Raw genomic sequence first — 252,353 nt, 5'->3', positions numbered from 1 at the left:
CTTGAAGGTGGCTATGCTTGTGGCCGCCACCACCTCCTGTGGCAGTGAATTCCACATGTTAATCACCCTTTGGGTGAAAAAGTACTTTCTTTTATCCGTTTTAACCTGTCTGCTCAGCAATTTCATCGAATGCCCACGAGTTCTTGTATTGTGAGAAAGGGAGAAAAGGACTTCTTTCTCTACTTTCTCCATCCCATGCATTATCGTGTAAACCTCTATCATGTCACCCCGCAGTCGACGTTTCTCCAAGCTAAAGAGCCCTAAGCGTTTCAACCTTTCTTCATAAGGAAAGTGTTCCAGCCCTTTAATCAAAGGAGAAAAGGAGGTGAGGAGAGATCTGCCCCATCAAACACACACTGTCTCTCTATACCTATCTATATAATATGTAAAGAATTAAATAAAACTAATAGTATGATCCTTTGGGTTGAGAATGGAGCCAAGGGACTTCCGGGGTTGGAAAATGCCGAGCTGAATTGCTTCCCAGAAGGGGAGCAGGCTGGGGCTTCTGTTCGGGGTAGTGGAGGGCAATTTAATGCCTACTGCCTACTTTTCTCAGTCAGAGATCAGTCCAAGATATGCACAGGAAACTCTGAGGAGATTTACCTTGGCTAAAAGGGAGTCCCGGGGGGGGGGGCTCCTTTGAGGCTTTGAGGGGTCTCCAGAGATGAATTGCATATTCATCATCTGCAGAAGTTTCCAGAGTCATTTATTTGACATAGCTCGACAGGGTCCTAACCTCCTTTGAGACTGCTAAACATCTAAAGGTATACAAGACCGGTGTTAAATCTGGATAACTGCAGAAAAAGGTACTGATGACTTTTTTCATTCCGGGACTATTTAAAGTTAAACAAAATAAAATCAGAAGGTGGGAAATAGAGATTCAGAAAACTTGGAAGAAGAAGGGGAGAAGGGGTGAAATTTGAACTTTGTAAATTTAAAGGACAGTGCTAAAAAGTGGGAATGAATTTATTGTTTTGTCTACTTGCGGTTTTGGTGAAAAAGCCCCATCGTCACAGATTTGCAGCTCTCACAGTCAACACAGGAAATATGTCAATCCAGTGAAAACAGGATTTGGTGGCAAGAAAAGCAGGAAGTGTCGGATGGAAGAGGGAAATCATTGAAGCAGCTAGCCTACTCTAGGACTATAATATCATAGAAAAACATCGGCTGCCATTGCTAGGAGGTCAAAATTTAAACAAAGTTTTTAAAGTGTTCGGGACATTAAAAATTGGTGAAACTGACAGAGGTGACAATTATAAGGTAAATACTATTGGACATTATCGCTGATAATTATTTTAGAAGCCTTTTGAAGGATTTTTTTTTTTTAAGGGAAGCAGAAAGTTGAGACTGCCATTTTGGAAGAAATAAAATCTTTAAAAATTAATATCTGAGCCCAGGCGGCTCTGAGGATGGCAAAAATAGGCTTATTGAAAAGGGCAAGTCTTACTCGATTAAACCTGATAGTTTAAATTTAATTTGGAGAGGTCAAAATTTTCGATGTTTTTTTTAAATGTCAGAGCATAAGTTAACCCGTGCAAGGACTGCCTCAATGGAGAAAATGCAAGAGCAATTAGAAGCAATGGAAGCCAGGATGATGAAAGGGGTGAGAGACATGATAACTGCCTCTTAAAAAGAAATTAGAAAAGACATTAAAGAGCTAAGGAAAGATATAGAAGATCTCAGAAATGAGACAGTGGTAACATCAAAGAAAGTGCAAGAGGTGGAAGGGAGAGTGAAAGTACATGATTCCACCTTGCTAAATATGTAAGAAAAGGTGGCAATTCATGACTGCAAATTGATGGAAACCCAGATACGTCTGAGAGGAGTACCTGAGGATGAAGAGACTGATTTGAAAGGATATATAATAAGAATAATTGCAGAATTTTTGGAGGAAGATCCTGAAGGAACTAGAAGCATGTATGACTATTTATATAGAGTGAACTCACGATATGCCAAGAAAAATAATCTACCAAGAGATGTGGTTATAATATATAAGACAAAAGAAATGGTGGGAAAAATCTTGAATAAAAATTTTGAAAAGACATTGATAGTGGGAGGCAGCAGAGTAAGAATCATGAAAGAATTGCCAAGACAAGTGATAAATGACAGAAAAGTATACAAAAAATGGACAGAAAAACTACGTGGCAATGAAATGAGGTATAGATGGATAATACCTGAAGGTCTGAGCTTTGAGCTACAAGGAAAAAGGATTACAATTACAAGCACGCAGGAACTGCGTAGGTTTTATGAAGAACATAAAGAATTTGCACCATGATGGATTACAAATTATTATCTTGGAATGTAAATGGACTAAATTCACCACAAAAAAGAAAGGCAACGTTTCATTGGATTAAAAAGCAAAATTGTAATATAGTTTGTTTACAAGAAGTGCATATCAACAAAAGGATTACAAATTTTTATGGAATAAACAACTGGGACTAGAATTTTATTCATTGGCTGAACAGAAGAAAAGGGGAGTGATTTTCTATATTACACAAGAATTGGAGCCGAAATTAGTGTTTAAAGGTAAAGATGGAAGATTTGTAGCGGTAGAAATAATATTAAATGCAAAAAAAAGTTGTTATTGGGACTGCATGCACCAAATGGTGCAAAGGATGCTTTTTTAAAAGACATTATACAACAATTTGATGAACTGACTTATGACCAAGTTTTGATAATGGGAGACTTTAATGGAACAATTAAGAACACACTGGATAGGTCTGGGGGTAAAAAAATAATAAGGAAGGAAAATTGCCAAAGTCTTTTTTTGAATTGGTCAAACAAGAAAATTTGGAGGATATATGGAGGAAATTTAATCCTGAAGTGCGGGACTATACCTTTTTTTCAGCAAGACATAAAACTTTTTCCAGAATTGACATGTTGTGGGGCACTAAATACCTAGGCGTTATAACAAAGAAAATAGAGATTTTACCTAAAATTGGGGCTGACCATAAGCCAATAATGTGGATTACAAAATTGTCTAAGAAGTTGAGAAGATGGAGATTGAATGAAGATTTACTACAGAATAAAGAAATAGTGACATCTCTAGAAAATGAAACTAAAGCTTTCTTCCAAATAAACAATAAAAAGGATATAGAATTTCAGACGGTCTGGGTTGCTTATAAAGCAGTAATGAGAGGAATATTGATTACATTGAATAACAAAGATAAGAGGGCAAAAGAAAAACAGATGTTGGACATTCAAAATGAAATAAATAAAAAAAGAAGAGGAACTGAGAGAAAGGCCAGGGAAAAAGAAAATTATAAGGGAGATTACAATATTAGAAGCGCAAATGAGACATTTGTTAAATAAAGAACTGGAATGGAATCTGAAAAGACTGCAGCCGAAATCTTTTGAGGGAGCAAAAAAACCCGGAAAATATTTGGCCTGGCAACTGAAGAAAAAGAGAAAGTAAAATTATTAATAAAATTGTGGTGGATGGAAGAGAGGTGGTAGATCAAGAAGGAAAGAGAATTCTTTAAGTATTATGCCATTTAAAGGTGTTAAAAGAAAGAAAGAAAAGATGGATGAGTACTAACAAAAGATAAAAATAGCACCCTTAGTAGAAAATATGCTAAAAGTTTTGAACGATCCAATTGAAAAAAATAGAAATTGAAGTAGCAATTAATGCAATGAAAAATGGAAAAGCACCTGGGCCAGATGGATATACAGCTAAATTTTTTAAAACTCTCAAAGAGCAGTTAATCCCGAAACTTCAGAAATTGATGAATATGATAAGAACAAAAAGAAAAATACCAAATATGTGGAAGGAAACTGTTATTTTGTTGATTCCAAAGGAAGATAGAGATGTTACGAACGTAAAAAATTATAGACCAATTTCATTATTAAATAATGTCTATAAAATATATACAAGAATCTTGGCAGAATGGTTTTAAACAATATTTGATAAACTTTATAAATGAAGATCAAGTGGGATTTCTTCCCAAAAGGCAAATAAGAGACAATATCAGAATTGTTGTAAATATTGTAGAATATTATGAAAGACATCCAGAAAAGGAAGTAGCATTATTCTTTGCGGATGCAGAGAAAGCATTTGACAATTTAAATTGGGATTTTATGTTTGCAGTAATGGAGAAAATGGAGCTGGGAGAAAGCTTTATAAGAATGATAAAAGCAATATATACTGAACAACGTGCAAGGCTATGTATAAATGCTGATCTTACAGAAGACATGATAATTAGTAAAGGTACAAGACAAAGTTGTCCCCTTTCCCCACTGTTGTTTATAATGACTCTTGAAATATTACTGATGCAAATTCAAGAAGATAAAGAAATAGAAGGATTAAAAGTAAAAGGATTTACTTACAAATATAGAGCATTTGCAGATGATATAATGTTTATAAATGAAAATCCCATACAAGTCACACCTTTGTTGTTAGCCAAAATACAAGAATATGGGGAGTTTGAGGGACTTTGTATTAATAAAGAAAAATCAAAACTACTATGTAAAAATATGCAAATAAATAAGCAACAAGAATTGCAGAGACTAACGGGCTGTGAAGTTACCTCCAAGGTAAAATATTTGGGTGTGGAGATAACAATGAAGAATATTGATTTGTTCAAAAATAATTATGAGAAGCTATGGCGTAAAATGGATGAAGATATGTTAAAGTGGAATAAACTTAATTTGTCACTGTTGGGTAGAATAGCCACAATTAAAATGAATATTCTACCAAGAATAATGTATTTGTTTCAAACTATTCCAATTGTGAAAGACAATAAACAATTTAATAGATGGCAAAGAAAAATTTCAGAGTTTGTGTGGGCGGGGAAGAAACCAAGAATTAAAATGAAAATTTTAACAGATGCAAAAGAGAGAGGCGGATTTCAATTACCAGACTTAAAATTATATCATGAAGCAGTTTGCTTAGTATGGATAAAAGAATGGATAATGTTGTTAAACAAAAAACTCTTAGCATTGGAAGGTTATGGAAATAAATTTGGCTGGCACGCTTATATGTATTATGGGGGGGGGGGAAGATAGATGGCTTTTTCTCTCACCATTATATAAGAAACAGCTTGCTAAATACATGGATGAAATATAAGAAATATGGAGATGAGAGAAAACCATTATGGATAGTGCTAGCCGAAGTGATAAAAATAACAGCTGAGACGGGTGAAGAAAAGTGGTTGTCATATAATGAACTATTAAAAACACAAAGTGGCAAAATAGAATTGAAAACTGCTGAAGAGCTGAATAATAAATATGATTGGTTTCAATTGCAACGAATAAAGAGCTTGGTGGATAATGATATTAAAACTGAAGGAATAAGAAAAGAGCAAACAGAAATGGAAAAAGTTCTGCTTGGAGAAAGTGAAAAATTAATTTCAAAATTATATAAATTACTTTTAAAATTGTCTACGGAAGATGAAGTAGTGAAATCTCAAATGATTAAGTGGGCAATTAATGTAAATAAAGAAATACATATGGAAACTTGGGAATATTTGTGGAAGAACTCTATGAAGCTTTCGACGTGTCATAGTATTAAAGAGAACTGTTTTAAAATGATGTATAGATGGTATATGACTCCTAAGAAATTGGCAGAGATGAACAATAAGATGCCAGACAGATGTTGGAAATGTAAAAAACACGAAGGTTCTTTCTACCATATGTGGTGGACTTGTGAAAGAGCAAAAAAGTATTGGCAGATGATTCAACAAGAAATTTCTAGGATCTTAGGATATGAATTTTAGAAAGTTGCAGAGACTTTTCTGTTGGGATTACAAATGGAAAAATTTCCAAAAGAAGATAGAACTATAATTTGGTACTTGCTTTCAGCTGCTAGGACATTATATGTCTGTTAGAGCGATTCCTCAGTGGAACAGGCTTCCTCCTTGGGAGGTGGTGGGCTCTCCTTCCTTGGAGGTTTTTAAAGAGAGGCCAGATGGCCATCTGACAGCAATGAAGATCCTGTGAATTTAGGGGGAGATATTCGTGAAGTTCCTGCATTGTGCAGGAGGTTGGACTAAATGACACTGGGGGTCCCTTCCAACTATGATTCTATGATTCTATTTCAATTGCTTCCTCATCAGCCTTAAAGTTGTGTCATTGCCTAGAGTTTAGTGGGGGCTGAAAAGCAGAGAAGAGTTTTGTGTGCAGCAGCAAGGGAAAGGTGACTGTCAGTGGGGGTGGGGGACTTGAGTGAACAAGGGTTGTGGGGGGCATGTGGAGGCTTCTGTGGGCCAAGTGCTCCTCTGCTCAGCATCTCCATGCCTGCCTGCACAACACACCCTGGCGATGCGAAATCCCCGCCTGCTTGAGCGTATGAGTTGTGGCGTTCCGCAGCCGCTGAGCTCCTGTGTGCGGGTGGGAGAGACAGACCAGCATCTGGCTTCATGAGCGGCAAGCTGTGAGTCTGCCAGGCAACGCGCTCCATCTTGTACGGCAGCGAGAGACGGGGATTTTTGCAACCCAGGTGGCTGAAAAAAATAGCCGTTGGGCAACTGTACACTCCGTCTGCGATAGAATTGCCAGCCCCCAGGTAGGCCTTGGAGTTCTTCCCGAGTCCCATCCGATCTCCAGACTGCAGAGATCATATGGAACAGAGGTCCATCAGTGGCTCTTAGCCACAACCTATTGTTGGAACTGCAAGAAGATCCAACCAGTCAGTCCTAAGGAAAATCTACCCTGACTGTTCCCTGGAAGGTCAGATGCTGAAGCTGAAGCTCGAATCCTTTGGCCACCCAATGAGAAGGGAGCCCTCCCTGGAGAAGACTCTTGAGAGTCCCTTGGACTGCAAGAAGATCCAGTCAGTCAGTCCTAAGGGAAATCAACTCAGACTGTTCCCTGGAAGGTGGGATGCTGAGCTGAAGCTCAAATACTTTGGCCACCCAATGAGAAGGGAGCACTCTCTGGAGAAGACCCTGATGCTGGGAAAGACAGAAGGCAAAAGACAGCGTTACTGATGTAACAAACACGAATTTGAGCAGACTTCGGAGGATGGTGGAAAACAGGAGGACCTGGCGTGACTTGGTCCAGGGGGTCACAAAGAGTCGGATTCCTTGACTGTGCGACTGAACAACAAACAAATGTGTGACTGTTCTCTCCTTGTGGGTCACTGAGGTGAACCTCAGATCACGAGGATGTTGCATCAGGTGCCAAGATCTATTAGGTTTCCTCTCTTTTATATGTAAGTATTAAAATATTAATGCCTCCCCCCTTTCTCCATGTCGCACAACAGGTATTAGAACTACCGGAAAGAATGCGAATTGCCAAGACAGCCTTAAAGCATCTTTTTCCTCCAGTTCCTCCAAAGAAGAGCTCTGTATAACTTGGAAGCGTCCACTTCTACTGCGTTTGAATGCCCAAGACTCCAAAAACAAATAACAAAGTTGGAGGGGACCTCCAGGGTCATCTAGTCCAACCCCCTGCACAAGGCAGGAACTTCACAAATACCTCCCCCCCACACACATCCCCAGGGAGCCCAGATCCATGCCCAGAAGGTGGCAAAACATCCCTCCAGGATCCTTCGCCAAACTGGCCTGGAGAAAAATCGCTGCCTGACCCCAAATTGGCAATCAGCATTTTCCTGGGTGTGTAAGAAAGGGCCACAAAAACGAAGCACTGCTGCAGTCTGTTTGGTGTAGTGGTTGAGTGTGCAGACTCTTATCTGGGGGAACTTTAGCTTCCTCCCCCACAGCAGACACCCTGTGAGGTAGATGAAGATATTGGATTTATATCCCACCCTCCACTCCGGAGAGTTTCAGAGCAGCTCACAATCTCCTTTCCCTTCCTCCCCCACAACAGACACCCTGTGAGGTAGATGAAGATATTGGATTTATATCCCGCCCTCCACTCTGAAGAGTCTCAGAGCAGCTCACAATCTCCTTTCCCTTCCTCCCCCACAACAGACATCCTGTGAGGTAGATGAAGATATTGGATTTATATCCCGCCCTCCACTCCGAAGACTCTCAGAGCGGCTCACAATCTCATTTCCCTTCCTCCCCCACAACAGACACCCTGTGAGGTAGATGAAGATATTGGATTTATATCCCACCATCCACTCCGAAGAGTCTCAGAGCAGCTCACAATCTCCTTTCCCTTCCTCCCCCACAACAGACACCCTGTGAGGTAGATGAAGATATTGGATTTATATCCTGCCCTCCACTCCGAAGAGTCTCAGAGCAGCTCACAATCTCCTTTCCCTTCCTCCCCCACAACAGACATCCTGTGAGGTAGATGAAGATATTGGATTTATATCCCGCCCTCCACTCCGAAGAGTCCCAGAGCAGCTCACAATCTCCTTTCCCTTCCTCCCCCACAACAGACACCCTGTGAGGTAGATGAAGATATTGGATTTATATCCTGCCCTCCACTCCGAAGAGTCTCAGAGCGGCTCACAATCTCCTTTCCCTTCCTCCCCCTCAACAGACACTCTGTGAGGTGGGTGGGGCCAAAAGGGCTCTCACAGCAGCTGCCCTTTCAAGGACAACCTCTGCCAGAGCTCTGGCTGACCCAAGGCCATTCCAGCAGGTGCAAGTGGAAGAGTGGGGAACCGAACCTGGTTCTCCCAGACAAGGGTACACACACTTAACCACGACACCAAACTGGCTGGAAGCACTGGAGATCAACTGCAAGACAGCCTCCTTCTGCCTGCCAAGCATGTGTCCTCTGGGCCTTGGGTGTTGCTGAGAGTGCCCAGCTATACTGGCGTGCAACTTAGAAAAGCTTAGCTTTTCGTTTTATGGGAAATAAAGGCTTGGGGCTTTCCCGCCCCCCCCCCAGTCAAGTTCTTTGCTCCCTGGTCTGGGGGAAGGGACATGCCACCCGCTCGTCCTTCCATCCTACCAGCCTGTGCTGAGAAGACTGAGAGACTGAGGAATCAGCACTGGTAATGTAAAGTACTGGGGTCGGCGCAGTAAGAGACCAGAGTCGGAGAGTGATTTCAGCAAGCTTTACTTCAGGAACACCAACACAGACTGAGCTCTATTCAAACCTCCCGCTCCTTTTATACAATTCTTGCCCCCTTCTGATTGGACCTTAACTATGTACATGGATTGGCTATTTACAGAGGCCTAAGGGCCTATCAGGGTACAGTATGAGCCTAGATGTTGATTGGCTACTTATGTTTCAATCCTTCCCCTGATTGGGCACGCTTAGGCCTTCTCTGGAACCCTGGTGTGGAGTACAAGCTTGGCTTCTTCAGCTTCCCTCCAAAAGTAACAGTTCTCCATTTGAACCTAGGACACAACACCCCTCCCCCCATAGTTCCAGCTATCAGGTGACATAGTCCTGGAGATATGCCGGAGGGCGGCGGTCTCGTGTCGAGCGTCGGAGCTCCGAGGGGACTGGGCGTTCTGACTCGGTTGGTGGTTCCGCGGCTGCAGAGCTGGAGACATCTGGGACGGCGGCCCCGGAAGACCTGGGTTCAGCTGTGCGGTCGGGGGTCTCCTCCTGCTGGGCCGAAGCGGGCTCCACGGAACCCTGTTCTGTGTCAGGCTCACGGGGACTTACGTTGTCCGGATCTGGAGCCTCTGACCTTGGCTCCCCGGCAGGCAGGCGACCACGGAGTTGGTCGATGTGTCGCCTCAGGAGATGTCCACCCTCCAAGGTCACTGCATAGGAGACCGGTCCTGTGACGTGGTCCACCTTTCCAGGGAGCCAGGCGGGGCCAGTGGTGGCATAGTTCCGTGCCCACACTGTCTCACCTGGGTAGAACCCTCTGGGGGCTTTAAGGTGTTCCGGCGCCGGTCGCCTGTCTGGGGCTCGGTCAGGGTGCAGCTTGTCCAGCAGGGTGGTGATGCGGCGGCCCATGAGGAGTTCGGCTGGACTGCGACCTGTGGAGGCGGTGGGTGTGGTCCGGTAGGCCATTAGGAAACACGCCAAGTCTTTTGGCCAGTCTGAGGGGCCCAGACGGTTCAAGGCCTCCTTTGCTGTGCGCACCATCCGCTCTGCCTGGCCGTTGGTGGCTGGATGAAACGGGGCAGAGCGAATGTGCCTGATGAGGTTCCTGGCTAAGAAGTCCTGGAACACTGCGGACGTGAATGCTGTGCCGTTGTCGGTGACGATGGTCTCCGGCAACCCGTGGGTTGCAAAGATGGCCCTCAGAGCCGTGATGGTTGCCTGCGATGATGGCGAGGGCACCTGGACCACCTCCAACCACTTGGAGTATGAATCCACTAGTATGAGTAGAGTCCGCCCATGGAAGGGGCCAGCAAAGTCCATATGCAGTCTTGACCAGGGGGTTTGGGTGGATTCCCATGGTTGCACTGGGCCACGTGGGGGGTCAGGCCCTGACACCTGGCATGTCGGGCACCTTTTAACCCAAGCCTCAATTTCTGCATCGAGGCCGGGCCACCAGACATAGCTTCGTGCGAGAGCCTTCATGCGGACTATGCCCGGGTGTGCCTCGTGCAGGGCTCTAAGCACTTGGTCTTGCAAGGGTTTGGGGATGACGACTCTGTTGCCCCATAGTAGGCAGCCTTTGTGGGTGGATAGTTCGTCTTTCCGGGCTGCAAACGGAGTAAATTCCGGCCCAGTCGAGCCCTTGGGCCACCCCCTCCCCACCCAGTCCAAGACACGGGAGAGGACTGGATCACGAGCGGAGCGGGCAGCAACGTCGCGGGCGAGCAATGGCCTGTCCGGAAGCATGTCCATCAGTAGGATCTGATGAGCCGGGGCTGGATCGGGATCCACGTCAGGCAAGGGCAAGCGGCTCAGGGCGTCAGCATGGCCCATTGCCTTGCCCGGGCGATGCACTAGGGTGTAAGTGTAGCCGGCTAGAAAAATGGACCAACGGAGGACCCGTGGGGACAACACCTGAGGGGTCTGCCGGTCAGATGCAAAGAGGCCCAAGAGGGGTTTGTGGTCCGTATAGAGGGTAAAGGGCCGGCCGTAGATGTAATCATGAAATTTTTTGACGCCGGCCACAACTGCCAACCCTTCTTTGTCGATTTGGGCGTAGTTCCGCTCCGCCGACGAGAGGGTCCGCGAGTAGTACGCGATAGGGACTTCGGTCCCATCAGGGAGTCGGTGGCCCAGAACTGCCCCCACACCATAAGGGGATGCGTCGCATGCAAGGACCAAGGGCAGGGTCTCGTCAAAATGGGCAAGGACGGAGTTGGACATCAGGAGGCCCTTGATATCCTGGAAGGCTTTAGCGTGCTGGCGGCCCCACGCCCAGGGTCGGTTCTTGTCTAGAAGCCGGTGCAGGGGTTCGGCCACCGCTGCCTTGTGGGGGAGAAAAGCATGATAAAAGTTTAGGAGGCCGAGGAAGGCCTGGAGTTCTTGCTTGTTGGTGGGCGCTGGAGCATCTCTGATGGCACGCAGCTTGGCGTCGGAGGGGTGGACCCCCTGGGCATCGATGGAGAACCCCAGGAATTCCACCCGATCCACGCCCAGGAGGCACTTCTCCCGTTTGACCTTGAGGCCGGCTGTTTCAAAACGTTGTAGGACTCCTCTAAGGCGGGCGGCGAATTCTTCAGGCGAGGCTGCAGCGATCAGCACATCATCGAAGAATGGAGTGACTCCGGGAAGTCCTTTTAAAAGAGAGTCCATGAGTTCCTGGAACAACCCCGGAGCCACACTCACGCCAAATTGCAACCGCTTTACTCTAAAGGCCCCCCGGTGGGTCACAATTGTTTGGGCGTTGGCCGTGGCCTCATCCACCGGCAGCTGTTGGTAAGCTTGGGCCAAGTCCAACTTGCCAAAAATTTTTGCGCCGGCTAGGGTGGCTAAAACGTGGCTGACGATGGGCACAGGGTATGCGTGGGCCTGAAGAGCCTTGTTGAGGGTGCACTTATAGTCTGCACAAATCCGCACTTCCCCACTGGGCTTGACTGGAGTCACGATGGGCGTTTCCCAGGCTGCGTGGGTGACAGGCTCTAGTATTCCCTGTGCAATCAGTTTATCCAGTTCCTCCTCAATTTTAGGCTTGAGCGCGAATGGAACTCGCCGCGCTTTAAGCCTAATAGGCCGCACTGTGGGGTCGAGGTGTAGTGTAACCGGGGGACCCGTGTAGCAGCCCAAGGTGCCATCGAAAATGGCCGGGAACTCTTCGCAAACCTTGTTAAAGTCCACTCCGACAGTCTTATTGACCCCCCTGATCTCTATTCCCAGGGGCTTGAACCAGTCGAGACCCAAAAGGTTTGTAAGGTGGTTCTTGACCACTAGCACTTGTAGCTGGCCCTTGAACCCCTTGTATTCGACTGGGACCGGGCCCACTCCCAAGATAGGCACCTTATTCTTCTGGAAGTCCACTAAGGTAAACCCCGGGTCCCTGAGACGAGGCCTCAGCCTGGTGGGGATTTTAAAAAATGTCTCTGCCGCTATAATAGATGATGCTGACCCAGAGTCCACCTCCATTTGGCAGGGCACCCCCCCGATCTCTACATTGACCCGGATTTTGGAGGGCCTGACTGGCGAGGGTAGGTACTGTACCGGGTATTGGTGGGCGTGGAGAGCGTCGGTCTCGAAGTCTGGCTGGCCTTCGGAGTGCGCAGATCTTTGCGGGACGCGTGCTCGGGATGTGGATCTGCAGGCGCAGGCGATGTGGCCTTCCTTGCTGCAGAGTCGACAGGTGGCATTCCGGAATCGGCAGGTCTTTCGCTCGTGCTGGCCCCCGCAGCTTGCACATGCAGGTGGTGTCTTGTGTCTCATGCCCTGTGGGGTATGGGTGGTCTTCCTTCCTGCTGAACGATAGCCGGTTTGTAGAGCTTTGTCCTTGTCTGAGTCCTCTGTAGATGGTTCAGGGTTGATCTGGTGTGCCGCAGCCTGTCTTGTCAGCCGTGGCCCTGCTGATCTGCCCTTCTCCCAGCTGGTGGCCACATCGATTGCCTTTGTTAGGTCGCACTCGGAGAGGGACAGGAGTTTCTGTACTAGTTTTTTGTCCCTCAAGCCCCATACAAACTGGTCGAGAAGGGCTTCGTTGAGGTCTGCGAAACTGCATCGGCTTGCCACCCGGCGCAGGCTTGTCAAGAACGCCATCGTGGTTTCGCTTGCCTTCTGTGTCCTTTGTCGGAAGTCCCAGTGCCGAGTGAGCTTGGTTGGCTGGGGCTGGAAATACTTCTCCAGAGCGCTGATGATGTCGTCCACCGGCGTCTCTGAGAGCTTCCTGGGTTGGAGAAGAGCCCTGGCTAAGTCCACGGTCTCCGTGCCACATGTACTGATAAGCAGAGCTCTCTGCATGGTAGTCTCTGTAATCTTCCGGAAGGTCAGGTATGACTGGAAGCCTTCGACCCACGAGTCCCACAGCTCGGGGCGATCGATGCTAAAGGGCTGCAGGAGGTTGGCTGGAGCCTCCATTCTTGGCAGCGTGTCTGGGCGGCTTGCGAGATGGGGTGCGCGCAGAGCGGAGGTGGGGACCCAGATGGCTTGGATTTAGCCACCTTTCCGTGTTCCTGGTTCTGTTGCTGGTTCTTACTGGCATCCCATCCTCGTCGCCAGTGTAAAGTACTGGGGTCGGCGCAGTAAGAGACCAGAGTCGGAGAGTGATTTCAGCAAGCTTTACTTCAGGAACACCAACACAGACTGAGCTCTATTCAAACCTCCCGCTCCTTTTATACAATTCTTGCCCCCTTCTGATTGGACCTTAACTATGTACATGGATTGGCTATTTACAGAGGCCTAAGGGCCTATCAGGGTACAGTATGAGCCTAGATGTTGATTGGCTACTTATGTTTCAATCCTTCCCCTGATTGGGCACGCTTAGGCCTTCTCTGGAACCCTGGTGTGGAGTACAAGCTTGGCTTGTTCAGCTTCCCTCCAAAAGTAACAGTTCTCCATTTGAACCTAGGACACAACAGGTAATGAGACAGGAGACCTAGGTCTTGATTCAGTCCAGGAGGATGCATTGTCTTGAGCTTCATTAGAACATCGTTCTGGACTGAATCGAGATCTAGGTGGGAGCTGGAGCTCTCCCGGGATCAATCTCCAGATGACATCAATTGCTTATTTATTGATTGAAAAGATTTCTTCTACTTATTTGGGGGCGGGGGGGGGGACGGCTGCTTCCGCAGGCAAGGTGAGGGATGCAATCTCTCACCCCTTCATGCCTTTGGACAACATGAAGAAGGCCAGGGCTCCCCAGCCATTTTGAGCCTGTGGCACCCATGGAATTCTGACATAAAGGTGGTGGTGGTTGGCAGGGGGGCAGCCCAAAAATGGCGACTGCAGGAGGTGGAGCCAACGGCAGAGCAGGCCTTGAATTCAGCAGGGGCTCACAAGAGCGCAGCTCCTGAACCTTTCTGACAGCTCCTCCTCCTCCACAACTTCCTACCTTGTCCATTGAATAAAAGGTGCAGCTGCATAACAATCCCTGGATTAGGAGAGCCAGCAGCCAGCCAGCCACCAGGGGCTTTGCCACACCCCCATCAGCCTTCATTAACCCCTGGAGAAGCCCTGCCACCCTTTCTCCACCTCTTATGTGATTCTGGGCAGTGGGTGGCTTGCTGGCCTTCTGACTGTGGGCGGGGGCAAGGAGAGCCCCAGGTGAGCGAGGCCTGCTTGGGCTGGTTGGATCTCTAGCCATCCCAGGCATGATTATAGGATGGGGGAGACTTGTCTTAGCAGTAGTCTGTGCAAAAAGGATCTAGGGGTCTTAGTGGATCATACGCTGAACATGAGTCAATAGTGTGATGCGGTGGCTAAAAAGGCAAATGCAATTTTGCGCTGTATCAACAGAAGTCGAGTGTTCGAATCACGTGATGTGATGGTATCAGTTTACTCTGCTCTGGTAAGACCTCACCTGGAGTTTTGTGTTCAGTTTTGGGCACCACATTTTAAGAAGGATGTAGACAAGCTGGAATGGATCCAGAGGAGGGCGACGAAGATGGTGAAGGGTCTGGAGACCAAGTCCTATGAGGAAAGGTTGAAGGAGCTGGGGATGTTTAGCCTGGAGAGGAGGCGGCTGAGAAGTGATAGGATCACCATCTTCAAGTACCTGAAGGGCTGTCCTATAGAGGATGGTGTGAAATTGTTTTCTGTGGCCCTGGAAGGTAGGACCAGAACCAATGGGTTGAAATTAAATCAAGAGTTTCCGGCTCAACATTAGGAAGAGCTTCCTGACCGCTAGAGCAATTCCTCAGTGGAACAGGCTTCCTCCTTGGGAGGTGGTGGGCTCTCCTTCCTTGGAGGTTTTGAAACAGAGGCTAGATGGCCATCTGACAGCAATGAAGATCCTGTGAATTTAAGGGGGAGGTGTTTGTGAGTTTCCTGCAGTGTGCAGGGGGTTGGACTAGATGACCCTGGAAGTCCCTTCCAACTCTATGATTCTACGAAATTAAATCAAAAAAGTTTCTGGCTCAACATTAGGAAGAACTTCCTGACCGTTAGAGCAGTTCCTCAGTGGAACAGGCTTCCTCCTTGGGAGGTGGTGGGCTCTCCTTCCTTGGAGGTTTTGAAACAGAGGCTAGGTGGCCATCTGACAGCAACGAAGATCCTGTGAATTTAGGGGGAGGCGTTTGTGAGTTTCCTGCCTTGTGCAGGGGGTTGGACTAGATGACCCTGGAGGTCTCTTCCAACTCTATGATTCTATGTCTTGCTCGCCTGGGGCTCTCCTTTCTTGCATCAGGTTGCTTTTGGCTGGGTGTAGAGGCATATGCTAACAAGCTATGCTAATGAGCTCCACCACCTATTTTTCTGCAAAATGACCACCGGAGAAGAGGGATAGTTTAAAAATGTATACTCCTTGGGGGGGAAAGGGTGGGAGAGAATGAAACAAACACTGAAGCGACCTTTCTTGCTGCTTGAAACGTTATTTCAGTCTGCACAGCCAATCAGCTCTCCAGCATCCAATCAGAAGCCCTGCTGGGCAGGAGCCCCGCCCACTTTCTAAAAACACCCGGTGGCCCCGTAGGGAGGTGGCTGGGAGCACCTGTCGGGGACCCCTGAAATGGGCCATAATGGCTCCGTTGGATAGTTAGGTGCTGAGATTGGGGGCTCCGTGGCTTCTCCCTAATGAATCAGGATTGGAACTCAGGTCTGTCTCCAGGTGTCCTACTGGAGTTGGGGTAGGCGCTGAATGGCAGGCCGGACGCCTACTCCTGATTGCCAAGAAGAGGTGCTGGTTCAGGGGGCAGGGGGAACAAACGTGAGGGTGCGCGTGAAGGGGTCCGGGGAGGGGCAGATGCCTAAATTCTCTCTCTGCCTTTCCCTCGGCACCAGACACAGCAGCTGCTCTGCGCCTGATGGAGGAAACCCTCTTCCTGGATCAGAACTTCCGACACAAGGCGGAGAAACTGCTTGGGATTTTCCAAAGCGAACTCTTCCAGGCGCTTCTGGGTGCGTATGGGCGGAGCCTGGTGGGATGGGGGCCAAAGGGGGAGGAGCTAGAGCAAATGGAGGGAGGGGCTTCAACAAGCAAGGGATCATGATCATGTTGAAGGAAATGTGCTCTACGTATGCTCAGGTTGGATTAGGTGTGATGTTCAGATCATGATTGGATTAGGTGTGATATTCAGACAGGTAGCAGACATGGAGGAATCAGTACTGGTAATGAGACAGGAGACCTTCGTCTTGATTCAGTCCAGGAGGACGCATTGTCTTGAGCTTCATTAGAGCATCGTTCTGGACTGAATCGAGACCTAGGTTTCCTGTCTCGTTACCAATGCTGAGTTTGGGTGTGGATCCTGGAGAGGGTAAGATCTGGGGAGCGGAGGGACCTCAGTGGAGTATAATGCCGTGCTTCTAAAGCAGCTGTTTTCTCTGTCTGCTGGCCATCCGTTGTGATTCCAGCAGATCCCCAGGTGCCACCTGGAGGTTGGGAACCCTAGATGATACACACCGCTGGGAGAGGAACGCTGGGTGGAAGTTGGGTGTCTGTTTACCAGAAGCTGTTCCAAACTGCTTTTCTACAATTCTACCCAGTTGTGAAAGCAAGAAATAAATAGATCCAGAACGGTATAGCAGGGAGAACCGGATTCAGTCCCCAAACCTTTGGCTGACCTTGGTCGAGGCACGCTTTTAGCTGGACCACCTCTCAGGGTTGTTGGGATGATGAAACCGGAGAGGCGAGGAGGGACCGGAAGTGCCCAGAAGCCGGGATTTCATCACCACTGCCGGGGAGGGTTGATAGGCCTTTCTCCTGCCCCTCCCCCATGCTTCTGAGCGGTGCGGTTTCGGCCCTTATGGCCTGCTGAATTGTCCAGATTGGCCTGACATAGGTCACTTGGCTGGGCCCCAATCCCCTTTCCCCAGATCCGGTGAGCCCCCTCCTCGCTTCCCCCGGCCAGCCTGTAGAGGGAGGGACAGGCAGGGAAGGAGTCCGGCTCAGCTCCCGGTGGCTCTAAATAGAGGGCTTAATCCAAGTTTCATAATTAACTTTGAGCTGAGCCCTGGAGCAGCCGCCTGCCGACCTCTAAGGCGATTGACCGGAGCTGCGCAAGCCACTGCCAGGGGACACTTAAGGCCACACCCCAGGAGGCCTGCTGGTAGCGTTGCCAATCTCCAGGCAGGGACAGGGAATCCCCTGGTTTGGAGGCCCTCCCCCCTGCTTCAGGGTCATCAGAGAGCGGAGGGGGGAGGGGAATGTCTGCTGGGCACTCCATTGTTCCCTGTGGAGACCGATTTCCATAGGGCATTATGGAGCATTGATCTGCAGGTATCTGGGGAAGCTGTTTTTTGAGGTAGAGGCACCAAATTTGCAGCATAGCGTCTGGTGCCTCTCCCCAAAACGCCCTCCAAGTTTCAAAAAGATTGGATCAGGGAGTCCAATTCTATGAGCCCCCAAAGAAGGTGCCCCTATCCTTTGTTATTTCCAATGGAGGGAAGGCATTTAAAAGGAGTGCAGTCCCTTTAAATGGGACGGCCGGAACTCCCTTCGGAATTCCATTGTGGTTGCCACACCCCTACTCCTGACTCCACCCCCAAAGTCTCCTGGCTCCACCCCCAAAGTCCCCAGATAGTTCTTGAGCTGGACTTGGCAATCCTAGCTGCTGGCTTCAGGCTAATGGCCCAGATTGGCCTACCCCGCAGGGGGAATGTGGGGGATAGAACACGCTTCAGAAGAATTGGACAAGACCCTCTTGCACAGCTGCCGGCTGACTCTCTCGTTTGCCCTTCTGCTTCCGGTCTAGACATCCAGGAGTTCTACGAAGCGACAGTTGCAGACACCCCGCCCGTTACTACGTCCCTGCGAAGGCCTCGGCCTAAGGTACGCCCCTCTTTCTCGCCTTTGGATTTTTGCTGTCTCCATTGTGTGTAGCTGTAGCCTCCGAAAATCTGTTATTTCCATGCCCAGCGGCTCAGCCTGGGGACAGGACGATTGCCTCTGAGCTCAAACAAAGTGCATTTCTTGCATCAACAAGAAACGAGCATCCAGGCCTTCAGTGTGCCGACCTCTTTGTTTCTTTGTTAGGTGCTTCTTTCCTAGAAAGAGAGGCACACCGTGGTGCCGTGGCTAAAGCATCAGGCTAGAATCTGGGAGGCTCGAGATTCGAATCCCCACAATGCTCGGGAAGCCTGGGCCAGTCTCTCAACCTCGCCTACCTTGCAGGGTTGTGGTGAAGATAAAATAGGGGAGAGTGTTGTAAGCCACTTTGGGTCCCCTCTGGGGACAAAGGTGGGGTATAAGTGGTGTAAACAACTTAACATCAGTGTGGGGAAAAAGATGACAGAGAAATCACTGCAGGCATTTCCCGAGGCCGCCTCTCTCTCCTCCTGCCGCTTGAGGCTGATCCCAGAGTACAAGCAGGATTGGTTCAATGGTTTCTGTGTGCCATGGCGGAGGGCTCTGCAGCGCTACAGGGGCTCGCCGGGCTTGAACGGGTGCAGGGACTTGGCTGTAGCACCTACCTTGCTTTGGGTGACCGAAAACCCCATATAAAACTTCCAACCTCTTAGAGGCACCATAAACATATGGAGCAGTGCACAAGGCCAAGGGGGAACCCTCTGTCTGGGGCAGGGATGCTCTGTATTCTTGTTGCTTGAGGGAGGCAACAGTGGGAGGGCTTCTAGTGTCCTGGCCCCACTGGTGGACTTCCTGATGGCACTTGGGGTTTATATCGCCAATGCGTGACACAGAGTGTTGGACTGGATGGGCCACAGCCACTGGCCTGATCCAACATGGCTTCTCTTATGTTCTTATGTGACACAGAGTGATGGACTGGAGGGGCCACTGGCCTGATCCAACATGGCTTCTCTTATGTTCTTATGTGACACAGAGTGTTGGACTGGAGGGGCCATTGGCCTGATCCAACATGGCTTCTCTTATGTTCTTCTGTGACACAGAGTGATGGACTGGAGGGGCCATTGGCCTGATCCAACATGGCTTCTCTTATGTTCTTCTGTGACACAGAGTGTTGGACTGGAGGGGCCATTGGCCTGATCCAACAGGGCTTCTCTTATGTTCTTATGTGACACAGAGTGTTGGACTGGAGGGGCCATTGGCCTGATCCAACATGGCTTCTCTTATGTTCTTCTGTGACACAGAGTGATGGACTGGAGGGGCCACTGGCCTGATCCAACATGGCTTCTCTTATGTTCTTATGTGACACAGAGTGTTGGACTGGAGGGGCCATTGGCCTGATCCAACATGGCTTCTCTTATGTGACACAGAGTATTGGACGGGATGGGCCATTGGCCTGATCCAACATGGCTTCTCTTCTGTCCTTATGTGACACAGAGTGTTGGACTGGAAAGGCCATTGGCCTGATCCAACATGGCTTCTCTTCTGTTATTATGTGACACAGAGTATTGGACTGGTTGGCCATTGGCCTGATCCAACATGGCTTCTCTTCTGTCCTTATGTGACACAGAGTGTTGGACTTGATGGGCCATTGGCTTGATCCAACAGGGCTTCTCTTCTGTTCTTATGTGACACAGAGTGTTGGACTGAATGGGCCATTGGCCTGATCCAACATGGCTTCTCTTCTGTTATTATGTGACACAGAGTATTGGACTGGTTGGCCATTGGCCTGATCCAACAGGGCTTCTCTTATGTTCTTATGTGACACAGAGTGTTGGACTGGATGGGACATTGGCCTGATCCAACATGGCTTCTCTTATGTCCTTATGTGACACGGAGTGTTGGACTGGATGGGCCATTGGCCTGATCCAACATGGCTTCTCTTCTGTCCTTATGTGACACAGAGTGTTGGACTTGATGGGCCATTGGCCTGATCCAACAGGGCTTCTCTTATGTTCTTATGTGACACAGAGTGTTGGACTGGATGGGACATTGGCCTGATCCAACATGGCTTCTCTTATGTCCTTATGTGACACAGAGTGTTGGACTAATTGGGCCATTGGCCTGATCCAACATGGCTTCTCTTATGTCCTTATGTGACACAGAGTGTTGGACTGGATGGGCCATTGGCCTGATCCAACAGGGCTTCTCTTCTTATTTGACACAGAGTGTTGGACTATATGGGCCATTGGCCTGATCCAACATGGCTTCTCTTATGTCCTTATGTGACACAGAGTGTTGGACTGGATGGGCCATTGGCCTGATCCAACATGATTACTCTTATGTTCTTATGTTTGGGGCAGTGATGCTCTGTATAATTGATGCTGGGGGGCACAGTGGGAGGGCTTCTAGTCTCCTGGCCCCTCTTATGGACCTCCTGATGGCACCTGGGTTTTTTGACCACTGTGTAACACAGAGTGTTGAACTAGATGGGCCATTGGCTTGATCCAACATGGCTTCTCTTATGTTCTTACATCCGGGGCAGTGATGCTCTGAATTCTTGGTGCTTGGGGGGGCACAGTGGGATGGCTTCTAGTGTCCTGGCCCCACTGATGGACCTTCTGGTGGCACCTGGGTGTTTTGGCTGCTGTGTAATACAGAATGTTGGACTGGATGGGCCATTGGCCTGATCCAACATGGCTTGCCTTATGTTCTTACATCCGGGGCAGTGATGCTCTGTATTCTTGGTGCTTGGAGGGGCACAGTGGGAGGGCTTCTAGTGTCCTGGCCCCACTGATGGACCTCTTGATGGCACATTTGGGTTGGGGTTTTTTGCCACTGTGTGACACAGAGTGCTGGACTGGATGGGCCATTGGCCTGATCCAACAGGGCTTCACTTATGTTCTTATGGCTGGGGCAGTGATGCTCTGTATTCTTGGTGGTTGGGGTAGGTTGGTGGCTAAAGTGGAAGGGCTTCTAGTGTCCTGGCCCCACTGATGGACCTCCTGATGGCACCTGTTTTTTTGGCTGCTGTGTGACATAGTGTTGGAGTGGAGGAGCCACTGGGCTGATCCAACATGGCTTCTCTTCTGTTCTTGAGAGCAGTGCTCTATCAGTGGCTGTTAGCCACAAGGCCAAGAGGGAACTCGCTGTCTGGGGCAGGGATGCTCTGTATTCTTGATGAGTTTTTTTTGGGGGGGCAACAATGTGAGGGCTTCCAGTGTCCTGGCCTCACTGATGGACCTCATGATGGCACATAGTTGTTTTGGCCACAGGGCGACACAGAATGTTGGCCTACTGGTGATAGTACTATGATCACCATCGTCAAGTACTTGAAGGGCTGTCATCTTCTAAAGGATGGTGTGGAATTGTTTTCTGTGGCCCCAGAAGGTAGGACCAGAACTAACAGGTTGAAATTAAATCAAAATAGTATCCGGCTCAACATGAGGAAGAACGTCCTGGCTGTTAGAGCGGTTCCTCAGTGGAAAAGGCTTCCTCCTTGAGAGGTGGTGGGCTCTCCTTCCTTGGAGGTTTTTAAACAGAGGCTAGATGGCCATCTGACAGCAATGTGGTTCCTGTGAATTTAGGGGGAGGTGTTTGTGAGTTTCCTGCATTGTGCAGGGGATTTGACTGATGACTGTAGAAGTCCCTTCCAACTCTATCATTCTCTGATTCTACCCTGGAGGTCCCTTCCAACTCTATGATTCTATGACTGCAGGGGGGAGAATGTTGTCCCCATCTTCAAGAAGGGGAAAAAAAGAGGATCCGGGTAACTACCGACCTGTCAGCTTGACGTCTATACCTGGAAAAGTTTTAGAACAAATAATCAAACAGTTGGTCCTGGAACATTTAGAAAGCATGGATGTTTCTCAAGAACAAGTCATGTCAGACTAACCTGATCTCTTTTTTTGAGAAAATGACTATCTTGCTGGATCAGGGGAATGCTGTAGACATCGTTTATCTGGATTTCAGTAAGGCTTTTTATAAAGTTCCACATACTATCCTTGTTGACAAGTTGGTAAAATGTGGTTTGGATCCTCTTACCATTAGATGGATCTGTAACTGATTGACAGATCGCACCCAAAGAGTGCTTGTGAATGGTTCCTCATCCTCTTGGAGAGGAGTGACAAGTGGAGTGCCTCAGGGTTCTGTCCTGGGACCTATTTTGTTCAACATCTTTATCAATGATTTGGATGAAGGAATAGAGGGAATGCTTATTAAATTTGCAGTTGATAATAAATTGAGAGGGGTTGCAAACACTGAAGAAGACAGAAACAGGATACAGGATGACCTTGACAGGCTGGAAAACTGGGCTAAAATCAATAAAATGAATTTTAACAGGGATAAATGTAAAGTTCTGCATTTAGGTAGGAAAAATCCAATGCATGGTTATAGGATGGGGGAGACTTGTCTTAGCAGTAGTATGTGCAAAAAGGATCTAGGGGTCTTAGTGGAGCATATGCTGAACATGAGTCAACAATGTGATGTGGCGGCTTAAAAAGCAAATGCAATTTTGGGCTGTATCACAGAAGTCTAGTGTCCAGATCACATGGTATCGCTTTACTCTGCTCTGGTAAGACCTCACCTGGAGTATTGTGCTAAGTTTTGGGCACCACATTTTAAGAAGAATATAGACAAGCTGAAATGGGTCCAGAGGAGGGCAACTAAGATGGTGAGGGGTCTGGAGACCAAGTCCTATGAGGAAAGGTTGAAGGAGCTGGGGATGTTTAGCCTGGAGAGGAGGCGGCTGAGAGGTGATAGGATCACCATCTTCAAGTACTTGAAGGGCTGTCCTATAGAGAATGGTGTGGAATTGTTTTCTGTGGCCCCGGAAGGTAGGACCAGAACCAATGGGTTGAAATTAAATCAAAAGAGTTTCCAGCTCAACATTAGGAAGAACTTCCTGACCGTTAGAGGGATTCCTCAGTGGAACAGGCTTCCTTGAGAGGTGGTGGTCTCTCCTTCCTTGGAGGCTTTTAAACAGAGGTGGTGGTCTCTCCTTCCTTGGAGGTTTTTAAACAGAGGCTAGAGGGCCCTCTGACAGCAATGAAGAACCTGTGAATTTAGGGGGAGGTGTTTGTGAGTTTCCTGCCTTGTGCAGGGGGTTGGACTAGATGACCCTAGAGGTCCCTTCCAACTCTATGATTCTATGAACTGGGCAAAGGAAGCTCTGCCTCTTTCCTTTCTTCCCCAATAGAAGGAAGAGAGGCTTGGCTCAGTAGCTCTGCTGTGAAATTGAGAGAGCCTGGCAAAGCAAGCTCTTCCCCCCCCCTTCTTTCCCAAGCGAGGAGCCTCAGCCAATGGAGAAAACAGAGGTTTTTCTCTGTAGCCCTAATGAAGTCCCTCCCCTCCCCTCTCTAAACCCTGCTGTCATAAGGTTCCACCTCCCAAAAAGAACTTCCAGGAATTTCCCAACCCAGAGTTCAAAGTTAGTTAGTTCATTCACTGCCTAAGCCAGCATTTAAAACAGTAACATCATATAAAATTAAAACTGAATGACCATAAAATGCTGTTGTAAAACTACAAATATAACAGAACATGGCAGTTACAGCAAACAGATTGGTAAAGATGTTTAGCCATTTCCTGACTGAAGGATTAGAGTGTTCCTTATCCTTGTGGCCAGCCAGCCAAATTTTGCTCATTTTTATGTAACCTCAGGGTTCTTAAGACGATTCTTAAGGGGTTGCGTTTTTTGACTACTGGTAAAAGGTATGGCCGTGGGAAATGGAAGTACTTTGCGAAGATCGTTCTATGCCCCACAGTCAAATATGACATGGAGTAAAGATTCGATACCATCGTTGCTGCACGGACTATCTTGGAACGGCGCTTTTTTATATCTCCCCACCACCACCGCTGAAGGGAGAGCGTCCCACCTTATAAGAGCAAACGTTCTCCTAGATCCATTATTGCTTAAGCGGTATAGGTAGGGCCAACCCAGAGTCGGCAACCTGAGCCAGGCCAGTCTTAACACAGCAGACTTCAAGAAACGTCGGCTCCCAGGGTGGGGCGGGGGTCTGTTTTGAGGAAACAGCCCTCCCCGTGATAGGAAATGTGACAAGGAAGCCAGAGAGGCCTGGGGCGCTGGGGGGAGGGCAGGGGGGAGGGGGCACTGGGAGAAGCCCCCCCCCCCCCCCCCCCGATCTGCTGCTCTCTAATTGAGTGCGCTTCTGGTTAATTAATTTTCAGCACTTCTGCGCTGGCGAAGCAGAAAAAGGGGAAGGGCAGGAACAGAGACTCTTCTGTCCCTGGAGGGACTCCTGCTCTGCCCCAAAGGACCCATTTCAATGGATGTTCTTGGTCCCAGCCAATCAGTGGCCCCAGGAACGTTCCCAATGAAAGGGGGAAGGGGAGGGTCCGTCTCAGACCAGTTGGCTCTCTTTTTTTGCGGGGGGGGGGGGCATAGTCCCTCAGCCTACTTGAGGGACTGTCTTTCCCCATATGAACCCCAGAGAGCACTGAGGTCAGCTGGAAAGAACCGGCTGAATATCCCTGGGCCAAGGGAGGCCAGATTGAAGACCACCCGGGATCGAGCCTTCTCCATTGCAGCCCCACTGCTGTGGAATCAACTCCCGGAGGAGGTACGGGCCCTGCGATGTTTAGATCAGTTCCACAGGGCCTGTAAGACCTACCTCTTCAAATTAGCCTTCACCTAATACCGAGCCAAGAAAGTTTCGCTGGATATGTTTTAGCCACTGAATTTTAAGACCCAAGTTATAGCACCACAATGTTAATTTTAATAGAGTTGTTAATGGTTTAATGATGATTTTATTATTGAAATTGTAATTTACTATGTATGGTTTTATTGTATTTTATACTCTTATGTTGTGAGCTGCCCTGAGCCTGCCCTGGCGGGGAGGGCGGGATATAAATAAAAAGTATTATTTTTATTATTATTATTATTTTTATTATTATTATTATTATTTTATTAGAGTGTGTGTGTGTGAGCGTGCACATAGAAGTCCTGGCAGCCTGCTGACTGATCCCTACTGGGAGCTTGGAGGATATTCAGGGAGGTGGCTGAATACAGCCTGCCCCTGCCCTCCTGACTCCTGGTATTCCAGGAAGTCTCCCATTCCAGGAATTACTGCCCCTCCCCTCCTTCTGCTCTGCCAGGGCAGAAGTGCTAAAAATTAATTAGCCAGAAGTGCATTCAAGAGAACCAGTTTGGTGTAGTGGTGAAGTGCACGGACTCTGATCTGGGAGAACCGAGTTGGATTCCCCACTCCTCCACTTGCACCTGCTGGAATGGCCTTGGGTCAGCCAGAGCTCTCGCAGGAGTTGTCCTTGAAAGGGCAGCTGCTGGGAGAGCTCTCTCAGCCCCACCCACCTCACAGGGTGTCTGTTGTGGGGGAGGAAGGGAAAGGAGATTGTAGGCTGCTCTGAGACTCTGTCCTTGAAAGGGCAGCTGCTGTGAGAGCCCTCTCAGCCCCACTCACCTCACAGGGTGTCTGTTGTGGGGGAGGAAGGGAAAGGAGATTGTAGGCTGCTCTGAGACTCTGTCCTTGAAAGGGCAGCTGCTGTGAGAGCCCTCTCAGCCCCACCCACCTCACAGGGTGTCTGTTGTGGGGGAGAAAGGGAAAGGAGACTATAGGTTGTTCTGTGACTCTGTCCTTGAAAGGGCAGCTTCTGGGAGAGCCCTCTCAGCCCCACCAACCTCACAGGGTGTCTGTTGTGGGGGAGGAAGGGAAAGGAGATTGTAGGCTGCTCTGTGACTCTGTCCTTGAAAGGGCAGCTTCTGGGAGAGCTCTCTCAGCCCCCACCCACCTCACAGGGTGTCAGTTGTGGAGGGAGAAGATAAAGGAGATTGTAAGCCGCTCTGAGACTCTTGATTCAGGGAGAAGGGTGGGGTATAATAAATCTGTGGTCGTCTTCTTCTAATTTAATTTTTAGATTTATACCCCACCCTTTCCTGCAAGCAGGCTCAGAGTCGGCCCTGCGTATCTTCCGAGATCTGACAAGATCACTGGGTTTTCCTGGGCTCTCCAGGTCAAGGTACCAGTTGGTTCTGCCCCTCTGGCTGCTGCAGCCTGACTGTTTCTTCCCATCGTGGAGCCATCAAATTTTTGTATCTGTTCCTGCCGCAACATCTTGTGGTGGTTTGGAGCTTTGAAATCAAAAGAGTTTCCGGCTCAACATTAGGAAGAACTTCCTGACCGTTAGAGCAGTTCCTCAGTGGAACAGGCTTCCTCCTGGGGAGGTGGTGGGCTCCTTCCTTGGAGGTCTTTAAACAGAGGCTAGATGGCCATCTGACAGAGATGAAGATCCTGTGAATTTAGGGGGAGGTGTTTGTGAGTTTCCTGCATTGCCCTGGGGGTTGGACTAGATGACCCTAGAGGTCCCTTCCAATTCTAGAATTCTATGATTCAGTGGGTTAAAATTAAATTAAAAGAGTTTCTGGCTCAACATTCGGAAGAACTTCCTGACTGTTAGAGCAGTTCTTCAGTTTAACACGCTTCCTCGGGAGGTGGTGGGCTCTCCTTCCTTTGAGGTTTTTCAACAGAGGCTAGACAGCCATCTGACAGCAATGAAGATCCTGTGAATTTAGGGGGAGGTATTTGTGAGTTTCCTGCATTGTGCAGGGGGTTGGACTTGATGACCCTGGAGGTCCCTTCCAACTCTGGTTGTGGGGAAAAGGTTTTCCTTTTGTCTCCCCTCCTCCATCGTCCAGCTGCTGTTTGAAACTGGAGATGTCCCAGGTGCCTTTTCCCATCTCCCCACCATCTACAGTTGCCATCTCTGGGGCTACGATCACACACACTCAATAATATACTTTCCATCCACGTGCAATGCACTTTCCAACTGGACTTTACTGTATGAAATGGCAAAATCCAGCGGGAAAGGGCCTTGAAATTGGATGGAAAGTTCATTGTTTACTGTGTGTGATCGCAACCTAGGCTGAGAAATTCCTGGAGATTTGGGGGTAATGCCAGCGAGGGTGGGGGGGAGACCTCAGCAGGACAGAACACCACAAAATCCTCACTCTCTCCAATGCAACCATTTTATTCAGGGGAACTAACCTCTGTAGTCTGGAGAACAGTTGCAGTTCTGGAAGATCTCCAGGCCCTACCTGGAAGTTTGCAGCCATATTACAACCCCAGGAGTCAAGGAGGGCCTTTTGGGGGAGATGGGGAGGATTTGTGTCAGCGGATCTTGGCCTGTGGGCTAGTGGGATTAAGACCGAGCTCTCTCTGGGGGAGATGTGGGTGGGTGTGGGTCAGTTTCTTCAAAAGAAGGTCTGGGAAGAACCTGTGGGAAGGGGCAACTGGAGACCAAACCTCAGCAGACCCATAAGTGGCAGAAGGGGGTCTGGGAGCCTTGTGCTTAGAAAAGCTACTCCAGTGGAGTGCAAACCATTTGCAGCTTTTTAAAAAAGAGAGAGAGAGAAGAAGAACGGAAAACATCAAAAAGGTGTTTTGTGGCGGCAGCTTAAAGAGTGACAGATTTATTGTGGCATAACCTTTCATGGGCAACGGCCGTCTTTGTCAGGTACCTGAAGGGTGCTTCCAGTTCACTGACAGATAGAGAATAATTTATGGTGTTAGAAGGAAAAACACCTTGAGTGGAGTCTTCAGCCTGTGCGGCGCAACGGGCCTGCCTGCAATATTGCTATATGCGCACCAGAGCATCACAATGACCTTCGCACACCGTGGCAAAACCAACAGTCTTTGCTGCCTTGGCTGCAGTGAAGACCCCAGGAGAAGGAGAGGAAGCCCCCCTTCCTCAACAGAAGTCTAGTGTCCAGATCACGTGATGTGATGGTATCACTTTACTCTGCTCTGGTAAGACCTCACCCGGAGTATTGTGTTCAGTTTTGGGCACCACATTTTAAGAATCATAGAGTTGGAAGGAACTTCTAGGATATAGACAAGCTGGAACAGGTCCAGAGGAGGGCGACGAAGATGGTGAGGGGTCTGGAGACCTATGAGGAAAGGTTGAAGGAGCTGCAGATGTTTAGCCTGGAGAGGAGGCGGCTGAGAGGTGATAGGATCACCATCTTCAAGTATTTGAAGGGCTGTCATCTAGAGGAGGGTGTGGAATTGTTTTCTTTGGCCCCGGAAGGTAGGACCAGAACCAGTGGTTTGAAATTAAATCAAAAGAGTTTCTGGCTCAACATTAGGAAGAACTTCCTGACCGTTAAAGCGGTTCCTCAGTGGAACAGGCTTCCTCCTCGGGAGGTGGTTGGCTCTCCTTCCTTGGAGGTTTTTAAACAGAGGCTAGATGGCCTCTGACAGTGATGAAGATCCTGTGACTTTAGGGGGAGGAGTTTGTGTGTTTCCTGCATTGTGCAGCGGGTTGGACTAGATGACCCTAGAGGTCCCTTCCAACTCTATGAGTCTATGATTCCTTGGCCAGGGCAGCGGTTTTCTCTAGCCCACCCACTCACAATTGCAGTGCGACTTATGGCTTTGTTATTTGTCCTGTCGGCATAGAGCCAAGAGGGCAAGAAGCTTGGGGCTGCGATGGCAGACAGAGCAGGTTTCCTCCCTTGTAGAACTGGTGGAAAGAGCTGCCCAAGGAAAAGGTTTCCACACTGGCCTCTGGGTGTGGTGCTGGGAAGGCGGAGTTGGGATCTTTGTGCTTCACGAAAGGACCTTTTTCACCTTAGGCGGGTGAGAAAGCTGGTTCCTTTCCTCAAGTGCAGCAACCTGGCAACTGTGATCCATGCAACGGTCACCTCGAGACTGAACTACTGTAATGCCCTCTACATGGGGCTGCCCCTGTCTCGAATCCAGAAACTACAGCTAGTGAAGAATGTGGCAGCCAGTCTGTTACTGGGGCTCCCCAGGCAGGAGCACATACAGCCGGGGCTGCCAATAGTATACCAGATTCGATACAAGGTGCTTTAAAGCTCTGAATGGCAAAGGACCTGTTTACCTTAGGTTCCTCAGAGGGTACTTAGATCTGGAACCCAGAATCTATTCGTGAACCCTGGGCCGAGGGAGGCAAGATTTAAATCCAGCAGAGACGGGGCCTTCTCGATTGCTGCCCCCTATTGGTGGAACCAGTTTCCGGAGGAGGTTAGGGCCTTTACTGTGCTAGTCATGGATCACACCTAACAGTAATTACTTGATAGTAATTTTTGGAATAATCTGTAATAGTTTGCATAAAAATTATTTAGGGAGTTAAGAATTCTTCGCAACGCTTACTTAATAGTTTAATGACAATATGGGTTCAATTAGATTCCATTCTGATGCAGGAATTATTGCCTTAACTTTAATCTTGTTTTCATTTTGATCTCTCTCCTTGGATAAAAACATGGTTTACATATCTAGACACATCTATATAACTTAAAATTCTTACTAGATATTTTATTGTATATATGTAAGTATTTATGCTTGTTTATAACCTGTTTCCATAAGATTAAGTAATTGTATATGAGTATTAATATTGATATTAACTTGTATATTTTCAAAATTCAATAAAATATATAAATAAAAAAAATATGATGTAATTAAAGAGCCCCATGGCACAGAGTGGTAAAGCTGCAGTACTGCAGTCAGAGCTCTCTGCTTGCGACCTGAGTTCGATCCCAGTGGAAGCTGGTTCAGGTAGCCAGCTCCAGGTTGACTCAGCCTTCCATCCTTCCGAGGTCAGTCAAATGAGTACCCAGCTTGCTGGGGGGAAAGCATAGATGACTGGAGAAGGCCATGGCAAACCACCCCGTAAAAAGTCTGCTGTGAACACCTTGTGAGAGCAACGTCACCCCAGAGTTGGAAACGATTGGTGCTTGCACAGGGGACTACCTTTACAAGCCCCATGGTGCACAGTGTTAAAGCTGCAGTCCTAAGCTCTGCTCATGACCTAAGTTCGATCCCAGTAGAAGCTGGTTCAGGTAGCCAGCTCCAGGTTGACTCAGCCTTCCATCCTTCCGAGGTCGGTCAAATGAGTCCCCAGCTTGCTGGGGGAAAAGCGTAGATGACTGGGGAAGGCAATGGCAAACCACCCCGTACAAAGTCTGCCGTGAAAACGTGAAAACAACGTCACCCCAGAGTCGAAATTACTGGTGCTTGCACAGGAGACTACCTTTACCTTTATGATGTAATTAATCAGGTTGAACAGTTTTATTGTGAGTTATCAGTTGTGCGTGCCCTGAGCCTGCTTTGGTGGGGAAGGCGGGATAGAAATTTAATAAACCATAAACCGTCTAGTCTGTGTCGGACAGCAGAAGACAGGACTTGGGGTGGGGGGAGCTTTGGTGTGAAACAAAAGGTCTTTTTGGGACAGGGGTCCTCAGCTTGGTGCTGATGGGTGCTGTGATGCTTACTGACGCCTTTCGTGGTGCCCATCAAACTTTTTTTGGAAAGTGGGTGGGCCAAGTGAAGGGGCTTCGGAGTGTCACTGAAGATCTGATTGGCTGTGCAGATGACGATAATGTTCCAGCAGCAGTTGCCAGTGGTAGACTTGCTTTTATTCTTTTATTCTCCTCTTTGCCTCTGAGAGAAGCCATTTTGTTGTTGGCCCAAGCTGAAAGGGAGGGGGGGGGGCGTCAAGCAGTCACTTTCAACCAGAGTTCCCTCTAAGCTGAGTTAGTGTGAGCTAGCTCACAGGTTTTTCACCTCCAGCTCACACGTTTTTGTCTCAACTCAGTCCTGTGGCAGTGAATTCCATGTATTAATCACCCTTTGGGTGAATAAGTATTTCCTTCTATCCATTTTAACCTGACTGCTCAGCAATTTAATTGAACGCCCACGAGTTCTTGTACTGTGAGAAAGGGAGAAAAGGACTTCTTTCTCTACTTTCTCCATCCCATGCATCATCTTGTAAACCTCTCTCATGTCACCCCGCAGTCGACGTTTCTCCAAGCTAAAGAGCCCCAAGCGTTTTAACCTTTCTTCATAGGGAAAGTGTTCCAAACCTTTAATCATTCTAGTTGCCCATTTTCCAATGCTATAATATCCTTTTTGAGGTGCAGTGACCAGAATTGCACACAGTATTCCAAATGAGACCGCACCATTGATTTATACAGGGGCATTATGATACTGGCTGATTTGTTTTCAATTCCCTTCCTAATAATTCCCAGCATGGCGTTGGCCTTTTTTTATTGCAACCGCACACTGTCTTGACATTTTCGGTGAGTTCTCCACGGCCTAGACGAAGGACCATTGCTTTCAGCCTATCGTGACCCAATGAATTAATGTCCTTGAAAACTTCCTATTGTCAACAGCCTGGCTCAGGTCTTGTGAACTGAAGACCCTGGCTCCATCTCACGGTGGATCCTTTAAAAGAAATAATATGTGAACTACAATTTATTTAAAGATTTCAGGTTTTCACGGCTGGTAACATCATTAGGGTTTGTAGAATCTTTCGGGCTCAAGTGCCGTGTTCTACTGGAGAAAGTTTTCCTTCCAGACGTTTCGTTCTCAGCTGCGGAGAACATCCTCAGTGGCGTTGCAGCCGGAGCAGGCGCTCAGACCTTCTTGGCTGCTGTGCATTGATTTAGTGAGTATTTAAAATACGCTTCTTGGGAAAATGGGACGCGGCCTGCAGAGGAAAGTTCAAATCCTAGTTTGTCTTGCCAGACGCTGGTTCCGGGCCTCTGGGCTCTCTCCCCCTGGGATTGCGCCTTGTGGATTCTCCCCCTCCCTTTGCGAGTTTTAAAAAAATACAGATTGAACCTCTCTCCCCAAAGCTTTTATGTGTCCCCCCCCCCCGAGGTTGCCCACCCAACCATTGCCTGTGTCACCCTCCTGGGCCTTGAGGTACAGGTGAGGAAGGAGGCGGGCTGTCCTCACCCTGGGGAGGGGCTGCATTGCCTCAGTGGGAGAGCCTCTGTTTGGCTTGCAGAAGGTCCCAGGTTCAATCCCCGGCATCTCCAGTTAAAGGACCAGGCAGGAGGTGATGGGAAAGACCTCTGCCTGAGACCCTGGAGACTAAAGGGGAAGGGCCTTGGCTCAGTGGCAGAGCCTCTGCTTGGCATGCAGAAGGTCCCAAGTTCAGTCCCCGGCATCTCCCCTTAGAAGGTCCAAGCAGGAGGTGATGGGAAAGACCTCTGTCTCAGACCCAGGAGACTAAAGGAGAAGGGCTGTGGCTCAGTGACAGAGTCTCTGCCTGGTATGCAGAAGGTCCCAGGTTCAATCCCCGGCATCTCCAGTTAAAGGACCAGGCAGGAGGTCATGGACCCTGGAGAGCTAGGCCAGACCTGGATAGACAAGGCTGACCTTGACGGTCTGATGGTCTGATTCAGCAGATGGCAGCTTCATTCGGTAATTCATTGGGGTTCCATTGAAGAAGTTCACCTGAGGAAAAGCGTTGGCTGAAATGCTCACGTCAGAGACAGCTTACAGCCCAGTGAAGGGGCCAAGTGCAGCCAATAAGGGGGCCGTGGCCCCTCATCTCTGTGGAAGAAGCTCTGAGCTTTAACCCAAAAGGGAATGGCTGCAGCCCTATGGGGAAGGGCGCTTGTTTGGGATGCAGGAGGTCCTGCTCCAGGCCTCCAAAAGCTGGTCTTGAGACCCTGGAGAGCTGCTGGCAGCGAGAGGAGTCAGTGTTGAACTTTTTGGTAGAAGTCAGCTGCATATCTCTATGAGCATAATTTAAAAATCTATCTATCTTTGTCAAGAGCACAGGGCTGGTAGGCTATCTGTTGGGCTGAGGGATATATACATATGCACATTCCGTGGCATTCTCTCTCTCACTCTCCTCTCTCTCTCTGAGATCTTTTTTTTACCTCCCCCTCACTCCTATGATCAAGGCATTTTAACTGCAGTTTTAAAGCCCTCCTCCCACCCCAACATCCGTCTGACCATATATTTCTGTCTGTCTCTCTGAGACGTGCATGCATTTTCCTGGCAGTTGGTCCATTCGCCTTCTTCTTTCTCATCCCACATCCCAGCTCCAAATTTAACCCTCTTTCAGCTTGCTGGGGAAAGGGGGGGGAGGCGGGGGGGGGAGAAAGGAGTGTGAAGCCAGGGAGGTTTTGTGTGCAGAGATGGGCCTTTCAACTTTCGCAGGGCTTTCAACTCAACTCTGTGATCCAGGTGGATCAGGCAAGTGGGAAATCGAATTCTCTTGAGTGCCCCGATCCTTGCCCCCCCCTCACACACACACCTGTGATGGTGGTGTGTTCCCCAGCCTTTCCACAAAGCCGATATCCCCACACATTCTGCCTTTCCTTCTCCCTTTCCAGTTTTGTCAGACACTTCTTGGGGGGGGGGGGCATGCTGAACAGACCTACCCTCCAGGGGTGGGGTGGGGGTGGACGGCCTCTATGCTCCCTCTGTGGTGGGTACTTATAGGAGAGGAACTGGGCATGAGCCGTCTCTGCCTGCATCGCTCCGCACTCCACACACACTCCCTTTTGCACTTCCTGGCCCTTGGCAAGTGAAGACTCGGGGCTGGGAGCCTGTCTGTCTGTCTGTCTGTCTGTGCGTGCGGGCACCTCTGGGTGCCAAGACAGGCATCCTTAACACATGACCAAAACTCACTCTCCCTCCCCCCCTCCCTGCTCTTCCGCTGGCACCCTTCCCCTCCCATCTCAGTCTCTTCTGGCACTGGGAGAGTTAACCTCACGGTGACGCTGGCTACCTCCCCATACCGCCCACCTTCCTTGCCCGGTTGAATCCTTTCCAGTACTCGAGAGGTTAAACCTTTTCTCTCTCTCTCTCTCCTCTCTTTCTCTCTCTCTCTCCTGCCTCCTCCCTCCCTTCCCCCTCCCTTTTTTTCTCTTTGTGCCCCCTTCTCTTCCACCTTCCCCCCCTTCCCTCGGATGGGGACCAGCCCAGAGGCTCCCCCCTCTTCCCACCAATTCCCTCCCCAGATCTTAGAAGGCAAACCTCTTCCTGCCCTCACCTCCCCTCCCCCCTCTTCTCCCCCACCCCTCTTCTTCCACCTCCGCACCTCTCCCCGCCTGCCCAGCGCCAAGGGAAGAAAGGGTGCTGGGAGCAGCCGGCTTCCTCGCCACCATCGCCCTCCCCTTCCTTTGCCACATTCTGTCACTTCCCCCCCCACCCCCTGCACTCACCGCAAGCCTCTCTCTCTTTCTCTTCCCCCCTCCTCGCCTTCCACACACGCTGCCTTTCCCTCCTGGCATACTCGCACGTCTTGCAACAGCCCCCCCCCCCCAGCGCTCCAATGTCAGTTTCTGCCCCCTTGGGGAACAGCAGAGGGTAGCCGGGGTGGGAGGGGGACGCAAGGGCGCTGGCACCCCCTCCGCCAAGTCGAGCCCAGGCTACCCGCGAGCAACTGGAAGAGGGGGGGGCGAGCAGTAACCCTGAACCCCGGCATATCTGATGTGCTACAGACCTATCCCAGCCAGGTGCTTGAGCCAAGGAAGGAATGGACTGCCTGTGTATAGTCACTACCAAGGTAAGACGTTGCCACCTCTGGGGAAGGGGGGGAGCCGCGTCTCGAACTGGGGGAGGGGGGCAGCTGGGGCCACCTCTGCAAAGAGCCGGTGCGGGGGTGGGGGGGGTGTTGGGGTGGGAGGGAGGTGGTGGGAGACGGCTCGAAGGAGTCAGGTGTGCGCGCGCCATGGGGGGGGCAGAAGGAGAGATGCTGTGGCTGGCATGGGTGGCGTGGGGTGCTTTGGCCCAGCCCCCGGTGGTCCCTTGGCGTGGTGCGGGGAGAGGGGGGGGGAGAGATGGGAGGCTGCTGCTGGTGGAAGTGGGAGGAAGGCTTCGGAAGCCAATCTCCCCTCCTCCCCCCCCCCCCGCCGCCGCCCCGCTTTCCTGCACAGTTTCCATGGAGCTGGCGATTGCGTGGATTTCAGGCTCTTTGGGGTGATCTTGGGGGAGTGGTGGGGCCGGCGGCGCTTTGCTTTGGCCGAGGGGCTTCAAGGGAAGGGGGGGGGGGGGGGACCAGAGCTGTCCAGGGTGCTGGAGCTCGAGAGCTGGCCTTGGTGCTGGAGCCCTGGAGCTCTCCGTGGTGCTGAAGGGAGATAGATGCCCGAGGGGTTGCGTTGGACGGAGGATGCGTTGGCCGCAGCACCGCCGGGCTGGAACCCGGGTGCAGATTTTGGGTGCGACTGTCACAGGGCAGAGAAGCTGGGGACGGCGGGGCTAGAACCGGAGAAACGCCCACGGTCCCCTTGGCAATAGCGTGGTCTCTCCTACTTAGGACTAGGGCTCAGGAAAAGGGGGCTCAGCCCACGACAAGGAGAAGGGCTGGGGCTGGCTTGCACGTTGCTTTTTTAAAAAAATTATTATCTCCCCTAGCAAGGATATCGAGTGGGAAGGGGGAGCCGGGGGGGCTGGTTTGGAGACGGCCACGCAGCCTTCGTGCCGTGGGGTGGCCCGTGCTGATGGCCAGGGGGGGCATTTTGTTGTGAAAATGGTGCCTAGGCATGGCTGAGGAAAGCTGCTTGCTAGGTTTGGGCCTTGGTGGATTTTCTGGAGTCACTCTGGGGGCGGGTGGGGGGCTGCTTCGTTTGGCCCAAGCGTCAAGGGCTCCTCGTAGCAATAGGGGAAAGGGTTCCACTTTCCTGTTGTAGGTCTCTCTGGTGTGGGGAAGACATGGCCGTTCTGTCTCCGCATTCCTCACCGCCTCCCAAGTCCCCTTCCAGATGTGCTCTCCAGCTTTCCCTCGGCTTCCTTTCGGGGCGGGTGTCCTGAGGATCTTCAGGCCTCGTTCAGGGCCTTGTTTGGTATGGTGGTGTTGGCTTAGACTTCACTTCCACCGTACCCTAATAGGTGTCCTTTCTCTTTGGGCACTGTGGGGAAAAGCCTCCCTGTAGCACATGGCAACAGCAAGCGGGCAATTCCATGGGGTGAGTGAGAAAAAGATTAGGGGCCCTGTCTGTGCCAAGACAGGTGGGAGAAAGAGGTCAGCTTTGAAGGGACAGCCAGGAGTTGAGAAGGAGCACCTTTTGAGAGCCGCCCTTCTCATTTCTAGGTTTTCAGCTGTTTGCAAACTTTCCTTACTTCCAAGGGCAGGAGATGAGAGAAAGCAGCCAGAGCAAATGTGAGATGCAGGGGCTGAGAGAAAGCAGGGCGAGAAATGGTCTGCCTCTTTTCAGAAAAGGGAAGAAATCTCTTTGCCTTCGCTTGCTGTCTGCTCCATGGAAACCTAGAGCAATTCCACATCCCACCGGGCCTTTGGAAACAGAATGATTCAATCCTGATTAATCAGGGTGAGGCGAGCGCTTAATTATAAAAGGAGGCAAGCGGGAAGGGGGGGGTGAGTGTGTGTGGGTTTCCAGGGGTGCCCAGTGAACAGGTGTTTGCTTCAGACTGGGCATGCTGAAGTGGTAACTCTTCCTTGGGAATCTTGGGAGAAGAAGGCAGAGGAAGGGGGGGGAGTTGTGAGCACATCACAGAGGTGTATGTGTGGGGGGAAAAAGGAGCCAGAAATAGCACAGAAAGGAGCCATTCCGTTCCGCCCGTCAAATGCATGCAGTGCTTGCTAAATACCACACTCGAACCGTCCATGAATGCTGATTTCGATGGGGGGGGGGGATTGTCTTGTGTGGCTGGTAGGAACTGGTGGTGGAAACTGCAGTGGTTGTCAGCTTCCAATTGGTTGGAGATTTGGGGGGGGGGAATTAGCCAGGCCTAAATGGGAATGGGGGGGTTCTTTTTCCTATAGACTCATGCTTGGAAGGGGGGGGGGAGAGATAAGATTAAATTGGTCCAGGACAAATTGGGAGGGGTAGAATGGGGTGGGGGAGGTCTGGATTTTCCTAGGAAACATTCGAGGGTGTGGGTGCTGTTGTAAGATTTTGTTGGGGGAGGGGTGCAGTTTGCTGTTGGGTTTTCAATTTGGGGTGACAGGGCTGAAGAATTTTCCCTTCCCCAAATGATTGAGGGGGGGGAGTTGACAGGGTCAAGAGACATTTGATTTGGCAGTGCCCCCAGATGCATGTGTCTGAACTCCGGGTGGGGCAATAATAGACGGCAGGGAGAGAGGGAGAGGGAGAGAGGGTGGGAGGATGTGTGCATTAGGACTTGTGGAAAGCACCGGCAGGTGGGAACACCAATTAATTTGGGGATGCCGAAGCATGGTTTGCAGCACAGCGGCAGCCCCTTCGTAGAAGGAAGTCGTTTGCAGGGGGTGCTGCTTTCCACTGCAGAGAGGCCCCCCCCTTTCCATAAATTGCCCAGACCTGTTAATAATGGATGTGGGCTGTGGGTGATTGATTGGAGGCCTCTTCCTGCAGCCGATCTGTCTTGGCTTTTAGTGGATCTTCTCCGGACTGGCCGTGAATCGGTTGCTGGGTGGGTGGGGGAGGGAAGGAAGGAAGGAAGGAGGCTTCCCCTGAGGTTTACTGAATGGATGCTGGCTTCCTTCCTCCTTCAGAGCCAGGGCGAGGAGGTGACCACAAGTCTACCTTCTTAGCTTCCCAGTTGTCATTGGGAACCTGAAAGATCTTGGCTCGGCTGGAGACTGAACATCCTTCCTTCAACACTAAGCAAAGGGAACTGGTTCTAGAGAGGAGGACGTGGAGGACCAGGGTGGCCTCTGGGGGGCTTTTCATTCATAGATTTCTTGGCCCACGGGGTGAAGGTTTCAAGAGCAGGTGACGTGGGTGGGTTGAAGGAGGTTTTCTTCTCCATAGCGCTTCCTGCAATCAGTTCAGGATCTGTTTGGAGCAGCATCAGGATATATATATATATATATATTTTTTTTCCTGGTCCTTGAGTCTGTTCAAGAGGGAATGGGGAAGTTCTTCGGCGGCAGGAGTGGGGTTTTGCCAGCGTGTGCCGTAGCCCATGTGAAGAGGGCAATTTGGAAGAAAATCTGGACTGTCTGTTTTATTTTTGCCACACTTCCGTACCGCTTTATAACTTTGCTAGGTTCCCACCACCACCAAATATTTTGTGGCCAAGTTAACGACAATTGTAACAGAGCAACCTAATAAGCCACTAAAGCAAAAACCACAAGACAGGTATAATGGGAGCAGGCCGCGTGTGGCGAATATCTAGGGCCAGGAATGCAAAAGGCTTTGCAGTCTAAGAGCCGAGGAGGAGGTGGAGAAGACTGTGCAGAGGCTGCGATCAGGCCTTACAACATGGCAGGGCTGTGATCCCTGGAGTGTGTAACCTGGTCTCCTCCTCTGAGTGCCGGGGGGGCGGGGGTCTCCAGGCTCTCAGGAAGAGAGAGGTTTTCCCCCTCGCTTGCTGCCTGAGAGATCCTTGAATGGCAGGTGCCAGGGATTAAACTGGATCCTCCTGCCACCAAATCACAGTCCATGTCTCCCCAAATCCGTCTCCAGCCACAAAACACTGAGTTAGCTCATCTACCTCAGTCCAGTCTACTTGGGTTGTCAACGGGTGTGTTTTTTTTGAGCAGGAACACACAGGAATGCCGTTCCGGCTGGCTTGGTGTCAGGGGTTTGGTTTAATAGGCAACTGAGTCCATGCTGGGCTTTTTCTACAAACCTCCCGCCCTGCATGAATCAATGGTGACGTCAGGGGTGTGTGGCCTAGTATGCAAATGAGTTCCTGCTGGGCCTTTTCTACCCAAAAAAGCCCTGGTTATCAGTCATGCTTGAAGGTCACAGGGAGAGAAGGGCGAAGTCCTTCCAGGCACTGGAGACTTGAGGGTTTTAGCTGGAGGCTGCCCTCGGGACCCTTGGGGCTCCAAGCAGGTGTCTTGCTGCCTCGTTCAGGTTTGCCCCGTGAGGTTGTCTAGGATCTCTGGCCAGGAGAGGGGCTGCCCTGCTGCCCTATGGACTCCTCCTGAGAGCCAGTTTGGTGTAGTGGTGAAGTGTGCGGACTCTAATCTGGGAGAACCGGGTTTGATTCCCCACTCCTCCACTTGCAGCTACTGGAATGGTCTTGGGTCAGCCAGAGCTCTGGCAGAGGTTCTCCTTGAAAGGGCAGCTGCTGTGAGAGCCCTCTCAGCCCCACCCACCTCACAGGGTGTCTGTTGTGGGGGAGGAAGGGAAAGGATATTGTAGGCCACTCTGAGACTGTCCTTGAAAGGGCAGCTGCTGTGAGAGCCTTCTCAGCCCCACCCACCACACAGGGTGTCTGTTGTGGGGGAGGAAGGGAAAGGAGATTGTGGGCCGCTCTGAGACTCTGTCCTTGAAAGGGCAACTTCTGGGAGAGCTCTCTCAGCCCCACCCACCTCACAGGGTGTCTGTTGTGGGGGGAGGAAGATAAAGGAGATTGTGAACCGCTCTGAGATTCAGAGTGGAGGGCGGGATATAAATCCAATATCATCTTCTTCCTCCAAGGAGAGATCTCAGCTGCAGAGCCCAGGGCCTTCCGCCTGCAGAGGCTGAGCCGCAGTCCCTTCTGTCTGACTAGGCCCAGTGCTCCAGTGTCAGGGGGGAGGGTGGTTACAGGTGGCCTGGATTTCTCTCCTTTCTCAAATGCTTCCGCCTGCTGGAGCACTTCAGGTGTGTGTGTGGGGGGCGGATGGTGCCCAAGTCCCGCCTTGTTTTCTCCAGGGTTTCGAATCCCTCTGTAGGCTCTGGTGCCTGGGGGGGAGGGAGAGGGGGGGCCTCAAACTGACACGACTGCTTCAGGAGAGGCTGCCAGAGGGATTCATTTTGAGAACTGTCTTTTTTTTTCTGGAGCAACGTGGGAAACGGTTGCTGAGTCTTTTTGTGCCTGTGCAGCGAGGAGCAGGGTGTTTCCCAACACCACAGCTAAGGACTCAAAAGACAGTTCTTGCAATCAGGGAGCGGGTGTCCCCCCCCCCCCCCAAAAAAAATAAGATTCTAGGTGGTAGATTCTCTGTGGATTTCTAGAGCCTTCTTCTGAGAACGCAGACAGAGGCATGGAGATTTCCAGAGGGCCTCTAGAGGAACCAGGCTGGCTGAAAATATCCTGGTACCGGAGGCAGAGATCCCAAGCCCTCCTGGTCGTCTTCTGCTGAAGATGGGCCACGATCCACCAGAATCTTCACTTCTGCAAGCCCTACAGCAGGGGTGGCCAACGGTAGCTCTCCGGATATTTTTTTGCCTACAACTCCCATCGGCCCCAGCCAGCATGGCCAGTGACTGGGGCTGATGGGAGTTGTAGGCAAAAAAAAAAACATCCGGAGAGCTACTGTTGGCCACCCCTGCCCTATAGAAACGTAGAGAGCTGCACACCTGAAAGGCAAGCGGGGCATGCTGCAGCTGTTAGAGTTTTGCCCTGATGCAGAAGAAAGAGGACTGCCCCACTGCCACCACCATGCTGTCCGTAGGCCTGGATTCCTTGAAGAGCAATCCAGGCCTTTTGTAGCAGTGGAGGTGTTGGGGAGGGGGGGGGGACATCCGGTTGGTGGGTGACACTTCCGTGTGTGTGCGTGTGTGTCTGTGTGTGGGGCATGCCGGCGTGGCTTCTGCCATTGATAAGCTAGGCTTGGAATGAGTCACCGGTGGCGCTGGTGGTAATGATGGTGGTATGGGTTGTGTGTGTGAGCAACTAAATATAGGAGAGACATTGTGAACCAAGGAAATGCTTCTGAGATGCAGTGAGCAAACCGGGATTGGCCTTTGGCTGCCCCCACGCAACAGGGTGGGTGGCTGAGAAATGTGTTAGACCCAAGAGAAGATGCAGGGAGGGGGCTTTTTTGTGAGGCTGAGAGGGGGTAAGGGAAGGTGACGTCATCACCTTGGGGCGGGGTTTTCAGGGGAGGGCCAGTGGCTCAGTGGTAGAGCATCTGCTTGGGAAGCAGAAGGTCCCAGGTTCAATCCCTGGCATCTCCACTAAAAAGGGTCCAGGCAAGTAGACATGAAAAACCTCAGCTTGAGACCCTGGAGAGCCACTGCTGGTCAGGGAGGGACGGTGGCTCTGTGGCAGAGCATCTGCTTGGGAAGCAGAAGGTCCCAGGTTCAATCCCTGCATCTCCAACTAAAAAAGGGTCCAGGCAAATAGGCATGAAAAACCTCAGCTGGAGACCCTGGAGAGCCGCTGCCAGTCTGAGTAGACAAGACTGACTTAAGGGGAGGGATGGTGGCTCAGTGGCAGAGCCTCTGCTTGGTAAGCAGAAGGTCCCAGGTTCAATCCCCGGCATCTCCAAAAAAGGGTCCAGGCAAATAGGTGTGAAAAACCTCAGCTTGAGACCCTGGAGAGCCGCTGCCAGTCTGAGAAGATAATACTGACTTTGATGGACCAAGGGTCTGATTCAGTATAAGGCAGCTTCATATGTTCATATGTTCATGTTCAGGCACATTTTTTTTGAGCCCCAGCACCTCATCTGCAAAAGGAAGATTAGTATTTATTTATTCATTTACTCTATTTAAACCCAGCCTTTCCCCCCAAGGGGAACCCAAGCTGGCTTACATCAGTCTCCTCTCCTCTCTTTTATCCTCGCAACAACGCTGCGAGGTAGGTCGGGCTGAAAGCGAGGGACAAGCCCCAGCAAGCTTCCATGGCAGAGGGGGGATCCAAACCTTGGTCTTCCAGGTCCTCAACTGATGCTCTAACCACTACACCACACAGCTTGGGCTGAAGCTTGCAAATGTCCGCCTGGGAAGCCGACCCCACGGGTGTGGAAGTGTAGATGCAACTGGTTTGCATTTATTTATTTCTCACTGGGGAGACCTCCATCGCCCACTTTTCCTGTTGGATCCCGAAGCTGGAGTAGCCACAAGACAGTGCAATGCAGTGGCTAAAGGGCAAATGCAATTTTGGGCTGTATCAACAGAAGTCTCATGTTCAGATCACATGAAGTGATGGTATCACTTTATTCGGCTCTGGTCAGACCTCACCTGGAGTCTGGTGTTCAGTTTTGGGCACCACATTTTAAGAAGGATATAGACAAGCTGGAATGGGTCCAGAGGAGGGCAACGAAGATGGTGAGGGGTCTGGAGACCAATTACTATGAGGAAAGGTTAAAGGAGCTGGTCATGTTTAGCCTGGAGAGGAGGTGCCTGAGAGGTGATATGATCACCATCTTCAAGTACTTGAAGTGCCGTCATCTAGAGGAGGGTGTGGAATTGTTTTTTGTGGCCCCGGAAGGTAGGACCAGAACCAATGGGTTGAAATTAAATCATAGAATCATAGAGTTGGAAGGTACCTCCAGGGTCATCTAGTTCAACCCCCTGCACAATGCAGGAAACTCACAAACACCATCCCCCTAAATTCACAGGATCTTCATTGCTATCAGATGGCCATCTAGCCTCTGTTTAAAAACCTCCAAGGAAGGAGAGCCCACCACCTCCCGAGGAAGCCTGTTCCACTGAGGAACCGCTCTAACAGTCAGGAAGTTCTTCCTCATGTTGAGCTGGAAACTCAACCCATTGGTTCTGGTCCCAGAAGAATTGCAGATTTATACTCCGCTCTTCTCTCTGAATCAGAGACTCAGAGCGGCTTACAATCTCCTTTATCTTCTCCCCCCACGACAGACACCGTGTGAGGTGGGTGGGGCTGAGAGGGCTGTCACAGCAGCTGCCCTTTCAAGGACAACCTCTGCGATAGCTATGGCTAACCCAAGGCCATTCCAGCAGGCGCAAGTGGAGGAGTGGGGAATTAAACCGGTTCTCCCAGATAAGAGTCCACACACTTAACCACTACACCAAACTGGCTCTCTGACCCTAGTCTTACCTTCTGGGGCCACATAAAATCAGCATTAGAAAGAACTTCCTGACTGTTAGAGCGATTCCTCAATGGAACAGGCTTCCTCCTTGGGAGGTGGTGGACTCTCCTTCCATGGAGATTTTTAAACAGAGGCTAGATGACCATCTGACAGCAATGAAGATCCTGTGAATTTAGGGGGAGGTGTTTGTGAGTTTCCTGCATTGTTCAGGGGGTTGGACTAGATGACCCTGGAGGTCCCTTCCAACTCTATGATTCTAAGACCCACCATACAGAATAGATCAGACAATATTTAAAACAGCAGATCAATTCAAACTGAAGTCCCCCCTCTGAAGCATATCACCTCCCCCCCGGCATCTCTAGTACATTCAAATATCAACTGGTATTGTAAGCTATTTATCAAGACCAACTCCACCATTCAGCGGCAGGGGGAAAAATCTTTTAAAAGGCCTCCAAATTAAAAGGTTCTCTTCTGCAGCTGTGGAACAGCTGGGTGGGGGGGGGAGAAATGAGCCCACATGGCCCTCCCCCAAGGAACACATTCCCGGGAACACAGATAATGGCACTCCAGCTGAGCTCTGTGCCAAGAAATAACTGGACCCATATAGATTATAGGAAGCAAACCAATCTATACTCTCTTCTCTGCGTAATATTATTTTGCTAGTCCATGGGGGAGGAGAGGGGAAGAGAGTGGCAGAGAGCATGGAAGCTCCCAGTTTTCAGTTATCAGGGAAGGGAGCCATGGCTCAGTGGCAGAGCATCTGCTTTGCATGCAGAAGGTCCCAGGTTCAATCCCCGGCAGCATCTCCAGTTAAAAGGACCAGGCAAGAGCGGATGGGAAGGACCTTTCTGTGCCTGAGCTGCTGCCAGTCTAAGAGGACATAAGGACATAAGAGAAGCCCTGTTGGATCAGGCCAATGGTCCATCCAGTCCAACGCTCTGTGTCACACAATGGCCCAAAACCCAGGTGCCATCAGGAGGTCCATCAGTGGGGCTAGAAGCCCTTCCACTGTGCCCCCCCCCCACAAGCACCAAGAATACAGAGCATCACTGCCTCAGACAGAGAGTTCCAACAATACGCTGTGGCTAAGAGCCACTGATGGACCTCTTCTCCAGATGTTTATCCAAACCCCTCTTGAGGCTGTCTGTGCTGGAAGCCATCACCACCTCTTGTGGCAGTGAATTCCACATGGGTGAAGAAGGACTTCCTTTTATCCGTTCTAACCTGACTGCTCAGCAATTCCATGGAGTGCCCACGAGTTCTCGTATTGTGAGAAAAGGAGAAAAGGACTTCTTTCTCTGCCTTCTCCATCCCATGCATCATTTTGTAAACCTCTGAATCTACAACACTGACTTGGATGGACCAAAATGTCTGATTCAGTAGAAGGTCACTTCCTGTGTTCATACGTTCGTAAGGTGTGTGTGTGTGTGTGTGTAGATGTGTGTGTGCATATTTATGTATGTATATGTGTCTGTCTGTGTTCCCTCTAAGCTGAGTTAACATGTATACACACACACATATATTGGCCACTGTGTGACACAGAGTGTTGGACTGGAGGGGCCAATGGCCTGATCCAACATGGCTTCTCTTATGTGACACAGAGTGTTGGACTGGATGAGCCATTGGCCTGATCCAGCATGGCTTCTCTTATGTTCTTATGTGACACAGAATGTTGGACTGGAGGGGCCATGGGCCTGATCCAACATGGCTTCTCTTATGTTCTTATGTGACACAGAGTGTTGGACTGGAGGGGCCATTGGCCTGATCCAACATGGCTTCTCTTATGTTCTTATGTGACACAGAGTGTTGGACTGGATGGGCTTTTGGCCTGATCCAACATGGCTTCTCTTATGTTCTTATGTGACACAGAGTGTTAGACTGGAGGGGCCATTGGCCTGATCCAACATGGCTTCTCTTATGTTCTTATGTGACACAGAGTGTTGGACGGGATGGGCCTTTGGCCTGATCCAACATGGCTTCTCTTATGTTCTTATGTGACACAGAGTGTTAGACTGGAGGGGCCATTGGCCTGATCCAACATGGCTTCTCTTCTGTTCTTATGTGACACAGAGTGTTGGACTGGATGGCCATTGGCCTGATCCAACATGGCTTCTCTTATGTTCTTCTGTGACACAGAGTGTTGGACTGGATGGGCCTTTGGCCTGATCCAACAGGGCTTCTCTTATGTTCTTATGTGACACAGAGTGTTGGACTGGATGGGCCATTGGCCTGATCCAACATGGCTTCTCTTATGTTCTTATGTGACACAGAGTGTTAGACTGGAGGGGCCATTGGCCTGATCCAACATGGCTTCTCTTCTGTTCTTATGTGACACAGAGTGTTGGACTGGATGGCCATTGGCCTGATCCAACATGGCTTCTCTTATGTTCTTCTGTGACACAGAGTGTTGGACTGGATGGGCCTTTGGCCTGATCCAACAGGGCTTCTCTTATGTTCTTATGTGACACAGAGTGTTGGACTGGATGGGCCATTGGCCTGATCCAACATGGCTTCCCTTTTGTTCTTATGTGACACAGAGTGTTGGACTGGAGGGGCCATTGGCCTGATCCAACCTGGCTTCTCTTATGTTCTTATGTGACACAGAGTGTTGGACTGGAGGGGCCATTGGCCTGTTCCAACATGGCTTCTCTTATGTTCTTATGTGACACAGAGTGTTGGACTGGATGGGCCACTGGCCTGATCCAACAGGGCTTCTCTTATGTTCTTATGTGATGCAGAGTGTTAGACTGGATGGGCCACTGGCCTGATCCAACATGGCTTCTCTTATGTTCTTATGTGACACAGAGTGTTGGACTGGATGGGCCATTGGCCTGATCCAACATGGCTTCGCTTATGTTCTTAAGTCAAGATGGGTCACCACCAATGTTCCCTCTAGGCTGAGTTAGAATGAGCTAGCTCACAGATTCTTAGCCTCCAGCTCACACATTTTTGTCGTGGCCCAGGAGAAATGGCCCCAGAGCACACTAATTTATGCTGCAGCTGACAACTTTAATGCCAGTAGCTCACAAAGTAGAATTTTTGCTCACAAGACTCCGCAGCTTAGAGGGAACATTGGTCGCCACGTGTCTGTCTGTAGCAGTGGAAAAGAGCCAGAGTACAGGAGCACCTTAAAGACTAATAGATCTAGTGGCAGATGAGCATTTGTGAGTCACTCCTCACTTCTCAGAAGAAGAGAGCAGTGTGACTCACAAAAGCTCCACCCTGCCTCTACTTCTATTAGGCTTTAAGGTGTTCCTGGACTCTGACTTTTTTCTCATGCGTTCGCGGGATCTATAAAAGTATTCTAGCCGCCTTTTCTTCCCAATTCCTCAGCCTGTGCTCGTTCCCCTTTTCCAGACTCTGCTCATGTCCTTTTGGGTCTCTTTGCTCTGGTGTCCAAAAGACTAGCAGCTTGATCTCGTAGATCTCAAAGATCCCTCTAGTTCCTCGTTCATCTCTTATTAAAAGGAATCAAGAGCAGCCTTCATGACCTTCCTACTTCCTGACTCTTGCATTGAACCCTGTGAGGTAGGACTGGCCCGGGGTCACCCAGTCATCTTAATGGAGAGTAAGAATTTGAACCCAGAGGTCTCCCCAGCCCCAAGCCATCATTAGAAGAAGATGATGATGATTTTGGATTTATATCCCGCCCTATACTCTGAATCTCAGAGTCTCAGAGCGGTCACAATCTCCTCCACCTTCCCCGCCCCACAACAAACACCCTGTGAGGTGGGTGGGGCTGAGAGGGCTCTCACAGCAGCTGCCCTTTCAAGGACAACCTCTGCCAGACCCAAGGCCATTCCAGCAAGTGCAAGTGGAGGAGTGGGGAATCAAACCCGGTTCTCCCAGATAAGAGTCTGTGCACTTAACCACTTAGCAAGAGCTATGGCTGACCCAAGGCCATCTCAGCAGGTGCAAGTGGAGGAGTGGGGAATCAAACCCGGTTCTCCCAGATAAGAGTCTGCGCACTTAACCACTACACCAAGCTGGCTTGGCACTGCACTGCACTCAGGATAGTATGAAAAAAAGCTTGCAGGGCTGCAAAAAATTTATTTTTTTCCAATCAATGCTGAAAGCCATTTGCGACCAGCGGTTTCTCTCCCTTCTTTTCTGTTTTCTGCCTTCCACGGCAATGTCATGGAACACATACTGTTTACACACTGCTGAAAGAGCTCGATTTGAGTTCAGGAACCCCTTTTGGGGTATCAGACAAAGCGAACTTTGACTCTTGATGGCTGAAAACTTTGTGGCTCTCTAATGGACGCCTGGACGAGAATCAAGCTCTTCTTCTGCTGACTGAAATGACCACCTTCTGAAACACATTCACACAGCTGGCGGAGGTTTCCAACATTCCCGCTAGGCTGCAGAGTCTTGTGAGCAAAAATTCTACTTTGTGAGCTCCTGGCATCCAAGCTGTGTGCTCCTGGCATTACAGTGGCGAGCTCCTGCATCAATTAGCATGCTCTGGGGTCGCCCTTCCTGAGCGAAGGCAAAAATGTGTGAGCCGGAGGCTAAAAATCTGTGAGCTAGCTCACGCTAACTCAGCTTAGAGGGAACGCTGGTTCCAGCGTTCTTTTCTCGTGTCTGAAGACACCTGGAGTTCTTCTGGAGGTTTGCCTTGAAGAGAGGGACTCCGGCTTACTGGTAGCAAGAGATCCTTCAGGGACGACACCCCGGGTATCACCAGTGAAAACCATCTCAGATCTATCTGCCTCTGCTCAAGACAGCACTGCCAATTGGCACAGACCCGCAGCCTCCATCCGTAAGAAACTAGAGCCTACTGGCCTGTAAGCCCGTGACATCACAGTCACATGACAGGAAGTGGGGGAAGCAGAATTATGGCCTGCAGTGATGTCAAAACAGAGTTGTGGGCAGGAGCTGAAGGGAGCGGAGGTGGGGGGCAGGGCTTTGCAATCCAGCAGAGGTTGAAAACACCTGAGGCAGGCGCACGGGGTTGCCACCCCCCAGCTGGGAAAACCAGCAACCTTGGATCGCAGTTCATATTCCAGGCAATACAGAAAATAAATACTGGGATATGCTAGCTAACAGTGTTTAGTGAAACTTTTTAAAGAGTCATATAACTCTTTTGTACACATGATAAGTAAGAGCCCCGTGGCGCAGAGTGGTAAAGCTGCAGTACTGAAGTTGGAGCCTTCTGCTCACGACCTGAGTTTGATCCCAACGGAAGCTGGGTTCAGGTAGCCGGCCCAAGGTTGACTCAGCCTTCCATCCTTCTGAGGTCAGTCAAATGAGTACCCAGCTTGCTGAGGGAAAGTGTAGATGGCTGGGGAACCAGCTTTCGCTGGGATCGAACTCAGGTCGTGAGCAGAGGACTCTGACTACTGTACCACAGCTTTACCACTCTGCGCCACGGGGCTCTAACCACTTAAAGGATTTGTGGTCCCTTTAAATGTGATGGCCAGAATTCCTTTTGGAGTTCAGTTGTGTTTGTCACACCCTTGCTCCTGGCTCTGCCCCCAAAGTCTCCTGACTCCACCCCAAAGCCCCCAGATATTTATTAAATTAGACCCGGCAACCCTACGCTCAACGGTGAAGCAGCCACTTTGCTGGCAGGTCTCCAGTTCCAGGTTTCTGGTTACCAGAAACCTGGTTTTCTGCGGAGACCCTGCGTTCGGGGAACGCACATTCCAGCTGCCAGGAGTCATGTGTTTTAGTGGCACTTGTGCAGATGGTGGATTGTGTAATTACGGACATGTGTTTAAAAAATTCAGAAGGATTTCGTATCCTGCCGCCCTGTTTGGTTGAAGCATGGCGCAAGCCAGCACGGTTGTGTTGGTTAAAGTGTTGAGCTAGGGTCTGGGAGACCCAGGTTCGATTCCCTGCTTGTGCTACGCTTGCTGGGTGACCTGGGACCAGTCACGCACTCTCACCTTCACCCAGAGGATGTAAAGCGCTTTGGGGAGAAAGGGAAAGCCAGTAAAGCAAACAAAACAAATAAGCAATTAAATGAGTTAAGTAATTAAATAAGTCTGCAGATTTAGATGACGAGCGCGGTCGGTTCTGGCACAACGGGCTGGATTCCCCAGATCCGTTTCACTTATTCTGGTGCTGCTGCCTCCTTCTTCCACATCAAAAGAAGGCCTGGCCTTCAGGGCTTTTTTTCGTAGCAGGAACTACTTTGCATATTAGGCCACACCCCTCTGATTTAGCCAATCCTCCAAGAGCGTAACAGGGCTCTTAGTACAGGGCCTACTGTACTCCAGAAGGATTGGCTACAGAGGACTATGTGCCTTTCCATCTCCGGAGGCTTCCTCTCGGGATGGGGTGTCTGTGCTACTTGGAAGAAGTTGGCAGCAACTCGTGAGTAGAGAGGCCAATCCCTCACTTCAGAGTCACCAGAAACCAGGGGGAAGGGAAATGTCTGCTGGGCACTTCCTTATTCCCTATGTGCAGATCAATTCTCATAGGGTATAATGGGGAATTGATCTGGAGGTATCAGGGGCTCTGGGGGGGGCTGTTTTTTTTAGGTAGAGGCACCATATTTTCAGCATGGCATCCAGTGCTTCTCCCCAAAATACCCCCCATATTTCAAAAAGATTGGACCAGGGGGTCCAATTCTACGAGCCCCCAAAGAAGGTGCCCCTCTCCATTATTTCCTATGGGAGGAAGGCACTGAAAAAGGCGTGCGGTCCCTTTCAATGAGATGGCCAGTACTCCCTTGGGAATTCAATGATGCTGGTCACACCCTTGCTCCTGGCTCCGCCCCCAAAGTCTCCTGGCCCCTCCCCCAAAGTCCCCAGAGATTTCTTGAATTGGACTTGCCAACCCTAGAGTTCCTGCTACAAAAAAGGCCCAGCTGGCCTTTACACAAAGAGGTCTAAGGGACCTCCCCCTTAGTGGTCAGAGCACTGCTTGTTCGCAACTGACTCTCCACCCTCCACACAGAGGGATGAAGGCCAGAGCGGAGGAAAGTCTGGAGTACTTGTGGCATCTTCATCCCACTTTACGTGACTAAGAATGCTACTTGTGGCATTGCCTGGATGGCCCCTTCAGCCAGCTGGCCGTTGGTCAAATGCAGCAGTCACTTTCTGACCTGTAGAGGTCATCTCTGAGGGCTTCAGCGCCAAGGTCCTGAGGAAGACGAAAGAGCAGGGGGCTTCCAGCGTTCCCGCCTAAGAACATAAGAGAAGCCATGTTGGATCAGGCCGAAGGCTCATCCAGTCCAGCACTCTGGGTAACATAAAAACATATGAGAAACTGTTGGATCAGGCCAATAGCCCATCCAGCCCAACACTCTGGGCGTTTTCGCACTCACCTTCAAGTGGCGCGACCACCCTCTTCACGCCGGCGGATCTGCAGGGATTTCGCATAAGAAGCGCCGGAGCAGCGAAAAGAGCCGGCGACTTCCGTCGCAAAAGCCGCTCAAACGTTTTCTTGCTTCTTGGCGGTTTCCGTTTGAGCGGGTTTCGCGACGGAACTTTCCGGCTCTTTTGGCTGCTCCAGCGCTTCTTATGCGAAATCCCTGCAGATCCGCCGGCGTGAAGAGGGTGGTCGCGCCACTTGAAGGTGAGTGCGAAAACGCCCTCTGTGTCACATAAGAACAAAAGAGAAGCTATGTTGGATCAGGCCAATGGTCCATCCAGTCCAACACTCTGGGTCACATAAGCACAGAAGAGAAGCCCTGTTGGATCAGGCCAGTGGCCCATCCAGTCCATCACTCTGTGCAACATAAGAACATAAGAGAAGCCATGTTGGATCAGGCCAAAGGCCCATCCAGTCCAGCACTCTGAGTCACATAAGAACATATGAGAAACCATGTTGGATCAGGCCAATAGCCCATCCAGTCCAACACTCTGTGTCACATAAGAACAGAAGAGAAGCCATGTTGGATCAGGCTCATGGCTCCTACAGTCCAACACTCTGTGTAACACAGTGGCCAAAAACCCCAGGCGCCATCGGGAGGTCCATCAGTGGGGCCAGGACACTAGAAGCCCTCCCACTGCCTCCCCAGCACCAATTATACAGAACATCACTGCCCCAAAAATAAGAACATAAGAGTAACCATGTTGGATCAGGCCAATGGCCCCTACAGTCCAACACTCTGTGTCACATAAGAACATAAGAGAAGTCATGTTGGATCAGGCAGTGGCCCATCCAGTCCAACACTCTGTGTCACACAGGGGCCAAAACACACACACACACACACACACACACACACACTGTGGCTAATAGCCACTGATGGACCTCTGCTTCATATTTTTATCTAACCCCCTCTTGAAGCTGTCTATGCTTGTAGCTGCCACCACCTCCTTTGGCAGTGAATTCCACAAGTTAATCACCCTTTGGGTGAAGAAGTACTTCCTTTTATCCGTTTTAACCCAACTGCTCAGCAATTTCATTGAATGCCCACGAGTTCTTGTATTGTGAGAAAGGGAGAAAAGTACTTCTTTCTCTACTTTCTCCATCCCATGCAGAAACTTGTAAACCTCTATCATGTCACCCCCGCAGTCGACGTTTCCCCACAGTTGACGTTTTCACCTGGGCTAAGAAGTGGGGTTTTTCACTTGTTGGCATTCCACTTTGTTCCCCCTCCTCCCAAAAAAGGAAACCTCTTGAACAAGTATGAGATGAAATGTCCCACGTTCTCTACTTGGACTGAGAATATGCCCACAAAGCAAATTAAACCCCTTAGAGGGCTTAATAATTCATTTCTCTTGCAGGCATGAGCTTTCCAAAGAACGTAGGATTTGCCTGAAAAAAGGAATGGCGGCGCAGAAATACAGGGCTGGTTCAGGGACGGGTGTGGGAAGAGTTGCGGGGATGGGGGGGGCAGGCTGTGGCCCACGCCACCTTCCCTGGGTTCCAAGCCTTGAACAGATGTTTTCCTTCCAATCTAACAGACACCTTTTTTTTATGCCTGACCACTGCAGTGCCAGGCGCAAATCAACAGGAAGATCTTTGCAAGGATAAGGGTGCTTCACCTGTTGGGCTTCGACGTGTTGTTCAGCAACTTGGACTGGGTCCCCCTCAACTCCAGAAAAAGGTGTTAGCAGCTTTCCCAAATCCCCCCCCCCCCCCCCCCGTTTCCTGCTTCTTTTGGATGCCAGTTAAATGTGCGGACTCTTTTCTGGGAGAATCGGGTTTGATTCCCCACTCCTCCACTTGCACCTGCTAGCATGGCCTTGGCTCAGCCCTAGCTCTCGCAGAATTGTCCTTGGAAGGGCATCTTTTGGGAGAGCTCTCTCAGCCCCACCCACCTCACAGGGTGTATGTTGTGGGGGGCATGGGGAAGATAAAGTAGATTGTGAGCCGCTCTGAGATTCAGAGAGGATGTGAAATATAAATCCAATGCCATTGTTGTTGTCAGCCAGTATCATAATGCCCCTGTATAAATTGATGGTGCGGTCTCGTTTGGAGTACTGTGTGCAATTCTGGTCACCGCACCTCAAAAAAAGATATTATAGCATTGGAAAAAGTCCAGAAAAGGGCAACTAGAATGATTAAAGGTTTGGAACACTTTCCCTGTGAAGAAAGGTTAAAACGCTTGGGGCTCTTTAGCTTGGAGAAACGTCGACTGCGGGTGACATGAGAGAGGTTTACAAGATGGTGCATGGGATGGGGAAAATAGAGAAAGAAGTCCTTTTCTTCCTTTCTCACAATACAAGAACTTGTAGGCATTCAATGAAATTGCTGAGGAGTCAGGTTAAAAAGGATAAAAGGAAGTCCTTCTTCACCCAAAGGGTTATTAACATGTGGAATTCACTGCCACAGGAGGTGGTGGCGGCTACAAGCACGGCCAGCTTCAAGAGGGGATTGGATAAAAATATGGAGCAGAGGTCCATCAGTGGCTATTAGCCACAGTGTGTGTGTGTGTGTGTACGTACACGCACACAGACATATATTGGCCACTGTGTGACACAGAGTGTTGGACTGGATGGGACATTGGTTTGATCCAACATGGCTTCTCTTATGTTCTTATGTTCTTATTAAGAAAGGTTCACAAGAACTGAGCACTGATGCAGCCCTTCCTGCCCTCCTTCTCATGATCTGCCTAAGCTCACAGAATTAGCAGTGATGTCAGATGGCCACCTAGCCGCCTTTTAAAAAAACCCAAGGAAGGAGAGCCCACCACCTCCCGAGGAAACCTGTTCCACTGAGGAACTGCTCTAGCAGTCAGGAAGTTCTTTCCAATGTTGAGCCGGAAACTCTTCTGATTTAATTTCAACCCCTTGGTTCTGGTCCTACCTTCCGGGGCCACAGAAAACAACTCTGCACCCTCCTCTATAGGACAGCCTTTCAAGTCCTTGAAGATGGTGATCATATCGCCTCTCAGCCGCCTCCTCTCCAGGCCAAACATGCCCAGCTCCTTTTGCCTTTCATTGTAGGACTTGGCCGGCGATGCCCCTGCATATGAAGTCCTCAGAGCTCTTCAGCTGGTGAAGAGAGACAGATCAGGACAGGAGGAGACAGGAAAGAAGCAGAGAGAGAGAAAACTCTCACTGTCTTTCAAGACTCTCGGATTTGTCGTCAGCGGATCAAAACTGGGCCACACCAAAAAGGTCCTCCTTTACATAATGCAGGTGTCCCAATGCGATGCCCACGGGCATCAACCCTGCCATCTGCCAAGAGTTTCCACAAAGTGGGCAGAGCCAGGTGCAGCTTCTGATAGGCCATTGGAGAGCTGTCTGTCTGTATAGATAACAATGGCGTTGCTGTAGATAGATCCAAGCGGGCAGCCATGTTGAACAAAGCGGGTTTGAAGCAGTTGAACAAAGCAGGAGTCAAGTGGCACTTTTAAGACCAGCCAATTTTTATTTTGAACGTACGCTTTCGTGTGCTCTTAAGCACACTTTATCAGACGAGGAATCCAGCACATGAAGTGTGCTTAAGAGCACACGAAAGCTTACGTTCTAAATAAAAATTGGTTGGTCTTAAAGGTGAAACTTGACTCCTGCTTTGTTCAATGATGTCGCTGTACTCACTGCTGCTCCCCCCCCCCCGCTTGTTGGTTTTAATCGCCTCCTCCTCTTTCCAGAATGGTTTAAAAACGGCCCCTCTTCTTTTTGGGGGGGAAGTGTAGATGACTGGGGAAGGAAATGGCAAGGAAAAAGAAAGGTCCCCTGTGCAAGCACCAGTCGTTTCCAACTCTGGGGTGACGTTGCTTTCACAACATTTTCACGGCAGACTTTTTTATGGGGTGGTTTGCCATTGCCTTCCCCAGTCTTTTACGCTTTCCCCCCAGAAAGCTGGGTACTCGTTTTGCCGACCTCGGAAGGATGGAAGGCTGAGTCAACCTTGGGCCGGCTACCTGAACCCAGCTTTCGCTGGAATCGAACTCAGGTTGTGAGCAGATTACAGTACTGCAGTACTGCTGCTTTACCACTCTGTGCCACAGGGTCGCTTTTATAATGGCAAACCACCCTGTAAAAAGTCTGCCATGAAAACATTGTGAAAGCAATGTCATCCAGAGTCGGAAACGACTGGTGCTTGCATGGGGGACCTTTCCTTTTCCTCTTTCCCAGGATGGTTTTAAAATGGCCCCTCTTCTCCCCTGCATTTGGACTTCCCTGAGGTGAACAGATGGCCATGCCTTCTGTGGCAGCCATTTTGTGGTTGGGCTCCCCACCCCATATCAGATTGCCAAAGGTGCCCACAGGCTTAAAATATTTGGCAATTAACATGTGGAACTCCCTTTTGGGCTGTAGCAACAGAAATATATTGTCCAGATCACGTGATGTGATGATATCGCTTTACTCTGCTCTGGTAAGACCTCACCTGGAGTTTTGTGTTCAATTTTGGGCACCACTTTTTAAGAAGGATATAGACAAGCTGGAATGGGTCCAGAGGAGGGCGACGAAGATGGTGAGGGGTCTGGAGACCGAGTCCTATGAGGAAAGGTTGAAGGAGCTGGGGATGTTTAGCCTGGAGAGGAGGCGGCTGAGAGGTGATAGGATCACCATCTTCAAGGACTTGAAGGGCTGTCCTATAGAGGATGGGGTGGAATTGTTTTCTGTGGCCCCAGAAGGTAGGACCAGAACCAGTGGGTTGAAATTAAATCAAAAGAGTTTCTGGCTCAACATTAGGAAGAACTTCCTGACCGTTAAAGCGATTCCTAAGTGGAACAGGCTTCCTCCTTGGGAGGTGGTGGGCTCTCCTTCCTTGGAGGTTCTTAAGCAGAGGCTAGATGGCCATCTGACAGCAATGTGGATCCTGTGAATTTAGGGGGAGGCATTTGTGAGTTTCCTGCCTTGTGCAGGGGGTTGGACTAGATGACCCTGGAGGTCTTTTCCAACTCTAGGATTCTTCAGGAGGCAGTGGGCTCTCCTTCCTTGGAGGTTTTTAAACAGAGGCTAGATGATCACCTGACAGCAATGAGGATCCTGTGAATTTAGGGGGAGGCGTTTGTGAGTTTCCTGCCTTGTGCAGTGGGTTGGACTAGATGACCCTAGAGGTCCCTTCCAACTCTAGGATTTTGTGATTCTATGAACGGAGGGATCATACAGTTGGAAGGGGTTTTTCGAAAGCGTGGGCCTGGCCCCCTCTGTAGCTACGGGCCTGCAATGGATGCTGGCGGTGAACATGACTTCTGGAATGCCTTGTCTCAGTGTATTGAGGGGTGGGGGTGGACCCACAGTCCTCCCCTGCCTGCCCCTCTCCCTGGCACTGCTGTACGCCCCCCCTCCAGTCTCGTGCCCTTTCGAGCGAGCCCCTGCTTGCCTCTGCTCAGGCTTCATGCCGGCATCTCAGGGAGCGCTCCCGGGAGCAAGGAGAAGGAGACGGGTTCTCAAAGATCATGCATTGCCTCAGGGTGGCCATCATAAACTGCAGTTATTATTTTTGGAGAGGGAGAGCGGCCTCAGATCCATTTGCGACCGTTCCCCGCAGTGATAAAGCAGCAGAGGGGGACTTGTTTTTACACCCACCCGCAGGGGGCAGTCTCAGTCCCCTTCGTGGTCTAAAATAACGGAACACCCGGTGTTTGGAGGAAGTGTTTTAGGATCATAGAGTTGGAAGTGTCAGACATTGTAACTGCTTCAAACGGTATTTTACTGAAATGAATTCTCTTGACCTGACCAACGCCATCTTGTTTGCTGTTACTAACCCTGAGCCTAAAAGCTATGCATTTCAAACGCAGAGAGACGGTTGTAAATCCCATGGGAGGAATTTCTCAGTTGGCATCCACAGGCGCCCTAAACCTTCGAAGATGGTATGCTTCAAGGTGACCGGCCGGGAGCCTTCCTGGGAATGAGATAAGGGGAGTATGGGAACAGACAACTGTCTCTCAGAGTGTGAGAATGGTTTTATTGTTATGCTGCTATCTTCTACAAAAACCCAAGGGTAACCTTGGAATGTATCAAACTCAATCTGCTTCTATCCCAGACCACTAGTTCTTGAATAAATGGATTAATTTTGAAACAATATGATTCGTTCTTATTTGAAGTTCCAAGTCTGACAGGAAGGGACCTCCAGGGTCATCTAGTCCAACCCCCTTGCACAAGGCAGGATATTCACAGATACCTCCCCCCTTTTGCATTACCTTGTTATCCTTACACCACAACTCTGTAAGGCAGCAGGAGATTGTGAACTATTGCAGATGGGTGGGAGGAGGCTTAGGCTGAGAGGAGATCTTGGCCAGGGAACTCTGGGCAGAGACAGCTAGCTTTCCAGGGCACAAGGAATCTTCAGCTGCAGTGCCCAGTCAACCTTTAGATGTGAGCTTATCAGCTGTGCGGGGGTGGGTGGTGGGTGGGGGGGTGCAGGTGTGAAAAAGTAAACATCTGTTGTTGGGGTCTGTTCAGCCATACAAGTGTAGAGTTGGCAGGTCCAATTCAAGAAATATCTGGGGACTTTGCGGGTGGAGCCAGGAGACTTTGGGGGGGAGAGCCAGGAACAAAAGTGTGACAAGCATAATCGAACTCCAAAGGTAATTCTGGCCCTCACATTTAGAAGGCCTGCACACTTTTTTAAATGCCTTCCTTCCACTGGAAATGATGAACGATAGGAGCATGGCACCTTCTTTTGAGGCTCATAGAACTGGACCCCCTGGTCCGATCTTTTTGAAACTTGGAGGGCCATTTGAAGAGAGGCACTGAATGCTATGCAGAAAGTTTGGTGCCTCTACTTCAAAAAACAGCCCCCCCCCCAAGTCCCAGATACTGGCAGATCAATTCTCCATTATACCCTGTGGGAATCGGTCTCCTTATGCTGTACCTAATACACTACCACCTCGCCTCTTCAGCTTGATGTCTATACCTGGAAAAGTTTTAGAACAAATCATCAAACAGTTAGTCCTGGAACATTTAGAAAGCATGGATGTGATTACTAAGAGCCAGCATGGGTTTCTCAAGAACAAGTCATGTCAGACTAACCTGATCTCTTTTTTTGAGAAAGTGACTACCTTGCTGGATCAGGGGAGTGCTCTAGACATCGTTTATGTGTATTTTTTGATAAGGTTCCACATACTATCCTTGTTGAAAAGTTGGTAAAATGTGGTTTGGATCCTGTTATCTTTAGGTGGATCTGTAACTGGTTGACATATTGCACCCAAAGAGTGCTTGCAAATGGTTCCTCATCCTCTTGGAGAGGAGTGACAAGTGGAGTGCCTCAAGGATCTGTCCTGGGACCTATTTTGTTCAACATCTTTATCAATGATTTGGATGAAGGAATAGAGGGAATGCTTATTAAATTTGCAGATGATACTAAATTGGGAGGGGTTGCAAACACAGAAGCCAGAAACAGGATACAGGATAAGCCCTGGAAAACTGGGCTAAAATCAATACAATGAATTTTAACAGGGATAAATGTAAAGTTCTGCATTTAGGTAGGAAAAATCCAATGCATGGTTATAGGATGGGGGAGACTTGTCTTAGCAGTAGTATGTGCGAAAAGGATCTAGGGGTCTTAGTGGATCATATGCTGAACATGAGTCAACAGTGTGATGCGGCGGCTAAAAAGGTAAATGCAATTTTGGGTTGTATCAACAGAAGTATAGTGTCCAGATCATGTGATGTGATGGTATCGCTTTACTCTGCTCTGGGAAGACCTCACCTGGAGTATTGTGTTCAGTTTTGGGCACCACATTTTAAGAAGGACATAGACAAGCTGGAACAGGTCCAGAAGAGGGCGACGAAGATGGTGAGGGGTCTGGAGACCGAGTCCTATGAGGAAAGGTTGAAGGAGCTGGGGATGTTTAGCCTGGAGAGGAGGCGGCTGATATGATCACCATCTTCAAGTACTTGAAGGGTTGTCATATAGAGGATGGTGTGGAACTGTTTTTTGTGGCCCCAGAAGGTAGGACCAGAACCAATGGGTTGAAATTAAATCAAAAGAGTTTCCAGCTCAACATTAGGAAGAACGTGCTGACCGTTGGAGCGGTTCCCCAGTGGAACAGGCTTTCTCCTCGGGAGGTGGTGGTGGGTTCTCCTACCTTGGAGGTTTTTAAACAGAGACTAGATGGCCATCTGACAGCAATGAAGATCCCGTGAAATTAAGGGGAGGTGTTTGTGAGTTTCCTGCCTTGTGCAGGGGGTTGGACTAGATGACCCTAGAGGTCCCTTCCAACTCTATGATTCTATGCATCAAACCCACTATGTTGTAGTTGGCCTGGTGGATGACCGTTGCTGGGAGATGGACAGAGAGAGAGTATTACTTTTCGTTCTCCTGGGCCTCTTTGTGGCTTTCTGTACTGTCAGTCATGGTTACTTTCTGGGACTGCCTTTCCTGGCTGAGACTAGGAGGCCCTGTTCTTCAGCGGTTCTGGTCCTACCTGGAAGGGAAGTTTCCAGAGGGAGTGGCTGGGGGGTTGCTGCTTGGACCCTTGCCTGTGGGATCCTGCCTGCGGGCTCTGTCTTGTTCTCCCCCGTGCTTTTCAACAACTGCATGAAAACCGTGGGTGACGTCTCTGGAGATTTGGGACTGTCGCCTGTATGGGGAGGATGCTCGGCTCCATCTTGTGCTTTCAGTGGAATGCCTGCGCTGCTGGAGAAACCTTGGATAGATGCCTGTAGGCAGTTTGGGGATGTTTGAGGGCCAATAAGCTGACCTTTAATCCTGAGAAGATGGAAATATGACTGGTAGCTGGAAGGACTGGCACGGGATTTGGACGTCTCTTGTTCTGGATGGGCTTGGCTCTGCTGGACTCAGACGGCCTGTGGGTTAAAAAGTTGTCAGCAACGAGTGACCAAGAGCCTCTTCCACCAGCTTCGGCTGGAGAGTCTGCTGAGGCCTTTCTTGGACAGCGTGGTTATGCCCCTTGGTAACATTGAGAGTAGATTACTGCAATGTTCTGTCTGTGGGGCAGCCGTCAGAGAGAGTTTGGAAAGGGCAGTTTGTACAAAATGCAGCAGGCAGAATGGAAGGGGGGGCATCTTTTTCTGGCATTTTGAAGTCGCAAGTCCTCACGCTGCTGGTTTGTTAAGAGTAGAAGAACAGTAGCCCTCATCGGCTACCTCTAGTGATGTATCTTTTCGTAAAGCAACAAAACGTCTTTGGCTTGGACTTTGGCTATTATGGGACTTTGATGCTTACTTAATTATTCATGTCTCACATTCATGTCTCGCATAGTGTTGACGTAATAATTTGAAAGGAAAAAACCCCCAACACAATTGAATTTTGATAAAACCTTTATTTAAATATTTGCATCCAAGTCGTCAGCCGTGTCGGTCTGAAGTAGTAGAACAAAATAGGAGTCGAGTTGCACCGTTAAGACCAACTTACGCTCTGAATAACATTAAGTTGGTCTTAAAGGTGCAACTCGACTCCTATTAAATATTTACAGTTCAGTGATATTCTTCTTTGAACATCCAGTTTGAGTTAATTTATTATTTATACACGGTTGTTTGGGGCTTATTTGGCAGCCAGATTGTTGCCTGGGGTGGACTGTAGGGACCACATGTAACCTTGTCTTGTTCTACCTATCCTGGCTTCAAATCAGCGTCTGGGGCCAATTCAAGGTATTGGCCTTTAAAGCCTGTTCAGGTTTGGGCCAGCATACCCTTACGGACTGTCTTCTCCAGTGTCCTTACCTGTCCTCTCCAGTCATCTTCAAAGACCCTGCTTTAGGTCCTGCCTTTTGAGGCCCAATGGGGGGGGGGGCAACTCAAGAAAGGGCCTTTTTGGCAGTGGCACCAAAATTATGGAATTCCCTCCTTGGGGAGATACCTCTGTCCCCATGGATGATCGCCTTCCATCAGTGGGTGAAGGCTTTTCTGTTTGTCTGGCGCTTCTTTATTGCCCCTTCTCCTTATTTGTTTTTAATTGCTGGATTTATATATATATAAATGACAAAACTGTTGGCGTCAACAATCAGCAAGAGAACCAAATCAGCCAGAAATCATCATCAGAGAACATATGTGTCTATACTGTTTCTCAAAGCTGGCTTTTTAATCTCTTTTCATCATTTGCTACTTTGAGGGCCCTAATTAGGCAGTGAGGTGTGAGGGAAACGGTTTAAATAACTCATCCCTCCAAGAAACAGTGCCGAATGGAGGTGGGGGGTGGGTGGGAAGAGGGCTGCCTCAAATTTCCACTGGCAATTAAATCCTGATCCCTTTATGGGGCTGTTTCCAAAGGCAGCTCGGAACAAGTTTGAGACTGATTCTAAAAGAGCTGGGGCTGAAACCCTGATTCCTCCTTCCAGGTGATGATATTGATGATGATATTGGATTTATATCCCACCCTCCGTTCCAAATCTCAGAGAGGCTCACAATCTACCATCCTCCCCCACAACAGACACCCTGTGAGGTAGGTGGGGCTGAGAGAGATCTCCCAGAAGCTGCCCTTTCAAGGACAGTCTCAGAGTGGCTCACAATCTCCTTTTCCTTCCTCCCCCACAAGAGACACCCTGTGAGGCGGGTGGGGCTGAGAGAGCTCTCCCAGAAACTGCCCTTTCAAGGACAACTCCTGTGAGAGCTATGGTTGACCCAAGGCCATTCCAGCAGCTGCAAGGGGAGGAGTGGGGAATCAAACCCGGTTCTCGCAGATAAGAGAGCTCTGGCTGACCCAAGGCCATTCCAGCAGCTGCAAGTGGAGGAGTGGGGAATCAAACCCGGTTCTCCCAGATAAGAGAGCTATGGCTGACTCAAGGCCATTCCAGCAGCTGCAAGTGGAGGAGTGGGGAATCAAACCCGGTTCTCCCAGATAAGAGAGCTATGGCTGACCCAAGGCCATTCCAGCAGGTGCAAGTGGAAGAGTGGGGAATCAAACCCGGTTCTCCCAGATAAGAGAGCTCTGGCTGACCCAAGGCCATTCCAGCAGCTGCAAGTGGAGGAGTGGGGAATCAAACCCGGTTCTCCCAGATAAGAGAGCTCTGGCTGACCCAAGGCCATTCCAGCAGCTGCAAGTGGAGGAGTGGGGAATCAAACCCGGTTCTCTCAGATAAGAGAGCTCTGGCTGACCCAAGGCCATTCCAGCAGCTGCAAGTGGAGGAGTGGGGAATCAAACCCGGTTCTCCCAGATAAGAGAGCTCTGGCTGACCCAAGGCCATTCCAGCAGGTGCAAGGGGAGGAGTGGGGAATCAAACCCGGTTCTCTCAGATAAGAGAGCTCTGGCTGACCCAAGGCCATTCCAGCAGCTGCAAGTGGAGGAGTGGGGAATCAAACCCGGTTCTCCCAGATAAGAGAGCTCTGGCTGACCCAAGGCCATTCCAGCAGGTGCAAGGGGAGGAGTGGGGAATCAAACCCGGTTCTCTCAGATAAGAGAGCTCTGGCTGACCCAAGGCCATTCCAGCAGCTGCAAGTGGAGGAGTGGGGAATCAAACCCGGTTCTCCCAGATAAGAGAGCTCTGGCTGACCCAAGGCCATTCCAGCAGCTGCAAGTGGAGGAGTGGGGAATCAAACCCGGTTCTCTCAGATAAGAGAGCTCTGTCTGACCCAAGGCCATTCCAGCAGCTGCAAGTGGAGGAGTGGGGAATCAAACCCGGTTCTCCCAGATAAGAGAGCTCTGGCTGACCCAAGGCCATTCCAGCAGGTGCAAGGGGAGGAGTGGGGAATCAAACCCGGTTCTCTCAGATAAGAGAGCTCTGGCTGACCCAAGGCCATTCCAGCAGCTGCAAGTGGAGGAGTGGGGAATCAAACCCGGTTCTCCCAGATAAGAGAGCTATGGCTGACTCAAGGCCATTCCAGCAGCTGCAAGTGGAGGAGTGGGGAATCAAACCCGGTTCTCCCAGATAAGAGAGCTATGGCTGACCCAAGGCCATTCCAGTAGGTGCAAGGGGAGGAGTGGGGAATCAAACCCGGTTCTCTCAGATAAGAGAGCTCTGGCTGACCCAAGGCCATTCCAGCAGCTGCAAGTGGAGGAGTGGGGAATCAAACCCGGTTCTCCCAGATAAGAGAGCTCTGGCTGACCCAAGGCCATTCCAGCAGCTGCAAGTGGAGGAGTGGGGAATCAAACCCGGTTCTCTCAGATAAGAGAGCTCTGTCTGACCCAAGGCCATTCCAGCAGGTGCAAGTGGAGGAGTGGGGAATCAAACCCAGTTCTCCCAGATAAGAGAGCTCTGGCTGACCAAAGGCCATTCCAGCAGCTGCAAGTGGAGGAGTGGGGAATCAAACCCGGTTCTCCCAGATAAGAGAGCTCTGGCTGACCCAAGGCCATTCCAGCAGGTGCAAGGGGAGGAGTGGGGAATCAAACCCGGTTCTCTCAGATAAGAGAGCTCTGGCTGACCCAAGGCCATTCCAGCAGCTGCAAGTGGAGGAGTGGGGAATCAAACCCGGTTCTCCCAGATAAGAGAGCTCTGGCTGACCCAAGGCCATTCCAGCAGGTGCAAGTGGAGGAGTGGGGAATCCAACCCGGTTCTCCCAGATAAGAGAGCTCTGGCTGACCCAAGGCCATTCCAGCAGCTGCAAGTGGAGGAGTGGGGAATCAAACCCGGTTCTCCCAGATAAGAGAGCTATGGCTGACCCAAGGCCATTCCAGCAGGTGCAAGGGGAGGAGTGGGGAATCAAACCCGGTTCTCTCAGATAAGAGAGCTCTGGCTGACCCAAGGCCATTCCAGCAGCTGCAAGTGGAGGAGTGGGGAATCAAACCCGGTTCTCCCAGATAAGAGAGCTCTGGCTGACCCAAGGCCATTCCAGCAGGTGCAAGGGGAGGAGTGGGGAATCAAACCCGGTTCTCTCAGATAAGAGAGCTCTGGCTGACCCAAGGCCATTCCAGCAGGTGCAAGGGGAGGAGTGGGGAATCAAACCCGGTTCTCCCAGATAAGAGAGCTCTGGCTGACCCAAGGCCATTCCAGCAGGTGCAAGGGGAGGAGTGGGGAATCAAACCCAATTCTCCCAGATAAGAGAGCTGTGGCTGACCCAAGGCCATTCCAACAGGTGCAAGTGGAGGAGAGGGGAATCAAACCCAGTTCTCCCAGATAAGAGAGCTCTGGCTGACCCAAGGCCATTCCAGCAGCTGCAAGTGGAGGAGGGGGGAATCAGACCCGGTTCTCCCAGATAAGAGAGCTCTGGCTGACCCAAGGCCATTCCAGCAGGTGCAAGTGGAGGAGAGGGGAATCAGACCCGGTTCTCCCAGATAAGAGAGCTCTGGCTGACCCAAGGCCATTCCAGCAGGTGCAAGTGGAGGAGTGGGGAATCAAAGCCGGTTCTCCCAGATAAGAGAGCTCTGGCTGACCCAAGGCCATTCCAGCAGGTGCAAGTGGAGGAGGGGGTAATCAAACCCGGTTCTCCCAGATAAGAGAGCTCTGGCTGACCCAAAGCCATTCCAGCAGGTGCAAGTGGAGGAGGGGGGAATCAAACCCGGTTCTCCCAGATAAGAGAGCTCTGGCTGACCCAAGGCCATTCCAGCAGGTGCAAGTGGAGGAGTGGGGAATCAAACCCGGTTCTCTCAGATAAGAGAGCTCTGTCTGACCCAAGGCCATTCCAGCAGCTGCAAGTGGAGGAGTGGGGAATCAAACCCGGTTCTCCCAGATAAGAGAGCTCTGGCTGACCCAAGGCCATTCCAGCAGGTGCAAGGGGAGGAGTGGGGAATCAAACCCGGTTCTCTCAGATAAGAGAGCTCTGGCTGACCCAAGGCCATTCCAGCAGCTGCAAGTGGAGGAGTGGGGAATCAAACCCGGTTCTCCCAGATAAGAGAGCTATGGCTGACTCAAGGCCATTCCAGCAGCTGCAAGTGGAGGAGTGGGGAATCAAACCCGGTTCTCCCAGATAAGAGAGCTATGGCTGACCCAAGGCCATTCCAGTAGGTGCAAGGGGAGGAGTGGGGAATCAAACCCGGTTCTCTCAGATAAGAGAGCTCTGGCTGACCCAAGGCCATTCCAGCAGCTGCAAGTGGAGGAGTGGGGAATCAAACCCGGTTCTCCCAGATAAGAGAGCTCTGGCTGACCCAAGGCCATTCCAGCAGCTGCAAGTGGAGGAGTGGGGAATCAAACCCGGTTCTCTCAGATAAGAGAGCTCTGTCTGACCCAAGGCCATTCCAGCAGGTGCAAGTGGAGGAGTGGGGAATCAAACCCAGTTCTCCCAGATAAGAGAGCTCTGGCTGACCAAAGGCCATTCCAGCAGCTGCAAGTGGAGGAGTGGGGAATCAAACCCGGTTCTCCCAGATAAGAGAGCTCTGGCTGACCCAAGGCCATTCCAGCAGGTGCAAGGGGAGGAGTGGGGAATCAAACCCGGTTCTCTCAGATAAGAGAGCTCTGGCTGACCCAAGGCCATTCCAGCAGCTGCAAGTGGAGGAGTGGGGAATCAAACCCGGTTCTCCCAGATAAGAGAGCTCTGGCTGACCCAAGGCCATTCCAGCAGGTGCAAGTGGAGGAGTGGGGAATCCAACCCGGTTCTCCCAGATAAGAGAGCTCTGGCTGACCCAAGGCCATTCCAGCAGCTGCAAGTGGAGGAGTGGGGAATCAAACCCGGTTCTCCCAGATAAGAGAGCTATGGCTGACCCAAGGCCATTCCAGCAGGTGCAAGGGGAGGAGTGGGGAATCAAACCCGGTTCTCTCAGATAAGAGAGCTCTGGCTGACCCAAGGCCATTCCAGCAGCTGCAAGTGGAGGAGTGGGGAATCAAACCCGGTTCTCCCAGATAAGAGAGCTCTGGCTGACCCAAGGCCATTCCAGCAGGTGCAAGGGGAGGAGTGGGGAATCAAACCCGGTTCTCTCAGATAAGAGAGCTCTGGCTGACCCAAGGCCATTCCAGCAGGTGCAAGGGGAGGAGTGGGGAATCAAACCCGGTTCTCCCAGATAAGAGAGCTCTGGCTGACCCAAGGCCATTCCAGCAGGTGCAAGGGGAGGAGTGGGGAATCAAACCCAATTCTCCCAGATAAGAGAGCTGTGGCTGACCCAAGGCCATTCCAACAGGTGCAAGTGGAGGAGAGGGGAATCAAACCCAGTTCTCCCAGATAAGAGAGCTCTGGCTGACCCAAGGCCATTCCAGCAGCTGCAAGTGGAGGAGGGGGGAATCAGACCCGGTTCTCCCAGATAAGAGAGCTCTGGCTGACCCAAGGCCATTCCAGCAGGTGCAAGTGGAGGAGAGGGGAATCAGACCCGGTTCTCCCAGATAAGAGAGCTCTGGCTGACCCAAGGCCATTCCAGCAGGTGCAAGTGGAGGAGTGGGGAATCAAAGCCGGTTCTCCCAGATAAGAGAGCTCTGGCTGACCCAAGGCCATTCCAGCAGGTGCAAGTGGAGGAGGGGGTAATCAAACCCGGTTCTCCCAGATAAGAGAGCTCTGGCTGACCCAAAGCCATTCCAGCAGGTGCAAGTGGAGGAGGGGGGAATCAAACCCGGTTCTCCCAGATAAGAGAGCTCTGGCTGACCCAAGGCCATTCCAGCAGGTGCAAGTGGAGGAGTGGGGAATCAAACCCGGTTCTCCCAGATAAGAGAGCTCTGGCTGACCCAAAGCCATTCCAGCAGGTGCAAGTGGAGGAGTGGGGAATCAAACCCGGTTCTCCCAGATAAGAGAGCTCTGGCTGACCCAAGGCCATTCAGCAGGTGCAAGTGGAGGAGTGGGGAATCAAACCCGGTTCTCCCAGATAAGAGAGCTCTGGCTGACCCAAAGCCATTCCAGCAGGTGCAAGTGGAGGAGTGGGGAATCAAACCCGGTTCTCCCAGATAAGAGAGCTCTGGCTGACCCAAGGCCATTCCAGCAGGTGCAAGTGGAGAAGTGGGGAATCAAACCCGGTTCTCCCAGATAAGAGAGCTGTGGCTGACCCAAGGCCATTCCAGCAGGTGCAAGTGGAGGAGGGGGGAATCAAACCCGGTTCTCTCAGATAAGAGTCCGCGCACTTAACCGAGACACCAGACTGGCCCCTTGGCCTGCGCTCCCCACTGGGGTTGCCAACCCCAGGTTAGGAAATTCCTGAAGATTGGGAGTGGAGCCTGGGGAAGGGAGGGCTTGGACATGAGGGAGCTCAGTGAGGTGTTTATGCCATAAAGTTCACCCTCCAAACCAGCCATTTTTTCCCAGGGGAGCCTTGAGGTTAGTTGTAATTCTGAAATCTCCAGGCCTTGCCAGGAGTTTGGCAAGCCTACCTTCCCCACCACCAGGTTGTCTGAGCCCCTCCGATTTCCCCACCTGCTGTCCAGCTGCATCTGCCAGGGACAAACTCTCTGGGCATCTGAATCCCCACGGCCCCTCCTGGAAACTAAGAGGGCGTGAACTTCTCCAGGTGGCCTCTGCCCTTTGGCCTTAAATGGCATGGAGAACGCCTCTGGGCAGGGAGCCAGGGTGGTCCCTCTTCACCACTGACAAGACCCTGTTGGATCAGGCCAATGGCCCATCCAGTCCAACACTGTGTCACACTGTGGCCAATACACACACACACACACACATATATGTATACACACTGTGGCTAATAGCCACTGATGGACCTCTGCTCCATATTTTTATCCAATCCCCTCTTAAAGCTGGCTATGCTTGTAGCCGCCACCTCCTCCTCCTGTGGCAGTGAAATCCACATGTCAATAACCCTTTGGGTGAAGAAGGACCTCCTTTTATCCATTCTAACCTGACTGCTCAGCAATTTCATTGAATGCCCACTAATTCTTGTGTTGTGAGAAAGGAAGAAAAGGACTTCTTTCTCTACCTTCTGTATCCCATGCATAATCTTGTAAACCTCTATCATGTCATCCCGCAGTCGACGTTTCTCCAAGCTAAAGAGCCCCAAGTGTTTTAACTTTTTTTCATAGGGAAAGTGTTCCAACCCTTTAATCATTCTAGCTGCCCTTTCCTGCACTTTTTCCAATGCTATAAAATCTTTTTTGAGGTGCAGTGACCAGAATTGTACACAGTACTCCAAATGAGGCCGCACCATCGATTTATACAGGGGCATTATTATACTGGCTGATTTGGTTTCAATTCCGTTTTTAATAATTCCCAGCATGGCGTTGGCCTTTTTTTATTGCAATCGCACACTGTCTTGACATTTTCAGTGAGTTCTCTACCATGACCCCAAGATCTCTCTCTTGGTCAGTCTCTGCCAGTTCACACCCCATCAACTTGCATTTGTAGCTGGGATTCTTGGCCCCAATGTGCATCACTTTGCATTACTTTCAATTTAATGTTTGCCCTTCGATGAGATTGCCAGGCCCCACCTGGAGGATGGCAACCTTACTCAGCACTCATTTCTGGAGACCCTTCCTCATTGCCACCTACGGTGTTGATTATTGCTTTTATGGTTCTACTGTATTGTTACATGGTTTCAAGGCTTTTTTAGCAGAAACGCACAGGAACACAGTTCTGGCTGGCTTGGCATCAGGGGGTGTGGCCTAATATGAAAATGAGTTCCTGCTGGGCTTTTCCAACAATTTTTAATGTTTTTAAACTGTTTTATGGTTTTTATGTCATACTATATGTCTATGCACTTGCCTAGATGGCCGCCCTGAGCTCGCGTAGGTGGGGACGGAGGGATAAAAATGTAATTAATTAATTGATTGATTGATTGATTGATTGATTAAATACAAAAAAAGCCCTGTGTGAAACCATGGTGATGTCAGGGGGGGTATGGTCCAATATGCAAATGAGTACCTGCTGGACTTTTAAAAAAAAGCAAAAAAAATCCCTGCATGCTTTTAATGTGTAAGTTTTTAAGCGTTGTCTAATTTATGTCCTTCTCCGCCCTGAACCCGTTTGCGGGAAAGGGCGGCATATAAGCCAACTAAATAAAATAAAACGTCGCTGTGGCCCTAACCTGTAGCAAGGAGTTGAAAGCGTGGATGATATTTGCAAAGTTAATGAAGCAGGAAGCTAAAAAAAACCCCATTCAATTTAAGGTTTACTCTTCAGTGAGAAAACTTGGGGCGAGATCTTCTGTCTCCCTCCATCGTGGCCAGAAGCGCACGGACGGTAGCCATAATAGTCATCTTCCAATCCCCAGGTCTAGCAGGGATAAAAGGCACACAAGCCTCAGTGAAAAACCAGCCTCAGTTATGACAACACATTTATCAGAAATTAATAGAAATAGTGGAAAATTACAAACTAATATTGAAATTAATCATATATAAACAGTGCAAACACCGACCACACTGGTACCCAAAGTCTTACGCTTAGCAATTAATGCTCAGTTCTGCAAACGATGGTACAGGTTGTGGTATAAAGGTTGACTTTTAGCCGGAGACCAACACTCCAAACAATACAGCAACTACTATGTTTGAAGAGGAGGTTTGGAGCCTTGGGACTCGTGTAGCCACACCTGTTGAATAAAGGACCGCTACCTTAGGATTGAAGTAGAAGAATGAAGAAGAATTGCAGATTTAGACCCCGCCCTTCTCTCTGAATCAGAGACTCAGAGTGGCTTACAATCTCCTTTATCTTCTCCCCCCACAACAGACACCCTGTGAGGTGGGTGAGGCTGAGAGAGCTCTCTCGGAAGCTGCCCTTTCAAGGACAGAATCTCAGAGCGGCCTACAATTGCCTATATATTCTCCCCCCACAACAGACACCCTGTGAGGCAGGTGGGGCTGAGAGAGCTCTCCTGGAAGCTGCCCTTTCAAGGACAGAGTCTCAGAGCAGCCTACAATCTTCTATATGTTCTCCCCCCACAACAGACACCCTGTGAGGCAGGTGGGGCTGAGAGAGGTTTTACACAGCTGCCCTTTTAAGGACAGAGTCTCAGAGCAGGTCACATCTCCTTTCTCTTCCTCCCCCACAACAGACACCCTGTGAGGCAGGTGGGGCTGAGAGAGCTCTCCCTGAAGCTTCCAAGGACAGAGTCTCAGAGTGGCCTACAATCTCCTATATTTTCTCCACCGCCCCCCCCCCACAACAGACACCCTGTGGGGTGGGTGGGGCTGAGAGAGCTCTCCTGGAAGCTGCCCTTTCAAGGACAACCTCTGTGATAACTATGGCTAACCCAAGGCCATTCCAGCAGCTGCAAGTGGAGGAGTGGGGAATCAAACCCGGTTCTCCCAGATAAGAGAGCTCTGGCTGACCCAAGGCCATTCCAGCAGCTGCAAGTGGAGGCGTGGGGGAATCCAACCTGGTTCTCCCAGATAAGAGTCCGCGCACTTAACCACTACACCAAACTGGCTCTTGATTCAAGGATATACAGTACCATCTGCGTCTAACAGCAAGAGGGATATAAAGACAGCAGGATTTGGTACCTATTATTTGCAGCATCCAGTTAGGATCTGATTTGCAATAGAGCCTAGTTTGAGGACTCTGGACTCTTTAAGTTATAGTTATTGGGTTAAGAGCATTTGATGTGAGCCATAACAAGAGATGCATGAGTAAAGAATGTAAAGCATTTATTTGAAGCGTGTAATTTACACAGTGTTTTGTTGTTTTCTTACCCAACTGGAGATGAGCAACCTTATAATGTACCCCTTGCTTAAAATCCTCTCAAAGAGCTCTGCTCAGAATGCCAATGGGGGAGGGGAGCTGTCTAGTGCAGGGCTTTCTCAGTGGTAGCTCCAGTGCTGCAGAATCCTGCCTATCTCTCATGCTTGTTGCATTTCAGAAGCTTCTGGACACATAGGTGTTTATGAGTGGTGTTTTATCTATGAACAGGTGTTTGGGGGGTGGTGCTTATGCTGTTGAAGGACAGGCAATGTATTTGCATGTCCTCTTTTGATTGGATTAGTTTCCTTGCAAGTTTTTTTTTGGCCTGATTTCCTTGTGACTGGCTTTGGGAACTAGCAAGTAAAAAGGTATCAAAACATTGCAATTTGATATGTTTTTTCTGAAAGAAGCCTGACTAGGCATTACCAATTATATTGTGTGTGTGTGTGTGTGTGATTTTAAACACTCAAATTATATTTAGGGATTTGTTTCTTTTAAAACCTATCTTTTGAATTCATCTCTTTAGACTTCCTTTTTTCATTCATGGTGACAACGACAATAATTTGTGCCTTTTTTTTCAGTGACAGCCCAATGAAAATTGCGTGCTTAGGGACTCACAGTTAATGAATGGGAAATGCCAGTTATAAGAGTTTGGGGGAAGCAGATAAACCCAGCCTCACAAACACCCTTATGAACTTTTGATGTTGAATTTGTTGCAGTCAGAGAGAGAGAAGGAGGTGTGTTTGGAGCATGTTGAACATCTGGGGGGGGGTGCGGTGTTGGTGAGCAGGTGTCTCTTGGAATCATAGAATCCTAGAGTTGGAAGGGATCTCTAGGGTCATCTAGTCCAACCCCCCGAACAATGCAGGAAACTCACAAATCCCTCCCCTTAAATTCACAGGATCTTCATTGCTGTCAGAGGGCCATCTAGCCTCTGTTGAAAAACCTCCAAGGCAGGAGAACCCACCACCTCCCAAGGAAGCCTGTTAATAGAATCACAAAGTTGGAAGGAACCTCTAGGGTCATCTAGTCCAACCCCCTGCACAATGCAGGAAACTCACAAACCCCTCCCCCTAAATTCACAGGATCTTCATTGCTGTCAGATGGCCATCTAGCCTCTGCTTAAAAACCTCCAAGGAAGGAGAGCCCACCACCTCCCAAGGAGGAAGCCTGTTCCACTGAAGAACTGCTCTAACGGTCAGGAAGTTCTTCCTAATGTTGAGCCAGAAACTCTTTTGATTTAATTTTAACCCCTTGGTTCTGGTCCTACCTTCCGGGGCCACAGAAAACAATTCCACCCCATCCTCTATAGGACAGCCCTTCAAGTCCTTGAAGATGGTGATCCTATCACCTCTCAGCCGCCTCCTCTCCAGGCTAAACATCCCCAGCTCCTTCAACCTTTCCTCATAGGACTTGGTCTCCAGACCCCTTTCCTCATAGGACTTGGTCTCCAGACCCCTCACCATCTTCGTTGTCCTCCTCTGGACTCGTTCCAGCTGGTCTATATCCTTCTGAAAATGTGGTGCCCAAAACTGAACACAAGACTCCAGGTTAGGTCTTAGCAGAACAGAGTAAAGCAATACCATCACATCACGTGATCTGGACACGATACTTCTGTTGACACAGCCCCAAACTGCATTTGCCTTTTTAGCCTAGGGTTGCCAATCCCCAGGTGGGGGCAGGGGATCCCCTGGTTTGGATGCCCTCCCCCCTCTTCAGGGTCATCAGAAAGTGGGGGGAGGGGAGGGAAATGTCTGCTGGGAACTCTATTATTCCCTATGGAGATTTATTCCCATAAGAAATCATGGAGAATTGATCTGCAGGTATCTGGGGCTCTGGTGGGGGGCTGTGTTTTGGGGTAGAGGCACCAAATTTTCAGTATAGCATCTAGTGCCTCTCCCCAAAATACCCCCCAAGTTTCCAAAAGTTTGGACCACGGGGTGCAATTCTATGAGCCCCAAAAGAAGGTGCCCCTATCCTTCATTATTTCCTATGGAAGGAAGGCATTGAAAAGGTGTGCCGTCCCTTTCAATGTGATGGCCAGAACTCCCTTTGGAGTTCAATTATGCTTGTCACAGCCTTGATCTTGGCCCCACCCCTAATGTCTCCTGGCTCCACCCCCAAAGTCCCCAGATATTTCTTGAATTGGACGTGGCAAACCTATTTTAGCCACCGCATCACACTGTTGATTGATTGGTTGTTGGTTGATTGATTGATTGTTGGTTCAGCGTATGGGAAGGGCTCCTGGCCAGGTCTTCCAGAGCTGCATTTGGAATGGGGGATGCTTGCTGGTAGGGTTGCCAGCCTCCTGGTGGGGCCTGAAGATCTCACGGAATTCCAGCTGGTTTCCAGGTAACAGTGATCAGTTCCCCTGGAGGACATGGCTGCTTTGGAGGTGGGCTCTATGACATCATACCCTGCTGAGGCCCCCTCCACATACCATGTCCTCCCCAGGCTTCACCCCCCCCCAAAAAAAATCTCCAGTTATTTCCAACCAAGAGCTGCAAACCCTACCCTGCAGGGTTTCGTTTTGAGTGTGGACCCAGCCTGTGACCCAGGGCCAAGCCAGATGCATGCTGGGTGTGGTCCCCCCTCCCCCTCACTCACCTGACCGCTGAGTTTTAAAAATCATGGGGTCTTCTGGGCCCAGAGTTCCCATAACACACTGCAGGTCTGGCCTCCTGGACTCCTGAGTCTCCCTTTGCCCTGGGACCCTCCTATGTCTGATGGGGTCCAGCCACAGACCTCTGGGCTAGGTAACTTTCAGTTAGGGTTGCCAGCCTCCAGACGGGGCCTGGAGGTCTCCCTGGAGGACCCTTTTCCCACATGCAAACCTCCTCTCTTGTTCTGGCCATCCTCAGAGGCCCGACTTCCAGTATCCCCACTGTCTGAGGTTAGACGGGTGGCAACTGCAGAAAGGGAAGTTCTCGGTTGTGGCACCAAAACGGACATTCTACAGCACCATGGAATGTTTTAATTGTAATTGTATTTGCATTATGCCCAGCTGAGGTTGCCCTCCACTCTGCTAGAGTTGCCAACTCCAGGCTGAGAAATCCCTGGAGATTTGGGGGTGGTACCCCTGAGTGGGTCGTGCCATATCATAAAGCCCATTCTTCAAAACAGCCTTTTCCTCCAGGGGAACTCCTCTCGGTCATCCAGAGGTCAGTTGTGATCCCAGGAGATCTTCAGATGCCACTTGGCGTCTGGCAACCCTGTTAGCTCCCAGGTTTCACTCTCCAAATCTCCAGAAATGATCCAATCCAGAGTTGGCAACCCTAGCTCTCCTGCAGACTCAAATGCTCCAGATCTTCCCCAGCCTGTCCTCAGTGGGTAGTCTCCAACAGAATACCTAAACTCTCTTCTTGGCTCTCGTGGCTAATTTGGCAGGCAGGCTCTCAACAGACCCACACTTGCGTCTTTGGACAAGTGACGCTCTTGTGAGATTTTGATTTTGATGATGCTTTCATGTTTCAAGGCCAAATTTCCTGCAGTGTCCCATTTTAACTATTTTCTCCAGACGATGCTTATTCTTGGCACCCAAGCATTCTTGGTGGAAGGGCTTCTAGCCCCACTTGTGAACCTCCTGATGGCACTTGGGTTTTGTTTTTTGGTCACTGTGTGACACAGAGTGTTGGACTGGATGGGCCATTGGCCTGATCCAACATGGCTTCTCTCATGTTCTTACGTCTGGGGCAGTGATGCTCTGTATTCTTGGTGCTTGGAGGGGGCAGTGGGTGGGTTTCTAGTGTCCTGGCCCCACTGGTGGACTTTCTGATGGCACCTGGGTTTGTTGGCCACTGTGTGACACAGAGTGTTGGATTGGATGAGCCACTGACCTGATCCAACATGGCTTCTCTTATGTTTGAATCCAGGACCACCTTAAAGACCAATTCTTGTTGCTCTCTAGGTGTGAGTGGACTCATCTCTAACTAGGGTTCCTGCATCTCCCCTGGTCACTGGCAATAGATGGGGGGGGGGGGTGGATAGAGTTGTCAGATCCAGGTTGAGGAACCCCTGAAGATTTAGGGATGGGGAGCGGGGAGGGCAGCGACTTCCGTGAGGTTCAGTGCCCTGGAGTCCACCCTCCACAGAATCCATTTTCTTCAGGGGAACTTCAGGGGAATTGATCTCTGCAATTTGGACATGAGCTGTGATTCCAGGAGGATCCCCAGGTCCCGCCTGGATGCTGTCCTCCCTCTTGTGTGGAAATGTCATCTTTGTTCCTGAAACGACAATAGCAATGCACGAGGGTATGTGTTTATGCAATCCAAAGACTACAAAATCCATGATTCAGTGCAGCCGTAAGCATGTGTGAAACGAATAAATATCTGTGAAAATTACTGGGTTGCCTGAAGTTTGCCGTTGACAACGATGGTGGAAGGGAAGTACAAACCAAACCAGTCAAAAGCCAAAACAGGCAGTTCAGTCTTGCAGGGAAGATTTATTTCTCAGGGCTGGGGGAAAAGCGGTCGTGAAAGGAAATGTTCCATACAGGCTTGCTCACTTGCAATGCAAATATTCTCCTGTGTGGGCCTTCTCCACTTCAAAGGGTAACCTTGCATGTGTCTGCCTCATATTATTCATGTGATGAATGCAATAACAGAGGTTTGAAAGAGGCTTTTTTGGAAATTAATTGCCAGCGCCTTTAAGTTTCCACCCATCTAGAGAGACGGTTCTTTGTAATGTTGCTTCCAAATCCTTTTAGAAGTCAGTGCTCAAAGGAGTCTTGCCACACTTTGGGTTTAGACTGGGAAGGACAAAATAGAATGGTTACCCCGTGGTGTTCGTTGGGGCATATTCTGGGCTAAAGTCAAAGGTCTCTCTTGATTCCTGGGGTTGACCTTGGAATGCTTTTAAGTAAATGAGTGCCTCTGAGCGCATGCAGAGCGGCACTGTTCTCCCCTGAGCCGTCGCAGTACATCTGGCCGCCAGAAGATGCGGTCTATCAAACTTATTTGCGCTCCAGCAGAAATTAACCACGTTAGGAACCGATCTTTTCCTTTTTCAGTTGGCTTATGTAGCCGTTCTGGTGCTGGATTTAGTGTTCAGATTTCTGAGTGGAGTTCTAGTTTGCTCTTGGCATGGAAATGTTGCTGGCTGTCCAGACGAAACAGCTTCATTCCCTTTCAAACGGGTCCCACCAGTGTTTGAAGAACGGAATTACGGAGACAGGCAGTGGGCTTTGGGTCAGCTTTCTGGTCGAGTAGATCCGTGTGAGCCCTTTGCAACCAAAATGACACGATGTCTTCTTGGGATGAGAGCCAGTTTGGTATGGTGGTTAAGCGTGCAGACTCTTATCTGGGGGAGCCAGGTTTGATTCCCCACTCCTCCATCTGCAGGTGTGACCTTGGGTCAGTCATAACTCTCTCAGACGGCTATTCTTGAAAAAGCTCTCTCAGCCCCACCTACCTCACCAGAGGCCTGCTGGACGGAGGGGAAGGGAAAGGAGATTGGAAGCCACTCAGAGACTATTTCAGGTAATGAAGGGCGGGGTATAAATCCAGTCTCCTCTTCCCTCTTCTAAAGGCTGAATGTGCTGTGGCAGAAGGATGCTCTGAGTTTGTTTGCACTGGATACTGTCAAGGATACTGCCCAGAGGGCAGTAATAAGATAGCAAGCATCTTATTGGTCTGGTGTGGTGATAAATATATGAGAGCCCTGTGGCGCAGAGTGTTAAAGCTGCAGTACTGCAGTCCTAAGCTCTGCTCACGACCTGAGTTCGATCCCCGGCGGAAGCTGGGTTTTCAGATAGCTGGCTCGAGGTTGACTCAGCCTTCCATCCTTCCGAAGTCGGTCAAATGAGTCCTCAGCTTGCTGGGGGGAAAGTGGAGATGACTGGGGAAGGCAAGGGCAAACCACCCCGTCAAAAGTCTGCTGTGAAAACATTGTGAAAGCAACATCACCCCAGAGTCGGAAACAACTGGTGCTTGCACAGGGGACCTTTCCTTTCCATAACTGGTTACTTGATATGCTGTGCCCTTTTCGCCAGTGGTGCATTGTATTTATTGTTTTTACTGCTTAATTTTAATGTGGTGTTTTAACTTTGTTCTATAGGTTTTTATTGTTATTATATGTTGCGATCCGCCGTGAGCCCGTTTACGGGAAAAGGCGGAATATAAGCCTACAAAATAGAATAAGGTACTGCTGGATTTGAATCTAACAGGACTCTTAAGTCATTCTGAGTTCGAATTCTGCAGCAAGGTTAAGAGTGACGAAGACTCCCCTCCGTAGCCAGACTTGGCTGTGTGCAGCTAGGGATGCATTTATTTTCTTATTTTTTTAAAAAAACTGGTATTTGTTGCCTTTCTCCCTTTCTAACAATACAAGAACTCGTGGGCATTCCATGAAATTGCTGAGCAGACAGGTTAAAACGGATAAAAGGAAGTACTTCTTCACCCAAAGGGTGATTATCATGTAGAATTCACTGCCACAGGAGGTGGTGGCGGCCACAAGCATAGACACCTTCAAGAGGGGTTTAGATAAAAATATGGAGCAGAGGTCCATCAGTGGCTATTAGCCACAGTGTGTGTGTGTGTATACATATATATATACACACACACACACACACATATATATATATATACATACATATATACATATATATATATACACACACACACACACACACACATATATATCCAACATGGCTTCTCTTATGTTCTTATGTGACACAGAGTGTTGGACTGGATGGGCCTTTGGCCTGATCCAACAGGGCTTCTCTTATGTTCTTATGTGACACAGAGTGTTGGACTGGATGGGCCATTGGCCTGATCCAACAGGGCTTCACTTATGTTCTTATGTGACATGGAGTGTTGGACTGGATGGGCCTTTGGCCTGATCCAACATGGCTTCTCTTATGTTCTTATGTGACATGGAGTGTTGGACTGGATGGGCCTTTGGCCTGATCCAACATGGCTTCTCTTATGTTCTTATGTGACACAGAGTGTTGGACTGGATGGGCCTTTGGCCTGATCCAACCTGGCTTCTCTTATGTTCTTATGTGACACAGAGTGTTGGACTGGATGGGCCATTGGCCTAATCTAACATGGCTTCTCTTATGTTCTTATGAGAAGGCTCTTTCTCTGGTAGCCTTCAGTCTCGCCTCCCTCGGCCCGGGGATTGACAATAAGTTCTGCATTCCAAATCTGAGTACCCTCTGGGGAACATGTGGGGAGAGACAGTCCCTCAGGTAGACAGGTCCTAGGGCTTTAAAGGTAATAACCAGCACCTTGTAGCAAATCCGGAATACTATTGGCAGCCAGTGCAGTTCCTGCAGCCCCGGCTGTATGTGCTTCCGTATAGAGAGACCCAATATTCCTGTGCAGGTAGCACAACATCAGTATAGGATTTGTTCTCGTGTTACATTTGTGGCGGAGACAGTGATAACCATGACCACCCTCCCCACAAAATCTTGTGGTTTCTCTGTTGTTTTTCTGTTTCACATCTTGGTGGTTTCTGAGCCCGTTACTCCAAAATGCTTCGCGCCTTCCAGGGATTGTCAACCCCAATAGCTGTTTGCTGGGAGAAGACCATCTGGGTTGTGTAGACACTCGCTGCGTAGCAATGCCTGAGCTGCCACATGAGCAGGGGTGGGGCCCGTTGGCACCAGTGTGCCCTCTAAGCTGAGTGAGCGTGAGCTAGCTCACAGTTTTTTAGCCTCCGGCTCACCCGTTTTTGTCTTAGCTCAGGAAGGGTGGCCCCAGAGCAAACGAATGGATGCGGTAGCTCACAATTTAAATGCCAGGAGCTCACAAAGTAGAATTTTTGCTCACAAGACTCTACAGCTTAGAGGGGACATTGGTTGTCGCCCCCTTGAAATTACTGGAACAACTTTTGATAGGGAAGCTTGACCAGGAAAAATCTTTTGGCAGTTGCCAGCTTGGAAAACGCTGACGAAGGGAAGCCCGCTCTCTGTCCCTGCTCCTTCATAGTACGTTTCATTTGTGTACCTTGCAACTTTTTCTGCACTCACTGGCCAGGTGCAAACTATAGACAAGCTGCAACGGGTCCAGAGGAGGGCGACAAAGATGGTGAGGGGTCTGGAGACCGAGTCCTATGAGGAAAGATTGAAGGAGCTGGGGATGTTTAGCCTGGAGAGGAGGCGGCTGAGAGGTGATAGGATCACCATCTTCAAGTACTTGAAGGGCTGTCCTAGAGAGGAAGGTGTGGAATTGGTTTCTGTGGCCCCAAAAGGTAGGACCAGACCAACAGGTTGAAATTAAATCAGAAGAGTTTCTGGCTCAACATTAGGAAGAACCTCTTGACTGTTAGAGCTGTTCCTCAGTGGAACAGGCTTCCTTGGGAGGTGGTGGGCTCTCCTTGGAGGTTTTGAAACAGAGGCTAGATGGCCACCTGACAGCAATGAAGATCCTGTGAATTTAGGGGGAGGTGTTTGTGAGTTTCCTGCATTGTGCAGGGGGTTGGTCTAGGTGACCCTGGAGATCCCTTCCAACTCTATGATTCTATGATTCTAGTGCAGGCTTACACACAGCACCCTTTCAGTCCCAGAAGCTATTTCCTGGTGCACAGTCCAGTCCTGGGATGTGTGGAATAATTGCCAAGACTGCCTCTATAATGCCTAGCCCAGTATTGGTGTTTGCTCTTTTAGAAATGCAGCTTTTGTTCCAACAGTATCACCTATTTCAGAACAGAATTTCAACTTCACATTTCTGCAGATCACTGCCGTTCTTGGAGCTGCCTCAGACTTGTTCTTCTTTGAGGTGGGGAAAGAGGAGACTCCATTTTGTGGTGGTTGTTTTTTTTTTTTTTAAATCTCAGTGACAACCATGTCTTTCCAAATCTGCCCCTGGAGCTTTTCCAAACTCTGAAATGATAAAACGACATGAAAATATTTTTTGAAACCAATTGGAACCGGTGTTCCCTCTAAGCTGAGTTGGTGTGAGCAAGCCCATGCTTTTTTAGCCTCCGGCTCACACATTTTTGTCTTAGCTCAGGAAGGATGGCCCAGAGCACACTAATCTATGCAGTAGCCAAATTGCCCTCTCTCAACTTTCATGCCAGTAGCTAAGAACATAAGAGAAGCCCTGTTGGATCAGGCCAATGGCCCCTCCAGTCCAACACTCTGTGTCACATAAGAACATAAGAGAAGCCATGTCGGATCAGGCCAGTGGCCCCTCCAGTCCAACACTCTGTGTCACATAAGAACATAAGAGAAGCCATGTCGGATCAGGCCAGTGGCCCCTCCAGTCCAACACTCTGTGTCACATAAGAACATAAGAGAAGCCATGTCGGATCAGGCCAGTGGCCCATCCAGTCCAACACTCTGTGTCACATAAGAACATAAGAGAAGCCATGTCGGATCAGGCCAGTGGCCCATCCAGTCCAACACGCTGTGTCACATAAGAACATAAGAGAAGCCATGTCGGATCAGGCCAGTGGCCCATCCAGTCCAACACGCTGTGTCACATAAGAACATAAGAGAAGCCATGTCGGATCAGGCCAGTGGCCCATCCAGTCCAACACTCTGTGTCACATAAGAACATAAGAGAAGCCATGTTGGATCAGGTCAGTGGCCCATCCAGTCCAACATGCTGTGTCACATAAGAGCATAAGAGAAGCCATGTTGGATCAAGCCAATGGCTCATCCAGTCCAACACTCTGTATCACATAAGAACATAAGAGAAGCCCTGTTGGATCAGGCCAATGGCCCATCCAGTCCAACACGCTGTGTCACATAAGAACATAAGAGAAGCCATGTTGGGTCAGGCCAATGGCTCATCCAGTCCAACACTCTGTGTCACACAGTGGCCAAAATACACACACACACATATATATACATACATACACACATACACACATACACATACACACACACATATACATACATATATATACACATATGCACACACTCACACATATATATACACACTGTGGCTAATAGCCACTAATGGACCTCTGCTCCATATTTTTATCCAATCCCCTCTTAAAGCTGGCTATGCTTGTAGCCGCCACCACCTCCTGTTAAACACCCTTTGGGTGAAGAAGGACTTCCTTTTATCCGTTTTAACCCGACTACTCAGCAATTTCATGGAATGCCCACGAGTTCCTTTATTGTGAGAAAGGGAGAAAAGGACTTCTTTCTCTACTTTCTCCATCCCGTGCATAATCTTGTAAACTCACGAAGTAGAATTTTTGCTCACCAAACTCTACAGCTTGGAGGGAGCCGTTTGGAAGGAGTACAAAGATGTGGGCCAGTAGTATCTTTTTGAGATGGCTCAGGTGAGCCCTGGCTTGTACTTGGATGGGCGACCTCCAAGGAGTACCAGGGTCAAGATGCAAAGGCAAGCAACGGCAAACCACCTCTGAAATACCTCTTGCCTTGAAAACTGCATAGAGTTGCCACAAGTCACCTCTGACTCAAAGGCACTTTTCACCACCACCGATGGAAACTTGGGGTGCATCGACAGAGGCACCACATCCAAATTGCAAGATGTTGTAGCCAACGTTCCCTCTAAGCTGCGGAGTCTTGTGAGCAGAAATTCTACTTTGCGAGCGGCTGGTGTTAACGTTGTGAGCTCCTGCATCAGTTATTTTGCTCTGGGGTCCTCCTCCCTGAGCTAAGACAAAAAAGGTGTGAGCTGGAGGCTAAAAATCTGTGAGCTAGCTCACGCTCAGTCAGCTTAAGAGGGAACACTAGTCATAGCCCTGCGGTAGAGTGCACTGGTCAGGCTGCACCTGGAGTTTTGTGCGCCGTTCTGGAGGCCTCACTTCAAAAAGGATGCGGACAGAACGGAGCGGGTGCAGAGGAGGGCAAAAAGGATGCTCAGGGGCGTGCAGGAAAGGTGGAGGGACTTGGAAACGTCCAGTCTGGAGAAGAGGAGGTCAAGGGGAGACATGATTTCTCTCTATCGATATTGGAAGGGTTGTCACATAGAAGAGGGCAGGGAGCTGTTCCTGTTGGCAGCAGAGGAGAGGACTCAAGAGAATGGGTTTAAATTACAGGTGGAAAGATACCAGCTGGATATTAGGTGTCATGAGCCCTGACGAGGAGGAGCTGGAAGGGTTAACAGACCTGGAAGAGTTGCCAGCCAGTTCCTCAGCTGAACAAACAGCCGCTGGCCCATCAATCACTCTCCAGTGTCAGCTGTTGACGATCAATCTCCTCCAAGCTCTCCTCCTTCCATCTCAAGAGTTCGAAGCAGGCTTCGGAAAGAACTTTCAGAGCGAAGACATGAGGCATGTCGAGGCTTCAGATCTCTCAGCCCTGAGTTCTAGCAGAGTCGCTGCCACCCAGGGAGCAGGCTGATTGAGACTCCCATATAGCTCCACCCAGGACCTGGTAACCTTGTGGAAGCAACAAGTCTATTCTCTGGCTTGCATCCACGCTCCTTCCTAATTCCTGATCCTGACCTGCTTGATTTCCTTGGCACCCTGACCTTTTGGCTTTTGGACATTGACTTCTGATTCTGGTTTGTGATTCTGCATTGGTGACTTGGCTCCTGCTTGATTTTCTGGACTTTGACCTTGGACTGGCTTTGGACTCCTGCCTGCCTGCACCCTGAGAACGTGACATTAGGGGGGGGGGAATTACAGTCAGAGTTGTTCAGCAGTGAAATCAGTGCCTCAGGAGTCGGGAAGCTCCCCCCCATGGCCATCTTCAAGCAGCAGCTGGACAAACGCTTTTTAAGGATGCTCTTGGCTGATCCTGCATAATGCCCCTGTATAAATCGATGGTGCGGTCTCATTTGGAATAGTGTGTGCAATTCTGGTCACTGCACCTCATAAAGGATATTATAGCATTGGGAAAAGTGCAGAAAAGGACAACTAGAATGATTAAAGGTTTGGAACACTTTCCCTATGAAGAAAGGTTAAAACGCTTGGGGCTCTTCAGCTTGGAGAAACGTCGACTGCGGGGTGACATCAGAGAGGTTTACAAGATTATGCATGGGATGGAGAAAGCAGAGAAAGAAGTCCTTTTCTCCCTTTCTCACAATACAAGGACTCCTGGGCATTCAATGAAATTGCTGAGCAGCTGGATTAGAACGGATAAAAGGAAGTCCTTCTTCAACCAAAGGGTGATTAACATGTGGAATTCACTGCCACAGGAGGTGGCGGTGGCTACAAGCATAGCCAGCTTTAAGAGGGGATTGGATAAAAATATGGAGCAGAGGTCCATCAGTGGCTGTTAGCCACAGTGTATATATATGTGCTTGTGTGTGTGTGTGTATACACATATGCATATATTGGCCACTGTGTGACACAGAGTGTTGGACTGGATGGGCCATTGGCCTGACCCAACATGGCTTCTCTTATGTTCTTATGTGACACAGAGTGTTGAACTGGAGGGGCCATTGGCCTGACCCAACATGGCTTCTCTTATGTTCTTATGTGACACAGAGTGTTGGACTGGAGGGGCCATTGGCCTGACCCAACATGGCTTCTCTTATGTTCTTATGTGACACAGACTGTTGAACTGGAGGGGCCATTGGCCTGATCCAACATGGCTTCTCTTATGTTCTTATGTGACACAGAGTGTTGGACTGGATGGGCCATTGGCCTGATCCAGCACGGCTTCTCTTATGTTCTTATGCGTTGAGAGGGGTGAGGGGTAGGGGGTTTGGACTAGATGGCCTGTAGAGGCCCTTTCCAACTCTATGGTTCCCAGGCCCTTTCCAACTCTATGGTTCCCTGTGGCGAGTTACCCCGAGTGCCGTCTGCTGCCGCCCAACCAAAGCAATCCACCAAAGCTCAGGAAAATGCCACTTTGGGCAGGACTCCAGGGCAGGAGCTGAGCTGCTAGCCGGTTGTCCGCAACAGGAACGAAGGGAAAAGTTTGCAGGCCCCCAGATGGAAGGAAGACCAGTTGACAGGCTTAAGCAACATACAGAAAGGAAAGGATTTGCGGGGATGTGGGCCGCAGGGGAGGGTGACCAAACCCTTCCCCAGAACCCCGCAAGGAAAGAGAACATGTCCGGCTTCAGGATCCTTTCAGAGGGCAGCTGTGCAGGTCTGCAGTGGAGCGGCTGGATTCACGTCCTGGAGGACCTTCGAGACCAGCCAGATTCTGACAAAGGGAGCGGCGCCCCTCAGAAGCCCAGGCCCCGGGAATCTGGTTGCTCTCCAAGATGCTACAAAGGCCTTGACTCAAATCTATATCTCCCTTCGCCTCCATATGCCGTGTATGCGGCTGTCGGTGTCCTGTCCATCCATTGCAGCAAAACCAAGGAAGACTCCCTTTGCTGCCTTCGAGATTGAGATTGACACTGGGTGACGCCTTCGTGGGCTGGCGCCCGGTGCCGACCAGGTGGACTGGCACTCTGGGGTGCCACAGCCCCCCCACCCCAGGCCAAGGCCCCCATGCCTCGCTGAGCTCTCAAATGCAGCTGTTTCTGGAGTGGGACTGAAGTCTGCAGCTGCAGAAGGAGGCTCCACGAGCAAGATGCAGGAAAGGACTCCCCCCACCTCCCTGCGCTCTCTCTCCCCCCACCCTCTTGGCTTCTCTCTCTTTTCAAAACCCCCCCTCCCTCCAACCTTTGCCCCCCATGCTTTTTTATAGCAAACCGTTAATTCTCCCCCCCTTTCCCCTTCATTTTTTAAACTGCATGCCACCCCCCCCAGCCCTCCTGCATGCAGGAGCCTGTCGCCATGACAACCCCAGAGCCCCAGTGGCTTGGTTGCTAGGCGACCAGGAGACAGCAAGGCCGGGATGGATGGAGGAAATGCATCAATGCGGATGGAGGAGGGAGGACCTGGGTGGGTCCCACCCCTTTTGTGGGGGGAAGGGAGGCTGCAGGGGGTGTCCCTGGATACCTGTCTCCCCCCCCCCCCCGCCCCGCTCTCTGCAATCTGTTTTTAAGGTCTCTTTGGATGGGGTGGGAAAACAGCTTTTCCAGGCCTGGGGCACTGGGGTGGAGGGGGCAAGGAAGCCCCCTTGGGCCTGAAAGAGGGGACTGGCTGGGGCTCAGTGGAAAAGCCTCTGCTTGGCATGCCAAAAGTCCCAGGTTCAAACCCCAGCAGCTCCAGTTAAAAGGCAGTAAAGGTAAAAAAAAGGTCGTCCCCTGTGCAAGCACCAGTCGTTTTCGACTCTGGGGTGATGTTGCATCACGACGTTTTCATGGCAGACTTTTTTACAGGGTGGTTTGCCATTGCCTTCCCCAGTCCTCTACACTTCCCCCCTCCCCCCCCACAAGCTGAGTACTCATTTTACCGACCTTGGAAGGATGGAAGGCTGAGTCAACCTGAAGCCGGCTACCTGAACCCAGCTTCCACCGGGATCGAACTCAGGTCGTAAGCAGAGAGTTTGGACTGCAGTACTGCGGCTTTACCGCTCTGCGCCATGGGGCTAAAAGGCTTTTCTGCCTGAGTCCCTGGAGAGTGGCTGCTACTAGACAAGACTGACCTTGAAAGGCCAAGGGTCCTGCTTCAGTATAAGGTGGTTTCATGGTTGTGCAAGCAGCATGTGTGTATTTTGATTCTTCACAGGGAGGTTCTTCACAGGTGGACTTTTCCCTGAAAATGGTGGAGAGAGGTCGCTGGTTCCCCCACTTCAAGATGCCTATCGTTGTAGGAAAGAGTAGACAGGGAGTCTGGGGAGGGCAGCCCAGAGAAGAGAGATACCAGGGACTTTCCATGATTCAAATCTCTGGACCATCAGTTTTCCTGGGGGGGGGGGTCCATTGCCCTGTCACATGATCCCCCATAAGTGAACCCATAAAAATATAGGCACTGGCCGGTCTCCCCTAGCATCCTCTGCCTTTTGAGAGAGCCGGTTTGGTGAGTGGTTAAGTGTGCAGACTGTAATCTGGGAGAGCTGGTTTTGATTCCCCACTCCTCCAAATGCACCTGCTGGTGTGACCTTGGCTCAGTCATAACTTTCTTAGAGCTGTTCTCTCAAGAGCAGTTTCTGTCAGAGCTCTGTCAGCCCCACCTACCTCGCAGGGTGTCTGTTGTGAGGAGGGGGAGGGGAAGGAGATTGTTAGTCGCTCTAAGACTCCTTCAGGTAGTGAAGGAAAGGAAAGGTCCCCTGTGCAAGCACCAGTCATTTCCGACTCTGGAGTGACGTTGCTTTCACAACATTTTTAAGGCAGACTTTTTACGGAATGGTTTGCCATTGCCTTCCCCAGTCATCTATGCTTTCCCCCCAGCAAGCTGGGTACTCATTTGACCGACCTCGGAAGGATGGAAGGATGAGTCAACCTTGGGTCGGCTACCTGAATCCAGCTTCCACCGTAATCGAACTCAGGTTGTGAGCAGAGAGTTCAGACCACAGTACTGCAGTACTGCTGCTTTCCCACTCTGCGCCACGGGGTAGTAACGGGTGGAGTATAAATCCAATCTCGCCGCCTCCTCTTCTTCTTCTTCCTCCTTCCTCCAAGTACATACACGCATTCAGTTATTTCTTTGAGCGGGTACCCCAAATATGGCATGAGAGACCCTCATTTTGGTCATATTTATTTATTTAAAACAGTTATTAACCATCTTTCTCCTCTGCGGAACGCAAGGTGGCTTACAATGCTCAGCGGCTTCTTTAATACTTCCTATACATTTTCTCAGTCCTTGAGAATTAGGTTCGTATTAGTTGTGCATTTCGGAAAGGGGGGTGGGTGGAGGAAACTGGGAGGCAGCAGGAAGGCCAGGGCGGGGGCGGGGGGTCCCAAGGCCATCTTGTGAGCTGGAAAAGTGCTCAAACTGGGCCAAAGCCCTATAGTCTTTTCATAGGCCCCCCCTCTCTCTGCCTGATGGCCTGGGTGTCAGCGCTGAGGACGAGTGTGAAGGGAGACTTTGGGAGACTCTCTGCTCCCCAGCGTGCTGCACATCTGGACAAGAGAGATCTGTCCCATGTGGGGCTGAACACCCATCCTGTGTGGCAGCCCCCGGAGCCCTGCTTCTATGCTGCCAGGGAGGCCTCAGTCTCTGTGCCCTGTTGGTTGGCCCTCCAGAGGACATAGTTGCCCAGCGTGTGAGATGGGATGCTGGACTAGATGGACCACTGCTGTGATCCAGCAGAGCTCTTCTGATGTTCTTCTCAGGTGAAGGCCTCGGCTTCTGTGCCTTGTGGCTGGCCCTCCAGAGGAGCTGGTTGGCCACTGTGTGAGATAGGAGGCTGGTCGAGATGGACCCTCCCTGGTCTGATCCAGCAGGGCTCTTCTGATACTTTTATCAGGGGAAGGCCTTAACCCATATGCTCTCCAGAGGAACTGGTTGGCCACTGCATGAGATGCAATGCTGGACTAGAGGGATCCAGCAGGGCTCTTCTGATGTTCTTCTCAGGGGAAGGCCTCAGCCTCTCTGCCCTGTTGTTGGCCCTCCAGAGGAACTGGTTGGCCACTGTGTGAGACAGGAGGCTGGACTAGATGGACCCTCACTGGTCTGACCCAGCAGGGCTCTTCTGATGTTCTTCTCAGGGGAAGGCCTCAGCCTCTCTGCCCTGTTGTTGGCCCTCCAGAGGAACTGGTTGGCTGCTGTGTGAGACAGGAGGCTGGACTAGATGGACCCTCACTGGTCTGATCCAGCAGGGCTCTTCAGATGTTCTTCTCAGGGGAAGGCCTCAGCCTCTCTGCCCTGTTGTTGGCCCTCCAGAGGAACTGGTTGGCTGCTGTGTGAGACAGGAGGCTGCACTAGATGGACCCTCACTGGTCTGACCCAGCAGGGCTCTTCTGATGTTCTTCTCAGGGGAAGGCCTCAGCCTCTGTGCCCTGTTGCTGGCCCTCCAGAGGAACTGGGTGGCCACTGTGTGAGATGGGATGCTGGACTGGCTGGACCCTCACTGGTCTGATCCAGCAGGGCTCTTCTTATATTCTTAACAGGGAAGGCCTTGGCCTCTATACCTTGTGGTTGGCCCTCCAGAGAAACTGGCTGGCCATTTTCATGGGTCCTAGGCACTTTTGTCTTTGTGAGCCCCTCCTACCATGATAATATCAATATTTACTCAATAAATATTAATCAATGAATATTTCAGTGTTTTTTTCCTGTTTTAAGCCAAATTCAGTGGACTTTTGTGGGCTCTCAAATTTCTTTTTTTTTTCTATGTGAGAAAAAAATTTAAAAAAATTATTTTATTCAACGAGTGTTTCCTTTCTGATTTTAAAAGAAAGTAAAACATTTTTGTGGCCCCCTGAAAACCCTTGGCACTGTGCCTAATGGGTAAGTCGACCCTGATTTGGCCTCTGTGCTCTGCTGTTTGCTGTCCAGAGGAACTGGTTGGCCACTGTGAGACAGGAGGCTGGACTGGATGGACCCTCACTGGTCTGATCCAGCAGGGCTCCTCTGATGTTCTTCTCAGGGGAAGGCCTCGGCCTCTCTGCCTGTTGTTGGCCCTCCAGAGGAACTGGTTGGCCCCTGTGTGAGACAGGAGGAGGCTGGAATAGATGGACCCTCACTGGTCTGACCCAGCAGGGCTCTTCTGAGGTTCTTCTCAAGGGAAGGCCTTGGCCTCTGCCCTGTTGTTGGCCCTCCAGAGGAACTGGTTGACCACTGTTGATGGACTGGATGGTCCCTCACTGGTCTGATTCAGCAGGGTCCTTCTGATGTTTTATCAGGGGAAGTCTTCGGCCTCTCTGCCCTCTTGCTGGCCCTTCAGAGAACTGGTTGGCCACTGTGTGAGACAGAAGGCTGGACTAGATGGACCCTCACTGGTCTGATCCAGCAGGGCTCTTCTGATGTTCTTAAGGTGGCCCTGGCATCTTATGCCCTGTGGTTGGCCCTCCAGAGAAATTGGCTGGCCACTTTGTGGGACAGGATGCTGGACTAGATGGACCCTCACTGGTCTGACCCAGCAGAGCTATTCTGAGATCCTTCTCAGGGGAAGGCCTCGGTCTCTGTGCCCTGTTGTTGGGCCTCCAGAGGAAGCAGTTGGCCCCTGCAGGAGAAGATGGGATCCAGCAGGCTCTTCTGATGTTCTTATGACACCCCACCCCCTTGTGGTCCTGCTTGGATGCAGTTGCTGTGGGCTGGTGAAAGTTCCTGCTTTGGGGAGGGGGACTAGAGGTCAGGGTGGGTTGAGTTGAACTTGAGTTAAACATCTGGAACAGAGGTCCATCAGTGGCTATTAGCCACAGTGTATTGTTGGAACTCTCTGTCTGGGGCAGTGATGCTCTGTATTCTTGGTGCTTGGAGGGAGGCACAGTGGGAGGGCTTCTAGTGTCCTGGCCCCACTGATGGCACCTGGGGTTTTTTGACCACTGTGTGACACAGAGTGTGGAACTGGAGGGGCCATTGGCCTGATCCAACATGGTTTCTCTTATGTTCTGATATGACTCAGAGTGTTGGACTGGATGGGCCATTGGCCTGATCCAACATGGCTACTTTTATGTTCTTATGTGACACAGAGTGTTGGACTGGAGGACCCATTGGCCTAATCCAACATGGCTTCTCTTATGTTGTTCTGTGACACAGAGTGTTGGACTGGATGGGCCTTTGGCCTGATCCAACATGGCTTCTCTTAGGTTCTTTTGTGACTCAGAAAGTTGGATTGCATGGGCCTTTGGACTGATCCAACATGGCTTCTCTTATGTTCTTATGTGACACAGAGTGTTGGACTGGATGGGGCCTGATCCAACATGGCTTCTCTTATGTTCTTCTGTGACACAGAGTGTTGGACTGGATGGGCCTTTGGCCTGATCCAACAGGGCTTCTCTTAGATTCTTATGTGACTCAGAAAGTTGGACTGGATGGGCCATTGGGCTGATCCAACATGGCTTCTCTTATGTTCTTATGTGACACAGAGTGTTGGACTGGATGGGCCATTGGGCTGATCCAACATGGCTTCTCTTATGTTCTTATGTGACACAGAGTGTTGGACTGGAGGGGCCACTGGCCTGATCCAACATGGCTTCTCTTGTGTTCTTATGTGACACAGAGTGTTGGACAGGATGGGGCCTGATCAAACATGGCTTCTCTTATGTTTGTATGAGCGGTGCTGGCTGGACTTGGAACAGCACCACTGCCTCATGTATCCCCAGTGTGGGCTGGCCCTAGACTGTCTAGTTTGGCAAGGCTAAGGTCTGGCGCCTCCCCCCTGCACTGATTACATCACCAAGTTACATTGTGTGTGGGGGGGGTGCCCAATTCTATCCTCCAGAAGATCGGCGCCTTAAGCAGCCCCCCAGTTTGCCTCGTGGCCGGGCCAGCCCTGGTCGGAGGCAGCAATGGATTGTCTCATGCCCGCCGTGAGCCCAGAATGGGCGCAAGCGGAACCCCCGGCCCCTGGGGCACTGCTGTGGCACAGAGCCCATGCAGCTCATCTTGCTCCCAGCGGCCACTCTAACATCTGGATGGGGCCCTAGTGGGCTGTAGGATGTGCCCCTGGCCTGGGGGGGAACCTCTGTGCTGAAGGAAGAGCTGCCCAGGGCCTAGTGCTAGTCGCAGGCTTGCCATGCACAGCCTGCAGCGTTACCCACGCGCATGCACAACCGCAGAGGCAGCTTTCTCTTCCGGCACAGTGGCGCACGAAGGTTTCCCGCTTGCATCAGGCTGTGGGGCGGCTGCTGCTTCGCACCTGCGGTCTCCCGTGCTCTGTGTCCCGGAGGGCGCCTTCCCACATGCCTGTCCATCAGGGGGCGACTGCAACACCAGGAAGAGAGAGAGAGAGCGAGAGAGAGAGAGAACCTAGATCTGTGGAAGGGCTTGCGCATGGGCAGCTTCTCTTCTTTGGCGGTGCCTACTCCGCCTGCCCCCCCCTTTGGGGGGGGCGTTCTTCAGCGCCTCAAGCGGACAAGGGAGGTTCGGCCCAGGGCTGGAAGGGGTGTATGAAATCCTGCCTCGCACCCACCCACCCCCCTTCCTGGCTGCATGCGGCTCCAGGGCCTCTGCAGCTGGCCCGAGCTCGCGCACGCATGCACGCGCGCACAACACCCCCCCCCCTTCAGCCCCCCTCCCCCCTCCACGCGCTTCTGCCCCGGGGGGGGGGCGCGCGCCTCGCCCACCCCCTGGGACGTCCCGCGCGGCTGCCCCGTCGGCGCGCGCTCCACAGCCCGTGCGCAGAGAGCGCACAGCCGCCCGTGCGCTTCTCTGCGCGCTGCGGGACTGAGCCGGCCGCCGCCTTGGATCCCGAGACGGCGGCTGCTTCTCCCGCTGGAAGGCGCCCGCTCCTCGCCCGCCGGCACCGCAATGCCCCCCCGCCAGGCTCCCTTCCCCGGGTGGCACGCCGGTGCTGCTGGCCAGCTCCTCCGCCGAGGCCCCCTCTTGCAGCAGCAGCCTCGACGGGAGACGCGCCGCCAGCTCCACACCAGGAGCCCCCCCCCTCCGCCGCCTCCCTGCCTCCTCCCCTCCCTCCCTCCCCGCCCGCCCCCCCCGCCCGCCTGGCACTCACCGCGGCCGCCCCGTCGTGCACTCAGGCGGCCACCGCAGCAGCCTCCGTCGCCCGCTCGCTCCCTCCCTCCCTCCTGCGCCCTTTCACGTCCCCTCCGTCTAGTCGTGACGAGGCAGCCCCCGCCGCCGCCGCCGCCCCCCACCTCCGCCCCCCCACACCCCCATGAAGACGAAGAACAAGCTCTCCTCCATGTGTCTCTGTGTGGTAGGTGCCGCGCCTCTTCTCTCTTTCGCAGACCCCACCCCCCCGCCCCGTCCAGACCCCAAGTCACAGCGAGCCCCCCCCCCCATCTCTAACCCCTTCTTCTGCCTCCCCCCCCCCGTCTCCAGCCCCCTCCCTAGCAACAGGCCCGGGAGAGGGAAGGGGGGGCTCTGGGGAGACAGACAGGTGTCTTCCCGGAGGATCTGTTGAGAAAGAGAGAGACCCCCCCCCCCCCCCCAAAAAGACATCCTCTCTGGGCCTCTAGGGCTCTGTGTGTGTGTGTGTGTAAGGTGGGTTTTTTTTTTTGCTAAACATTCAGCCCTCCCCAAAGAGTCAAGGCCTCTTGCATGGGGCTTCTTGAAGCATAACAATATAACCCCCCCCCCCTCAAATACATATATAGATGATGTTGGCTTGTGGCTGTCAATGAATAATACCAAAAAAAGAAGAAGGTCCTATGCGAATCCAGGATGAAACCCAGGCCTCTGGATTCTTTCCCTGGACACGTCAACACCAAAGTCTGCCTTTCTGTGCTCAAACCCGTCCCCCCCCCCCAAATGTTGCCTGCACCTCCCACATGGGACATCCCCCCCCCCCCACCAATGCCTGCTGTCTGAATCAGGACCGGATCAACGTTATTTTTGAGGGGGGGCAGAATCAAAAACTGGCGCCCCCTTATGGGCCATTCTGTTTTAAAGTCCCATAGAATACAATGGTCTCTGTACCCAATTTGGCACACACACCCTGTTGGCCCCCAGGGCAAACAACCCCCTCTGCCCCCCCCCCCATCCGGCCCTGGTCTGAATCCGGGGACGCTGGCATCCCCAAGTCCCTTGGGCAACCCCCGACCTGAGGTTTTCCCCGTCTTGTTCCGTGTATCTTCCTGGCAGAAGGGCCACTGCCCTGTGGACACCCCCCCCCAAAAAAAAAATCCAGAAAAAATGTGGTCTGTCTGCACACACACACCCCAATCCCATAGATATCAATTCCCAGGCATTGTGCCTTCACATTTTTCCCCTTCAGAGGGGCTCAGCTCTCCCCCAAACCCAGCTCAGCTGCCCAGTTTTCCCTCCCAAACTGCTGGAAGCCCCCCCCCCAGCTCAGAGGTACCCTTCTGCCCTCAATTTTAAACATCCTCACAGCCCCTGACCTCCCCTCCCACATCCCCACTCCCACCGCACGCCACACTGCCTCCCCTTAGGGAAGGCCGGCAGGATCACCACAAGGAACACACCCCCCCCCCCTTGCCAAATAGCAAAACCCCCTTTTCCTGTAATACAGCCAGAGACCTTGAGAAGGTGGAGAATCACCTTTGACTCCCTGCTCCCCCGCCCCCCACAAAAATTCCTGTGCTGAAGCCACCCTCAAGACCCGTAAAGGACTGCTGGGACGTGAGATGCCTCCGTTTTCCCTGCTGGTATTAAACCGGCAGGCCACCCCCACCTCCAATTGTGCAGGGGGTTGGACTAGATGACCCTAAAGGTTCCTTCCAACTCTATGATTCTACATACGAACATATGAGGCTGCCTTCTACTGAATCAGACCCTCAGTCCATCAAAGTCAGTCTTGTCTACTCAGACTGGCAGCGGCTCTCCAGGGTCTCCAGCTGAGGTTTTTTCACGCCTTTTTGCCTGCACCCTTTTTAGTTGGAGATGCCGGGGATTGAACCTGGGACATTCTGCTTACCAGGCAGATGCTCTACCACTGAGCCACTGTCCCTCCCAGAATCTAGGATTCTATGAAAGGACAGCACTGCTGCTTGAAACTTGGACACTGGCCTGGCTGGGAGCCCTGTGCCAACGGACCAGTGCAGGGGCTGCGTCTTGTGGCCTGTGTCACGGGGGGGGGGTGGGGGGGGTGGGGGTGGGGGGTGGGAGCCTTGGTGCGCTCTCCATCCAATCCGTGGGGCCTGTTGACGAGGCAGAGGTGCACTTTGGCAAGGAACTTTGGCAGCATGAGATGGGGTGTCGTTCCTCTCCTCCCTCTCCCTTCACGTCCCAACTGGACCTTTAGACCTGCTGCCATTTGGCTCTCCGGTTTGCAAGGTCTCTGCAAATGAGGCCGCCCAGCAGGGATGCCAGCCCTCCAGTTGGAACCTGGAGATCTCCTGCTCAGAGCCAGATTAACAGTTAGGCCAAGGAGGCACTGGCCTGTGGGCCCACATGCCTTCAGGGGCTCTAGGCCAGCTTCTCCCCTCCCCACCCCGGTTTCTCCCCTGCTTGCAGCCCTCCTGGCCTGTACTTGACCCACTCTTTGCCCCACTTGCCTGGTGCGGCTGCTGCTGGCGTCGTCGCCGAGTTTGCCTCTCTCTGCTTCTCTCCCGAAGCTTTGTCAAAGGGGCTTTTGAGATGGTGCCAGCAGGCTGCAGCGGGGGCCGGTGGGCCGGGTGCTCAGACTCTGAAATAATTGGGGGGGGGCAAGATTTTGACTGCCTAGAGGCCTCCACAGGGTTTAATCTGGCACTGCTCCTGCTAATGCAGCTGGTCTCCAGGTGACAAATATCAGTTCCCCAGGAGAAAATGGCTGCTCTTAGAGGGGGCTCTGTGGCATTAGCCCCTCCCCTCCTCAAACCCCGCCCTCGCCAGTCTCCATCCTTCAAATCATTTGGCGTACTGTGTGCAATTCTGGTCACCGCACCTCAAAAAGGATATTAAAGCATTGGAGAAAGTCCAGAAAAGGGCAACTAGAATGATTAAAGGGGTGGAGCACTTTCCCTATGAAGAAAGGTTGAAACGCTTGGGGCTCTTTAGCTTGGAGAAACGTCGACTGCGGGGTGACATGAGAGAGGTTTACAAGATTATGCATGGGATGGAGAAAGCAGAGAAAGAAGTCCTTTTCTCCCTTTCTCACAATACAAGAACTCGTGGGCATTCCATGAAATTGCTGAGCAGTCGGGTTAAAACGGATAAAAGGAAGTCTTTCTTCACCCAAAGGGTGATTAACATGTGGAATTCACTGCCACAGGAAGTTATGGCGGCTACAAGCATAGACAGCTTCAAGAGGGGATTGGATAAAAATATGGAGCAGAGGTCCATCAGTGGCTATGAGCCACAGCATTTTATTGGAACCGTCTGGGGCAGTGATGCTCTGTCTCCTTGGTGCTTGGGGTGGGGGGGGAGCAAAGTGGAAGAGCTTCTAGCCCCACTTGTGAACCTCCTTTCTTTTTGGCCACTGTGTGACACAGAGTGTTGGACTGGATGGGCCATTGGCCTGATCCAACATGGCTTCTCTTATGTTCTGTTATATTTAAATCCCCAGGAATTTCCCAACCCATAGCTGGCAACCCTATAGCCTAGGTGGCTGGTTGAACATATGAAGCTGCCTTATACTGAATCAGACCTTCGGTCCATCAAAGTCAGTCTTGTCTTCTCAGACTGGCAGTGGCTCTCCAGGGTCTCCAGCTGAGGTTTTTCACACCTATTTGCCTGGACCCTTTTAGTTGGAGATTCCGGGGATTGAACCTGGGACCTTCTGAGCCACCGTCCCTCCTCACAACACCCCCAAAACTCCCTTTCATTGAATGCCCACAAGTTCTTGTATTGTGAGAAAGGGAGAAAAGTACTTCTTTCTCTGCCTTCTCTATCCCGTGCGTGCAGCATCTAGTAAACCTCTATCATGTCACCCTGCAGTTGACATTTCTCCAAACTGGGTGGAGGAACTCCCAGGTGGAGGAAGGAGGGCTGCTTCTGTTTTGTCTACAGGGTTTGCAAACTTGCCAATAAGAAACTCTGACCTCAACGTCTGTTAAAGATCTCCCCCTTTCCCCACAGGTAGATCATCAAATGCTTCCCCCCCACCCCCCACCCCCACACACCGCACCGCCTTTTTCAATTCATTTCTTATTAACGGAACAGGAAATTAAGAGTCTGCTGAGGCTTCTCTATATTATCGGAACTTTCCCCGGAGGAATGATAAATTCATGTTTCTGGCTGAAACAAAAAGGTTTTGAATGGCCAAATATGTTACATGTACAAATTGATCATATAAAATGATACGGAGGGTAGGGGGGGCAGCGAAGGAGACAGTGCTATGAAAAGAAGCTCTCCAAATTCTGTTTATGAGAAGGACTCTCCCCCACACCCGCAGATGACACTAAATATTTCCCCTTGGAACAAAAAAGATTGGCGAAGTCAATTACATGGAATATTTGCCAGTTTTGATGTAGTGGTGAAGTGTGCAGACTCTTATCTGGGAGAACCGGGTTTGATTCCCCACTCCTCCACTTGCACCTGCTGGAATGGCCTTGGGTCAGCCATAGATCTGGCAGAGGTTGTCCTTGAAAGGGCAGCTGCTGTGAGAGCCCTCTCAGCCCCACCCGCCTCACAGGGTGTCTGTCGTGGAAGAGGAAGGTAAAGGAGATTGTAGGCTGTTCTGAGACTCTGTCCTTGAAAGGGCAGCTGCTGTGAGAGTCCTCTCAGCCCCACCCACCTCACAGGGTGTCTGTTGTGGAAGGGGGAAGGGAAAGGAGATTGTGAGCTGCTCGGAGGCTCTTTGGAGTGGAGGGCGGGATATAAATCCAATATATCCTAAAAATTTTAATCTTTCCAACTGAGATTTCGGTGTGCTTTTTAAAATACAAATTTGATTATTGACAGGCTTTATATTAATAGCTTTAGACAGCTTCAAGAGGAGATCAGATAAACATCTGGAGCTGAGGTTCATCAGTGGCCATGAGCCACAAGATATAGATGGAACACTATGTCTGGGGCAGCGATGCTCTGTATTCCTGGTAATTGGAGAGGCAGAGTGAGAGGGCTTTTGGAGTTCTGGCCATGCTGGTGGATCTCCTGATGGCACCTGGGTTTTGGCCACTCTGTGACACAGAGTGTTGGACTGGATGGGCCATTGGCCTGATCCAACATGGCTTCTCATGTTCTTATGTGACACACAGTGTTGGACTGGATGGTCCATTGGCCTGATCCAACATGGCTTCTCATGTTCTTATGTGACACAGAGTGTTGGACTGGATGGGCCATTGGCCTGATCCAACATGGCTTCTCTTATGTTCTTACGTGGCACAGAGTGTTGGACTGGATGGGCCTTTGGCCTGATCCAACATGGCTTCTCTTCTGTTCTTCTGTGACACAGTGTGTTGGACTGGAGGGGCCATTGGCCTGATCCAACATGGCTTCTGTTATGTTCTTCTGTGGCACAGTGTGTTGGACTGGATGGGCCACTGGCCTGATCCAACAGGGCTTCTCTTATGTTCTTCTGTGACACAGAGTGTTGGACTGGAGGGGCCACTGGCCTGATCCAACAGGGCTTCTCTTATGTTCTTATGTGACACAGAGTGTTGGACTGGATGGGCCACTGGCCTGATCCAACAGGGCTTCTCTTCTGTTCTTATGTGAAATAGAGTGTTGGACTGGATGGGCCAGTGGCCTGATCCAACAGGGCTTCTCTTGTTCTTATGTGACACAGAGTGTTGGACTGGATGGGCCAGTGGCCTGATCCAACAGGGCTTCTCTTATGTTCTTCTGTGACACAGAGTGTTGGACTGGAGGGGCCACTGGCCTGATCCAGCAGGGCTTCTCTTCTGTTCTTATGTGAAATAGAGTGTTGGACTGGATGGGCCAGTGGCCTGATCCAACAGGGCTTCTCTTGTTCTTATGTGACACAGAGTGTTGGACTGGATGGGCCAGTGGCCTGATCCAACAGGGCTTCTCTTATGTTCTTCTGTGACACAGAGTGTTGGACTGGAGGGGCCACTGGCCTGATCCAGCAGGGCTTCTCTTATGTTCTTCTGTGACACAGAGTGTTGGACTGGAGGGGGCCACTGGCCTGATCCAACATGGCTTCTCTTCTGTTCTTATGTACAAAGGTGGTTTGCCCTTACCTGCCTCTGTCTCATCACCCTGTGCTCCCTCGGTGCTCTCCCAATCAGGGCTGGCCAAGATCTGAGGAGAGCTGGGCTCGCCTGCAGCATCCAGAAGAGAGCAACAGACAGAGAGAGGTGGTTGTGGGCATTGCCTGCCTCTGCACAGCATCCCTCGCCTTCCTCAATGGTCTCCTATCCAGGCAGTAACCACACGCAGCTCTGCTCAGCTTCCCAGATCTGGGCAAAATCAGGCTGGCCTGAGCCACCCAGGCTGGGGTGGGAGAATTAGAAGAGAGTTTTCTTTTTGGGGGAAAAGCATGCCCAAAACCAAGGGATGGGGGGGGGGGGCTGGGCTTTTTTTTTGCGATTTGTTCATTCTTAACAGTCCCTTATGCTTTTTATGATTTGATATGTTGCTGTGTGCACCACCCCAAGCAAGTCTTGGGAGAAGCAGCCGGTTCTCTTTCTAAATAAGTAAATAAAAGCGTAGAGCAGGCGTCCCTTCCCCTAACCTGCAGAAGAGCTAGATCCAGGTGTGCAGCAGTTGGTCGGAGCAGTGCAACAAAGCAAGAGTCAAGTGTACCTTTTCTCCCTTTCTCACAATACAAGAACTCGTGGGCATTCGATGAAATTGCTGAGCAGACAGGTTAAAACGGATAAAAGGAAGAACTTCTTCACCCAAAGGGTGATTAACATGTGGAATTCACTGCCACAGGAGGTGGTGGCGGCCACAAGCATGGCCACCTTCAAGAGGGGGTTAGATAAAAATATGGAGCAGAGGTCCATCAGTGGCTATTAGCCACAGTGTGTGTGTGTGTGTGTGTGTGTGTATGTATATATTGCTGTGTGCTTATGTTTATTATGTGTGTGTGTGCTTATGTGCTTATTGCTGTGTGCTGTATGTTTATTATGTAAAAAATATATGGCCGCTGTGTGACACAGAATGTTGGACTGGATGGGCCATTGGCCTGATCTAACATGGCTTCTCTTATGTTCTTAAGACCAACTAAGTTTTAACACCACAAATACCTAAGAAAGAAGAATTTGTGCAAAAAGTGTTGGAAACAGCTGAAATGGACTTTCTCTCAACCAAATTGTTTGCAACAAAGTTCAATTGATGTAAAGAGGTTTGGCAGCCCATGTACGATTGGTTGAACATGCAGAAATAGTAGTAATAAAAGGAGAGGGCTGATGGAAGTTCTCTTCCTCCCAAATGTTCGTTTATGTATATTTTTTCATTTATTGTGTTTTTGGTTTTGCACTGTTATAACATTTGTGTCATTGTTTATTGTGGTTTTGTTTCGATGTTGTTTATTATGTAAAAAATAAAAAATACTATGGACAAAGACCAACGAAGTTTTATTGAGAATGTTTGTAAAGCTTTCGTGTGGTAGAGGCACAATTCATCAGACGATAGGATGGAATGGCAAGCACTGCTTAGTACAGAGAAAGAGGGACAGTGAGTGAGTATGCAGAGTCAAGGAAATGTTTTTTTTAGCAACTTCTGGCTCTTTTAATCTGCTAAAAACATTTCCATGGACTCTGCATACTCACTCACTGCCCTCTTTCTCTATACTAAGGGAGTGCTTGCCATTCTATCCTATTGTCTGATGCAGTGTGCTTCTAGCACACGAAAGCTTACATGCTGAATAAAACTTTGCTGGTCCTTAAAGGTGCCACTTGACTCTTGTTTTGTTCTACTGCAGAAGAGGGGGGGGGGGACACATTTTGAGCCAGGCACTTGGAAATGCACGCATCTGGGTGGGCAGCATGCCGTGATCCTTCCCCTCCCCTTGGGGCTCTTTTAGCTTGGAGAAAACGTCGATGGTGGGGTGACATGATAGAGGTTGACAAGATTCTGCATGGGCTGGAGAAGGTAGAGAAAGAAGTCCTTTTCTCCCTTTCTCACAATACAAGAACTCGTGGGCATTCCATGAAATTGCTGAGCAGGTGGGTTCAAATGGATAGAAGGAAGTCCTTCTTCACCCAAAGGGTGCTTAACATGTGGAATTCACTGCCACAGGAGGTGGTGGCAGCTACAAGCATAGCCAGCTTCAAGAGGGGGTTAGATAGAAAATATGGAGCAGAGGTCCATCAGTGGCTATTAGCCACAGTAATGTGCGTGTGTGTATAAAATATTTTTTGGGCACTGTGTGACACAAAGTGTTGGACTGGATGGGGCCACTGGCCTGATCCAACATGGCTTCCTCTTCTGTTCTTATGTGACTCAGAGTGTTGGACTGGATGGGCCATTGCCTGATCCAACGTGGCCTTCTCTTATGTTCTTGTGTGACACAGTGTTGGACTGGATGGGGCCATTGGCCTTATCCAACATGGCTTCTCTTATGTTCTTATGTGACACAGAGTGCTGGACTGGATGGGCCACTGGCCTTATCCAACATGGCTCCCTCTTATGTTCTTATGTGACACAGAGCGTTGAACTGAATGGGCCATTGGCCTGATCCAACATGGCTTCTCTTATTGTTCTTATGTTTGGGGCAGTGATGCTCTTTTATTCTTGGTGCTTGGGGGGAGCACAGTGGGAGGGGCTTCTGGAGTTCTGGTGGCCCCTGGGTTCTTTTGGCCCTGACCTACCATGGCTTCTCTTCTGTTCTCAGATGGGAGGCAGTCTGCATAGGTTCCCCTGCAGGGGATGGAGCGGGTGGGGTGGGCAGATCCAGGTTGGGGATCTCCTAGAGCTTCAGGAGCCACAAATCATGTGTGAAAGAGCCTCTATCATTATTGTTTTGCTTATTATGTGTTATACACAATCCCTTATATTTTTTGCAAACTGAAAGATGGTGTATTACTTGGTGGCTTTGATCAGTCCCCTGGAGAAAATGGCTGCTTTTAAAGGGGCCCCTCTTTGGCATTGCCCCATGCTGAGGCCCCTCCCCTCCCCCAAACCCCACCCCTCTCCCACATCCACCCCCAAAGTCTCCAGGGATTTTCCAGTGCAGATGTGGCAACCCTAGTGAATGAGCCACCTCAGGAAGCGTTCCATCCAAGGCGACCGTGATGTATTTGGGAGGTCTGGGGTGCCCCATTCGCCCCTCGTGCCCATCATTCAAGAGAAACCCTGCATCCTTTTGTCTCTCTGCTCAATGCATGCAGACGACCTGGCCATGTCAGCTGTGCAACCGTTGCACCATTGTTTTTCTCTGCACGTGGGTGGTGTAAATGTCGTTCTTAAGCGGCAGGATGGTACCCAGCGTGCCCAGGCTGCTTGTGTACTTTCAATGGGCATGCGGTGTGCCGGTGCAGCCCCTGTTTTTTGTGGGTGCATCGCTGCGTAGGGGGGGAAATCCAGCTGCGTCTCTGGGGCCTGTTCTGCCGGAGGAGGGGGGTGTTTGCTGTCTCTCTTCTCTGGTGGGGGGTGGGGGGTTGAATTGCTGATTAACATCCAGGATTAATGAGCTCAGTTTAGCCCACGCAGACCAGGCCCTGGCGGACGCAGCTGCGGGAAAGAAGGACATGGGAAGTGGGAAAAAAAGTTGGTAGGACACATCTCCCCCCGCCCCCACCTCGCTGGTGATTGGGGGTTTTTTCGGGGGTGGGGGGAAGGAGGTGTCTCAGGGAAAAAGGCAGCCTTCCGATTTGAACACACCCATCCCTCTAATCTCCTCGTTTGAGGGCATGTCTGTGTTCATGAGCAAAACCCACTCTGCACATGTTTCAGTGTCTTTTCTCCCCAGTAGGCTCAAAGAAGATGGGGAATCCCTTAATAATACAGAGAGCGCTACCAATACTCAAGTACGGAGACAGTGATCCCCAGGTGGGGGCAGGGGACCGCCCCAGTTTTGGAGGCCCCTCTGCCCTGCTTCAGGGTCATCATAGGGGAGGGAAACGTCTGCTGGGCGCACCATTATTCCCTATGGAGACCAATTCCTATAGGGTATAATGGAGAATTGATCAGCAGGTATCTGGGGCTCTGAGGATGCTGTTTTTTTGAGGTAGAGGCACCAGATTTGCCACATAGCATCCAGTGCCTCTCCTCAAAATACCCTCCAAGTTTTCAAAACGATTGGGACCAGGGGGTCCAATTCTATGGGCCCCCCAAAGAAGGTGACCCCTATCGTTCATTATTTCCAGTTGACGGAAGGGCACTTAAAAGGTGTGCGGTCCCTTTAAACGTGACAGCCAGAACTCCCTTTGGAGTTCCATGATGCTTGTCCACACCCTTGCACCGGGCTCCACCCCCAAAGTCTCCTGGCTCCACCCTCAAAGTCCCCCAGATATTTTCTTGAGTCGGACTTGGCAACCTGATTGTGGCACTTGAAATCAAGCAGATCTGGGTGCGGGGGTTCACTCCCTTGCCCCCTCTCTTAAAATATTTTTTTCAGTACGCAGTCTTGGAGCATAGAAGGCCGTTTTTTTAATTTGCAGAGGGCCCGCTGCTGTTGGGCTGTGGTGGAAACAGTTAAGTCCTGGAGCCCTGAGACACCAGCAGGAGCTTCTGGTGTTGGCTTTCAGGAGTCAGAAAACTTCTCCTCTGCGATTCTTGTTGGGGGAGGGTTTGAGGGGCTCCTGGACTCATATCTAATTTACTTACATTATTTACAGGACTGCCTTTTCTCCCACAATGTGCACAGACAACAACATGGGAACATTCACAAGTGCATTTGAATTAAGGCTGTATAAGTCCTCTTGAACCAACCGACATTCACAAGTGCATTTGAATTAAGGCTGTATAAGTCTCTTGAACCAACCGGAAATGAAAAGATAGAAATTGAAGTATTAATATGATATATTAAGTGCTGCAAAAATTAGATTGTAAGATCTTACTTGCCAGTTATACACCCACACATACACATGCCCCAGTCCCTTATAATTTATCATAGAATCATAAAGTTGGAAGGGACCTCCAGGGTCATCTAGTCCAACCCCCTGCACAATGCAGGAACTCACAAATCCCTCCCCCAAAATTCACAGGATCTTCATTGCTATCAGATGGCCATCTAGCCTATGTTCAAAAATCTCCAAGGAAGGAGAGCCCACCACCTCCCGAGGAAGCCTGTTCCATGGAGGAACCACTCTAACCGTCAGGAAGTTCTTCCTAATGTTGAGCCAGAAACTCTTTTGATTTAATTTCAACCCATTGGTTCTGGTCCTACCTTCCGGGGCCACAGAAAACAATTCCACACCATCCTCTATAGAACAGCCCTTCATGTACTTGAAGCTGATGATCCTATCACCTCTCAGCTGCCTCTTCTCCAGCCTAAACATGCCCAGCTCCTTCAACCTTTCTTCATAGGACTCGGTCTCCAGACCCCTCACCATCTTCGTCGCCCTCTTCGGCACCCAGCTTGTCTCTATCCTTCTTAAAATTTGGTGCCCAAAACTGAACACCAGACTCCAGGTGAGGTCTTCCCAGAACAGAGTAAAGCGATAGCATCTTTTCACGTGATTTGGATACTATACTTCTGTTGATACAGCCCAAAATTGCATCAAGGTAACTCTGAACCATTTTGTAACCCTTTTACCCCTGCAAAAAAGCCCTCTTGAATAATTCAGTTTTGCATAGTTTGGCAGTCGAGGGACATATTCTCTGTGATCTGCCATGATTTACCACTGCAGATTAATTAAAATCAACAATCTCTCTCTCTCTCTCTGACACCCATATGCAAAGCCTTTGCAAAAACAAAATCAAGATCTGTATCTCCTCTGGTACAAAAAAAAGGGAGTGGGGTCTGTGTTCCATCTGAGTCCAGTAGAGGGTGCTGCACACCCAGGAATAATTCCCTCCCCCCCCCCCCCAGTTTATAGACTAGGCCCTTTAGGTTAGACCCTCTGGGGTTCGGGATTCATATGTACCTTCGAAAGGCAAACTGTCCTGGAAATGTGAATATTAGCTATCTCTTTGTAATCATGCCCAGTTGGGATTGCAAGAAATCTTTCTCTTGCCTTGGGGATGGATCAAAATGGGTAGCCGTGTTAATCTGCAGAAGCAGAAAAGAGCTAGTCCAGTAGTCCACAAGTGACTATTGCAGACAAGATGAAAAAGCCAGAGTCCTGGAGTGCCTTAAAGACCAGGGTGGCAAGGGAGGATCTTTGGTGAGTCACCAAAGTGGGGAGGGACGGTGGCTCAGTGGTAGAGCATCTGCTTGGTAAGCAGAAGGCCGCAGGTTCAATCCCCGGCATCTCCAACTAAAAAGGGTCCAGGCAAGTAGGCGTGAAAAACCTCAGCTTGAGACCCTGGAGAGCCACTGCTGGTCAGGGGAGGGACAGTGGCTCAGTGGTAGAGCATCTGCTTGGTAAGCAGAAGGTCGCAGGTTCAATCCCCGGCATCTCCAACTAAAAAGGGTCCAGACAAGTAGGCGTGAAAAACCTCAGCTTGAGGCCCTGGAGAGCTGCTGCCAGTCTGAGTAGACAAGACTGACTTTGATTCAGGGTCTGATTCAGTAGAAGGCAGCTTCAGATGTTCTCACTCCTCACTTCTTTAGGTACAGCTAGCAATGTGTGTCCATCTGTCTTTATATCACATTCCAGGAATGTGATCACATGCATAAAATAATGCACTTTCAATGTACTTTCCAACTGGGATTTTGCCAGTTCACGCAGGAGAATCCAGTTGGAAGGTGCATTGAAAGCGGATTGAAAGTGCGTTATTTAACGTTTCTGATCGTTATGTAGCTGTATCTGAAGTACGGTTGCCAAGTCCAATTCAAGAAATATCTGGGGACTTTGGGGGGAGGAGCCAGGAGCAAGGGTGTGTGACAAGCATCACTGAACTGTAAAGGGAGTTCTGGCTGTCACATTTAAAGGGACCGCACACCTTTTAAATGCCTCCCCTCCATTGGAAATAATGGATAGAGGCACATTGTTTTGGGGCTCATAGAATTGGACCCCCTGGTCCAATCTTTTTGAAACTTGGAGGGCCTTTTGAGGAGCGGCACTGGATGCTATGCTGAGAATTTGGTGCCTCTACCTCAAAAAACAGCCCCCCCCCCATCCTGAGCCCCAGATACTCATGGATCAATTCTCCATTATACCCTAAGGGAATCAGTCTCCATAGGGAATAATGGAGTGCCCAGCAGATATTTCCCTCCCCTTCCGCTTCCCCTGCTCCGCTCCCCCGGGGGAATTGGCAACCCTAATCTGAAGCAGTGAGCGCTGGCTCATGAACGCTCCTCCCCTGGCACCAATTTGGTTAGTTTTTAAGGATAGAACCACCTGGTTCTATCCAATCGAGATGATGCAATAGGATGCGACTTGTAGGAATCTGTGAGACAACCAGCGTCCAAGCACAGCTTTGACCCTCTGGCTTCTGGCTTTGAGGCCTGCTTATGGCATGCGTTGCTATGCAGAGGCGGGCAATGGCAAACCACCTCTGAACATGGTCCAGCTGTTGGAGCTCTTGGGCATTACCTCCATCTTGGACAGCAGGGAGACGCAGCTCTGTTTTCCCTGCTGGGTTGATCAACCGCTTTAGAGCCAAAAGGCCACGCCCTCCTTAAGAACAGAAGAGAAGCCATGTTGGATCAGGCCAATGGCCCCTCCAGTCCAACACTCTGTGTCACATAAGAACAGAAGAGAAGCCCTGTTGGATCAGGCCAGTGGCCCCTCCAGTCCAACACTCTGTGTCACATAAGAACATAAGAGAAGCCCTGTTGGATCAGGCCAGTGGCCCCTCCAGTCCAACACTCTGTGTCACATAAGAACATAAGAGAAGCCCTGTTGGATCAGGCCAAAGGCCCATCCAGTCCAACACTCTGTGTCACATAAGAACAGAAGAGAAGCCCTGTTGGATCAGGCCAAAGGCCCATCCAGTCCAACACTCTGTGTCACATAAGAACAGAAGAGAAGCCATGTTGGATCAGGGCCAATGGCCCCTCCAGTCCAACACTCTGTGTCACATAAGAACAGAAGAGAAGCCCTGTTGGATCAGGCCAGTGGCCCATCCAGTCCAACACTCTGTGTCACATAAGAACATAAGAGAAGCCCTGTTGGATCAGGCCAAAGGCCCATCCAGTCCAACACTCTGTGTCACATAAGAACATAAGAGAAGCCCTGTTGGATCAGGCCAAAGGCCCATCCAGTCCAACACTCTGTGTCACATAAGAACAGAAGAGAAGCCATGTTGGATCAGGCCAGTGGCCCCTCCAGTCCAACACTCTGGGCGTTTTCGCACTGACCTTCTAGTGGCGCGACCACCCTCTTCACACCGGAGGATCTGCCCGGATTTCGCACAAGAAGCGCTAGCGCACCCAAAAGAGCCGGCGACTTCCGTCGCGAAACCCACTCAAATGGAAACCGCCAAGAAGCAGGAAAACGTTTTGAGCGGGTTTCGCGACGGAAGTCGCCGGCTCTTTTGGGTGCGCTAGCGCTTCTTGTGCGAAATCCGGGCAGATCCTCCGGTGTGAAGAGGGTGGTCGCGCGCGCCACTAGAAGGTCAGTGCGAAAACGCCCTCTGTGTCACATAAGAACATAAGAGAAGCCCTGTTGGATCAGGCCAAAGGCCCATCCAGTCCAACACTCTGTGTCACATAAGAACATAAGAGAAGCCCTGTTGGATCAGGCCAGTGGCCCCTCCAGTCCAACACTCTGTGTCACATAAGAACATAAGAGAAGCCCTGTTGGATCAGGCCAATGGCCCACCCAGTCCAACACTCTGAGTCACATAAGAACATAAGAGAAGCCCTGTTGGATCAGGCCAATGGCCCACCCAGTCCAACACTCTGAGTCACATAAGAACATAAGAGAAGCCCTGTTGGATCAGGCCAAAGGCCCATCCAGTCCAACACTCTGTGTCACACAGTGGCCAAAAAACCCAAGTGCCATCAGGAGGTCACCAGTGGGGCCAGGACACTAGAAGCTCTACCTCTGTGCCCCTCAAGCACCAAGAATACAGAACATCACTGATCCACACAGAGAGTTCCAACGATAAACTGTGGCTAATAGCCACTGATGGACCTTTGCTCTATATGTTTATCCAATCCCCTCTTGAAGCTGTCTATGCTTGTAGCTGCCACCACCTCCTGTGGCAGTGAATTCCAGGTGTTAATCAACTTTTGGGTGAAGAAGTACTTCCTTTTATTGGTTCTAACCCGACTGCTCAGCGATTTCATTGAGTGCCCACGGGTTCTTGTATTGTGAGAAAAGGACTTCTTTCTATACCTTCTCTGTCCCATGCATAATCTTGTAAACCTCTATCATGTCACCCCCCTCAGTCGACATTTCTCCAAGCTAAAGAGCCCGAAATGCTTTAACCTTTCTTCATAGGGAAAGTGTTCCAAACCTTTAATCATTCTAGTTGCCCCTTTCTGCACTTTTTCCAATGCTATAATGTCCTTTTTGAGGTGCGGTGACCAGAATAGTACACAGTACTCCAAATGAGACCACACCATCGATTTATACAGGGGCATTATGATACTGGCTGATTTGCTTTCAGTTCCCTTCCTAATAATTCCCAGCATGCCGTTGGCCTTTTTTTATTGCAGTCGCACACTGTCTTGACTTTTTCAGTGAGTTCTCTACCACGACCCCAAGATCTCTCTCTCGGTCAGTCTCTGGTGTTGCAGAAACAGGGAGCTTTTCCTCCCTCAGGAGCCCTCCTTATTTTACAATCTTGTGCCTGTGATGTGTGGTGCTGAGTCACTTCTGACTTAGAGCAACTCAGGTCGCAGTGTGATGCGACAGCTAAAAAGGCAAATGCAATTTTAGGCTGTATCAGCAGAAGTCTAGTGTCCTAATCACATGATGTGGGGGTATCACTTTACTCTGCTCTGGTAAGACCTCACCTGGAGTATTGTGTTCAGTTTGGGGCACCACATTTTTAGAAGGATCTAGACAAGCTGGAACAGGTCCAGAGGAGGGTGACAAAGGTGGTGAGGGGTCTGGAGACCAAGTCCTGTGAGGAAAGGTTGAAGGAGCTGGGGATGTTTAGCCTGGAGAGGAGGTGGCTGAGAAGTGATAGGATCACCATCTTCAAGTACTTGAAGGGCTGTCGTATAGAGGATGGGGTGGAATTGTTTTCTATGACCCTGGAAGGTAGGACCAGAACCAGTGGGTTGAAATTAAATCAAAAGAGTTTCTGGCTCAACATTTGGAAGAATTTCCTGTCTGTTAGAGCGATTCCTCAGTGGAACAGGCTTTCTTGGGAGGTGGTGGGCTCTCCTTCCTTGGAGGTTTTTCAACAGAGGCTAGATGGCCATCTGACAGGAATGAAGATCCTGTGAATTTAGGGGGAGGGGTTTGTGAGTTTCCTGCATTGTGCAGGGGGTTGGACTAAATGACCCTGAAGGTCCTTCCAACTCTGATTCTATGATACAATGGGTTGAAATTAAATCAGAAGAGTTTCCCGCTCAACCTTAGGAAGAACTTCCTCAGGAGGTGGTGGGCTCTCCTTCCTTGGAGGTTTTTCAACAGAGGCTAGATGGCCATCTGACAGCAACGAAGATCCTGTGAATTTAGGAGGAGGGGTTTGTGAGTTTTCCGCATTGTGCAGGGGGCTGGACTAGATGACCCTGGAGGTCCCTTCCAACTCTATGATTATATGATTTGTCTTTAAAAATCAGTTTCCTTGTATTCCCATGCCCCCAAAACCCAGGGGCTGGAGGGCCAGTAGAGCAATGGGGTGCAGGAACATCGCCTCTGCCCTTGGTATTCCTCCAGCCAGCGTGGAGCTCTGGGGCCTTCCTACCCCTCCCTCTCTTTTCTCTCTGGGGCTCTGCTTCGGCTTCTGCTCTGGTAATCCTATTGTGGCCACAAACATTTCTGATTAAACTGCCAAGGCGTTTGTCTACAAGGTTTTCTTCTGCAGGCAAAGCCAGCTGGCTGGGGGGGAGGGGGGGGGAGCAGGCATGTTCTTGCGCATCGGGAAGGAGCAAAGGAAGGGAGGGGAGGGAAATACTTCATGCACATTATGTTACAACTTATTCCAACATTTCTTTCCCGATTCTTAGCTTCGTTTAATTGCAGAAGGGCACACAGTAAAATTAATGGTCAGACAAAGAAGGACCCGCAATACAATTGGAATCCATTGCTTTTCTGAGCAGCCGGTTACCTGGAAGGTGCCAGTGAGATTTCCTTGGTAGAGCACTCCAGGTGGAAGGGGCCACTGGTAGGAAGTCCCTATATGGCCTAGGACCTGCCTACCTGAGGGACCGTCTCTCCCCACATGTTCCCCAGAGAGCACTGAGATCGGGAACCCAAAACCTTCTCGTTGTCCCCGGGCCAAAGGAAGCCCGCTTGAAATCTACTAGGGATAGGGCCTTCTCCATAATGGCCCCTTCCTGGTGGAACCAGCTGTCGGAAGAGGTGAGGGCCCTGCGGGACCTTGCGCAATTCCGCAGGGCCTGCAAGACAGCCCTCTTCCGGCTGGCTTACAACTAACCGGCACCTGAAACTGAGTGTAGTTTTATAAGACCGCTGTATGTTTTTAATGCTTTAACTGTGTAAATTGTGTAAAATGTTTAAATTTTTATATTTTTATGTTAGACTTTATATGCTGTAAGCCGCCCTGAGCCACTCGGTGGGAAGGGCGGGATATAAATCATAACTAAACTAAACTAAAACTAAACCCTGCGACTAGGAAGCCTCATAACAAGCCCTCATCCTCAAAATCCTTCACCCAGGCATGGCTTCCAGGAGCAGAGCTCTGCTACAATCTCCCCGGTATATCTGACCCCAACCCTCCGCCAGCCGCACCAGACCAGTTTGCAGTCCTTCTTTTGTGTCCTGGTGCATTCCACCTTCAGGACGGTGGTCTTGTGCCATTTCAAAATGGGCTCAGATTCCCAACGCTCCTGCCTGGTGGGCCGTGGGGGAGTTTTATCATGGCTAAATGGCATGCACCCCAACTGGGAAGGCTTGCGTGGGACGCATGGTGAGCTGAGGGGGCTTTTGTACCTCTTGTGGGATGGGCTACAGAGAGGGGCATGGTTCACAAGGAGAACTGGAGAGAGCCAGTTTGGGGTAGTGGTAAAGTGTGTGGACTCCTATCTGGGGGAACTGGGTTTGATTCCCCACTCCTCCACTTGCACCTGCTTGAATGGCCATAGGTCAGCCATAGCTCTGGCAGAGGTTGTCCTTGAAAGGGCAGCTTCTGTCGGAGCTCTCTCAGCCCCACCCACCTCACAGGGTGTCTGTTGTGGGGGAGGAAGGGAAAGGAGATTGTAGGCCGCTCTGAGACTCTGTCCTTGAAAGGGCAGCTTCCGGGAGAGCTCTCTCAGCCCCACCCACATCACAGGGTGTCTGTTGTGGGGGAGGAAGGGAAAGGAGATTGTAGACCGCTCTGAGACTCTGTCCTTGAAAGGGCAGCTTCCGGGAGAGCTCTCTCAGCCCCACCCACCTCACAGGGTGTCTGTTGTGGGGGAGGAAGGGAAAGGAGATTGTAGGCTGCTCTGAGACTCTGTCCTTGAAAGGGCAGCTTCCGGGAGAGCTCTCTCAGCTCCACCCACCTCACAGGGTGTCTGTTGTGGGGGAGGAAGGGAAAGGAGATTGTAGGCCGCTCTGAGACTCTGTCCTTGAAAGGGCAGCTTCCGGGAGAGCTCTCTCAGCCCCACCCACCTCACAGGGTGTCTGTTGTGGGGGGAGAAGATATAGGAGATTGTAAACTGCTCTGAGTCTCTGAAATTCAGAGTGGAGGGCGGGATATAAATCCAATACCACCTTCTTCTTCTTCTTCTTCTTCTTCTTCTTCTTCTTCTTCTTCTTCTTCTTCTTCTTCTTCTTCTTCTTCTTCTTCTTCTTCTTCTTCTTCCTCGGGGCAGAGATCTTTACCTGTCCATCACTGGGAGGGAAGCTGGCTCTGCGGAGGAGGCAGGAAGGCTGTCTTGGGAGGGACCGGAGGCAGAGAGTGAGCTGGGACGGGGGGCGGGAAGGTGGCAAAGAGACGGGGCACAGAATAGGAGAAGCACTAGAGCCCCGGGGCCAAGTAAACTGCTTTTGCACAGAGTGTGTCTCTGTGGGCCACCACCTCTCTCCAAACTAGTACGAGGGTCATGCCCACAGGGGATCTTGACAGCAGAAGATGGGCTGTAAGACTTGGGCCTCCAGAAGGAGGCTCACATTTCTGAGATGCTCCCTGCAAGCAGGAATCCAGCTCAGCAAGCCAAGAGGGGAAGCAGAACACCCAACCTCACTTACCACAGGAGGTGGCGGCAGCTACAAGCATAGCCAGCTTCAAGAGGGGATTGGATAAGAATCTGGAGCAGAGGTCCATCAGTCGCTATTAGCCACAGCCTATTGTTGGAACTCTCTGTCTGGGGCAGTGATGCTCTGTATTCTTGGTGCTTGTTGGGGGCACAATAGGAGGGCTTCTAGCCCCACTGGTGGACCTCCTGATGGCACTTGGGTTTTTTGGCCACTGTGTGACACAGTGTTGAACTGGATGGGCCACTGGCCTGATACAGCATGGCTTCCCTTATGTTCTTATGTGACACAGAGTGTTGGACTGGATGGGCCACTGGCCTGATCCAACATGACTCCTCTTGTGTTATGTGACACAGAGTGTTGGACTAGAGCGGCCATTGGCCTGATCCAACATGGCTCCTCAAATGTTCTTATGTGACACAGAGTGTTGGACTGGATGGGCCATTGGCCTGATGCAACATGGCTTCTCTTATGTTCTTATGTGACTCAAAGTGCCGGACTGGATGGGCCATTGGCCTGATCCAACATGGCTTCTCTTATGTTCTTATGTGACACAGAGTGTTGGACTGGATGGGCCATTGGCCTGATCCAACATGGCTTATCTTATGTTCTTATGTGACTCAGAGTGCCGGACTGGATGGGCCAAGGGCCTGATCCAACATGGCTTCTCTTATGTTCTTATGTGACACAGAGTGCTGGACTGGATGGGCCATTGGCCTGATCCAACATGGCTTCTCTTATGTTCTTATGTGACACAGAGTGTTGGACTGGAGGAGCCATAGGCCTGGTCCAACATGGCTTCTCTTATGTTCTTATGTGACACAGAGTGTTGGACTCGATGGGCCATTGGCCTGATCCAACATGGCTTCTCTTATGTTCTTATGTGACACAGAGTGTTGGACTGGATGGCCCATTGGCCTGATACAGCATGGCTTCCCTTATGTTCTTATGTGACACAGAGTGTTGGACTGGATGGGCCACTGGCCTGATCCAACATGACTCCTCTTGTGTTCTTATGTGTCACAGAGTGTTGGACTAGAGGGGCCATTGGCCTGATCCAACATGGCTTCTCTTATGTTCTTATGTGACTCAGAGTACCGGACTGGATAGGCCATTGGCCTGATCCAACATGGCTTCTCTTATGTTCTTATGTGACACAGAGTGTTGGACTGGATGGGCCATTGGCCTGATCCAACATGGCTTCTCTTATGTTCTTATGTGACACAGAGTGTTGGACTGGATGGGCCATTGGCCTGATTCAACATGGCTTCTCTTATGTGACACAGAGTGTTGGATTGGATGGGATGATCCAACAGGGCTTCTCTTATGTTCTTATGTGACACAGAGTGTTGGACTGGATGGGCCATTGGCCTGATCCAACATGGCTTCTCTTATGTTCTTATGTGACACAGAGTGTTGGACTGGAGGGGCCCTAGGCCTGGTCCAACATGGCTTCTCTTATGTTCTTATGTGACACAGAGTGTTGGACTCGATGGGCCATTGGCCTGATCCAACATGGCTTCTCTTATGTTCTTATGTAACACAGAGTGTTGGACTGGATGGCCCATTGGCCTGATACAGCATGGCTTCCCTTATGTTCTTATGTGACACAGAGTGTTGGACTGGATGGGCCACTGGCCTGATCCAACATGACTCCTCTTGTGTTCTTATGTGTCACAGAGTGTTGGACTAGAGGGGCCATTGGCCTGATCCAACATGGCTCCTCAAATGTTCTTATGTGACACAGAGTGTTGGACTGGTTGGGCCATTGGCCTGATCCAACATGGCTTCTCTTATGTTCTTATGTGACTCAGAGTACCAGACTGGATAGGCCATTGGCCTGATCCAACATGGCTTCTCTTATGTTCTTATGTGACACAGAGTGTTGGACTGGATGGGCCATTGGCCTGATCCAACATGGCTTATCTTATGTCCTTATGTGACTCAGAGTGCCGGACTGGATGGGCCAATGGCCTGATCCAACATGGCTTCTCTTATGTTCTTATGTGACACCGAGTGTTGGACTGGATGGGCCATTGGCCTGATCCAACATGGCTTCTCTTGTGTTCTTATGTGACACAGAGTGTTGGACTGGATGGGCCATTGGCCTGATCCAACATGGCTTCTCTTGTGTTCTTATGTGACACAGCGTGTTGGACAGGATGGGCCATTGGCCTGATCCATCATGGCTTCTCTTATGTTCTTATGTGACTCAGAGTGCTGGACAGGATGGGCCGTTGGCCTGATCCAACATGGCTTCTGTTATGTTCTTATGTGACTCAGAGTGTTGGACTGGATGGGCCATTGGCCTGATCCAACATGGCTTATCTTATGTTCTTATGTGACACAGCGTATTGGACTGGATGGGCCATTGGCCTGATCCAACATGGCTTCTCTTTTGTTCTTATGTGACACAGAGTGTTGGATTGGATTGGATGATCCAACAGGGCTTCTCTTATGTTCTTATGTGACACAGAGTGTTGGACTGGATGGGCCATTGGCTGATCCAACATGGCTTCTCTTATGTTCTTATGTGACACAGAGTGTTGGACTGGATGGGCCATTGGCCTGATCCAACATGGCTTCTCTTATGTTCTTATGTTCCGACAGCTTTGAATGGAAGGAGTGCCCCAAAAGGTCATCTTCCAGTTGGGGTCTGAGCAGCACAGTTCCCACCCCCACCCCCATCTTATCCGTCTTGTATGTTTTTATTCTGCCCTTCTTCCACAATGCTCAGAGCTTTGCATGATTCCCCTTCCCTATTTATTTATTTATTTACTTCATTTGCACCCCAGGTTTCTCCCTAGTGGGTGGTCTCCCTAATCCGCCTCTCTTCCACTTTCTCCTCATAACCCTTCTGTGAAGTATGCCAGGCTGCGTGTGACTGGGCCAAGGTCACCCAGCCAGCTTCCATAGCACAGTGGATATTAGAACCTTGAGACTGAGTTTCTTGATGCTCTCAATGACTGTGCTATGGAGCAGATGGTCACAGAGCCTACCAGGGGTGGAGCGATCCTGAATTTGGTGCTAAGAAATGCCCAAGACCTGGTGAGAGATGTAAAAGTGATTGCACCGCTTGGGAGCAGTGACCATAACGTTATTGATTTCACCATTTGTATAAATAGGGAGTTGCCCCAAAAGACCAGCACAACCACATTTAACTTTAAAAGGGGTAAATTCTCTGAGATGAGGAGGCATGTGAAGAGGAAACTGAAAGGAAAGATAAATACAGTCAAAACCCTTGGGAAGCTTGGAGGCTATTTATAACTACAATCCTAGAAGCTCAGATAAAATATATACCACAAGTTAGGAATGGCAGAAACAGGTATAAGAAAAGGCCTGCATGGTTAACAAACAAAGTTACAGAAGCTGTAAAAGGTAAGAAGGACTCCTTTAAGCGGTGGAAAGCTAGTCCAAGTGAGATTAATAAAAGGGAACATAGGCTGTGGCAAATCAAATGCAAGACTGTGATCAGGCAGGCAAAAAGGGACTATGAGGAGCATATTGGAAAAAACATAAAGACCAACAATAAAAATTTCTTCAAATGTATTAGAAGCAGGAAATCAGCCAGGGAGGCAGTGGGTCCCTTGGATGACAAAGGGGTAAAAGGATTACTGAAGGAGGATAGGGAAATGGCTGGAAGATGAGAAGTGTTTGCCCGCTCCAGAACCACAAATTTTGGAAGGGGTGTTGAAAGTCCTGAGTCAGATTGAGGTGACAAGAGAGGAGGTCCTACAACTGATTGACGAATTAAAAACTAATAAGTCACCAGGTCCGAATGGCATACATCCAAGAGTTCTGAAAGAGCTCAAAGGTGAACTTCTGGATCTCCTGACAAAAATATGTAATCTTTCATTGAAATCTGCCTCCGTTCCTGAGGACTGGAAGGTAGCAAATGTCACCCCCATCTTTAAAAAGGGTTCCGGAGGAGATCTGGGAAATTACAGGCCAGTCAGTCTGACTTCAATACCGGGAAAGCTGGTAGAAACCATTATCAAGGACAGAATGAGTAGACACATTAATGAACACAAGTTACTGAGGAAGACTCAGCATGGGTTCCGTAAGGGAAGATCTTGCCTCACTAACCTGTTAGAGTTCTTTGAGGGGGTGAACAAACATGTGGACAAAGGAGACCCAACAGGTGTTGTTTATCTTGTCTTCCAGAAAGCTTTTGATAAAGTTCCTCATCAAAGGCTCCTAAGTAAGTTTGAGAGTCATGGAGTAAAAAGACAGGTCCTCTTGTGGATCAAAAACTGGCTCATTAATAGGAAGCAGAGAGTGAGTATAAATGGGCATTCTTCGCAGTGGAGGACGGTAAGCAGTGGGCTGCCGCAGGTCTCAGTACTGGGTCCCATGCTCTTTAACTTGTTCCTTAATGATTTGGAGTTGGGAGTAAGCAGTGAAGTGGCCAAGTTTGCAGATGACACTAAATTGTTCAGGGTGGTGAGAACCAGAGAGGATTGGGAGGCACTCCAAAGGGATCTCTTGAGGCTGGGCGAGTGGGTGTCAACGTGGCAGATGAGCTTCAATGTGGCCAAGTGCAAAGTAATGCACATTGGGGCCAAGAATCCCAGCTACAAATACAAGTTGATGGGGTGTGCACTGGCAGAGACTGACCAAGAGAGAGATCTTGGGGTCGTGTTAGAGAACTCATTGAAAATGTCGAGAGAGTGTGTGATAAAAAAGGCCAACGCCACGCTGGGGATTATTAGTCAGTATCAAAATGCCCCTGTGTAAATCAGCCAGTATCATAATGCCCCTGTATAAATCAGCCAGTATCCTAATGCCCCTGTATAAATCAGCCAGTATCGTAATGCCCCTGTATAAATCAATGGCGCAGTCTCATTTGGAATACTGTGTACAATTCTGGTCACTGCAACTTAAAAAGAATATTATATCATTGGAAAAAGTCCAGAAAAGGGCAACTAGAATGATTAAAAGTTTGGAATACTTTCCCTATGAAGAAAGGTTAAAACGCTTGGGGCTCTTTAGCTTGGAGAAACGTCGACTGCGGGGTGACTTGAGAGAGGTTTACAAGATTATGAATGGGATGGAGAAAGTAGGGAAAGAAGTCCTTTTCTCCCTTTCTCACAACACAAGAACTCGTGGGCATTCCATGAAATTGCTGAGCAGTCAGATTCAAACAGATAAAAGGAAGTCCTTCTTCACCCAAAGGGTGATTAACATGTGGAATTCACTGCCACAGGAGGTGGCGACGGCTACAAGCATAGCCAGCTTTGAGAGGGGATTGGATAAAAATACGTCCATCAGTGGCTATGAGCCACAGTATATTATTGGAATTGTCTGGGGCAGTGATGCTCTGTCTTCTTGGTGCTTGGGGGGTGCAAAGCGGAAGGGCTTCTAGCCCCGCTTGTGAACCTCCTGATGGCACTTGGGGTTTTGTTTGTTTTTGGCCACCGTGGGATGCAGAGCGTTGGACCGGATGGGCCACTGGCCTGCTCCAACATGGCTTCTCTGATGTTCTTATATCTGGGGCAGCGATGCTCTGTATTCTTGGTGCTTGGGGGGGGGGGGCACAGTGGGAGGGCTTCTAGTGCCCTGGCCCCACTGGTGGACCTCCTGATGACACGTAGGGGTTTTTGGCCACTGTGTGACGCAGAGTGTTGGACCGGATGGGCCACCGGCCTGCTCCAACATGGCTTCTCTGACGTTCTTATGCCGGATGCACGAATCTAAGGGGAATGGTAGAATCCTAGAGTTGGAAGGGACCTCTAGGGTCATCTAGTCCACCCCCCTGCACAATGTAGGGAACTCCCAAACCCCTCCCCCTAACAGGAGCTCTGTCCACAGCTCAGTGAGTGAAGCCTTCCGTTGCAGAAGCAGTCCAGCGCCCAGGCCGGCGGCCTTCTGGGACCCTCTCCCTGAGCGAGGCGGGGCTTTGCTGCCGTCGAGGCAGCCCCCAGCCCTGGGCTCTCCCTCGTTGCATGCCCGGGTGCTCCCAGCAGGGGCTCCCCCACGTGGCGCGGGCCGCGGCCTTCCCTGTGCCCTTGCGCGCTGCGCGGAGCCTGGCGGCGGAGAGGGGGCAGCCAGGCCGGCCGAGGAGCGCTCGCAGGAGCCGGGCTGGGCGGCGGCTTCGGGCGCGCCGGGGCGGGGAGGGGGGCGCGCTGGGCAGCCCATGGCGGGCGATGGGCCTGAACGGCGTCTCGCCGCCCTTCCGCAAGCTGGGCTGCTTCTCGCCGGTGCTCTGCCAGTGCAAGGTCACCTGCAGCAACCGGACCCTCTCGCTCGTCTTCGGCTGCAAGGTAGGCCGGCCGGCCGCCCGGGAGGGGGGGGCGTGGGGAGGACCGGCCGGCCCCGCCGAGGCGGAGACGCGCCTGGCCTGCTGCGCGCCGGCCCCGGCGGCTGCAACGAGCCCGGCCTGGCTGCTGGCGCCCCCCTTCGCCTGGGCGCCGCCGGTCCCATCCAGGGCGCCCCGCTGCGCGCTCCTGCGCTCCGGTTCCCGGGCCGGGGGGGGGGGAGGATGGATGGATGGGCTCTCTCCCCCGCTCCCTCCCTCTCTCTCCCCCGCGAGGAGGAGACGACCCCCGAGGGGTGGGGCGTTCCTCCTGGAGCTTCTTTGGGAGGGGGGGCGCGGAGAGGGCCGGCTTGGGCGAGGGAGCTCGGCGGGCAGGCGGAGGAGGAGGAAGCCCCCCTCCGACGCAGCCATCTTCTCCGGGGAAAAGGATGCCTGTAGCAGTCCGGGGATCAGCTGGGGTTCCAGGGGATCTCCAGGCCCCACCGGGATCCTGGCAACCCCGGCAGGGCACAGAGCCGCCGGAGGGGGTCCGGGAGCGCGCCCCAAACAAATTCCTGGAGATTTGGGGATGAAGGTTTGGCAACAGGGACCTCCTCTTCCCCGAGCCCTCCAGAGCATCCTTTTTCTCCCCGGGGGGAGGATCCCTTGTCCCGCCGGGAGAACTCCAGACCGGCCCGGGAGGCCGGTGGTCTTGGGGAGAGCTTGCCTGTGCTGCTCCCGCCTCCTCTGGCTGGCAGCCTCTGTTCTAGCGATCCGTCGGAGGTGCTGTGTCTGATCTGGAGGCATTTGGAGTTTTGGGAATCCTCGAACTCGGGCCTCAGGTGTGGTGGATGGGTTCCCTGCTTGCAGTGGTGGTGGGGTGTGCGTGGGGTGGGGGTAATCTTTGGCTTTGCAGCTTCAAGAAGCCTGGCATGTGTACGGCGTGGCGGGGGGGTGGGAGATTTTCTGAGCCGATTTTAATCTTCCCTCGGCTGGTTCTTGTCCTTGTAAAATCCTGGCTGAGTTTGTGAACTGAGATTAGGGGCTGTAATCTGTTGACAGGCTGTGAAGGAGGGGCCCGATCCCCGGGCTGGAAATGAGCAAGGGGGTGCCCAGGGAAGGGGGTGGGGGGTGGGAAGAATCTGCCTCTGCCCCAGACTCCGGGGCCCCCTCCCCAGTTCAGCCGCTAAACCTCTTACACCCACCCCCACCCCAGAGCCACCCAGGACAGCCCCCACCTTCTGACCTGCCTTTCTATCCCTTTTAAGCTCCCTCATCAAAGATGCAGGCCCCAGATCAAAGGAAGGAGCGAGGGGGGGGGAGCCCCAAAGTGCAGGAGGATGGGGGGAGGGGCAGCAGATAGGAGCACACAGGTAGAAGGGGAGGGGCTGCAGGGAATTTGCAGGGGAGGCTACTGGTCAACCTCAGCTAGTGGTTTACCTCACCCCAACCTCTGAGGTGTCCTAGTGAGGAGAACCTCCCGAGTCCTCCCCAGCAGACTCCAGTGGGGCTCCCCAAACTGACCACTGAAGATGCCCGGGCTTAATGGGGCTGCAGCCATCTCAGAGCTAGGAAGCAACATAGGGGGAAGGCCTCGGCCTCTCTGCCCTGTTGTTGGCCCTGCAGAGGAACTGGGTGGCCACTGTGTGAGACCGGAGGCTGGACTAGATGGACCCTCCCTTGTCTGATCCAGCAGGGCTCTTCTGAGGTTCTTCTCAGGGGAAGGCCTCGGCCTCTCTGCCCTGTTGTTGGCCCTGCAGAGGAACTGGGTGGCCACTGTATGAGACAGGAGGCTGGACTAGATGGACCCTCCCTGGTCTGATCCAGCAGGGCTCTTCTGAGGTTCTTCTCAGGGGAAGGCCTCGGCCTCTCTGCCCTGTTGTTGGCCCTGCAGAGGAACTGGGTGGCCACTGTGTGAGACAGGAGGCTGGACTAGATGGACCCTCCCTGGTCTGATCCAGCAGGGCTCTTCTGATGCTCTTCTCAGGGGAAGGCCTCGGCCTCTCTGCCCTGTTGTTGGCCCTCCAGAGGAACTGGTTGGCCACTGTGTGAGACAGGAGGCTGGACTAGATGGACCCTCACTGGTCTGATCCAGCAGGGCTCTTCTGATGTTCTTCTCAGGAGAAGGCCTCGGTCTCTCTGCCCTGTTGTTGGCCCTGCAGAGGAACTGGGTGGCCACTGTATGAGACAGGAGGCTGGACTAGATGGACCCTCCCTGGTCTGATCCAGCAGGGCTCTTCTGATGTTCTTCTCAGGAGAAGGCCTCGGCCTCTCTGCCCTGTTGTTGGCCCTCCAGAGGAACTGGTTGGCCACTGTGTGGGACAGGAGGCTGGACTAGATGGACCCTCACTGGTCTGATCCAGCAGGGCTCTTCTGAGGTTCTTCTCAGGAGAAGGCCTCGGCCTCTCTGCCCTGTTGTTGGCCCTGCAGAGGAACTGGGTGGCCACTGTATGAGACAGGAGGCTGGACTAGATGGACCCTCCCTGGTCTGATCCAGCAGGGCTCTTCTGATGCTCTTCTCAGGGGAAGGCCTCGGCCTCTCTGCCCTGTTGTTGGCCCTCCAGAGGAACTGGTTGGCCACTGTGTGAGACAGGAGGCTGGACTAGATGGACCCTCACTGGTCTGATCCAGCAGGGCTCTTCTGAGGTTCTTCTCAGGAGAAGGCCTCGGCCTCTCTGCCCTCTTGTTGGCCCTGCAGAGGAACTGGGTGGCCACTGTATGAGACAGGAGGCTGGACTAGATGGACCTTCCCTGGTCTGATCCAGCAGGGCTCTTCTGATGTTCTTCTCAGGAGAAGGCCTCGGCCTCTCTGCCCTGTTGTTGGCCCTCCAGAGGAACTGGTTGGCCACTGTGTGAGACAGGAGGCTGGACTAGATGGACCCTCACTGGTCTGATCCAGCAGGGCTCTTCTGATGTTCTTCTCAGGAGAAGGCCTCGGCCTCTCTGCCTTGTTGTTGGCCCTGCAGAGGAACTGGGTGGCCACTGTATGAGACAGGAGGCTGGACTAGATGGACCCTCCCTGGTCTGATCCAGCAGGGCTCTTCTGATGCTCTTCTCAGGGGAAGGCCTCGGCCTCTCTGCCCTGTTGTTGGCCCTCCAGAGGAACTGGTTGGCCACTGTGTGAGACAGGAGGCTGGACTAGATGGACCCTCACTGGTCTGATCCAGCAGGGCTCTTCTGAGGTTCTTCTCAGGAGAAGGCCTCGGCCTCTCTGCCCTGTTGTTGGCCCTGCAGAGGAACTGGGTGGCCACTGTGTGAGATGGGAGGCTGGACTAGATGGACCCTCACTGGTCTGATCCAGCAGGGCTCTTCTGAGGTTCTTCTCAGGGGAAGGCCTCGGTCTCTTTGCCCTGTTGTTAGCCCTCCAGAGGAACTGGGTGGCCACTGTGTGAGACAGGAGGCTGGACTAAGAACATAAGAGAAGCCATGTTGGATCAGGCCAGTGGCCCATCCAGTCCAACACACTGTCACACAGTGGCCAAAAAAATTATATATATTATATTAAAAAATTATATATATACATACATATATATATATACACACTGTGGCTAATAGCCACTGATGGACCTCTGCTCCATATTTTTATCTAACCCCCTCTTAAAGCTGGCTATGCTTGTAGCCGCCGCCACCTCCTGTGGCAGTGAATTTCACATGTTAATCACCCTTTGGGTGAAGAAGGACTTCCTTTTATCCGTTTTAACCTGACTGCTCAGCAATTTCATTGAATGCCCACAAGTTCTTGTATTGTGAGAAAGGGAGAAAAGGACTTCTTTCTCTACTTTCTCCATCCCATGCATAATCTTGTAAACCTCTCTCATGTCACCCCGCAGTCGACGTTTCTCCAAGCTAAAGAGCCCCAAGTGTTTTAACCTTTCTTCATAGGGAAAGTGTTCCAACCCTTTAATCATTCTAGTTGCCCTTTTCTGGACTTTTTCCAATGCTAGAATATCCTTTTTGATCCAGCAGGGTTCTTTTGAGGTTCTTCTAAGGGGAAGGCCTCTGCCTCTCTGCCCTGTTGTTGGCCCTCCAGAGGAACTGTGTGAGATGGGATGCTGACTGGATGGACCCTCCCTGGTCTGACCCAGCAGGGCTCCTGTGATGTTCTTGTGCTCTGAGCTCTATATAGGACTCAGCTGGTACACAGCCAAGCGTGACGACTTCCTGATCTGGAAGAAACTGCAGCTTGTTTTGATGAGTTTTAGGCACTTTAACAAATTGTGGTTTATTCGTCGCCTAGAGCACAATGTTCTAACCAAGACGCATGAATCGGCCTTATCCTGAATCAGCCCATCCGGGGCAGCATTGTCGACTCAGATTGGCAGCTGCTCTCCAGGGTCTCAGGCAGAGAAAGCTCTTTCCCATCACATCCTTTTTACTGGCAATGCCAGGGATTTCCCTGCCTGCCAAGCGGATGCTCTGCCACTCAGCCGCAGCCTCTCCCAAGGTTGGAGTGCCGGCATTCTGATGTGGCAGAAGAGCCGCAGTTTCTTTAAATCCCGGGAAGACTTCACCCTGCATGTCTGGGAGAGGGGAAGGGAGCGCGTGGGTTTGAGAAGCATCCAACAGCTGTGTTGGTCTGAAGCAATAGAACAATAGGGGAGGGACGGTGGCTCAGTGGCAGAGCATCTGCTTGGGAAGCAGAAGGTCCCAGGTTCAATCCCTGGCATCTCCAACTAAAAAGGGTCCAGGCAAATAGGTGTGAAAAACCTCAGCTTCAGACCCTGGAGAGCCACTGCTGGTCAGGGGAGGGACGGTGGCTCAGTGGCAGAGCATCTGCTTGGGAAGCAGAAGGTCCCAGGTTCAGTCCCCAGCATCTCCCACTAAAAAGGGTCCAGGCAAACAGGTGTGAAAAACCTCCGCTTGAGACTCTGGAGAGCCGCTGCCAGTCTGAGTAGACAAGACTGACTTTGATGGACCCAGGGGGGGTCTGATTCAGTAGAAGGCAGCTTCAGATGTTCAACAAAGCAGGAGTCCAGAGGATCTTTAAGACCAACCACGGTTTGCTCAGAATGTAAGCTTTCGTGTGTGCATGCACACTTCTTCAGACAACGGAATGGGGTGCAGTGAGCAGAGCTGCATAGAGCTGGTGGGCAGTGGTTAAGGATGTAAAGTGATACAAAGTTAGAATCCAATGGCAAAACAGTGACATTAACAAACTGAAAGAACATTTGGTCTGGATAGCATTTGTGTGGGAACCCAGTAAAACAGTAACGTGTCAGAATCAGTGTTCCCTCTAAGCTGAGTTAGCGTGAGCTGGTTCACAGATTTTTAGCCTCCAGATCCGTAGTAACTCACAAAGTAGAACTTTTGCTCACAAGACTCTGCAGCTTAGAGGGAACATTGGTCAGAATGGAAGAATGATGGTGAGAGTGTCATAAGGCAATAAATGCTGTCTGTTAATTCCTCTATTGCTTGCAAGTCTGGGTTCAGCTGAGGTCTTAGAGGTGCTGCTGAACTCCTACTTTGCCCTGGGTGTCGTCCTGCACATTTCCCCCTTCTCAGCTTCCATATTTTCGAAGTACACAAAGATGATGAAGAAGATTTGGATTTATATTCCACCTTTATATTCCACCCTCAGAGTCTCAGAGCAGCTGACAATCGCCTTTACCTTCCCCCCCCCCCACAACAGACACCCTGTGAGGTAGGTGGGGCTGAGAGAACTCTCACAGCAGCTGCCCTTTCAAGGACAACTCTGTGAGAGCTATGGCTGACCCAAGGCCATTCCAGCAGCTGCAAGTGGAGGAGTGGGGAATCAAACCCAGTTCTCCCAGATAAGAGTCCGCCCACTTAACCACTTCACCAAACTGGATATTGCAAAACACATCAAGGATCTTGCCTTGAGGTACCCCGTTACTAGTTGTTCCTGCCATGGTGAGTGCACAAAACATGCCACCACAGTGGTGTGAAGAGGCCCCATGGCACAGAGTGGTAAAGCAGCAGTATTGCAGTACTGTGATCTGAACTCTGCTCATGACGAGTTCAATCCCGGCGGAAGCTGGGTTCAGGTATCTGGCCCAAGGTTGACTCAGCCTTCCATCCTTCCGAAGTCGGTCAAATGAGTCCCCAGCTTGCTGGGGGAAAAGCGTAGATGACTGGGGAAGGCAATGGCAAACCACCCCATAAGAAGTCTGCCGTGAAAACGTTGTGAAAGCAACGTCACCCCAGAGTCGGAAACGACTGGTGCTTGCACAGGGGACTACCTTTACCTTTTAAAGAGCCCCGGGGCTCAGAGTGGTAAAGCTGCAGTACTGCAGTCTGAGCTCCCTGCTCACGACCTGAGTTCGATCCCGGTGGAAGCTGGGTTTTCAGGTAGCCGGCTCGAGGTTGACTCAGCCTTCCATCCTTCCCAGGTTGGTCAAATGAGTCCCCAGCTTGCTGGGGGGAAAGCGGAGATGTTTGTTTGCATTGGATACTGTCAAGGATACTGCCCAGAGGGCAGTAATAAGATAGCAAGAATCTTATTGGTCTGGTGTGGTGATAAATATATGAGAGCCCTGTGGCGCAGAGTGTTAAAGCTGCAGTACTGCAGTCCTAAGCTCTGCTCACGACCTGAGTTCGATCCCCGGCAGAAGCTGGGTTTTCAGGTAGCTGGCTCGAGGTTGACTCAGCCTTCCATCCTTCCGAGGTCGGTCAAATGAGTCCCCAGCTTGCTGGGGGAAAAGCGTAGATGACTGGGGAAGGCAATGGCAAACCACCCCGTAAGAAGTCTGCCGTGAAAACGTTGTGAAAGCAACGTCACCCCAGAGTCGGAAACGACTGTGCTTGCACAGGGGACCTTTCCTTTCCAGTGGTGTGAAGAATGGTAAGGAGAGGAGCAGCAGCATCTGCTTAACATGCAGAAGGTCCCAGGTTCAATCCTCGGCATCTCCAGTTAAAAGGATCAGGTTGTAGGTGATGTGAAAAACCTTTTTGCCTGAGACCCTGGAGAACAGCATTGGTAAAGGAGACCATACAGACCTTGATGAACAAACTGTGTTGAGGGAGGGGCCATGGTGGCTCAGTGGTGGAGCATCTGCTTAGCGCACAGAAAGCCCCAAGTTCAATCCCCGGCATCTCCAGTTCAAAGGACCAGGCAGCTGGGGATGGGAAGGACTTTTCTGTGCCAGAGACCCTAGAGAGCAGCTGCCAGTCTGAGTAGACAATGCTGACCTCGAGACACCAAGGGTCAAATTCAGTATAAGGCAGTTTTTGGCTGTTCACATGAATGTGCAGAAGTAAAGCAGACCCTCCAGAACCCCCCCCCCCTCCCGGAGTTTTGCATTCTACCAGGCTTTGTGGGAATACTCTGTAAAAGCCCCAGCAGTTCTTCAAAAAGGGAAAAGGTCAGTTTTCTGTGACTCTTGGAGAGGCCAGGTGGCTGTTTGTGAGTGCTCTTTAGGCAGAAGGAAGAGGGCTTTTGTGTGTGCGTCGGCCTGATGGGCACACATTTCTGCTGGCGTTGGCTTCCTGTGGCAGGTTTGAAATAAAATATTTCTGTGCTAAGCATTTTGCGGTCCAGGATGTCTTGTGCCCTGTCGAATCTGCTGCTCCATCTCCTGCAAAAGCCTCTCGTGTGCGTTGAGTACAACGTCTGCATTCCGCCAGGAGCCCTTCCGCTGCACTACGGGATAAACCTTGGCCTGTTTCTTGCTTCTTCTTTTTTTGTTTGTTTGTTTCTAAATCAACGGGATTGCAGCCTGACTCCAGAGCGGGTGTTCTGTTCCTGGTACGTGCACAGATTCTGGCTGTCCCTGAAACGGCTGCGACTCAACGGACAAAACTCGGACTTCTGAGGACAGGCAGGGAAGAGCCGTCGGGTGTCAGTCTCTGATGCTTTTGGCAATTGCTCAAGGCCTGTGCGCTGCATGGCAGGCACTCTACAAAGCCACACCCCAGGCATGGTCTTTTTAGACAGAAGTCTCCAGTGTGGTGCTCAGGGGCGCCATCATGGCCACCAAAGACCCTTCCTGGTTGCCCACTAAGTAGAGTTTCTGATCACCTATGAAAGATTTGATTGGCTGTCCAGGTTAGAAGAATAACATTTCAACAACAGCTGCTGCTGTAGTGTTGGTTTTGTTTTCTCTCCGTCTCTTTGGTTCCTCAGTGGAAGAGGCTTCCTCGGGAGGTGGTGGGCTCTCCTTCCTTGGAGGTTTTTAAACAGAGGCTAGATGGCCATCTGACAGCAATGAGGATCCTGTGAATTTAGGGGGAGGTGTTTGTGAGTTTCCTGCATTGTGCAGGAGGTTGGACTAGATGACCGTTAGAGCAGTTCCTCAGTGGAAGAGGCTTCCTCCTTGGGAGGTGGTGGGTTCGCCTTCCTTGGAGGTTTTTCAACAGAGGCTCAGTGGCCATCTGACAGCAATGAAGATCCTGTGAATTTAGGGGGAGGGGTTTGTGAGTTTCCTGCCTTGTGCAGGGGGTTGGACTAGATGACCTTCCAACTCTATGATTCTATTAGGAAGAACTTCCTGACAGTTAGAGCGGTTCCTCAGTGGAACAGGCTTCCTCCTCGAGAGGTGGTGGGCTCTCCTGCCTTGGAGGTTTTGAAACAGAGGCTAGATGGCCATCTGACAGCAATGAAGATCCTGTGAATTTAGGGGGAGGGGTTTGTGAGTTTAGAGCGGTTCCTCAGTGGAACAGGCTTCCTCCTTGGGAGGTGGTGGGCTCTCCTTCCTTGGAGGTTTTTAAGCAGAGGCTAGATGGCCATCTGACAGCAATGAAGATCCTGTGAATTTAGGGGGAGGGGTTTGTGAGTTTAGAGCGGTTCCTCAGTGGAATACGCTTCCTTGGGAGGTGGTGGGCTCTCCTTCCTTGGAGGTTTTTCAACAGAGGCTAGATGGCCATCTGACAGCAATGAGGATCCTGTGAATTTAGGGGGAGGGGTTTGTGAGTTTCCTGCATTGTGCAGGGGGTTGGACTAGATGACCCTGGAGGTCCCTTCCAGCTCTATGATTCTTCTTTCCCAGGGTATTTTTAAAACATACTCCTCTTATCCCTTGCATTTGGGCGGCTTCTGGAGGGGCACTTGGTTGGCTTTGCCTTTAAGTCAGGGGTGTGAAACATCTGGCCTGGGGTCGAATCAGGCCCCCAGAGGGCTCCTATCAGGCCCCCAAGCAACTGGCTGCCATCTGCTTCCTTCTCCCTCTCTCTTGCTTCCTTCTGTGTAACAACTTGTTTTGCAAGGCTTGCTCAATCACACAGGAGTTACAGAGCAAAACCTCTATTTTTTTCCATTGGCTGAGGCTCCTCCCTTGAAGAGGAAGGGGGGGAAGAAAGGGCTTGCTTGTCAGGCTGTCACAATTGCACAGCAGAGCCACTGAGTCAAGCCTTCTATTGGCTGAGGCTCTGTCCCCTGGGGAAGGAAGGAAAGAGCCACAGCTTCCTTTGCCCAGTTCCCTGGACTCGTGGGAGAAATACAATGAAAGCACCTTTAAGACCAATGAGTGCTAATGTTTTAAGGATGTTTTAATTTTATTTTAAAAACCTTTGATTGTGTTTGTCTTTGTCCTTTATAAAGTTTATATCTCTGCTATCTAATCTTAAATAGGAACACACATGGCCCGGCCCAACAAGGTCTCATTTATGTCAGATCCGGCCCTCATAACAGATGAGTTCGATACCCCTGCAGTGACCGCTTTCTGATGGCACCCTCCATGCTGTGCCAGAATTCAAAAGGTGCCTGCAGGTTCCAAAATGCAGCCCCCCCCCCGGCCTAAGCTGCCCCTGAAGGGCCACCATAGAAGGCTGGGATGCCGGAGCACAAAACCTTTCCCCAGACACCACTGAATAAGTCAGAACAGGCATCCAGAGGGGTTGAAATGGCCCAGGCATCTGCGTTCCCATCGGACGCTTTTCCAGCTTTTCCCCAGGAGTCAGGGTGTCTCTGAAGGTGAGAGCCAAATTGGTGTAGCGGTTAAGTGTGTGGACTCTTATCTGGGAGAACCAGGCTTGATTCCCCCACTCTTACTTGCAGCTGCTGGCATGACCTTGGGTCAGCCATAGCTCTCACAGAGCTGTCCTTGAAAGGGCAGCTTCTGTGGGAGCTCTCTCGGCCTCACCTACCTCACGGGGTGTCTGTTGTAGGGGAAGAAGATAAAGGAGATTGTAAGCCGCTCTGAGACTCTATTCATAAAGAAAGGCAGGGTATAAATCTACAGAATTCTTCTTCACGCAATAAGTTTGCATTAATGGCTCAGTGGCCACGGGTGCCAGTGTCGGGGCCATGCCTTTTATTTGGATTCAACAGAATAAGCAAGCTTTCGAGTTCCACAGATGTCTACCTCTGGCTGGATTGTCCAGGACAAAACTCGGGGGAGGGCCAGAACATGCTGGAGGTGAGCCTCTGGTCTGCAGTTTGTCAGAGTTTGAAATGGAATGTGGGGTGGGGGGTGTCACATACAGTTGACATCCAGTTTTATTGGGGTTCTGGAGAAGAGAGCCTGGAGAGGGGTTGTGGCTCAGTGGCAGAGCCTTTGCCTGGTATGCAGAAGGTCCCAGGTTCAATCCCCGGCATCTCCCCTTAGAAGGACCAGGCAGGAGGTGATGGGAAAGACCTCTGTCTCAAACTCTGGAAACTAAAGGAGAAGGGCTGTGGCTCAGTGGCAGAGCCTCTGCTTGGCTTGCAGAAGGTCCCAGGTTCAATCCCCGGCATCTCCCCTTAGAAGGACCAGGCAGGAGGTGATGGGAAAGACCTCAGCCTGAGACCCTGGAGACTAAAGGAGAAGGGCCGTGGCTCAGTGGCAGAGCCTTTGCCTGGCATGCAGAAGGTCCCAGGTTCAATCCCCGGCATCTCCAGTTAAAGGACCAGGCAGGAGGTGATGGGAAAGACCTCTGTCTCAAACTCTGGAAACTAAAGGAGAAGGGCTGTGGCTCAGTGGCAGAGCCTTTGCCTGGCATGCAGAAGGTCCCAGGTTCAATCCCCGGCATCTCCACTGAGAAGGACCAGGCAGGAGGTGATGGGAAAGACCTCTGTCTCAAACTCTGGAAACTAAAGGAGAAGGGCTGTGGCTCAGTGGCAGAGCCTCTGCTTGGCATGCAGAAGGTCCCAGGTTCAATCCCCGGCATCTCCCCTTAGAAGGACCAGGCAGGAGGTGATGGGAAAGACCTCTGTCTCAAACTCTGGAGACTAAAGGAGAAGGGCTGTGGCTCAGTGGCAGAGCCTCTGCCTGGTATGCAGAAGGTCCCAGGTTCAATCCCCGGCATCTCCCCTTAGAAGGACCAGGCAGGAGGTGATGGGAAAGACCTCAGCCTGAGACCCTGGAGACTAAAGGAGAAGGGCCGTGGCTCAGTGGCAGAGCCTTTGCCTGGCATGCAGAAGGTCCCAGGTTCAATCCCCGGCATCTCCAGTTAAAGGACCAGGCAGGAGGTGATGGGAAAGACCTCTGTCTCAGACCCTGGAGACTAAAGGAGAAGGGCTATGGCTCAGTGGCAGAGCCTCTGCTTGGCATGCAGAAGGTCCCAGGTTCAATCCCCGGCATCTCCACTGAGAAGGACCAGGCAGGAGGTGATGGGAAAGACCTCAGCCTGAGACCCTGGAGACTAAAGGAGAAGGGCCGTGGCTCAGTGGCAGAGCCTTTGCCTGGCATGCAGAAGGTCCCAGGTTCAATCCCCGGCATCTCCAGTTAAAGGACCAGGCAGGAGGTGATGGGAAAGACCTCTGTCTCAGACCCTGGAGACTAAAGGAGAAGGGCTATGGCTCAGTGGCAGAGCCTCTGCTTGGCATGCAGAAGGTCCCAGGTTCAATCCCCGGCATCTCCACTGAGAAGGACCAGGCAGGAGGTGATGGGAAAGACTTCTGCCTCAGACCCTGGAGACTAAAGGAGAAGGGCTGTGGCTCAGTGGCAGAGCCTCTGCTTGGCTTGCAGAAGGTCCCAGGTTCAATCCCCGGCATCTCCCCTTAGAAGGACCAGGCAGGAGGTGATGGGAAAGACCTTTCTCTGCCTGAGACCCTGGAGAGCTGCTGCCAGCCTGAGTGGGCAATACTGATCTTGATAGTATGACTCAAGGCTTGCTTTAGGGTGCCATGGTGGCTCAGTGGCAGAGCATCTGCTTTACCCGCAGGAACTCTCAGGTTCAATCCCCGGCATCTCCAGTTTTAAAAAGCAGGCAGGAAGTATGGGAAAGGACACAGCCTGAAACCCTGGAGAGCAGCTGCCAGTCTGGGTGGGCAATACCGACCTTGATGGGAGCAATGGTCTGTTTCAGTAGAAGGCAGCTTCATGTGTCTTTTACAATAGTTTGATCTGTTCTAGTTGCGCGGCTGCTGGAGTGGCCCTTTTGCTGTGGTCTGACCCAGTTTTCTCCCTCCTTTTATCTGTTGTTTTGGTGAATGGCAACTGCTTCTTCTAAAGGAGCACTTCTGTTTTAAGGGAACATTTCCAAAGGAGCCGGACTCCACTACAAGGAAAACGTGGTTCTCTCTCCCGGGCAAGCTGAATGATTCTGGATTGTGCTTGCAGCCAGCTATTGGCCAGTGCCTGCGACATCGACTGGGCTGCACAGCTTCCTCCCCGCCCCCCTTCCAAATCGGGTTTTATAAGTTTCCTCCTGAATCTCAGAGTGAGAGCAAATGCATATGTGAATAGTTATTGCTTGGTACCTTGTGTGAGTAAAGCATTTGTTATGGCTGAAATAAGAATCCTACGAGCTGCTCTTCACATGGTCAGAGTGCCTTTCTCCTTCCCATGTATCTGCACATGTTATGAACATGAAGAGAGCACCTTCTGCCATTCCAAATGCAATGGCGTTCCGTAAGACACAGTCCACCCCTTGAGTTGAGAGTTGCCAGGTAATCTGCTTTCAAACAGGTGTGAATCAGCCCTTGCTGGGGGAGGGAAGGTTGTGAGACCCTGAGGAGAGGTGGGAGTCAGCCTCATGCCCGGTTTCCCCTGGGGAATGGGTGTCCTTCAGCATTAAGAGAAGCCATGTTGGATCAGGCGAGTGGCCCATCCAGTCCAACACTCTGTGTCACATAAGAACATAGGAGAAGCCATGTTGGATCAGGCCAATAGCCCATCCAGTCCAACACTCTGTGTCACATAAGACATGAGAAGCCATGTTGGATCAGGCCAATGGCCCATCCAGTCCAACACTCTGTGTCATATAAGAACATAAGAAAAGCCATGTTGGATCAGGCCAAGGGCCCATCCAGTCCAATACTCTGTGTCACATAAGAACATAAGAGAAGCCATGTTGGATCAGGCCAATGGCTCATCCAGTCCAACGCTCTGTGTCACATAAGAGAAGCCATGTTGGATCACGCCAATGGCCCATCCAGTCCAACACTCTGTGTCACACAAGAACATAAGAGAAGCCCTGTTGGATCAGGCCAATGGCCCATCCAGTCCAACACTCTGTGTCACATGAGAACATAAGAGGAGCCATGGTGTATCAGGCCAATGGCCCATCCAGTCCAACACTCTGTGTCACATTAGAACATAAGAGAAGCCATGTTGGATCAGGCCAATGGCCCATCCAGTCTAACACTCTGTTTCACACGGTGGCCAAAAAAATCAGATACCATCAGGAGGTCCATCAGTGGGGCCAGGACACTAGAAGCCCTCCCACTGTGCCCCTCCCAAGCACCAAGAATACAGAGCATCTCTGCCCCAGACAGAGAGTTCCAACAATAAGCTGTGGCTAATAGCCACTGATGGACCTCTGCTCCATATGCTTATCCATTCCCCTCTTGAAGCTGTCTATGCCTGTAGCCGCCACCTCCTGTGGCAGTGAATTCCACATGTTAATCACCCTTTGGGTGAAGAACCCCTGCGGTTTGTCTCCCCCCCCCCCAACCCAACACCAATCTGTTTTCCCAGGCAATTGTGTGTTTTAAAATTCCCAAACTGTTCTTCAAGGCTTTTCTAGCTCCTTCACTCTGGAGGACAGAGCTGGGAAAGAGCTGCTGTAATTATTTTTTTTTTATCCTTGGGGCGGGGGCTGGAATACCCAAGGAATGCAGCTGAGCAGATAGGCGGGCTTAAGAAACACCCACGTGCAGCCCTCCTGTGTCCGTCTTGCGTCTTGCGTGGCACACAGATATCGCCTTCAGCAACAAAGATGTCTCGGTGAGATCCGAAAGGCAGCCAAGCCGCTGGTTTGCGCCGAATTAAGCAGTCCCTTGAGGGCATCATCTGGGGGGCAGCAGGGGGCTTGTGGCCAGAGGGGACCCCCACCCAGAGAGAAGCGGAGATAAGCACCTTGTGCTATTAAAGAAGACAGAGGGGTGGGGGTACAATCTGCTGGGGAGTTGGGCTTCCCCAGGAAAATGTAGCTTTGCCAGGAAAGGAGAGAATGGCAGCTGCTTTGTGTAGGAAAAGGGGCTCTGTGCAGGTCAAAATGCTATCTTTTTTTCCGCACATACTCTAAGCATTAAGGAAAACCCTGCCTTAAACCCGCCCTGTGGTTGGTGAGTGCCAGATGGGGAGGAAGCAATCACACAACAAGCAGGGGTTTTTATTTATTCGTTCTTTTCTATTTATTTAAAACGTTTTCTAGCTGCCATTTCTTCCCGATGGAACTCCAGGCTGCTGACAACATAGAGATCATGCATGAAGTAAAAAACAAAATTTAAAAACCACATATGAACATCTGAAGCTGCCTTCTACTGAATCAGACCCTCGGTCCATCAAAGTCAGTCTTATCTACTCAGACTGGCAGCGGCTCTCCAGGGTCTCAAGCTGAGGTTTTTCACGCCTATTTGCCTGGACCCTTTTGAGTTGGAGATGCTGGGGATTGAACCTGGGACCTCCTGCTTACTAAGCAGATGCTCTTACCACTGAGCCACCCTCCCTACATCTCCATCACCTACTGCCTGGACCCTTTTTAGTTGGAGATGCCGGGGATTGAACCTGGGACCTTCTGCTTCCCAAGCAGATGCTCTACCCCTGAGCCACCGTCCCTCCCCAATTCAGTTGTAAACTTAACCCAAGGTAGTCCTAAATAAAGCTTTCTCTTGCTGCCTCCTAGCGATGGAAAGTGAGGGGGCCAAGCGCACCTCCCTGGGGAGGATGTTCCACAACCGGGGGGGGGGGTGCCACCAAAAAGGCCCTGCCTCATGAACCCACTAAATGAGCTTCTGTGATTAAAGAGAGATCAGGAGGGCCTTTCCCTGTCGTTGTAATTCACGGGCAGGAACAAAGATGTGTCGGGCTTTAAAGGACAGAACCAACACCATGAATTGGGCTCTGGGGTGGATCGGTCGCTGTAACGTCAGGGTCACCTGCTTCCAATAGCTGGTCCAGGCCAGCAGACGAGCCGCAGCGTTCTACCGGAGCTGCAGCCTCTGAACACTCTTCAAGGAGAGCTCCAAGGAGACTGCGTTGCAGTAGTCCAGTCTAGATGTTACTGAGGCGCGGATCACTACAAAGGCCAAACGATCTGCGGGTGATAACCAGATGTGTTCACATCATTTCAACGCGAAGGACTCTGTGTGTGTGTGAGAGAGAGAGAGAGATCTTGAATTCTCAGAGCATCAGAAAGGCGGGTGGTGGTGGTGGTGAGATGGGTGGCTGCGCCCACCCGTTGCCCTCCCGTGGGCCTCTGTTGGGCGCAACAGAGCAGGCTCTGCGTGTGATCCATTTTGAAACTAGTCGCACAGCAGCTACATACAGAGCAAAACCTCTATTTTCTCCACTGGTTGAGGCTCCTCCCTCTCCTGGTTCCCTGGGGAGGGAGGGAAAGAGGCAGAGTGCCCGGTTCCCTGGGAGAAATACAAAGAAAGCACCTTTAAGATCAACAAGTGCTAATGTTTTAAACATGTTTTATTTTAAGGTGGGGTTGTTTTTTGTTATGTTTTGTCTGCGTCTTTTATAAAGTTTATCTCTCTGCTACCTAATCTTAAATAGGTACATGTGCACACATGGTCCAGCCCAACAAGGTCTCGTTGATATCAGATCTGGCCCTCGTAACAAATGAGTTTGACACCCCTGCTCTAGAGCTTGTAGCGCATGATGTCCAAGAAAGCCTCACAACTTTGTCTGTGCTGCCAGGACTCCCTCGGCTTCCTGAGTCTGGACTCAGGTCCCCTCACAACCCCTTGAAATTTACCATTAGGTTGGTTTATTTCATTTATATCCCCCGTCTCCCCAGTGGAGACCCAAGGGAGGGCTGCCCAATTTGTGTTGGGAGATTCCTGGGGCTTTGGGGGTGGAGCCTGGGGGTGGGTGGGGTTTGAGAAGGGGAGGGGCCTCAGCTAGGGCATCATGCTACTGAGTCCACCCTCCAAAGCAGCCATGTCCGTCAGGGGTCGCCAACGGTAGCTCTCTAGATGGTTGTGGGGTTTTTTTGCCTACAACTGCCATCAGCCCCAGCCATTAACCATGTTGGCTGGGGCGGATGGCAGTTGTAGGCAAAAAACTTGCATGGGATGGGGAAAGTAGAGAAAGAAGCCCTTTCAGGGCTGTTGTGAGGCTAAACTGGATCTGAAGAAGTGAGCCGCGACTCATAACATTGCCCCAAATGTGGTTAGTCTTTACGGTGCTTTGGGACTCTGGCTCTTTTCTAAATAAATACTGGATTTTTTTTCCTTGCTGAGATTCTACTGTTTCTGGTAACAGGTTTACGAGATTGTGCATGGGATGGAGAAAGTAGAGAAAGAAGTCTTTTTCTCCCTTTCTCACAATACAAGAACTCGTGGGCATTCCATGAAATTGCTGAGCAGTTGGGTTAGAATGGATCAAAGGAAGTCCTTCTTCACCCAAAGGGTGATTAACATGGGGAATTCACTGCCACAGGAGGTGGTGGCAGCTACAAGCATAGCCAGCTTCAAGAGGGGATTGGATAAAAATATGGAGCAGAGGTCCATCAGTGGCTGTTAGCCACAGTGTATATATATATGTGTGTGTGTGTGTGTATACACACACACACATATATTGGCCACTGTGTGACACAGAGTGTTGAACTGGATGGGCCATTGGCCTGATCCAACATGGCTTCTGATATGTTCTTCTGTGACACAGAGTGTTGGACTGGAGGGGCCATTGGCCTGATCCAACAGGGCTTATCTTATGTTCTTACGTGACACAGAGTGTTGAACTGGATGGGCCATTGGCCTGATCCAACATGGCTTCTCTGATGTTCTTATGTGACACAGAGTGTTGAACTGGATGGGCCATTGGCCTGATCCAACATGGCTTCTCTGATGTTCTTATGTGACACAGAGTGTTGAACTGGATGGGCCATTGGCCTGATCCAACATGGCTTCTGTTATGTTCTTCTGTGATACAGAGTGTTGGACTGGAGGGGCCATTGGTCTGATCCAACATGGCTTCTCTTATGTTCTTATGTGACACAAAGTGTTGGACTGGGGGGGCCACTGGCCTGATCCAACAGGGCTTCTCTTATGTTCTTATGTGACACAGAGTGTTGGACGGGAGGGGCCATTGGCCTGATCCAACATGGCTTCTCTTATGTTCTTACGTGACACAGAGTGTTGGACTGGATGGGCCACTCGCCTGATCCAACATGGCTTCTCTTATGTTCTTAACATCTGGAGAGCTATCGTTGGCCACCCTTCCTCTAGGTGAATGTTGTGAGCCCAGGAGATCTTCAGTCCCCTCCTGGAGGCTGGCAATTCTAATTCAAGGCATCTTGCCACATTCCTCTCTTCTCCATTTGTTATCCCCACAACAACTCTGTGAGCAGTGTTCCGGACTTCCGGGGTTGGAAAATGCCAAGCTGAACTGCTTCTCAGAAGGGGAGCAGGCTGGAACTTCTGTTCAGGGTAGTGGAAGGCAATCTAATGCCTAATGCCTACTTTTCTCAGTCAGAGATCAGTCCAAGATATGCACAGGAAACTTTGAGGAGATTTACATTGGCTAAAAGGGAGTCCCGGAGGGGGGATCCTTTGAGGGTTCTCCGGAGACGAGTTGCATTTTCATCATCTGCAGAAGTTTCCAGAGTCATTTATTTGACATAGGCTCGACAGGATCCTAATCTTCTTTGATACTGCTAAACATCTAAAGCTATACAAGACTGGTGTTGATCTGGATAACTACAGAAAAGGTACAGATTGCTATCTTTCATTCCGGGACTAATTAAAGTTAAACAAAATAAAATCAGAAGGTGGGAAATTGAAATCTAGAAAGCTTGGAAGAAGAAGAGAGAAAGGGGCGAAATTTGGACTTTGTAAATTTAAAGGACAGTGCTAAAAAGTGGAAAGAAATTTATTGTTTTGTCTACTTGCGGTTTTGGAGAAAAAGCCCCATTGTCATAGATTTGCAGCTCCCACAGCCAACACAGGAAATATGTCAAGTATCGTGAGATCTCTCTACCAGTGAAAACGGGATTTGGTGGCAAGCAAAGCAGGAAGTATCGGATGGAAAAGGGAAATTATTGAAGCAGCCAGCCTACTCTAGGACTATAATATCATAGAAAAACATCAGCGGCCATTGCTAGGATGCTAAAATTTAAATAAAATTTTTAAAGTGTTTGGGACATTAAAAATTGGTGGAGCCGATAGAGGTGATGATTATAAGGTAAATACTATTGGACATTACTGTTAATAACCATTTTAGAAGCCTCTAGAGGAGAAAGGAAAAAAATTTAAAAGTGAGGCAGAAAGTCGCAACCGCCATTTTGGAAAAATAAAAACTTTAAAAATTAATATCTGAGCCCAGGAGGCTCTGAGGACAGCAAAATTAGACTTATTGAAAAGAGCAAGCCTCAGTCTTTTAAATTTGATAGTTGAAATTTAATTTGGTGGGGTCAAAATTTTCGGTGTTTTTACATGTCAGACCACAAGCAAACCCGTGCAAGGACTGCTTCACTGGAGAAAATGCAGGGCCAATTAGATGCAATGGAAGCCAGGATAATGAAAAGGATGAAGGAAATGATAACTGCTTCCAAAAAAGAAATTAGAAAAGATATTGAAGAGCTAAAAAAAGATATAGAGGATCTCAGAAATGAGACTGTGGTGACATAAAAAAAAGTGCAAGAGGTGGAAGGGAGAGTGAAAGTACATGATTCCACCTTGTTAAAAATACAAGAAAAAGTGGCAATTCATGATTGCAAATTGATGGAGACCCAGATACGTCTGAGAGGAGTACCTGAGGATAAAGAAACTGATTTGAAAGAATATATAATAAAAATAATTGCAGAATTTTTGGAGGAAGATCCTGAAGGGACTAGAAACATGTATGACTATATGTATAAAGTGAATTCACTATATGCCAAAAAAATAATCTACCAAGAGATGTGGTTATGAGATATATGACAAAAGAAATGGTGGGAAAAATCATGAATAAAAACTTTGAAAAGACATTGATAGTGGAAGGCAGCAGAGTAAGAATTATGAAGGAGTTGCCAAGACAAGTGATAAATGACAGAAGAGCATATAAGAAATTGACAGAAAAATTACGGGACAATGAAATGAGGTATAGATGGATAATACCTGAAGGTTTGAGCTTTGAGCTACAAGGAAAAAGGATTACAATTACAAGCACACAGGAACTGCGTGGATTTTATGAAGAACATAAAGAATTTGCACCATGATGGATTACAAATTATTATCTTGGAATGTAAATGGACTAAATTCACCACAAAAAAGAAAGGCAACGTTTCATTGGATTAAAAAGCAAAATTGTAATATAGTTTGTTTACAAGAAGTACATATCAAACAAAAGGATTACAAATTTTTATGGAAAAAGCAATTAGGACTAGAATTTTATTCATTGGCTGAACAGAAGAAAAGGGGACTGATTTTTTATATTAAACAAGAATTGGACCTGAAATTAGTGTATAAAGATGGAAGATCTGTAGCGGTAGAAATAATATTAAATGCAAAAACCCCGTTGTTACTGGGACTGTATGCACCAAATGGAGCAAAGGATGCTTTTTTAAAAGACATTATACAACAATTTGATGAAGTGACATATGATCAAGTTTTGATAATGGGAGACTTTAATGGAATAATTAAGAACATACTGGATAGGTCTGTGGGAAAAAATAATAAGGAAGGAAAATTGCCAAAGTCTTTTTTTGAATTGGTCAAACAAGAAAACTTGGAGGATATATGGAGGAAATTTAATCCTGAAGTGCGGGACTATGCCTTTTTTTCAGACATAAAACTTTTTCCAGAATTGACATGTTGTGGGGTACTAAAGATTTAGGCCTTATAACAAAGAAAATAGAGATTTTACCTAAAATAGGGGCTAATCATAACCCAATAATGTGGATTACAATCATAACCCAATAATGTGGATTACAAAACTGTCTAAAAAGTCGAGAAGATGAAGATTGAATGAAGATTTACTACAGAATAAAGAAATAGTGATATCTCTAGAAAATGAAACTAAAGCTTTCTTCCAAATAAACGATAAAGAAGATATAGAATTTCAGATGATCTGGGATGCTTATAAAGCAGTAATGAGAGGAATATTGATTACATTGAATAATAAAGACAAGAGGGCAAAAGAAAAACAGATGCTGGACATTCAAAATGAAATAAAGAAAAAAGAAGGGGAACTGAGAAAAATGCCAGGAAAAAAGAAAATTATGAGGGAGATTACAATATTACAAACACAAATGAGACATTTGTTAAATAAAGAACTGGAATGGAATCTGAAAAGATTGCAGCAGAAATCTTTCGAGGGAGCAAATAAACCTGGAAAATATTTGGCCTGGCAACTGAAGAAAAAGAGAGAAAGTAAAATTATTAATAAAATTGTGGTGGATGGAAGAGAGGTGGTAGATCCAGAAGGAATAAAAAGAGAATTCTTTAAGTATTATGCCAAATTATTTAAGGGTGTTAAAATAAAGAAAGAAAAGATGGAAGAGTATTTACAAAAGATTAAAATAGCACCCTTAACAGAAAATATGGGGAAAGTTTTGAATGACTCGATTGAAAAAATAGAAATTGAAGCAGCAATTAATGCAATGGAAAATGGAAAAGCACCTGGGCCAGATGGATATACAGCTAAATTTTTTAAAACCTTCAAAGAGGACTTAATACCGAAACTTCAGAAATTGATGAACATGATAAGAATAAAAGGGAAAATACCAAATACATGGAAGGAAGCTGTTATTTTGTTGATTCCAAAGGAAGATAGAGATGTCACGAATGTAAACAATTATAGACCAATCTCACTATTAAATAATGACTATAAAATATATACAAGAATCTTGGCAGAACGGCTTAAACAACATTTGACAAATTTTATAAAGGAAGATCAAGCGGGGTTTCTCCCCAAAAGGCAAATAAGAGACAATATTAGAATTGTTGTAAATATTGTAGAATATTATGAAAGACATCCAGAAAGGGAAGTAGCATTATTCTTTGCGGATGCAGAGAAAGCATTTGATAATTTAAATTGGGACTTTATGTTTGCAGTAATGGAGAAAATGGAGTTGGGGGAAAACTTTATAAGGATGATAAATGCAATATATACTGAACAATGTGCAAGGCTATGTATAAATGCAGATCTTACAGAAGACATGATAATTAGCAAAGGTACAAGACAAGGCTGTCCATTTTCCCCACTGTTGTTTATAATGACTCTTGAAATCTTACTGATGCAAATCCAAGATAAAGAAATAGAAGTATTAAAAGTAAAAGGATTTACTTACAAATATAGAGCATTTGCAGATGATATAATGTTTATAAATGAAAGTCCCATACAAGTCACACCTTCGTTGTTAGCTAAAATACAAGAATATGGGGAATTGGTGGAACTTGTAAAAATATGCAAGTAAATAAACAAAAGGAATTGCAGAGGTTAACGGGTTATGAAGTTACCTCTAAGGTAAAATATTTGGGTGTGGAGATAACAATGAAGAATATTGATTTGTTCAGAAATAATTATGAGAAGCTATGGCGTAAAATGGATGAAGATATGTTAAAATGGAATAAACTTAATTTGTCATTGCTGGGCAGAATAGCTGCAATTAAAATGAATATTCTACCAAGAATAATGTATTTGTTTCAAACTATCCCGATTGTGAAAGACAGTAAACAATTTAATAGATGGCAAAGAAAAATTTCAGAGTTTGTGTGGGCTGAGAAGAAACCAAGGATTAAAATGAAAATTTTAACAGATGCAAAAGAGAGAGGCGGATTCCATTTACCAGATTTAAAATTATATCATGAAGCAGTTTGTTTAGTGTGGATAAAAGAATGGATGATGCTGTTAAATAAAAAACTCTTAACGTTGGCAGGTCGTGGAAATAAATTTGGCTGGCACACTTATATGTATTATGGAGAAAATAGATGGATGGTTTTTTCTCTGACCATTATATAAGAAATAATTTGCTAAATACATGGATGAAATATAAGAAATATGGAGATGAGAGAAAACCGTTATGGATAGTGCCAGCAGAAGTAATAAAAATAATAGCTGAGACGGGTGAAGAAAAGTGGTTGTCATATAATCAACTATTAAAAATACAAAGTGGCAAAAAAGAATTGAAAACTACTGAAGAGCTGAATAATAAATATGGTTGGTTCCAAATGCAACAAATAAAGAGCTTGGTGGATAATGATATTAAAACGGAAGGAATAAGAAAAGAGCAAAAAGAAATGGAAAAAATTCTGCTTGGAGACAATGAAAAATTAATTTCAAAACTATATAAATTACTTTTAGAATGGTCTACGGAAGATGAAGTAGTGAAATCTCAAATGATTAAGTGGGCAATTAATGTAAATAAAGAAATACAGATGGAAACTTGGGAATATTTGTGGAAGAACTCTATGAAGCTTTCGACGTGTCATAGTATTAAAGAGAACTGTTTTAAAATGATGTATAGATGGTATATGACTCCTAAAAAGTTGGCAAAGATGAACAATAAGATGCCAGACAGATGTTGGAAATGTAAAAAACATGAAGGTTCTTTCTACCATATGTGGTGGACTTGTGAAAGAGCAAAAAAGTATTGGCAGATGATTCAACAAGAAATTTCTAGGATCTTGGGATATGAATTTAAGAAAATTGCAGAGACTTTTCTGTCGGGATTACAAATGGAAAAATTTCCAAAAGAAGATAGAACTATAATTTGGTACTTGCTTTCAGCTGCTAGGACATTATATGCGCAGTTGTGGAAGCAAGAAAAAATACCAGAGAAATGGGATTGGCTTGTAAAAGTTATGACATGGAGTGAAATGGACAAATTAACAAGAATTTTAAGAGACTATGATTTAGAAGTTTTTAAGATGGAGTGGAAAAAGTTTAGAAGATATGTAGAAAAAGTGGAAAATAAAAGGACATTGGACAATTTTTGTTAATGATTAATGATTAAGTCTTAGAAGGAAGAATATTAATATTTGTTTTTATTAGTTAAGGGTACCTTTAAATGTTAGTATTTTAAGTAAATAACACTGGCGGGGGTCAAGTAACGGGGGGGAGGGGTGGTTAGAAAGTAATATATGGGATAGATAAAAAGAAGTTATTAATGATGCAGGAATAAGATGTTGTTACCGTATGTGAGCAATGTTCCCTTAAAGCTGCAGAATCTTGTGAGCAAAAATTCTACTATGTGAGCTCCTGGCATTAAAGCTGTGAGCTCCTGCATCGATTAGTGTGCTCTAGGGTCATCCTTCCTGAGCTAAGACAAAAATGTGTGAGCTGGAGGCTAAAAATCTGTGAGCTAGCTCATGCTGACTCAGCTTAGAGGGAACACTGCCTGTGAGGTAGGTTAGAGTGTGAGAGTGTGGCCGGCCCGAGGTCACCCAAAGGATTCGAACCTGGGTCTCCTAAACTCTAGTGTGAGACTCTAATCCCCTACACAACACCAACTCTGGAGGACAGATAGGTCATGCGGGTAACCCTGGAGCTGTCCTGCCACAATCTGCCTGTTCAGTCATTTTTCCTTTAAAAAAGAAGGAAAAAGAAGAGAAAAGAAAGCCACTTCCAGCGCAATATCCAGTTGTTCATGTGCTCATGTCCCCAAAAGATGGTCGGTTTTGTTGGCACACTCACTCCAGAAGTGGACAAATGACTCACGCGCTTTTGCCAATGATGTTATTTTGTTTTAAGAACATAAGAGAAGTCATTTTGGATCAGGTCAATGGCCCATCCAGTCCAACCAAAAGGAGGTTCACAAGTGGAGCTAGAAGCCCTTCCACTTTGCCCTCCCCCGCCCCAGCACCAAGAATACAGAGCATCACTGCCCCAGACAGTTCCAATAATATGCTGTGGCTCATAGCCACTGATGGACCTCTGCTCCATATTTTTATCCAATCCCCTCTTGAAGCTGGCTATGCTTGTAGCCGCCACCACCTCCTGTGGCAGTGAGTTCCACATGTTAATCACCCTTTGGGTGAAGAAGTACTTCCTTTATCCGTTCTAACCTGACTGCTCAGCAATTTCATTGAATGCCCACGAGTTCTTTTATTGTGAGAATCTTGTAAACCTGTTACCAGAAACAGTAGAATCTCAGCAAGGAAGAAAAAAACAGTATTTATTTAGAAAAGCGCCAGAGTCCATTTGGGGCAACTTTATGAGTCGCGGCTCACTTCTTCAGATCCAGTTTAGCCTCACGACAGCCCTGCAAGGTTGGTTTGGCTGAGAGTGGAGGTCTGGCGCAAGGGCACCCATCGAGTGACCGAATGGGGAATCGAATCCGGGTCTCGCAGATCCCAGCCCATCACCCTGCAATGCTGGCATGGTTAATGTTGCCCAGGTTTTGTGCCTGCTGCGTATTCTGTCTGGTAGCAATTTCTCCCCCCCACCCCACCGGCCAAACTCTTGTGCAGGAAACGATCTCGGTGGTGCGTTTTTGAGCCTTACAGAAAGTTTTAAGGATTGACCTTGTACCAATTCAGATCGGCTCCCCCTGCCTGTCCCGTCTTGGTCTGCTTTGCCTCGGTAGCTCCGCGGGCCTGGGAGTCGCTGAAGTGAAGATGCCAGCGCTTGAATCCAGGACCATCTGCGTGCAAAGCTAGTGGTCCTGGATTCGAGTGCTCGTGTGTTTGGGGCCCTTTTGAGTGCACCACCAAAGTACAGGCCCTGGTCTGCGTGTATTTCTGTTTGTTTCCATCCTACTTTTCTCCACGTTTCCCCTCCTCCCTTTTAGCCTCGCAACAGCAGAACAGCCCTGTGAAGTAGAGCCAGGCTGAGAGTTTGTGACGGGCTCAAGGTCACCCGGCGAGCTTCCAAGGCAGAAGTGGGGATTCAGACCCTCGCCACCCAGGGTTCTAGCCTGCTGCCCTGTCTGCCACACCCCACCCGGCTCTCACAACAGGACAAAACAAGTTCTGGGGTTCGAGGCAGGGCACATGAGTCCGGGGACACCCTCCTCACTGGGCCCTGAAATCAGCTGCATCATGGCTTCTCCCAAAGGTTCCTGGGAGTTGTAGTTTAGAGCCGGGGAGCCAGCATCCTGGAGTCAGTGGCCACCTTTGCCGTTCCAAGGAACGGTGCTGGGTGCCACTACAAAATGGCAGCAGCAAGCACTTACCCTCCCCCCCCCCCCCCCCCCACGCAGAGGAAGCTCCAGCGCAAGGGAGGAGAGACAGAATTTTAAAAACAGGCCAGGGAGGGAGGGAAGAGCCAGGCAGAGCTGTGCTGCTGGCTGCAGCCGAAACCATGCTGGTTTCTTCTGCCCAGCCCATCAAAATCTCCTTTGACCAATCAGAAGCCCCACTGGGCAGGAGCCCTGTATGGCTCCACCCGCTTTCTAAAAGCCCTTGCTGGGTACCGTGGGCATGATGTTGGGGACCACCCCACTTCCCCCTCGCCCCCTGGCTGAGGAAGATTCTGGGAGGGGGGGTTGAGGTGCTGCCAGTGAGAATTGGGCGCTTGCCTGAGAGGGGAGGGGGCAGCTGCCCAAGTGCTCCTCTCTGGGCCTCTTCCTCTAGCCCCCCCTCGCCTTTCTCCCCCTTCCTGGGGACAGGGGCAGCAGCAGCCTCCCTGAGATGGGGCACATGCCAGGCCCCACAGGGTGCCAAGCACCCCCAGCCCACTCCCTTCCTTGGAGGTTTTTAAGCAGAGGCTAGATGGCCATCTGACAGCGATGAAGATCGTGTGAATGTAGGGGGAGGCGTTTGTGAGTTTCCTGCCTTGTGCAGGGGGTTGGACTTGATGACCCTGGAGGTCCCTTCCAACTCTAGGATTCCTCCCCCTGCCGCCCTGCCCAGAGATGCTGGGGAAAGGGCTGCAGGGGGGGGGGGTCGCTGGGATGCTGGGGAGTAGGCAAGGGGAAGAGCAAGAAGGTGGGCAGAGGAGGGGAGGGGCTCCCAAACCTGCAACCAGCCCTGCCCCTGGGCCACATTGGGTTTGGGGGCTGTGATCCAAGGGGGGGGGTCTCCATTGTACTGCACTGATGCCCTTTGCATGGGAGGGGAGGAGGTGGCTTCCACCCAAGGAGGCCAGCTGTGGAGGCGAGCGGCTTTTGCCCAGCAAGGCAACAGACGTCTCGAATCCAAACCAGACTGGACCTAGGGTTGCCAAGTCCCATTCAAGAAATATCTGGGGACTTTGGGGGTGGAGCCAGGAGAGTTTGGGGGTGGAGCCAGGAGCAAGGGTACGACAAGCATCATTGAACTCCAAAGGGAGTTCTGGCCATCACATTGGAAGGGAACGCACACCTTTTAAATGCCTTCCCTCCATTGGAAATAATGAAGGATAGGCACACCTTCTTTGGGGGCTCATAGAATTGGACCCCTTTTGAAACTTGGAGGGTGTTTTGAGGAGAGGCATTATGCTATGCTGCAAATCTGGTGCTTCTACATCAAAGAATAGCGCCCCTCCCCCAAAGCCCCAGATACCCATGGATCAATTCTCCATTATCCCCTATGGGAATCGGTCTTCATAGGGAAAAATGGAGTGCCCAGCAGACATTCCCCCCCACCCCCGCTTTCTGATGACCCTGAAATGGGGAGAGGGCCTCCAAACCGGGGGATCCCCTGCCCCCACCTGGGGATGAGAACCCAAAGAAAAACCGTGACAAAATAACGAACGCAGTCACAAATTCGCTTGTAATTATTAATGTATGAAACGTCAAAGCATTTGATTGTCGTGATCCATTTCCAACAATGAGTATTTCAAGGGAAGTGCGTATAATTCAGCTGCAAAACGCATCTAAGCACAATTGCATCGAATAGTTTAAAGTGCTTAGTGCTACAAAGTGCTTGTAAGTCAGAGTGCCTGTGCAGATTTTTCTTCCAAAAGGAATACATCTCAACATTCCCTGATGTCCCTCTGACGGAGCCTGGAGCGGACAGGACGCTTGTCGCACGTTTCCACGGTCTTTATCAAAGAGGGATATCCAACAAGTTGTATTTCACAATGGCTACATAATGTATATGTTTGCTTTAGGTAGCCCTTGTGAAATACAACGGTGCGACAAGCGTCCTGTCGGCTCCAGGCTCCGTCAGAGGGACGTCGGGGAATCTTCAGATATATTCCTTCTGGAAGAAAAATCTGCACAGGCACTCGGACTTACAAGCACTTTGTAGCACTAAGCACTTTAAACTATTCGATGTAATTGCGCTTAGATGCGTTTTGCAAATGAATTATACGCACTTCCCTTAAAATACTAAATTTTGGAATGGATCATGACCATCAAATACTGTGACGTTTCATACATTAATAATTACAAGCGAATTTACTATTGTATTCGTTATTTTGTCACGGTTTTTAAGAACATAAGAGAAGCCATGTTGGATTAGGCCAATGGCCCCTCCAGCCCAACACTCTGTGTCACATAAGAACATAAGAGAAGCCATGTTGGATCAGGCCAATGGCCCCTCCAGTCCGACACTCTGTGTCACATAAGAACATAAAAGAAGCCATGTTGGATCAGGCCAATGGCCCCTCCAGTCCAACACTCTGTGTCACATAAGAACATAAGAGAAGCCAGGTTGGATCAGGCCAATGGCCCCTCCAGTCCGACACTCTGTGTCACATAAGAACATAAGAGAAGCCATGTTGGATCAGGCCAATGGCCCCTCCAGTCCGACACTCTGTGTCACATAAGAACATAAGAGAAGCCATGTTGGATCAGGCCAATGGCCCCTCCAGTCCAACGCTCTGTGTCACATAAGAACATAAGAGAAGCCAGGTTGGATCAGGCCAATGGCCCATCCAGTCCGACACTCTGTGTCACATAAGAACATAAGAGAAGCCCTGTTGGATCAGGCCAGTGGCCCATCCAGTCCAACACTCTGTGTCACATAAGAACAGAAGAGAAGCCATGTTGGATCAGGCCAAAGGCCCATCCAGTCCAACACTCTGTGTCACATAAGAACATAAGAGAAGCCAGGTTGGATCAGGCCAATGGCCCCTCCAGTCCAACGCTTTGTGTCACATAAGAACATAAGAGAAGCCAGGTTGGATCAGGCCAATGGCCCCTCCAGTCCAACACTCTGTGTCACATAAGAACATAAGAGAAGCCATGTTGGATCAGGCCGATGGCATCCAGTCCAACACTCTGTGTCACATAAGAACATAAGAGAAGCCAGGTTGGATCAGGCCAATGGCCCATCCAGTCCAACACTCTGTGTCATATAAGAACATAAGAGAAGCCAGGTTGGATCAGGCCAATGGCCCATCCAGTCCGACACAGTGTTGGACCTCTGCTCCATATTTTTATCCAATCCCCTCATAAAGGTGGCTAGCTTGTAGCCGCCGCCACCTCCTTCGGGGTGATTTTCTTTGGGTTCTCATCCTACGTGATTCTCTGTATTGTATTTTCCCACCTGGGGAATGGCAGCTCTAATTGGACCCAGGGTGCCAAAGCAAAGGCATGATTGAATTGGTTCGATTTTTGGAGGGGCGTTCTGCAGCCCCTGGCCGTGTGAGACAAGGCAGGTTGACAGTGCCCCCCCCCCTTCTCACCCCTCCCGCATCCACAGTGGGCAGAAATCAAACCATTAAATTTCCCTGCCTGTCCTGCAGCAGAACCGAGCCAGGAAGAGCCAGAGCGGAGGAGAGCTCTCTGGGCCACCATGGCCTCATGCTTCCTTTGCAAAGGCTTCTGGGAGGGCGGCCTCGGCCAGGGCTGAGCGTACGGAAGGTGAGGGGTGCTGTGGCGCTGACGCTCTGCCTCTTCCCTTTCAGAAATATCGTTACCAAGATGAAGACAGCCCCCCGCTGGAGCACAGCCCCGCCCACCTCCCCAACCAGGTAAAGGCCCCTGAGCTGGTCCACGTGGCGGAGAAGAACCTGTCCCAGATCGAGAGTGTCCACGGCTACGTGTCCCACTCGCACATCTCCCCCATGAAGGTAGGAAGGGGGGGCGCGGGCGCCCCGGCCAGGAGAGGGGACGCCGCCCAGCCGCCGCCACCGTGGGCATACCTGGCCCCGCCCGCCCCTGCCATGCCCGCCCTCCACCACCACACCTGCACCCACTCACAGCCTGCCACGGAGCCTGTGGGCATCACAAAGTCCCTGTGGCGCTTGTGTGTCTTTCTTCACGTGTCAGTGTGCTCTCCAGGAGCGGGTTGCATGTCAGGACGCATGTGGGCCTCCGGAGGTGTGCTCTTTGGGTGTGTGTGTGTGAGTGGTGGATCTGGTGATGGTATGACGAATGGAATGGAGGCCACCTCTGGAAGCGCAGGAGGGGGCAAAGGTGGGTGGGGGGGCTGCAACTTCGTGGAGGTTCTGCTTGCCGTGCAGGGAGGTCCCGGCTATCTCCAGGGAAGAGCATCGGGGAGCAGGGCGGGAGTGGCCCAACTGTGGCTTGGAAGCCTCATGTGGCTTTCACACACATTGTGTGGCTCTCGAAGCCCCCACCACCCTGTCTTGGAGAAGGCGTTTGCCTCTTTAAATCACTTCGCCAAGCCAGCCAGCGGCTTAGAGAAGGCATTTAAAGTTAAAGTTGCTTTCTTTGCACATTTACCTCCCTCCTCTCTCCCCATCTATTTGCCTTCCTTCCTTCCTTCCTTCCTTCCTTCCTTCCTTCCTTCCTTCCTTCCTTCCTTCCTTCCTTCCTTCCTTCCTTCCTTCCTTCCTTCCTTCCTTCCTTCCTTGTCTTGCAGCTCTCAAACATCTGACATCTATTCTATGTGGCTCTTACATTAAGCAAGTTTGGCCACCCCTGGAGAAGGGGATGTGAGAGGCGGCTGCCAGTCTAGTAGACAAGACTGACTTTGGCGGATCGATTGTCTGATTCAGGGCTTCTTTGGGGGGTTTTTTGCAGCAGGAGCTCCTTTGCATATTAGACCACACCCCTCTGATCTAGCCAATCCTCCAAGAGCTTACAGGGCTCTTAGTACAGCCCTTACCGTAAACTCCAGGAGGATTGGCTACATCGCAGGGGTGTAGCCTAATATGCAAAGGAGTTCCTGCTACAAAAAAAGCCCTGGACTCTGATTAAGCAGAAGACAGCTTCTTGTTTGTGTGTCCTTTGGGAAGGAGTCAGGTCTGAGCGGGGTGGAATTCTAGCAGGAGCTCCTTTGCATATTACGCCACACCCCCCTGAGGTAGCCAATCCTCCAAGAGCTTACAAAAAAGTACCTTGTAAGCTCTTGGAGGACTGGCTACATCAGGGGTGTGTGGCCTAATATGCAAAAGAGCTCCTGCTCGGATTCCACCCCGCTTGGCATGCAGAAGGTCCCAGGTTCAATCCCCGGCATCTCCACTGAGAAGGACCAGGCAGGAGGTGATGGGAAAGACCTCTGTCTCAGACCCTGGAGACTAAAGGAGAAGGGCTGTGGCTCAGTGGCAGAGCCTCTGCTTGGCATGCAGAAGGTCCCAGGTTCAATCCCCGGCATCTCCAGTTAAAGGACCAGGCAGGAGGTGATGGGAAAGACCTCTGCCTGAGACTCTGGAGACAAAAGGAGAAGGGCTGTGGCTCAGTGGCAGAGCCTCTGCCTGGCATGCAGAAGGTCCCAGGTTCAATCCACGGCATCTCCCCTTAGAAGGCCCATGAAGGAGGTGATGGGAAATACGTCTGTCTCAGACCCTGGAGACTAAAGGAGAAGGGCTGTGGCTCAGTAGCAGAGCCTCTGCTTGGCATGTAGAAGGTCCCAGGTTCCATCCCCGGCATCTCCCCTTAGAAGGACCAGGCAGGAGGTGACGGGAAAGACCTCTGCCTGAGACTCTGGAGACAAAAGGAGAAGGGCTGTGGCTCAGTGGCAGAGCCTCTGCCTGGCATGCAGAAAGTCCCAGGTTCAATCCCCGGCATCTCCCTTAGAAGGAGCAGGCAGGAGGTGATGGGAAAGACCTCAGCCTGAGACCCTGGAGACTAAAGGAGAAGGGCTGTGGCTCAGTAGCAGAGCCTCTGCTTGGCATGTAGAAGGTCCCAGGTTCCATCCCCGGCATCTCCCCTTAGAAGGACCAGGCAGGAGGTGATGGGAAAGACCTCTGCCTGAGACTCTGGAGACAAAAGGAGAAGGGCTGTGGCTCAGTGGCAGAGCCTCTGCCTGGCATGCAGAAGGTCCCAGGTTCAATCCACAGCATCTCCCCTTAGAAGGCCCATGAAGGAGGTGATGGGAAATACGTCTGTCTCAGACCCTGGAGACTAAAGGAGAAGGGCTGTGGCTCAGTGGCAGAGCCTCTGCCTGGCATGCAGAAGGTCCCAGGTTCAATCCCCAGCATCTCCCCTTAGAAGGACCAGGCAGGAGGTGATGGGAAAGACCTCTGCCTGAGACCCTGGAGAACAAAGGAGAAGGGCTGTGGCTCAGTGGCAGATCCTCTGCCTGGCATGCAGAAGGTCCCAGGTTCAATCTCCAGCATCTCCCCTTAGAAGGACCAGGCAGGAGGTGATGGGAAAGACCTCTGTCTCAGACCCTGGAGAACAAAGGAGAAGGGCTGTGGCTCAGTGGCAGAGCCTCTGCTTGGCATGTAGAAGGTCCCAGGTTCAATCCCCGGCATCTCCAGTTAAGGGACCAGGCAGGAGGTGATGGGAAAGACCTCTGCCTGAGACCCTGGAGACTAAAGGAGAAGGGCTGTGGCTCAGTGGCAGAGCCTCTGCCTGGCATGCAGAAAGTCCCAGGTTCAATCCCCGGCATCTCCCTTAGAAGGAGCAGGCAGGAGGTGATGGGAAAGACCTCTGCCAGAGACCCTGGCAAGCTGCTGTTGGCCTGAGCAGGCAATACTGCCCTCAACGGACCAAAGGCCTGGTTCAGTAGAAAGCAGCTTCCTACGTTGATATGAAGCCACCAGCACCCTCTGGTATGTCGCTCCCACTTAGGAGAGAGTGTGGGATTCTTATTTGTGCATGGAGTGGCGTTTGCGTATGAGGAGCATGTGTGTGTGTGTGTGTGTGTAGCACATCTGTGTGTGCTTCTTGTTACAAGGCGATGAATGAGTCAGCTCAAGGTAGTCATCTCTGCTAGCGTATTTGCTTTTCGCACTGTGGGCGTGCCAGGGTGTGTGTGAGAGCACGTGCGAGCTGAGGACGTACTCGCCGGGAAGCTGAAGCCAGCCTTGGCTTCCATGCACAGTGCTTGCGCTCGTCCTCCATCATGTTGTCGTGTGTGCACAGGAAAATGTTTCTGCGGGTTTTGGTCCTAAGAATGCTTTTAGAGAGCCGGGCAGGTGTGCCGTAGTAGATGCAGTGAGTGCCGCAGGGCACAGGTAGCTTTCAGAGGGGATGAGGGAGATTCGTGGAGGAGAGGTCTCTCGGTGGTGTTAGTGGACGCTGGCCATGAAGACTGTAGTAAACTTCCGAATCCCAGAACCAGGAGGCAACATCAGGGGAAGGCCCTGTTGCTGGACCTCTGGTTGGGCACTGTGTGAGACAGGAGGCTGGACCAGATGGACCCTCCCTGGTCTGATCCAGCAGGGCTCTTCTGAGGTTCTTCTCAGGGGAAGGCCCCAGCCTCTCTGCCCTGTTGTTGGCCCTCCAGAGGAACTGGCTGGCCACTGTGTGAGACTGGAGGCTGGACTAGATGGACCCTCACTGGTCTGATCCAGCAGGGCTCTTCTGATGTTCTTCTCAGGGGAAGGCCTCGGCCTCTCTGCCCTGTTGTTGGCCTTCCAGAGGAACTGGTTGGCCTCTGTGTGAGACAGGATGCTGGACCAGATGGACCCTCACCGGTCTGATCCAGCAGGGCTCTTCTGATGTTCTTCTCAGGGGAAGGCCTCGGCCTCTCTGCCCTGTTGTTGGCCCTCCAGAAGAACTGGCTGGCCACTGTGTGAGACAGGAGGCTGGACTAGATGGACCCTCACTGGTCTGATCCAGCAGGGCTCTTCTGATGTTCTTCTCAGGGGAAGGCCTCGGCCTCTCTGCCCTGTTGTTGGCCTTCCAGAGGAACTTGTTGGCCTCTGTGTGAGACAGGATGCTGGACCAGATGGACCCTCACCGGTCTGATCCAGCAGGGCTCTTCTGATGTTCTTCTCAGGGGAAGGCCTCGGCCTCTCTGCCCTGTTGTTGGCCCTCCAGAGGAACTGGGTGGCCACTGTGTGAGACAGGATGCTGGACCAGATGGACCCTCACCGGTCTGATCCAGCAGGGCTCTTCTGAGGTTCTTCTCAGGGGAAGGCCTCGGCCGCTCTGCCCTGTTGTTGGCCCTCCAGAGGAACTGGGTGGCCTCTGTGTGAGACAGGATGCTGGACTGGATGGACCCTCACTGGCTGGATCCAGAAGGGCTCATCTTATGTTCTTATCAGGGGAAGGCCTCGGCCTCTTGGCCCTGTTGTTAGCCCTCCAGAGGAAGTGTTTGGCCATTGTGTGAGACAGGAGGCTGGTCTGGTCCAGCAGGGCTCTTCCAGTGTTCCTATGAAGACCTCGGCCTCTCTGCCCTGTTGTTGGCCTTCCAGAAGAACTGATTTGCCACTGGGTGAGGCAGGAGACTGTACTAGATGGACCCTCACTGGTCTGATCCATCAGGACTCTTCCAATACTCTTCTTGGGAAGGACTTGGCCTCTCTGCCATTTGTTGGCCCTGCTAGATGGCCATCTGACAGCAATGAGGATCCTGTGAATGTAGGGGGAGCTGTTTGTGAGTTTTCTGCATTGTGCAGGGGGTTGGACTAGATGACCCTAGAGGTCCCTTCCAACTCTAGGATTCTATGAACTTCCTGACCGTTAGAGCGGTTCCTCAGTGGAACAGGTTTCCTCCTTGGGAGGTGGTGGGCTCTCCTTCCTTGGAGGTTTTTAAGCAGAGGCTAGATGGCCATCTGACAGCAATGAGGATCCTGTGAATGTAGGGGGAGGTGTTTGTGAGTTTCCTGCATTGTGCAGGGGGTTGGAGTAGATGACCCTGGAGGACCCTTCCAACTCTATGATTCTAGGATTCCAGAGGAACTGGTTGGCCCCTGTGTGAGGCAGGATGCTGGACTTGGTGGACTGTGGTCTGATGCAGCAAGGCTCTTCTGATTCTCTTAAGTTTTGTTCAAATCTGCTCTGCTGACTCTGCGGGAAACTTTTACATCTGGAGAGATGCACCAGTGGTGTTGAAGGTTTGCATGGCATCTTTGGCCACACGATTGTTTCAGAGTCCCCCCCGTGTATCAGGTGGAGTGTCTTTGGGCACCTCCGTATTCTTGGCACGTGGAAGGACATTTTTCTGCACATCGTGCGATTTGGCGATGCATTTTGTTCGTAGCACTTTCGGTTTATATGCAGCTTCCTAGCCTGTAATGGCCCCTCTCGGGTCCCACGACCGGTGTCCTCAGTTTGGAGTGACTTTCTGTCACGAGCTTCACGCAAACCCACTTTTTATAGTTTGGACTTTGCAGTTGGGGCATTTCAAATCATTCGCGTGAGCGGTCTCATTTTTGAGGACCCCCTCCCCCCGTTATTGGGCATCAAGTTGTTGTAATCAGACAGGAAAATTTGAGGGGCTTGTAATGTCACAGGGTGGCTGAAATTACTCTTGGGGGCTTTATTGTGTCTGGTTATAGGCTCAACCATTTGCCAGCACCCCCCCCCCCCCGAAGGGAAGAGGTGTGATTTTAAATTCAACCAAATATGAGAACAGATTATGTAGGATATGTTATCACAGCCAGAGTTCATTACTTGTTGTCGATTTTCTGGGCTGTATGGCCATGGTCTTTACACGTCAGGTCTCACAGTGCCAAGACCAGGCCATACAGCTCAGAAAATCGACAACGACTAAAAGTTCTGTACATGGGAATGAAAAAGGAGTCTTTTTAGTTGTAGAAGGTTCTGTGGACTGATGTCGTGGACTCTGGAAACTTGTCCTGATAGAAGCTGTTCCGTCTTTGTGATGCGGCAAGATTCTGTCTCTGGTCTTTTTAAAAAAAAGAAAGAAAAGAATGCAAGATGTTAATTCCACTTCAGATCACTATGAGCAGAAGGAATAGTCGCCCCTTAAGAACTAGCAAGCATGTATTTATTTTTTAAAAATAACGAAGACGGCCAGGATTTCCCGCAGCCTGATGGGTAGGATAGGCACAGTCTGAGAAGCCAGATTCTCTGTTTTGTGGAAGTGAAGCAGGAAATGTCATCTGGGTTTGCGCTGAGCGGGGATGTGCGTATGTTTTAGCACTTTTCTGCACACTTTGCACATGTGTGTGTGTGTACTGTGTGTGTGCGTTCGTCTCTGGCTTCTTTGTCATCAGACTGTCCCGTTGTGTCTGCCGTGTCTGAACCCCACACACACACATCCACACCAGACCTCCTGCCACACGTAGCCTCTGCTCTCCACCTTTCCGAGAGGTATTTATGCTCAGGTGGGGTGGGGTGGATATGATGGAGGGGAGTCACAATTTGAAGGGGCGCCCCCCAAACTAAGAGACATACTGAAGATTATGAAGTCTTCATATGACTTTGGGAGAAGGGGGCAAAGAATCATTTATTTATTTTATTCACCTTAGATTTATACCCCGCCCTCACCGCGAGTGGACTCAGAATCTTTAACAGTCATGTTTTTAACAGTCATGTTAAAAACAACAATTTCCAGTTAACAATTCTGAAAACAATGAAAATTAAACAATTTAAAACTACATATTTTGGTGCTATTCAAGAATTTTGGTGTAGGCGAGTCAGATTATGTTGCTGTCATAGTTCTTCTGTTGATCTGTTGGCGGTCCTTCTGATGGTATCGCTCAGCAGGATAGAAGAGGTAGCCTTCTGCTGGAAAAGTTCAGTTTTACAGATCCTGCAGAATTGGGAGAGATTCTGCAGGGCTATTATGGCCTCTGGGAGAGCATTCTGCAGCTTTGGTGCTGCCACCGAGAAGGCCCTGGCTTGTGTAGAGCTTAGTCTCCCTCGGTCCGGGGATGGATAGCAGATTTTGAGCTCCCGAACGCAGTGCTCTCTGGGGAACATGTGGGGAAAGGAGATCCCATAGATAGGTCCTCGACCATATAGGGCAACTCATATAAGAATGGGAGGGGGACGCATTGCGTACTGCCCTCCCTTCCAGAAAACAATTCCAAAGTGTGGGGGAGATTCTGATACATGTTGCTGATGATAAACGTATCTCTACGGGGTGTCAAAGGTCCCCCACCCGCATTGAATGAGCTGATCTTATGTTAAGAGGGCCGTACTCTTAAGCCTGGCTTCTCAGAGCAGAAACTAGATTCCGGTGGGTCTCTGTGTTGGTCTGAAGCGGCAGATCAAAGTTTGAGTCTAGCAGCAGCCTTAAAGAAGACCATCAGAGTTTAATTCTGGGTATCAGTTTTCGTGGGCGCGCGCACAAATGCTTATATCCCAAATGAAACTTTGTCGGTCGTAAAAGTGCCTGGACTTCGACTTTGTTCCAGAGCGGAAACTGTCCCTTTCCCTGACTTCTGTGTGTCCAGAGAGTCAGCGTGCTTTGCGGATCTCGAATTGATAATTCTCAGCAACGGTCCTGTGAAGCCGAACAAGATTACTGCTCTCCATGAAACGTCTGCAAGGCATCTGAAGGAGGGGAGGGGAAATTGTTTGAAAGGGGCGGGGTGACTGGACGTGCGCACCATCTTTCCCAAAAGGATATGTCTTTGTGAGGATGGGGGAGCTGCATCGATTGCGTTTCCAAAGGCAGTAGCTAGTGGGGCGGCATTTGACTGACTTGGAGGAGATGTCATGGCAACCACGCAGCTCTTGACTGCAGTCTTAAAAGGCTGCAAGCTTGAGACCGGTTTTACTAGCCAGGGAAAGTATGCAAACTGGCTAGCCAGGGAAAGTATGGCCCTTCAGCAGCCCTGATTTCTTTGGGTCGTTGCAGGATCTGCCAGCAACTGTCTATATCTCATTGGCATGTCAGGGTGTGTGTGTGTGTGTGGATTTTGCTCTTCTGGTTAGCAGAGTTTGCAAGTTATATCTTCCCTTATATACCAGGCATCTGCCTTAGGAAGTTATATCTTCCCTTATATACCAGGCATCTTCCCTTATATACCAGGCATCTGCCTTCTTTAGAGTTTAAAGGTAGTCCCCTGTGCAAGCAGCAGTCATTTCCGACTCTGGGGTGACGTTGCTTTCACAACGTTTTCACAGCAGACTTTTTATGGGGTGGTTTGCCGTTGCATTCCCCAGTCATTTCCACTTTCCCCCCAGCAAGCTGGGAACTCCTTTGACTGACCTCAGAAGGATGGAAGGCTGAGTCGACCTCAAACCAGCTACCTGAAAACCCAGCTTCCACCGGGGATTGAACTCAAGTCATGAGCAGAGCTTAGGACTGCAGTACTGCAATTTTACCACTCTGCGCCATGGGGCTCTTTTGTTGGTCTTAAGGAAAGGAAAGGTCCCCTGTGCAAGCACCAGTTGTTTCCGACTCTGGGGTGATGTTGCTTTCACAACGTTTTCATGGCAGACTTTTTACGGGTTGCTTTGCCATTGCCTTCCCCAGTCATCTACACTGGGGACTCCTTTGACCAACCTTGGAAGGATGGAAGGCTGAGTCAACCTTGAGCCGGCTACCTGAACCCAGCTTCCGCCGGGATCGAACTCAGGTCGTGAGCAGAACTTAGGACTGCGGTACTGCAGCTTTACCACTCTGCGCCACGGGGCTCTTTGCTTTAGAACTTGGCATTGTGTTAATGCATTTCTGTTGGGTTTGTCGATTGGGGGAAATGCTGGCAAGAGCTAACGAAATATTTAATCAGTTGACAATTTTTGAAAAAAATATATTACTGAAATACAAAACGACTACAGTCCAAAAGCTAGACACTGCAAATGACATTCACACAATGTCTAAAATGAATTGATTTCTGGGTTTCCAGAAAGGTACCAAAAGACTCAGTCCTCAATCAGAGAAGCCTCAAGGGGAGATTACAATGTGACATTCCTGAATTGGAGTTCATTCGCCAATTCAGAACAGTGGACCCTGCCAGGGCTGTGCAGAGACACAGGACTGGTACCTTGCTGTAGATTTTCTGCCCCTAAGCATTTCATAGAATCCCAGGGTTGGAAGGGGCCATACGGACCATCTGGTCCAACCCTCTGCTCAATGCAGGATCAGCCTAGAGCATCCTTGACAAGTATTTCTCCAGCCGCTGCTTAAAGCAGGGGTGTCAAGCATGTAGTTCAGGGGCTGAATCAGGCCCCCAGAGGGCTCCTATCGCCCCCGAGCAAATGACTGTCATCTGCTTCCTTCTCTCTCTCTCTTGCTTCCTTCTGCTTAACAGCTTGCTCTGTTTTCTCCATTGGCTGAGGCTCCTCCCTTGGGAAGGAAGGAGGGAGGGAGAGCTTGCTTTACCGGGCTCTCTGAGTTGCACAGCAATTGAGCCAAGCCTCTCTTCCTTCTGTTGGCTGAGGCTCTTCCTTCTCTGGAGAGCCAGTTTGGTGTAGTGGTTAAGTGTGCGGACTCTTATCTGGGAGAACTGGGTTTGATTCCCCACTCCTCCACTTGCACCTGCTAGCATGGCCTTGGGTCAGCCATAGCTCTGGCAGAGGTTGTCTTTGAAAGGGCAGCTGCTGGGAGAGCCCTCTCAGCCCCACCCACCTCAAAGGGTGTCTGCTGTGGGGGAGGAAGGCAAAGGAGATTGTGAGCCGCTCTGAGACTCTTGAGTGGAGGACAGGATATAAATCCAATATCTTCATCTACCTCACAGGGTGTCTTTTGTGGGGGAGGAAGGGAAAGGAGATTGTGGGCCGCTCTGAGACTCTGTCCTTGAAAGGGCAGCTTCTCTGAGAGCCCTCTCAGCCCCACCCACCTCACAGGGTGTCTGTTGTGGGGGAGGGAAAGGAGATTGTGAGCCGCTCTGAGACTCTTTGGAGTGGAGGGCGGGATATAAATCCAATATCTTCTTCATCTTCTTCTTCCTTCTGTTGGCTGGGGCTCCCCCCCAGTCCCCTGGGGTATGGAAGGAAAGAGTCAGAGCTTCCTTTGCTCAGCTCGCTGGATACCATGGGAGAAATACAAAGAAAGCATCTTTAAGACCAATGAGTGCTAACGTTTTAAGCATGTTTTAAGTTGTTGTTTTTTTTTAAATCTTTGTGTTTGTCTGTGTTCTTTATAAAATTTATATCTCTGCTACCTGATGTTAAATAGCTACACACATGGCCCAGCCCAACAAGGTCTCATGTAGCCTGGTGGCTGAGAGGTGATCTGATCACCATCTTCAAGGACTTGAAGGGCTGTCCTATAGAGGATGGGGTGGAATTGTTTTCTGTGACCCTGGAAGGTAGGACCAGAACCAATGGATTGACATTAAATCAAAAGAGTTTCCGGCTCAGCATTAGGAAGAACTTCCTGACCATTAGAGCAATTCCTCAGTGGAATACGCTTCCTTGGGATGTGGTGGGCTCTCCTTCCTTGGAGGTTTTTCAACAGAGGCTGGATGGCCATCTGACAGCAATGAAGATCCTGTGAATTTAGGGGGAGGGGTTTGTGAGTTTCCTGCATTGTGCAGGGGGTTGGACTAGATGACCCTGGAGGTCCCTTCCAGCTCTAGGATTCTATGATTCTAATCCAGTTTTTCTGCTGCAGACCAACTTGGCTGCTGACTGAAACGACCAACAGGAACGCTTCCTGTTGTTCCTTGTTATTCTGTAGAATTTCCTCAGTAAGTTTAGCCATTTCATCTGGACCCCAAGGTCCGACTGACGTTTCCCAGATGCCCGGTAAATAACACTGGCTCCGATCCTTAGCTACTGACATTTTGTCAGATTCCAGATCTGTTGGGAATACAATTATCAGTCCACCCCAAAGCCTGTTCAGTCTTGTTGCAAACCTGCCTTATGCTTTGAGCTGCTGCGATAGCTATGGAATGTTCACAAAAATTCAGCGTACTTGGGGGGGAAATACTGGCACTAGATCATCTAGAAAATATAGTGCAGGGGCGGCCAACGGTAGCTCTCCAGATTTTTTTTTTTGCCTACAACTCCCATCAGCCCTAGCCAGCATGACCCATGGCTGGGGCTGATGGGAGTTGTAGGCAAAAAAACATCTGGAGAGCTACCGTTGCCCACCCCTGATATAGTGTGATGATTTCGGTTAGGGAAAGGAAGAGATCAGTTGTTGCGTGCACAGCTTGACAGCCATTCTGTTGACAGGAAGGGGAAAGGGAGAGAACTAGAAGAAGAACAAGAGAAGACTGCAGATTTATACCCCGCCCTTCTCTCTGAATCAGAGACTCAGAGCGGCTTACAATCTCCTTTATCTTCTCCCCTACAACAGACACCCTGTGAGGTGAGTGGGGCTGAGAGGGCTCTCACAGCAGCTGCCCTTTCAAGGACAGAGTCTCAGAGCGGCTCACAATCTCCTTTGCCTTCCTTCCCCACAACAGACACCCTATGAGGTGGGTGGGGCTGAGAGGGCTCTCACAGCAGCTGCCCTTTCAAGGACAACTCCTGCAATAGCTCTGGCTGACCCAAGGCCATTCCAGCAGGTGCAAGTGAGGAGTGGGGAATCAAACCTGGTTCTCCCAGATAAGAGTCCGCACACTTAACCACTGCACCAAACTATCAAGTGGATCTTCAGTTGGTTGGTAGAATTCTATCCAGAGAGTGCTTTTTACTGGCCCTTCACCCATCTGGATAATGTTAGTGCTGTTTCTCTGGGCTTTATCTGGAACTCATTACTCTTCAACTCATTACTCTTCAACTGGATGGGCCATTGGCCTGATCTAACATGGCTTCTCTTATGTTCTTATGTTCTTAACAGTCTTATCAGTGGACTTGGATAAAATTCAAAATGACCTGGATGGGCTGGGAAAGTGGGCTGAAACTAACAAAACAAAACACCAGAGAGTATACAAATGCAAATATCTGCCAAAAGGCATCTAATGCACATGTAGGATGGGAGATGCCAGGCCTGGCAGTAGGACAGGGGGAAGGGGTCTTGGGAGGGTATCTCCCCACAAGTTGAATGGGAGCCAGTAGCGTGATGCAGCTGCAAAAAAGGCAAATGTGATTTTAGGCTGCATTAATAGAAGTTGGATCACAAGAAGCAAGAGTTCTGCTCTGCTCTACACTAGTCAAGCATTTTGGGGGGGGCAAGGGTCGTTTTGTAGAAAAATAGGTCGTGGAGCTCATCCAGGGATTCTTATGCAACTGCACCTATTATTCAGTGGACAAGGTTGGAAGAAGGAGGTGGAACTCTCAGAAAGATTCAGGAGCTGTGCTCCTGTGAGTTCCTGCTGAATTTGAGGCCTGCTTGGGGATATCTAGTGGTGGGCGCCACAGTTTAGAAGAAGATATTGGATTTATATTCCGCCCTTCACTCTGAATCTCAGAGTCTAAGAGTGGCTGACAATCTCCTTTCCCTTCCTCCCCCTCAACAGACACCCTGTGAGGTAGGTGGGCTGAGACAACTCTCCCAGAAGCTACCCTTTCAAGGACAACTCTGCCAGAGCTATGGCTGACCCAAGGCCATGACAGCAGCTGCAAGTGGAGGAGTGGGGGAATCAAACCCAGTTCTCCCAGATAAGAGTCCGCACACTTCACCACTGCACCAAACTGGCAAATGAGTTATGCAGATGAGCTCCGGCACCTCTTTTTCTACAAAATGACCTCTGCTGTAAACACACACGCACACACTCGCATGTCAAGGAAACCCATCCCATGTCCGTCTGTCTCCACCGTGACTCTACAGTGATAGAGTTGGGGGTGGGAGCTGGGAACCCGGACTCCTGAGTTCTCTGCCCAAAGCAGGCTTTGGCTCAGTGGGAGAGTCTGCAAAAAGTTCCAAATTCAGTCCCCGACATCTCCAGTTAAAAAGGACCAGGCAGTAGGTGATGGGAAAGACCTCTCCCCGCCTGAGATCCTGGAGAGCCACTCCCAGTCTGAGTAGACAATACTGACATTGATGGACTAAGGATCTGTTTGGGGAGGGGCTGTGGCGGCTCAGTGGCAGAGCCCATCCAGTCCAACACTCTGTCACATAAGAACATGAGTTCTTATGTCTGGGGCAGTGATGCTCTGTATTTTTGGTGCTTGGGGGGTAGGCAACAGTGGGAGGGCTTCTAGTGCCCTGGCCCCACTGATGGACCTCCTGATGGCACCTGGTTTTTTTGGCCACTGTATGACACAGAGTGTTGGACTGGATCCATTGGCTTGATCCAACATGGCTTCTCTGATGTTCTTATGTCTGGGGCAGTGATGCTCGGTATTCTTGGTGGTTTGGGGGGGGGCAACAGTGGGAGGGCTTGTAGTGTCCTGGCCCCAATGATGGACCTCCTGATGGCACCTGGGTTTTTTGGCCACTGTGTGACACAGAGTGTTGGACAGGATTGGCCATTGGCCTGATCCAACATGGCTTCTCTTATGTTTTTAAGCCATGTTGGATCAGGCCAATGGCCCATCCAGTCCAACACTCTGGGTCACATAAGAACAGAAGAGAAGCCATGTTGGATCAGGCCATGGCCCATCCAGTCCAACACTCTGTGTCACACAGTGGCCAATATGTGTGTGTGTGTGTGTACACACACACACATATGTATATACTGTGGCTAATAGCCACTGATGGACCTCTGCTCGATATTTTTATCCAATCCCCTCTTAAAGCTGGCTATGCTTGTAGCCGCCACCACCTCCTGTGGCAGTGAATTCCACATGTTAATTGCCCTTTGGGTGAAGAAGGACTTCCTTTTATCCGTTTTAACCTGACTGCTCAACAATTTCATTGAATGCCCACAAGTTCTTGTATTGTGAGAAAAGGACTTCTTTCTCTACTTTCTCCATCCCTTGCATAATCTTGTAAACCTCTCTCATGTCACCCCGCAGTCGACGTTTCTCCAAGCTAAAGAGCCCCAAGTGTTTTAACCTTTCTTCATAGGGAAAGTGTTCCAAACCTTTAATCATTCTAGTTGCCCTTTTCTGGACTTTTTCCGATGCTATAATACCCTTTTTGTGGTGCGGTGATCAGATTTGTACACAGTATTCCAAAGGAGACCGCATCATCGATTTATATGGGGGCATTATGATACTAGCTGATTTATTTTCAATTCCCTCCCTAATAATTCCCAACATGGCATTGGCCTTTTTTATCGCACACTGTCTTGACATTTTCAGTGAGTTATCTACCACGACCCCAAGATCTCTCTCTTGGTCAGTCTCTGCCAGTTCACAACCCATCAACTTGTATTTGTAGCTGGGATTCTTGGCCCCAATGTGCATTACTTTGCACTTGGCCACATTGAACCTCATCTGCCACATTGACGCCCACTCACCCAGCCTCAACAGATCCCAGCCTCAGCCAGCCTCAACGGACCATACTGACTGTGACGGACCAGAGGCCTGACTTAGGAGAAGGCGTGTTCATGGGTGTGTTCTTTGGGGAGGGGCCATGGTGGCTCAGTGGCACAGCCTCTGCTTGGCATTCCAAAAAGCCCAGGTTCAGTCCATGCCAGTAGTCTGTAGAGGCCCTGCCTGTTAGAGTAGACAGTGCAGTGGCCAGGCCTCTGATTCAGCAGGAGCTCACCGGAGCGCAGCTCCTGAATCTTTCTGAGGGTTCCCCCTCTTCCTCCCCACCTATCTTGTCCATTGAATAGGAGGTGCAGCTGCGTAACAATCCCTGGATGAGGAGAACGGGCAGCCAGCCGCCAGGGCTTTGCCACGCCCCCAGCAGCCCTCACGAACCCCTGGAGAAGCCCATGCCACCCTTTCTCCACTTCTGATGTGATTTTGGACAGCGGCTGGCTTGCTGGCCTTTTGACTGTGAGAGAGGGGGCGGCCAAGGAGAGCCCCAGGCGAGCGAGGCCTGCTTGGACTGGCTGGATCTCTAACCAGCCCAAGCAGGCCTCGCTCGCCTGGGGCTCGCCTTTCTTGCATTGGGTTGCTTTTGGCTGGGTGGGGAGCAGCATATGATAACGAGTTATGCTCATGAGCTCCACCACCTATTTTTCTACAAAACGACCCCTCGCTGTGACCTTCATGGACCGTTTGTTTTGAGGGGGCGGCTCTGACTCGGTAGAAAGCAGCCTCCTGTGTTAAAACTTTTGCATCTTTCCTGATGTTGTTCAGGTGCTCAGAACTTCACCAGCGGGACTGCGTCTGTAGCTGAGTTTTTTATGCGTTAGGGCTGCCGCTGTTCATGGCCGTGTCTTTAGCTCGCCGGGCGCCCCTTCTTCTGGCAGGGGCTGTGGGGCAGGTGGCCCAGTTGGCCCCGCTCTTTCTCCGCTCGCCTGACCCGACCTCCCTTTTCTTCTTGGGATTTCCGTCCTGCTTCTAATCCCATCGGAAAGATGACCTCAGAGAGAGAGGTCTGTCCTGGCAGAAACGTTCCGCTCGCAATCCAATTAGCCTGAATGCCGCAGCAAGGATTGGAAAGGAAGGAAGGGTGGTGGTGGGGGGGAACGAACTACTTTTTTTGGGGGGGGGGTCTGTTGTGTTGCAGAGATGTGAGAAGGGCAGGTATGATTTAGAGGCACCTCTGCACTTCGGTGGCTGGCTTGTGGCAGTGGCAATTCCTGGTCTCCCAAGTCTTGGGGGAAGAGCCTGCTCTGTTTTTGCAAAGCTCACTGTGGCAAAGTTATCCCCGTGTCTGTTTCCAGTGGCCAGTTGTCTCTTGCAAAGAGAGTCACCCCAATGAGCGAGCGAGGAGTTCCTTCTGTCTTCCCAGGCTTCTCCATCCCCCTTCCAGGCCTTTCCCAGGAGCTTAAACACCGCCCCCCCCCAAAAGGTTTGCTGCAGACAGCTGTAGGATAAGCACGCCACCTTGTGGCTGCTCTGGATGATTGCAGCCCTCCGTTGAATTTCTTGCCCAGGACTCCAGAATTTTGCCTCCTCCCCACCCCCCTGGCCCTCCTTCTCTCCGCTTGCTCGAACCCACTGCTCTCCACCCCCCCCAGGCAAAAGAGGCGGAAGGGCCTGTTCTTTCTCCCTGCCACAGACCAGAAAAGGTCCAAGTGGGCAGCCGTGTTGGTCTGGAGCAGTTGAACAAAACAGGAGTCAAGGGGCACCTTTAAGACCAACCCGTTTTTCTTTAGAGCGTCAGCTTCCGTGCGCTCTTAAGCGCACTTCCTCAGACGAGGAATCCAGCGCAGTGAGCAAAGCCATACATGTATGTTATGTGCTATGTACGGCTTTGCTCCCTGTGCTGGATTCCTCGTCTGATGAAGTGCGCTTAAGAGCGCACGGAAGCTGACGTTCTAAATAAAAGACGGGTTGATGCACCCACATCCCCGTCTTGGGTCTCCCTGCAGCCTCCTCCTCTCCCCAGAAGACCTGCCATCCCAGCATCCCCTCCCTCTGCCGGAAGCCCTCCCCCTTTCCCCAGCATCTGGGGTCTCTTAGAAGCCAAAGGATGCTCCAAAGGGGTGGGGGGTGGGCTTTAGCTTTCTCACCCCCATCTCCCCGAGCCTGGAGGCTGCCAGCCTGGGGGCGGGGCTCCTGGGCAACCAGGGCCAGCGAGGGATGGGGGTGGCATTGCAGAGGAGAGCCGAGAACGGTGGGGGTGGGGTGGGGGGGGGGAAGGGGAGGAAGCCAAGGAGCTGGTCCTTCTCTTTGCAGAGGAAAGAGAATTTCCTCCGCCTTCTTTTCCTCTTCTTCCCCCCTCCAGGGCCAAATCCCCCCCCCTCCCCAATCCGGGTTTGCAAACACCAAGGGTGCCCCCTCTCCGTCCTAGTCAGCCAGGGCTGCTTTCTCTTTTTGCATCCTCTCTGCTGGGCAGGCTCCAGACGCTGGTCCAGCGGTGGGGGTGGGGGGGGGGGGGCGGGAAGAAGCAGCGGCAGCAAAGAGGGGGCAGCCGCCCTCCCTTGCTGGAAATTTCCCATTCCACCTGTTCCCCCCCCTCCCTCCCTGCCTCCCTCCCTCCCTCCTTCCCTCCCGCTCGCTCTGTTTTATTGAATTCTTTCTGGCCCATTGAGCAGGGAGAGGAGGAAATTGTTTGGCTTCCCGGTGGCCGCTCTTCTCCCTCCTCCACCTGAAGGGGCTCCGCGATGGAGATGGAGGCGAGCAGGAGGCCGGCGGCCGAGGAGGAGAGGGAGAAGGAGGAGGGCTAGGGCGGCCGGACCCCTACCCCTGCCCCGCCGGCGAAGCCTTCTCCCTGGCCCTGCTCCAGCCCGGGAGGGGAGAGGCGACCGGAGAGACCCCCCCCACCAGCCCAGCGACCGTTCGGAGGACCTCGGTGGGGCCCCATCTGAGCAGGACTCCTAGGCATTGCACATTCCGTCGCCCCTGGGAGATCATGTTCGTGTCGGTGTGGTACGCCAAGAAAATGGGACGGCGCTTTATTAGCAATGTGCGCAAAGCCAAGAAGCAGAGGAGCCGGCTCACGGTAGGGGGGGGGAGGGGAGACTTGGGGGGCTGGAGAAGGAGGCCTGGCTGTTTTCTTGGGGGGGGGCTGTGGAGGGGGAATGGTCCTTTCCCTTCTGTAGAGTCAAGGGCTGAGAAGCCATCTGCAAGAAAAGAGGGACTTGGGGGGGTGGCATTGGAGCACAGGGGGGGAGGAGAGGGCATTTGTGGGGGGCGGCCAGGGTCAGGCCAAGGACCAAGCGGCAGGGGTGGGGCCAGAGGGGTCTGGGGGGGGGTGTTGGTAAGAGCCCGGCCTCCTGGGTTCTCTGGAGGGTTTGGGGTGTGTCTGGGGGAGGGGGTGGAGACCTCTGGGGTGGCTGAGTTGGAAGCGGATGGGTGGGAGGGAGGGAGGGGTGGTGTCCAAGATGACAGTTGGGGGGGGGCTTGTGGTGGTAAACAAGCAGGCTTCTGTGATGGCCATTCTTGGGGGGGGGGGGGCGGAGGGTTGGCGGAGATGAAGGAGGCCCTTCTGGGTCTCTCTAGCCCTGACCCCCACCTTGGGTCCTGACCCAGAAAAGCCGTGTCTGGAATATCTTCCCGCTTCAGCTCTGCACCCCCCCCCCAGGGAAATTAAAGCTGCAGTAGTGGATGGGGGAGTGACCTCAGCCTTCGGAGCAGGAAAGGGGGGGGTGTTGGCAGAGCTATGGGGCAGAACGGGTGGGGAGGTGCGGAACAAGAGATCAGGACCAGGTTCCGGGGGTGCACAGACTCTAAGAACCTCCCAGAGCGGGGGGGGGGGGGGTTGAGGATACCACTGAGGGGAAGGTCATACTTGGGGCTGTGTTGAGGGGAGGGCAGAAACCCGGGGGGGGGGCTTCTCACTCAGCTGGTGAGGGTCACCAAGAGGCTGGAAGATGGGGCTGGGGTCACCTGCTCTCAGGGTGCGTGTCTGTACATGGATCCCAGGCTGTAGCCGGAGGTGGGGTTGAAAGTTAAGACTTGAAATGTTCTGGAGGGCTGAATATTTGGGCGGGGGAGGGGGACATGGCCTAGATGGGGTTCAAGCCACCTCCTTCAGCTGCTGTTTTGGGAATTCGGGAAGGTCTGCGGGTGGGCTCTTGGGTCTCTTGGGCAGCCCTTGGCCAGGCATCTTGGTGGGTTCCGAATTGCGACCGCCTTCTCCAGTCTGGATTTCCTCCCCGCCTGTGTGAATGGAGAGCAGTGTGTGTGTTGGGGGGGGGGGATGGGGGGGTTGAGTGCGTCAGCTTTGGAACCAGATGGCGTCAGTGTTTATACTGTACCTTTCCCTGAGTTATGAATGGAGCTCGAGGGGCCTCCGTGAATTGGGTGCCTAAATAGTGTTGGACTGTGGGGGGGCTCTAAAGGCAGTGACGACTCCCGCTTCACGGGGGTTGGAGGAACTAAAGGGAAGCAGGATCGGGGCTGCCTGCTTGGCCCCCACACCCCACATCGCTCCATGGGTCTCTCATCCTCCACCCACACCTTCACGTGGGATGTTTGTGAGCGGCCGGAGCTGGGGGTTTCCCTGCCTGAGACAGTGGCTGGACTGCTGGGGCCCCTGGACCCAAGCCTCTTCCAGATTCCTCCTTGCTTGGCTCTGGAACCTGTAGGAGACAAAAGGCCCAGGATTCGTACTGGCAGCTCTCGCCCGGCTGGCTGGCTGGGGGGGGGGGGCAGCTGCCAATACATCTCGCACCCCCCATCCTTCAAGGAGCCCCGTTTCCTGCCGGCTCCAGCCCCTCCCCCACTGCTACCACAAATAGATTTATTTTATGTATGTACTTGGTGAATATGCTGTTCGTCTCCCCGACAGGGACTCGAAGCAGCTGACGTCATTCCCTCGTCCTCCGTTTCATCCTCCCAGCAACCTTGTGAGGTGGGCTGGCCGAAGAGTCACCCAGCAAGGTCACCAGGCCAGCTTCCGGGGCAGAGTGGGGATTCGAACCGGGGTCTCTCAGAACCTAGTTCGAGGCTCCAGTCCAACACGCTGTGTCACATAAGAACATAAGAGAAGCCATGTTGGATCAGGCCAGTGGCCCCTCCAGTCCAACACTCTGTGTCACATAAGAACAGAAGAGAAGCCATGTTGGATCAGGCCAGTGGCCCGTCCAGTCCAACATTCTGTGTCACATAAGAACAGAAGAGAAGCCATGTTGGATCAGGTCAGTGGCCCATCCAGTCCAACACTCTGGGTCACACAGTGCCCAATATATATGTGTGTGTGTGTGTATATATATATACATATACATACATACATATACACACAGATAAGTATACTGGACTTTTGCTCCATATTTTTATCTAACCCCCTCTTGAAGCTGGCTATGCTTGTAGCCGCCGCCACCTTCTGTGGCAGTGAGTTCCACGTTAATCACCCTTTGGGTGAAGAAGGACTTCGTTTTATCCATTCTAACCGGACTGCTCAGCAATTTCATGGAGTGCCCACGAGTTCTTGTATTGTGAGAAAAGGAGAAAAGGACTTCTTTCTCTACTTTCTCCATCCCGTGCATAATCTTGTAAACCTCTCTCATGCCACCCCGCAGTCGACGTTTCTCCAAGCTAATGAGCCCCAAGCGTTTCAGCCTTTCTTCATAGGGAAAGTGTTCCAACCCTTCAATCATTCTAGTTGCCCTTTTCTGCACTTTTTCCAATGCTATCATATCCTTTTTGAGGTGCGGTGACCAGAATTGTACACAGTATTCCAAATGAGACCGCACCATCTTCTTCCTTTTCTTCTTCTTCTTCTCCTCCGACTGGGTGGGGGGGGGGGCAAGGTGGTAATCAGCCGGATGCCTGGCAGTGCAGACTTTTTTAAAAAAAATAAATAATAATAATGAAATGGAGCTGGTCGTGTCTTTGAAACAGAACACGGCAGCCTCATTAGCAGCTGTAAATAATTCATGCCAGCCCTGCACGGAGCCCAGGGGATTGACTGCCTGCGCACCCCCCCTTCCCCCTCCCCGCCCCGCTGTTCTCATCAGCAGAGGAAAGTGGGTTGTGTTTGGGAAGTCTTTGAAGGATTCCTCCCCCAGGGCAAAGGGGGGACTTCTGTTGGGCTGTGAAAGCAGGGGGGGGCGCATAGACACACTGCCCTCCCTTCCTGAGCTTGGCTTTGGGAGCAGTGATGGAAGGCAGAAACTGGACCTCCTCCTCTTAGTCTCCCAGATCCTCTCCTTCTCTCTCTCTCTCTCTCTGGATGGATGGATGGATGGATGGGTTTGATGATTGATAGATAGATAGATAGATAGATAGATAGATAGATAGATAGATAGATAGATAGATAGATAGATAGATAGATAGATAGATAGAGTCAAGTGTCACCTTTAAGACCAACCCATTTTTATTTAGAACATAAGCTTCTGTGTGCTCTTAAGCACATTTCATCAGACGAGGAATCCCGCACAGTGAGCAAAGCCGTACATACGTCTCTCTCTCTCTCCCCCCTTCATTTTTGCTCCGCTATCCAGGCCCAGCAGGGGACAGTAGTGTCAGGGCTCCCTCTGAGCATGTGCAGAAGACATTTCCTGCTCTCTGACACACATCATGCGCGACTGAGGCTTCAGAAGAGCCCTCAGGGCTTCCTCGCCCTGGACCGTAGTTTTGGAACTAGAACACTGAAGTGAACATTACGGGATGATGGCATAACGGCCTGTGCTCTGAAAAGTGGGCGTGGGCAGCCTTCCACTGGCTCTTCGCCAGTTACAGAAGGGGTTTCTCCCACCCCTTCCCCACTCAGTATTAGCCAGTCTCTGAAGAAAACACTACTCCTCACCTAGAAATGTAGCACCTCAGGGAAGAGCCTGCGTCCTGACATGCTTGTTCTCTGTGCTCATGGAGGTTGCTTTTTTTCAAGGGGAGCATTTAGTGCTTTTGGCCCCCAGTTGTGGTATAGCCCCAACCTCTGTAGACTGCTGCATTCATAACGCATGGGAGAGCTCTGGGCCCATGCCCAGCTGTGTGCTTGTTGCTTAGTGTGGGCCTTTGGGGTTTTCGTCGTCTTGGGACCCTTTTTAGTGTAGTATCAGCTCTGTGTTTGTCGTGCTGTGGAGCGCACACGGATGCATGGAGTGGTTCCTTGTGATGTGAGGTTACCCGTGCTGTTGTGTATGGTTGTGCGTTATGGTTGTCGGTTTACCAGTGGTGTAATTTCTGAGCCTTCCATGTCCGTGTGTTATGGTTGTTGGTTTACCAGTAGTGCAATTTGTGTGCCTGTCCTGTTGTGAATACCAGGTGTGCTGCGTTGGCTGTGGAGCAGTGTGTCCTTGTGGCGCAGGGAACATCCTTTTGGGTGTGGTGTGGTGTCTGGCAACGCAGCAGCTCTGGGGGGTGTGGTGTTTGTGTTGTGTGGCCCGGGGTGGCCGTTGCGTTTGTGGCCTGCTGGATGTTCTTCGTTGGATGATGTGGGCGTCTGTGTTGAGAGCCGTGCTGTGCGACCCAGGAGTATGTGGGCATGTATAGCTGTGGGCTTGCCTCATCCTGCATTCACACAAACACATGCGCGAGCATGCACAGGCCTGCGAACACCTCCCTCCCCCCGCCCCGAAGAAGGTTTGGCATCAGCAACATTCTGATATCCCAGCCTGACAGACGCAGGCTCCATGCTGTCCCACCCGTAGAAAAGCTTAGATTGTGAGGTTTGCATGTTTGGCAGGCCAAGCCTATTTGCATCTACGTGTTTGCTGTGCATAATCTGGTTTATGAGAGTTATGGGGAAGCGCTATGCATGGTTTTCTGCAATCCAGCTCAGCTCCTTCTCTGGCTTCTGAGATTTCAGCAGGCCTTGCCAATGCATTTGACGCTTTACCGTAGGGACTAGAATAGGGCTGCCAAGTCCAATTTAAGAAATATCTGGGGACTTCGGGGGTGGAGCCAGGAGACTTTGGGGGTGGAGCCAGGAGACATTAGGGGTGGAGCCAAGATCAAGGCTGTGACAAGCATGATTGAACTCCAAAGGGAGTTCTGGGCATCACATTTAAAGGGACGGCACACCTTTTCAATGCCTTCCTTCCATAGGAAATAATGAAGAATAGGGGCACCTTCTTTTGGGGCTCATAGAATTGGACCCCCTGGTCCAATCATTTTGAAACTTGGGGGTTATTTTGGGGAGAGGCACTAGATGCTGTACTAAAAATTTGGTGCCTCTACCTCAAAAAACAGCCCCCCCAGAGCCCCAGATACCCACAGATCAATTCTTCATTATTTTCTATGGGAATAAATCTCCATAGGGAATAACAGAGTTCCCAGCAGACATTTCCCTCCCCTCCCCCCGCTTTCTGACGACCCTGAAGCGGGGGGGGGGGCCTCCAAACCAGGGGATCCCCTGCCCCCACCTGGGGATTGGCAACCCTAGACTAGAAGCTTGCTTTTTTTTTTTTTTAAAGGAGAGATTTGTGAGATTCCATGCTTCTGGCACACGAGTGCAGAATATGCTTGTACCTGGACCACCCCCGTCCCTTTTGAACAAAGCTGAAATTATCCAAACTTGATCCACAAATGACGAGCGCATGACAGACAGCTGGCTACAGAGCCGTGCACGAACGCTCATGTCGGATGCATGCGGTCTCCTGGGCCACCGAACATGAGCCTCTCTTCCCCCCCCTCCCCCGACCCAGCCCTGGCCTCCTCGGTGTAGCCTCTCTTGCGGGCACGCAGAGGCTGCGAGACAAACACACGCTGAGAGCATCCGATGCGGCGCACGGAGCCATGTGCCTCCAGAGCTTCCACAGACTTGCTCCCACACAGTCCCCTCCGCCTCCCCCTCCCACCCACTCGCAGCTGCCAACCTGGCAGAACCCAGAGCATGGCAGTCTCTTTCCTCCCCCCATCTCTGCTCCTGAAATGCCACTGTCACCAGGAGAGCCTGGGCCTCCCCCCCATCTGCCACAACCCATTGGGGAACGGGCCCCAGAATCCTCTGCCCTTTGGTGCTTCCTCACTCTGCCATCTGCTCCCGAGGCCTGGCTTCAAGACCTCCGTTCGCTTCCCGGTTTGGTGCAGTGGTGAAGCGTGTGGGCTCTTATCTGGGAGAACCGGGTTTGATTCCCCCACTCCTCCACTTGTACCTGCTGGAATGGCCTTGGGTCAGCCATAGCTCTTGCAAGAGTTGTCCTTGAAGGGGCAGCTGCTTTGAGAGTCCTCTCAGCCCCACCCACCTCACAGGGTGTCTGTTGTGGGGAAGGAAGGGAAAGGAGATTGTAGGCCGCTCTGAGACTCTGTTCTTGAAGGGGCAGCTGCTTTGAGAGTCCTCTCAGCCCCACCCACCTCACAGGGTGTCTGTTGTGGGAGAGGAAGGGAAAGGAGATTGTAGGCCGCTCTGAGACTCTGTCCTTGAAAGGGCAGCTTCTGGGAGAGCCCTCTCAGCCCCACCCACCTCACAGGGTGTCTGTTGTGGGGGAGGAAGGGAAGGTGATTGAACGGGGCAATACCTGGTGAAAGTGAAGGGCCAAAATGAATAGGGCGAGGTGGTGGTGGTGGGAGGGTGTGTCATGACTGCATATATGCAAATCACCTCTCCCCTACCCCTTGCTATTGTTTACCCAAGGCACTGAGGCAGAAGGTCCAGCCAGTTTGGTGTCGTAGTTAAGTGTGCGGACTCTGGAAGAACCGGGTTTGATTCCCCACTCCTCCACTTGCACCTGCTGGAATGGCCTTGGGTTAGCCAGAGCTCTAATAGAGAGCCAGTTTGGTGTAGTGGTTAAGTGTGTGGACTCTTATCTGGGAGAACCGGGTTTGATTCCCCACTCCTTCACATGCACCTACTGGAGTGACCTTGGGTCAGCCATAGCTTTAATAGAGAGCCAGTTTGGTGTAGTGGTTAAGTGCATGGACTCTTATCTGGGAGAACCGGGTTTGATTCCCCACTCCTCCACTTGCACCTGCTGGAATGGCCTTGGGTCAGCCTAGTGGTGAAGTGTGAGGACTCTTATCTGGGAGAACTGGGTTTGATTCCCCACTCCTCCACTTGCAGCTGCTGGCATGGCCTTGGGTCAGCCATAGCTCTGGCAGAGGTTGTCCTTGAAAGGGCAGCTGCTGTGAGAGCCCTCTCCAGCCCCACCCACCTCACAGGGTGTCTATTGTGGGGTGCGAAGATATAGGAAATTGTAAGCTGCTCTGAGTCTCTGCAATTCTTCTTCTTCTTCCCCTCAGAATGCTTCTTTTCTTCCAAAGATGCGCAAAGGGGGGGGGGGAGCTTACTGGAAGTCACCCCCCTCTCCATTAATCCTCTGTCCCTTCACACAGCCATGAGTTCAAAACTTCTGCCTGTGTTTAAAATTAATGTCTCGTTTCTGGGAAGGGGGGGCGGTCTTCTTGAGAGGGGGAGGGGATGGATTTGAGCCTGGGGGAGGCACTGGGGGGCGGACCAGGACTCCTGAGTTCCTTGGCCAGAATTTCAGGCCCCCTTGGTTTAGGTGGAATGTTGAGGGGGGGGGGAACTGAGGGCCAAAATTCTGTTCCGTCCTTGAACTAGACCCTGCTGGAAGATGGACGTAACTTCTCCTTGGCTGGGGGGGTGGGCGGGGCGGGGGACGGTCAAGGCCAGAAAGGTACGTTAAGTCTGCGCATTTCCCAGGGTTCCTTGCTTCCCATTTGCCTGGGCGTAGTAGTCATAAAAATTTGAAGAGGCGAAGATTAAAATGTACCAAGGAAGCCGGGTGCCAAGGAAGTGTGGCAGAATGGCCCGGCAGGTAGCCAGAAAGCTGAGACAACGGAGGGGGGGTGGTATTTGCCGTGGAGGGAGCAAGGAGTCCAGCAAAAGAGATGGACCTCCAGATAGGCACGTGAGGTTTCTTCGGCCTTCCGCAGAGACCCACCTCTCTCTCCTGCCGGCCCTGGTTGCAATGTTAAGACGCTCACAGAGTGTTAATCTTCCAGCCTTGTGGAGCAGAGGGAAACTCAGGGGAGAAGCTGCACAAAAATGAGACATTGCGGGGAGGGTGGCCTTCAGCAGCGTGGATGCATTTCCCATTTCCAAATCCTGTCCGACAAGGAGAGTTTTGGACCCACGAAAGCCCCTCCTTTGCCTTTCGGAAATCTGCTCCGGGTAGTTTTTGGAATAAAGCTTTTCATTTAGACATATAAAACATTCCCACAGCTGTTGTGTGGATTTTAGCAGGTTTAAAAAAAAAAAAGAAGACAGTTAGCTTCTAGATCTTATGGGGAAGGACATCCACATTTGCAATAATGAATGCATTTTCTCTCTTCCAAGTATCAGCCCTGCCCCACACAATGCTCCCCTGTTGGGGTTTTGGGGAGGGGAGGGGTTTAGTGTTAGATCCTTGGTGGATCAGTCCCCCAGGATGAAGAACCGAGCCCATGCATAGGTGAGAGGACAGACAGATGGCTGGTTTCTGCGAGAGGCTGGGGAAGAAGGGGCATCGTCCTTTTCTTAAAGCAGGTTTCTAGTCCCTATGGAGGAGGTCTTCCTTTTCACAGCGCTTCTGCTTCGAACCCCCTGGATAAAGGGCGGGGGTGGATTCAGATTAAACAGCAACTATAGTCAATTTTTAAAAGCCATTGGAGTTCACTCCTGGAGAGAAACTCATCAACTGAGCCCATCCTCCCCCCCCCCCCCCAAAAAAAAAAATCTTGTCTCTCCTTATTGCAATCTTTAAATCTCTTTCTTGCTGTTTTGTGCACTGGAAATTTACACAAGCATTTCACTTTCCAGGCAAAACAGGCGTTTGTGTCCCTCTGACGGCCAGAGCCTCTGGATGCTCACAACTCCCCGCTCCCCTCCAAAGTCCCCCCCCCTGCCCCATCTTTGCTGTGCCCCCCTCGTGTCACAAGCGAATATGGGAAGGTGCCCACCCGGAGCCTCCTCAACTATGGCGATACCCATGTTGCCACGGTAACCTTCTCCCCCAGAGGCGCTGATGCTGTTTCCATGGCATTGCCGTGGTTACCGTTGTCAGGCGGATGGTGGAGGTGGGGGAATAATTCTTCCGGGAGGGGGGAAAAAGAGAACGAATAAAAGGGGAAGGGGGGGGAACGGGTTGGCTGCCACTTGGACAAGAAATAGTGTTTTAACGCACCCCTGAAGAGGAGGCATAGATATCCTACTGGGGAGCAAGAGGTTTATGTTTTAAAAAATGATTTAATTTTTTTTTTTATTCGCTACTCTCCTTTTTCAAGCACAGTGCCCCCTACTGTTGAAGTTTAAGATGGCAGATTGCAAAGGCCAGGTTGGGTTTCCCGCCTTGCTGGCCCTGGGTGACCCGAATTTCACCCCACTGATCTGTCCGACCCATCGGTCATTGGCAGCCATGCCTTCCTTTTCCTGCTCAGGCCGGGCACTCCTCGAAGAGGAGAGGGATAGCAGGGGACAGATTCTAAACCTGCGCTTCTTAAGCCGCTTCGGTTGTCCCTCTCACCGTTTGAAGGTATCAGCTTGGCCTTCCGGGGGGTCCCTGCACCAAAGTTGATACGCTTTGGAGGAGGGGGTTTGCTCTGCCTTGGGTTTGCATCCTGCCCCACTAGGGTTGCCAAGTCCAATTCAAGAAATATCTGAGGACTTTGGGGGCAGAGCCAGGAGACATTAGGGGTGGAGTCAAGATCAAGGCTGCGACAAGCATAATTGAACTCTAAAGGGCCCTCAAATTTAAAGGGACGGCACACCTTTTCAATGCCTTCCTTCCATAGGAAAGAATGAAGGATAGGGGCACCTTCTTTTGGGGCTCATAGAATTGGTCCAATCGTTTTGAAACTTGGGGGGCACTTGGGGAGAGGAACTGGATGCTATATGGAAAATTCGGCGCCTCTACCCCAAAAAACAGTCCCCCCAGAGCCCCAGATATCCGCGGATCAATTCTCCATGGTTTTCTATAGGGAATAACAGAGCTCCCAGCAGACATTTCCCTCCCCTCCCCCCGCTTTCTGACGACCCTGAAGCGGGGGGAGGGCCTCCAAACGGGGGGGGGGATCCCCTGCCCCCACCTGGGGATTGGCAACCCTATGCCCCACGCGAGGGGGCACGACCCTCCCCTCTCCCAAGATCCTCTTCCCAACGCTGCCGCCACGCAGAGGAACCACACAAGAGCACGTTGACGCATCCAAAATGGTTGCTCGCCCCTTTTGGAATTCATGTTTCTGGACGGGCTAGAATGTCTTGCAGGCCTTGGGGCTGAACATGCGCAGATGATGTTCCACTTCCAGGTGTGCCGGCCTCTTTGGGGCTTGTCTTCCAAGAGACAGCTGACCGTTTGCGGGGGGCCGCGGTAGGGGACGACCACAGCCCCCACCCCAAGCGCCCGGGAGGGCTTTGACTTGTGAGGAAGACGGGGGGGAAAGTAATTTAGGCCTCCTCTTTGCCCGCTTGGGCCCGGCTCCGCCTCGCGCATAGAAGTGATGCTGCCTTGGGATTGGCGTGCCACATAAAAACTTCTCTCTCTCTCTCTCTCTCTCTCTCTCTCTCTCTCTCTCTCTCTTTCTCTTTTCTCTTAGGCCAATTCCCCACCAGTGATAGTCAACACAGATACCTTAGAAGCACCAGCTTACGTGAGTGACTCGGAAATTCAGTCCCCACCATCCTATCCGTGCCCTTCGCTGTCTTTCCTTCCTCCAAAGGTCTGCTTTCTCCTCTACTTAGCCCAACATCTTGCAAAACGGTTTGCCCAAACAGCACCGTTTAAATGTGATTGCTTGTTGCTGATGTTATTAACAATGCTTCCTCTTTGCGCGGCACTTCCCTTGGCCAAAGGCCCTTTGCATGCACTGCTTTGTAGCGCCAGCCCTGCCGGGGAGGTAAGTCCACATCAGGAAAACCAGGGGGCTGAAGTTCAGGCGGGGCGAGAAGGGAACCACATGGCAGCGGAGCTGGGTTTCTTCCCTGATTCGCAGCTCAGCTCCTTGGCCAAAGGCGCTGATTCCACTTCAGCCTCCACCCCGCCCACCCAACCCTCATTTCCCCCCAACTGCAGGCTTGGTTTGGGCCAGAGGAAAGGAGGGCAGGCTCGGCCAGCCCCACGTTTGCGTTTTCACAGAAGGCGTGCGAGTCCCTGTGCCGGTAACGCAGGCTGTACTGCGAGGAATATTTCTAAATTCCAGCTGCCCTGGCTGGTTACCTGCTGTATTTTTATCTCACCCTTCTTCTTACATGCTCAAGGCAGCTTACCCAGTCCCCTTCTCCCTTAGTTCATCCTTACGACACCCCTGTGAGGTAGGTGACCTTGGGAGAGAACGTCTGGCCCACAGTCGCCCAGCAAACTTCCCTGGCAGAGCGTAGATCAGAAACCTTGTGCTGTAACCACCGCCCTGCACTGCCTCTTCAAGGTGGCACAGAGGGGCTGCCCCAGCTCCCTCCAGATGTGCTCCTGGAGCTTTCTGCACCATCCCTTGACGCCCTCACCAAATAGCACGCCCGATTCTTCCTTCCTGGAGCCCCGCATTAACCTCCTGCACCCCGCTTTCTCTTTCTGCAGGTCAATGGAACAGAAGGCGAAATGGAGTACGAGGAGATCACGCTAGAAAGGGTAATTCCTCTGGCCGGGATTGTTGCCTCGGCGGGTGGTCTAGGGATGAGCTTTAGCAGCCAGCCCAGAGGGAGGCCAGGGGGCTTCTCGGCTTCGGTTCTAACCCCGGCTTGTGGGGCGGGGTGTGTGGCTCTCTCTTCCAGGGTAACTCCGGCTTGGGTTTCAGCATCGCCGGGGGCACCGACAACCCCCACGTGGGGGACGACCCCAGCATCTTCATTACCAAGATCATCCCCGGCGGGGCGGCAGCACAAGACGGACGGCTCAGGTATTGGGGCCCAGGGATTCTTTGGCCACAGCGTACCAGATGCGGGCCAGCGTTAGGGTCGAGTCCCGGAGAACCTTCGAGACCAAGAAGATTTTGGGGATGGGAGCTTTCTAAAGCCAACACATAGCCCTCCGGGGAAGAGAGTTTTGACGTTTGACTTTGGAAAGCTCACGTCCTTAAAACCTGGTTGGTCATGAAGATGCTACTGGACACCAATCTAGCTCTTCTATTGCAGCCCAAGATGGCTACCCTAGGAAACCGTTTTCTCAGGGTCTCCATGCGCTGAAAGGGTTTCTCCCCTTTGCACCGAGGTGTGGATGTTCCAGGGCTTCCACTGGGGGTCCTGTTTGGCCGTTGCCGTCTGTGGTGTAAAGAAGCTGCCAGGGGCTCTCTAGCTGCATCCCGATGCTCTGCCTTTGAAGTGGGAGGGCTGGAGAGAGCAATTAGGGGCCTGTTCAGCTGCTAGAAGATGTAGATTTAGACCCCGCCCTTCTCTCTGAATCAGAGTATCCGGGCAGCTCACAATCTCCTTTATCTTCCTCCCCCACAACAACCACCCTGTGAGGTGGGTGGGGCTGAGAGAGCTCTCCCAGAAGCTGCCCTTTCAAGGACAGAGTCTCAGAATGGCCTACAATCGCCTTTCCCTTCTCCCCCACAACAGACACCCTGGGAGGTGGGTGGGGCTGAGAGAGCTCTCCCAGAAGCTGCCCTTTCAAGGACAGAGTCTCAGAGTGGCCTACAATCGCCTTTCTCTTCCTCCCCCACAACAGACACCCTGTGAGGTGGGTGGGGCTGAGAGGGCTCTCACAGCAGCTGCCCTTTCAAGGACAACCTCTGCCAGAGCTCTGGCTGACCCAAGGCCATTCCAGCAGCTGCAAGTGGAGGAGTGGGGAATCCAACCTGGTTCTCCCAGATAAGAGAGTTCTGGCTGACCCAAGGCCATTCCAGCAGGTGCAAGTGGAGGAGTGGGGAATCAAACCCGGTTCTCCCAGATAAGAGAGCTCTGGCTGACCCAAGGCCATTCCAGCAGCTGCAAGTGGAGGAGTGGGGAATCAAACCCGGTTCTCCCAGATAAGAGTCTGCAGACTTAACCACTACACCAAACTGGCTGTCATAGTATGAGAAGACAGGAATCATTGAGGAAAGTATGGTCATCAAATCACTGGTCATAGTATGGAGAGGGGGGAGGGAAAGAAGCTTCTTCCACCTTAACGAAAGGCTTAATGGGCTGTTGCCTACCAGGTAATGTTATTGCACTGCCATCCCATAAAGAAGAAGAAGATTGCAGATTTATACCCCGCCCTTCTCTCTGAATCAGAGACTCACAGTGGCTTACAATCTCCTTTATCTTACAATCTCCTTTATCTTCCTCCCCCACGACAGACACCCTGTGAGGTGGGTGGGGCTGAGAGGGCTCTCACAGCAGCTGCCTTTTCAAGGACAACTCCTGCAAAAGCTATGGCTGACCCAAGGCCATGCCAGCAGCTGCAAGTGGAGGAGTGGGGAATCCAACCCAGTTCTCCCAGATAAGAGTCCGCACACTTCACCACCACACCAAACTGGCTCTCCACAAACAAACACCCTGTGAGGTGGGTGGGACTGAGAGAACTCTCCTAGAAGCTTCCCTTTCAAGGACAACTCCTGCAATAGCTGTGGCTGACCATGGCCATTCTAGCAGGTGCAAGCGGAGGAGTGGGGAATCCAACCCAGTTCTCCCAGATGGGAGTCCACGCACTTCACCACTACACCAAACTGGTGCTCCCCAGGACCCCAGGTTTAGGGAAAGGGTTCCAGAGAAAGCCTTTCTCTCCTCAAGACCGGGCAAGTGCTGCCCGTCAGAATGGGCAATGCTCAACGAGAAGGACCACCCGTTTGGCTGAGGATGCAGCGCTTTCCAAAGGGAACAGTGGGCGGGCTTCTTTAGCAAGCCGCTGTACTGTGTCTTGCCTTCTCCTTTCAGGCAGATGCAGAAGTATGGACTGGAGATCTCTTCTGGCCTGGGGGGAGGGAAGGAAGGGGGCCTCCAGCTGCCTCACTCCGGCACACAAAATAGAAAGAACAACTGCACCTGAAAACAAGGTTCTGAAATCACTTATAGTAATATTATTAGAATTACACGACGCATCCAAAAGATATGTACAAAATTCAAACAAATACTTCCAAAGGTCCAGTCTCTTAAAGCTACGTCAGATTCTTTTCTGTATGTCTCCTCGAAATTTTTCTTCTTTAATGAAAGTCACAAAAGGTCCAAAGTTCAATCCACCAAGAAGAGTCAGTATCCAGAATTCGGCTCCAAAGGGTAATTTTCCTTCATGCAGTTGCCGGCTAGGAGAACATAAGAGAAGCCCTGTTGGATCAGACCAATGGCCCATCCAGCCCAACACTCTGTGTCACACAGTGGCCAATATATGTGTGTGTGTGTGTGTGTATATATATATACACACACACACACATATACATACATACACACACACTGTGGCTAATAGCCACTGATGGACCTCTGCTCCATATTTTTATCCAATCCCCTCTTGAAGCTGGCTATGCTTGTGGCCGCCACCACCTCCTGTGGCAGTGAGTTCCACTTGTTAATCACCCTTTGGGTGAAGAAGGACTTCCTTTTATCCGTTTTAACCTGACTGCTCAGCAATTTCATCGAATGCCCATGAGTTCTTGTATTGCGAGAAAGGGAGAAAAGGACTTCTTTCTCTACTTTCTCCATCCCATGTATCATCTTGTAAGACTCACATTCCGCTATACAAAGCTTTTTCACATGCCGAATAACATTCTCACTGTTTGCTCTGGAAGCTTCACTTTTGCACGCCCATTTCTCTAGACGTTTTTTTCAAAAGCTTTGTATTGCGGAACGTGGGTCTTCTAGCCGGCAACTGCGTGAAGGAAAATTACCCTTTGGAGCCGAATTCTGGATACTGACTCTTCTTGGTGGATTGAACTTTGGACCTTCGGTGACTTTCATTAAAGAAGAAAAATTTCGAGGAGTCATACAGAAAAGAATCTGATGTAGCTTTAAAAGACTGGACCTTTGGAAGTATTTGTTTGAATTTTGTACATATCTTTTGGATGTGTCGTGTAATTCTAATAATATTACTATAAGTGATTTCAGAATCTTGTTTTCAGGTGCAGTTTTTTTCTATTTCGCTCTTACTGTACCGCCACTGATTTGGTGTCCCTCCGGAACACAGCAGAGGCATCGCAACATCAGCCTCTGTGGTTGGCAGGCGGTAAGGAACGCAGGGCTCGGTTGGAACACCTGTGCCTTGGCCCGGTTGGCGGAGCTGTGCCATCTGCTGCTAGGCTGGCGCTGCCAAACTTTGGAAGCAGAACAGGTTGGGAACAAACATGCCCCTCCCTGCTTCGAAAGATCGAGTGCTGGAGAAGCAAACAGGGTTGCTTCTTTAACGCGGGCAGTAAGAACAGAAGAGAAGCCATGTTGGATCAGGCCAATGGCCCATTCCGTCCAACACTCTGTGTCACATAAGAACATAAGAGAAGCCCTGTTGGATCAGGCCAAAGGCCCATCCAGTCCAACACTCTGTGTCACATAAGAACAGAAGAGAAGCCATGTTGGATCAGGCCAATGGCCCATCCAGTCCAACACTCTGTGTCACATAAGAACAGAAGAGAAGCCCTGTTGGATCAGGCCAGTGGCCCATCCAATCCAACACTCTGTGTCACATAAGAACATAAGAAAAGCCATGTTGGATCAGGCCAATGGCCCATCCAGTCCAACACTCTGTGTCACATAAGAACATAAGAAAAGCCGTGTTGGATCAGGACAATGGCCCATCCAGTACAACACTCTGTGTCACATAAGAACATAAGAGGAGCCATGTTGGATCAGGCCAATGGCCCATCCAGTCCAACACTCTGTGTCACATAAAAACAGAAGAGAAGCCCTGTTGAATCAGGCCAATGGCCCATCCAGTCCGAAACTCTGTGTCACATAAGAGAAGCCATGTTGGATCAGGCCAATGGCCCATCCAGTCCAACACTCTGTGTCACATAAGAACATAAGAGAAGCCCTGCTGGATCAGGCCAATGGCTCATCCAGTCCAACACTCTGTGTCACATAAGAACATAAGAGGAGCCATGTTGGATCAGGCCAATGGCCCATCCAGTCCAACACTCTGTGTCACATAAGAGAAGCCATGTTGGATCAGGCCAATGGCCCCTCCAGTCCAACACTCTGTGTCACATAAAAACAGAAGAGAAGCCCTGTTGGATCAGGCCAATGGCCCACCCAGTCCAACACTCTGTGTCACATAAGAACATAAGAGGAACCATGTTGGATCAGGCCAGTGGCCCATCCGGTCCAACACTCTGTGTCACACAGTGGCCAAAATAATTATATATATATATATATACATACACGCACATACACACACACACATATATATATACACAATGTTGCTAATAGCCACTGATGGACCTCTGCTCCATATTTTTGTCTAACCCCCTCTTGAAGCTGGCTATGCTTGTAGCCGCCACCACCTCCTGTGTCAGTGAATTCCACATGTTAATCACCCTTTGGGTGAAGAAGTACTTCCTTTTATCCGTTTTAACCCGATAAATCCGATATCATTATTATTATCTGGGAGAACCGGGTTTTATTCCCCGCTCCTCCACTTGCAGCTGCTGGAATGGCTTTGGGTTAGCCATAGCTTTTGCAGGACTTGTCATTGAAAGGGCAGCTGCTGTGAGAGCCCTCTCAGCCTCACCCACCTCACAGGGTGTCTGTTGTGGGGGGAGAAGACATAGGAGATTGTAAGCCGTTCTGAGTCTCTGATTCAGGGAGGAGGGCGGGGTATAAATCTGCAATTCTTCTTCTTCACCTGGATTTTTTGGCCACTGTTTGACACAGAGGGTTGTACTGGAGGGGCCATTGGCCTGATCCAACATGGCTTCTAATATTCTTAAGAGCAAAGGTCCATGAGCGGCTGTTAGCCACAAGGTAGAGATGGAAAGCTTTGATGGGACAGTGCTTTGTGCTTGGGGGGCCACAATGGTAGGGCTTCTAGTGTCCTAGCCCCAATAGTGGACCTCCTGATGAAGCCTGGGTTTTTTGGCCCATGTGTGACACAGAGTGTTGGTCTGGATGGGCCGTTGGCTTGATCCAACATGGATTCTCTTCTGTTCTTATAGTTAAAGATTTTATAGAAGTCTTTTGGTAAATAGGTGGAGATTGATTAGTTAAAGAAAAAGATAAATTTCCTGCATTGTGAGATTTCCTGCATTGTTCAGGGGGTTGGACTAGATGGCCCTGGAGGTCCCTTCCAACTCTGTGACTCTATAAATAATGAGCACAGACGTTTGGGCTCTTATCGATTTAATCGATTCATTTATACTCCACCTTTCTCCCCAATGGGGGTTGGGGAAGCAAAGGAGCTCACGGCATTCTCCTCTTCCCTGTTTTATCTTCACAACCACCCTGTGAGGTAGGTTAGCCTGAGAGAGTGTGACTGGCCCCAGGTCAACCAGCAAGCTTCCATGGTACAATTGGAGATTTGAACTCGGGTCTCCCAGATACTATCCCAGCACCCTAACCACTGTCTCTTATAACCCCTGGCTCTTTTAAGGAAGCCTTTGAAAACTCTGGTTCCCAGGGATCTTTCTCCTAGGAAATCTGGGAGCAGGGTAAGGAGCTGAGGGCTCACACAGGACCTGAGAAGGGCTTCGGAAAAAGCGTGGGGTGGCAGGCAATGTTCCCTCTGTTAAGCTGCAGATTCTTGTGAGAAAAAGTTCTACTTGGTGAGCCACTGGCATTAAAGTTGTGAGCTGCTGTGTAAATTAGTGTGCTCTGGGGTCCTCCTTCCTGAGCCAAAACAAAAATGTGTGAGCTGGAGGCTAAAAATTTGTGAGCTAGCTCATGCTAACTCAGCTTTAGAGGGAACACTGGTGGCAGGAAGAAGAAGATGATATTGGATTCATATCCCACCCTCAGAGCGGCTCACAATCTCCTTTCCCTTCTCTTCCCCCACCCCCCACAGCAGACACCCTGTGAGGTGGGTGGGGCTGAGAGGGCTCTCACAGCAGCTGCCCCTTCAAGGACAACTCCTACAAAAGCAATGGGTGACCCAAGGCCATTCCAGCAGGTGCAAGTGGAGGAGTGGGGAATCAAACCCGGTTCTCCCAGATAAGAGAGCTCTGGCTGACCCAAGGCCATTCCAGCAGCTGCAAGTGGAGGAGGGGGGAATCCAACCTGGTTCTCCCAGATAAGAGAGCTCTGGCTGACCCAAGGCCATCCCAGCAGCTGCAAGTGGAGGAGTGGGGAATCAAACCCGGTTCTCCCAGATAAGCGAGCTCTGGCTGACCCAAGGCCATTCCAGCAGGTGCAAGTGGAGGAGTGGGGAATCAAACCCGGTTCTCCCAGATAAGAGAGCTTTGGCTGACCCAAGGCCATCCCAGCAGGTGCAAGTGGAGGAGTGGGGAATCAAACCCGGTTCTCCCAGATAAGAGAGCTCTGGCTGACCCAAGGCCATCCCAGCAGCTGCAAGTGGAGGAGTGGGGAATCAAACCCGGTTCTCCCAGATTAGAGAGCTCTGGCTGACCCAAGGCCATTCCAGCAGGTGCAAGTGGAGGAGTGGGGAATCAAACCCAGTTCTCCCAGATAAGAGAGCTCTGGCTGACCCAAGGCCATTCCAGCAGCTGCAAGGGGAGTAGTGGGGAATCAAACCCGGTTCTCCCAGATAAGAGAGCTCTGGCTGACCCAAGGCCATTCCAGCAGCTGCAAGTGGAGGAGTGGGGAATCAAACCCGGTTCTCCCAGATAAGAGAGCTCTGGCTGAGCCAAGGCCATTCCAGCAGGTGCAAGTGGAGGAGTGGGGAATCAAACCCGGTTCTCCCAGATTAGAGAGCTCTGGCTGACCCAAGGCCATTCCAGCAGGTGCAAGTGGAGGAGTGGGGAATCAAACCCAGTTCTCCCAGATAAGAGAGCTCTGGCTGACCCAAGGCCATTCCAGCAGCTGCAAGGGGAGTAGTGGGGAATCAAACCCGGTTCTCCCAGATAAGAGAGCTCTGGCTGACCCAAGGCCATTCCAGCAGCTGCAAGTGGAGGAGTGGGGAATCAAACCCGGTTCTCCCAGATAAGAGAGCTCTGGCTGAGCCAAGGCCATTCCAGCAGGTGCAAGTGGAGGAGTGGGGAATCAAACTCGGTTCTCCAAGATAAGAGTCTGTGCACTTAACCGCTACACCAAACTGGCTCTCGAGTTGTGGGTATAGAGCCTCACCTGCTGCTGCCTCTCCTCCCCCCTTGGAGGGCAAGTGTGGGGAGGAGGGCAGGCAGCTGCAGGAAAGATGGGGCAGAGGAAAAGGGGGAGGTGGGGATGGGTGGGTTTTGCCCCTCTGCAGCCTGCATCTGCTCCGATTCCTCCCCCCAACCCCTTGCCTTGGCCCGGTCTAGCTTCTTCCCCTCCTAACGGTTCCCTCCCCCCTTGTGGTCTCTGTGCGGCGCAGGGTGAATGACAGCATCCTTTTCGTGAATGATGTAGACGTGCGGGAGGTGACGCACAGCACTGCCGTCGAGGCGCTGAAGGAGGCCGGCTCCATCGTGCGCCTCTACGTCATGCGCCGCAAGCCCCTCGCTGAGAAGGTGATAGAGATCAAGCTGATCAAAGGGCCAAAAGGTGAGTGTGCCTGCCACTGCCCCTCCCCCCACGGGAGACACACCCACCCTGCCCACGGTGGGTCCTCCAGGTCCAAGGGCAGAACCAGCCAAGAGATGTGGAGGGGAGGCAGGGGCTGGAGTTGAAAAGACAGGATCCAAACCAGGTCTGCCATTGTGAAGAATGGCTTCCATCCCGTTGGGGAGAAGCTCCACCCTCCTCCAGAGACTCCGCCCTCTGGCACAGAACCACACCTCCTGCCCATTCCCTCTTAGAGTACACCTCCCATTGTGTGGGTGGAACCTCCACGTTCAGTAGCAGGGTACCTTTATTCCAGATATGGGTGGGTGGAGGAGAGACTGGCTCGCAAGGGTGAAACTATACTATCGAAACATTATTATTTTTTTTGCAAAAAAAGTATTTTATTGAACAACACACATAACAATAATACAAGCAACATACATACATACATACCTATATACGTACATACAAAAAACAAAGAGCAGTCAAACACCCTCACCCATCCTCCCTTCACCTTGAGCTGGAGGGGCCAATCCAAAACACCATTTCAGGTTCCTCGTATCCAATCCCATACTATTTATCCAAAAATATAGCGGGTCCCATGTGTTTTTACAGATCTGTAGGTTCCCTTCTCTTAATCTTGTCGTTAACATATCTAGTTCAGCGGCTTCTAACAGCTTAAATAGAAATTCGTTCTTATCCGGTATTTTAGGGGATTTCCAATACTTAGCATATAACATCCTAGCAGCCGTAACAACATGCAATAATAGTTTTTTCGATGACTTCGATATTTTCTCTTTAACAATACTCAATAAATAAAGCTCTGGTGTATGAGAGAATCTTAATTTGAGAATTTTCTGACTCCAATCATGAATTTTAGCCCAAAATTTTTTTGCATGCTTACATTGCCATGATATGTGAAAAAGGGTGCCCTTTATTCTACCGCAATTGTTGGAATAATTCGTATAGATCTTTGCCAATCTAGCTGGAGTCAGGTACCAACGGTATGCCATCTTATAAAGGTTTTCTTTAAAAATCGCTGATTTAGTTAATTGTATATTTTGCCACCAAGTTTCGTCCCATTCCTTCAGTTCTATATTAAAACCAAAATCTTTATCGAAACGTTTATTACAGGAAAAAAGTATGTGATAGGAAAAACCTTGTGGCCTTTACTTCTGAGTAAACTCTCTTTCTTAATCATCTAAGATGAACAATAGAAATGTGCACACAGGCACTTTAATATCCCAAAGCTTCTACCTTTAGACAGACTGCAATATTTATTTATTTATTTATTTATTTATATTAGACTTTTCTCCTGCCCTCTCCGCAAGCGGACTCAGGGCGGCTTACAACAGTTGTTTACATGATTTAAAACAGTAAGTCAATAAAATCTATAAAACATTAATACAATTAAAATTTAGAAACTATTCCACGGTGCTGTACCATTACTATGTTGGCGGTTCTGCTTTTCAGACAGTTGGTCACCGGGAACTCTAGCTGGTGTCAGGGGGCAGCTCTCTCTCCGTTTAAGCATCGAAGGCCTGTCGAAACAATTCGGTCTTACGGGCCCTGCGGAATGTAGGAAGGTCCTGCAGGGCCCTTATGGCCTCCGGGAGAGCATTCCAGAACTCTGGTGCTGCCACCGAGAAGGCCCTGGCTTGTGTCAAACGCAACCTGGCCTCCTTTGGTCCAGGGGTGGACAGCAGATTTTTTGTCCCTGAACGCAGTGCTCTCTGGGGGATATATGGGGAAAGGCAGTCACTTGGACATAACCTCTATTCCCAAACAGTCTGCGCTAAAATGAATTCAAACAGTCTGCAGAAAAATAGATCAAAGTGCACGCAGGCTCTTTTAAAGTGCACGCAGGCTCTTTTAAAGTGCACGCAGGCTCTTTTAAAATGCACGCAGGCTCTTTTAAAGTGCACACAGGCTCTTTTAAAGTGCACACAGGCTCTTTTAAAGTGCACACAGGCTCTTTTAAAGTGCACACAGGCTCTTTTAAAGTGCACACAGGCTCTTTTAAAGTGCACTCAGGCTCTTTTAAAGTGCACTCAGGCTCTTTTAAAGTGCACACAGGCTCTTTTAAAGTGCACACAGGCTCTTTTAAAATGCACACAGGCTCTTTTAAAGTGCACACAGGCTCTTTTAAAGTGCACTCAGGCTCTTTTAAAGTGCACTCAGGCTCTTTTAAAGTGCACTCAGGCTCTTTTAAAGTGCACGCAGGCTCTTTTAAAGTGCACACAGGCTCTTTTAAAGTGCACTCAGGCTCTTTTAAAGTGCACTCAGGCTCTTTTAAAGTGCACTCAGGCTCTTTTAAAGTGCACACAGGCTCTTTTAAAGTGCACTCAGGCTCTTTTAAAGTGCACACAGGCTCTTTTAAAGTGCACACAGGCTCTTTTAAAGTGCACTCAGGCTCTTTTAAAGTGCACTCAGGCTCTTTTAAAGTGCACGCAGGCACTTTTTAAAGGTTAAGAGTCTGCTATTGACTCATCAACCAAAATCACGAGAAGACAGTCTGTAATGAATTCTTCCATCCAGATTGCACGTAGGCACTTTATCAAACAAATTATCCCACTTCGCAGTCATAATAATAATAATAATAATAATAAAATTTTATTTTTACCCCGCCCTCCCCGCCGAGGCAGGCTCAGGGCGGCTTACAAGGTATGGCAAAAGCCATGTTGAACAATAAAACAGTTATAAAATTCAATACAATTTACAATTTACCATTAAATTTTTACATAATCTAAAACAGTCTAAAATCAGTCTAAAATAGTCTCATCTCATTGCTATCTCAGTTATATTAATGTTAATGATGGCATGATGTTTATTTCAGGCTCCATCTTGGAAGGCTAGCCGGAAGAGGGCGGTTTTGCACGCCCTACGGAATTGGCTAATGTCTTGCACGTTCAGTCCACTATTTTCGCAGTGAGGCGCAGGATAAAGAATTAAGTTCATCTACCTAAAGCCAGCCCTCGTTAGCCGGCGTCAAACGTTTCGTTGCCTTTTTCAAGACTGGTGGCTTTTAAGTGGAACCCAAAAATCCTGTCTCTTCCTCACAGGGCTCTAGTTCAGGGGTGGCCAACGGTAGCTCTCCAGATGTTTTTTTTGCCTACAACTCCCATCAGCCCCAGCCAGCATGGCCAATGGCTGGGGCTGATGAGAGTTGTAGGCAAAAAACATCTGGAGAGCTACCCTTGGTCACCCCTGCTCTAACTTATTCTTTGTAAAGACAGGGTGGGTTCGGCCCCCCGCCCTGCTCCCCGAAGCTGTATGCCCCTTTAAAAGAGGTCTACGTCTGCTCTCAAGGATAAACTCCTGGGGGGGGGGGGTTGAACTTTGGGCTGGTTTTGCAGTCACATGGATGCTGAAGAAGATGGACGTTGGGTCCAGTTTCTTCAGATGCTGATGTGAATTCTAAAGAGGCTCTTCCCGCTGGAAAGGAGGGACGGTGGCTCAGTGGTAGAGCATCTGCTTGGGAAGCAGAAGGTCCCAGGTTCAATCCCTGGCATCTCCAACTAAAAAGGGTCCAGGCAAGTAGGCGTGAAAAACCTCAGCTTGAGACCCTGGAGAGCTGCTGCCAGTCTGAGAAGACAATACTGACTTCGATGGACCAAAGGTCTGATTCAGTATAAGGCAGCTTCATATGTTCATATGTTCAAAGGGAAACCCCCCCTCCTCTAAAGACCCCACAGCCGCCTCTTTCCGCTACTTGCTGGTCCTGCCCTCCAGTTGCTCATTCCCTTACATCTCCGCCCCCCCCTCCCCTCCTTCCTTGCAGGCCTGGGCTTCAGCATCGCAGGTGGGGTCGGAAACCAGCACATCCCCGGCGACAACAGCATCTACGTCACCAAAATCATCGAGGGCGGGGCGGCCCACAAGGACGGGCGGTTGCAGATAGGGGACAAGATTCTGGCGGTAAGAGGAGGAGGTGGGGTGGAGAAGACCAGATGGGCTTCTTGGGGGGTTGCCTGAGGAGGGGGAGAGGGAGAGCTCCTTGCTCAGTGAACGAGCCTCATTCAGTCACCAGCAGAGGCAGGAAGCTGACCGGGCCCCGCCTTGGCATCCAAGAAGGCTGCAGCTGTGTAGTGGCATTTCTGTCCATTGATTTGGGGCAGTGGAACCACGGCCAGCGATATTAAAAGTCTGGACTGATCACCAGCTTGGGAGGCAAGGGAGAATCTCTTCCCCCCCCCCCCCCCGCCCCACACACACACACAATACATACCTAATTCTAAAGGTCTCTGGGTTGTACCAAATATTAGCTAGGCTATACCATGTTCTAGCGCCTTTGTGCAGAGATACTGTTTTGGTATGGAAGAGTCTACAGCCATGCAAGCCCCCCTTCATCCAAAAAAGAAAAAGAGAGGACAGCGGCACAAGGAGTGTATTTGTTTTTATTTAACTGAAATATTTATTAGCTTCCTGTCTTCCTTGCGGAGTTAAAGGCTTACAGCATTTGGAATACTGTGTACAATTCTGGTCACCACACCTCAAAAAGGATATTGGAAAAAGTCCAGGAAAGGGCAACTAGAGTGATTAAAGGGTTGGAACACTTTCCTTATGAAGAAAGGTTAAAACGCTTGGGGCTCTTTAGCTTGGAGAAACGTCGACTACGGGGTGACATGAGAGAGGTTTACAAGATTATGCATGGGATGGAGAAAGTAGAGGAAGAAGTTCTTTTCTCCCTTTCTCACAATACTTGTGGGCATTCGATGAAATTGCTGAGCAGTCGGGTTAAAACGGATAAAAGGAAGTCCTTCTTCATTAACTTGTGGAATTCACTGCCACAGGAGGTGGTGGTGGCTACAAGCATAGCCAGCTTCAAGAGGGGATTAGATAAAAATATGGAGCAGAGGTCCATCAGTGGCTATTAGCCACAGTGTGTATATATATGTGTGTATATGTATGTGTGTATGTGTGTTGGACTGGATGGGCCATTGGCCTGATCCAACATGGCTTCTCTTATGTTCTTATGTGACACAGAGTGTTGGACTGGAGGGGCCGCTGGCCTGATCCAACAGAGCTTCTCTTATGTTCTTATGTGACACAGAGTGTTGGACTGGAAGGGCCACTGGCCTGATCCAACAGAGCTTCTCTTATGTTCTTATGTGACACAGAGTGTTGGACTGGATGGGCCACTGGCCCGATCCAACATGGCTTCTCTTCTGTTCTTATGTGACACAGAGTGTTGGACTGGATGGGCCACTGGCCTGATCCAACATGGCTTCTCTTGTGTTCTTATGTGACACAGAGTGTTGGACTGGAGGGGCCACTGGCCTGATCCAACAGAGCTTCTCTTATGTTCTTATGTGACACAGAGTGTTGGACTGGAAGGGCCACTGGCCCGATCCAACATGGCTTCTCTTCTGTTCTTATGTGACACAGAGTGTTGGACTGGATGGGCCACTGGCCTGATCCAACATGGCTTCTCTTCTGTTCTTATGTGACACAGAGTGTTGGACTGGATGGGCCTTTGGCCTGATCCAACAGAGCTTCTCTTCTGTTCTTATGTGACACAGAGTGTTGGACTGGTTGGCCACTGGCCTGATCCAACATGGCTTCTCTTCTGTTCTTATGTGACACAGAGTGTTGGACTGGATGGGCCATTGGCCTGATCCAACATGGCTTCTCTTCTGTTCTTATGTGACACAGAGTGTTGGACTGGATGGGCCATTGGCCTGATCCAACATGGCTTCTCTTCTGTTCTTATGTGACACAGAGTGTTGGACTGGATGGGCCACTGGCCTGATCCAACATGGCTTCTCTTCTGTTCTTATGTGACACAGAGTGTTGGACTGGAAGGGCCACTGGCCTGATCCAACAGAGCTTCTCTTCTGTTCCTATGTGACACAGAGTGTTGGACTGGATGGGCCATTGGCCTGATCCAACATGGCTTCTCTTCTGTTCTTATGTGACACAGGGTGTTGGACTGGATGGGCCATTGGCCTGATCCAACATGGCTCTTCTGTTCTTATGTGACCCAAAGTGTTGGACTGGATGGGCCATTGGCCTGATCCAACATGGCTTCTCTTCTGTTCTTATGTGACACAGAGTGTTGGACTGGAGGGGCCACTGGCCTGATCCAACCTGGCTTCTCTTCTGTTCTTATGGGACACAGAGTGTTGGACTGGATGGGCCATTGGCCTGATCCAACATGGCTTCTCTTCTGTTCTTATGTGACACAGGGTGTTGGACTGGATGGGCCATTGGCCTGATCCAACATGGCTCTTCTGTTTTTATGTGACCCAGAGTGTTGGACTGGATGGGCCATTGGCCTGATCCAACATGGCTTCTCTTCTGTTCTTATGTGACACAGAGTGTTGGACTGGAGGGGCCACTGGCCTGATCCAACCTGGCTTCTCTTCTGTTCTTATGGGACACAGAGTGTTGGACTGGATGGGCCATTGGCCTGATCCAACATGGCTTCTCTTCTGTTCTTATGTGACACAGAGTGTTGGACTGGAGGGGCCACTGGCCTGATTCAACATGGCTTCTCTTATGTTCTTGCAAAGCACATAAAATGCATTAAAAATATGAAACCCAGAATTTAAAATCACAACTTGGGACTGCCGGTAATTTTAAACAGATCCAACAGAACAAGGTTTGAGTCCAGCGGCATCTTTTAAGACCAACAAAGTTTAATTCTGGGGGATAAGCTTGCATTTCATGCCTGCACATGGAACCTTCTACTCCGAATTAAACTTTGTTGGTTTCAAAGTGGCCACTGGATTCAAACTTTGTTCTGTTGCTTCAGACCAAAACAGCTCTCACCTGCATTTACACAAAGGCAGTCCTAAATAAGCAGCCCCGTGGCGCAGAGTGGTAAAGCTGCAGTCCTGCAGTCTGAAGCTCTGCGCACAACCTGAGTTCGATCCCGGCGAAACCTGGGTTCAGGTAGCCGGCTCCAGGTTGACTCGGCCTTCCATCCTTCAGAAGTCAGTAAAATAAGTACCCAGCTTGCTGGGGGGAAAGTGGAGATGACTGGGGAAGACAATAGCAAACCACCCTGTAAAAAGTCTGCCATGAAATGTCGTGATGCAGCGTCACCCCAGAGTTGGAAACGACTGGTGCTTGCACAGGGGACTACCTTTACCTTTTAGTCCTAAATAAAGCCGTCTTCAACTGCCTCCTCAAGGTCCAGACTCCCTGCTGCTAGGGAGAGGTTCTGACCTAACCTTGGAGAGCCAGTTTGGTGTAGTGGTGAAGTGCGCGGACTCTTATCTGGGAGAACCGGGTGTGATTCCCCACTCCTTCACTTGCACCTGCTAGCATGGCCTTGGGTCAGCCACAGCTCTGGCAGAGGTTGTCCTTGAAAGGGCAGCTGCTGTGAGAGCCATCTCAGCCCCACCCACCTTACAGGGTGTCTGTTGTGGGGGAGGAAGGTAAAGGAGATTGTGAGCTGCTCTGAGACTCTTCGGAGTGGAGGGCGGGATATAAATCCAGTATCTTCATTTAGCTCACAGGGTGTCTGTTGTGGGGGAGGAAGGGAAAGGAGATTGTGAGCCGCTCTGAGACTCTTCGGAGTGGAGGGCGGGATATAAATCCAGTATCTTCATTTACCTCACAGGGTGTCTGTTGTGGGGGAGGAAGGGAAAGGAGATTGTGAGCCGCTCTGAGACTCTTTGGAGCGGAGGGCGGGATATAAATCCAATATCTTCATCTACCTCACAGGGTGTCTGTTGTGGGGGAGGAAGGGAAAGGAGATTGTGAGCCGCTCTGAGACTCTTCGGAGTGGAGGGCGGGATATAAATCCAATATCTTCTTCTTCTCATATCATGGCATGTTCACTTTTTGTGTGGAAGAGCATCTCTGCCATGCAGTTCATTAAACTTTGGACTTGGGTTCCTCACCTTCAGCTCTGGCCTGTTTTCCTCAGATAGGTCAACAAGGAACTAGAATGAACCCCACCCTGTTTGGTTCCGTTTTCTCTTCAAACAGAAAAGCAGCCTAGCAAGCCAAGAGAAGGGTAGAACCTTTCCCCTCTGGTGCTAGACTTCTGCTTACATGGATTTCCTTACACTGCAGAACAGTCTCCACCTCTGCCGGAGTTGCCTCCTGTATGTGACTCATACTGGGAACAGGGGGTCCCTTCCCATTTCATGGGAGCTTCCATGGCAGTGGGGATTCAAACAGAGTTTACTACAATGAACACAAACTGACAGTTAGGGCCTGGCTCACTCACTTGAGTCATATGTTGTATATCATTTTTTGTCCGCTCGATTCTGCTCGCATACATAGTGTTTCTGGATGTGGCAGTTGGTCTATGAGGGCTGCGTGCATTTTGCCCAGGGGCTTCGGGCTAGTGAGATGTTGACGGCGTGGCCTTCCTCTCCCTCTCCCAGGTAAATAACGTGAGCTTGGAAGACGTGATGCACGAAGATGCCGTGGCTGCCTGAAGAACACATATGACGTGGTCTACTTGAAGGTCGCCAAGCCCACCAACGTTTACCTGAACGACTCTTACGCCCCGCCTGACATCACTTCCTGTGAGCCGTCTTTCTATTTGCTGGCTGCGTTTGTGGCTTTGCTGAGAACTCTCTGGGGGCGGCAATGAATTTCGAGGTTGGGGGAGCTCAAGCAGACGCTGCTGGCAGGGTCCTTTCTGCAGAAACATTGGCTTGTATCCTCCTGCTTTGCTCAACCAAGATGGAAGCTCTCCCTCTGAGGACTGACGGAGGCCTTCCTGGCCCCCAAGGCCTCTTGGGACTGACAAAGGGTTTCCAACTTCGCTGAACGTTGCTAAGATACAAGCAGGTGGATTTCTCTTCTGTGGATTTTTTTTTTAAACTGTTCAATTTGAGTCCAGGGGCACCTTAGAGAATAAGGTATTTTTTTTGCAGTCTAAGCTTTCGAGAGTCTGAAGCCCCCTTCATCAGGCCCCTCCAAAAAATGGGATTGATCTCTTGGGTGCTCCAAACTCAAATCAAGCTGTTCTACCACAGACCAATCAGGCTGCCCTCTGGAACTGATCTTGTATCACGTTTGCCGGGCCCGGGCTCTGCAGACGCTTCTAGTGTGTCAGGAAGACCAGGTGGAAAGGGACACGCTCGCAACAGCTGAGCAGGATGGATGCAAACTTGCCAATTCGCTTTTTTTAAAAGCACTTTTTAAGAGGCTGTTTTAGATTCAGATTTACGAAAGGGATTGCAAGTTCTGAAACTGTTGTTTCCTTTCTCTCTGTCCCGAGGGGGTTCTTCATGTCCTGGCTTGCTTTCTTTCTTTCTTTCTTTCTTTCTTTCTTTCTTTCTTTCTTTCTTTCTTTCTTTCTTTCTTTCTTTCTTTCTTTCTTTCTTTCTTTCTTTCTTTCTTTCTTTCTTTCTCTCTCTTTCTCTCTCTTTCTCTCTCTTTCTCTCTCTTTCTCTCTCTTTCTCTCTCTTTCTCTCTCTTTCTCTCTTTCGCTCTCTTCCTCTCTCTCTCCCTCCCTCCCTCTCTCCCTCCCTCCCTCCCTCCCTCCCTTCCTTCCTTCCTTCCTTCCTTCCTTCCTTCCTTCCTTCCTTCCTTCCTTCCTTCCTTCCTTCCTTCCTTCCTTCCTTCCTTCCTTCCTTTTTAACAAAAAGCTCATTTTTTGACAGCCTATTCCCAACACCTGGACAATGAAATTGGCCACCAGAGTTACCTGGGCAGTGACTATCCACAAGCCATGACCCCCACCTCCCCCCGGAGGTACTCCCCCATTCCTAAGGAGCTGATGGGAGAGGAGGATATACCCAGGTAAGCCCCGCCCCCACTGGCCTTCATCCCTCCCCTTCCCTTCCCTTGGATGCTCCAGGCTCCCACAGTCCCCGGCTGCCCTCGCTCTCCCGGGTCCTGCATCTGCCACAGGGGATCTCCCTGGAAGCCCCCTCCCACTGTATCAGCCCCTGGGCCCATCACAGAATCCTAGAGTGGGAAAGGACCTCCAGGGTCATCTAATCCAACCCCCTGCACAATGCAGGAAACTCACAATTGCCTCCCCCTAAATTCACAGGATCTTCACTGCTGTCAGGTGGCCCTCTAGCCTCTGTTGAAAAACCTCCGAGGAAGGAGAGCCCAACATCTCAAGGGCAGCCTTGTCTGCTCGGGCTGACAGCTGCTCTCCAGGGTCTTAGGCAGAGAAAGGTCTTTCCCAACCCCTCCTGCCTGGTCCTGGAGATGCTGCCGGGGATTGAACCTGGGACCTTCTGCATGCCAAACAGAGGCTGTGCCACTGAGCCACCAGGATTCCTCCCCTCTTTTCTCTCCAGGCCCCCATCTTCTATCTGCCTCTTCCCAATGGCCACAGAGTCTTTAAGTTCCAAATATTTGGGCGCAGTGTGTCCCCTCCCCGGGGCTTCTTTTCTTGCAGAAAAAGCCCAGCGGGAACTCATTTCCATATTAGGCCACACCCCCTGACGGCACCATTGTCCCAAACAGGGCTTTTTGGTGGGAAAACGCCCCAGTGGTGACTCATTTGCATATTAGGCCGCACCCCCTGACACCAAGCCAACCAGGACTGCGTTCCTGCTCAAAAAAAAAAAAAACCCTGCCCCTCCCCAACTTTCCCCTCCGTGCGGCGCATTCAGGCTGTGATGCTTTTCGATCGTGCAGTTCGGGAGCTGGCACCCAATTCCCCTCCCTCTTCTGTCTCCCCACAGGGAACCCCGTCGCATCGTCATCCACCGTGGCTCAACGGGGTTGGGCTTCAACATCGTGGGGGGCGAAGACGGCGAGGGGATTTTCATCTCCTTCATCTTGGCCGGGGGACCCGCCGACCTCAGCGGGGAGCTGCGGAAGGGGGACCAGATCCTCTCGGTGAGGAGAGCCCTCCGGGGGGGGGGGGGAGGCTGGCAGGAGGAGAGAGGCCCTGCGGCTCAGCTGGAGTCACCCAGGGCTGCTTCCCTTCCCAGGTCAATGGTGTGGATCTCAGGAACGCTACTCACGAGCAAGCTGCCATTGCCTTGAAGAACGCTGGCCAGACCGTCACCATCATTGCGCAGTACAAACCGGACGGTGAGTTCGTGCCGGACCCAGCGGTGGAGGGGAAGAGGCTGTGGGGGGAGGGGGGGGCCCTGATTGGGCCGGAATCTTGGACCAGCCTGAAGCCAGCTGGGAGGGAGGGGGTCTTCGCCTGAAAGGTAGTTGCAGCCCCTCAGATGGCAAAGCTGAATGAGAGCCAGTTTGGTGAGATTCAGAGTGAAGGGCAGGATATAAATCCAATACCATCTTCTTAGAGAGCCAGTTTGATGTAGTGGTCAAGTGTGCGGACTCTTATCTGGGAGAACCGGGTTCGATTCCCCACTCCTCCACTTGCAGCTGCTGGAATGGCCTTGGGTCAGCCAGAACTCTGGCAGAGGTTGTCCTTGAAAGGGCAGCTGCTGTGAGAGCCCTCTCAGCCCCACCCACCTCACAAGGTGTCTGTTGTGGAGGAGGAAAGTAAAGGAGATTGTGAGCCACTCTGAGATTCAGAGTTAAGGATGGGATATAAATCCAATACTATCTTCTTAGAGAGCCAGTTTGGTGTAGTGGTCAAGTGTGCGGACTCTTATCTGGGAGAACCGGGTTCGATTCCCCACTCCTCCACTTGCAGCTGCTGGAATGGCCTTGGGTCAGCCAGAGCTCTGGCAGGAGTTGTCCTTGAAAGGGCAGCTTCCTTCCTTCCTTCCTTCTCTCAACCCCACCTACCTCACAGGGTGTCTGTTGTGGGGGAGGAAGGTAAAGGAGACTGTGAGCCACTCTGAGACTCTGTTTCAGAGAGGAGGACAGGGTATAAATCTACGGTCTTCTTCTTTTTCTTGTAAAGGGCCCCACAGTTGAGGTGGCTCAGGTAGGAGTGTTGTTGAACTTGGGGGCAGGCACAGGCCATGGGGAGGCTCCTGGGCAGATGTAGTTCTTGTGGGAACCCAGAGCAGTATTTGGAGAGAAGTGCACTGGGGGGGGGGCGGAGCGCTAAATGGTGCTGACCCTCCTCTTCTCCCCGCCCCCCCCCCCCCCCGGCCCCAGAGTACAGCCGCTTCGAAGCCAAGATCCATGACCTCCGGGAGCAGCTGATGAACAGCAGTTTGGGCTCCGGGACGGCGTCACTGCGAAGCAACCCCAAAAGGGGCTTCTACATCCGGTGAGATCCCCCACCCAACCCCCTCCTCTTTAACTGGCCCCAGAGAGCTCTTTGGATTCGCCCTTTGAGCACACTCAGAGTCCACTCACTCCACAGACGATGTGGAACCGAACCTGCCGGGAACAGAATCAAAGAGGGCTGAAAGGAAACATAAGAGAAGCCATGTCGGGTCAGACCAGTGGCCCATTCAGTCCAGCACTCTGGGTCACACTGGGGCCAAAAAACACCAGGTGCCATCAGGAGGTTCATCAGTGGGGCCAAGAAACTAGAAGCCCCCCCCATTGTTGCCCCTCCCAAGCACCAAGAATACAGAGCATCCCTGCCCCAGACAGAGTGTTCCATCCAGGGGTAGGGAGCAGTGGCTCTCCAGATTATTTTTGGCCTACAACTCCCATCAGCCCCAGCCAGCATGGCCAATGGCTGGGGCTTATGGGAGTTGTAGGCAAAAAACATCTGGAGAGCCACTGTTCCCTACCCTGGGGTGACCAAACTGTGGCTTTGGAGCCACATGTGGCTCTTTGACACACATTGTGTGGCTCTCACTGCCCCATCAGCTGGCTTGGAGAAGGCATTGCTCTCTTTAAATCACATCTCCAAGTCAAGCCAGCCGGCAGCTCAGAGAATGCATTTAAAGTTGTTTTCTTTCCACCTCTCTCTCTTCTCCATCTATTTGCTTTCCTTCCTTCCTTCCTTCCTTCCTTCCTTCCTTCCTTCCTTCCTTCCTTCCTTCCTTCCTTCCTTCCTTCCTTCCTTCCTTCCTTCCTTCCTTCCTTCCTTCCTTCCCACACATTGTGTGGCTCTCACTGCCCCATCGGCTGGCTTGGAGAAGGCATTGCTCACTTTAAATCACATCTCCAAGTCAAACCAGCCGGCAGCTCAGAGAATGCATTTAAAGTTTTCTTTCCACCTCTCTCTCTTCTCCATCTATTTGCTTTCCTTCCTTCCTTCCTTCCTTCCTTCCTTCCTTCCTTCCTTCCTTCCTTCCTTCCTTCCTTCCTTCCTTCCTTCCTTCCTTCCTTCCTTCCTTCCTTCCTTCCTTCCTTCCTTCCCACACATTGTGTGGCTCTCACTGCCCCATCGGCTGGCTTGGAGAAGGCATTGCTCACTTTAAATCACATCTCCAAGTCAAACCAGCCGGCAGCTCAGAGAATGCATTTAAAGTTTTCTTTCCACCTCTCTCTCTTCTCCATCTATTTGCTTTCCTTCCTTCCTTCCTTCCTTCCTTCCTTCCTTCCTTCCTTCCTTCCTTCCTTCCTTCCTTCCTTCCTTCCTTCCTTCCTTCCTTCCTTCCTTCCTTCCTTCCTTCCTTCCTTCCTTCCTTCCTTCCTTCCCACACATTGTGTGGCTCTCACTGCCCCATCGGCTGGCTTGGAGAAGGCATTGCTCACTTTAAATCACATCTCCAAGTCAAACCAGCCGGCAGCTCAGAGAATGCATTTAAAGTTTTCTTTCCACCTCTCTCTCTTCTCCATCTATTTGCTTTCCTTCCTTCCTTCCTTCCTTCCTTCCTTCCTTCCTTCCTTCCTTCCTTCCTTCCTTCCTTCCTTCCTTCCTTCCTTCCTTCCTTCCTTCCTTCCTTCCTTCCTTCCTTCCTTCCTTCCTTCCTTCCTTCCTTCCTTCCTTCCTTCCTTCCTTCCTTCCTTCCCACACATTGTGTGGCTCTCACTGCCCCATCGGCTGGCTTGGAGAAGGCATTGCTCACTTTAAATCACATCTCCAAGTCAAACCAGCCGGCAGCTCAGAGAATGCATTTAAAGTTTTCTTTCCACCTCTCTCTCTTCTCCATCTATTTGCTTTCCTTCCTTCCTTCCTTCCTTCCTTCCTTCCTTCCTTCCTTCCTTCCTTCCTTCCTTCCTTCCTTCCTTCCTTCCTTCCTTCCTTCCTTCCTTCCTTCCTTCCTTCCTTCCTTCCTTCCTTCCTTCCTTCCTTCCTTCCTTCCTTCCTTCCCACACATTGTGTGGCTCTCACTGCCCCATCGGCTGGCTTGGAGAAGGCATTGCTCACTTTAAATCACATCTCCAAGTCAAACCAGCCGGCAGCTCAGAGAATGCATTTAAAGTTTTCTTTCCACCTCTCTCTCTTCTCCATCTATTTGCTTTCCTTCCTTCCTTCCTTCCTTCCTTCCTTCCTTCCTTCCTTCCTTCCTTCCTTCCTTCCTTCCTTCCTTCCTTCCTTCCTTCCTTCCTTCCTTCCTTCCTTCCTTCCTTCCTTCCTTCCCTCCCTCCCTCCCTTGTTTTCCTTCCCTTGTTTTCCTTCCCTTGTTTTCCTTCCTTCCTGTCTAGCAGCTCTCAAATATCTGGTGTTTATTCTATGTGGCTCTTACATTAAGCAAGTTTGGCCACCACTGCGCTAGACCTTGTGGCTAATAACCACTAATGGACCTCTTCTTCGTATCTTCATCCAGTCCCCTCTTGAAGTTGTCTATGCCTGTAGCTGCCACCACTTCCTGCAGCAGGGAATTCCACGTGTTATTTACACTTTGGGGAAAGACGTATTTCCTTTGATCTGTTCTAAGCCGACTGTTCATTAATTTCGTTGAGTGCCTACGAGTTTTTGTGCTGTAAGAAAGGGAGAAAAGTACTTCTTTCTCTGCTTCCTCTACCCCATGTGTAGGTTTTGTAAATTTCTGCCGTGTCTGGGGAGGGACGGTGGCTCAGTGGTAGAGCATCTGCTTGGTAAGCAGAAGGTCCTAGGTTCAATCCCTGGCATCTCCAACTAAAAAGGGTCCAGGCAAGTAGGCGTAGAAAACCTCAGCTTGAGACCCTGGAGAGCCGCTGCCAGTCTGAGTAAATACTGACTTTGATGGACCGAGGGGGGTCTGATTCAGTAGAAGGCAGCTTCCTATGTTCATATTAGGGGAGGGACAGTGGCTCAGTGGTAGAGCATCTGCTTGGTAAGCAGAAGGTCCCAGGTTCAATCCCCGGCATCTCCAACTCAAAAGGGTTCAGGCAAGTAGGTGTGAAAAACCTCAGCTTGAGACCCTGGAGAGCCACTGCCAGTCTGAGTAGACAAGACTGACTTTATCAAAGATTTCAGGTTTTCACGGCTGGTAACATCATTAGGGTTTGTAGAATCTTTCGGGATCAAGTGCCGTGTTCTACCGGAGAAAGTTTTCCTTCCAGACGTTTCGTTCTCAGCTGCGGAGAACATCCTCAGTGGCGTTGCAGCCGGAGCAGGCGCTCAGACCTTCTTGGCTGCTGTGCATTGAGTGAGGCCAGGGCTGCTGGAGAGCTGCTATTTCTAGGCTGGAGGGGTGTGATGAAAGGGCAATTGGTTTGTGGATGTGCCCATTGTTTGGTGGGACTTCCTGGAAGGGTAGTGATAAGGAAACTGGCTGTTGAATGTGACCATTGTTCCGTGTTAATTGCACAGCAGCCAAGAAGGTCTGAGTGCCTGCTCCGGCTGCAACGCCACTGAGGATGTTCTCCGCAGCTGAGAACGAAACGTCTGGAAGGAAAAGTTTCTCCAGTAGAACACGGCACTTGAGCCCGAAAGAGTCTACAAACCCTAAAGACTGACTTTGATGGACCAAAGAGGGTCTGATTCAGTAGAGGGCAGCTTCATATATTCATATGTCACCACCCCCCTTCTTCAGGCTTCACACATGTTGTGTAGCTCTTGAAGCCCCCACCACCCCATTGGCTGGCTTAGAGAAGGCATTTGTCTATTTAAATCACTTCTCCAAGCCAACTGGCAGCTTGGAGAATGCATTTAAAGTTAAAGTTGCTGTCTTTCCACCTCTTCCTCCCCCATCTATTTTCCTTTCTTCCTCATTTGATGTTCACATCTTACAGCTCTCAAGCATCTGACATTTATTCTGTGTGGCTCTTACATTAAGCAAGTTCGGCCCCCCCTGCTCCAAGCTTAAGAGACCTAGCAGAAGACTCAACATATCCTCCCCTATATGGGGCTTCTGCAGCTGGAACAGAACTCCAGGTTTAGGATCTCCACCAACTCTCCACGGGCTCCCCTCCCCCTCCCCGATCCCGTTTTTTTAAAAAGAGTAGACGGCATTCCTAGAAATGCACACATTGCAAAAATATTTCATAAGTAAACAAATGCTTTATAACGACATTAATTTTTATGACTTCTGAAACTCTCAGTGCCACATAGAGATTTGCTCAGAGCAGTTCATAGAAAACAGAAGGAGAAAGTCCCTCTCTAGCCTTTAGAGAGGTGTGTAGAAGAGCGAAATTTAAGTCCCGTAGCTCTTGAGAAACCAGCAGGATTTCCAGAGTTTTGGAGGGTCCAAGCTCTGAGGAGGGGTTTGATTTTCAAAACCTCCCGCCCCCCAAACCTGGTTGCCTTGACTCCCGCTCCTCTAGAGCCTTGCTGTTCCAGAACATGAAGTACCTAACTCAGTGTTCCATAAACTTATCTGAAATATCAGAAGAGTTTCTTAATGTTCTCTGGTGATACCTTAATAAGCAACCCATGTTCCCAAACAGAATTAAAATATTTGTCTGCTAGCCATTCTCATGAGCATCTCAGAACCCAAGGCAGGTAGCATCAGTACAAAAAAAAAATGGATAAAACTAATCTTTAAAAAGCAGATATAAAAACCTTGGGAACCAATCTAAAAATAACTTATGCCCCCCCCCCCCACCAGCTCAGGCTGCTCTAAAAGCTCCAGATTAACTCTGTTTTGCAACTGAGCCAGAAAGCCAGGAGGGTCAAATCACTCCCTCGCCTCTTCCTGTGGGCTGTTCCAGAGGCATGGGGCCGCCACAGAAAAGGCTCCGCCCTGGACTGTCCCCAAACATGGCTTAGATAGAACAAGTGGAGTACTGACAGTAGGCATCGTTGGAAAGGGGAGCCTCTAGGCAGAAATGTGCAGGAAGTATGGGGGCCCCACACATTGGGGGAAGGCTTTGTTGGGGGCTTTGTGCCCTCCCCCCCAACTGGTAGCAGACAGGTGCGGCCTCAAGACCGTGCCCTGTCAAATAGCTTAAGAGGCATGGAGATTGGAGGAGAAGGTCACACGGTGGTCTCTCCCTGCTTCTGAAGGCTTGGAGTCAAAACATGGAGCCCTCGAAACCAGGTGGAGAACTGGGCTGCTGGACAGGCCCACTTCAGCCCTCCTTGTTGAATTCTGAAAACCCAAAGTCCAGCTTCAAAAAGAAGGCTTTCTCTTCGGTTGGACGCTCAGGGTCACTGTCTGTCCACCCCCTACAGGGCGCTCTTCGACTATGACAAGACCAAGGACTGCGGCTTCCTCAGCCAGGCCCTGAGCTTCCATTTTGGGGACGTCTTGCACGTGATCGACGCCTCAGATGAGGAGTGGTGGCAGGCGAGGCGCGTCCATCCGGATGGGGATAGTGACGAGATCGGCTTCATCCCCAGCAAAAGACGGTAAGAACAGCCGAGAAGCCATCTTTGATCAGGCCAGCGGCCCATCCAGTCCAGCACTCTGTGTCACATAAGAACATAAGAGAAGCCCTGTTGGATCAGGCCAGTGGCCCATCCAGTCCAACACTCTGTGTCACATAAGAACATAAGAGAAGCCATGTTGGATGAGGCCAATGGCCCACCCAGTCCAACACTCTGCGTCACATAAGAACATAAGAGAAGCCATGTTGGATGAGGCCAGTGGCCCATCCAGTCCAACATTCTGTGTCACATAAGAAAAGCCATGTTGGATCAAGCCAGTGGCCCATCCAGTCCAACACCCCGTGTCACATAAGAACATAAGAGAAGCCATGTTGGATCAGGCCAGTGGCCCATCCAGTCCAACACTCTGGGTCACATAAGAACATAAGAGAAGCCATGTTGGATCAGGCAAATGGCCCATCCAATCCAACACTCTGTGTCACATAAGAACATAAGAGAAGCCATGTTGGATCAGGCCAGTGGTCCATCCAGTCCAACATTGTGTCACATAAGAGAAGCCATCTTGGATCAGGCCAGCGACCCATCCAGTCCAACCCTCTGTGTCACACAATGACCAAAACTTAAAGTCCAAAAGGAGGTCCGCCAGCAGGGCCAGAACTCTGGAAGCCTTCCTACTTTTGCTCCCCAAGCACCAAGAATAGAATAGAATCCTAGAGTTGGAAGGGACCTCCAGGGTCATCTAGCCCTACCCCCTGCACAATGCAGAAAATTCATACATGCCTCCTGCCCCACATGCCCCCAGTGACACTTGTTCCATGCCCAGAAGATGGGGGGTGGGGGGAGAAGAAAAGAAAAGAAAGAAACCCTCCAAGATCCCTGGCAAAACTGACCTGGAAAAAATTGCTGTCTGACCCCAAAGCACTGAACACAGAGCATCGTTGTCCCTGGCAGAGTTTTCCATCGAGAGTTCGTGGCTCAGAGCCACTGATGGACCTCTGCTCCATCAGTAATGGGAGGGAATAAAGGGAGGAAGGCTGACAAATCTTGGTGTGGGGGCGTGGTGGGAGGAAGTAGACCACGCACATCTCCAGGAAGGTTGTGTGTGTGTGTGCTGGTTTCCTGCTCTCACCCCTCCGCATCTTGTTTTGCAGGGTTGAACGACGAGAATGGACACGGCTAAAAGCAAAGGTACCCTTGGATGCTTGCACTGCAAGGTGGAAAAGCAGATCTGTGTGTGTGTGTTTGCATGACTGTGTGCGTTTGGGTTTGAAAGAAAGCATTGGTATTCCCGCTTGAACCGTCCCTACTTGCACTCTGCATTGAGCACAAAGTTGTCTTTCCTGAGCATGCGTCTGTGGAGAAGGTAGAGCCGTATGCTTCCAGGAGGGGTCCTGCTTCCTGCGTGGAAACGAGGGGGTTGCTGTGGGATAAAGATGTCAAACAGAAACAGCTGGGTTGGGACCAGTGTTCCCTCGAAGCTGAGTTAGTGTGAGCCAGCTCACCGTTTTTTAGCCTCTGGCTCACATTTTTGTCTTAGCTCAGGAAAAATGGCCCCCGAGCACACTAATTTAGGCAATAGTCAAATCGCTTGCTCACAACTTTTAATGCCAGCAGCTCACAAAGCGGAATTTTGACACACAGGACTCCGCAGCTGAGACCGATATTCCCTCTAAGCTGTGGTGTCGTGAGCAAAAATTCTACTTTGTGAGCGACTGGCATTAAAAGTTGTGAGCTCCTGCATAAATTAGTGTGCTCTGGGGCCATTCTTCCTGAGCGAAGACAAAAAGGTGTGAGCCGGAGGCTAAAAAACTGCGAGCTAGCTCCCGCTCCCTCAGCGCAGAGGGAACACTGGTTGGAGCTCTCGCCTGCCAGTCGCTTGGGCGTAGAATACAATCCGAGAGAGGTCGCTATAAAGGATAACACAACAAAAAATACAAGCCGGTGACCAGTTTACTAAGAAATATATAGAAACCAAGGAGCCTCATACTGACCTGTAGCCGATGTGAAATTGCTGTTGGAGACGCTCTGCGTCCCCCTTTTTTAAAAATTATGTAAAGAATCTATATAATTGAATCAATATCCGTCCCAGATCTGATGAAGACTGGAAAGAAACAAGTAGTTAATCGATTGGCTTGTCACCACACTACTTTGGGACTTGAATGTACATGTTTTGGACATTTGGATGGGTTTCTATATATTTCTTAGCAAATTGTTCACTAGCTTGTATTTTTTGTTATGTAGTCCGTTGGTAGCACGCTCCCTTCTGTGGTGCCCTTCTTTGATGAGGAAGAATATTGAGTTGCATTGGTGGTTCAGTGGTAGAATTCTCGCCTGCCATGCGGGAGGCCCGGGTTTGATTCCCTGCTAATGCAGTTGAATTTTTAGGGGAGGGACAGTGGCTCAGTGGTAGAGCATCTGCTTGGTAAGCAGAAGGTCCCAGGTTCAATCCCCGGCGTCTCCAACTAAAAAGGGTCCAGGCAAAGAGGCGTGAAAAACCTCAGCTTGAGACCCTGGAGAGCCATGAATGGGGCTGTGGCTCAGTGGTAGAGCATCTGCTTGGTAAGCAGAAGGTCCCAGGTTCAATCCCCGGCATCTCCAACTAAAAAGGGTCCAGGCAAAGAGGCGTGAAAAACCTCAGCTTGAGACCCTGGAGAGCCATGAATGGGGCTGTGGCTCAGTGGTAGAGCATCTGCTTGGTAAGCAGAAGGTCCCAGGTTCAATCCCCGGCGTCTCCAACTAAAAAGGGTCCAGGCAAGTAGAAGTGAGAAACCTCCGCTGGAGACCCTGGAGAGCCGCTGCCAGTCTGAGTAGACAAGACTGACTTGGATGGACCAAAGGTCTGACTCAGTGTAAGGCAGCTTCATATGTTCAAGAACGTCTCCGACTGAGAAATGCTTTCTTTATCGAAGCAAGTCTTGGCAGAAGGAAGCCACGTCTCCTGCAAACGTCTGCGCTAAGGAAGGCCGGATTCTGCGAACAGCCTGCGCGATGTGAACAAAACACATCTTCGTTTTGTTTCTCCGCTTTGTGAGGAGACAGGGAAGTTCTCAGCCCACCGTTAGAGCCAACATCTCTTGGCTCTGATGAGAGGGACGTCCCTGACCTTTCCCCAGCCCTGCATTTTCAGGCTCCATGCCTCACGCTTCCCCCTCGGCTGTTTTGCATCCCATTCCTTCCTCGAAGGGAAAGCAGAGACCTCTGTGGGCCTGGCTGGCTGGCTTTTCTCCATGTGCTCTTTCTGACCTCTTGTCTAGCTGTCCTTCCTTCCTGCTCTTCATTCTTGCTTTCTTTCCCCTCCAGGATCGGGTGCCGGGATCAGGCTCTCAAGGTGCGTGTCTTTCCTCTCTGCGCCTCTCCTTTTCCGGGGGGAGGAGGTCCCCCCCATGCCTTGAAAGTGGAACCTGCTTCCTTCTTGCCACTCTCGCAGCTTCTGCTACTCCGGCGTCCTGCTTCCGTGTAGCCCCTCACCCCCCTGTCTGCTCAGAGGAGGGAAAATGGGGGGAGTTCATGACTTGGGATTGTCCTGGATAGGCAGGAGGTGACTGTTCTGTTCTCTGCCTCTGACTCCCCAGGTCGAGAAGATGCAGTCCTCAGCTATGAGACTGTCGTGCAAATGGAAGGTAAGGACACCACACCCCATCCCCAGCTCCCTTCATCCAGCCCTTCCATCCCCAAATAAACCACAAAGCGGATACCTGTCGATATTTATATGCCTACTTTAGCAATGTCAGAAGAAGAACCACCATAACTGGCTTCCAGCAGGAGAGGAGGATAAACTAATCAAGAGAGCAGCGAGGGTATGAAGCCATTTTGGTGTAGTGGTGAAGTGCGCGGACTCTTATCTGGGAGAACCGGGTTTGATTCCCCACTCCTCCACTTGCAGCTGCTGGAATGGCCTTGGGTCAGCCAGAGCTCTGGCAGAGGTTGTCCTTGAAAGGGCAGCTGTTGTGGGGGGAGAAGATATAGGGGATTGTAAGCCGCTCTGAGTCTCTGATTCAGAGAGAAGGGCGGGGTATAAATCTGCAGTCTTCTTCTTCTTCATCATCGCAGCCTCATTTCCCCGCTTCTGGTGTTGTCGGGAAAAGCAGTCAAGCCCCTGCTGACTTACGGCAAACCTGGGGAGTTTTCCAGGCAGGAGATGCTCGGATGTGGGTGGCCATCGCTTGCCTCTGCGTCACAACCTTGCACTTCGTTGCTGGCCTCCCGTCCCAGGTCTAACTGGGGCCAGGCCGGCTTAGTTTGTGAGATTGGAGATGAGGCCAGCTGGGGCTGATCCAGGAACCAGGCAGAAAGCTTTTATGCACTGAGGAGTTGAAAGAGAATCAGTTAGCTGGAAGAAGTTGCTATAAACCAGGAGTGGCCGAGCTGCGGCTCGGGAGCAACGTGTGACTCTTCCATACCTATTGTGTGGCTCTCAAGGCCCCATCGGCCAGCTTGGAGAAGGTGTTTGTCTCTTTAGATCACTTCTTCAAGTCAAGCCATCTAAAGTTAAAAGTTGCTTTAGGTCTCACAATGCCAAGACCATGGCCACACAGCCCGGAAAAATCTACAACCAAAAGTTGCTTTCTTTCCACCTTTCCCTTCCTTCCTCCCCACGTCTATTTGTTCGCCTGCCCACCTGCCTTCCCTCAAACATGGGACATTCATGTCTTGCAGCTCTCAGACATCTGGCATTTATCCTGTGTGCCTCTTACGTTAAACAGGTTGGGCCACCCCTGCTAGAAACTTAACCATGGTCACTGAGGGCTTGTGGGTAAAATGCTTTCATGTGGCAGTTCTTAATAAGGACAAAAGAGAAGCCCTGTTGGATCAGACCAATGGCCCCTCCAGTTCAACACTCTGTGTCCCACAGTGGCCAAAAAACCCAGGTGCCATCAGGAGGTCCATAAGTGGGGCCAGGACACTAGAAGCCTTCCAACTGTGCCCCCCTCAGCACCAATTATACAGATTCTCCCAGACATAAGAGAAGCCCTGTTGGATCGGGCCAGTGGCCCATCCAGTCCAACACTCTGTGTCAAAAAAACCAGGGGCCATCAGGAGGTCCACCTGTGGGGCCAGGACACTAGAAGCCCTCCCACTGTGCCCTCCCCGGCACCAGTTATACAGAGCATCACTGCCCCAAACATAAGAACAAAAGAGTAACCATGTTGGATCAGGCCAATGGCCATCCAGTCCCAACAATCTGTGTCACACAGGGGCCATCAGGAGATCCACCAGTGGGGCCAGGACACTAGAAGCCCTCGCACTGTGCCCCCCCCCCCCAGCACCAATTATACAGAGCATCACTGCCCCAAACATAAGAACATAAGAGAAGCCATGTTGGATCAGGCCAATGACCCATCCAGTCCAACAATCTGTGTCACACAGTTACCAAAAAACCCAGGGGCCATCAGGAGATCCACCAGTGGGGCCAGGACACTAGAAGCCCTCCCACTGTGCCCCCCCAGCACCAATTATACAGAGCATCACTGCCCCAAACATAAGAACATAAGAGTATCAGGCCAATGGCCCATCCAGTGCAGCAATCTGTGTCACACAGCGGCCAAAAAAACCAAGTGCCGTCAGGAGGTCCACTAGTGGGGCTAGAAGCCCTTCCACTGTACCCCCCCCCCCCAGCACAAGAATACAGAGCATCACTGCCCCAGACAGAGAATTCCAGCAATAAGCTATTGCTAATAGCCACTGATGGACCTCTGCTCCATATTTTTATCTAACCCCCTCTTGAAGCTGGCTATGCTTGTAGCCGCCGCCGCCTCCTGTGGCAGTGAATTCCACATGTCCATCACTCTTTGGGTGAAGAAGGACTTCCTTTTAACCGTTCTAACCGGACTGCTCAGCAATTTCATGGCAACCCTGAAGGGTTTCCACGGCTCCCCAGGTGGTCTCCCATCCAAATGCCAACCAGGGCTGACCCTGTTTGGCTTCTGAGATTGGATGAGATCAGGTGAACCTGGCCCATGGTCTTAAATTGATGAAATGCCTTTTGGGGGCAGCTTTGGGCATCAGCTGCCCCGTGGCGCAGAGCGGTAAAGCAGCAGTACTGTGGTCCGAACTCTGCTCACGACCTGAGTTGGATTCCGGCGGATGCTGGATTCAGGTAGCCAGCTCGAGGTTGACTCAGCCTTCCATCCTTCCGAGGTCGGTCAAAGGAGTCCCCAGCTTGCTGGGGGGGAAGTGTAAAAGACTGGGGAAGGCAATGGCAACCCCCCCCCTAAAAAGTCTGCTGTGAGAACGTTGTAAAAGCAGCGTCACCCCAGAGTCAGAAACGACTGGTGCTTGTGCAGGGGACTTTTCCTTTCTTTTCCTTGGGCATCTGGCCTCTCCAGCATGGGAAAGGGCTGTGATCCAGGTTACGAGTTCCAGTCTGGCCCCCGACGCAAACTCAGGAGCCGTCCTTAGGCAAGTCATGCAGCCTCGGCCCCACCCTTGGGAGGGATGAGACTCCTGACCAGCCTCCCTTATAGGGCTGTTGGAAAGACCGGAGAAGTGTGGGCAAAGCTCTCGGGACGCTGGAAGGACAAAACCTGATTGAATCGACAGCAGCCGCATCAACAGACCAGGCTCACCCAGCTGTGCCAATTTTTGATAAATCCCTTTCTCCATTTTCAAATTATATTCCACATTCGATTTTCAGAAATCGTTCAGTCATGCCTCCATGCGGCCTTTTGTCCTTGGCCCTATCTAATGATTTAATTGGTCTGCAAAGAACGCCCCTCTTTCTAGCTGGCCCTGCTGAATGGATTGTATACACAAGGAGCCGTGGTTCAGCGGTAGAGCCTCTGCTTGGCCTAAAGAAGGTGCCGGGTTTAAAGCCCAGTTGTCTTAAGAGGACCAGGCAGGGAGGGGATGGGAAAGACCTCAGCGTGAGACCCTGGAGAGAGGCAGCTGCCGGTGTGAGCAGCCGATTCTGGCTTTGATGGAACAAGGGACACGGCAGCTGCATATGTGTTCGTATTTGAAGGGAAGAGGCTGTGGTGGATGAGTGGTAGAGCCTCTGCTTGGCATGCAGAAGGTCCCGGGTTCATTCCCCAGCATTTCCAGTTAAAAGGATGTGATGTGAAAGACCCTTCTCTGCTTGAAACTCTGGAGAGCCACTGCCAGTCTGAGTAGGCAATACTGACCTTGATGGACCAGGGGTCTGTTCAGGGAGGCACTGTGGCTCAGTGGTAGAGCCTCCGTTCGGCATGCAGAAGGTCCCGGGTTCAATCCCCAGCATTTCCAGTTCAAAGGACTAGGCAGGAGGTGATGGGAAAAACCTGAGACCCCGGAGAGTCTGAGTAGACAAGTGTCTAATTCAGTATAAGGCAACTTCATTGTTTCATCGCCTGGTGTGGGTTTCATTTTCTGACAGCCAAGAGGGTTCCTGTTGTGTCTCTGTTTGGGTTTCATTTTCTGACAGCTGAGAGGGCTCCTGCTGTGTCTCTGTTTGGGTTTCATTTTTAGAGACACAGCAGGAGCCCTCTCAGAAAATGAAACCCAAACAGAGACATAACAGGAGCCTTCTCAGAAAATGAAACCCAAACAGAGAGGGCTCCTGTTGTGTCTCTGTTTGGGTTTCATTTTCTGAGAGGGCTCCTGTTGTGTCTCTGTTTGGGTTTCATTTTCTGAGAGGGCTCCTGTTGTGTCTCTGTTTGGGTTTCATTTTCTGACAGCTGAGAGGGCTCCTGCTGTGTCTCTGTTTGGGTTTCATTTTCTGAGAGGGCTACTGCTGTGTCTCTGTTTGGGTTTCATTTTCTGAGAGGGCTCCTGTTGCGTCTCTGTTTGGGTTTCATTTTCTGAGATGGCTCCTGTTGTGTCTCTGTTTGGGTTTCATTTTCTGACAGCTGAGAGGGCTCCTGCTGTGTCTCTGTTTGGGTATAATTTTCTGAGAGGGCTACTGTTATGTCTCTGTTTGGGTTTCATTTTCTGAGAGGGCTCCTGCTGTGTCCCTGTTTGGGTTTCATTTTCTGAGAGGGCTCCTGCTGTGTCTCTGTTTGGGTTTCATTTTCTGAGAGGGCTCCTGTTGTGTCTCTGTTTGGGTTTCATTTTCTGACAGCTGAGAGGGTTCCTGTTGTGTCTCTGTTGTATCTCTCCAGTGCATTACGCTCGTCCCATCATTATCTTGGGCCCCACCAAGGACCGCGTGAACGATGATCTCCTCTCTGAGTTCCCAGACAAATTTGGTTCCTGCGTCCCACGTAAGTCCACTGGAGGGCTCCCTTCCTGGGATAAATGTGGGGGAGGGAATCTGCTCGGGGGGGGGGAGAATTTCGTGTCTGTGTGTGTGTGGGGGGGTCATTTTTGTGACTAGAGGCTCTGACGATGCCCCCCTCCAGACACCACACGGCCCAAACGGGAATACGAGGTGGACGGGCGGGACTACCATTTTGTGGCCTCGCGGGAGAAGATGGAGAAGGACATCCAGAGCCACAAGTTCATCGAGGCGGGCCAGTACAACAGCCACCTGTATGGAACCAGTGTGCAGTCAGTGCGCGAGGTGGCTGAGCAGGTAACGGCCGAGGGATCGCTCAGGGAGGGGGCAGAAGGGACGAGAAGAGGGCAGCTAAGAACATCAGAAGAGCCTTGCTGGATCAGTGCATCTCGTGTAGCCTCCAGCCTTTCACAGTGGCCGGCCAGTCCCTCTCCAGAAAACAGGGCATAGAGGCTTCGGCCTTCTCCTGATCCAGCCTCCTGGCTCTGGGACCCAGAGGTTCAGTGCCTGTGAACATGGAGGTTCTCCTCAGTCCATCCTGGTTAGCAGCCACAGATAGACCTCTCCTCCCTGAATCTCTTGGGAAAGGAAAGGAAAGGTCCCCTGCGCAAGCACCAGTCGTTTCCGACTCCGGGGTTACGCTGCTTTCACAACGTTTTCACGGCAGACCTTTTTACAGGGTGGTTTGCCCTTGCCTTCCCCAGTCATCTACACTTTCCCCCCAGCAAGCTGGGGACTCATTTGACCGACCTCGGAAGGGTGGAAGGCTGAGTCAACCGTGAGCCGGCTACCTGAAAACCCAGCTTCTGCCGGCGATCGAACTCAAGTCGTGAGCAGAGCTTAGGACTGTAGGACTGCAGCTTTAACACTCTGCGCCGCGAGGCTCTTTTTGGGAATCTCTCAAATCCCCTTTTAAATGCCCTCTGTTCCTGTGGCCACCACTGGTAGTGAATTCCACATTTTAGTCTCTCGTTGTGTAAAGAAGTATTTCCTTTCGTCCATCCTGTCCTGAATCTACCGCCCTTGGATGTCCCAGAATTCTAGTCTTTGGGGAGGAGGAAAAGTTGATGGGTGTTCTGTAGCAAGCAGGACAAGCGGGGGGGAGGGGGGAGACTTCTGAATCCCCTGGGTTTAAAACCCCCTAGCTGACCCTCCAGAATTGGGACGGTTCAAATCAAAGCAGCGGCAACTTCCATTAGAGGAGGAGGGGGTGGTGGTACGGGTTCTTCTGCTTTTAAATAAAGGAGTCTTTATTAAGAACAAAGAATTGAAACTTACAAATACATTAAAAATTCTATCATTCAGTTGCATTGCATAAAACAGTCGAGAGAAGTACTGCATAAAATACCACAAACAGAGGAGTTGTGTCGAAATAGGAGCCAGCAATATATTTCACTCAGAGATGAGCCTTTCAGACCATATATAATTAAAAAATGAAGCCAAGAATGATAAGCGCCATTAGAAGGAAGGAAGCCATGTTCTGACATAAAACTTAATACTGGGGCCCAGACAGATCTAAATTTATTATAAACGCTTTCCGAATCCGTAAAGTTGTGATTCACAAAAGTTGAGATTTTATGCATGATAAATCGATCCCATACCTTATCATACCAGACTCTTAAGGAGGGAGACGAGGGAGATTCTGAGAGCAGAAAAATACTCCCTGCCTCCAGCGTCTGGGTGGGCATCTCAAGAGCTGGGCACTGTTGCTGGAACGCCAAATGTCATATCGCCCTTGGTCTCCAACCACACTGCTGCCTACTGCTGAGAGCCAGTTTGGTATAGTGGTTAAGTGCATGGATTCTTCTCTGGGAGAACCCGGTTTGATTCCCCACTCCTCCACCTGCACCTGCTGGAATGGCCTTGGGTCAGCCATAGCTCTCGCAAAGTTGTCCTTGAAAGGACAGCTTCCGTGAGATTTCTCTCAGCCCCACCCACCTCATGGGGTGTCTGTTGTGGGGGGAGAAGATATGGGAGATTGTAAGCTGCTCTGAGTCTCTGATTCAGAGAGAAGGGTGAGCTATAAATCTGCAATTCTTCTTCTTCTTCTTCTCTGGGCCCAGGCTGTCCGGCAGCTGTACAGCTCCAGGAGGTGGTGCCCCCAAGCCAGCAGAGTCTCCAGAGTTGCTTTGCCTCCCACATAGACACAACTGTGTTGTGACTGGAGAACCAGCCTTTCCCCTAGGACTTCCTGTCTCCCTCTAAGGGGAGGGACGGTGGCTCAGTGGTAGAGCATCTGCTTGGGAAGCAGAAGGTCCCAGGTTCAATCCTTGGCATCTCCAAAAAGGGTCCAGGCAAATAGGTGTGAAAAAACCTCAGCTTGAGACCCTGGAGAGCCGCTGCCAGTCTGAGAAGACAATACTGACTTTGATGGACCAAAGGTCTGATTCAGTATAAGGCAGCTTCATATGTTCATATGTTCTTTGCAGCTCAGTTGGCTTTCTGGAGACTGTTGCTGCCTGCTGACCCTTTGCGGTCTCTGTGGATGTTCTTTCGAGGGTGGGGGGGGATTGAAAGTGTGAGAGGAGGGAACTGGGCACAAGAGATGTTTGCCAGGGGGAGGAAGCTGGGGATGGCACATCCCTGCCAAAGGCAAGAAGAAAAAGATGGGTGCTACGGGGGCAACTGCTTTCTGACTAAATGCTACCCCTCCCCCCTCACAGGGCAAACACTGCATTTTGGACGTGTCAGCCAACGCCGTTCGGCGGCTTCAAGCAGCTCAGCTTCACCCGATTGCCATCTTCATCCGGCCCCGATCCCTTGAGAATGTTCTGTGAGTGGCTGGAATGGGGGGGGGGGAGGGCCTAAACTGGCCGGGGGTGGGGGTGGGGTTAGCTGTGGTTGGAACATGCAGAGGTGAAAATGGAGCGTCAAGGAATGGGAGGTGCACCAACATAGCAGCATAAGGGAGGTGGCTTTGTGTGGCAGTGGGGTTATCCCCCTAGTGAAATGGTGTGGAATATTGCTGGAGGTGGGTGTGTCCTTCTAGATCGGGGCGGGGGGCAGGTTAGTTTGAGGTCTGCACAGACTGATGTTGGCCAATGTCTCTTGTTCTCCCCCCCCCCCCGCCTCCCTCAGAGAAATAAACAAGCGAATAACGGAGGAGCAGGCAAGGAAGGCCTTCGACAGAGCTACGAAGCTGGAGCAGGAATTCACAGAGTGCTTCTCAGGTGGGTCCCTTTGGCTTTCTCCGGCAACCCAAACCGTACGTGTGCTTAGAATTCCCAGACTTAAGAAGCACTAGATGAGAAACTGGGTTTGATTCCCCACTCCTCCACTTGCATCTGCTGGAACGGCCTTGGGTCAGCCATAGCTCTCGCAGAGTTGTCCTTGAAAGGGCAGCTTCCGTGAGAGCTCTCTCAGCCCCACCCACCTCACAGGGTGTCTGTTGTGGGGGGAGAAGACATGGGAGATTGTCAGCCGCCCCCTGCACAATGCAGGAAATTCACAAATACCTCTCCCCACACACACCACCACCCCAGTGACCCCTGCTATATACCCAGAAGATGGCAAAAAACGATAATATATTTTTTAAAAACCTCAAACTGGCCTGGAGAAAATTTGCTGCCTGACCCCCAAAGTGGTGAACAGCTTTTCCCTGGGTGTGTCAGAAGGGGCCACAAGAACCAGGCCTCAGATTCAGTGGGAGCTCACAGGAGAACAGCTCCTGAACCTTTCTGAGAGTTCCACCTCCTCCTTCTGAGAGTTCCACCTCCTTGTCCGTTGAATAGTAGGTGCAGCTGCATAACAATGCCTGGAGGAGCTCCACCACCTATTTTTCTACAACACGCCCCCTGACAAGAATTTAGCACTGATGCAATTTGCCCTCCTCATGATGTGCCCTCCAAGAAGCACTGCTGTCAGATGGCCTTTTGAAAACCTCCCTTTAAAAACCTCCAAAGAAAAAGAGCCCAACACCTCCCAAGGAAGCCTGTTCCACTGTGTAACCGCTCTGTCAGGAAGTTCTTCCTAATGTTGAGCCGGAAACTCTTCTGATTTAATTTCAACCCATTCATTCTGTTCTGACCTTCTGGGACCATAGAAAACAACTCTGCACCATCCTCTAGAGGACAGCCCTTCAAGGACTTGAAGATGGTGATCCTCTCACCTCTCAGTCGCCTCTTCTCCAGGCTAAACATCCCCAGCTCCTTCAACCTTTCCTCATAGGACTTGGTCTCCAGACCCCTCACCATCTTTGTTGCCCTCCTCCGGACACGTTCCAGCTTGTCTAGATCCTTCTTAAATTGTAATGCCCAAAACTGAGCACAAGGCTCTAGGTGAGGTCTAACTAGAGCAAAATAAAGCAACACCATCACTGGATCTAAATACTATACTTCTGTTGATACAGCCCAAAATCGCATTGGCCTTCTTAGCCGCCGCATCACACTGCTGACTCATGTTCAGTGTACAGTCCACTAATGCTTTTCACACATACTACTGCCCAGACAAGTCTCCCCCCATCCTATAATGATGCATTTGATTTTTCCTACCTAAATGCAGAACTTTGTATTTATCTCCATTAAAATCCATTCTATTTGTCTTAGCCCCATTTTCCAGCCTGTCACGATCATCCTGTATTCTGTCTCTGTCGTAGGTTTTGGCTTTTTTGGTTTATGTCCCACCCTCTTTGCCGAAGCAGGCTCATAATAAAACAACAATAAAAACATTTAAGTTAAAACATTAAATTGAAACGATTTGGTGCTAATTTCAGTACAACTTCAAGATGGCATTCAGTAGACTTAAGCATTCGTGCAGATCTAATACCTCAGCCGTGGCTGCCGTTTCAGTTAAATGCTAGCTGGAATAGTGTAGTCTTGCAGGCCTTGCGGAACTGGGCAAGGTCCCACGAGGGTCTTACCTCCTCAGGCAGCTGGTTCCATTGATAAGGGGGCGGCGACTGAGAAGGCTCTTTCTTGAGTTGTTTTGAGTCTTGCCTCCCTCAGCCTGCGTTCCTGCTCTAAGTACCCTCTGGGGAACACGTGGGGTGAGACGGTCCCTAAAGTAGGCAGGTCCTCGGCCAGATAGGGCTTTAAAGGTAATAACCAGCACCTTGTCGGTACTGTATTTGCTACCCCTCCCAATTTCGTATCATCTGCAAATTTAGTAAGCGTTCCCTCTATTTTTTCATCCAAATCATTGATAAAGATGTTGAACAAAACGGGCCCCAGGACAGATCCTTGAGGCACTCCACTTGTCACTCCTCTCTTAAGAGGATGAGGGACCGTTCGCAAGCACTCTTTGGGTGCAATCGACGACCAGTTATAGATCCACCTGAACAGTAACAGGATCCAAACCAGATTTTACCAGCTTGTCAGCAAGAACATGATGCTGAAGCTTATCAAAAGCCTTACTTGAAATCAAGACAAACGATGTCTACATTAGGAGTGGCCAACGGTAGCTCTCCAGATGCTTTTTGCCTACAGCTACCATCAGCCCCAGCCATTGGCCATGCTGGCTGGGGCTGATGGGTGTTGTAGGCCAAAAAAACATCTGGAAAGCTACCGTTGGCCACCCCTGATTTATTCCTTTAGTTTTCTATCCCCCCTCACCCATATGAACCCCAGAGAGCACTGAGGTCAGCAGGGACGGACCTGCTGACTATTCCCGGGCCGAAGGAAGCAAAACTGCAGAGTACCCGTACCCGGGCTTTCTCCGTCATGGCTCCACACCTATGGAACCAGCTCCCGGAAGAAGTGCGGGCCCTGCGGGACCTTGACCGGTTCCGCAGGGCCTGCAAGACCATCCTCTTTGATGAAGCTTTCACCAGCTAAAAACTGAGAGACTGCTTAAATGATTCCTGTTATCTGCTGGAATAGCACCAAGATGTTAATTTTATTGTTTTTAGAATTTTAATTAATTGTTAGCTATTGTTAAATCACTGTATAATCTGCTATATCGACTATGTTGTTAGCCGCCCTGAGCCTGCTTCGGCGGGGGAGGGCGGGATACAAATAAAATTTTACTTACTTACTTACTTATTATTATTATTATTAAGCGGACTCAGGGCGGCTAACAGTCAATTTAAAAAACAATGTAAGGTCGCAATTTAAAACAATAAAATAGCTATTAAAATACGTTTCATGGTGCTACTGGAAATTTCAGTATAGGCGGGATCATGACTTACTTTCTTCTGACAGTGATCCTACGGTGATCGTAATTCGTCATGAGTGATGTCACTCAGCAGTGTAGGGTGACAGTCCTCTCCCATTTAGGTATTAAAGGCCTGTCGATATACTTCAGTTTTACAGGCCCTGCGGAATTGGCAGAGATCCCTCAGGGGTTTTCCACATTGTTGGTGCAGCCAATGAGAAGGCTGTAGCCTGTGTAGAACACATTCTGGCCTCCCTTGGTCCAGGGAGAGATATCAGGTTTTGTGTCCCTGAACACAGTGCTTTTCTCTGGGGAAGATATGGAGAAAAGCGGTCCCTTAGAGAGCCAGTTTGGTGTAGTGGTGAAGTGCGCGGACTCTTATCTGGGAGAACCGGGTTTGATTCCCCACTCCTCCACTTACAGCTGCTGGAATGGCCTTGGGTCAGCCATGGCTCTCACAGAGGTTGTCCTTGAAAGGGCAGCTGCTGTGAAAGCCTTCTCAGCCCCACCCACCTCACAGGATGTCTGTCGTGGGGGGAGAAGATATGGGAGATTGTGAGCCACTCCGAGTCTGTCCTTGAAAGGGCAGCTGCTTGGCGAGCCCTCTCAGCCCCACCCACCTCACAGGGTGTCTGTTGTGGGGGGAGGAAGGTAAAGGAGGTTGTGAGCCGCTCTGAGCCTCTGTCCTTGAAAGGGCAGCTGCTTGGCGAGCCCTCTCAGCCCCACCCACCTCACAGGGTAGCTGTTGTGGGGGGAGAAGATACAGGAGATTGTAAGCCGCTCTGAGTCAATGATTCAGAGAGAAGGGCAGTGTATAAATCTGCAGTCGTCTTCTTCTTAGATAGGCAGGCCCTCGACCGTATAGGTCTAATTCAGCATAGTTCTTATGAAGCATGCTGAATTAGAATGATTTGTGCTGGTTGTAGAGCTACAGAAGCCCTGCCAAAAAGGGGGGCAGTTGTCCTATCTCATCATATTGTCTCTCTGGCCACCTCCTGAGTTCCCACCCCCACTTTCAGCCTTCCGCCTCTTCTCTCCACAGCCATCGTAGAAGGAGACAGCTTCGAGGAGATCTATCACAAGATCAAAAGAATCATAGAGGAGCTGTCCGGCCCTTACATCTGGATCCCTGCTCGCGAGAGACTTTAAAGAGCTACAAACTGATTTTTCTGGAAGGGATCGCGAAAAAGAAACGAAACACCAACTCGATGATAGAGCAGTCTCTGGAGAGAGGGGGCAGCCTCTATCTCTTGCCACTGAACTTAGCTGTTTGGTTAATATTTTGGGGTGGGCGGGGGTGTCTGGGGATGGGCTTCTTTCGTTTCTTCTTAATATTATTCTCTTTTTTTCTTTTTTTTTTCTTCTTGCGTGATCCAGCCGCCCCACCCTGGTCTCCGTTTCGAACACTCCCTTTTTTATTTCCGCAGCAGAGGAGGGGGGGGCCCCACCCCCAACAGCACTAGCGCATGTGTGCTGTAACAGGGGGGGGGCAGGTGGTGGCGGGGGAGCAGCGGAGGGGGCTGTTCCTTCGTTTCCGATGTCTTTCATTTTATAAGGCAGCGTTGTGGACCGGTGTCTGGGCAGATAACGAATCAGAGAAAGGCAAAGAGCAAAGCGAGGGGGTTGGGAAATATATAGAGATATATTTTTAAACAAAACCTTTCTGCAGTCAGAAGCCACTTTAACTTCTACAGCGGGGTGCCCAAGCGGACCCCCGCTTTGCAATGTATTGTGACCAGGACGAAGTCTGGTGAGCAGAGATGGCTGTCTCTTTGACTTTAGTGGGACCCCCAAGAGGGCAGGAAGGGCCAGAGGAGGGGAGAAGGAGGGCAGCTTAAAAGTGAAGGACCTCAGCAGAGAGAGGAAAATATGAAACAAATTCTCCATACTTTTGTTTTTTTAAAAAATGTATTATTCCGCTCTCCCTCCCTTCCCTGGGAAGGGGGGGAAAAATCTTTCTCGTCTCTCTCTATTTTTGTCAGAGTTTGTGATTCAAACTATCACAGACCTCGGACTAGGGGGTTAGTCAAGAGATCTTGCTTGCAAGTATAGCCCTGTTGACTTGTGGCTACATAAAGAGATAGATATATATATATAATTATATTTTATTATTTATTATTAGGATGATTCTTTTCCCGTTCAATTTTCTCTATTTTTTTCCTCGAAAAAAATTTTTTTTTTCCTCTTCGGCGCATGAAGGTTACCTGTGGCTTCAACACTTAAAAACAGAGAGGACGACAAAACAGAAAAAGGAATTTAACCATTTGCTGATTTAGCAATCTATATTTTTCTTTCTGGGGAAGGGGAAAGGGAGGAGGGAAAGGAGAAAAAAAAGAGAGAAGATTAAAAAAAAAAAAAGAGTTTTTCCAATGTCCTGTGACTATTTTGGGGTCATATCAAGTATTTTGGTGCGGCTGTATGTGATGTATGAAAAAAAAAAAAGAAATACCATGGAGGAACAGGGGGTGGGAAAATATATTTCGGAGGGACTGATTTACTTTCACGTTTGAAGACTTTCATTTCCAAATCTAATGGATTCATTATTATTTTTTGTATATAAAGAAAAAAAAAAGACGGACTCGGGGGTAGGAGACGTTTTACTCCCCACCACCACCGCCGCCGGTATCCTGGCCCCCTGCAAGAGACGCTTCTCCCTACCACTGAGGCCAGGCTGGGGTGAGGGTGGGAAGGAATCAGCAAAAGAGGAAACTCAGTTGCGTTTTTTTTAAAAAGAACATGTTTAAGTCGCTGCTGGGAAGTTAAGCAACGAGAGACTTCCTTCCATCCAGCTGTCTGAGCTAAGAAACTCAGGGCTGGATTCTCCGCTCCCCTCCACCTCAACCCCCAAGGAATCGTGCCAGTTTTCTAGTTCTCGCCATCGTAGGAGCCAAACGTCAGAGGAAGGGGTTCAAAGTCTTTAATAGTTAGAAAGCAGAACCTTGGCCTGGTCTCAGATCTGGACCTGTACGCGGACGGGTTTCTTCACCCTTCCCCATTTGTCTCAGCCGCTCTTTAAATAAGCATCCAGCTGCGTGGAGCTTCCTCCCCCCCTCCCCAGCCAGGAAAAATAGGACGGCTTGAGAAGGGGGGGAGAGAGGCGCAGAAGGGGTGGAGGCCGCTGCAAAACCCTGGCTGCATTTGGCCGCCCTCAGCTCACCTGTCCCTAGGTGGCAATTCATGCATAGGCCAAGAATTCTGGGGAAAGGGGGAGAAGACATTTCTGCCCTGGCTCTGTAGGGGAGGGCTTTTTCGGACATGGCTAGAATCACGTCTGCCTCCCTACGGCCAGAGACCCCTTCTGCTATCTGAACAGCTGTGCCCAGGAGTAGACAGAGGCCGAATTGCTGGGTTTCCTAGAAGGGAGCAGAGGCCAGGTTATCTTCTGCCTGCCCCCCCCCCCCGCTCCCAGGTTCTGCACTTGAGGGGGGCCTCCCATTCTGCTGACTTGCCAAGGGCTTTTTCGTAACTGACAGAACCCTCCCCGTTCCCCCCCCCCAGTCTTTTGGCAGGGACGAGGTGGTGGGTCAGACCCCCACAGCCCCTTCCCCTCTCAGCTGGGGCATCGGAAGAACCAGGAGGCGGGCAGAGGCTGTTTCTTGCTGGGGGCCACTAGAGGGTTGTTTGTTGGGGGTGGGCGGGTGCGGGGACGGGTGGGGAGATATAAGAGAGTATTTTGCATAGAAATATTATCGCCTTTGGCAAAAGAATAATTAAAAACCAATGAAAACCCATGTGCTTGTCCGTCTCTGTCCTTCTCTGGTAGGGCCGGGGGGGGTGGGCAGGAGGCTGGGAAAGGAAGGCCAGAGGAGGGCATGATCCGGCGCAGAATTCGGCTTCCTTCCTGGGAGTAGCTGCTTTGTGTCCAGCCACTTTTTTGGGATGCTCAGAGTCCCTGACTTTTTAGGAACAGTGATATCCAGGTGTTGCTGGTTTGGTTTGGTTTGTTTGTTTGTTTGTTTATTTGATTTGATTTATATCCTGCCCTACCCCACCGAAGCGGGCTCAGGGTGGCTCACAGCATAAAAATTCTAACAATAAAATTCAGAATTAAAATACAATAGTAATTACATAATTAAAACATTAATATCAATACATCAGTCCATATCAGCGTGCTATCTATAAACTTCCTTCAGTATTTCGGTGCCGGTCAATTATAAGCCAACCGGAAGAGGACTGTCTTACAGGCCCTGCGGAACTGTCCAATAACCCGCAGGGCCCTGACATCTTCCGGTAACTGGTTCCACCAGCAAGGGGCTGTAATTGAGAAGGCCCTGTCCCTGGTTGACTTCAACTGGGCCTCCTTTTGCCCGGGGGATTACAAACAGATTTCGAGAGCCAGATCGCAGTACTCTCTGGGGGACATATGGGAAGAGACAGTCCCTAAGGTAGGCAGGTCCTAGGCCGTATAGGACTTTAAAGGTAATAACCAGCACCTTGTACCGGATTCGGTATATTATTGGCAGCCAGTGCAGTCCCCGGAGGCCCGGCTGAATGTGCTCCCCTCTAGGGAGCCCTAATAACAGCCGAGCGGCGGCGTTCTGCACTAGCTGCAACTTCCGGGTTCGGCACAGGGGCAGCCCCATGTAGAGGGCATTGCAGTAATCCATCCTTGAGGTGACCGTTGCATGGATCATTGTTGCCAGATCGTCCTGCTCCAGGAAGGGAGCCAACTGCCTCGCCCGCCTAAGATGAAAAAATGCGGACTTGGAAGTGGCTGCTACCTGGGCCTCTATAGTTAAGGCAGGCTCAAGTAGTTCCCCCAAGCTCTTGACCCTGTGCGCCGTCAGTGGTACACCGTCAAGAGCTGGAAGGGGAATTTCCCCTCCCAGACCACGGCGACCCAAGCAAAGGACCTCTGTCTTCGCTGGATTTAGGTTCAACCTACTCAGCCTGAGCCATCTAGCCACGGCTTGTAATGCCAGGTCCAGGTTTTCTGGGACACAGTCAGGCCGTCCGTCCATGAATAGATAGAGCTGGGTGTCATCAGCATACTGGTGGCAACCCAGCCCATACCTCTGGGCAATCTGGGTAAAGGGGCGCATGTAGATGTTGAACAACACTGGGGAAAGAACTGCCCCCTGAGGCACCCCACAATCAAGCGTGTGCCTCTGGGACAACTCACCCCCAATCGCCACCCTTTGTCCCTGACCATCAAGGAACGAGGAGAGCCATTGTAGGGCCAACCCCTGAATCCCCGCGTCGGCGAGGCGGCAAGTCAGCAGCTGGTGGTCAACCGTATCGAACGCTGCCGATAGGTTTAACAACACCAGCACCGCCGAGCCGCCTCGATCCAGATGCGGCTGGAGATCATCCATCAGAGCGACCAGCACTGTCTCCGTCCCGTGACGCGGACGAAAACCGGACTGATGTTTCCACAATGGTTCGCTTTCCTCTTCAAGGACAAATGAGATGAGAATGCATTTATAAAGAAACTAAAAAAATTTATATATATATATGATCTACATTTTGAAACAACAATCGCATTGAATCTGATTAGGAAGTTGTGTTGGTGGAATGGAATTTCGGAGCACCTCCTTCCGCTCCTTCGAGGACTCTTCCAGCAACAGCCTGGATCTCTGGAGCCACACTGCGGTATTTGCCATTTTGGTTTGTCTTTTTTTTTTTTTTTTTAAAAAGGACTGCCTCACAAGTGTTTTTGGGAAGTGGGTGGGGCCGGGTGGGGCTTTTGAACAGCAAGGCTTTCAATTGGCTCTTGGAGATTTGATTGGCTCTGCAGTTGTTGTTTTTAATGCTGTTAATGCGGCGGTTATACCCCTGTGTAAAGGTAACCTGCGGCAGCCATTTTGTGGCCGGCTTCACCTCCTGCAGCAGTCATTTTGTGGCTGTGCCCATCATGTTTCAGAATTCAGGCTCAAAAAGGTTTGAGGAGAGCCAGTTTGGTGTAGTGGTTAAGTGTGCGGACTCTCATCTGGGAGAACCGGGTTTGATTCCCCACTCCTCCACTTGCACCTGTTGGCATGGCCTTGGGTCAGCCAGAGCTCTGGCAGAGGTTGTCCTTGAAAGGGCAGTTGCTGTGAGAGCCCTCTCCAGCCCCACCCACCTCACAGGGTGTCTGTTGTGGGGGAGGAAGGGAAAGGAGATTGTGAGCCGCTCTGAGACTCTTCGGAGTGGAGGCCGGGATATAAATCCAATATCTTCTTCTTATCTGGGAGAATGGGGTATGATTCCCCACTCCTCCACTTGCACCTGTTGGCATGGCCTTGGGTCAGCCAGAGCTCTGGCAGAGGTTGTCCTTGAAAGGACAGCTGCTGTGAGAGCCCTCTCCACCCCCACCCACCTCACAGGGTGTCTGTTGTGGGGGAGGTAGTCTGCCGTGAAAACGTGAAAGCAACGGTCACCCCAGAGTCGGAAACGACTGGTGCTTGCACAGGGGACCTTTCCTTTCCTGTTACACAGAAAAGGAAAGGTCCCCTGTGCAAGCACCAGTCGTTTCCGATTCTTTTTCATGGCAGACTTTTTATGGGGTGGTTTGCCATTGCCTTCCCCAGTCATCTACACTTCCCCCCCAGCAAGCTGGGGACTCATTTCACCAACCGCGGAAGGATGGAAGGCTGAGTCAACCTGAGCCGGCTACCTGAAACCAGCTTCCTCTGGGATCGAACTCAGGTCGTGAGCAGAGCTTAGGACTGCAGCTTTAACACTCTGCACCACGGGGCTCTTGTTACATGAGGTGTCCACTAATGGTTGTAAGACTGAAGTCGGGGAAAGGCCCCGGGGCCCCTCTCAGACAGCAGACCTTGGGGAAGGAAGAGTGTTCTGCCTTACAGAGGAGGCTGGTTGGGGCTGAGGGTGGACTGAGGGCCACAGTAAGTTGGAGCCAGAGCTCCACTGGCCACTGGCCTTTTGCAAAGTCCAAGTTCACTGCTGTCTTGGGTTGGCCTCGCTAGAGATACGTTTTGTGTGGTTTGGAGGGGGGGGTTGATTGAGGGAGGGGTTAGGATCCTTTAACCTATTGGAGAATGCAGACAGCAAGAGGGGAGGAGGGAGACTGGAATCCCCTGCACAACTCTGGGCTTTTCTGTGTTTTTGGAAAGTGTAATGCAACAGTTCCCCGGGGAAGGGGGGGCGGGGGGGGGGCGGAAATAGCCAGTGTTGACAGTACAAAGTTCACCGGAGGGGTAACAGCGCTGGCGTAAAAGAAGACGGGAACCAGCCGGCAGCACTTTGGAGCCCCACACTACAGGCGACAGGTAACCTCCACATCCCAAAGGGTCCCCACCCTTCTCTTCCTAGTGACCACCTGTTCCCCCACACCTGGAAATGGGAGAGGGGTCTTGTGAAAGCCAGCTACCAGATGGCTCTGGCTGACCCAAGGCCATTCCTTGGTCAGCCATCTGGTAGCTGGCCTGGAAACAGCCCTGAGGGCATGTCTGCCCATTGAGTGGGCAGCAAGTCCACCGACCCGCCGGATGAAAGGGAGGGAATTGGTCGTCAGTCAAATCTGTCTTTATTCCCAAGAAGACGCATGTTGCCCTCCTCTGGCAAGCAAACAACAGAGAGTCCAGTGCGGCCTTTGGAAGACTAACCAGATCGTGAGCCCATTTTAACAGGGGTGAGGGTGTTGCTGGCTCCTTCGTGGGAAATACGTGGAGATTTGGGGGTCAAGGCTGGGAAGGGTGGGGTTTGGAGAGAAGAGGGGCCACCTTAGGGCATAATGCTGTAGAGACCACCCTTTGAAGCAGCCGTTGTCTCCAGGGCAACGGATCTCTGTCATCTAGAGATCAGTGTCAATTCTGGGAGATCTGCAGACAAGCCCCACCTAGAGGTTTGCAACCCTATGTGGTACTGGGGGGGGGCAGAGGATCCCCCGGTTTGGAGACCCTCCCCCCGCTTCAGGGTCATCAGAAAGAGGGGGCGGAAATATCTGCTGGGCACTCCATTATTCCCTAGAATAATGAGAGAGCCAGTTGTTATTATTATCTCTTATTATTCCCTAGAATATAATCTCTTATTATTCCCTAGAATAATAAGTGAGCCAGTTTGGTGTATGGACTCTTATCTGGGAGAATTGGGTTTGATTTCCCACTCCTCCACTTGCAGCTGCTGGAATGGCCTTGGGTCAGCCAGAGCTCTCTTATCTGGGAGAACCGGGTTTGATTCCCCACTCCTCCACTTGCAGCTGCTGGAATGGCCTTGGGTCAGCCAGAGCTCTCTTATCTGGGAGAACCGGGTTTGATTCCCCACTCCTCCACTTGCAGCTGCTGGAATGGCCTTGGGTCAGCCAGAGCTCTCTTATCTGGGAGAACCGGGTTTGATTCCCCCCTCCTCCACTTGCACCTGCTGGAATGGCCTTGGGTCAGCCAGAGCTCTCTTATCTGGGAGAACCGGGTTGGATTCCCCACTCCTCCACTTGCACCTGCTGGAATGGCCTTGGGTCAGCCAGAGCTCTGGCAAAGGTTGTCCCTGAAAGGGCAGCTGCTGTGAGAGCCCTCTCCAGCCCCACCCACCTCACAGGGTGTCTGTTGTTGGGAAGGAAGATAAAGGAGATTGTGAGTCACTCTGAGATTCGGAGTGGAGGGCAGGATATAAATCCAATATCATCATCTTCTTCTTCTATGTAGACCGATTTTCAGAGGGTATAATGGAGAATTGATCTGCGGTTATCTGGGGCTCTGGGGTGGCTGTTTTTTGAGGTAGAAGCACCAAATTTTCAACATAGCAGCCAATCTTTCTCCTCAAAATACCCTCCAAGTTTCAAAAGGATTGGTCCAGGGGGTCTAATTCTATGAGCCCCCAAAAGAAGGTGCCCCTATCTTTCATTATTTCCAATGGAAGGAAGGCCTTTAAAAGGTGTGCAGTCACTTTAAATGTGATGGCCAGAACTCCCTTTGGAGTTCAATTATAATTGTCACAACCTTGCTCCTGGCTCCACCCCCAGTGTCTTCTGGCTCCACCCCCAAAGTCTCCTGGCTCCACCCCCCCAAAGTCCCCAGATATTTCTTGAATTGGACTTGACAAACCCATGCGGTCCATGCACATTAGTACCACGCTGCAGGAGAGACGATGTATGCAGTGGGGCCCAAAAGCTGAGAAATCCTGTCCGGAAAACTCTTTGTTTGACTTTGCAGTTACAGGGATGGCAAGAGGCCAGTATCACTGTGCCCCTCGTTTTCCTCCCCCCTAAAGGTCATTGTTCCCCAGGGTTTCTTTGTGAAAAGGAGAAAAACACACACCGTAGATCAGGAGTCATGTTGCAGGAACAGAATCCCCTTTGCGGGAAGTGCCCGACTTTTCACAAATGACAAAACTCTTCCCGGCCGACACAAACAACAAAAATCTTTTCAAAAAGCCAGCTTGTCTGGGGGCCTTTCAGACTTGGGAAGGGCCAACTAGGGGAGACGTGCTGGGGGAGAACTTTCTTCCCCCCCCCCCCCCGACAAGGAGGGGCCAGGGACAAGCTTCGGGTGGGAGGCAGAATCAGGAAGAAAATTCTGAGCCGCAAAACAGGGGCCAGACTGACCTGACCTCCAGAGTTCTGTCCAGTGGATGCTTTTGTGCCGCTCCAGTTCATTTCAGCAAGGGAACTTCCTCACTGGAGAGAACCTCAAGAGAGCGGAAAGGATCAGCGGAAAACCAATCAGAAGTCTGGCCACAATTAGCCCACATCCTGAGCACATCCAGGCTAGACTTCTGTAATGTGTTTTACACGGAATTACCCTTGAAGGCTGTTCCACAATTTCATTGGGTGTAAAACATGCCCGTGAGATTGCTGGCTGACGGTATCTAAAGAGCAGATTCTGCCAACCTAGAAGGCATTTCATTCAGATTCATTTAAAGCGCTTGTTCTTTCAGGCCCCGAATGGGCAGGAAGCTGAAAGACCCAGTGTAAAGTACTGGGGTCGACGCAGTAAGAGACCAGAGTCGGAGAGTGATTTCAGCAAGCTTTACTTCAGGAACACCAACACAGACTGAGCTCTAGTCAAACCTCCCACTCCTTTATACAATTCTTGCCCCCTTCTGATTGGACCTTAACTATGTACATGGATTGGCTATTATTATATGAGCCAATTAATGCTCAAACTTAAGAGTGGGACTTACACATACTTCATTTGGAGTATATTTTTATTCCAAGGCATAGCCTTTGGTAGAACCGCTCCTTCAAAACCAGAATGTTTGCGGCACTAAATATCCAGAGCTTGAAGACACATGTTGACACTAGGCAGAAACATTATTTTGCATAGATTCCTTTCTCTGCTTTTGCTTACTGAACAACTTGCACCAATCTTCAGAATGTGAGCCTTTGAGAGTCAAAACTCTCTTTTGTCAGACAGCTGACAATGGCTTTGACTCTTGAGAGCTCTGGCCCCAAAAACTTGTTTGGTCTCTGAGTAGGGTTGCCAGGTCCAACTCAAGAAATATCTGGGGACTTTGGGGGTGGAGCCAGGAGCAAGGCTGTGACAAACATAATTGAATTCCAAAGGGAGTTCTGGCCATCACGTTGAAAGGGACTTTACACCTTTGAAAAGCGGCCCCATGGCACAGAGTGGTAAAGCAGCAGTACTGCAGTACTGTGGTCTGAACTCTCCGCTTACGACCTGAGTTCAATCCCAGCGAAAGCTGGTTCAGGTAGCCGGCCCAAGGTTGACTCAGCCTTCCATCCTTCCGAGGTCGGTCAAAGGAGTCCCCAGCTTGCTGGTGGGAAAGCGTAGATGACTGGGGAAGGCAATGGCAAACCACCCCATAAAAAGGTCTGCTGTGAAAACGTTGTGAAAGCAACGTCACCCCAGAGTCGGAAACGACTGGTGCTTGCACAGAGGACACCTTTGAAATGACTTCCCTCTGTTTGAAATAATGAAGGACACAGATACCCTCTTTTGGGACTTGTAGAATTGGACCCCTGGTCCACTCTTTTCGAAACTTGGGGGGTGTTTTGAGGAAAGCCACTGGATGCTATTATGAAAATGTGGTGCCTCTACCTCCAGAAACAGAGCCCCAGATACCCATGGATCAATGGGTATTCCAGAGCCCCATGGATCAATTATCCATTATACCCTATGGCAGTGTTTCCCATCTGCAGGGTTGTGACCCGGTACCGGGCCACACAAGCCTCAATACCAGGTCACCGGGGGTGGCCCGACAGCCCCCTCCTTACTCTATTTATCTTCAGCACTGCGTGCACCGCTGCGCTCCAACCCCTGCCCCCACGCCAATGCCGACGCCAACTGTAGCACTCTCTGAGCGTCCTCCAGGCTACAGAGACTGCGCACTAGCCAGAAGCCCTCCCCCGTCACTCTCTGATGTTTGGAAACATCAGAAAGGGCGGGGAAAGCTCCTGGCCAGCGCGCAGTCTGTGTGTCACTCCCTGAGCATCCTCCGTCCAGACCACAGGGAAAAAACTGGCCCACGGGGGGGGGGGGAGTTTGAGAAACCCTGCCCTATAGGAATTGGTCGCCATAGGGTATAATGGAGTGCCCAGCAGACATTTCCTCTCCCCCCCATGCTTTTTAATGATCCTGAAGTGTGGGGGAGGGGTCTCCAAACCGGGGGATTCCCGGCCTCCACCTGGGGATTAGGGGAGACCTGTGTTCTATAAAAAAAGTCAATTTCAGTGAAATTTACAAGACTCTGCTGTAGCTGCTCAGTACAAATAATATTTTTAAAGACTCACTCTTAAAGGAATATCTCATGCTATTTTTATAACAATGTATATATCCGAAATTATAAATCAAAAGTGCAATAAAGCATTTGCCATTTTTCATCACGAAAGAGTCCGTTTTAGAGACGCGCTAATGCCAGATAAAGAAACGGACCAGTTCTTGTGAGCATTGGTTCCAGATAATATGAAGTGAAATGATCGAGACAAAGGTCTACAACCGAAACTTTGGCTTTTTAAACATGGGGAACATGTTATCATTTACATTTCATTATAAAGACATTGCCTCATGCGTTGAGTCTGCAAAGTAGCTTTCGACATCGCAGACAACATCGTCATCCATCAGGAAAAGGTCGAAGTGCACCTATGAGGACTCTGCACTCCTTGGAGTCTTTACTCTACATGGACTCTTTCACGATGATAACATGGCAAATGCTTTATTGTAATTTGGATTTATAATTTCGGATATATGCATTCTATGTTATAAAATAGCATGAGATATTCCTTTACTAGTGAGTCGTTTAAAAAGATTCTTTGTTGGCGGCCATGCCCGGTGGTGCATTCTTTTCGGTCGGTGATTGTGGAAAAAATCAAGGATATCACGGGCTATAGTTTACCCTTAGGATTGGAACTCATATTGCCGGACTGCTGGAAAGGTATACCTATCACATCACTCAGCAAATCCCTGATATCCTTCTTACTTGCAGCTGTGAAAATGGTGTTGGTTCAGTTTTGGGAATCCCCCAATCCTCCTTCGGTAAAAGTCTGGTATGCAAAAATTTGGGAGGTTTATGCGATGGACAAGATAGCAGGTAGCTTGAGTCGTATAAGTGATTCAGAGGGGAACAAATCTCCAATGTACAAGTGGCTTCCATTTCTTGAATTTTCTTCTGGTCATATGGATCATATGCGTACACACGTACCCTGTAGATACTACGATATTATCAACCTAATGTAATCTTGATGTGGTTAGTTTATTCATTAATTCAGCTGCCAATTATGAGTTTGTTTTATATTGGGGGGGGGTTGCTATCCCCTTTGTGGTTTTCTTTTGTTCTTTTTTGTGTATATTATTATTTTATTGCTTTTGCTTATTCATGAAGAATAGGGGAGCGATGATGGCTCAGTGGTAGAGCATCTGCTTGGTAAGCAGAAGGTCCCAGGTTCAATCCTCGGCATCTCCAACTAAAAAGGGTCCAGGCAAGCAGGCATGAAAAGCCTCAGCTTGAGACCCTGGAGAGCTGCTGCCAATCTGAGTAGACAAGACTGACTTTGATGGACCCAGGGTCTGATTCAGTATAAGGCAGCTTCATAAGTGTTAGGGAAGGACTCAGTGGTAGAGCATCTGCTTGGTAAGCAGGAGGTCCCAGGTTCAATCTCCGGCATCTCCAACTAAAAAGGGTCCAGGCAAGTAGGTGTGAAAAACCTCAGCTTGAGACCCTGGAGAGACGCTGCCAGTCTGAGGAGACAAGACTGACTTTGATGGACCCAGGGTCTGATTCAGTAGAAGGCAGCTTCATATATCCATATGTCTAATGGAGACTAAAAAGGGTCCAGGCAAGTAGGCATTGATTGCCTTGCATATGCTTTTATTAAGTTCAATAAAAAGTTTTTGAAAATTTAAAAAAGATTCTTTGTACTGAGCAACTACAGCATAGTCTCGTCAATTTCACTGAAATTGACTTTTTTGTAGACCAGAGGTCTCCCCTGCTTTCTACCTGGGGATTGGCAGCCCTGTCTCTAAGGCGCTGCTGGATTTGATTCCGGCTCTTGTGCTGCAAACCAGCCTAGCTGCCCTCTCAAGCACACCAGAGTGGTTCCTTTGCAAAGATGTTTTACAGATTTTAAACCATGTAAACTGTGTCTGGAACCCAAGATATTCGACAACTAACACAAACACTCATGAGAGCGAGAGTGATTAAGAGTGGTGGACTCTAATCTGAGAGCCAGGTTTGATTTCCCACGCCTCCTCCACATGCAGCCTGCTGGGTGATCTTGGAACAGTCACAGGTCTCCCCGAAGGTCACTGTTGTGAGAAGAGGAAGGGAATGGCAATTGTAAACTGCTTTGAGACTCCTTAAAGCAGCTCACAATCTCCTTTATCTTCCTCCCCCACAACAGGCACCCTGTGAGGTGGGTGGGACTGAAAGAGCTCTCACAGCAGCTGCCCTTTCAAGGACAACCTCTGCCAGAGCTATGGCTGACCCAAGGCCTTTCCAGCAGGTGCAAGTGGAGGAGTGGGGGAATCAAACCCGGTTCTCCCAGAGAAGAGAGCTCTGGCTGACCCAAGGCCATTCCAGCAGCTGCAAATGGAGGAGTGGGGAATCCAACCCGGTTCTCCCAGATAAGAGTTTGCACACTTCACCACTGCACCAAACCGGCTCTCTTCCTCCCCCACAACAGACACCCTGTGCGATGGGTGGGGGTGAGAGAGCTCTCACAGCAGCTGCCCTTTCAAGGACAACCTCTGCCAGAGCTCTGGCTGACCCAAGGCCATCTCAGCAGGTGCAAGTGGAGGAGTGGGGAATCAAACCCAGTTCTCCCAGATTAGAGGCCGCGCACTTAACCATGACACCAAACTGGGCCTTTGGTTTGCAAGAGCTGAGCAAGGCCGTTTAGGAGAGGACACTGCGGAGGTCCTTCCCTCACAGGGTCACCAGATGTTGGAAGCAACCTGCGGGTGCTTGACACAGAATGGTTTTCTCTCCTGAGTATCTTTCCTCCCTCTTTGACGACAATATGAGTTTAAACAAATTCCTTTCCCAATAGAAAAATTGATAGATTGCATGGCCAGTTTTCTCTTCAAAGTGCTGTTCGTTTCCCAAAAGAAGATATTTTTTAGAAGATATTGGATTTATATCCTGCCCTCCACTCAGAAGAGTCTCAGAGCGGCTCAAAATCTCCTTTCCCTTCCTCCCCTACAAGAGACACCCTGTGAGGTGGGTGGGGCTAAGGGGCTCTCCCAGAAGATGCCCTTTCAAGGACAACCTCTGCCAGAGCTATGGCTGACCCAAGGCCATTCCAGCAGGTGCAAGTGGAGGAGTGGGGAATCAAACCCGGTTCTCCCAGATAAGAGTCCGCACACTTCACCACTACACCAAACTGGCTCACCAAGCGATCTGTAAGTGAGAACAGGCTGTACATCAGCAGGCCCCTCCCGCCACTGAAGATGAGCCGCAGTTCGGGTTGCCGGCTCTGAGTTGGGAAATATTTGGAGAATTTGGGGGTGGTGTCTGAGGAAGACAAGGACCTGAGGGAGGTACAATGCCATAGAGTCCACCTTCCAACTTCCCCCAACATTGTTGGTCTGATGACCACCCGCGAGTGACATAATCACGCCGGCGACATCGTGCATTGGGCGCTCTAGGTGCCATAGGTACCATAGAGTTTCCCCCTCCCAAAACGCTAGAGCGTCCAGGGAAACCATAGAGTTTCCCTGGAAATGCCTAGATCAGCTGGTGTGGGGGGGGGCTGAGGCGGGGGGGGGGAGTTTGCAACCTTACATTTCCACCAGATGGGACTGATCTCTGCCACTTGGAGGTCAGTTGTAATCTCAGGAGATCTCCAGCCACCACCTGGAGGCTGGCAACCCTACAGGGCCTTTTTAGTGGTGATGCCTCAGCTGCTTTTTTGGAGTTTGGTTTTGAGATAAGATGCATATAGAGCCAGTTTGGTGTAGTGGTTAAGTACGCGGACTCTTATCTGGGACACCAGGTTTGATTCCCCACTCCTCCACTTGCTCCTGCTGGAATGGCCTTGGGTCAGCCATAGCTTTCTCACAGAGGTGTCCTTGAAAGGGTAGCTTCTGGGAGAGCACCCTCAGCCCCACCCACCTCACAGGCTGTCTGTTGTGGGGGAGGAAAGTAAAGGAGTTTGTAAACTGCTCTGACACTGATTCAGAGAGAAGGGTGTGGTATAAATCTGTGGTCTTATTCAATGGTTGTTGATGGGGGGGTTTTCCTATAATTATTTCATGTTTTTCACTCTTATTATAATCCACAGATCATTACTTTTTAGAACACAGCTAATGAGTTCCGTTCAGTCTTTTATTACCACCATCAGACTGGTCAGAAGCCGAAAAAAAAATCCACTTTAATCAAATTAATTACCTATGAAAAATCTCAGCATTCAGCATTAATTTTAATGCATTGAATCACTTCAAGGGTTGGAACCCAGGCAGCTTATACACGAGACATCAACCCGACCCACGTTTTCATGGTAGAAAAAAAATAAATGTAGTCATCGTCGTTCTTTGATGTACCCACCCTCCCCTCACCAGGAAGTTTTTGAGAGTTCAGAGCAGCCTTCCTGTTTTTGAATCCACCACCAGAGGTTCCAATAAATCCAAGCCTGATTTGGGGCCAGCTAATTAGCATCCCAAATAAATGCTAATTAAGTGGAAGGGGGACAAGGTGCTTTTGGGTTCGCCGACCGCAACACTGAAAAACGTCCTGGGGTTCTGCTCTTCTTTGGTGGCTAATTAACAAACGAATTAATCCTGCGGAAATCTTATCACACTCTGCAGCTACTTGCGAAGCCAAGGCCCTTCCAGGTCAGCTTTCTCTCCTCTGACTGGCAGTCGCTCCGCAGGGCCCCAAGCCAACGATCCTTCATGCCACCGTCTGCCTGGTCCTTTTCACTGGAGAGACGCTGCCGGGGATTGAACCTGTGGCCTTGTGGGCGCCAAGCAGTTGCTCTCCCACTGGGCCACGGGAGAGTGGAGAGATGGTGCTCTGACCCGTTGCTCCCACTTACCTCAGCTGCAACTCTGGTTCGGGAAACTTCTGGATATTTGGGGGTGGAGCCTGGTTTGGGGAGTGGAGGGAGCATGATGCTAGAGAGGTGAGTGGTCTCTGTTGTCTGGAGATCTTTTGTAATTCTCTGAGATCTCCAGCCCCACCTGGAGGACTGCAGTCTTACCACAAACTAGGCAAGCCAGCTTCCAAGTTGGACCTGGGGATCTCCCCAGAATCCTAGAGTCGGAAGGGACCTCCAGGATCATCTAGTCCAACCCCCTGCACAATGCAGGAAACTCACCAACCCCTCCCCCTAAATTCACAGGATCTTCATCGCTGCCAGATGGCCATCTAGCCTCCATTTAAAAACCTCCAAGGAAGGAGAGCCCACCACCTCCCGAGGAAGCCGGAAGGAATCATAGAGCTGGAAGGAACCTCCAGGGTCATCTAGTCCAACCCCCTGCACAATGCAGGGAACTCACAAAGACCTCCCCCTAAATTCACAGGATCTTCATCGCTGTCAGATGGCCATCTAGCCTCTGTTTAGAAACCTCCAAGGTAGGAGAGCCCACCACCTCCCAAGGAGGAAGCCTGTTCCACTGAGGAACCGCTCTCACGGTCAGGAAGTTCTTCCTAGTGTTGAGACGGAAACTCTTTTGAATCTTCATTGCTGTCAGATGGCCATCTAGCCTCTCTTTAAAAACCTCCAAGGAAGCCTGTTCCACTGAGGAGTCGCTCTAACAGTCAGGAAGTTAGAATCATAGAATCATAGAGTTGGAAGGGACTTCCAGGGTCATCTAGTCCAACCCCCTGCACAATGCAGGAAACTCACAAACACCTCCCCCTAAATGCACAGGATCTAAATAGCCTCTGTTTAGAAACCTCCAAAGAAGGAGAGCCCACCACCTCCCGAGGGAGCCTGTTCCACTGAGGAATCGCTCTAACAGTCAGGAAGATAGAATCATAGAATCCTAGAGTTGGAAGGGACCTCTAGGGTCATCTAGTCCAACCCCCTGCACAATGCAGGAAACTCACAAACTCCTCGCCCTAAATTCACAGGATCCTCATTGCTGTCAGATGGCCATCTAGCCTCTGTTGAAAAACCTCCAAGGCAGGCGAGCCCACCACCTCCCGAGGAAGGTTTAATTTCAACCCATTGGTTCTGCTCCTACCTTCTGGGGCCACAGAAAACAATTCCACCCCATCATCTATAGGACAGCCCTTCAAGGACTTCAAGTTCTTCAAGTACGTGAAGAAGAAGAAGAAGAACTACAGCGCATCTCCAGAGTTCGGTTTCCCTGGAGTTAAAATGGATGCTTTGGAGGGTGTACTGTATGACATTGTACCCCACTGAGGTCCCTGCCTTTCCCAGGCTCCACCCCAAATTCAGAGGAGTTTCCCCCCGTGATTCTTGCAGCCTTACTTCCCTGTCCCCCAGCAGTAGCCAAGAGGGGGCCCGGCAACCCCACCACAAACCCACACGGCGTTCTCTGCTTTCAGGTCTTCTCCAGTCCCTTCCCAGACTCTGCGCCACAATGTCGAAAGAGTATCAGGACATGGCCACAGTGGACGTTGAGGAGGAAAGCGAAACGTACATCCGAGCCGGTGAGCAGAGCTGCTGATGGGGTTCTCTGGGTCTGTGCTGCCCGGCAGGGTCTCAGGCAAAAGGTCTTTCCCCGCACCTTTACTGTTGTCAATACCGGGGACTGAACCCGGGACCTGCTGCATGCAAAGCGGATGCTCTCCTGCTGAGCACAGCTGCCCCCAAATCAATTCAACATGGAAGACAGATAAGGGTGCCAGTCACAAGAGCAGGGGTTTTGGGGGTAGCAGGAACTCCTTTGCCTATTAGGCCCCACACCCCTGATGTAGCCAATCCTCCTGGAGCTTACAGGAGGCCCTGTACAAAGAGCCCTGTAAGCTCTTGGGGGATTGGCTGACATCAGGGGGCGTGGCCTAATATGCAAATGCATGGCTTCTTTTGTAGCAGGAACTCCTTTGCCTATTAGGCCCCACTCCTCTGATGTAGCCAATCCTCCTGGAGCTTACGGTAGGCCCTGTACTAAGAGCCCTCTAGACTCTTGGAGGGGGCGTGGCCTAATATGGAAAGGAGTTCCTGCTACCAAAAGAGCCCTGCATAAGATGGTGGTGAGTACAGGCCAAGTCAGATGTAGGGTTGCCAATCCCCAGGTGGGGGCAGGGGATCCCCCGGTTTGGAGGCCCTCCCCCCGCTTCAGGGTCATCAGAAAGTGGGAGGGGGGGCGAAATGTCTGCTGGGCACTCCATTATTCCCTATGGAAACGGATTCCATAGGGTATAATGGGGCTCGGGGGGGGGCGCGTATTTTTTGTGGCAAAGACACCAAATTTTCAGCATAGCATCCAGTACCTCTTATCATCATCATCATCATCATCATCATCATCATCATCATCATCATCAATTTTATTTATATCCCGCCCTCCCCGCCGAAGCAGGCTCAGGGCGGCTAACAATACAAGTCGATACATACATTATACAGGGCGTTTTCGCACTCACCTTCAGCCGGCGCGACCCCCCTCTTCACCACGCAGGATCTGCGCGGATTTCGCACTAAACGCCGCGGAGCAGCCGGAAGAGCCGGCGCTTTTGCCAAGCAAACGGAAACTGCTTTTTGGCGGTTTCCGTTTGCGCCGCAAAAGCGCAGGGACTTTCCGGCTCTTCTGGCTGCTCTGCGGCGTTTAGTGAGAAATCCGCGCAGATCCTGCGGGGTGAAGAGGGGCGTCGCGCCGGCTAAAGGTGAGTGCGAAAACGCTCACAGTGTTTAACAATACTAATTTTAAAGTTAGATTAAAATTCTATTAAAATTCTAAAATAATACAATTAATATTAATATATTGGTGCTATTATACAGATGGTAGGCTTACTTAGCAGTCTCTCTCTCAGTCGGTGAAGGCCATTCGGAAAAGAATGGTCTTGCAGGCCCGGCGGAACTGTCCAAAGTCCCGCAGGGCCCGCATTTCTTCTGGAAGCTGGTTCCAGAGCTGTGGAGCCATAACAGAGAAGGCCCGAGCGCGGGTGCTCTGTAGTTTTACCTCTTTACCTCAAAACACCCTCCAAGTTTCAAAATGAGCCCCAAAAGAAGGTGCCCCTATCCTTCATTCTTTCCAACGGAGGGCAAGCATTTAAAAGGTCTGCGGTCCCTTGGGAGTTCCTTGATGCTTGTCACAACCTTTCCCCTGGCTCCACCCCCCAAAGTCTCTTGGCTCCACCCCCAAAGTCCCCAGAGATTTCATGAATTGGACTTGGCAACCCTAGTCAGAGGCCCGGGTGGTTTTCTTGATGCTTGTTCCCCTCTCTGCAGCCCCCACAACGTTACCTCTGAGCCGGTCGTGGACCCAGCAGCTCTGCCCCAGGCGCAGTCTGGCTCTCATCCTGCTGGGACTCAGCTTCATGCTCACCATCACAGCCATTGTGTTCAATGCTAACGGTGAGTGACTCGGTGCGGGGAGGTGAGGGAAGGGGATGGTTACAGCTGGCGCACTCTCACCCCTCCGCCGCTCCCCGTCCCCAGGTAGCGCACGGGGCTCTCAGCTGCTGGGGATCCAGGAGACGTTCCAGAATGTCAATCACAGCCTCACCGTGGAGATGGCCACCTTTCAAAACAGGGGTGAGTGATGGAGGCAGGGGAGGGGGAGGGAGCTGGAAAGGGGAATCCACCTCTTCTGAAGAAGCACAATTGGTTATTATTTTCCTCTCAGAAGTGCCACAATGTTTGAATGTGTTAAGTTCCCAACTTTGCACAGAATCAGTCCTCCACTGAATTTGTGCAGGCTAGCCCATTTGCTGCTAAGGAGAAGCAGGGAGCAATCAATGGTTGGGAAGCCCAGGTCACTCACACACAAGTGAAGCTTCCAAGAAGAAGAAGAAGATGAAGAAGAAGACGAAGATGAAGAGGTTGAAGAAGACGAAGATGAAGACGAAGAAGATTAAGAAGATGAAGATGAAGGCGAAGACGAAAAAGACGACGAAGAAGACGACGAAAAAGTCGAAGAAGAAGACGAAGAAGACAAAGATGATGATGATATTGGATTTATATCCCACCCTATACTCTGAATCTCAGAGCAGTTACAATCTCTTCTACCTTTCCCCCACCCCCCCACAACAGACGCCCTGTGAGGTAGGTAGGACTGAGAGAGCTTTTACAGCACAGCTGCCCTTTCAAGGACAACTCCTGTGAGAACTATGGCTGACCCAAGGCCATTCCAGCAGCTGCAGGTAGAGGAGTGGGGGAATCAAACCCAGTTCTCCCAGATAAGAGTCCATGCACTTAACCACGACACCAAACTGAATCAGACCTTGGCCAGGTCCGTACTACTGTGGCAGCAGTTCTTCAGGAACTCAGGCTGAGACCTTTCACATCAACTGGAGATGCTGGGGATTGAACCTGGGACCTTCTGCATGCCAAGCAGAGGCTCTGCCCCTGAGCCACAGCAAGACTGCAGCTAAAGCAGAGGAAAGGATGTCAACTCTTTGCTTATTGCTTTATTGCTGTTGTGGGGGAGGAGGAGGAGGAGGAGGAAGAAGAAGAAGAAGAAGAAGAAGAAGAAGAAGAAGAAGAAGAAGAAGAAGAAGAAGAAGAAGAAGAAGAAGAAGAAGAATTGCAGATTTATATCCCGCCCTTCTCCCTGAATCAGAGACTCAGAGCAACTTACAATCTCCTATGTCTTCTCCCCTCACAACAGACACCCTGTGAGGCGGGTGGGGCTGAGAGGGCTCTCACAACAGCTGCCCTTTCAAGGACAACTTCTGCCAGAGCTCTGGCTGACCCAAGGCCATTCCAGCAGGTGCAAGTGGAGGAGTGGGAATCAAACCTGGTTCTCCCAGATAAGAGTCCGCACACTTCACCACTACACCAAACTGGCTCTCACACCAAACTGGCTCACAATAAAGGAGATTGTGAGCCGCTCTGAGACTCTGGTAAAGCAAAGAAATAAAGCACCAAGAAATAAAGCAAAGCAAAGAGGATGTCGACTTGAAGATATCTCAGCATTGTCCTGCAGAACTAGTGGTCACGCCCCACACAATGGCCTGCATTCAAAGAGTGTTGCTGTTTGGGCTAGGAAAGGAATAAGGGAATCATGAGAGATTAATAATCAATAATAAAAACATAAGAGAATCCATGTTGGATCAGGCCAGTGGCCCCTCCAGTCCAACACTTTGAGTCACATAAGAACATGAGAAGCCATGTTGGATCAGGCCAAAGGCCCATCCAGTCCAACAATCTGTGTCACACAATGGCCAAAAAAACCCAGGTCCCATCAGAAGGTCTACCAGTAGAGCCAGAACTCCAGAAGCCGTCTCACTGTGCCCCCCTCAAGCACCAAGAATACAGAGCATCACTGCCCCCAAAATAAGAGAAGCCATGTTGGATCAGGCCAATGGCCCTTCCAGTCCAACACTGTGTCACACAGTGGCCAAAAAACCCAGGTGCCATCAAGAGGTCCCTCAGTGGGGTCAGGACACTAGAAGCCCTCCCACTGTTGCCCCCCCCCCCCCGCCAAGCACCAAGAAGACAGAGCATCCCTGCCCCAGACAGAGAGTTAATAGCTAATAGGTTGGCAATGCTATTGCAGTGGGAAATCTCCTGTGAGCTTGTGGGGTGGAAAAGGAGAAATCAGCGCTTTGAGAAAGGCCAGCCTGAGTTTTTCCCTTTTCTGTTTCAATGCCACGTAATGAATTCATTCAGTTTCGGTGGTGCCAAAGGAGTCTTCCCCCGCCCCCGCCATGGACACAGCAGCAGCATCTATGGGAAGTTCAAAATAGAGGCTAGCGTGCTTGAAGGAATGAGGGGGGGGGGTGTCTTTATTTTTATTTATTTACTTACTTACTTTAGATTTCTATGCCGCCCACTCCACAAGGGGACTCTGGGTGGCTAACTGTCCTAGTAAAACAATGTAAATACAATTATAAACGATAAAAAAAATAAACAATTTAAAACTACATTATTAGGTGCCATAAAAAGATTTCATAACAAAGGCGACTTCTCCATATCTCAGTGCTCTGTTCCTTACATTACTCCATTAGTGATCTTGCAGTTTATATTGTTCGGTGACAGAACAGCGTCAGCCTCCTCCCACATTAGTTGTTGTAGACCTGATTGGAAAGTTTGGTTTTACAAGCCCTGTGGAACTGGGAGAGGTTATACAGGGCTCTCGTGGCCTCTGGGAGAGCATTCCATAACATCGGTGCTGCCACTGAGAAGCCCCTGGCCTGTGTAGAGCTTAGCCTGGCTTCTCTTGACCCGGGGATGGATAACAGATTTTGCCCTCCTGAACGCAGTGCAGTGCTCTCTGGGGTATGTATGGGGAAAGGCGGTCCCTTAGATAGGCAGGACCTCAGCCATATAGGGCTTTGAAGGTCAATAATGATTAAAGGTTTGGAACACTTTCCCTATGAAGAAAGGTTAAAACGCTTGGGGCTCTTTAGCTTGGAGAAATGTCAACTGCAGGGTGACATGATAGAGGTTTACAAGATTATGCATGGGATGGAGAAAGCAGAGAAAGAAGTCCTTTCCTTCCTTTCTCTCAATAGGGAGTACTCATGGACACTCAATGAAATGGCTGAGGTATGTTGGGTTAGAACAGATAAAAGGAAGTAATTCTTCACACAAAGGGTGATTAACATGTGGAATTCACTGCCACAGGAGGTGGCAGCAGCTACAAGGATAGCCAGCTTCAAGAGGGGATTGGATAAAAATATGGAACAGAGGTCCATCAGTGGCTATTAGTCACGGTATATATATGTGTGTGTGTGTGTATGTATGAATGTGTGTGTGTGTGTACACACACAGAGAGAGATATATTGGCCACTGTGTGACACAGAGTGTTGGACTGGATGGGCTATTGGCCTGATCCAACATGGTTTCTCTTATGTCTGGGGCCAGTGATGCTCTGTATTCTTGGTGCTTGGGGGGGCACACTGGGAGGGCTTCTAGTGTCCTGGCCCCACTGGTGGACCTCCTGATGGCGCCTGGGTTCTTTGGCCACTGTGTGACACAGAGTGTTGGACTGGATGGACCACTGGCCTGATCCAATATGGTTTCTCTTATGTTCTTATGTCTGGGGCGGTGATGCTCTGTATTCTTGGTGCTTGGGAGGGGGCAACAGTGGGAGGGCTTCTAGTGTCCTGGCCCCACTGATGGACCTCCTGATGGTACCTGGGCTTTTTGGCCACTGTGTGACACAGAGTGTTGGACTGGATGGGCCACTGGCCTGATCCAACATGGCTTCTCTTATGTTCTTAATACCAACACTTTGAAATGGATTCGGTACACAACAGGCAGCCATTAGACATTAGGCCCTGATGTCACCCCATCCTCTTTTACCCCTCGCAGAAAAAGGCACGGTGGCGAAAACAACACAGCTCGAGGGGTCCGTGAAAAAGATGGCCGAGGAGACAGAGGCAGGTGGGTTGGCCTTTTCCGCTCAGGATGCGTTTGCTGGCTGCTGCATATCCAAGCATGCAGACCCCATATATGGATTTGCACAAGGTTTTTTGGAGGGTGTTGTTTTTGCTGCATGAAAGACGTGTGCAGTTCCTGTCTCTTGCGTGACAGCACCTTTCAGGAGAGTGTGTTGAGCGGGGAGTGTGTGGATGAATGGAAGCACGAACTTGGACTGGGAAGCCCGTGCTTGTTCACAAAGGCAACCTCTTGCTGCACGTGAATTAAATTGGGGCGGGGGGGGGGGGGGCGTTATCCAGCAATTTTTTTTCTGGCTGAAATTTGTTTGCAAAATGCAACTTTTATTTATTTACTTACTTCATTTCTACCCTGCCTTTCTCCCCAAAGCAGGTCACCGTGTTCTCCTCTCCTCCATTTATCCTCACAACGACCTTGTGAGGTAGGTTAGGTGGAGAGCGTGGAAATAGGCCAGGATCACCCAGCAATCTCCAGGGTGGAGATTCAAACCTGGGGGATGTTGACAGAGTAATTAACACAGCAAAGAGTAGAGAAAGGTTTATTAGAATTTACATACTTAAAGAAGAAGACCGTAGATTTATACTATGCCCTTCTCTCTGAATCAGAGAGATTTATCTTCCTCCCCCACAACAGACACCCTGTGAGGTGGGTGGGGCTGAGAGAGCTCTCACAGCAGTTGCCCTTTCAAAGACAGAGTCTCGGAGCAGCCTACAGTCTCCTTTCCCTTCATCCCCCACAACAGACACCCTTTGAGGTAGATGAAGATATTGGATTTATATCCCGCCCTCCACTCCGAAGAGTCTCAGAGCGGCTCACAATCTCCTTTACCTTCCTCCCCCACAACAGACACCCTTTGAGATAGATGAAGATATTGAGATAGATGAAGATATTGGATTTATATCCCACCCTCCACTCCGAAGAGTCTCAGAGCGGCTCACAATCTGCTTTATCTTCCTCCCCCACAACAGACACCCTTTGAGGAGAGGGCGGGGTTTGTGGAGGGGAGGGGCCTCAGCATGGCACAATGCCACGGGAGTCTGATCTTTAAAGCATCCCTTTTCTCCAGGGGAGTTGATCTCCGCCAGCTGGAGATCAGTTGTAAAAGCAGGAGCTCCCCAGGCCTCACCTGGAGGCTGGCAACCCTATCTGTACACCAGACATGGCCTTTTCCAATGGGGGGCAATGCCTCAGCTGGGTTTCTCGGAGGGAGAGCTGAAGATTCAGTGGGATCTCTGCCAGGGGGAGGCCAAATGCTTGTCCTCAGAGCCCCACATCGGCTCCCCAGATAGAGAGCCCCCCAACTTTCCCTTCCGCTCACTTAGCTCTCTTTCTGGTTCTTATGTCTGCACCTGCCCCCTCCCCTCTGCTCCCCACCTCTAGACTCCATTTCTGGGCCAAGCCCCCACTGAGGCTCCCAACTGCCTCTGGACCGCACAGGTCCCAAACACGGAGCTCCTGGGGCTTGCTCTCCTGCAGCCTGCCAAGCTTTTTTCGGAAGTTGAAGGAGCCAGACAGGCCTCTGGCAAATCAAGGCTTCTGATCAGCCTAGGGTTGCCGAGTCCAATTTAAGAAATATCTGGGGACTTTGGGGGTGGAGCCAGGAGACTTGGGGGGAGGAGCCAGGAGACATTGGGGGCAGAGCCAAGATCAAGGCTGTGACGAGCATAATTGAACTCCAAAGGGAGTTCTGGCCATCACATTTAAAGGGACGGCACACCTTTTCAATGCCTTCCTTCCACAGGAAATAATGAAGGATAGGGGCATATATGAACATATGAAGCTGCCTTATACTGAATCAGACCTTTGGTCCATCAAAGTCAGTATTGTCTTCTCAGACTGGCAGCGGCTCTCCAGGGTCTCAAGCTGAGGTTTTTCACACCTATTTGCCTGGACCCTTTTTTGGAGATGCCAGGGATTGAACCTGGGACCTTCTGCTTCCCAAGCAGATGCTCTACCACTGAGCCACCGTCCCCCACCTTCTTTTGAGGCTCATAGAATTGGACCCCCTGGTCCAATAGTTTTGAAACTTGGGGGATATTTTGGGGAGAGGCAGTAGATGATGCACTGAAAATTTGGTGCCTCTATCTCAAAAAACAGCCCCCCTAGAGCCCCAGATACCTGTGGATCAATTCTCCATGATTTTCTATGGGAATAAACTCTATAGGGAATAATAGAGTTCACAGCAGACATTTCCCTCCCCTCCACCCGCTTTCTGACGACTCTGAAGCTGGGGGAGGGTCTCCAAACCGGGGGATCCCCTGCCCCCACCTGGGGATTGGCAACCCTAGATCGGCCATTAGAGGACTGTGCAGAGTTTAAAGAATGCTGCTTTGGCAACAGCACAAGGCTCTTCAGGTGCATGACCGAAGGTCAACTGGGGCAGCCATTTTGCATCTGGCCCCTGCAGTTTTATGGCAGCCATTTTGTGTCTGACCCCTGCAGTTTTAATAGCAGCCGTTTTGTGTCTGGCCCCTGCAGTTTTACTGGCAGCCATTTTGTGTCTGGCCCCTGCAGTTTTATGGCAGCCATTTTGTGTCTGGCCCGTGCAGTTTTATGGCAGCCATTTTGTGTCTGCACCCACCACACTGTTGCAGGATTCCAAAAGTGCTCACAGGCTGCAAAGGTTTAGGAACTTCTGCTCTGAAGCTAGACCCTTCCAAGGAATCAGACAGCAAGCTGCAATTATTGGGACTATTAAAACCCGCATTCTACTAATTGACAGAGCCTGAGGAAAGAGGTCCCTGCCCTGAGGAGCCTGCTATCGAACTAAAATCTGGAACTGGATGTCCTCTGTGTGCAATGGGATGCTGGACTAGATGGACCACTGGGCTGATCCAGCAGGGCTCTCCTGAAGTTCTTGTGTTAACATGGTCTTCTCAGACAGGCAGCGTGGTGCGGTGTAGGGGTGGCCAAACTTGTTTAAGAAGAAGACGACATTGCATTTATATTCTGCCTTCCACTCAAGAGTCTCAGAGCGGCTCACAATCTCCTTTCCCTTCCTCCCCCACAACAGACACCCTGTGAGGTAGGTGAAGATACTGGATTTATATCCCAGCCTCCACTCCGAAGAGTCTCAGAGCTGCTCACAATCTCCTTTCCCTTCCTCCCCCACAACAGACACCCTGTGAGATAGGTGAAGATATTGGATTTATATCCCAACCTCCACTCCGAAGAGTCTCAGAGCGGCTCACAATCTCCTTTCCCTTCCTCCCCCTCAACAGACACCCTGTGAGGTAGGTGAAGATATTGGATTTATATCCCAACCTCCACTCCGAAGACTCTCAGAGCGGCTCACAATCTCCTTTCCCTTCCTCCCCCACAACAGACACCCTGTGAGGTAGATGAAGATATTGGATTTATATCCTGCCCTCCACTCCAAAGAGTCTCAGAGCGGCTCACAATCTCCTTTCCCTTCCTCCCCCACAATAGACACCCTGTGAGGTAGATGAAGATATTGGATTTATATCCCGCCCTCCACTCCGGAGAGTCTCAGAGCGGCTCACAACCTCCTTTCCCTTCCTCCCTCACAATAGACACCCTGTGAGGTAGATGAAGATATTGGATTTATATCCCGCCCTCCACTCCGGAGAGTCTCAGAGCGGCTCACAATCTCCTTTACCTTCCTCCCCCACAACAGACACCCTGTGAGGTGGGTGGGGCTGGAGGGGGCTCTCACAGCAGCTGCCCTTGCAAGGACAACCTCTGCCAGAGCTATGGCTGACCCAAGGCCATTCCAGCAGGTGCAGGTGGAAGAGTGGGGAATCAAACCCAGTTCTCCCAGATAAAGGGTCCGCACACTTAACCACTACACCAAACTGGCCACAAAACATAAGTGCCACATAGGATTAATGTCAGATGTTTGAGAGCCACAAGCCATGAATGTCAGATGTAGGTAGGTAGGTAGGAAGGAAGGAAGGAAGGAAGGAAGGAAGGAAGGAAGGAAGGAAGGAAGGAAGGAAGGAAGGCAAATAGATTGGGGGAGGGAGAGGTGGAAAGAAAGCAACTTTAAATACCTTCTCCAAGCTGCTGAATGGCTTGGCTTGGAGAAGTGACATAAAGGTCGTTTTCGCACTCACCTTAATCAGCAGCGACGACCCTCTTCACCGCACAGGATCTGCGTGGATTTCGCACTAATTGCCGCGGAGCACCCAGAAGAGCCGGAAACCAGTTTCCGTTTGTGCCGCAAAAGCGCCGGGACTTTCCGGCTCTTCTGGGTGCTCCGCGGCAATTAGTGCGAAATCCGCGCAGATCCTGCGCAGTGAAGAGGGTCATCGCTGCTGATTAAGGGGAGTGCGAAAAAGACCAAAGAGACAAATGCCTTCTCCAAGCTGGTGGATGGGGTGGTGGGGACTTTGAAAGCCCCATGCAGCTACCAAGTGGCAACTTGGCCACCCCTAGTGTGGTGGTTAGAGCATCAGGCTAGGGTCTGGGAGGACCCAGGTTCGCTGGGGGGCCAGTCACAAACTCTCAGCCTGACCTACCACAAAGGGTCGTTGTGAAGGGGAAATGGAGGCGAGGAGAGCGATGCAGACCATGCTGGGTCCTCATGGGTTACTCTGGGGTGCTGCTCAGCCCCAGCTGGGGCATTTGAATGGAAGGAGGCCGAATCCCAGTTTCCTTGCGGGGCAAATGAGCGATTCAGTCCCCCCTCTTCCTCCCCTTTTCCTCCCACAGGCAGGAAGAGGCTCCTGGCCCAGGTGACGGGCGTGAAGGGCAACGTCAGAACCATCCACTGCGAGGTGGAAGATTTCCAGCAGCAGCGCACAGGTCAGGAGAGGCTGTTTGCAAGGGGAGGAAGAGGGGCCGGGTTCAAAGGCGACTGGCTTTTCTGCCCTCGGATGGTTCTCTGGGCCCTGGGATGCGGCCATCAGGACTCCAGCTTTGCCCTCCGGGGACGCAGCAAACCCCTCTCCTCCGGCAGTCTGTCCTTCCACAGGGGCTGGCCAAAGGGCCCGGAACGGCTTGCAAATGCAGCATCCGTCTCTCTGCAGCTCTTTGGAGTGAACAGCGGCCATTTGAGTGGACACCCCCCCCACCTTATCACTTCCATAGCTTAATTGTCCTCTTCTGGCAATCTGGCTTCATTCACTGGGACCCCCACGTTCTAGTGGCAAGGGGGCACCCCGGGCTGTGACTCCTGGGAAAGCAGGGCTGGATTAAACCCTCTGGAGGTCCCTGGGCAGTCAAAATCGGGGTGGGGGGAACCAGGGGGGGGAGCTGGCCTGGGACCCCTCTAGGCGTAGGGGCCCTTAGGCCAGTTCCTCCTTGGCCTAATTGTTAATCCGGCTCTGTGGGAAAGTTCTCTAAACGACGGTTGCCAGCTCCTGCTTGGGAAAAACCTGAAGACATGGGGGTGGAGCTTAGGGACTGTGTGTTTTGGGAAGGGGAGGGGCCTCCGCAGAGTCTCATGCCCTAGAGCCCGCCCTCCAAAGCAGCCAATTGGAACCCATCTCTGCCGCCTGGAGAGCCGTTGGTATTCCAGGAGACCTGCAGTCCCCACCGAAGATTGGCAGTCCTGCTTTCGAAGAGGTGGGGCCGGAGCTATGCTCCTTCTCATCTAGGCTTGCCCTCCCCCCCCCCCCGCATCCTGGGGTGGGTCAATTTAGGGATGCCAGATCCCCTGGTGGGACCTGGAGATCCCCTGGAATTACAGCTTCTCTCCAGATGGCCCGTGTCACGTTCTCCAGGTGCAGGCAGGCAGGAGTCCAAAGCCAGTCCAAGGTCAAAGTCCAGGAAGTCAAGCAGGAGCCAAGTCACCAATGCAGAATCACAAACCGGAATCAGAAGTCAGTGTCCAAAAGCCAAAAGGTCAGGGTGCCATGGAAATCAAGCAGGTCAGGATCAGGAAGGAGCGTGGATGCAAGCCAGAGAATAGACTTGTTGCTTCCACAAGGTTACCAGGTCCTGGGTAGGAGGTACATGGGAGTCTCAATCAGTCTGCTCTCTGGGCGGCAGTGACTCTGCTAGTACTCAGGGGCTGAGAGACCTGAAGCTTCGGCGTGCCTCATGTCTTCGCTCTGAAAGTTCTTTCCGGAGCCTGCTTCGAACTCTTGAGATGGGAGGAGGAGAGCTTGGAGGAGATTGATCGTCAACAGCTGACACTGGTGCCTGGAGAGTGATTGATGGGCCAGCTGCGGTTTGTTCAGCTGAGGAACTGGCTGGCAACTCTTCCAGGTCTGTTAACCCTTCCAGCTCCTCGTCGTCTGGGCTTATGACAGCCCAGGTCAGTTCCCCTAAAGCAAAAGGGTGCTTTGGAGGGTGAGCTCTGTAGCTCCGAGGTCCCTGTAGCCCCCAGGCTCCATCCTCAAAGCGCCAGGAGTTTCCCAACTTGGAGCAAGCTATCCTACCCCCTCCCCACCATGCCCTCTCCAGCCTTCCCAGAGCGCATTCCATGGAAATTCTTGGTAAGAATGAATGAAGTCCAAGGGGTGTTTCTGTTGAAGCTGCCTGCCCCCCTTTCTCTCCTCCTCCAGGGGCCCAGGTCTGCTGCCCCCCAGGCTGGGCTTCCTTCCGGACCAACTGTTACTGGGATTCCAGAGCAGGGAAGTCATGGGACGAGGCCAAGAAGGACTGTGAAGATAAAGATTCTCACCTGGTGATCATCAACTCCTATGAGGAGCAAGTACGTCAGGGGCGGGGGGGGGGCAGCTTGGGCAGCTGTGCAGCTTCCTCCCTCCGCTCATCCCACGCTTGGCAGGAGGGAGGGATGCTGGGAGGAGAGAGAGCCAGGGTGGCAGAGTGACTAGAGTGCCACATTAGGATCTGGGAGGTCCGGGTTCGAATCCCCATTCTGCCTTGGAAGTTTGCTGGGTGATCTTGGGTCGCTCACACACTCAGCCTCACCTGCTTAACAGGGTTGTTGTGAGGAGGAGGAGGAGAGGAGAAGAATGCAAGGCTTTTTTGTAGCAGGAACTCATAGAATCATAGAGTTGGAAGGGACCTCTAGGGTCATCTAGCCCAAACCCCCTGCACAATGCAGGAAACTCACAAACACCTCCCCCTAAATTCACAGGATCCTCATTGCTGTCAGATGGCCATCTAGCCTCTGTTTCAAAACCCCCAAGGAAGGAGAGCCCACCACCTCCCAAGGAGGAAGCCTGTTCCAGTGAGGAACCGCTCGAACAGTCAGGAAGTTCTTCCTAACGATGAGCCACAAACTCTTTTGAACATATATATATATACACACATACGCACGCGCACACACACACTGTGGCTAATAGCCACTGATGGACCTCTGCTCCATATTTTTATCTAACCCCCTCTTGAAGCTGGCTATGCTTGTAGCCGCCACTGCCGTCTGTGGCAGCGAATTCCACATGTTAATTACCCTTTGGGTGAAGAAGTACTTCCTTCTATCTGTTTTAACCTGACTGCTCAGCAATTTCATTGAATTTCATTTTGATTTAATTTCAACCCATTGGTTCTGGTCTTACCTTCTGGGGCCACAGAAAACAATTCCACACCACCCTCTAGAGGACAGCGCTTCAAGTACTTGAAGATGGTGATCCTATCACCTCTCAGCTGCCTCCTCTCCAGGCTAAACATTCCCAGCTCCTTCAATCTTTCCTCATAGGATTCGGTCTCCAGACCCCTCACCATCTTCGTCGCCCTCCCCTGGACCCGTTCCAGCTTGTCTAGATCCTTCTTAAATTGTGGTGCCCAAAACTGAACACAAGACTCCAGGTGAGGTCTTACCAAAGCAGAGTAAAGCGATACCATCACATCACGTGATCTGGACACTAGACCTCTGTTGATACAGCCCAAAATTGCATTTGCCTTTTTAGCCACCGCATCACACTGTTGAGTCATGTTCAGCGTATGATCCACTAAGACCCCTAGATCCTTTTCGCACATACTCCTTTGCCTATTAGGCTGATGTAGCCAATCCTCTTGAAGCTTACAGCAGGCCCTATACTAAGAGCTCTGTAAGCTCTTGGAGGATTGGCTACATCAGGGGGTGTGGCCTAATAGGCAAAGAAGAAGACTGAAGGTTTATACCCCGCCCTTCTCCCTGAATCAGAGAGCTCACGGCGGCTTACGATCTCCTATAGCTTCTCCCCCCACAACAGACACCCTGTGAGGTGGGTGGGGCTTTGGGTCCCCACCAGTGAGCAAGATATAAATAAATACGTTCTTTCTCTCCTAGCTGTTCGTGGCACAGCGTGTGAGGCCGTGGTTCACTTGGATTGGCCTGACTGATGCCAGCGGCAGCTGGAAGTGGGTCGACGGGACGCCGTACACCATCCGCACCGAGTGAGTTGGCCTGCTCTCCCTCCCACAATGCAATGCAAGAAATCCCTGAGGTTTTGACCATCCTAGCCCAGTCAGCCACTCCCCGGCACGGGGTACAGCGGTGTTCTATCGACCAGGCATGAAGGTCTTGTTATAGAGTAGCCATCTTCCATGCTGCTCGATAGCAGCCATTTTTCTTTCCTTTCCTTCAAAAGACGTCAACACATTTTTCATCCCTGCTTGCATATCTTCAAGCAACTGCCCACATTCCCCTGCAGAGGACCGTCCAGGGTCTTGACAGGAGAGCCAGTTTGGTGTAGTGGTTAAGTGCATGGACTCTTATCTGGGAGGATGGGGTTTGATTCCCCACTCCTCCACTTGCACCTGCTGGAATGGCCTTGGGTCAGCCAGAGCTCTCGCAGAGCTGTCCTTGAAAGGGCAGCTTCTGGGAGAGCTCTCTCAGCCCCACCCACCTCACAGGGTGTCTGTCGTGGGGGAGGAAGGGAAAGGAGATTGTGAGCCGCTCTGAGACTCTTCGGAGTGGAGGGCAGGATATAAATCCAATATCTTCATCTACCTCACAAGGTGTCTGTTGTGGGGGAGGAAGGAAAAGGAGATTGGAGGCCGCTCTGAGACTCTGTCCTTGAAAGGGCAGCTGCTGTGAGAAACCTCTCAGCCCCACTCACCTCACAGGGTCTCTGTTGTGGGGGAGGAAGGGAAAGGAGATTGTGAGCCACTCTGAGACTCTTCGGAGTGGAGGCCGGGATATAAATCCAATATCTTCTTCTTCTTCTCTTCTTCTTGACAAACTCAGTGTTGGGTTGCCAACTCCAGCTTGGGAAATTCCTGGAGATCTGGGGCAGAGTCTGTGGGTGGTGTGGTTTGGGAAGAGGAGGATGCTCAGTAGAGCTTCTACTCCAGTGACCCTTTTCTCCAGGGAAACTGATCTCTCTTGTCTGGAAATCAGTTGTAAGTCCAGGAGATTGCCAGGTCCCACCTGGAGGCTGGCAACCCTAAGTCACAGCAAAGAGCTAGTGTTCCCACAAAAAGGCAAATGCAATTTTGGGCTGTATAAAGAGAAGTCTAGTGTCCAGATCACGTGATGTGATGGAATTGTTTTACTCTGCTCTGGTTAGACCTCACCTGGAGTCTGGTGTTCAGTTTTGGGCACCACATTTTAAGAAGGATATAGACAAGCTGTAACGGGTCCAGAGGAGGGTGACGAAGATGTTGAGGGGTCTGGAGACCAAGTCCTATGAGGAAAGGTTGAAGGAGCTGGGCATGTTTAGCCTGGAAAAGAGACCGCTGAGAGGTGATAGGATCACCATCTTCAAGGACTTGAAGGGCTGTCCTATAGATGAGGATGTGGAATTGTTTTCTGTGGCCCCAGAAGGTAGGACCAGAACCAAGGGGTTGAAATTAAATCAAAAGAGTTTCTGGTTCAACATTAGGAAGAACTTCCTGACCGTTAGAGTGGTTCCTCAGTGGAACAGGCTTCCTCCTTGGGAGGTGGTGGGCTCTCCTTCCTTGGGGATTTTGAAACAGAGGCTCAATGGCCATCTGACAGCATTGAGGAGCCTGTGAATTTAGGGGGAGGTGTTTGTGAGTTTCCTGCATTTTGCAGGGGGTTGGGCTAGATAACCCTGGAGGTCCCTTCCAACTCCATGATTCTATTATTCTAAATGTCCTATGTCAGTGCCAGGAGTTACTTGGTCCCACAGCCTGAGCCAAAATTCAGCCCCAGAGTAGGAGAAGGAATGGCGAAGTGACTCTGAGCATGTGCAGAGTGGCATTCCTTTATTAATAAGTAACCACAGGCAGCTTGGGCCCAGAGAGAGTCTTGAATCGGGGCCCCCAGATCCCTCCTAACCCTGCCTTTCCTTCTCACCAGCAGGAACTCCTTTGCATATTAGGCCACACACCCCCTGATGTAGCCAATTGAGCTTACAGTAGGCCCTGTCCTAAGAGCCCTGTAAGCTCCAGGAGGATTGGCCACATCAGGGGTGTGGCCTAATATGCAAATGAGTTCCTGCTTCCAAAAACATAAAGCCCTGCTCACTGAGGTCAGTAGGAAAGAACAGACTGACTACCCCTGGGCCAAGACAAATCAAACTACAGAACACTCGCTCTCGGGCCTTTTCGGCCGCAGCCCCATATCTCTGGAACCAACTTCCAGAGGAGGTGCGGGCCCTGCGGAACCTTGATCAGTTCCGCAGGGCCTGCAAGACCACCCTTTTTAAATTAGCTTATGAATAACTGAATTATACTGATAAGAAGAAAATCCGCCATCAGCATCAACTAGAAGAGCGTCAAGGATAGCGTTATAATATGTTTTAGTTAATTGTTTTAATCAGGTTTTTAAGGTCAATTAATGTTTAATGTTTCTAATGTAACTGTTTTATTGTTGGTGCACCATTGGTCACCGTATTGTTAGCCGCCCTGAGCCTGCTTCGGCAGGGGAGGGCGGGGTACAAATAAAATTTATTATTATTATTATTATTATTATTATTATTATTATTATTATTTATTTGATTTTATCAGATTTATATCCCGCCCTCCCTTAACAGGCTCAGGGCAGCTAACAACAGTTAAACAACAGAATGCCAGATCCTTCCTTGTGACAGTTTCCCAGGCAATGTGAGAGTCACTAGAGCGGCTTCACCTCTCTCCCTCCTTCCTTGCCGTTTCAGGGACTGGCGTGAAGATCAGCCCGACAACTGGTACGGCCACGGACTCGGCGGAGGGGAAGATTGCGCCCACTTCCACGACGACGGGCGCTGGAACGATGACCACTGCTCCCGCACGTATGGCTGGGTTTGTGAGATGGAGGCAGACAGCATGGCGTAAGGAGAGCCCTGCTGGATCTGACCGGTGGGGATCCATTGGTCTCACGCAGCGGCCAGCCGGGTGCTCTGGAGGGCCAACGTCTGGGCCGAGAGGCCTAGGACTTTCCACCCGTTCCCCCCAAAACAGGGGCTCCAGCCCTGACGCATTACGCTCACCTGTTTCCCCTTCCCTGATGAAAGGGAAGTTTTGCTGTCCTGCACCCCAAGAGAATCCTGATGGCCAAACCCTTTAAGAACATAAGAGAAGCCATGTTGGATCAGGACAATAGCCCATCCAGCCCAACACTCTGTGTCACACAGTGGCCAATATATGTGTGCGTGGCTAATAGCCACTGATGGACCTCTGCTCCATATTTTTATCCAATCCCCTCTTAAAGCTGGCTATGCTTGTAGCCGCTGCCACCTCCTGTGGCAATAAATTCCACATGTTAAGCACCCTTTGGGTGAAGAAGGACTTCCTTTTATCCATTTTAACCTGACTTCTCAGCAATTTCATTGAATGCCCATGAGTTCCTGTATTGTGAGAAACGGAGAAAAGGACTTCTTTCTCTACTTAATCCATCCCTTGCATAATCTTATAAACCTCTCTCATGTCACCCCACAGTTGACGTTTCTCCAAGCTAAAGAGCCTCAAGCGTTTCAACCTTTCTTCATAGGGAAAGTGTTCCAACCCTTTAATCATTCTAGTTGCCCTTTTCTGGACTTTTTCCAATGCTATAATATCCTTTTTGAGGTGCAGTGACCAGAATTGCACACAGTACTCCAAATGAGACTGCACCATCGATTTCTACAGGGGCATTATGATACTGGCTGATTTGTTTTCAATTCCCTTCCTAATAATTCCCAGCATGGCGTTGGCCTTTTTTATCGCAGTCACACACTGTCTTGACATTTTCAGTGAGTTCTCTACCACGACCCCAAGATCTCTCTCTTGGTCAGTCTCTGCCAGTTCACACCCCATCAACTTGTATTTGTAGCTGGGATTCTTGGCCCCAATGTGCCTTACTTTGCACTTGGCCACGTTGAACCTTATCTTTGATGCATTCCAGGAAGAGGCGGTTATGCGCTGCCTCTCCCAGCAGAGACCTCCTTCCCCTTCCCCAAATCAGGGGGTCGCTTTGTAGGGAAAAAAGGAGGTCCTGGAGCTCATTAGCACAACTCATTTGCATAACTCATTTGCATCTGCTACACCCCGCTGACATCACCGGAAGGTGGACTAAATTATATCCGCTCAGCGTCTACCTTCAAATGCTTCTTGAATTATGATTGTCCTAATAAAACCTTACTCTCACCACACTTTTAAAATGACTTTCTCCTCTGTGGCCTCAAGTGGCATGAGGAAGATTTCCATCGGTCTGCTTCGTATGCTTGGGTTACAGGGCTGTAGCCGGGATTTGAAAGGCTGGGGGGCCGCCTTTCCCACCCACTGCAGGGCTTGCCACTTCTCAGAAGCTTCCTGGGGTAGGGGCAAAAGCTGGAGGTTCTGAAAGTGGCCAAGTCAAGGCAGAAATCCCTAAAACTTTGGGCTCCAGAAGGGAGTGCATCTTGCATGCAAGCAGGGGGTTTTCCTCCCACCTCCCTCTCCCCCGCCCCAGCGCTTTGCAGCCAGCAGCTCCATCTGTCCCCCTCCTGCCCTGGCCCCTCCACCTGGCCTCCTGCTGCTCGACCTTCCCCCTAGGGTTGCCAAGTCCAATTCAAGAAATATCTGGGGAGTTTGGGGGTGGAGCCGGGAGACTTTGGGGGTGGAGCCAGGAGACTTTGGGGGGTGGAGCCAGGAGACATTAGGGGTGGAGCCAAGATCAAGGCTGTGACAAGCATAATTGAACTCCAAAGGGAGTTCTGGCCATCACATTTAAAGGGCCATCACCCTTTCAATGCCTTCCTTCCATAGGAAATCATGAAGGATAGGGGCACCTTCTTTTGGGGCTCATAGAATTGGACCCCCTGGTCCAATAGTTTTGAAACTTGGGGGATATTTTGGGAAGCAGCACCGGATGCTATACTGAAAATTTGGTGCCTCTACCTCAAAAAACAGCCCCCTCCAGAGCCCCACAGATCAATTCTCCATTGTTTTCTATGGGAATAAATTTCCATAGGGAATAACAGAGTTCCCAACAGACATTTCCCTCCCCTCCCCCTGCTTTCTGATGACCGGGGGGATCCCCTGCCCCCACCTGGGGATTGGCAACCCTACTTCCTCCTCTCCACTGGCTGCTTTTGTTGCTGCAGTGCCCTGGGCTCTGCTCAGCTCTCCGGGGACTGGCTGCCACTGATGGCGCTTTGCTGACTCAGCCACAGCAAAAATAAAAAGCAGGCTGCACCCTGGAGGGCCCCCTGGGAGCTGGGGGCGGGGCTGACTGGAAGTCAGGGGGCAGTGCCCCCACAGGCCCCGCTATGGCTACAGGCCTGTTTGGCTATTTCCCCTTTTTTATGGGGGAGAAATATTAGAAAGTTTGTCAAATCTTAAGAGTTCTGCAAATTTCTCACAGTGGAGCCCAGAAGCGTTTGGTTTTTTTGTGGGGGTGGGTGAGAAAGCACAATAAAATCTGGAGGTTCCTGAGCCCTCTTCCTGCAAGCTCCCGCCCACAATCTTGTCTATCCTGTGCTCAAGAACTGAAGCCCAATTCTCTAGTGGGATAATTCCAGTTGCGTGTGGCGTTGGATCCTGCAGATCCACAAATGGCTGTCCTTCTTCCCCTTGGAGGAGCACCCCCATTCTTGGAATAGGTACATCTATACTCCCAGTTGCCAGTTTGGTGTAGTGATTAAAGGTGGTGGAGAACCAGGTTTGATCTCCCGCTCCTCCTCCTCCACGTGCAGCTGCTGGTGTGACCTTCGGCCAGTCCTGGTTCTGTCAGAGCTCTCTCAGCCCCACCTGCACCATCAGGTGCCAGTCATAGGGAGAGGAAGGGAAAGGAGACTGTAAACCACTCTGAGGCTCTGAGTGAAGGGTGGGGTAGAAATCCAATGTCATCTTAACATAAGAACATAAGAGAAGCCATGTTGGATCAGGCCAACGGCCCATCCAGTCCAACACTCTGTGTCATGTAAGAACATAAGAGAAGCCCTGTTGGATCAGGCCAGTGGCCCCTCCAGTCCATCACTCTGTGTCACATAAGAGAAGGCATATTGGATCAGGCCAATGGCCCATCCAGTCCATCACTCTGTGTCACATAAGAGAAGCCATGTTGGATCAGGCCAACGGCCCATCCAGTCCAGCACTCTGTGTCACATAAGAGAAGCCATGTTGGATCAGGCCAACGGCCCATCCAGTCCATCACTCTGTGTCACATAAGAGAAGCCATATTGGATCAGGCCAACGGCCCATCCAGTCCATCACTCTGTGTCACATAAGAGAAGCCATGTTGGATCAGGCCAACGGCCCATCCAGTCCATCACTCTGTGTCACATAAGAGAAGCCATGTTGGATCAGGCCAATGGCCCATCCAGTCCATCACTCTGTGTCACATAAGAGAAGCCATGTTGGATCAGGCCAATGGCCCGTCCAGTCCAACACTCTGTGTCACACAGTGGCCAAAGAAACCCCGTAAGTGCCATCAGGAGGTCCACCAGTCGGGCCAGGACACTAGAAACCCTCCCACTGTGGCCCTCCAAGCACCAAGAATACAGAGCATCACTGCCCCAGAGAGAGAGTTCCAACAATAGGCTGTGGCTAATAGCCACTGATGGACCTCTGCTCCAGATGTTGATCCAACCCCTATTGAAGCTAGCTATGCTTGTAAAAGGTAAAAAGTAAAGGTAGTCCCCTGCGCAAGCACCAGTCGTTTTCGACTTTGGGGTGACGTTGCTTTCACAACGTTTTCACGGCAGACTTTTTACGGGGCGGTTTGCCCTTGCCTTCCCCAGTCCTCTACACTTTCCCCCCAGCAAGCTGGGGGCTCATTCGGAAGGATGGAAGGCTGAGTCAACCTTGGGCCAGCTACCTGAATCCAGCTTCCGCTGAGATCGAACTCAGTTGGTGAGCAGAGGGCTCCGACTGCAGTACTGCAGCTCTACCACTCTGTGCCATCTCCTGTGGCAGTAAATCTCCTCCTTTGTTCCAGTCCCAACTACAACCATTCCTTTCCAGGCTTCTAACCCCTCCTGCCCTCAATTTCCAATGCCTTGTTTTTGCTTCCCTTCCTCAGCTCCATCCCTTCTGCTCTTCCCCACCTATTTCCATTTTTCCCCAGTCTCTTTTGTCACCACCACCACCAGAGTGCTGCAGTATTTTGCCTCTGTTTAAAGAAAACAGCACAAGGGCTGTAACGGAGGAATGGTGGCTGGGATGGGGATGACGGGGAAGTGTGGAACTCCCTGCCTTCTGGCCCACGAGGCTCCCATACTTGGGCAGGATCTCTGCAGGGAGGACAGGCCAAGCAGGTTTGAGAAGCCAGCGCAGCGTCTCTTGTGGGCGGTGGGCTCTCAGGATGCTTCGCTTGGAGCCAGTCATCCCATTCTTGGAAATCAAGGCCTACAGCCGCAAAGCGAAAACTGCATTCTCAGAATAAATGATACACACCTTTGTTTTGGCTCAGGGATTTGCCTTGTCAAAGGCTGGGGAAGGGACCTTTGGGACCCAGAAGAGAAGTGCAACAAGGGGAGGGACGGTGGCTGAGTGGTAGAGCATCTGCTTGGTAAGCAGAAGGTCCCAGGTTCAATCCCCGGCCTCTCCAGTTAAAAGGACCGGGTGGGAGGTGATGGGAAAAAGACTTTTGAGGGACGGTGGTTGAGTGGTAGAGCATCTGCTTGGTAAGCAGAAGGTCCCAGGTTCAATCCCTGGCATCTCCAGTTAAAAGGGCCGGGTGGGAGGTGATGGGAAAGACTTTTGAGGGACGGTGGCTGAGTGCTAGAGCATCTGCTTGGTAAGCAGAAGGTCCCAGGTTCAATCCCTGGTATCTCCAGTTAAAAGGACCTGGTGGGAGGTGATGGGAAAGACTTTTGAGGGATGGTGGCTGAGTGGTAGAGCCACTTGGTAAGCAGAAGGTCCCAGGTTCAATCCCTGGCATCTCCAGTTAAAAGGACCGGGTGGGAGGTGATGGGAAAAAGACTTTTGAGGGACGGTGGCTGAGTGGTAGAGCATCTGCTTGATAAGCAGAAGGTCCCAGGTTCAATCCCTGGCATCTCCAGTTAAAAGGGCCGGGTGGGAGGTGATGGGAAAGACTTTTGAGGGACGGTGGCTGAGTGCTAGAGCATCTGCTTGGTAAGCAGAAGGTCCCAGGTTCAATCCCTGGTATCTCCAG

General features: G+C 50.7%; 2 protein-coding genes and 1 non-coding gene across 3 annotated transcripts; all 3 read left to right on the top strand.

Moving 5' to 3' along the window:
* The first annotated feature begins 16,122 nt into the window (after positions 1 to 16,122).
* Positions 16,123 to 213,988, top strand: DLG4 (discs large MAGUK scaffold protein 4). The gene is given in 23 exon segments (XM_060254572.1): positions 16,123 to 16,239; positions 18,033 to 18,109; positions 143,745 to 143,909; positions 171,601 to 171,654; positions 172,578 to 172,628; positions 172,772 to 172,896; positions 180,366 to 180,535; positions 184,317 to 184,453; positions 188,881 to 188,923; positions 188,926 to 189,024; positions 190,111 to 190,249; positions 191,152 to 191,308; positions 191,404 to 191,506; positions 192,497 to 192,611; positions 197,787 to 197,963; positions 199,094 to 199,130; positions 201,243 to 201,270; positions 201,515 to 201,562; positions 206,018 to 206,119; positions 206,258 to 206,430; positions 208,797 to 208,906; positions 209,212 to 209,303; positions 213,266 to 213,988. Coding segments are annotated over 23 exon segments (2,403 nt in total). The 5' UTR covers positions 16,123 to 16,145; the 3' UTR covers positions 213,373 to 213,988.
* TRNAG-GCC (transfer RNA glycine (anticodon GCC)) lies at positions 200,244 to 200,314 on the top strand. Its single transcript has one exon. It is a non-coding gene; the product is annotated as a tRNA-Gly (tRNA).
* Positions 213,989 to 219,267: 5,279 nt separating the features above from the next.
* LOC132584135 (asialoglycoprotein receptor 1-like) lies at positions 219,268 to 248,406 on the top strand. Its single transcript, XM_060255937.1, has 9 exons — positions 219,268 to 219,434; positions 230,074 to 230,178; positions 231,914 to 232,039; positions 232,124 to 232,219; positions 235,946 to 236,017; positions 240,707 to 240,799; positions 242,506 to 242,654; positions 244,179 to 244,285; positions 246,955 to 248,406. Exons 2-9 carry the CDS (start codon positions 230,109 to 230,111, stop codon positions 247,109 to 247,111), a joined length of 870 nt encoding a protein of 289 aa, XP_060111920.1. The 5' UTR covers positions 219,268 to 219,434; positions 230,074 to 230,108; the 3' UTR covers positions 247,112 to 248,406.
* Positions 248,407 to 252,353: the final 3,947 nt, after the last annotated feature.

This window comes from Heteronotia binoei, chromosome 15 (assembly GCF_032191835.1).
Source record: "Heteronotia binoei isolate CCM8104 ecotype False Entrance Well chromosome 15, APGP_CSIRO_Hbin_v1, whole genome shotgun sequence".
Taxonomy (NCBI): domain Eukaryota; kingdom Metazoa; phylum Chordata; class Lepidosauria; order Squamata; family Gekkonidae; genus Heteronotia; species Heteronotia binoei.
Note: the sequence above shows the minus strand (reverse complement) of the source record. Positions and strands in the feature narration are given on the sequence as shown.

Bases quoted from the DNA above. Each gene is read 5' to 3' on its own strand.
- LOC132584135 (XM_060255937.1), top strand. From the start codon at position 230,109: ATGTCGAAAGAGTATCAGGACATGGCCACAGTGGACGTTGAGGAGGAA. The intron at 230,179-231,913 runs GTGAGCAGAGCT...CCCTCTCTGCAG, and splicing joins CGAAACGTACATCCGAGCCG to CCCCCACAACGTTACCTCTG. The intron at 236,018-240,706 runs GTGGGTTGGCCT...TTCCTCCCACAG, and splicing joins GGCCGAGGAGACAGAGGCAG to GCAGGAAGAGGCTCCTGGCC.